We start from the raw sequence: 288,358 nt of genomic DNA on the forward strand, positions 1-288,358 counted from the left end.
ACTGTTTGAACACGCAAGTTGGTGGAGTCTTTCATTGATTCTATTATGGTTAGTATTCCATTATGGGTTTATTGAGTATGCATTCATAACAAGGGGAGTTGAGTATAGGAGCAAAGAGGTCCTTCTGCAGTTGTGCAGGGCCCTGGTGAGACCACACCTGGAGTATTGTGTGCAGTTTTGGTCTCCAAATTTGAGGAAGGACATTCTAGCTATTGAGGGAGTGCAGCGTAGGTTCACGAGCTTAATTCCCGGGATGGCAGGACTGTCATATGTTGAAAGATTGGAGCGACTGGGGTTGTATACACTGGAATTTAGAAGGATGAGAGGGGATCTGATTGAAACATATAAGATTATTAAGGGATTGGACACACTAGAGGCAGGAAACATGTTCCTGATGTTGGGGGAGTCCAGAACCAGAGGCCACAGTTGGTCCTGACGAAGGGTCTCGGCCTGAAACATGGACTGTACCCCTTCCTAAAGATGCTGCCTGGCCTGCTGCGTTCACCAGCAACTTTGATGTGTGTAGCTGCTGTTGTGCATTCTTTGTGATTGCATCAATATGATGGGTCCAGGATAGATCCTCTCCTTAGGTGTGGATTATTAGGGAATTGTCCACTGTAAATTGCCTCATTTCTAGATGAGAGGTGGAACCTGTGGGAAGTTGATGGAAATATGGGGCGAATAAAATGGGATTCGTCTTTGGTCGACTTAGAGAGCTGTGTGGCTTGTTCCTACGCTTCAGAACCCTATATTAAAAGCAAGAGGGTAATCAAGGAGAGAGGAGAGCCCATTAAGGGACTAAAGGCCCCATTCAAGGGAGACTGCAGAGGTAGGAATCTGGAGCAACAGATTGAAAATAGGAGGAACTCCGTGGGTGAAATAACATTCTGGGAGGGAAATGAACACTGAAAAGTACTAGGGTGGTAAGCGACAGATGAATCTGGCTGAGGACGCTCATCCCCAGTTCCAACAGGTCTCCGTCCGTCAATCAACTACGCTCGATTGTGACGTTCCCCTCGTTCTCACAGGTTCCGAGGGAGCAAGGACGGGGCGGGACCAAGAAGGAGCGTCATTTCCGTCAGCTGGTTTCCGGGAGACTGGTGGCGTTAAGGATTGCTGGGGGTTCGTCATGGGTTACAGTGGTCTAACGGTGCCCATCATCGTTCTCACCGTATTTTGGGGGGTCGTGGGCGGCGTTGTGCCTTGGTTTATCCCGAAAGGACCGAACAGAGGGTAAGGCATGCGGAGAGGTGGTGGTGGTGGGGGAAGAGGTGCGGTGGGAGAGCTGGGCTTGGGCACGGGACATCTCAAATGCCTTTCAGTCGGGGTTGAATCTGCGTCACAGAACAACCAGCCTCCCGAGGTGAGCCCAGCAGTTGTACCCTCCCGAACAGACGCTGGGAAGACACGGGAAGGAGAGAGACCCTGTGTGGGGAAACGGGATGGGGTGTATTTGCGGAGGATTGACAAGTGCGAGCGAGGAGGGAAACGACTAGTCGGGAACGGCGAGAAATTTGACACGCGAGAGAGGCAGAAGTAATTCGCCGCAGTGTTTCTTAGTATGAGGACTGGGGTAAATAGTGGGAGGGAAAAGAGAGTAATAATAGAATTGTTAGAGCGTAAGATGTGGGAATGAGGACAAAGAATGAAGGAGTTTTTCTTAGTGGGCACAGTTTGGAAAAGTAGACAACTGTGCAGAACGTATTTATGGATCCAGAATCAGCTTTAATATCACCGGCATGTGACATGAAATTTGTTAACTTAGCAGTAGTACAATGCAATACATGATATAGAAAAAAACACAATATGATAAATCATTTACAGTATACGTATATTGACTAGATTAAAAATTGTGCAAAAAAACAGAAATACTGTGTACAGTACTAAAGTGAGGTAGTGTTCAAGGGTTCAATGTCCATTTAGGAATCGGATGGCAGAGGAGAAGAAGCTGTTCCTGTGGGGGAAGTAACCTTAACTCGACTTTGAAACTGGTTGTATCAGTGTTTGTTGTGTTTAAACGATGGTAATGAGAAAACCAGTACAGTACGTGCGGCTGATTTCGGCAGTCAAATTATGATTTCGACAATATCGTTAGCACTTAGTATTTGTGTAAACCCCTTGTGTATTACAACAGTAACACGGCACTGCATGTTTTTCAGTTAAGTGGCAGTGATATAAAAAGCTTAAACAGTAACACTGAATTAATATTTCTCAAATAAGATCGATTTTAAATAAAACTTGAATATCATGGGGGTAGGAAAATATTGATATTGTATTATTTGCCTCACAATATAATGTAACTAGCAAACTGATTTATCAAAATAGAAATGTTCAAAGCTTTGTGTGGCATTTTGTTTATTGGGAACTTTGGCAGAGAAAAGGTGTTTGATGCATTAAAATCTATTTTCTTCCACAGTGTCATTAATACTATGCTGGTGACCAGTGCTGTTTGTTGCTACCTTTTGTAAGTATAAACAATATTTCTGCTGAAGGATGTTTCAAGGACATTGTGAATTGATGTTATTTCTATAAAACTGTCAATATCTTGGTGTTAATGGCGAGGCTGACATTTGTTGTCCATCCCTTACTGCCCTTGAGAAGATGGAGATGGTGAGTTGCTGCAGTCTTCCTCATCCAGATACAATAGACAATAGGCACAGGGGTAGGCCATTTGACCCTTCGAGCCAGCACCGCCATTCACTGTGATCATGGCTGATCATCCACAATCAGTATCCAGTTCCTGCCTTATCTCCATAACCTTTGATTCCACTATGTTTAAGAGCTGTATCCATCTCTTCTTTGAAAGCATCCAGAGACTTGGCCTCCACTGCCTTCTGGGGCAGAGCATTCCACATATCCACCACTCTCTGGGTGAAAAAGTTTTTCCTCAACTCCGTTCTAAATGGCCTACCCCTAATTCTTCAACAGTGGCCTCTGGTTCTGGACTCACCCATCAGTGGGAACATGCTTCCTGCCTCCAGCGTGTCCAATCCCTTAATAATCTTGTATGTTTCAATAAGATCCCCTCTCAGCCTTCTAAATTCCAGAGTATACAAGCCCAGTCGCTCCAATCTTTCAACATATGACAGTCCCGCCATCCAGGGAATTAACCTTGTGAACCTACGCTGCACTCCCTCAATAGCAAGAATGTCCTTCCTCAAATTTGGAGACCAAAACTGCACACAGTACTCCAGGTGTGGTCTCACCAGGGGCCTGTACAGCTGCAGGAGGACCTCTTTGCTCTTATACTCAATTCCCCTTGTTATGAAGGCCAGCATGCCATTAGCTATCTTCACTGCCTGCTGTACTTGCATGCTTGCTTTCAGTGACTGATGTACAAGAACACCTAGATCTCCTTGTGCTTCCCCTTTTCCTAACTTGACTCCATTTAGATAATAATCTGCCTTCCTGTTCTTACCACCAAAGTGGATAACCTCACATTTATCCACATTAAGCTGCATCTGCCCACTCACCCAGCCTGTCCAAGTCACCCTGCATTCTCATAACATCCTTCTCACATTTCACACTGCCACCCAGCTTTGTGTCATCGGCAAATTTGCTAATGTTACTTTTAATTCCCTCATCTAAATCATTAATATATATTGTAAACAGCTGCGGTCCCAGCACTGAACCCTGCGGTAGCCCGCTGGTCACCTCCTGCCATTCCAAAAGGGACACATTAATCGCTATTCTTTATTTTCTGTCAGCCAGCCAATTTTCATTCCATGTCAGTACTCTGCCCCCAATACCGCGTGCCTTAATTTTGCCCACTAATCTCCTATGTGGGACTTTATTAAAGGCTTTCTGAAAGTCCAGGTACACTACATCCACTGGCTCTCCCTTTTCCATTTTCATAGTTACATCCTCAAAAAATTCCAGAAGATTAGTCAAGCACGATTTCCCCTTCGTAAATCCATGTTGACTTGGACCTGTCCTGTTACTGCTATCCAAATGTGTCATACTTTCATCTTTTATAATTGACTCCAGCATCTTTCCCACCACTGACGTCAAGCTAACCGGTCTATAATTCCCTGTTTTCTCTCTCCCTCATTTCTTGAAGAGAGGGACAATATTAGCCACCCTCCAATCCACAGGAACTAATCCTGAATCTATAGAACATTGGAAAATGATTACCGATGCATCCACGATTTCTAAAGCCACCTCCTTAAGTACCCTGGGATGCAGACCATCAGGTCCCGGGGACTTATCAGCCTTCAGACCCAACAGCCTATCCAGCACCATTTCCTGCCTAATATAAATTCCCTTCAATTCATCCATTACCCTAGGTCCTTTGGCCACTATTACATCTGGGAGATTGTTTGTGTCTTCCCTAGTGAAGACAGATCCAAAGCACCTGTTCAACTCGTCAACACAGTTCAAAGTTGCTGGTGAACGCAGCAGGCCAGGCAGCATCTCTGGGAAGAGGTACAGTCGACGTTTCAGGCCGAGACCCTTCGTCAGGTCTAGCTGAAGGAAGAGTTAGTAGATTTGAAAGTGGGAGGGGGAGGGGGAGATCCAAAATGGTAGGAGAAGACAGGAGGGGGAGGGATGGAGCCAAGAGCTGGACAGGTGATTGGCAAAAGGGATATGAGAGGATCGTGGGACAGGAGGTCTGGGAAGAAAGACGGGGGGGGGTGGGCGGGGACCCAGAGGATGGGCAAGGGGTATAGTCAGAGGGACAGAGGGAGAAAAAGGAGAGTGAGAGAAAGAATGTGTGTATAAAAATAAATAACAGATGGGGTACGAGGGGAGGTGGGGCATTAGCGGAAGTTAGAGAAGTCGGTGTTCATGCCATCAACTCGTCTGCCATTTCCTTGTTCCCCATAGTAAATTCACCCGCTTCTGTCTTCAAGGGCCCAATTTTGGTCTTAACTATTTTTTTCCTTTTCACATACCTAAAGAAGCTTTTACTATCCTCCTTTATATTCTTGGCTAGTTTACCTTCATACCTCATTTTTTCTCCACGTATTTCCTTTTTAGTTACCTTCTGTTGCTCTTTAAAAGTTTCCCAATCCTCTGGCTTCCCACTCGTCTTTGCTATGTTATACTACTTCTCTTTTATTTTTATACTGTCCATTACTTCCCTTGTCAGCCACGGCCTCCCCTTACTTCCCTTAGGATCTTTCTTCCTCTTTGGAATGAACTGATCCTGCACCTTCCACATTATTCCCGGAAACACTTGCCATTGCTGTTCCACTGCCATCCCTGCTAGGGTATTGTTCCATTGAACTTTGGCCAGCTCCTCCCTCATAGCACCATAGTTCCCTTGTTCAACTGTAATACTGACACTTCCGAGTTTCCCTTCTCCCTCTCAAATTGTAGATTAAAACTTATCATATTATGGTCACTACCTCCTAATGGCTCCTTTACCTCGAGGTCCCCGATCAAATGTGGTTCATTGCACAACACTAAATCTAGAATTGCGTTCTCTCTGGTAGGCTCCAGTACAAGCTGTTCTAAGAATCCATCTCGGAGGGACTCCGCAAACTCCCTTTCTTGGGGTCCAGTACCAACCTGATTCCTCCAGTCCACCTGCATGTTGAAGTCCCCCATAACAACTGTAGCATTACCTTTGCGACATACCAATTTTAACTCTTGATTCAACTTATACCCTACATCCAGACTACTGTTTGGGGGCCTTTAGATAACTCCCATTAGGGTCTTTCTACCCTTAGAATTTCTCAGTTCGATCCATACTGACTCTACGTCTCCTGATTCTATGTCCCCCCTCGCAAGGGACTGAATATCATTCCTTACCAACAGAGCCACCCCACTCCCTCTGCCCATCATTCTGTCCTTTCGATACTCTCAGTGCCAAGTAGTGAGCTTCAGGTTTTGGACCCTTTGAAGGGATGATAAACATATTTCCAGCAGAATGTTCTGCATCTAGCCACACACCATGGAAATGGACCCTTTGGACTATCATTTGTATATATGCTGACCATCAAGTACACACCCTTGTTAATCTCACTTGTTATCACTTGGTCTGTTGTCATTTATCCCTGGCTGATTCAGGTCTAGATACTTTTAAACTGCTGTAAGAATACCTCCATCATCCACTCAGTGGGTTCTAGATCCCTTCAGATCCCCTCCAAATCCCTTCACACAGCCATAGACCTGTGCTGTTTAGTTTTTGATGCCCTTATTATGGAGAAAAGTTTCCTGTTGTCTACAGTATGTTCCTCATTTTTTTCATTTACCTCTCATCAGATACCTACTCTGCTCTAAGGAAAATAAATCCAGTCTATCCATTCCTTTATAACTGAAACATTTCTTCCCAAGAAACAGCCATTCAAATCACAGCATTTTCTCCAGTGCAGTCACTATAACGTGATCAGGGCAATACTCCAATTCTGGTCGATCTGATGTTTTCTGAAGCTGTTCATAACTTCTCCCCTCTTAACTACTAAACCCCTGCTAATAAAGGCAAGTATTGCATATGCATTCATCAGCTGAATAACTGGTGCTGCACGTTCAGAGATCATTAGGCTTTTACATCAAACAGGTTGCTCATTTGCTCAATACTTCCTGGAGCCATACCATTTAGTGTGTATCTCCTACCCTTATTAATTGTCACAAATGTATCAATTCATGCTTATTAGGATTAAATACCACCTAATCAATATTGTTCTGCAGCCTCAGACCATCTTCCTTTCTATCAGCTTATCCAAATCATTAATGTACAGTACTGTGCAAAAGTCTTGGGCACATATATATAGCTAGGGTGCCTAAGACTTTTGCACAGTACAGCCTGTATATTATGTTTTTCCAGCTACCAAATAACACTTGGTACTGAGCTATTACAAAGCTAAGTACTCTTACTTCTGTTTTCCAGCCATCTTCCTGTTTTATCCAATGTACAGTACTGTGCAAAAGTCTTAGGAACCCTAGCTTTGTATATGTGTACCTAAGAATTTTGCACAGTACTGCATAAGAAATAGAGGGTCCTGGCATTGATCCTTCTGGTACACCACTAGTTTTGTTTCAAATATAAGCCGTTCTTTCTGGAAAAAGTTGTCCCCTCAGGACCCTTTTAAATCCTTCCCCTAACTCATGATTTTATAGCTCTAGAAGGCCACCCCTCAACCCCCTGATGCTTCAGATAAAAAGGGTCTAAGCCCCTTAAAACACAGGCCCTCTGTTCCTGGTAACATCCATTTGAATCTTTTCTGCACCCTTTCCTTGGAGCTCTTCTGTTTAAGTAGACAAGGCTGGTGTACAATGGTTTAGTTACAAAATGAGGTAGTAATGTTCAAAATGAACATCAGAGCAGATATCACAGCCATCCTCAAATGTTTACAAAACTGGTGAAAAAAGACATATATTGTGCTAAACCCAACAAAGAAAGTGCTCACAGGGTCAGGGAAACAGTGTGAAAGGAATGTTTACTACTTCTATCCATAAAAATGAGAAGCAGTTAAAAGTGGGTGTTTATGTTGTTCAGAATCTCTTCTCACTAGTATTTGGATGACATACCATTGAGAAGCTGAACCTCATTATAAGGTTGGATTTGCTAAACAATTTTCAGTGGCAGGAGAAGTACCCGGAGTTGTTCACAGGCTTGGGCATATAGTACCTTATCCAACTGAGGCCAGGAGTAACAAACGCCCTACTCTGTGACCACAGAAGGCATGTACCAGTCGCATTGATGAACAAAGTCAAAGCTGAACTTGAGAGAATGGAGGTGGTTGACACAATAACTGAAGTCAATGGAGCTTCTGACTGGTGTGCATATGCATTGTTTCTGTTCCCAAGCTAGATGGCACAGTGAGGATATGGGTTGATCTGACAAAATTGAGTAATGCAGTGAGAAGGGAGAAGTTTTTCTGCTCTCTGAACACACATTTGGTATGCTGGGTGGAGCAAGGTTCTTCACCAAACTAGATGCAAACTCAGGGTTCTGGCAGGTCCATTTAGCTCCTAAGTCATAGAAGCTCGCAACCTTTATCCCACTATACGGACATTGAGACTCCTTTTGGTATCTCATTAGCCCTGAAATCTTTCATATGAGAATGAGCCAAATTTTGGAGAGACAAACTGGCAGAAGTTTGGAACATGAGACGTCCTTTGAAAGTATGAGAGACCTGCAGCTCCTTTGGCATGGTCAACCAGCTGGGAAAGTTCATTCTGGATTTGGCAGAGAAAACAAACCCACTATATGACCTCCTCTCTTGAGAAATGCTTGGACCTGGGACACACCACAAGAGAAGTCATTCTCATCACTTAAAGCAGAACTTATCTCTCCATTAACATTGGCGTTCTTTGATTTGAACAAAGCCATCAAGGTCTCAGAAGATGCCTCTTTCTTTGGCCTAGGGGGCTTGCTCATGCAAAACTGCAGTGGTGTATAGAAACAGGTGGCATTTGCATCAAGAGCACTGACTCGTACTGAAAAACATCACACCCAAGTTGAAAAGAAGACGCTGGCTCTTGTGCAGGCTTGTGAAAGCTTCAGCACAGACCACAAGCCACTTGTTAGCCGCCTCGCTTGGATGACTTACCTCCACATCTGCAAGGATTCAGAGTGAGGCTTCTGCAATGACATTGAGCATGCCCCCAGCAAATCTTCCACAACACCAGACCCTTTGTCAAGGATGTCATGCAGAAGTGAGTGGATGGAAGCTGACTCTGCCCTCATGGAAGATGCAAACATCTAAATAGCTCAAGTATGTGAAAACTTCCTTGTAAGGCATGAAAATGTCCGACGCAGGCCTCTCATGGTCTGAGTTGACGTTCCCCTCCCTGCATCAGAGTAAACTGGACGAAATTCATGGTGAGTTGAAAAAGGACCAAATCTGCGGCAAAGCCATGCTACACTGTGAGTGTGGATGGCCAGCTGTACCAGAAGGAGCTCACAAACTCAGACCTTACTGGCTCAAAAGAGACACACTCACCATTCTTGATGGTTTGCTAAAGGACTCCGGGTTCGTCATTCCTGCTTCTATGCATGCCAAAATCAGCAGTCAAGTCCACCAAAGGCATCAAGCCATTGAAAAATGTTGCCCAAGAGAAGGCAATCCATGTGATGGTCTGGTCTGAGCACACTGCTGGAAGATTATGTAAAGCAATGTGAAGCATGCAGAAAGCTGCACAAAATTCACGCTGAACCTCTGTGTCCCACAGAATTCCCAGACTTTCCATAGCAAATTGCAGGTACATACATTTTTGAGCTGAAAAGAGACAAATATATTCTCAACATGGAGTACTACTCATGGAATGTTGAGGTGTCCAAGCTGTCCTCTACATCCTCAGCAGCAGTTATATAGCACCTGAAAGCTGTATTCACTCACCATCCAATACCTGACACTTGTGTCAGACAGCGCTCCACAATTCAAGCTGTTCAGAATCCAAAGCCTTTGCTAGGGACTATGAGTTCAACCATCAGACGAGCAGTCCACAGTACCCACAAGCAAATGGAGATGCAGAAAGAGCAGTGGGTATTGTTAAGCATCTCCTTCTGAAGGCAGAAGACCCCTACAAAGCTCTGCTAGCTTATCGCTCCACACCTCTTATGAATGGTGACAGTCCTTCAGAGCTGTCATTGGGCCGGAGACTGAGAACAAGCCTGGCTGTACTTTCTTCCCTTCTCCAACCTCATTTACTGGGCTTGGACAAAGTGAGAAAGTTTGAGATAACACAGCTTGAGAAAATGAAGAGTAAGCATGAACTCAGACACAGCAAAATCTTTGTAGCTGAGGTGAAGCTGTTTGGGTTTCAGACCAATTTACCAAAGGAACAATAGTCTGGCAGCTTGCACCATGGTCGTTTGTGATAAGAACATCAGAAGGTGAAATCAGGTGGAACAGGCATGCATTCATGTGCCTTTGAAGTCTACAGAAGATAGAGAAAGAAATAGTGGCTTGTTCCTTACGATGAGGACTACTTACCTGAGGTGGGCATATCTGTTCAAGAATCTCCATTTGTCCCACCACAGAGATATACGCCATAGCCTTATAGCCAAAGGCAAATGATTAAAGAAGCAGAATAATCCTGTCACTTTGGCAGATTGTTCAGGCAGTCTATCTTGACCTCCATTAGATTCAATATTTTCTTTAAAAAAAAAGTTCTAATGTTAAAAATATTTCACAAAATAAGACTTAAAAAAAAATTGGTGAAAATAATGTAAAGCAAAGAGTAAGAGACCATTAAAAATAGAGAAAGTTCTAAGAAAGGCGCTAATGCCACCCAGCTGGAAGGAGGCAATAATCTCAGCTATACCGAAAGAAGGCAAGGATAAAATGGAATGTGGGTCATTTAGACCAATATCTGTTCTTAATGTAGATTAAAGATTATTTACCTCCATGATGGCCAAACGATTAGAAGAGTTTTTACCCATTCTGATACATAATGATCAGACAGGTTTTATGCAACAATGCCAAACACAAGACAATATATGAAGGACACTACACAATATGGATCATATATTAAAAAAAGAAATTGAAGCAATAGTGATAAGCGTGGACGCTGAAAAGGCATTTGATTCAGTTAATTGGAATTTTCTTTACAGAGTTTTACATAGATTTGGTGGACATGACACAATTATTAAAACTATACAGGCGCGATAGAACATGGAATAATACAGCACAGTACAGGCCCTTCAGCCCACAATGTTGTGCCGACCCTCAAACCCTGCCTCCCATATAACCCCTCCCACCTTAAATTCCTCCATATACCTGTCTAGTAGTCTCTTAAATTTCACTAGTGTATCTGCCTCCATCACTGACTCAGGCAGTGCAATTCCATGCACCAACCACTCTCTGAATAAAAAAACCTTCCTCTAATATCCCTGTTGAACTTCCCACCCCTTACCTTAAAGCCATGTCCTCTTGTATTGAGCAGTGGTGCCATGGGGAAGAGGCGCTAGCGATCCACTCTATCTATTCCTCTTATTATCTTGTACACCTCTATCATGTCTCCTCCCATCCTCCTTCTCTCCAAAGAGTAAAGCCCTAGCTCCCTTAATCTCTGATCATAATCCATACTCTAAACCAGGGAGCATCTTGGTAAATCTCCTCTGTACCCTTTCCAGTGCTTCCACATCCTTCCTATAGTGAGGCAACTGGCGAGTTTTATAGAGCCATATCATTACCTCGCTACTCTTAAACTCTATCCCTCGATTTATGAAAGCTGACACCCCAGCGGCCAGTGCGTGAGTGGGCCAGTGAAGGAGTGGAGCTTTGAGGCTTTGACTCGAGAGATTCTGGCAGTTTTGGCAGTTGGTCTGTGCAATCAAGTCAATCAAGATTTGAATAGATCAGCAGAAAGCCGTTGATTAGACAATCAAGATTTGAATAGCTCAGACTCAGCAGAAAGCAGCTGATTGGGCAGTCGAGGTCAGGTGACCAAACATTTTGAAAAGCTCAAACAGATATATAGAGGGATAGCTCAAGCGAAGCGGCTAGTGCGTGAGTGGGCCAGTGAAGGAGTGGAGCTTCGAGGCTTTGACTCGAGAGGCTTCAACGAGCTAGCTCGCAGTTAGTTTTTACAATGTCTCCTGAGACGGTGATGTGCCTCTCATGTGAGATGTTGCAGTCTTGGGGGGCGAATGTTGTTCCCTTATTCAAAAAAGGTAGTAGGGATAGTCCAGGTAATTATAGACCAGTGAGCCTTACATCTGTGGTGGGAAAGCTGTTGGAAAAGATTCTTAGAGATAGGATCTATAGGCATTTAGAAAATCATGGTCTGATCAGGGACAGTCAGCATGGCTTTGTGAAGGGCAGATCGTGTCTAACAAGCCTGATAGAGTTCTTTGAGGAGGTGACCAGGCATATAGATGAGGGTAGTGCAGTGGATGTGATCTATATGGATTTTAGTAAGGCATTTGACAAGGTTCCACACGGTAGGCTTATTCAGAAAGTTAGAAGGCATGGAATCCAGGGAAGTTTGGCCAGGTGGATTCAGAATTGGCTTGCCTGCAGAAGGCAGAGGGTGGTGGTGGAGGGAGTACATTCAGATTGGAGAATTGTGACTAGTGGTGTCCCACAAGGATCTGTTCTGGGACCTCTACTTTTCGTGATTTTTATTAATGACCTGGATGTGGGGGTAGAAGGGTGGGTTGGCAAGTTTGCAGACAACACAAAGGTTGGTGGTGTTGTAGATAGTGCAGAGGATTGTCGAAGATTGCAGAGAGACATTGATAGGATGCAGAAGTGGGCTGAGAAGTGGCAGATGGAGTTCAACCCAGAGAAGTGTGAGGTGGTACACTTTGGAAGGACAAACTCCAAGGCAGAGTACAAAGTAAATGGCAGGATACTTGGTAGTGTGGAGGAGCAGAGGGATCTCGGGGTACATGTCCACAGATTCCTGAAAGTTGCCTCACAGGTGGATAGGGTAGTTAAGAAAGCTTATAGAACATAGAATAGCACAGCACAGTACAGGCCCTTCAGCCCACAATGTTGTGCCAACCCTCAAACGCTGCCTCCCATAGAAGTCCCCACCTTAGATTCCTCCATATACCTGTCCATATACCTCCATATATATCTTTCAGACCCTACCAATAGAGATTAACCAAAATCAATTCAATGAATGGAACAAGATGCTATCAAGATATATATGGCAAGGTAAAAGGCCTGGAGTTCGTCTCAAGACTTTGCAATTAGCCAAGGAACAGCGGGGGACAGGGCCTACCTTCTCTTAGAGATTACTATTTTGCAGCACAGCTGAGAGCTGTGATATGCTGGTGCAACCTATCATATGACGCTCGGTGGAAAAACATTGAGGAGAGGATACTTTCTATCCCCATACAGGCAATTTGGCTGATAACCTACAAAGTTACATAAATATTATTGATGACCCATGGGTGAAATGGACTCTGAAAATATGGAAAATTATTATAAAAGAATATAAACTAGAGAGAGACATTACAATTCTTATATGGTGTGCATATGACTTTGATTTTACGCTGAACAAACTGGATGCTAGATTTAAGGACTGGACAGCTAAAGGACTAACAGCTATTTGCAATATAATGAAAGAAGGAACACTGTTCAGTTTTGAAATAGAAACACTTATTAGGAAACAAGACTTTTATCGATGTTTACAGATGCAACAGTATGTTAATAGGACGGTTAAAAATGTAACCAAGGCAAGTACATGTTTAATAGAGCGATTTAGAAAAGCATATAATTCAGGCAATGGTAGTAGGATAATTTCAGGCATGTATAAGGGTTTGTCAAATCTTAAAACACATTCGACTTCATACATTAAAACAAAATGGGAGAAGGAAGGAGGGATAATATCTGAGGAAGAATGGACAATAATATGGAGGTATCAATGGAAGTGTACCAGTTCACAGAAGTGGAGGGAGTTCGGATGGAAAAACTTGATAATATATTTTATTACACCCTCTCAGAAATCCCATTATCATTCTAACCTCCCTGTTCGCTGGAGAAATTGTAGAAATCAAAATGCAAATCATTATCATATTTTCTGGGAATGCCCCATTATCAAAGACTACTGGAGTGGGATACACAATGCCCTACAAGACATCTTTAAATGTGAAATACCCTTAGAAAGTAAGACCATATATTTTGGGTATATACCTCAAGAATGGTTGAAAAGAGATAAATATTTAATGAATATACTGCTGGTGGCTGGTAAAAAGACTCTTACCAGGAAATGGTTATCACAGGAGAGCCCAGCTTTGAATGTATGGATGGAAATTACAATGGACATTTACAAAATGGAGAAGATAACAGCATCTGTTAATCATAAGTTGGAACAATTTGATTCATACTGGGGAAAAATGATTTAACTATATAACACCTCATAGGCCTAATTTTATTCCCACAAGTTAATGAATATGTTGTAAAAAAAAAAGATCACTCCCTACTTTGTACATAGTTTTCTTCTTTTGATTGTTCTTTTTTTCCTTTCCTTTTCTATAAGTGTATACCTCAGGTAAATATTATGTGGAGATTTGTAACAAATACGACTATATGATATATATGTATAGTACCTGAAATACATCTTATGGAAATGTTTGTTTGATGATGAACTTCAATAAAAATAAGTTACAAAAAAATTAGAGAAATTGTAATGTTGGCAATTCTTTTTTATGTTTGTGTAAGGGGCATAAGTTGCGTGCTATGGATAAAGTGAACTGAATCACTCAATTTCAGTGACAATTTCAATGCAGGTCCATGGACGTGAAGTACATATGCAGTGGTAGTTAATAGTGTTATTTGCATGCCACTCAGCTTCACCCATATGGGAGGAGTTCACATACTGTACTAGCTGGGTTATCAGTGAAGTTGAGTTGAATATCCTGCGTGCTGGTGTCAGTGTGTGCTCTCACGATCCCTCAATAACAAACGCAACATTGCCCTTTGACTGTAGTTTTGTTAGGGTTCCTTGAGATTGGAGTTGGTCAAATGTGGCCTTGATGTCAAGGGCCCTCTATCTCACTCCACCTGGAATTTAGCTCTTTGGTCTGTTTTGATTTTCAAAGTCAAAGTATGTATATGTCACAATGTGTTACCTTGTGATTAATTTTCTTGAAGTCATTTGCAGGAAAACAAACTTACGCAAACTATGTGTAAACAACCAATGTGCAAAAAACTTGTGTAAATTAAAAAAAATGGAGAACATGAATTGTAGAATCCTTGAAAGTGAGCCTACTCTAAATCTTAGTCCTGACGAAGGGTCTCGGCCTGAAACGTCGACTGCACCTCTTCTTATAGATGCTGCTTGGCCTGCTGCGTTCACCAGCAACTTTGATGTATGTTGCTTGAATTTCCAGCATCTGCAGAATTCCTGTTGTCTACTCTAAATCTGTTTAGAGTTGAGGTGAGTGAAGTTATCTGCAATGGTTCAGGAGCTTGATGGTTGACGGGAATTAACTGTTCCCGAACCTGGTGATGTGGGACATAGTCTCCTATACTTTCTGCCTGATACAGTAGTGAGAAAAGAGCATGGACTGGATGGCGGGGTTTCTTGATGGGTGTTATTTTCTTGTGGCAGCGCCCTTTGTAAATGTGTTCAATGGAGCGGAGGGCTTTTTCTTGTGATAAACTGGGCTGTATCCACCACTTTCTGTAGACTTTGTTCAAAAGAAGACAAATTGCAAATACAAAAAGAAATAATGAATAAGTGATAAATAATACTGAAAACATGAGTTGTAGAGTTATTAAAAATGGTTGTGGAATCAGCTCAATGTTGAGGTGAGTGAAATAATTGATGCTGTTTCAGGAACCTGGTGGTGTGCATTAAGACCACCTTTGTCACCACCTTTGATTTGGCCAATGATATGGTATCAGCAAATGTAAATATGGTGTTAAAGCTGTACTTAGTTACATAGTCAAAAGTATAAAGTCAGTAGAGCTGGGGCTAAACACACTTGTGGTGAACTTGTGTTGATGGTGATTGTGGAGGGGATGTTGCTAGTTCCTACTGACTGGGGTCTGCAAGTGAGGAAATGAAGTATCCAGTTGCACAGAGAGATAGCAAAGCCCAGGCCTTTTGTGGTCTGTACCGTTACTACTGCAGTTTAGTTCTTCACAGTCATTTTCTTTGTTTAGATATAGTAGTTATATTTTCCCAAGGTTTAGCAATTATCTGATGCTTCTTATTGGTAAAGACTGCTTCTGAATTACATAATTTAATTTTTTTAGGAATACCTGAATTGATTACTTAACATGATAACTTGTGCCCTTTTTTCAGTGACAGTTTCTGGCTTATTCCTAGAAAGGTAACCTTACTGAAATACTGAACCTTTTTAGCCTTTTCAGGAATTTTCCTTTCAAACATGTATATATGCATTAATAGGCTGGTAACAAAATTTGGCTTGTTATAAATCTGATTTGTGTCCCTTGTTGTATAAACTCCCATTCCATAAAACTATTTTGAAGCTACTTGATTTGTTACATTATCACATTAACATTTCTTTTGTGGCCACTAAGCTGCTGCTTTTTCACTGTGTTACAGTTTGGTATAATGAATTTGCGGTTCTGAGTATCTGTATTTGCTGTATTTGCTCCTGCAGTGCATCCATTTGTTTATTACGTTTCATGTATTTGCACGAAGTATAAATTTATGGGTACGACTATAATCTGTGCTTCACTGTGACTAAATAAACTGGAGAATATGAACAGGCCTTTAGCTCCACCACATCTATACTAACACTCTGGAGCACCTGGTCAACAAAGATACATACATCAGGATGCTCTTTATTGACTATAGCTCACCATTCAATACTATCATCCCCTCAAAACTAATTGAAACACTAATGCCCTTGAACAGAAAATCCTACAAAAAGTAGTGGATACAGCCCAGTCCATGGGTAAGACCCTCCCTGCCGTTGAGCACATACACACAAAACATTGTTGCAGGAAAGCAGCATCCACCATCAGGAACCCCACCACCCAGACGTGCTCTCGTCTCGCTGATGCCATCAGAGAGAAGGTACAGGAGCCTCGGGGCTCATGCCCAAATGTTCAGGAACAGTTATTACCCTTCAACCATCAGGCTCTTAAACCAGAGGGGATAACTTCATTTGCCCCATTGCTGAACTATCCCGCAAACTGTGGACTCACTCACAAGGACTCATCTCATGTTCTTGACATTTGTTGCTTGCTTTTTTTAGATTGTGTTTGTATTTGTACCCTTTGTTTTCTTTACCACACTGGTTGTCTGCCTTGTCGGTCTTCCATTGATTATTTAATTGTTATTGGATTTATTGAGTATGTCCATAAGAAAATGAATATCAGGGATGTATATGGTGACATGTATGTACCTTGATAATAAATTTACTTTGAACTTTTAACCCCAAACATTTTGCCCATTTGCAGTATTCCTTTTGCTCCAATCCTTGGCTATTTAAATGTCTATATGAATTCCTCTTAAATGGAGTAATTGTATCAGCTTCCACCAGTACTTTTGACAGTGCATACCAGATATGGGGGGAGGGTGTGGAGGAGTAAAAAAACTGCATTTCAGATTCCCTTTAAAACTTCCTCCTCTCATTCATGCCCTCTTGTCTTTGAACAGTGAAGAATGGATTTTAGCCTGTCTATCTGTGCCTGTCACATTCTTTTTTGCATCTATCAGATTCCCCCTCCCACACTACTTTGCTCCACTGCCAACAAGCCAGTCAATTCAATCTACTTCCCTTAATTAAAGTCCTCCAATACAAACAATATCCGAGTGGCTGTCCTCTGTACTCTCTGCACTGCATCTATCTACTTCCTGATGAGGCAACCAGAACTCCACACAATGCTCTGTGTAGGCTATCCAGCATCTCTACTTGTATTCTGTGCCCTGACTATGAAGGCAAGCACACCATATACCACCTTCACCACCGTATCTACCCGTGTTGTGATTTTCAAGGGAGTATGGATTTGGACTGCAAAGTCATTCTGTTCATTCCATAAGACCATAAGACATAGGAGCAGAATTAGGTCATTTGGCCCATGAAATCTACACTGCCATTCAATCATGGCTGATCCTTTCCCCCCTCATCCTTCTAAATTCCAGCGAGTACGGACCCAGAGCCATCAAATGTTCCCCATATGATAACCCTTTCATTTCCGGAATCATCCTTGTGAATTGCCTTTTGAGCCTTGTCCAATGCCAGCACATCTTTTCACGCGTTCCACCAGCATTTTGTGTGTGTTACATCTTTTCTTAGATGAGGAGACCCAAAGCTGTTCGCAATACTCAAGGTGAAGCTTCACCAGTGCCTTACAAAGCCTCAGCATCTCATCCCTGCTCTTGAAATGAACGCTAGCATTGCATTTGCCTTCCTCACCACCGACTCAAACTGCAAGCTAACCTTAGGGTGTTCTGCACAAGGACTTCCAAATTCCTTTGCATCTCAAGTTTTTAGATTTTCTCCACGTTTAGAAAATAGTCTGCACATTTATTTCTACTTCCAAGTGCATGGTCATGCATTTTCCAACATTGTATTTCATTTGCCACTTTCTTGCCCATTCCCCTAATCTGTCTAAGTCCTGCATCGTACATGTTTCCTCAACACTACCTGCCCCTCCACCAATCACTTATATCATCTGCAATCTTGGCAACAAAGCCATCTATTCCATTATTTAAATCATTGATATATAACATAAAAAGCAGCATTGACTCCTGCAGAACACCACTAGTCCCTGGCAACCAACCAGACCAAGGATCCTTTTATTCCCACTAGCTGCCTCCTACCAGTCAGCCAATGCTCTAGCCATGTTAGAAACTTCCCTTTAATACCATAGTCTCTTAACTTGATAAGCAATCTCATGTGTGGCACCTTGTGAATGGTCTTCTGAAGTCCAAATATACAACATTCACTGCATCTCATTTATCTATCCTATATGTAATCTCCTCAAAGAATTCCAATAGGTTCGTCAGGCAAGATTTTCCCTTAAGGAAACCATGCTGACTTTGTCCTATCTTGTCCTGTGTCACCAAGTACTCGATAACCTCATCCTTAACAATTGACTCCAACATCTTCCCAACCACTGAGGTCAGGCTAACTGGTCTATAATTTCCTTTCTGCTGCCTTCCTCCTTTCTTAAAGAGTGGGGTGACATTTGCAATTTTCCAGTCCTCTGGCACCTTGCCAGAGTCCAATGTTTTTTACTAATGCCTCCACAATCTCTACCGCTACCTCTTTCAGAACCCTAAGGTGCAGTTCAGCTGGTCTGTGTGAGTTGTGTACCCTTGCATCTTACAGCTTTTTGAGCATCTTCTCTCTTGAAATAGTAACTGCATTTGGGATGGCTGGTGGCGCAATGACATCGGCGCCGGACCTGGGAGCGGAGGTTCCCGGGTTCGAAACTAGTCAGGTCCGGTCCCGAGTACACTTTCCGTCCGTGCCGGGTTGAGTGTTGAGATCACAACTTGACCTTGTAAAATAAAGGGAAAATACTGCGAAAGTGTCTATGTGAGGAGTGGCGTGTCACACAGTCTCTCTCTCTCTCGCTCCGCGCCTTGTAAAAACCATGAAAAAGACATCATCACAGACGCACGCAAGGACACGCACGCAGGCACACGCCAAAAAAAAATAGTAATTGCACTCACTTCTCTTCCTTTACACACTACAACATCTGGCACATTGCTAGTGTCTTCCACAGTGAAGACTGATGCAAAAATACTCATCTAGTTCATCTGCTATCTCCTTGTGCCCCATTATTATTTCTCTGGTCTCATTTTTGAGTGGTCCTATATCCACTGTCATTTCTCTTTTTTTTTACATACTTGAAAAAGCTTTTACTGTCCACTTTGATATAATTTGCTAGCTTGCTTTCATATTTCATCTTTTCCCTTCTAATGATTCTTTTAGTTGCTCTCTGTAGGTTTTTTTTTAAAGCTCATCATTCCTCTAATTTCCTGCTAATTTTTGCTTTCTTTGCCCTCTCTGTGACTCTCCTTGTCAGTCACGGTTGCACTATTTTGCCATTTGAGTATTTCTTTGTTTTGAGAATACATCTGTCCTGCACCTTCCTCATTTTTCCCAGAAACTCTCACCATTGCTGCTCTGCTGTCATCTCTGCCAGCAGCTCCTTCCAATTTACTTTGGCCAGCTCCTCTTGTACCACTGTAATTTCCTTTACTCCACTGAAATACTGCTATGTCAGACTTTACTTTCTCCCTATTAGATTTCAAGTTGAACTCAATCATATTGTGATCACTTGCTCCAAAGGGCTGTTTTATCGTAAGATCTCTAATTGTCTGTCGTTCATTACATAGCACCCAATCCAGGAAAGCTGATCCCCTAGTAGGCTTAACAACAAACTGTTCTAAAAAGCCATCTTGTGGGTATTCAACAAACTCACTCTCTTGAGATCCATTGCCAAACTGATTTTCACAATCAACCTGCATGTTAAAATCTCCCATGACTATCATAACATTACCCTTTTGACAAGCCTTTTCCTTTTCCTGTTGTAATGTGTGGTCCATATTCCGGCTACTGTAGGGAGGCCTCTATATTACTGCTATCAGGCTGTTTTTACCCTTGCAGTTTCTTAACTCAACCCACAAGGATTCAACATCTTCCAATCTCATGTCACATCTTGCTACTGATTTGATGCCACTTTTCACCAGCAGAGCCACGCCACCCCTCTGCCTACCTTCTTATCCCTTTGGTGCAATGTGTAACCTTGGACATTCAGCTCCCAACTACAAGCATCCTACTGCCACAACATCATACCTGACAGTCTGTAATAGTGCAACAAGATCATCCACTTTATTTCTTGTATTCTGTGCATTAAGATATAACACTTTGAGTGCTGCATTTGCTACCCTTTTTGATTTTGTATCCTTAATGCACTGATACTCATCCTGTTGGCTGCAATTTTGCCCTATCATTTGTCTGCCCTTCCTGACAGTCTGACTGCACGCTATCTTTGCTTTTTTACCATCCATTCTATCCTGAGTCCCTTCATTTCAGTTCCCACCCCCCTGCCAAATTAGTTTAAACCCTCCCCAATACCTCTAACAAACCAGCCTGTGAGAATATTGGTCCCCTTTGGGTTCAGGTGCAACTCGTCCCTTTTGTTCAGGTTATACCTCTGCCCGAAGATATCCCAGTGATCCAAGAACCTGAAGCCCTTCCCCCTGCACCAACTTCTCAGCCATGTATTTATCAGCCAAAGCATCTTGTTTCTACCCTCACCAGAACGTGGCACAGATAGAAATCCAGAAGTTACTATCCTAGAGGTCCTGATTCACAGCTTTCTGCTTAGCTTTCTAAATTCTCTCTCAGGACCTCATTGCTTTTCCTTCCTATCTCATTGGTACCAATTTGTAAAAATTTGTTAAACACGTTTTCTTAGTAATTCCATTAAGGTGTGTGCCCTTTTTGTTGAATCAACTGTGCTACCACCTTAGCAGCTCCCTCTCCTCAATTGGTCTTACCCCTCTTCATCTTTATAATTTATCCTAACTTACCAGTGTTCCTCCAATTTTCCGTCTTGAGCATGCATTTTCAATTGTTCCATTGTTGGTTATGCCTTCATTTGCTAAGTCGCTAAACTTCAGAATTCTCTCCTATAACAGCCACTTTGAACTTTAGTCATCTGCTGTAATATCTCTGTAGTTTAGAAGTGCATCAAAAATTAACACTGAAATGCTTTGGGACACTGAACTGCATTAAACATGAGCTGTTGCTTTTGGAAGGGAATCACAGCTTCTGTAAAACATGTAATTGCAGGTAGATTTTTCAAATAGTCCTGCAGACGTCCTGCATGCATGTCTGTTGAATGCTCTGATATATTCATCTGAGAAATCAGTACTACTAAAGAAAATACATTCAAAGTTAGAATTAAAGCTGCTTTGTAGATATTTGTCATATTGCTCCCAAAGTGACAAATATTTGGAATATAAAAATTGGGAATAAAAATGGTGCAGGAAAGAGACTGTATCTAGTGTTCTACTATGAAATTATTTGCAGATATCTCCATCTAGCTAAAACAGTTAAGGAAAATATTTTAAGTGTGGTTTGTGATGAAATTTTGCAGAGTTGATGTTGATTGAAAAGTCTTTTTATGGTAGCCTTGAATCTGGCACATTGTTAAAATTATGAAGGTTTGCTGTCTAAACTGGATTTTTGAAACATATTTCTGTTGGTAGTCAGGTCAACATTACTGATCTTGCTGCTTTATGATACTAATAATTTCCAACAGATTGGTCTGTTAAACTGAAGGGTATAATTTGGTTCTGTCTTAATGTTGGGATAGGTTGGATTGTGAAAGCATGCTCTGCTGCACTAGCAAAAGTGTCTCATTTTATTACACCTTGAAACTGATGGCAATGTCTGTTGATATGGAGAAATTGTCAGTGATTCTCCCACAGGTTCTGTCATTTCTGCAGATTTTCTCATGTTCTCTTAAACTTAAAGAAGTTGTTGTTCTCATTTTGAATTGCCTGAAAAATTGCATTGGAGATGAGTTTTTAGTACAATTTTAATAGAATTTTGTGTAATTTCTAGTCGTGTTCTCTGGAAATATTTAAAACTTCAGTTGTTTTTATTTGGTGTTGAAAATTTGTAAACACAATAAATTGAGCTGAGTATTCTATCACTTTTGCTGGAAGCCAATGCTTCCCTGGATCTTCCTCCCAAAAACAGAGTTATGGAGAAGGAATGCTAGATCTACAAAAAAAATACTTGAAGGTCAATAGTAACAGGTTTGGTTTCACAACTTACTGAAATTCAAGATTTTATCAATCTGCTTAAACATTGCATTGATGACTCAGTACATTTAGATTTTATTTTATTTTTCCTTCATCATCCACAAAACAGCCAGAGAGGAGAAATGTTCTTTGCCACTAAGTTTCCGTTACGGTGGATTTTAATGTACATGCTATGGAATTAGATGCAACTTGGTATTCTAGTATTTGGCATATTCTTCCCAACAAATTAAATACCAGTACTTGCAAAGTAGTCTCTACACATTGAACCACAGGTAATTTCATTACTTTGAGAGCTCCAGCAGAGGGCAGTGACATGTGGCAGGTTCTCTGCAGAGAAGCAGAGACCAGGAATTCTCGCTGGATTCCAAGCATAGCATTGTGTGGGCTGAATAGGCAGTTCCCTTAAATTACAGCGGGTACATGCTGTGAGTATATAGACTGGAGAACCAAAATTGGTATAATGAGATGGTAGTCTGCAGGGTAGCATAAATTGGGATTCTGTTTTGCTTAAACTTGTTCAGCATTTTGGACAAATTGGGTAACAGCATCATTTCCCTGCAATTTTAATCAAATTTACAACAGTGACCTCAACAATCCATTTGATGTCACCACGGCCGGCTGGTGGCGCAATGGCATCAGTGCCAGACTTGAGCGCAGGCTCTCGAGTTCGAATCCAAGTCGGGCCACCCCGTGAGCACGTTTTCCATCCGTGCCGGGTTGAGCGTTGAGCTAGCCACTCGGCCTCGTAAAAGCGTCAAGTCAGGAACGTTAATCCGAAAGGAGACCAATCCTGACATCACGCGCCAGACAAGAATGGCTGACTGGTGTGGCATTCTAAAACAAAATCTCACCATTGTGCTATGGAAACACGAAGAAATCTGCAGATGCTAGAAATTCAAGCAACGCACAAAATGCTGATGGAATGCAGCAGGCCAGGCAGCATCTATAGGAAGAGGTACAGTTGACGTTTCCGGCTGGGACCCTTCTTCAGGACTAACTAAAAGAAGAGATAGTAAGAGATTGGGGAGGGGGAGATCCGAAATGATAGCAGAAGACAGGAGGGGGAGGGATGGAGCTAAGAGCTCACCAATATATAGAAGGCCCGACGCAGGCTGGGAGACCGTTTCGCTGAACACCTACGCTCTGGTGAGAAAGCAGGATCTCCCAGTGGCCGCACATTATAATTCCACGACCCATTCCCATTCTGATATGTCTATCCACGGCCTCCTCTACTGTAAAGATGAGGCCACACTCAGGTTGGAGGAACAACACCTTGTATTCCGTCTGGGTAGCCTCCAACCTGATGAACACTGACTTCTCTAACTTCCGTTAATGCCCCACCTCCCCCTTGTACACCATCCCTTATTTATTTATTATTATTATTTTTTTTCTTTTCCTTTTTTTTTCTCCCTCTGTTACTCTCACTCCTTGCCCATCCTCTGGGTTTCCCCCCTCCCCCTTTCTCTCTAGGCCTCCCATCCCATGATCCTCTCCCTTCTCCAGCCTCATATCCCTTTTGCCAATCAACTTTCCAGCTCTTAACTCCATCCCCCCCCCACCAACTGCCTTCTCCTATCATTTCGGATCTCCCCCTCCCCCTCCTACTTTCAAATCTCTTACTATCTCTTCTTTAAGTTAGTCCTGACGAAGAGTCTCGGCCCGAAACATGGACTGTATCTCTTTCTATAGATGCTGCCTGGCCTGCTGCGTTCACCAGCATTTTGTGTGTGTTGATTGTGCTATGGAGAGTTTTTTCCATTGCTGGGAATGATCGAGCACTCAATGAATGTATTAGTTAAGAGATTGGCCACACAAATTTTTTTTTTACGAAAGTGGCATGGCACAAACAGAATTTATAGTCTGGACTTTAGTCTTATAAATTCTTCCGGTTTATTTAAATGGTTTGTCTTATTGGCTGCCAGTGACACATAGTTTCACTTCTTTAAAGAATGAGGATTGACTGGGTGGGGTTTCACCATTTCTCAATTTTTCTAGTTTTGGTCTTTATAATCCACTTTCCTGTTGGCATTAGTTAAATTTTATTATAATGTATCTTGGATTTTGTTCCTTTGCTAGCCAGTCAATTGTTTTTAGAAAATGTGGAGTATTTATAAGTTTGCTTTCAACTTTGAAATTTGGCTGACTTTTTTTAATTCCATTTTGTGATGGGAAATCTTACTGCATTGAAATAAAACAGCAGGTGGCACTATGAAATATAAATAGCAAGTCAAAACATTTGAGGCCTGTGCAGGCAGTGATTAAGTGTGCGCAGGGTGAATTTACTTGTTTCAAAAGCAAGATTCATTATATCATTCTTGCCTCTGCAGTCTGAATTGAATCAGAATCAGGTTTATTATTGGCAAGTGTTGTGTAATCTGTTGTTTTGCAGCGGACGTACTGTGCAATACATTTTAAAAAGTTACTGTAAGTTAATAAATAACAATTAAGTAGTGCGAAAGAGAGCAAAAATGTGTGGTGATGTTCATGGGTTCATGATCTGTTCAGAAGTCCGATGGAGGGAAGAAAGCTGTTTCTAAAACAGAGTGAGAGTCTTCAGGCTCCTGTACCACCTGAATAGTGAGGTCCTGAATATTGGGTGCTGCCTTCTTAGCAGCTCCGTGTTGGGGAGGCTAGTTTTCATGATAGTGCTGGCTGAGTTTACAATCCTCTGCAGCTTTTTTGGATCCTGTGCGTTGGTGCCTCCATACTCCAGGCTGTGATGCAGCCGGTCAGAGTGCTGTCCAGGGCACTTCTGTAGAAATTTGCTAAGGTTTTGGTGACATACCAAATCCCCTCAAACTCCTTGTGAAATATCGCCACTGTCTTGCCTTCTTCGTATTTGCATCAATATGTTGAGCCCAGGATAGATCTTTAGATATGTAGACACTGAAGACCTTCAAGCTGCTCACCCTTTCACAGCTGACCCCTTGATGACGACAGGTATGTGTTCTCCCACCTTCCTCTTCCTGAAATCCACGATCTTAGTGAGGCTAAGTGCTAGTTTGTTTTGTGGCACTACTCTAACAGCTGATCTATCTCACTGCTGTAAGCCTCCATATCACCATCTCAGATTCTGCCAACAACAGTTGTCATTGGTGAATTTATAGATGTGCTTGAGCTGTGCCTGGCCACAGTCATGAGTACAGGGAGAGTAGAGCAGTGGGTTAAGATGCATTCCTGAGGTGCACCTGTATTGATTGTCAGTTAGGAGGAGATATTATTACCGATTCACACTCACTGTGGTTTCCTGATGAGGAAGTTGAGGATCAAGTTACATGGGCCCAGTTTTCGAAATTTGTGATTGGTACTGAGGAAATTGTAGTGCTGAGATGTAATCATTAAACAGTAGCCTTGACGTAGGTATTGCTGTTGTCCAGGTGATCCAAAGTTAAGTGGAGAGCCAGTGTGATTGCATCTGCTGTGGATCTATTGAGGGGGTAGGCAAACTGCAGCAGGTCCAGGTCTTTATGCAGGAGTTAATTCCTGCCGTGACCAACCTTTGAAACTCTTCATCACAGTAGATGTGAGTGCTATGGATGATAATTAAGGCAGCTCATCCTGCTTTTCTTGAGAACCAGTATGATCGATGCCCTTTTGAAACAGGTGGAAAACTCTGGCGGCAGCAGTGAGAAATTGATTGTCTTTGAATACTCCAGTCAGTTGGCACAGGTTTTCAGTGTCCTGCTGCAGGGGTCTCCAACAGTTTTTGCACCACAGACCAGTTTAATATTGACAATATTCTTGTGGACCAGCCGATGGGATCAGAGGTGGGGAGGTGTTAATCACGACTGGAATATAGGTGCTAAGTCAACTATAAGTCACTTTTCCTGGTATGAACATATAAAATCACTGCAACACACCAATATCGCTGAGTCAATGGGAGCCCTGGGCTTGTTTCCCTGCAACAAGACAGTCCCATTGAGGGGTGGTGGGAGACAGCGATACTCGAAGGGGTTTTCTTATGTCCAGTCTATTCTGCAATTTAGTTTTCATTTCATTCATTGCAGAAAACCCCGCTTCGCAGAGATATGATGTTGGAAATGGAAGCAACGTTTTCAGTGCTTTCATGGCTATCTCAGGATACTCAGCCTTGACTTTGATCCAGAATGCCGGCAGAGATGTTATGTCAAATATACTTTTCAGCCCACTGTCATTTGCAAGCTCGAGGAGTTGATCTTCTTCCCGCGCTGACATGGATGATTCACCGGGGACATTCACAAATGGGTCATGGACCCATTCCTTTGCACGTCTTGTGTCATTTGCAGTAGGGAAGTAACGCTCGAATTCTGTCGACAGCGAAGATAGGTGATTGCGCACCAGCTGTGAGAAGGACGGTGCAGCCTCAGTCTCTCCCAAAATCCCATCTAATGTTGGGAGCATGTCAAATATGCCCCTGTCCACTCGCTGTCCCCACAGTTCCAGCTTGGCTTTGAAGGCAGACACTTTATCTGCAACTTGAAGACAGTTGTCATTCTCCCCTGAAGTGACAAATTGAGTTCATAGAGCAGGTTGAAGATGTCACACAGATAAGCGAGTTTTGCTATCCACTCCTCGTCACTGAAGTGTGCTGCCAGTGGTGACTTTTTTCCTGAAAGAAATCTCTAGCTGCTCCCTTAACTCAAAAACCCTGGCCAGGGCTCTCCCCCTTGATAGCCACTTGACTTCGGTGTGTAAGAGAAAGCATTTGTGCTCTGCATCCATTTCCTCCCAGTGCTGCTCAAACAGATGTGAGTTAAGGGCTTTTGCTTTGATGTGATTGATAACTTCAACAACGTCACTCAATACGCTGTTAAGATCAGGTGACATTTTTCACTAGCCAGCATTTCCCTGTGTGTGACACAGTGCATAGACTGGCATTCAGGAGCAACCTCTTTGACTCGGGTAGTGAAACCAGACAGCCGTCCAGTCATAGCTGCAGCCCCGTCTGTGCATATTCCAACACAGAATCACCAGTTCAGTTTGCCTGACATGTAGTTCATTCAAAGACTTGAATAGTTCTGCCCCAGTTGTGTTAGTTGGCAGCGGCAGTGCACACAACATATCCTTGTGCATATCGTCTTGAAATATATATCGCACGTAAACCAGCAGTACTGCCTTACTTTCTTTTTTTTTGCAGTCTCGGCCTCCACTGTCTCTGCGTTATCATCATTGTTAGGCCTTTTATGTCCCCTACCACCTCTTCCAAAGAAACTCTCAAGTGATGTTTGTTTTTTATTCATCGAGTAGTTGTAGGTTAATGACCGACTGATGACCTTGCTTGCGTAATGACCTCGCGTGCGTTCAAGTTCAACAGTGGGCGTGACAGGGAATGAGGAAGGGTGCAGCTGACTCGTATCGTTTCATATCGCCAAATCATATTGTTTCCTTGCAGCCCGGTGCCAGTCCGGGGCCCAGTGGTTGGGGACCACTGTCCTGCTGGATACACAATCAGGACCTGACACTTTGAAAGATATTCTGAGGTTGGCTTCTGAGGTAAATATCACAGGGTTACCAGATCAGAATCAGAATAAGGTTTAATATCACTGGCATATGTCGTGAAATTTGTTAACTTTGCGGCAGCAATACAATGTGTACATGATAATTTAGAAAACAAAGTAAATCAATTACTGTAAGTATATACTTATATTAAATATAGTGCAAAAACAAATATATTAAAAAGCATGGATTTGCACAGCTGTAGGTTTATTCTCCTTTTCAAAGTGTACATAAAAGATGTTCAGCTCATCGGGTAGAGAATACAGATTGTATGTGTCTTCTATACTTTTAAGGACGACATTTAGGTGACCTACAGAGCTGTGTTTGGAGTTCTTTGAGAATTCCTGGTATCTCTGCTGCTGTGACAGGAAACTGCTGCAAATCTCTGTGAACTCTGTTGGTGTTCTTGCAGGAATGGATCAGTCTAAAGCCTGCAGGTGTTGATGTTGGATCGTATTCCAAATATCAGATCATCAATTTGTATCTAATTCCATATTGTGTCCACTGAAGTCCACCTCAAAATGGGAACTTGTATTAGCAGGGAACAGTTCTCCTACTTTAAACTTGGGGCCTGAGGAGAAAAAAAGTACAAAATATCCCATTGATAAGTAGGCTAAATTGTTAGAAGTCATTTCATTCCTTAGCTGGAGCTTTATTACTAATTACAATCAATGCAAATTGAAATGGGCCAGCAAAAAATGAAAAAAATGTTCAGTCTTTTTAAAATGGAGAAATATTTTATTTTTTCCACTGATAGAGCAGTCAAAATCCTCATCTGCTTCAAACTATTGTTCAGAACATCTAACTTTCTCCCAGATTGTTAACAGGTGTTTATATAGCTCCAAAGGAATAGCCAATTAATTGTTAATATTGAGCATTTGCCTACCATTTCACTACATTTTTCTGTTCAGTTTTAATAGGTAACATTTATTGGATGAACATATCATCAGAGGTGGAGTGGGTCAGCAACTTCAAATTCCTTGGTGTTTTAGGAACAGCTTCTTTCCCTCTATCAGATTTGTCTTCCTGTTGGGCTGAATATTTTTAATGCTTGGTTTGATGCATGGAATGATGTGCTGGCAAGGAAGGATCCTTTCTTTCCCCACCCCCAAATCCCCACTCCCTGTGTGGCAGAGCTGATGTGAGGAACACTGAACCAAATTGGTAAGGGTGCTGAAGAAGAGGATTTCTTGGAATGTATGCGGGATGGTTTTTTGAACCAACATGTCGAGGAACCAACTAGAGAGCAGGCTATTCTAGATTGGGTATTGAGCAATGAGGAAGGGTTAATTAGCAATCTTGTCGTGAGAGGCCCCTTGGGTAAGAGTGACCATAATATGGTGGAATTCTTCATTAAGATGGAGAGTGACATAGTTAATTCAGAAACAAAGGTTCTGAACTTAAAGAACGGTAACTTTGAAGGTATGAGACGTGAATTAGCTAAGATAGACTGGCAAATGACACTTAAAGGGTTGACGGTGGATATGCAATGGCAGCATTTAAAGATTGCATGGATGAACTACAACAATTGTTCATCCCAGTTTGGCAAAAGAATAAATCAAGGAAGGTAGTGCACCCGTGGCTGACAAGGAAAATTGGGGATAGTATCAATTCAAAGAAGAAGCATACAAATTAGCCGGAAAAAGTGGCTCACCTGAGGACTGGGAGAAATTCAGAGTTCAGCAGAGGAGGACAAAGGGCTTAATTAGGAAGGAGAAAAAAGATTATGAGAGAAAACTGGCAGGGAACATAAAAACTGACTGTAAAAGCTTTTATAGATATGTGAAAAGAAAAAGATTGGTTAAGACAAATGTAGGTCCCCTACAGACAGAAACAGGTGAATTGATTATTGGGAGCAAGGACATGGCAGACCAATTGAATACTTACTTTGGTTCTGCCTTCACTAAGGAGGACATAAATAATCTTCCGGAAATAGTAGGGGACAGAGGTTCCAGTGAGATGGAGGAACTGAGGGAAATACATGTTAGTAGGGAAGTGGTGTTAGGTAAATTGAAGGGATTAAAGGCAGATAAATCCCCAGGGCCAGATGGTCTGCATCCCAGAGTGCTTAAGGAAGTAGCCCAAGAAATAGTGGATGCATTAGTGATAATTCTTCAAAACTCTTTAGATTCTGGACTAGTTCCTGAGGATTGGAGGGTGGCTAATGTAACCCCACTTTTTAAAAAAGGAGGGAGAGAGAAACCAGGGAATTATAGACCGGTTAGCCTAACATCGGTGGTGGGGAAACTGCTGGAGTCAGTTATCAAAGATGTGATAACAGCACATTTGGAAAGCGGTGAAATCATCGGACAAAGTCAGCATGCATTTGTGAAAGGAAAATCATGTCTGACGAATCTCATAGAATTTTTTTAGGATGTAACTAGTAGAGTGGATAGGGGAGAACCAGTGGATGTGGTATATTGGGATTTTCAAAAGGCTTTTGACAAGGTCCCACACAGGAGATTAGTGTGCAAACTTAAAGCACATGGTATTGGGGGTAAGGTATTGATGTGGATAGAGAATTGGTTGGCAGACAGGAAGCAAAGAATGGGAATAAACGGGACCTTTTCAGAATGGCAGGCAGTGACTAGTGGGGTACTGCAAGGCTCGGTGCTGGGACCCCAGTTGTTTACAATATATATTAATGACTTGGATGAGGGAATTAAATGCAGCATCTCCAAGTTTGCGGATGACACGAAGCTGGGCGGCAGTGTTAGCTGTGAGGAGGATGCTAAGAGGATGCAGGGTGACTTGGATAGGTTTGGTGAGTGGGCAAATTCATGGCAGATGCAATTTAATGTGGATAAATGTGAAGTTATCTACTTTGGTGGCAAAAACAGGAAAACAGATTATTATCTGAATGGTGGCCAATTAGGAAAAGGGGAGGTGCAACGAGACCTGGGTGTCATTATACACCAGTCATTGAAAGTGGGCATGCAGGTGCAGCAGGCGGTGAAAAAGGCGATTGGTATGCTGGCATTTATAGCAAGAGGATTCGAGTACAGGAGCAGGGAGGTACTGCTGCAGTTGTACAAGGCCTTGGTGAGACCACACCTGGAGTATTGTGTGCAGTTTTGGTCCCCTAATCTGAGGAAAGACATCCTTGCCATAGAGGGAATACAAAGAAGATTCACCAAATTGATTCCTGGGATGGCAGGACTTTCATATGATGAAAGACTGGATGAACTAGGCTTATACTCGTTGGAATTTAGAAGATTGAGGGGGGGATCTGATTGAAACGTATAAAATCCTAAAGGAATTGGACAGGCTAGATGCAGGAAGATTGTTCCCAATGTTGGGGAAGTCCAGAACGAGGGGTCACAGTTTGAGGATAAAGGGGAAGCCTTTTAGGACCGAGATGAGGAAAAACTTCTTCACACAGAGAGTGGTGAATCTGTGGAATTCTCTGCCACAGGAAACAGTTGAGGCCAGTTCATTGGCTATATTTAAGAGGGATTTAGATATGGCCCTTGTGGCTAAAGGGATCAGGGGTTATGGAGGGAAGGCTGGTACAGGGTTCTGAGTTGGATGATCAGCCATGATCATACTGGATGGCGGTGCAGGCTCGAAGGGCCGAATGGCCTACTCCTGCACCTATTTTCTATGTTTCTATGTAATGCTCTGGGGCCTCATTACATACCTGGTTGACTGCTGATGGACTGCAGCCTGGTTAACTGAGGTTCTAACAGAAATCTTCTCTCTAACAGTCCACTGCCCCCTTGGTTGGCTGCTGATGGACTGTGCAGCCCAGTTCACTAAGGTTCTAACAGAAATCTTCAACATTTCTCTCTAACAGTCCACTGCCCCCTTGGGCTTCAAGGTGGCTACTATCCTCCCTGTGCCCAAGAAGGCAATAGTAACCTGCCTCAACGACTACCTTCAATGACACTGAACTCAACAATAATGAAGTTCTTTGAGCATCTGGTTATGGATCACATTAAATCCCAACTTCATGGGAAAGGTCCCTTTCCAGTTTGCTCATTGCTCAAATCAGTCCACTGATGGTCCTGTAATCTCTGCACTCCACTCTGTCCTGTCACACCTGGAAAATAATGCCTTATGGGCCAGGATGCTGTTTACTGACTTCATCTTGGTGTTTAATAAGATCATCCTTCAGAAGCTTGTGGGACATTGTCCTCTTTGGGTCTCATCACCTTTCTCTGTTCCTGGATCCTCGACTTCTTGACAGGAAGGCCTGTCAGTCAGTCTTTGTTGGCAGAAACATCTTTAACTCTACCATACTGAGCACCAGTGCTCCTCGGGGCTGTGTGCTCAGCTCACTGCTGTTCACGCTGCTGACACATAACAGCACTGCTAGATCCGTTGCAAACCGAATCGGCAAGTTTGCTGATGACACGCTAGTGGTTGGCTTCCTTAGCAACAACAAGACAGCATGCATAGAGAAAGTAGAGTAGCTGGTAGAATGGTGTGAGCACAACAACTTGAGTCACAATGTGGACAAGATCATAGAGATGATTATGAACTTTAGGAAGGTGTAGGTTGACCACTCCTCACTGCACACACATGGCTCCTCTGTGGAGTGTTAGGAGCACCAAATTTCTGGGAGTACACGTAACAGATGATCTCACCTGGTCTCTTAACACACCTGTTCGGTGCAGCAGCATCTCCACTCTGAGGTGAGTGAGATTTACCCCCCCCCCCCCCCCCGGCTGCTCCATCATTTTAACCAATTTTTTTTTATATAGGAACACGATCGAGAGTAGCCTGACCAACTCATCACTGTCTGGTATGGGGATTGCAAGACGTAGAACCGCAAATCCAAACAAAGGATTGCAAGGATTGCTGAGAGCATCGTCAGGGCCTCTGTTTCACCCATGGGAGATATTTATCAGGAGTGCTGCTTAGGCAGGGCCGTTAGCATTGTCAGTGCTCCCCCCTCCCCACCAATCTGCCCAACGATCTCTTTAATACCTACCATCAGGCAGGAGGTACCGTACCATTAGGACAAGAACTGTTTGGGTGGGAAATAGATTCTTCCCCCAGGCTGTATGTAAGACTACTGAATTCCCTGCCACCACCCAGGTCTCATCAAGTATGAAGTGTCAGTAGCTTTATATTGTTTACTTTTTAACTTGTATATGCATTTTCTTCTTAGTTAATTTATTTGTGTTAATATTACTTGGTGTTAGGTGTGTGAGTTGTATGTACTGTGTTGTGTACCTTGGTCCGGAGAAACATGGTTTCGTTTGGCAGTATACATATGTACGATTGAATGACAATAAATGGAACTTGAACTTGATATTAAGATTATTTTAAATGAATCACTCAAATATTCTATTTCCTCAGTCTACAATCCTTTCATCCCCAAGCTAACACCATTGTCAATGCATTTTTTTTGTTATAGAAATTAATCATTAAAGGCAGTAGAAAGATTTGTGATATGTGAATTCATTTCAGTTTCTAGTTTCCATTTGGTTGGTTGATTTTTTTTTGGTTGGGTATGCAGTAACTGAAGTTGAACATTTTTCCTGCCTGAATCTGACTCTGAAAAAAATGAAGCCCTCTTGGATTTAAAATCCATTTTTTATAAAAGCTCTTCTCATTTGTAAAGGAAATATTTGAGTAATCCAAGGTAGGTGAAAACATGAGTATGCATATTTAAAGAAAACTCCAATTACAGAAATTCTTGTTTGGTCATAATAAAAACAAATTCTGGATTGATGCAAAGTATTCATCAGGGTAATAAATTAACCCTTTAGTTTTCAGCTTTCTTCCAAAAACAATAACCTTTTTAATCGGTTTCTGTCAATTAATGGCTTTTAACAAAATGACTAGATCCCAAAGTCACATTCTTAAAGCATTTGTGAAAATGCAGGATAAACTAGCTTTAATTTAACATGGTATTTATTTTAGGAAAAAAAATCTATCTTTAAAATCCAGTCAACTGACTTGCATCTTTCAGGTGCCACAGTAGTAAAGCACTTAGCGTAACACTGTTACAGGCTAGGGTGTCGAAGTTTGGACTTCAATTCCGATATTATCTGTATGTCCTCCTGGTGGAATGCTTAAGTTTTCTCTGTGTCCTCCAGTTTCCTTGCAAAGTCCAAAGACATACCGGTCAGTAGGATAATTGATCATTGTAAATTGTCCCGTGATTAGGCTCGATGTAAGCTGGGCAGTGCGCTCAAAGGGCCGGAATGGTCTATTCTATCTGATATTTCAATTAAATAAATAAACTTAAATGTTATTCTTGTCCTAAAGCAAAATTGGCAAAGCAAAATACGGGTGACCCGTGTTAGAGGTGTTACATTAACAGGAAGCCTTTAAATGGAGATGATCTCAACAGGATTGTTTCTCCTCTCAACAATAATGGTACATACAATTGTTGCTGGTGTGCAGAAGGTTCCTCTAGAGAGGTTTGCTTTTGGAAACTGGCAAGGCTAGCAACTGTGCTTGGAGATGCAAACAATGAATAAATGCTCTGCCAAGCCTTAGTGTTAACTGTTGCACAAGATTTTTCTTCAGCATCAGAACTTTGTTAGGTATTAAGTTTTGTAGCCAGCGAACTTAATGTGTTTAAGTATACAACTTGCACTTAAAATTGCTGGTTATATTTTGGACATCTTGGTTAAATAATATCCAAGATACTTAAAACTGCTAGATGGCAAAATGAGCCTACCAAACTAAAAGAAAGCCATGTTATCTGCACCTCTATCAAGAAATGAGTCAATAAAAGACAAATTTATTAAATATTTTTAAAAATTTCTTTTCCCATATAAATTCTGTAAGAGCAGATTTTATTCCTTATTTTAGGTAATGATTTGTGAATTCCATTAGGACAAATTTCTGTAAGCTGGCTGTAACAGGACTGTCAGTATTGCAAATGTTGGAAAACTGAAATAAAAGCACAATTTGGTGGTATCCAGGTCAGGCAGTATGCGCTGGCTGTTGATATTTTAGCTCTGAATTTGCTGCTTACAGTATATTTAGAAATTCATTTCTGTACAAGAGTTCATGGAAGTATTGATAGGCTGTGTGGCACTTTACTCCTATTTACATCAGGATTGATGTGTGCATTCCATATCATGATTAGCTGTATTCCAGTTCTGGATGAGTTTTTAAATCTCTGAGCAAAGTGGAGTAAATTCAATGGATGCTTTGGCAATCATTTGCAAACTGAGCCTGATTTTATTCAAAATCATTGACTAGAGAAAGTGTAAGTCATTTGAATTGAAATAATTTTTCATTCCACGAAAGATCCCAATCCAGTTTATGATCATATCCAAGCCTTGCTCCCAGTAATCTTCTGATAGGATCAAACGTATGGTTTAATTTATTTACAAACGTGTATTTTGAAAAACTCAGTTCATTTCTTTGTTGGTTAAAAGAGCAGAATAATTTTCAAAATGTAATTTGTCATTTGCAATTGCATTTCCCAGATCATTTAGAACTCCTGAACATTCAAAACCAAAGCTTTAAATGGAAGTAACTTTGGAAAAATGAAAATTGTTGAGGTGCTCTAGGCTTTTTAAAATTGAATTTTAGGCATTCCTTGATTGCGATATGGAAAGTTGATCTGAGGGCGCAAGGTGGAATACAAAGTTTTCCCTTTTTACTTAGCATCTTTTTTGCTCTTTATTATTCAATTCTTTTCCCAACCAAAATCTTTGACAATTGTTGACAATCTTTTGCCTATTTCCACCTGACTTTTACTTTCACTTGCCCATTTATGATTCTTCTCTTTCTGGATTTTTTTTGCCTCCATCATGATAGGTTAGGAACCAAAATCCATTGCAAAAACCTGTTGTGCCCAACTGGCAGCTTGTCTAGTTCCTCCATTTTTGCTCTATCTTTCTTTCTTTCTGGCCCAGGCAAGGATGGAGTTCTTAGGTTTTAGTTTCAACCCCACTAGGTTCCATATTCAATAAATTATCCTTTACAGTTTCCACTACCAGACTCATCGCCCACTTCCCATTCAACTTCCTGAAAGCACTGTTCCCTTCATTTCCTGGGCTGCTCTTCCAACTCAGCCAATCAATCCTCTTGTGATGCTTTTGCATACAATGAAAGAAATGAACCACTTGTTCTTTTACCTTATCCCTTCTTACCATCCAGTGATTCCGTCTTGGGTGAACCAGCAATTTAATTCTAGTCTAGTTATGTGGTTTCCTCTACATTGAATGATCATTATGCAGACTGGGAGACTACTTTTGTAGAATGTCCCTTCGATGTCCATTCTCCTAATCTATCTAAGTCCTTCTGTAGACTCCCTGCTTCCTCAACACTACTAGCCCCTCCACCTATCTTTGTATTCTCTGCAGACTTGGCCACAAAGCCATCAATTCAGCCACAAGACATAAGAGCAGAATTAGGCCATTAGCCCATCAAATTTGCTCTGCCATTCTATCATGGCTGATCCTGGATCCCACAACTCAATACCCCGCCTTTTTGCCATATCCTTTGATGCCCTGACCGATCAGCAAACGATTAATTTACACATGGACTTAGCCTCCACTGCAGTTTGTGGCAGAGCATTCCATAGATCTGCTACTCTCTGGCTAAAAGAATTGCTCCTTACCTCTCTTCTAAAGGGTTGTCCCTTAATTTTAAGGGCTGTGCTCTCTAGTTCTGGATAACCCCACCATAGGAAACATCCTTTCCACATCCACCTTATCTAGTCCTTTCAGTATTCGGTAGATTTCAATGGGATTCTTCTCTCCCCCCCGCCCCCCCCAAACATTCTTCTAATTTCCAGTGAGTACAGGCCCAAAGCTGCCAAAAGCTCCTCATATTGTCAACCCCTTCATTCCTGGAATCATCCTTGTGAACCACCTCTGGACTCTCTCCAATGACAACACATCCTTTCTGAGATATGGGGCCTAAAACTGTTGACCATCCAAGTGCAGCTTGACTAGTGTCCTTTAAAGGCTCAGCATTATCTCCTTGCTTTTATATTCTATTCCCCTTGAAATAAATGCCAACATTGCATTTGCCACCTTTACCACAGACTCAACCTGTAAATTAACCTTCTGGGAGAATCTTGCACGAGGATGCCCAAGTCCCTTTGCACCTCTGATGTTTGAACCTTCTTCCTGTTTAGATAATAGTCTGCGCTATTGTTCCTTTTACCAAAATGCATTATCATACATTTCCCAACACTGTATTCCATCTGCTACTTCATTGCCCACTCTTCCAATTTGTCTAAGTCCTGCTGCAATTGGGTTGCTTCCTCAGCACTACCTACCCCTCCACCTAACTTCGTATCATTTGCAAACTTTGCCACAAAACCATCAATTCCATTATCTAAATCATTGACAAACAATGTGAGAAGTAGCGGTCCCAATACCGATCCCTGAGGAACACCACTACACAGGCAGCCAACCAGAAAAGGCTCCCTTTCTTTCCACTCTTTGCTTCGCCAGAGGGCAGATCTTCTATCCGTATGAGTATCTCTACTGTCATACCATGGGCTCTTGTTTAGCGGTGTCATGTGTGGCACCTTGTCAAAGGCCTTCTGAAAATCCAGGTAAACATTGTCCACCCTGGTTCAGATGAAATATCTCATTTCTATATACATTATATGGGTATATACATTTTATACATGTATATAGTTAAATGATAATAAACTTGACTGTACATCTTGTCTGTTATTTTTAAAAAGAATTCCAACTAATTTGTTCGACAAGATTTCCCCTTAAGGAAACCATGCTGACTTCAGCCTATTTTATCATGTGCCTACAAGTACCCCAAAACCTCAACCCTAATAATGGATTTTAACATCTTCCCAGCCACTGAAGTCAGACTAACTGGCCTGTAATTTCCTGTTGTTTGTCTCCCATCCTTAAAGAATGGAGTGACACTTCTGACTTTTCAATCCTCTGGAACCATTTTAGAACCTAGTGATTCTTGAAAGATCACTACTAATGTTTCCATAATCTCTTCGGCTACCTCTTTCAGAACCCTGGGGTGTAGTCCATCTGGATGGCTCATCTACCTTCAGACCTTTCAGCTTCCTAATTACCATCTTTTAAGTGATAGCAATAACTCTGCATTTATAGAAGATTGTCATGGTTTTAGATGACTTCTAAGAAGGCAGAGATGCTGTTTTGCTGCCTTTGTGATGGCATTTGCATGCTGGTCCCAAGACCAAATGATAAAGCCATGGAATTTAAAGGTACTGACCCTCCCCTCATCCAATCCCATAATGCAAACTTAGCTTATGGACCACTGTTTCCCACCTTCTGTAGTCAATAATCATCTCTTCGGTTTTTACTGACATTGAGTGAGAAGTTGTTGTTGTTGTGGCACCATTCAACCAGATTTTCAATTTCTTTCCTATCTACCAATTTGTCATCATTTTTGATTTGACGAACAACAGTGGTGGTGTCGGCAAATTTAAATACAGCATTGGACCAGTATTTAGCCCCATTTATAAGTATAACGCGAGTAGAGCAGGGGCTAGGCACACAGCCTTGTGGTGCACCTCTACTGATGGTGATTGTGGAGGAGATGTTGTCGCCATTCCAAACTGACTGGGGTCTGCAAGTGAGGAAATCGAGGATCCAGTTTGCAGAAGGAGGTATTGAGGCCTAGGTCCTGAAGCATATTAGTTTTGAGGGAATGATATTGTTGAATGCTAAGCTGTGTCAGTGAAGAGTACCCTGGAATATGCTGTCCAAATGTTCCAGGCCAATGAAGTAGAGTGTGCTCTTGAATTGTTGTGACAGTAGGCACGTCCTCTATTTCATAGCTTTAATGTATTTGTTTGAGTTCTTCTACCTTTTATCATGTTTCCATTAACACAATTCCTCCATAAAGTTTACGCCCAAGTTTATCCTTCAGAATTTCTTACATTCCCAATTCTGATGCTGGGTCTTTAATATGAAACATTAATTTTCTGTTATTCCACGGAAGTTCTTGACCTCATTACTTCCAGAATTTCTTATTTTATGTCAAAGTTGATGTTAATAGTGGTTGACGTGTTCAGATTAAAAGTGTACTTCTACTTATTTTGAAATGTAATACCTTCACTAGAATGTGCTGGTTTAAATGGTTTTGAGATTCTTGCTGCATTGTCAGAGTTCCTTTGCCAGAGTTGTTGACCAATTATGTTTTAATCAGACTTTTGGTTCATCTTTGCTTTATAGTGGACAAAGGCTTACTTGTAAACTTGCCGAGTACTATTGTGTTTATCTTGAGAACGTAGACACAGTGATCAAATTTAACTAAAAAGTGCACTGGGTCAACTTAAGAAATTCAAGAGCAGCATGAATAAGTATTTAGTTATTCATTGTATTGCTTTGATTCCACTGATTGGAACAATATGAAAACCAATACCAACAGCATTAATAAATACACTGACAGTTACCTCCTATATTAGCTTTTGTGAAGATGCCTGCCTCCCCACTAAAATAATCATCAGTTTAAGCAATAGTAAACCCTTATTCAACACAGAGCTCAGACAGCTGTATCTGAAGGAGAAGCAGGCCTTCAGGAGTGGGCATAAAGGGGAGTTCAGAAGAGGCCTGTTAAAGCGGAATAAGGCAATCAAAGCTGCCAAATAATATCTAATCAAACTAGGAAGCCAGTTTCCTGCAAATGACTGTTCTTCTGTCTGTAAAGGTCTTCAGTTTACTACCAACTACAAAAAGAAGGCAGCTCCTTTCGAAACCAGCTAAATGAGTTCAACTGTAAATTTGACACGCACTTCAAAGACCCTCTCTAGTGCCTTTTCAACCAGAAGATCACCAAAAGCCCACACTGTCCCGTGTCGTGTCGAGGAGGAGGTGAGGAGAGGAAGCTGTTCAGGAAACAAAGTATCACGAAGGCTGCTGGCCCTGACTCTGTCTCCCTTGCTGTGCGTCAGCACTGCAGCTTTACAGACATTTTCTATCAGTCTCTTAAACTATGGACTGTTCAGCATGTTTCAGAAAATGTTGTTATTCCAGTCTCCCCAGAAAAATCAGGAGTCCTGGATTAAATTAGTACAAGCCAGTAGTATTCGCACCAGTCATAATGAAGACCTGTGGAAGGCTGGTGATGTTATTTCTCAAATCCATAACTCAATTTTTTTAGAACCATTGCAATTGCCTACAGAGCCAACTGATCTGTAGATAATACAGTTAACCTTGGTTTTATCTTCATACTACCTTGACTCCCCTGATACATATGTCAAGATTCTTTTTGTTGATTTCAGTTCATCCTTGAGCATCTGCAAGGGAAGCTCTCCAAACTTAATGTACCAGGTCCCATTGGTAGGTGGATCACTAACTTCCTCTCTGACAGGAGGGACAATGAGACTAAATGAGATTAAGTTAGCACACCTCTACATAGCGCTCAGTCAGTGCTGGTGCACCACAGGAGTGTGTTCTCTCCCCTCTTATTTTCTCTATAAACTAATTACTGTCTCTAGGGTTTGATCAGTTCAGTGGTTCCATTTAATATCAGAAAGTATATGGTATACAACAGGGGTCCCCAACCTTTTTTGCAATGCAGACTGGTTTCTTATTGACAATATTCTTGTGGACCTGCAGACCCGGTGGTCGGGGGGGGGGGGGGGAGTAGGGTTGCCGACGGACAAGAGTAGCAGTCGATTATTTTGGGTTTACCCTGAAAAAGACTACAATAACCATGAAGCCTTGCGCGGGCACCAGTGCGCATGCGCGACTTGCGTATGTGTGTATGCGCATATTTTTTTCTACAAATCATTTTTGGCGATTCTGTTCGGGGGCGGGGTGTTAATCACGACTGGAATATAGGTGATAAGTGGCTAACACACTCAATTTCGTTTCTAAAAGGGTTTATCTAACGAATTTAATATTAAACACAGCGCATATTTTCCTCCCATGAATATGGTGATAAGTCAATTATCAGGGGAGCTTGAAGTAAGTGTTGAACGAACTTCCAGTACAAGTGGCAGAAGCAGGTTCGATATTATCATTTAAAGAAAAATTAGTTAGGTATATAGACAGGAAAGGAATAGAGGGTTATAGGCTGAATGCAGGTTGGTGGGTCTAGGTGAGAGCAGCGTTTGGCACGGACTAGAAGGGCTGCGATTGTCTGTTTCCGTGCTGCAATTGTTATATGTTTATATAAGTCACTTATAAGTCAATAGCATCATAACATTTTAAGTAACGTTTTGGATATTAAACACATAGCACATATTTTCCCCGTGTGAACATATAGAATCATTGCAACACACCAGTATCGCTGAATCCGTGGGAGCCCTGGGCTTGTTTTCCTGCAACAACATGGAGCCATCGAGGGGCGATGGGAGACAGCGATACTCGAAGGGGTTCCTTATGTCCAGTCCATTCCGCAATTTAGTTTTCATTGCATTCATCGCACACAAGTCCGCTTTGCAGCGATATGATGTTGGAAACGGAAGCAACGTTTACAATACTCAGGGTGAGGCCACACTAGTGCCTTATAAAGCCTCAGCATCACATCCCTGCTCTTATATTCTAGACCTTTTGAAATGAATGCAAACCTTGCATTTGACTTCCTCACCACCACCTCAACCTGTAAGCTAATCTTTAGAGTGTTCTGCACAAGGACTCCCAAGTCTCTCTGCATCTCAGATTTTTGGATTTTCCCCCATTTAGAAAATTGTCTGCACATATACTTCTTTTACCAAAGTGCACGACCATGCATTTTCCAACATTGTATTTCATTTGCCACTTTCTTGCCTATTATCCTAATCTGTCAAAGTCTTCCTTCATCCTATCTGTTTCCTCAACACTACCTGCCCCTCCACCAATTTCATATCAACTGCAAACTTGGCAACAAAGCCATCCATTCCATCATCTAAATCATTGAAACACAGCATAAAAAGAAGTGGTCCCAACACTGACCCCCTGCAGAACATCACTAGTCACTGGTAACCAACCAGACAAGGATCCTTTTATTCCCATTCGCTGCCTCCTACCAATCAGACAGTGCTGGAACCATGTCAGTAACTTTCCTGTAATACCATGGGCTCCTAACTTCATAGGCAGTCTCATGTGTGGTACTTTGTTAGAGGTCTTCTGAAAGCCCAAATATACAATATCCACTGCATCCCCTTTATCTATGCTACGTGTAATCTCCTCAAAGAATTCCAACAGGTTCGTCAGGCAAGATGAAGCAAACCATGCTGACTTTGTCCTATCTTGTCCTGTGTTGCCAAGTACTCCATAGCCTTATCCTTAACAATCGACTCCAATATCCTTCCCAACTACTGAGGTCAGGCTGTCTGGGCTATAATTCCCTTTCTGCTGCTTTCCTCCTTTCTTAAAGAGTGGAGTGATATTTGCAATTTTCTAGTCCTCTGGTGCCATGCCAGAGTCCAATGATTTTTGAAAGATCATTGCTAATGCCTCCACAATCTGTACTGCTATCTCTTTAAGAACCCTCATCTAGTCTGGGTGACTTATTTACCCTTGGGTCTTTCAGCTTTTTGAGCACCTTCTCCCTTATAATAGTAACTGCATTCACTTCTCTTCCCTCACACCCTTCAACATCTGGCACACTGCTATTGTCTTCCACAGTGAAGACTGATGCAAAATACTCATTTGGTCCATCTACCATCTCCTTGTCCCCTATTATTTCTCCAGGTCATTTTCTAGCAGTCCTCATTCCACTCTGATCTCTCATTTATTTTTTTACATACTTGAAAAAGCTTTTACTATCCACTTTGATACTGTTTGATAGCTTGCTTTCAGATTTAATCTTTACCCTCCCTATTGATTCTTTTTGTGCTCTCTGTAGGTTTTTAAAAGTGGCCCAATCCTCTATATCTTCCTGCTAATTTTCTTGCAGGCAGTCACAGTAGAAGAAAGAAATACAATATAATCAATGAAAAACCACACACAGACTGACAAGCAACCAATGTGCAAAAGAAGGCAAACCATGCAAATACTAAAACAACCATAATAATTAACACTGAGGACATGAGTTGTAGGGTCCTTGAAAGTTCTGGAATCAGTTCAGAGTTGAAGTGAGTGAAGTTATCTATGCTGGTTCAGGAGCTTGATGTTTGAAGGGTAATAACTGTTCCTGAACCTGGTGGTGTGAGAGCTTAGGCTCCTGTCCCTGCTTCCTGATGGCTGCAGCAAGAAGATATCATGGCCTGGATGGCAGGGGTTCTTGATAGATGCTGCTTTCTCATAGCAACACTTCTTGATGTGCTTGTTGCTTTTCCTGTGATGGACTGGGCTGTATCCACCATTCTTTGTACACTTTTCCATTCTTGGGCATGTCTGTTTCTATTCAGGCTGTGATGCAACCAGTTAGGGTACTCTCCATTGTGCATCTATAGAACCTTGTTAAAGCTTTAGAAGATGTGCTGAAGCGGCACAAACTTCTAAGTAAGTAGAGGTGCTATCGTGCTGCCTTTATGATGGTACAAGCATGCTGGTCCCAGGACTAAATGATAACACCAAGGAATTTAAATTTACTCCACCTCCAATCTGATGAGGATTTGGTACATGGACCTAGGCTTTCCGCCTCCTGTGGGCACATCTACTTGAAATGTTTTCATAGCAAAGTAGCATCTATCATCAGGGATCCTCATCACCTTGGTTATGCTCTCTTCTCACTGCTGCCATCACAGACATCCCACCCTGCAAAAACTCATTTCAAGGCGGTCTCAACCTCATAGCAGTCTGTGTCAATTAATTTGTTAACTTTACAAGATATCAGATTCACAAGTGTTTTGTGAGACAGCTGACTTCTGAATTCTGTCTTAATGTGCCATGTTCACAAAAGCTGCTGTCTTGGTTGATGGGCAGGCATAGTTTTTTGCTATTTCTGAATCAGGAAATATTTTCCTGAATGGCTTGCCTGTGTGCTTACACACCTGGAATGGCAACTTTTGTTCAACGATGAAAGATGTAAAGTACACCTCAGCTCTAGTGACCTTCTCTGTCAGACTTTGGTTTTCTGCTGAAAAGAACTGTGAAATACTTGAGCAGCCTTCCCTGCGCTTAGCCTCCCTGATATGTTGTGGTCCCTAAAAGAAATAAAAGCATAAGGTGTATCCTTATTACAGGTGTGCGCCGCTTAACGTCCATTCGGACAACGCCCGATCGCATGTACGTCTGTAGTCACATGCACACGCACAAAGACACACACCCCCTGCAATAGTCAGGACCAGAACTTACTTTTTAACATCAAAATGGGGGATTTTAAATGATTGATTTAGAAGTTCTGTATCTTCAAGTTCAAGTTTATTGTCATCTGGCTGATTGTCCACAAACGAAATCACCTCTGTCTGGACCACAGTGTAGCCACAATACATATATCACGCACACCACATAAAACAATATATTACCATACTATTTAATAAAGTGTAATTCAAAATGGATATAAAGTGCACAGCACAGGTAAACAGTTCACTGTCCTAATGACGAGACCTTGGTGGGGACCGGGTATTTATTAAAATAGGTTTTTCTGAAAACAGCTGCGCTTAAACCCAGCCCATCGCAGGCTTCGATGTACCTGTAGGTGGAAGTGTTTCAGGAAAAAACCCCGAAGAATTTGCTTGGTGTGAGTGCGTTTTTAAAGACGTCTTAGCAGACTATTTTGGAATTTTGCTCCAATTTAAACCCCGCTGTAATCCCCTTTAAGACGCCAATGCGTCCCGCCCGTATAGGACAGCCTCACGTAGTCAGGTTGTCACTGCCAGCCTTGGGAATTTCTTCGCCAGGCTTTTGTACTTCATGACTGACAGTTGTCCGGATGATTTCAGCATCATTACAGAAGGCAGTAACTGAACTGATGGAATATGGGAGAGAAATTGATCGACTGTAAAGCCCGCCCACAGAGAAAACTGATAGGTCTACTTGGCACAAAGAGAGATCAAGCAGGATTCATTCATTTTCTTTCTTTCTTCTTTTCCCCTCTCCCCCTCTAAAAAATCAATTTCCAGGATATTGTATGTAGTTTGCGGGCATCAGGGAGCTGTTAGCAATATGCGGGAGACTCCTGGAACTCCCGGGAGAGGTGGACTGTCTGCCATCAGGTAGAAGGTACAAGAGCCACAGGACTCGCTCTAAGTTCAAGAACAGTTGCAACCTCTCAACTATCAGGCTCTTGAACAAAAAAGGATAACTTCACTCAACCTAACTTGCCCTATCGTTGAAATGTTCCCACAACCAATGGACTGACTTTCAAAGACTCATCTCGTGTTCTCAGTAATCTTTGCTAGGTATTTATATTTGCATTTGCACAGTATGTTTGCTTACACACTCTGTTTGAACACCCTAGTTGGGTGGTTTTTCATTGTTCCTGTTGTAGTTACTATTCTATAAATTTCAGTATGCCCACAAGAAAATGAATCTCACGGTTGTATATGTGAACATATTTGTACTTTGATAATAAAATTTACTTTGAACATTGCCGTTTGGGTTGGGACGGCAGCTATTTATGAAGTGGGGCTAATCAGGGTTCTGCTTGAAAGGATAATAGGTTGTCTTTCAATTGCCATCAGCTACAGATTAATAACTGATCTATGTTGGAATCTAGATCTCAGTATAACACAATAAGCAATTTTCAACAAGAAAGTCAGCGACCTTCAGATCAGGCTATTTTTTTCCAGGTCTGAAGGTCTAGCTAAATTGGCTGTAAGCTAGGATTTCTTTATGATGTAGTACAGAACACTTAACATTATCTTGTCTGCTTCTTGTAAGGACACTTCTTTTTGCAGAGTGGGAAATCAGCTTACACAAGTGTTTTGGCTGCTGCTGTAAATCTAAGATTATTGTTATTGCAGTTGGGGTTTTCCCACACAGCCTTTCTCTCCTAGCTGCTGTTTAGTTGTCTCTCCCTTATGCCAATCATAGCACCTTTCATTTCTTTGTACTTATTTCTAATTGCCAAGGAACCTCTGAGCCAACAATCTCTATCCTAGACCAGCAACTGTTGCAAAAAAATAGCAAAAACAAATTCAAGGGCTAACAAAATTGAGGAATGTGAAATTGTATTATAGAAGAAGGAAATGTTAGCGATATTAATCAAATTATAACTTTTGAAGAAGGAAACAAATGCTTCTTGAAAAAGTAGAGAACAAATGAATAGGATCCAAAAAGAAAATTGTATGAAAATGGCCTTGGCGAAATTAGTGGCACTGAATTTTGATAATTCCTCTAGACTTGCATTCCAAGCTTTAAAAGATGTAGTTGTGCTGACTATGGGTGCACTTGTTATCTTCCAAAAATTCCATAGGTTCTACTGTAGTTGCCATTGACATAAAGTACAAATGTGCCACCACTGTTTTGGAAAGAAATGGAGAGTGAGAGTAAGAAACACAAGCCAGTTAGTCTGACATCAATAGAAGGGAAATTACTGATATCTCTTATTAATAAAGTGGTATTAGAGCACTTCGAATATAATGGAGGTAATATGGATTTAATCATTTTTGACAAATGGAATATTTTGAAATTTAAAGCAGTAAAATAGATGAGAGAGACAGGTGGATTTGATGTATTTGTGCACTCAGAAGGCATAGTAAAGTTGAAATAAAGTTAAAACACAAGGGTTGCGGGGTGGTGTCAATTGAGAATTGGTTAATGGGCAGAAAATTGGAATGAATGGGCCATTGGGGCCTTTGAGGTATAGGTCACTTATAAATGTCTGACTCATGGATACTCAAACACAAAGTAGCATATTAAATTCAAGTTCTTCATCTTTAAACATGTCTGTTCCTACAAACAGCAGAACTAGCTGTTTTATCTTAATCAGTCTTGTGTGCACTTGTTGCCAGTCATTACAATTCTCTTGGGGTATAGTTACCATTGAATGATTTTTGTGTATTTTCCAATTTATAGATGTCTGTAAATATGGAACCTGTTCATTAACTAGGGACAGTCTGTATTCTGCATGTCAATGCTATCATTTCCCCATGTCCAAATTGTTATGGCACTTCTGCATGACCTGTAGGTCAAGTTTTACTCAAGTGAAATCTTAATCTATATGCTATGATTTATATTATTTAATATAAAAGTAGTATCTAGTTTTTAAATAATGCTGCTGGTGAAGCACCTAATATCTAATGGAACTTCATACATTAAAGTACTCAGCCGTTTTCTTACTAACCAGAGGAAATAAACTAACATCTCAAAAATTTAAATCTCTCTTTTTATATTGAAGTGATATCATATTCAAAGTAATTAACAAATTTACTTTACACAGCACTCTCCGCAAGCATATCAATATTTTCAGGTGAGAAAATCAGGTGTATAGACATGTGTATGCACACACTAAGGGAACCAGGTTAGAAGACGATAAAACAAAGTGCTAAAAATCCAAAGAACTTCAGGTCTTCACCAGAAACTGACAGATTAATTAAACATTATGGATGACTAAAATTTTGGTTAGGACTACAAAAGACTTTCATGAGGATGTTAGGAAGATGGAGAGTCAATGGAACTGTAGACAATGGAAGAAAACAACAAAGTGCTAAGGTATCAATTGAAGTACATGCTGCCAGTAGTAAAGGTACATAACATAGGCTGAAGTTAGATGAAAGAAAAGTATGTGAGGAACTGTAACAGATGGTTATGCAAATTGAGATCCTTAATAAATACTTTTAGGTGTGTCCAGGAAGGATTTCTGCTGCAAAATTTAGGCAGGCTGACTAGAAGAAAGGCCATACTGGATCTAGTGTTGGACAATCAATCAGGTCAGGTGTCAGATTTCTCGGTGGGTGAGCATTTCGGAGACAACTGTTACGTAATCGGCAACAATGAATATTAATCGAGACAGGTTTTATGAAAACAACCAAATATTTATTAAACACATATAAACGATAAGGGGAAAAAAAAACACAAAGGAAAACTTTAACCGGAGGTTAAACAGGTACGCAGCTGTTCATCAACTCCACTCAGCTCTGGTTCTTAAAGCGTTAAATGCAAAAACAGTTCTTAAAGTGATACAGTCAGATATAGTTCTTAAAGCGATAACTTCGAAAGTCCAACAGTTTTACGCATTCAATTGGGAGAGACTTATCTGGAGAAGGATTTCTTCACCGACGCACCTTCACTGCTGGTTCTGTCCACAGGATTCCTGATGCCGAAAATAAACAGTTTAAATCAACTGACCTTAAATTCCTTTAGAGAGAGAGAGAGCCTTGTTGCATGAACTCATTGTGCTATTGCAAGAGTTATCTCAATGCAGGTTCTCTTCAATGAAGACTCAATAAGGTGGATCCTTTATTAAACTGCCAAACAATGCCGATTTCTCTCGATCCTTCACTTCAATGAATTCTTCACTCTCCCTTCAAAACTGTTGGAATTGAGTAAATTGGCACTTCCAGCCACAAGTTTCCAGTCCAAATGCAATATCTTGTAAGAGAACGCACCTTCCGTTTTAAAAATGAAACTGCGTCACAAAAAAACAAACACGCAACAGAAACGGAGGCACAACATGTTCTACCTGGAAATCTACAAACTCAAAAACCTACTGTGTCACCTGAGTCGACCCTTATATAGTCACGGGGCACATGTCATCACGTGACCTCACATCAGGTGACCTCCAAAAGACCATTACATCATTCTCACAAAAAAAAACAGATCTCGTTGAGCATGTAACACAACTCCCTGAGCTTCACCTTAGCCTTGGAGAGGAGTAGGGGCAGATGGGATGGGAAAGTAATTAATTGGGGAAGGGGGAATTATGCTATTAGGCATAACTTGGAAACAGATGTACTGTTTATTAGTCTGATTGGGGATACTCAGCATAGCTTTGTGAAGGGCAGGTCAGGCCTCACGAGCCTGATTGAATTCTTTCAGGATGAGACAAAACACATTGATGGTAGAGCAGTGAATGTGGTGTATATACATCTTGGTAGGGCATTTGATAAAGGTTCCACATGGTAGGCTCATTCAGAAAGTTGGGAGTCATGGAATCCAGATAAACTTGGTTTGTGGATTCAGAATTGGCTTGCCTCTCGAAGGCAGAAGGCGGTTGTAGATGTTGTGTTTTCTGCCTACTCATTGCTGACCAATGGTGTTTCACAGGGATCTGTTCTGGGACTCCTGCTCTTTGTAGTTTTTGTAAATGACTTAGATGAGGAAATGAAGGATTGATTAGTATATTTCTAGAGGACATCGAAGTTGGTGGGGTTGTGGATAGCATAGAAGGTTATCCTAGATTTCAGTATATTGTGTTCAGTTCTGGTTGTCTCTTTATAGAAAGGATGTGGAAGCTTTAGAGAGGTGCGGAGGAGATTTACCAGGATGCTGCCTGGATTAGAGAGCATGTCTTATGAGCTTAGGTTGAGGGAGCTATAGATTTTCCCTTTAGAGCGAAGGAGGATTGCAGACGACATGATAGAAATAGATAGGATAGAGAGATTGCAGATGACATGATAGACAAGATGAGAAGAGAAATAAATCGAGTGGATAACCAGAGACTTTTTTCCAGAGTGTAAATGGCTAATATGGGGGAGGGGTGTATTTTAAAGTGATTGGAGGAAATCAGAGGGGAGTTGTCAGCGGTACGTGTTTTTATTACACGGTGGTTGTAGAGACAGATACATTAGGGACATTTAAGAAACTCTTAGGTAGGCATATGGATGATAGTAAAATAGAGGCCTATAAAGGAGAGAAAGGTTAGATTGATCTTGAAGTAGGTTAAGGGGTTAGCATAATATCATGAGCCAAAGAGCCTGTACTATGGTGCAGTGTTCTAAGAGCAAGAATAACTAAGAATGTCATGTTCTGTATCGTAACAAAAAATAGAGGTATTCCTTAAACTTTAAGAAAACAGTTCAAGTTCTTGGTTATTGAAATAAAATTGCTTTATAATGCCTGGAGTCTGTGTTGGCAGTGATGTTGGAGGATGGATTAGGGCTGGACTGAGCAAAATTGCAACAGCAAAGCTTCCTTAATATCCATGAGCAACTTAAAACTGATTTTCTTTGTACAGTTCTTCTGTAAAATGTTAACAGGTGCTTTTTGGGGGGGGGAATAAGAAATAGTGTGACTTGTAGAGGGGAATGTATGGTAAAATGGGAAAGTAGGGAAAACAATTGGTTATTTGAGATGCACACAGAGGCTGTTGTGAAACAAAAATGAAAGGCACTGTTGTTGGACAGTCTGTGATATGCAATTTAGGAAATAGCCTAGATTCTGGGCAGACTTCCTCTTGATGCATCAATGAATTCTTAACATTTTGTTCCCTCATTTGGATTCTGGTGTTGCTGTTGCAGCCAGCCACCTATAAGCTGGTTGTGCTGGGTTCACAAGAAGCCAGGCATACCATTGCACTTACTTCTCCAATCTTTTATAAAAGAATGGTCTTTTGTTTTACGTACTGCTAGATTTAAACTAAATGAAAAATAATTCTTTTGGTTTTTTTTATCTGAAATATAAAAATGTAGCACAGATATTTTGATTATTTTGTGATGTGTGAGAGTGCCAGTCATGCCTTTGTTCCGAGGTTTTTGTGAAATATACAGGGTACCTGGGCTAATCACATTTTGGCTAGGATGCATGGCACTTGCTGTTTTTCCTGTGCCTGTTAACTTTTGCTTCACAAGTTGAACACTCATCTCTTCAGTCAGAAGTCAAGTTTTGAGTCTTGAACGTATTCTCAGGCAAACAATTCAGTACAATATTGCAAAAACTTTGGAATTTTTAGAACTATTAATAATTTATGTGAAAAATGAATCATTAATGCAAAGTTATTGAGTAGTGAGTTCCCCTGATCTTTTGTCTTTGTGTTTGTTGGCCATTCCAGTGTGCAAATTATTTTCTTTTCATGATCACTTCAACTGCACTTAGTTTCTCCTGCTGTAGAAATACTTTGGGATATCCTGAATTAATGAAAGACCCTATATGAGAGTCCTGGCATCCTTTTCCTTTTCTGAAAGAGTTGACCCTGCTGGAATACATCCCATAAGCACCAGTTCCTCCTGTGCTCAAAATGAGTGAATTTGGATTGTTTAACTCGAAATTACATAATAAATGAAGTTGATTATGACCTAAGTTGGAGGTTATGCTATTTATCATACCTATTACAGGCATACTGGAATAACTTAACCCAACACAAGTGTGGTAAACCATATATATATGTTGTAACTCGGTTACCTGTCTGGACACACACCTCTGCTGACTGCCCCTGTGGCTCCTCCCACAGAGTGCTGTATAAAGGTGTTCGCCTTGCCCCTCCCCCTCAGTCCAGGGGCAGACACTCACTGTGGAGGTCGTATTGTACAGCGAATAAAAGCCTTTCAGTATTTTACCAAACCTCAGTCTTTTGGAGTAATTGAAGGTGCTTCAATTTTATTCGCTGTACATTTTAAAACATGGAACAGGCTCTGAGACCAGACAAATTAGACCTCGATCCGCAAATGCCTGACACTGGAAACGCTTTCGATCTCTGGCTGGCCTGCTTCGAAGTGTATCTAGAGGAGATTAAAGCGACCGACCCCGTAGCGAAGCGCAGAGTTCTACTCTCCAGGGTCAGTCCACGGGTTTATTCGCTAATCAGAGACCAGCCGAACTACGACGGCGCAATGAACGCACTCAAAAGACAATACCTGTGGCCGCTAAACAGCGTCTATGCTCGGCATCGTTTAGCGACACGGCAACAATGGCCCGGGGAATCGAGTGCTGAGTTTGTCCGGGCCCTACAGACACTCGTGCGGGCCTGCAATTGCCAGGAGCTGACGGCGGTGCAGCATGCAGAACTCCTAGTGAGAGACGCCTTCGTTACGGGGACCAGATCAGTGTACGTGCGCCAGCGTCTGCTGGAAAAAGCCGATCTTACCCTAAGTTCGGCGATTGAGCTGGCTGCTGTGTTGGAGGCCGCTCTGCATAACTCCGAGGCTCTCCAGGCACGCGATCCCCCGATGGCCTCGTGGGCGCCACAGACCCCGCAACCCGCCGGCAAATCGACCTCGGCTGCAGCCAGTCGTGAGTCCGCGAAGTGCTACTTCTGCAGACTGGAGAAGCACCACCGGAAACGCTGCCCGGCCCGACAAGCTACCTGTTCCAGCTGCGGAAGGAAGGGCCACTTCGCCAAGGTCTGTAAGTCAAAACCGCGAGCGGGATCGAGCAGCGCTGCGTGCGAGACGTGGGGGTTGCCATCTTCCTTGCACACTGCCACCACGTGCGAGACATGGCCGCCATCTTCCCTGCCGCCATCTTCCCTGCACGCCGCCACCACGTGCGAGACATGGGGGCGGCCATCTTGGTCGGCGCCACCTCCCACCGCCTACGACCAACGGGTGCTCACGGGCTACCCCACCGCGCCGGACCAAGACAGCGACCCCACCCTGGCTTCCGTGACCCTCGACCAAAGCGCTCCCCACCAGCTCGCAAGGTCAATGATGGACATCCTGGTGGAGGGGCACAGGACAAGCTGCCTGTTTGACACAGGCAGCACGGAGAGTTTTATCCGCCCGGCCACGGTGCAGCATTGTGGACTCATGATATGGCCGGTAAGTCAGAGGGTCACCATGGCCTCCGGGTTGCATACAACAGACATCCGGGGGGGGGGTTGTGTAGCGACGCTAATGGTGCAGGGCACAGAATATCGGGACTTTACGTTACTGGTCTTGCCTCAACTGTGTGCCCCTGTGCTGTTGGGGTTGGACTTCCAGAGCCACCTGAAAAGCGTGACAATGAAGTATGATGGGCCCCTCCTGCCAATTACTGTCATAAATCCCGTTTTGTAGAGATATCACGTACCCCGCTACTGACCACACACACACACACACACACACACACACACACACACACACACACACACACCGACCCGCGCATCCCACCCAACATCATGCCAACTATCACACTACCGACACCACTTGCGGCCTCTCCACCCTCAGGATCCCTCCCCCACCGCTGTTCGCCAACCTGACCCCCGACTGTAAACCCGTGGCAACTAAAAGCAGGAGGTACAGTGCGGGGGACAGAGCTTTCATTAAGTCGGAGGTGCAGCGGCTGCTCAGGGAGGGGGTCATTGAGGCAAGCACAAGTCCTTGGAGGGCACAGGTGGTGGTTGTTCGGAACGGGGAGAAGAATAGGATGGTTGTGGACTATAGCCAGACCATCAATAGGTTCACGCAGCTCGATGCGTACCCTGTACCCCGCATCGCGGATATGGTCAATCAGATAGCATAGTACAAGGTGTACTCGACCATAGACCTAAAATCCGCTTACCATCAGCTCCCCATCCGCTGGGAGGACCGCCCTTACACTGCCTTCGAGGCGGACGGCAGGCTTTATCAATTCCTGCATGTCCCCTTTGGTGTCACGAATGGTGTATCTGTCTTCCAGAGGGCAATGGACCAGATGGTGGACCAGTGCCAACTGAAGGCCACGTTCCCATATCTGGATAACATCACCATCTGCGGTCACGACCAGCAGGATCACGACAACAACCTCCAAAAATTTCTCCAAGCGGCCAAATCTTTCAACCTCACCTATAACAAGGACAAGTGTGTATTTGGGACCACCCGACTTGCTATCCTTGGGTGTGTCGTGGAGAATGGAGTCATTGGCCCTGACCCCGACCGTATGCGCCCCTTGTTGGAACTCCCTCTTCCCAATACCCTCAGAGCCCTCAAAAGGTGCCTGGGCTTCTTTTCATATTACGCCCAATGGGTCTCTATAACTATGCAGACAAGGCCCGCCCCCTGGTCAAGTCCACCACATTCCCCCTCTCTGCCGAGGCCCACACGGCCTTCAACCGCATAAAAGGGGACATTACCAAAGCAGCAATGCATGCGGTGGATGAGGCCATTCCCTTCCAAGTAGAGAGTGACGCCTCCGACTTTGCACTGGCTGCTACCCTCAACCAGGCAGGAAGACCAGTGGCGTTCTTCTCCCGTACCCTTCAAGGCCCTGAAATTCAGCACTCTGCAGTAGAGAAAGAGGCCCAGGCCATAGTGGAAGCTGTAAGATACTGGAGGCACTATCTTGCCGGCAAAAGGTTCACCCTGCTAACTGACCAGCGCTCAGTCTTGTTCATGTTTAATAATCAGCAGCGGAGCAAAATCAAAAATGATAAAATTCTGAGGTGGAGAATCGAACTCTCCACCTACAACTATGACATCATGTACAGGCCTGGGAAGCTCAACGAGCCCTCCAATGCCCTATCCCGGGGAACATGTGCCAGCGCGCAGATCGACCGGCTATACGCCCTACATGTAGACCTTTGCCACCCGGGAGTCACCCGGCTTTTCCACTTCATGAAAGCCCGGAACCTGCTTTACTCCCTTGAGGAGATCAGGATGATGACCAGGGACTGCCAAGTCTGCGCAGAGTGCAAACTGCACTTCTACCGACCTGAAAAGGCACCACTTATCAAGGCCACCCGTCCCTTTGAGCGACTGAGTGTTGACTTTAAGGGCCCCCTTCTCTCCACCGACCACAATGTGTACTTTCTTAACGTAATTGACGAGTACTCGCGGTTCCCCTTCGCCATCCCCTGCCCCGACATCACTACCACGTCAGTTATAAAAGCCCTGCGCAAGCTCTTCACTCTGTTCGGATACCCATGCTATATCCACAGTGACAGAGGGTCCTCGTTTATGAGTGATGAGCTGCGCCAATATCTACTGGCTAGAGGAATTGCAACGAGTAGGACCACGAGCTATAATCCCCAGGGGAATGGACAGGTAGAGAAGGAGAATGGCACAGTGTGGAAAGCCACGCTCTTAGCCCTCAGGTCAAAGGGACTGCCGGTCTCCCGCTGGCAGGAGGTCCTTCCTGAGGCACTCCACTCCATCCGCTCCCTGTTATGCACAGCCACCAATGCCACCCCTCATGAGCGGCTCTTTTCTTTTCCCAGAAAATCGACCACTGGAACCACCCTACCAACTTGGCTGATGTCCCCGGGGCTAGTGCTGCTCCGGAAACATGCGAGGAGCAATAAATACTCCCTGATGGTCGAGAGGGTTCACTTACTTCATGCGAACCCCCAGTATGCCTCCGTGGTTTTACCTGATGGGTGGGAGGATACGGTCTCCATCCGCGACCTGGCGCCCGCAGGAGCTCCGGGCCCCTACCCTGCACACTCCGTGGTGACTATTGACCCCGTACCCACCAATGTATGTACCTACAAGACACCGTGCACCCCAAACCCTATACAGACACCACACGACACTCCCATACCGGGTGCGACGCTCACGCACGAGGGATTACCGACGCCTAACGTGCTGGCACCTGAAGTCAGGCCGGAGCCAGCACAACCGCCATCGCCGGTGCTATGTAGATCACAGCGACGGACTCGACTGCCTGATAGACTTAACCTGTAAATATACTTCTCGTAAATATTGTCAGTCACTTCACCCCGCGAGACTCTTTTTTAAAAAAAGGAGGGGTGAATGTGGTAAACCATGTATATATGTTGTAACTCGGTTACCTGTCTGGACACACACCTCTGCTGACTGCCCCTGTGGCTCCTCCCACAGAGTCCTGTATAAAGGTGTTCGCCTTGCCCCTCCCCCTCAGTCCGGGGGCAGACATTCACTGTGGAGGTCGTATTGTACAGCGAATAAAAGCCTTTCAGTATTTTACCAAACCTCAGTCTTTTGGAGTAATTGAAGGTGCTTCAACAAGCTAAATTGAGACCTTAACTGAACTACATGTCCTGATTATTGTGGGCCGAAGGCCCTGTACTATGCTGTACTATTCTGTTCCATTATTTTCATTCTTTCCCTCTTTCAACTCGAACTGGTGAAATTTAATCAAATATTATGCATTACTACACTTTTACTTCCGTACCTAAGTTACTCACCTCCCATTGAAATTCTTATCCTTACATACGTCTCAACTCAATGCACCATTTAAATTACTGATTTTTTATATGTAAGGAATATAATCTATTAGGTAGTTCACTGATTAAGTTGCTGGATAAGCCATCAAAGGTCTACCTTAAATTCTACCGTAACGAGTTGTGAGATTGTCATCAAGAAATCTGATAAATCTGTTTGTCAGCAAGCATCTAGCACATATAGACTGAAAACGAATGAATCGTTGTGAAAACTTTAGCTGTCAATTGCAAAATGGAAGAGCAGCCTTTTTTTTTAACGTGGGCTATATGTGCCTCGGAGATGTTCTTTTGGAAATAGTAAATGCAGCCTTGCAGGAGTGAAATGACTTTATTTACAGATAAGATTACACTGACTTAAAACAATTTAACTTCCTGATTGATATAAAAAAAGCTTTGCTATGAAAGCTTTGTTGCTAATACTACAGCAAAAATTAACAACTTTCTGCCTCTTCCTATCTGATTCAGGATCAAACATCCTAGATTAGCTCAAGCCACATCCTATTATTTTAGCCTGCCTGGGAGTGTCTACACCAATGTCTTTTTTTGGAAATCAAGTAAAACAGACTGCCTTAAATTTGTGGTTAATAGTAACTAAACATAATTTGACCTTGGTTGATTATTCTTTGGTTTCAAGCACTAATTAATGTGCTGTATTCGTTCACTGTATATTGTAGTAACATTCTGAATTGTGCAAATTTCTGAGTGGCAACTACAAATCAAAGATCTAATGGAAGCATAAACCACATCCTGCCATCAGTTAACTGCTATGTGATCTGTCTGTTGCCTTGAGCTGGTTCCATGTTACCGATGCAAACTAATGTCATGGTGCAGGTGTTCTATCCTTTTTGACATTTTATTTGCAAAGTGGTAATGAACTTGATACCCTTCAGTGGGACTACTGATGATTCAAAGCTGCCTTCATTCTCATGAGCTTATAAACATTGTATCTAAAACCCTTCACTTGTAATTCACTTTATACCTTGTCTTTTAACAGCAGTATTGCATAATGTCTATTTTGATCATGTTATCTGGGCACTGAGCCAAAGGTAATCGGCAATAAGCCATATCATTGAGGCATTTAGACAGGCATATGAGCATGCAGGTAATGGAGGGACATGGATCACATGCAGACAGCTGGGATTAATTTAATTTGACATCATAGGCCAGAGGGCCTGTCTTTGTGCAGTACTATTCTGTGTTGTTTTGCATATGTAAGCTGATATCTGAAGAGTAAATGATCAATATTTTGGTATTGCTGTAGTGATTTTTTTTAAAGCCAATGTTCTAACTCCTACAATTTACTAGGGCTTATAATCTGTGGTATTTCATAGTGATTACTGGACATAAATCATGAATGTTACCTTTTTTGTTACCAGAAAATAGATGTAATTAAAATTTGGAATAAGATGGTTTTTTTCAGTAAGGTTTTCTTTTACTTTGCAGCTGGCTAATTGCAATCCTGTCCCAGTTGAATCCTCTGTTTGGTCCACAGTTAAAAAATGAAACCGTCTGGTACTTGTTCTACCATTGGCCCTGAATTCATCACCTAAAAAAACTTCTATGAAGTAGAGGTAAGCACTTTTTTTTTGAGGAATTGTTTTACACAATATAAATTCTGTTTGTTTTAGGTTAGCTTACTCAGTGTGTACAGTACTAATATATCTGAGCTGTTTAATGACCTTGGTATTTGTCTTAAGAACTGGCATTTTGCCCAGATCTTGCTTAGGTAAAGCTTGCCAGATGTTAAGTATTTAAAATAACCATATTTAGACCATAAGGCATCAGAGGAGAATTAAGCTACTCGGCCCATCAAGTCTGCTTCACCACTCCATAGTGGTTGATTCATTACCCCCTCAACCCCATTCTCCTGCCTTTACCCTATAATCCTTGACAGACACCTTGACTAACCAAGAACCTATCAACCTCTGCTTTAAATATGCTCAACGACTTGACCTCCATAGCCGCCCATGGTAATTAATTCCAGATTCACCATCCTCTGATTAAAGAAATTCCTTCTTATCTCTGTAATAAATGGACATTCCTCTGTTTTGGGAGTTCCCAACCTTTTTAATGCCATGGAACAAAACCATTAACCAACGGGTCAGTGGACCCCAGATTGATATCCCCTGATCTATTTTTAGGCGGTGGTCCACCACTAGTCACTGGCAGCCAACCCCTTATTATGACTCTTTGTATCTTGCTGGTCAGCTGATCTTCTATCCATGCTAGTATTTTTCCTGTAATACCATGGGCTCTTATTTTATTACGCAGCCTCATGTGCGACACCTTGTCAAAGCCTTTTGAAAATCCAAGCCAACAACATCCAGTGACTCTCCTTTTGTCCATCTTGTCTGTTATTTCTTCAAAGAATTCCAACCAATTTGCCAGGCAAGATTTCCCCTTAAATTTCCCCTGACTTTGGCCTATTTTATTATAGACCTCCAGGTACCCAGAAATCTCATCCTTAATAATGGATTCCAACATCTTCCAACCACTGAAGTCAGGCTATCTAGCCTATAATTTCCTGGAGTGACATTTCTAATTATTTAGTCCTCCAAAATCATTCCAGAATCTACTAATGTTCCCACAATCTTTTCAATACCTCTGTCAGAACCCTGGGGTGTAGTCCATCTGGTCCAGGTGACTTATCTGTGTTCAAAAAAAAGTCATATTTTAACAAGGGACTGTGAAGAGGTGCAGGTTTATGCTGAATAACACAAATAAATGAAATTGGGAGTGTGAAAATGAAACCTGATTTTGATTGTGTAATGCATTTAGGCTGGTTCTAGCTATTGCATGAATTCAAGGTTAAATGTGGCGAGGAGGACAGCAGTGCAGTGACTAGAGCTTGGTGGTTGGGGAAATGGGTTGGAGGGGTGTTGCAGGTTGGGGATACATGAATTGTAGCAAAGAGCATGTGGGATGAGCTTATATATATAAAAAAAATCTTAACTGCTCATGATCAATTTACAGAAATGCCTACTATCAAAGCAGTCTGTTCTAATTTGTTCCAGAGTTTCTGTGTCTGTCGTCTTGACCCATCACAGTCACTTGTTCAATCCTGTAACATTTTTCAAATAACTATCCGAATCTTGGTGGTGGGAGGAATCCACATCACCTTGTCCTTCATAGCTGCACCTTCCTCTCCAGTAGCGCCTTTGTGAATCAAAACTACAAACTCTTTTTACTCATTTTCAGTGGGTTGCCAAAAATATATGCAATGTCATGTCTTGACAGTTTCAACTTTGCTTTCTTTGTGTTTTGTGCCTCTGGATTTCCGACTCTTAACTTTTTTGTGCTTTTGAGTTATGTGCGGAAGAGTAAATTAACATACTAGAACTAAAATGGATTAAATAATCCACCAGATAGCTGTATTTCATTTTTTGGTATTACAGTGGATTCTGGATAATGGGGACACATTGGGACCCGTACATTTTGGTCCCATTAAATAGCTGCCCCATTTAGTCAAAATTTCATGGAAGCAGTTAAAAAGGTATAAAAAAGACAAACTACCGTTTAACTGAGTAACAAATTATGTATTTAAGTGAAACACAGAACAAATTAGAACATTACCAATACTGACTGGTTGTCCATTGTATCCTACAATGACAGAAACCTGTGCGGGAGAGTTTCTATAATTAAAAATCTGACTATCAGTGACAGAAATCACTGCTTTTTGAACACAAACATTTACAAGTAATGCTATTTCAAAAACTTTACTCTAAGCGCGGTGTAGTGTCTTAACGGCCACACAGTGCACATGACTATCGCTAGTTAGAAATTGCTCAGCAATAGTGTCCTGTCCCAAATCAGTGGCTGCCCCAATTAACCAATGACCCAATTAAATGGAATCCACTGTATTTCTAAATCAAAGCTTGTCAGCTAACTTATGCTGTTTACAACACATAATTTAACTATTTTTCTGCTGCATCAATTTTTCAACATAGTTCAGAATTAGGTTTAATATCACTGGCATATGTTGTGAAATTTGTTGTGCGGCAGCAGTACATTGCAATACATGATAAACTAAATTATAGTAAGTATGTATATTTATAACTAAATAGTGCTAAAAGAGAAAAAAATGTAATGTTGTAGTGTTCATGGGTTCATTGTTCCATCAAAAATCGGATGGCTGAGGGGAAGAAGCTATTCCTGAATCATTCAGTGTGTGCCTTCAGGTTCGTGTACCACCTCTTTGGTTATAATGAGAAGAGGGCATTTCTTGGATGATGGGGTTCCTTAATGATCTATGCCACCTTTTTGAGGCATCACTCCTTGAAAACATCCTGGATGCTGAGGAGGCCAGTGCCCATGATGGAGCTGACTGAGTTTATAAGTTTCTGCAGCTTATTTTGACCCTGTGCAGTGGCCCCCTCCCCCGTATCAGACAGTGATGCTGCCAATTAGAATGCTCTCCACACTATATCTGTAGAAATTTGTGAGTGTCTTTGACATATCAAATCTCCTCAAAGTCCTAATGAAATATAGCTACTCGTGCTTTCTTTGTAACTGCATTGATATATTGGGCCCAGAATAGATCCTCAGTGATGTTGATGCCCAGGAACCTGAAATTGCTCGCCCTTTGTGATGACTGTTGTGTGTTCCCTCATCTTACTCTTTCTGAAGCTCACATTCAGTTCTTTGGTCTTATTGACGTTGAGTTTAAAGTTGATGCTGTGACACCACTCAACCAGCTGATCTATCTGGCTCCTGTACATGTCGTTGCCGTCTCCAATTCTGCCAACAGTACTTGTGTCGTCAACAAATTTATAGCTTATTAAATGGCAAGAAGTTGCACCATTTTAAAATTCCCAAATTTTATGCTGAGTAATGTTGAGAATCGGCTTAATTATTGTTATTATCCAAATATTAGTAAAAAGTTCCTACAGATTGCAAGACTATACGGTCTATCATGTATAACTAACATATCATTTACATGTATACCTGTAAATTTGACTCAAAAAAGCAGTGAAAATTGGACCATATTTTTAACTGAGTTGTGCTTACATAATTGGATTTTTCAGGCTGTTGGGCGAAATGGTATTGCCAGGCAGCAATAGATGCATAATTCATTGTATTATATTTAAAACGAAGCTAGTTGTGGAATTTTGACATCCTTCATGTTAAAATCTACTCATTAATATTGCTTAACTCATGAGCCAACAAATGGGAGTCAGACATTTGAGACTTGTCATTGTTGCTCTTCTGGAAGCAGCAGTGCCAATTCGTGGTTTGCTTTAGATTATCACACCACTTTTTTAGGACACAAATTAAAAAATTTATTTAATGTTAATATATGAAAGTTGATGTCTTGTGGGTAATCATTTACATTCTATGCATTGTTTTTCTTTTTACAGAGAATGAAAATATCTTAAACTACAATTGATTATTTCTTCTGCACCTGAGTAACTTTACCAAGCAACATTCAACAGCATGGATCAATTTGAATTCTGCATTGTGATTTATAATGTGTTAACTAGAATAGGTGATGGTTGGCAGTTGAAGCAATAGAACTAACAAGTGTGAATATTTAGCAGCAACATAGTAGAAATCTAATTGTGTTTAGTGGCAGAGAATTTTTAACATTTTTTTACAACATTTATACCAAAGACTTAAAACAGTTTAAAACTGAGGGGAAATGATGTGTATCAAATAGATGATTATTTTGTGATCATATTTTTGTACTAACATTCCATAATGCCTAATGAAATGTGGAAATAGCTAATATCTTGCAGGTTTTGATTTCACTAAAGAACATAATTTAAATCTTGGGAAAATAATTTAATAAATTCTAAAAAATACACTGCATAGCCTTTTCTCTTTATCAAATGGTTATACATTATTACTTTTGACATTTTGTAAATCCCAATGTCTGCCATCAAGAAATTAATTTGGCTTAAGAAAATGTAGTAATATATTCATTGCATGATTCCTGAATTTTTGGCAAAAGCCCATGGTTTTTATTGCCTCTTCAGATGAGGTATTTAAAAGTAAACTTGTGTCGTATCTAAACACACACCAAGTAGTTTTTCTGTGAAGTGAAAATTAACTAGCAATTTGCCTGCATAAAGCGATCGCATTGCTGACTTAACTTGCTTCTGGCAGTCATGATTAGAATTGCTATTAGCGTCGAATAGATTCTGTGTTTTGAATAATATTTGACATTTGTAGCCATGTTTGGGTTTGAGTAATAAAATAGTTAAGCTTGCTCAGTTGCAGTGGAATATAGAGCTAACAAGACAGCTAGAAAGTGATAATAGGTTAGTGACCTTGTACCAGATCACACTCACCTCATCATTTCCTGCCCTCTCCTGGCATACTCTGGCCATGCTAAACCTTTTGGTCTGAATGAACTGGAGGCCTCACTGCTAAGGCTGTCCTGTGAAGCAAAATGGTCTGCAAATAGCATTTCTGTATCAGTTAATTTTTAATATTGTCATGCCAGTTGTTAGTATCTTTGAAGGATTAATGATCAACTATGAATAGCAATAACTTCAAAACCTGTTATGCAAGGTGTAAGCACTTTGGGTTGTCTATTGTATACATTCTCTATATTAAATTGAACCTACACTTATTAGCAAATTGTTTTTGTACTGTAGGGTTCAATTGAATTAGTTTGAACTTAGTTTTCCATAATTATTAAATCTTTTGCTAGAAATGTAAAGTTTTATGATGCTACTCTCAACAAAATTTGGAATAGAGAACATCAAGCATGTTCCTTAAGGTAACTAACTTGTATACTTAGTTACCAAAACAACCCAGCAAAGAAGAAGAAAAATCAAAATAGTCCTTGAGTCATTCCACCGTAAAACTTATTTTCATTGTTATTTCAAGGGAATGATTAAGAAAAGATCTGAAAATTCATTTGTGTATCTATTCAAAAAGACTGGGCTCTGCTTGATTAAACTCGAATTTTGAGGAATCTCATGTATAATAAAGAATGCTGTATGTTACTAAGTGCTCTAGCAATGTAGTATAATTTCCCTCATGCAAGGACAAATGGGTTTTCAGATCATTAGGGTTAGCTTGGTGAATCTAGACATGAATGAGGGGAATTATTCCAAAATGTAAAATTAGTAGACATAAGTACACTGAGAAAAGGAAAGATGACGGCAAAAAAACAAATATTTTAATGATGTGGTTGAAAAGGAAGTATTTCCTAAATTATAGGTTTCTTGCACATGGTCAAACAGGTATAAGATTACAGCTGAGAATGTGTTGGCCGATGAACAAGTTAAAATCAGAACACTCCATAAATGGAAAAATGGTATATAAAAGTGGAAAGTTGTTTTGTGCATGTTATTAAAAAGATTTCTGGTTGGAAATAATGTCTGAAATTTTGGACATATAGTTAAAGCACATTTAAGCCACTAAAATCTTTGGATGTTACTGGCAGGTCTGTGCATGTATTTTCTAAGTGTTGCTGGGTTTGGGATTTGTAAAAATTATGAACTTGGCTACTGCTCTTTAATTCCCTCTGTCATAGCAATCTCATAAGTCTCACTCCTCTCATATCCTGTGCTCCTGCAACTTATTGTCGTACATGATCTTGGTTTCCTTTTTCTGTTAACCATTTTTAATATGAGCCTATAGTAAGGGCCATACACTAGTTAATTAACTTACCAACACACTGCAGTCTGCAGAAGAAAACTGGAACACTGTGGAAACTTAATGCCACGGGGTGAATGTCCAAACTTCATGCAGGCAGGACCTATCATGTCTCTGGAGCTGAGACAGCAGCATTAACTGTTGTGTAATGGTGAATTGTGTTGAAGTACACAGTAAAGTGGATTTTGTGAGCTTGCAGTGGTAGTGTGAACCTGCTGTAAATTTCAAAATGTGTTCAGGAATCTCTTTGATAAGTCTGTGGCAATTAAGAGCTGATACTGAGTCATTTGAATGGAGAAATGCTACAATGTAATTGAGTTAAATGTTTTCCTACGGTTGTAATTGGGGGAGGAGGTGTGGAAATCATTGATGCATCTAATAATTTTGAACGCTTGAGTGTCAAAGATGTTCAAGATCTTCAAATTCTTCAAGTCTGACAAGTCTAAGGATTAGCCAACTGTCAGGCTTTTCCCCTGAGTTGTTCATGGGCAAAGGGTTCTGCACAGGTCCTTGTGGACTGGAATGGCTTTGTTACAGCAACTCTGGAAAAGTTGGATTGGATCTGGAAAAGTTGGACTTGGATCTGGAAAAATTGCTTTCAAACTTATTAGGGTCAGAGGTAAGCTCAAGTAGAGTTGTTGGCAGCATTTATTGGCAAGCTATGGTTATAAGGAAAGGCTGTTTCATGAGAATGATTAAGGAGAATCTAGTATTTCAAAATTGAAAAATATTTTAAATGGTAAGCAGTGAACAATTTCCATGGAGTACCCAAGAATTGTGGAGATAAGCTGGGTATGTCTTAAAGTGGAAGTTGAAGATCAATAATTATGTGAATGGATTAGAACCAGATTGTTTCAGAAGTTGGAAGCAATATATGTTAACCTAAAAAACAAAAAATGAACTTGCTGGAACTATAAAAAAAAAATGGAAATACAAGTAGAAAGCCTCTGGTCTGGCATTCAGCAGTCACCAGCATACTTTGAAACTGTAGTATCATAGTATAATAATTAATCCTGACTAAGATCTAAAATTAACTAAGATCTGTACTAATCTGTAGCTAATTAACCTAACTTTTGCAATTCCATCTCACAGGATTTTTGACTCAAACTTCCAGCTTTGCACCGTGCGCTGAACCCTTGCATGTCTTGGAGAGTGTCCGGCTCAGAGGAAGATCGGGGGCAATTTCTTTTGTCTGTATTTTCTGTGAGTTTGGGTCTAGTCAGGCCTTAAGGGTGCCAGTCTGGAGCATTTCAACCTGTTAACTGTTTAAACCTGTAAACCATTTCAACGGCATTTGTGTAAGAGAAGGAGTCAGTTCCAGGTTGATGACCTTTGATCTGAAGTTGTCAAAGGTTGATCTAAAATGTAAATTTTCTATCTCAAATCTGGTTATTGCTGTGGAAGTTGAGCTATGGCCCATCGGTAAAATTAATCTGTATTGCACCTTTTCAATAAAATAATTCTATGGTGCTTTAGGCAGAAGTCTTGGGAGTGAAGGTCATATTTTAAGAAGAATAGAAGTGGAGGGAGTTGTGAAGGGAATTCCTGAAAGTAGTTGGTGTGAATCATGAAAGAACAGTGATGCAAATAAAGCCAGAATTTTCACAACAAAGTGATTAAAATTTGTTATTTCTTATTGTTTAAATCTACTTTGAGTATATATTTGGCTTCCATGATTTCAATATGTATATGTCTACTGAAGCAGATTTTGTCTGAGACATGTCACTGTAGTTGGACTGGAAAAACTGCAGAAAAGCCAATGGAGAGATTCCAATTGATCCTCAGTAAGATCTCCAAACAGCAGTGATCATGTTCTAGTTTATGTGTTCAAAGAAAACCTGTATTTTCAGCATTTTGTCTGAAGTTCAATGATAGTCATAGTCAAAGAATACTACAGCACAGAACTGGGCCATTTAGCCCTTCTAGTCCATGCTGAATCATTAATCTGCCTAGTCTTATCGACCTACACCCGGACCATAGCCCTCCATCTTGCTCCCATCCGTGTTCCTATCGAAATTTCACTTCAATGTTGAAATCTACCCAGCATGCACCACTTCACTGGTAGTTTGTTCACATTCTCACTACCCTCTGAGTGAAGGAGATACCCCTCATGTTCCCCTTAAACATTTCACCTTTCACCCTTAACTTGTGACATCGAGTTCTAGTTTAACCGAACCTCAGTGGAAAAGCCTGCTTGTGTTTACTCTATTCATATTTCTCATAATTTTGTATACCTCTATTAAATCTCTCCTCAATCTTCTATGTTCTAAAGAAAAAAGCGCTAACCTATTCAACCTTTCCCTATAACTCAGGTCCTCAAGTCCTGGCAACACCCTTGTAAATTTTCTCTGTACTCTTTCAACCTTATTGACATCTTTCCTCTGGGTAGGTGACCAAAAGTGCACACAGTATTTCACATCAGGCCTCACCAACATTTTATACAACTTCAATATAACATCCCATCTCCTGTTCTCAATACTTGAATTTATGAAGCCCAATGCACCGAAAGCCTTCTTTATGACCCTAGCCACTCCTAATGAATTGTGGGCCTGTAATCCCAGATCTTTGTTCCACTACACTCTTCAGTGCCCTACCATTCACTGTGTAACATTTATGTGGTTGGTCCTACTGAAGTGCAACACTTCTCACTTGTCTGCATTAAATTCCATCTACCAATTTTCAGCCCATTTTTCCAGTTGGTCCAGATCCCACTGCAAGCTCTGATATTCTTCCTCACTGTACTACACCCCCAATCTTAGTGTCATCTGCAAATTTGCTAATCTAGTTAACCAGATTATCACCCAGATCATTCATATAGAGGACAAACAACAACGGACCAGCACATATCCCTGCAATGCTCCACTAGTCACAGGCCTCCAGTCAAAGAAGCAGCCATCTATTACTACTTTCTGGCTTCTCCCACAAAGCCAATATCTAATCCAATTTACTACCTCGTCTTGAATGCCAAGCGACTGAACCTTGACTAACCTCCCATGTGGGACCTTGTCTTAGGCCTTGCTAAAGTTGATGTAGACAACATACACTGCCTTGCCTTCATCAACTCTCCTCGAAAAACTCAGATTGGTTAGATGTGACTTACGCACAAACCCTTGTTGACTATCCCTGTCAGTCATTGTTTATCCAAATATTTGTATATCCGGTCCATTAGAGTACCTTCCAGTACAGTTCTCACTACAGATGTCGGCTTTTCTGGCCTATAATTTCCTGGCTTGTTCTTTGAGCCTTTCTTAAAGCAACAATGTTGGTTATCCTCTAATCCTCCGGCACCTCACCTATGGCTAAGGAAGTTTTAAATATCAGTGCTTCAGCATTTGAAACCATTATATAAACCATATGGTGAATCTTAATGCTTTAAATAAAACTCTGTTAAAGGGAGCAATCAAGATTAGTTAAGATTCAAGTTTCTTATTATAATGCATATTTTGCTTTTTGTTAAATCTGAATGTATTTGACTCCTGTCTGAATTTAATGTTATACATTAACAATGTGCTATTTTAATTTTGGGTAGCTTAGAGATCCCTCCACTTCCATTCTTAAAACCTGACCTTCACTTCCTAGACTTTTGCCAGGAGCACTATGGGATTATGTTATTGAAAAGGCACAATACAGATTCACTTTACTGAGGGGCCATGGTTCAACTAACTAATGGATAATTACAGTATTTGAGATAGAAAATTAATGTTTCTAATCAACCTTTCAGAACTTCAGAGCAAAGGTAATCAATATGAAACTGATTTATTTATTTCCCATACATACTTATTCATGTTGATTCAAAGGGAGGGGAGGAGAAGATGGCGGCGTGACGCAGTGCGTGCGGCCACTCCAAAATGATATCAGTATTTCTTAAGTAGATACCATGCACAATCCTGATTTGATGGAGACAGACATGAGAAGCATGGAGGAACATCTGGAGAAACTTCTGAAATGCCTGCTTTGCTGCCGCTGCTACTGTACGATTGAGAATCTCCGGAGGGGAAGGCCCCAAATCCTGGGCTTTGCCTATTGCCTGTTGTCGGGGCCGGGGTCGAAGCGCTCGGCAGAAATGGTGCTCGGTGTCGGAGGCTTGAAGTTTTTGGATGGACTCAAGAGTTGGCTGTGGTCGGGTGCTTCCAGGGTGCTGCATCAGCAAGTTTGCGGCACTGGAGGTTCATGGCAGGGAGAGTTTTACTTCCTTCTACCGTCTGTGTGAAATGATGGGACTTTCGAGAGACTTTGAGACTTTTTTTTACCGTGCCCATGGTCTGTTCTTTATCAAATTACGGTATTGCTTTGCACTGTTGTAACTATATGTTATAATTATGTGGTTTTTGTCAGTTTTTCAATCTTGGTTTGTCTTGTGTTTCTGTGATATACTGGAGGAACATTGTATCATTTCTTAATGCATGCATTACTAAATGACAATAAAAGAGGACTGCGTGTCCTCATAATCTAATCTAATCTAATAGGGCATAATTATTGAATTGTCTTTGGTGCACTAATTCTTCAGGCCTTTATGCTGCTGGTGAGTATGCGTATTTGATCCTCCACGATATTCCGCGTGGGAATTTAAACTGGAGGTGGCAGTGTTTTTTTTTACAAGGTCAAGTTGTGAGCTTGACATCAACCCGGCACGGATGGAGAGTGCGCTCGGGAGCGGTCTGTCACTGGATTGAACTCGGGAACCTCTGTTCTCGAGCCCGGCGCTAATCTCACAGTGCCAGCCGACCTGTTAGTCAAAGGCTACTGAGCTTTAACAAAATGCAGGAGAGAAAATCCATTTCTATCCAAAAATAACTACTGCAGCTAGAAGATCTGGTGAGAGGAAATTGTTTTTCTCATTAATGGTGCAATACCAGTACTGAAAAATAAATCCAAAACGGGTTCACTAAGTTAATTCCTGAATTAAGAGGGTTTTCTTATGAGTGGCTAAAGAAGTTGGATGTATATTTTTTGGAGTTTGAAAGAATGGAGATGGGGAAGTGATCTTATTGGAAAAATAGAGGGCATGACATTAGTTAATGGTTTCACTAGTGGGAGAATCCCTAGCGAGGGGACGTGGTTACAAGATTAGTGGGCAGTCATTTAAAGCTGAGGTGTGAGGATCTTCTCAGGATGGCGAATTTCCAGAATTCTCTACCCCAGAGGGTTGTAGGGGTTAGAGTTTTGGGCATATTTAAAGAGGAAGTAAATACATGTATGAAGGATAAAGGAATTGATGGCTGTGATGAACTGGCAGGGAAGGTGGGAGTTAGACAGGGCAATACAGCACCAAAGTGGAAATAAAACTAAAAAGGAATTCCACAGAATTGTAAACCTGAGGAAGGATGGTGGTGAAAAGGAAGCTGCCCAAAAGATTTTGATTTCAATAAAGCCAATATAGGGAAGAAGGAGTACATGTATTTTTTTCTTTCTGTAGCTCAGAAGAACTGAGACATCCCTTACTAAGCCAAAATAGATAAAAGTAGAAAATATAGTGATATCCAGAATGGTTAAAACATGAGAAAGTTTTTGACAAGAACAGGTCATTTGGCCCAACAAAGTTTGCCCAATTCCCATTCACATGGTGTGTTGAAATAGCTATTGAGTTTAGATTTGAAAGTCTCTTAAGGGACTACTCTCAACTACACAATTAGGGAGTTTGTTCCATTTGTCCACAGCTTGCTGTGTAAAGAAATGCTTCCTAATGTTGGTCTGAAATCTCCCCTTAACCAGTCTCCACCTATGGCCCCGTGTACCCTGATGATGGATTAATTTTGAAGTAGCAGCTGGCATCCACTTACTTATACCCGTAATGATTTTGAACACGTCTATCAGGTCTCCCCTCATTCTAGTCTACCTTGGCTAAAATGATTTAATTCTTTCAATCTTTCTTCAAGCTCACACCCTGCAGACCTGGAATGAGCCGAGTCGCCTTTCTCTGGACTTTCTCCATTGCCTTCACATATGGTATTCAAGGTTACACGACTTACACATCAAGGCATTCTCCTTAAGTGCATTATATAGCCCAACAGTCTATTAGCCTTCTTAATCGCTTCTGTGCAATGTCTAAATGTTGACAGTGATGAGTCTAGCAGGACGCTCAAATCCTTCTCATGCGGTGCACTTTCTAACGCAAGATCATTGTCTATTTATATCCAATATTTCTCCTTCTACGTAATAACTTTACTTACATTAAATTTTATCTTGCTTTTATCTGCTTGTGTCTGGATTTTGTGTAGATCTAATTGATTCTGCTGCCTGAATGTTATTTGTGTCATCAACAAATTTTACTAGTTTATTTGTTATCTGTTTATCCAAATCGTAATTAAAAACAGCAGTGGGCCCAAATCCATTCCCTGCAGAACCCCACTTTTAGGATCTTCTAAAAGTACTTCAAGAGGATGATAGTGGCATGGATTAACTCCAGACTCTCAGACAACCTCTATTCACTGCAATTTGTCTGCCAATGAAAAAGGATTATGATAGTCATCACCTCCCTGGCCGTAAACATCTATGGAGCATTTGGACAATAAAGGCACTTGCAGTAGATTATTGTTTTTAATACAGTTCATGGACTTGTAAGAGGACTTGAATGAATATGCTATGATTGTCCTGGACTTGATAAAGAGTCATGGCAGTGTGTCTCCACAAAATCATTCAAAGTCTTCCCCAATCAGAGTACTCAAGAACTGTGCTAATCAACTGGCTGGAGTGTTTATGGACAAATTCAATCTCTTGCTTCAGCAATCTATGGTACCCACTTGCTTCAAGCAAGTTTCAGTCATGCCAGTGCTCAAGAAGAATGTAGCAACTTGCCTCGATGACTATTGCTAGTAGCATTTACATCCACTATGATGAAGTGCTTTGAGAGGTTGGTCATAAAAATATTTCCCTGAGAAGCGAACTGGATCTGGTGCAATCACAACAAATCATTTGCCATTTTATTGGGCCTTCACTCTGCTCTAGAATACCTGGATAATGAAGATGCTTACATCAGGATGCTCTTCATTGACTACATTCATTGCCTCCCACTCATCATGAAGCTCCAAGATTTGATCCTCTATGTCCTGTGCAACTGTATCATTGATTTCCTCACTGGCAGACTTCAGTCAGTACAGGCAAAACCCTCTCCACCACTGAGCATATTTAAATGGAGTGCTGTCAAAAGAAAGCAGCATCCATTATCAGAGCCCCCCACCATCTAGTCTAGACAATGCACTCCTCTCACTACCACCACCAGTTATTACCCTACAATCAGCAAGGATAACTTCACTCACCATGACTCTGAACTTACTCTGTAAACTGACTTTGAAGGATTCTTAGCCCAGGTTCTCTATATTTCTATTTGCACCATTTTCCTTTCACACATACAGTAGCTTGTTTTGTTAGAGTCCATGTATATATTTTTTGTAAATTCTATTGTATTTCTTTACAGAGAAATACAAGACCTGTAAATAAATTTACTTAGGACTAGATGCACCACAGATTAGTATGGTAACTGTTCTGCCCATGACCTCTAGAAACAGCACAGAATTGTGGACACAGATTGGCACAGGTCAGAAACCAGCCTCCCCTCCATAGTCCCTGGCTGCACTTCTCACTGCCTTGGTAAACAACAATCATAGTCAAAGGCTCCACCCGCCACAAATATCCTGTTCTCACCCACCCATTGTGCAGAAATAATAAAATCTATCACCATTCAGGTCAGCTTTTATCCCGATATTTTAAGATACTTCCCTAATATAAGAAGAAAGACTCTTGCCTAGCCCAGTCTACCTCATTAAGACCTTGCACTTTGTTATCTACCTGCACTGCACTTCCTCTGTAACTAACACTTTATTCTGCACTGTTATGTAATAGCTTCTGCTGTAGTTATGCACTGTCTTAATAAATTGATCTGTATGAATGGTATGCAGAGCAAGTTCTCCAACTGTATCTTGATAGGTGAAAATACTACATCAATTTACTAACATGACTTCCTGACTGGTTAAACTACGTGTGATTTGAGTTTTTTTTTGAGAATTATTTGGATCATTTTGATTTTCAACAACTCTTAAAGATAGTTTGACATCTTTTGAAGTAATTACAATGTGTACATTAACTTGATATTGTAATAAACCATTATCAAAAAGTAGTATTATTTAGGGTCTCATTTCATGAAAATCCCAGATAATTAAAATGTGTAGTCTGAATGATTTCAAATCGTCATGTTTGTCACATAACATTTCCATTATTTTTCGTTGAACATTACAAAAGATCTAATGTATGCAAAATAAAGACAACTGTTGAGTATTTATACTTACAAGAGCAGTACTTTAGGCGGCAGTATCTGTGGTTTATGATCGAGAAAAATAATCTCAGTGTTTTATATCGTGACATATGTATATATACTTTGATAATAAATTTACTTAGAACTTTGAGTCACAGGCAGCCTTATTTGAATAAGGAGCTATGAATATAAATGTATAAAAAGGAAAGAATCTCCCCGGAAAGTGCTTGTAATGATTTATTCAACAGGGGTCACGCGTAAATTAAAAAACGCATGAAACCCATTCCCTCTCCGCGCCCGGTGATCGAGTCGCAGGGCACCCAGGCAATGAACATTCTGGTCTCTGGTACAGTACCGGAGACCTTGAGCTGGCTCTAGGTGGGGAGGGAAGAAGCGTGCCTGCGATTGGCTGGTGCGCGGGCAGCGCAGCCATTGGTTACGTCGCGACCCCTCCCCCACCCCGACGACGCAGTCACGCGCTTTCCAGGAACCCGTCAGGAAGATATCAACAAAACAAACGCGCGCCTGGCTGTCCCCTGAACGCTCTGGTCACATCTGGCCTGACAACACGCCCTGCGTCTTCAGAGGTAGGTGTGGCAGCCTTTCCGTGTTGGTCGGTGCCATTTGGAACAGTCTTGGCTGAAGTAGAGGTGCTGACATGAAATTAGGGGTCTTTTAATTAAAGATCTTTTACTGAGGTAGAAAGTAGCTTGAGAGAGATGGAGGAAAGAGGATGGAAAAACCCTCGAGCTCCTGTGACGTCAACCGATTGACACGCAAGCCGCCAATGGTAAGTAGCTGGCCGAGAAAGTTTCCGTCAACACAGAACGGCGAGCCAATGGGCGAGGCGGGTGGGTGGGATCGGCAGGGCTCTGAAGTTACTGTGTTCCCGCCCACGGCGGGTTTGTTTGTGTTGGTCGCCATGTTAGAAACAGGGCTGAGAAACATAATATGAGGCCAGGCCCGTGGCTGGGAACCAGCGGAGATTCACTGGCAGCTGCCCTAAGCAAGTCCCGGTGTTTGTAGCAGAAAAGGAGTAATAGGTCCTGCCTGCCTTTTTGTATGCGATATAGGATGGAAGAGGGAACCCGCCCATCCACCGTTATGTAAACACATGGCAGTGTTTTGTTTATGTCTGCAGCTGATGTTTGAAAGGGTCAGTTTGGGGAAAACCTACTCGTTTTGTGCTTTCAAAGGATAGTCAAGTAAAACAATTATTTCACTATTGCCGTCAGTTTCCATCTTGGGTAAATATCCAATTTATATTTACACGTGGTATCTGTTTACAAGGAAGTTGGTAATGCACCAACTGAGGATTGTCTTGTAAATTTGTATAATGTAGTATCCTTGGCACTGATTATTAATATGGACCCACGGCGAACGTATTACTTATGATCAGAAGTTTTAAGAGAATAATCGTAATCCGTGTTTTTTTAAAATACAAAGAAACCATCTCCTGAAGGTTTTCATTGGGACCACGCCCCCTTAGTAGGAAAACGCGTATGCGTGCTGGTTATCCTGTGGCCTCCTATTCTACAGAAATACCTACAAACTTGGAAGTTGGTAATTTTTGTCTGTCTTAAAGAAACTATATTGAAACACAATTAAAAACATACACTTTCAGCGTTTAAGACGATCTGGAAAGGAGAATGTTCTGATAAACCCTTTTTTGCTCCAAACCATTAAATCGTTCATTTGTTCGAAGTAGAATAACGGACTGATGTTTTCCAGTTTACCTTCTGATGTATTTGTAATGGCTGAACCTAGATTTTAACTGTTTGATGCAGGTAGCAAATTATTTCACCTTATTAATATTGTAGACAGATTTCTATTTCATAGTCCTAACTCGATAAGTATCTCTAGCAAGTCCCCAAATCCGAAGTTTAGTTTATTGACAGCAGATCAAGCGACTGTTGCATTGGCTGGTTTACAAGCCTTGAATTTTATATATATATTTTCTTTTTAGTGAACTGTAGTGGATGAATCTACTAGTATGTGGGAAGACTACGCTTCATTAAGAAATACTTTGAAGTGTTTTAACCTAAAATTTAGTTTATAATATTTAGCGTCAAAATATTATTATACTGAAATATATGTGGCTGGGGGAGAGAATAGGGTCAAAATATTGCAAGCATCTTGTTTCAATGAAATGACAAACAGTTAAGGATTTATCTAATCTATGAATGTTGACTGTTGCAAGCAGCAATGGGTTTATGTGATTTTGAATTTGATATATTTAGTTGAAATAACATCTCAGAATCTTCCCCTAAAGATCTTGTGTGAACATGAAAGATTTTTAATGTGCACATTTTAAAAATGTTTCCATATTTTCTTGTAATAAGGGAGTCAATTTTTGTCCATCAAATCTGTGCTGACTCACAGAGCAGTCCCCATTCCCAATCTAATAAACTGTTCATCTGCACGCTAGTGACCAATTAATCCATCAGCCTGCATGCTGCAATGAGACAGGAAACCTATGTGAAATCAGAGAGAATGTATAAACTGCACACACAGCATTGGAAAGTCGGGATACAACCCAATTAACTGGAGCTGTGTGGCATCAGCCCTACGATAGTCATAGCATTGTGCCGTCTAATGATGCTAAAAATCCTAACATTTAAGAAAGTAAATTTTCCCTTTAGTAAGTCATATAGTTTCTGTCTGTGAGCTTAAATCAGCATGCGTTACTAAGTTATATACATTATACGTTCCTGGTGTCAAACAGATGTAAAATTAGCTGATCTTTAAGGGAATTCCAGTAACCCTTGAGAGGTAAAGTATATCCTTTAATGATTGCTGTTATTTATATACTCATTAGGTGGACGTAGGAAGGAGAGACCATTGAGCCTGAATGTTTGTTTTTTCTATAACCTCTTTCCCAGGTCTAAATTCATGCCCAAAGAGAAAGCACAGACAGTTTAATGTTTTTACCAACAGTAGAATATTGTGTTCAGATCTGGCTTCTCAGTTAAGGAAGAATCTATTTGCAGTGAGGGAGTTAACCAAGTGAACTCCAGATACTGGGTTTGTCATGTGAAGTAGAGTTAAGTATATTGAGCCAATGCTGTCTTCAGTTTAGAGTAGTGAGAGGTGATCTCATTAAAAACAGATTTGGTATTGATATTTTCTGTGATTGAAGTACCTTGTAACAGGGTCACAGTTACCACCATATTAGACAGTGATGAGAAGAAATTTCTTCATCCAGTGGGCAGGGAAACTTTCAATTGTCATCACTGTTGTCTCACCAATGTAGAACTTAGGGCTAGGATGATTAGAGGCTGTTGGCAAACAAATTTCACTGGTATTTTACTTGCATGTGGTAGAATAGTGATTGGATTTGATTTTCTGACTGGAAAAGGAACTTGGATAACAGGATAGGTGTGTATTGAGAAGCTTTGCCACTTCTCTTGCACCAATTTTATTTTTACCCATGTATTTGTTTGGAGCTGTGTAGTCTTGGGCTTGTTTTGTCGAGACTTGCATGATTCTAATTGATTATTGTAGCTTTCACTTCAGCTTATTTCCATCACATATATCAAGTGATAAGCAAAATATAATTATTCTTGACAAAGGTGAGGTAATAATAAAATAAAATGATAAAATAATAAAATGAGGTAATAAGTGCAACATAATAAAGTAAATAGATATCATTTCAATTGGTCTCTGATTAAGTTTTTTCAAGTGAGACCTAATACAGCTTTATTTTACAGTGGTGATGTTGGGATTGACAATTACAAAAGGTAATAACTTGTCCATTTCTTTTCTGCAAAAAAATCTTAACTTTTGTTTCATCAATTTATTGAATATACTGTGTGTTATATTCTCAGAAATAAACTTGCACTACTGCTGAATAACTGTTTCAATGAGATTCTGAAAATATCGCTCCTTAAGCAATTGAAATTTGTGCTTGCTTCTATTTCCTGGTATTTAACTAAGCAGAATTGTTATACATTTCAGTGTATAGCATTTTATCTTGCTTTGAAGATTAAAATAAACTAAATGTTTCAGCTGCAACAGATTGTCACATCTATGACTCAATGCTTTCAATGTCAGAAATTCCGAATAAGCTCTCATAAAGAAAACTACTCTGGTTGTATAATTATAAGTTGAGTTTATTGATATAAGTATTTTATAATATGAGCATTAACATTTATAAGATTCTGAGAGAATGAAAAAATGTAAAGAGCCTGTTTCCATTAACGGGCGCTTTGAGCTAGCAAGCATTGTTCAAGTTAGGAGGTCAAGCATTTAGGACTCAAAAAGGAATTTCTTCACACTGAGTGTGAACTCTTCAGAACTCTGCTTCTGATGGTTGTGCATTCCCAGTTGTGTATGTTTGGACAATTCTTGGGAGAAAGGTGAAAATTAGCTTGGAGATTAGAAGCGAAGGATAATGGTTGAAGTTGTTGTTCTGACCAAAAGGCTGGTTGGCTGCACAGATGCTTTTTTATCATATTTATTAATGATTTAGACTTAAATGTAGAGAACAAAATAAGGATATTTGAAGTTGCAAAAATTCTCCATGCATTTGAAAGAGGAAAAGATTTATACTGCAATATGTAAATACATGCCGGAACAGTTGCACAGTAAAGTTGCAAATAAACGTTAAATCAGAAAAGTGTGAGTTACAGATGCAACAAGCAAGGGATTATGATAATACATCCTAAAGTCCTTCACACCTTTGTGTGTATGCATATCCTTGAAAGTAGCAGAATAATTTGAGGTGCATGAGAAAGCACAGGGAATAGTTATTAGATAAGGTACAGAACATAAGAGCAGAATGGTTATGCTGTAGATAATTACATCCTACTTGTTCTGCCACAGTTTGTTATTAAGGACAATTTTGGCTACCATATGCATGATTTCATGAGAAAAGGTGTAGATGAGACTTGAGGATGCTGCCAAGTGTGCAAAATTTTAGCCTTGAGGAAAGTTTGGGCAGAGGAGACTGAGCAGGGACTTAATTGCAGTATTTAATATTCGGCAGACCTACATGGAGAAAGCTTAAAAAAATACTTTATTAACTTGGCTGAGAGGGATAAAGCAGACTTGCAGATCCTGTGAATCTGCGAGTCTGCTGGGAAAGTAAGAAGCCCAGTGACTGTGAATCCACGAGTCCGCTGGAGGCCAAAAAGGACAGCCTGTCCTGGAGTTAGAGGACTGTGTATGTGTATTGGCTGGGAGGGATGAATGGGGCGTGTTTTTTTGTCACTATTTTGTTCTTTGTTATGTTCTGTTCCGCTGTGTTGTGTGTTGTTCTGCCAAACATTGTGGGCACACTGTGTTGGCATGGGAATGTGTGGTGATACTTGTGGGCTCCCCCTAGCACATCTTTGGGTGTGTTGGTTGTTAAGGCAAAAAATACATTTCACTGTATGCTTTGAACATGTGATAAATATATCTAAATTTGAAGTTAAAGTAACTAGTAGAAAGATGAAAGGGAAGATCACCTTTCAAATGGTGGATCTGGAATACATTACCTGTAAAGGTGGTAGGAGCTAAAATCCCCATTACATCAAAAAAAAATCACTCTTAAGAACTTGAAGGACTGTGGTCTGCGTAACTATGGACTCAGTGCTGGTAGTTGGAATTAGGAGTTGGGTAACTACTTTTTGGTTAGAGCAGACTAGATGGACTGAATGGCATCCTGTGTCATAAATTTTCTATGATTCTGTGTAGAATTTATTTGACCATTGTGCATTTCTTGGACTCACCAGCAAATTTTGAGACAATATCAATCCTGGATTGCAGTTTCCTTTGTTTCTGATTTCTAGTTCAGTTTGCTTTTCATTGAGGATAAGTTTTGCTATTACACTATGCAACGACAATCCAAATAAAATGCTTAAGATTTCTTGATTGGTTACTCTATTACTGGCTTAAGTTTCTATTCTTGGACTGGATAAATAACAATTTTTTCCTATTATCAAATACTGTTGTGTTTGGAAACTAAGTTAGAACTTTAAGAGTGTTTCACTGATCGCCATTGTTAATTAAGAATCTGTTCACTTCAGAGCAAAGAAAGAATGTCCAATAATATACTTTTTAAAAGAGAACTTGGAAGAGGAATTGATTACGTGTGAGAAGTTCACAAAAGGCAATATACTTTTAAAAAATCTTAAGTCAAATTGGATTGAAATCCAGTATTGTAGATACTGGAATTCCAAAGAATATTACAAAATGAAATAATAATCCTGTTCTCCTTATTCCCACTGACATTGCCCAATGTGCTGTTTTCCTAATTTTATGTTGATGTCAAAGGGAACTGTTGAAAGAGTTCTTCCATTTTGTATAACATTTAATGTGTCAATTTCAATTGATATATTTAATATGATTTAAAGAGAAATAATACTTTTTTTATTGATGTCCGATCTGAATTTCTGAATTATTTTAACTTCCCTTCTGCATATGTGGATATAGTACAGAATGTGATGTGGAAGGACACAGCTTAGAAATTTCAGCACGTGCTTTTCACCCAAGAGCTTGAGGTGTGATGCTCAATAACAAGTGAATCTTAATTACTTGAAAAGTCAAAATAAAACTGCAGATACTGAAAATCTGCAATGAAATCAAAATGTTGTAATTTTTTCAAGCAAGTTTGGCTGTATATGTGAAAAGAGAAACAGAGTTATTGTTTCATGTTATGTGAAAAGAGAAACAGAGTTATTGTTTCAGAAATCTGACAAAGGTCCATTAAGATAAAATGCTGTGCAACTGCCAAATGTTTGCAGCATTTTCTGTTTCTATGTATAATACAGGCAACTGAAATCACTGTGGGGTTTATATTTGGTATTAATAGAGAGAGTGGCTATAATGGACCAGAAAGTGCCACATACGCTTCTGTCACTCAGCTGCCTATCTTAACTTCATAGATTTAAAAATGGTTTATGTTAAAAATCAAACTTAAAGCTGATATTTAAATGTCATGTTTTAAATGACAAGACTTTCTGTGTGACTACAATTTAGAAGTGCTATTTTAAGACTTTAGTTATACACAACAGCCAATATCCTCCCCCTCCCCTCAAAATAATGCTAAAAGACTTCTGAGAAAAGGCTGAATTTGGGTTTTGAATTTCAACCGTGGTTAAGTCTGCCTTTAGTATAAAATGGCAGCCTGATAAAAGAGTTAAAGGCCATGCCAGGTGATTGTATTCTAAGGATCATAAAAATTTTGATTTGTGATTGCAATAGCTGCTAAACTTCAAGAAGGTAGCTTCAAGCCATTTTCTTGAGTAGTTCTGTAACCAATGACATGTCTATACTGCAACAGCTAAATAGCTATTGAATTATTTGAAAGTTTTGTGGTGATTTGCAGCCATGTTTGCTTGAATCTGGGAATTCAATGGGAAGGTATGCAATGCTGTACTCTTGTTAACATTTTTCCCCTTGGGATTCTGAGGATTTCTGCTAAAGAATGCTGTGATGATGTATGTTACTGAAAGTTATTGGAACCAACAGGAGAAATTGAGTAGCTGCCTTGGGGATCCCCCTTGATATGAATGCAGAATGGGAGGAGATAAGATCAGGTGGAGGGACATTAGCTGTTGGTGGAATGACCATGAGGAGAGCTTTGCGTGGAAAGCCCTTTCAATCCACAGGTTTTATCCTTTATTATCATAACCCACGATCAGTGGATGTTGAGACTCTTTATGGAAAAGGTCATGGTAGAGTTCTGTGGCCAATATGAGGAAGAGTCACGTTTTCACAGTACACATAGTACTGTAATCTCTGTGACAATCCTGATCAGAGAAACATTTTCATTTTATGCAGTTGGAAACTTCCATGCTATCACAAGTTATATTAGTCACATAGTATCTCCATCTGATTCTCCCTGAGCGTGGATCTCAGTGCTTGTATTCTCTGATGATGAATAGGAAAGATCAGCAGCAAAAAGTTTTAGATATTACTAAGTTTGTGGGGTTCTACATGGTTGACAGAGCCATTGACTACACGCTTGTGCCCATGTGAGTCCTTCATGTAAATTCTGAGGTATAGTGAAGCAGGAAGGGATTCCATTTCTTTCAACATGAAAAAAATACAGTTTAAATGTGCTCAGCTGCTTATCTTTTAATAACGTAGATTCTGAGGCCATTAATCACAATTTCCCTCTTCTATTTTTTCACCCTCCGCCACTCTCCAGAAAATTCCACATATAGTACATTTACAGTCACATCAGCTATCAGATTATCTTCATCTTGTTTATGCTTCTATTTGCCTTTCTAAATGTAATTTTTCTTTATTGCAGTGGTTTTGGTTGACTGTGCCTTTTTATTTTCACAGACTCATTCAATATGTCCCTTTTTGCCACAGCTTTGGCAATCTATATCGTTATACCGGTATTCTTTTGCTGAATGCCGAGTTTTACCACAACGGTAACATTGATTGCCAATAGATGTCTTATTCTTAAAGTCAGTAGAAACTTCATGAACTTGGGAAGATGTGCTTAGTATCTGCTTCTTTAGCTGCCATCTCCATATATGTACTAATATCAGTTGCCTTCTGTAATGTTAGTCTGTCATCTGTAAGCAAACATTTCTGAATTGCCTCACTACACAGACAACATGAGTCTATCATGTGACATGTTATTCAACGACTGCCAAAAATCAGTGTTTAGACAATTGCTTCAGCACCACCACAAACTACAATAGACTCGCCTTTCTCTTGATTAGTTTGATGAAATCTAAACCTCTCAGCAGTGGTCAAAGGTTTAGGTGAATAGTGGTCCTTTAAGACTTTAGTTGTTCTCAAAAGGCTTATCATCAGGGTTTGCAGGTTGCACTAGACTACATAATAAATTAAATGTTTTTTGACCCACCATGGTGACAAAAGTTGGAATATGAATATCATCTCAAATCTGATTTGCTAGTGCAAAATATTCAAATCTTTCAGTTTATGAACTCCATTGCTCTGCCCTTTTTCATATGGCCTTATACTTCCAAACATTGTTGCCAATTTCAAACGCAATCATGTTCCAGCAATGTCAATTAGTCTTATCCAGCCTTTTCCAACCTATTTGCCCTGGAAAAACCCTTGAAGTAATTTTCAGGTCTCAGAGAATCCCTGCATAAAAATTATTATATCTACAATTCATGGTATGTTTGCGTGATCAGTAGGTTGTAGTTATAATAATCCTAAAATAATTGTCAATGCTCTTTTGAGTAGAGAATGATTTTTATCTTTCTTGAAAAGAATAGATAGTTAAGCTTAGCTTATCTTTCTTGAAATTAATCTCTTTCTTTTCCCTCAAATTTTAAAAACTTATAAAGGCAAACAATAAATTTCTTAATTCTGAATCAAACTTGAGATAAGCACACAAGGATTTCACCTTTAGCTGAAATGAGACGATTTCTATCCTTGCTCTTGACGCTTGTTAAACAAGAAAAAGCTTTTTCACACATGTAAGAAGTTGAAAACTACTGCAGCAAAATGTTCATTGCTTTGCTATGAAAGACAGGATACTCTTTCATAGAAGTCCAGAACTTATCCAGGGGGAGGTCAGTAACACTCATCTTGATTGCATGATCAGAGTGCTGCTCACAAAGTTCTTCCTCTTCTCTCAAAGTCAAGTTCTCAGGCTGAACAGAAGATTCAGAGAATGGGTCCCTCACCTAGTTGTACACTTGTGCTGAAAAGGAGGAGAATTAATGTTCAATTTTGTTCTGCAGTTTTTCCAGTTGTTTTTCAATAAGACTCGAGACTTTCTGATATAACTTCCTCACTCTCAAGCCCAAGCAACAGTGGAAACATTTCAAGATTTCCTTTTGCAACATGATTTTTCCAAAGATTCAGTTTCCTTTTAAATCCAAGAATCTTTTCACTTGAAGTCAAAACATTTTCTCCAGGGCCTTGCAGAGACTTATTCAACTGGTTCATGTGATGAAAAATGTCTGATATGTAGGCTAGTTTCTGCAGCCATGCTTCATCTTTAAAGCACTTAGCAAAATCTGGCCTACTATTTTCTTGTAAGTACTCCTGCGATTCAGCTCAAACACCCTGTTGAGAACTCTTCTTCTGCGAAGCCACTGGATTTCTGTATGTAGCAGGAAGTTGCTGCTCTTTGTCCAGGTTTTCACACAGTTTTTTAAACATTCTTGAGTAAACTACTAAATAACTTGCTTCCCAAGTCCTTTTACTAACTGTGCTTTATTTTCAAAAGCTTTAATCTGTTTTGAGGTTCCAATCATTGTTTAAAATAATCATTTTTGCGTGTCATATGGCTGTGATTTGTAATTGTGTCTTTTCAGTTTTGCTGGAGCCGTTGCTACATTTGTAAGTTGTTTGTTATAGATTAGGCACCATGGAATAGGACAACTTGGATCACCAGTTCATGTGAAACCCATTGATAAGCAGCTTTCATTGTAAGGATAGACTTTTTTTTTGTGTCAGTTGTTGCACTACTACAGTGAAATGATTCAGAAGATTGTAATTCTTCATCATTAACCTTATCAGAATTGTCTGTAGACCTAGGCCTGTCCATTTCATAAGAACGTAAGAACTTAAGAAATAGGAGCAGGAGTAGACCATCTGGCCCATCGAGCCTGCTCCGCCATTCAATAAGATCATGGCTGATCTGTCTGTAAACTCAGCTCTATCTACCTGCCTTTTTCCCCATAAACCTTAATTCCCTTACTATGTAAAAACCTATCTGTTTCTTAAATATATTTAGTGAGGAAGCCTCAACTGCTTCCCTGGACAGAGAATTCCACAGATTCACCACTCTCTGGGAAAAACAGTTTCTCATCTTCGTTCTAAATCTTCTCCCCTGAATCTTGAGGCAGTGTCCCCTAGTTCTAGTCTCACCTATCTAGGAAACACCTTTCCTAATTCCATCTTATCTATCCCTTTCAAAATTTTGTATGTTTCTATAAGATCCCCTCTCATTCTTCTGAACTCCAGAGAGTATAGTCCCAGGTGACTCAATCTTTCCTCATAGGTTAATCCCTTCATTCCTGGAATCAACCTGGTGAACCTCCTCTGTACTGCCTCCAATGCCAGTATATCTTTCCTCAAGTATGGAGACCAGAACTGCACACGGTTCTCCAGGTGCAGCCTCACCAGTACCCTGTATAGTTGCAGCATGACCTCCCTGCTCTTGAATTCAGTCCCTCTAGCAATGACTAATAACTCTTAATAACTTGTTGCACCTGCAACCCAACTTTTCGCTATTCATGCACAAGCACTCCCAGGTCCCTCTGCACAACAGCATGCCGCAATCTTTCACCATTTAAATAATAATCTGCTCTGCTATTATTCCCTCCAGAGTGCATGATCTTGCATTTACCAACATTGTATTCCATCTGCCAGACCTCGGCCCACTCACTTAACCTATCTATATCCCTCTGCAGACTCTCTACATCCTCTGCTCAATTTGCTTTTCCACTCAGTTTAGTGTCATCAGCAAATTTTGCTATGCTACTCTCAGTCCCCTCTTCCAAATCATCAATGTAAATGGTAAACGGCTGCGGGCCCAGCACCGACCCCTGCGGCACCCCACTCACCACTGACTGCCAACTGGAGAAACACCCATTTTTTACCAATTCTCTGCCTTCTATTGGTTAACCAGTCCAGTATCCATGCCAATACACTTCCTCTGACTCCATGCACCCGTATCTTATTTATAAGTCTCTTGTGCGGCACCTTATCGAACGCCTTCTGGAAATCCAAGTATACAACATCCACCTGTTCCCCTCTATCCACTGGATTCATCATGTTCTCAAAGAACACCAGTAAGTTTGTCAAACAGGACCTGCCCTTTCTGAATCCATGCTGCGTCTGTCTAATGGAACCACTCCTTTCTAAATTTTTCGCTATTTCTTCCTTAATGACAGCTTCAAGCATTTTCCTGACTACAGATGTTAAGCTAACTGGCCTATAGTTGCCCGTCTTCTCTCACACCTCCTCTTCAAAAATTGCCACGCTAGACCATCTTTAGAATGAAAATCTCCCTCCAATTTTCCACTACACTGGTAGTTTGTTCACTCCAATAAGTCAGTCAGCAGCACATAAGGGAAAGTAGGGGGAGGTAGTTCGAGAAGGAGAGGCTGACGTCACAACCCAAGTTAAGTGAGTCCAATCAATGCTTGAAAACCATCCACTGCGAGTGCTAGCATCGTGTATTGTGCAAGTTCAAAAAACAATGTTTTTTTAAAATCTCCATCTCTTGTGGAACGCCTAGCAACATCTCACGGAACCCTAGGGTTCTCTGTAATCGTGGTCTTAACTGTCTTTTTATCCCTCTTAATTTGTTTTATTTAACCATCCCATTCTCATTCTCTCCCCTTAGATTCTTCACTCACCAAGCTTCCTATGGCATGCAGCGTTGTCTTTTTGCTACCCCACATTACACAGTGGTACACCACCAACGTTGCTCACAGACTTCCTTTGCGGAAGGGTACAAAACAATAAATACCTTGTGAGGACTTGTCACCTCTGCACCAGTGGTTATGCTTGTGGTACTGTGAAGCCAGGTGGCTGTGAATAACACACATGAGAGATGGAGAGATGAGGAACAAATGTGCAGCTTTTTAATTTGCTTGTAAGTCATCTACCTTGAATGCCCTCTCTCATTACATTCAGTACATAACGTACGAGGAAGCTTGATAGCAACCCATAAGAGTCAAAATACACATAACACCAGCATTAATTGTTTCACAGGATCAAAAAGAGGACTAACAATAAGATTTTTGAGCAGTAAGAGAATGCTTGTACTCAGAATCAATGCTTGTTGTCAACTAATTCAAGAGCTGTTGTGTTCTCCAGCAGAATTTGAGTCTGTATTGTGAAATGTCATTTCTTCCATTATTGAGGATCCATCAAAAAGGACACTAATGACAATATTTCAGCTGATTCATCATTAAGCTCACACATAAAATGGCTATCAATTTCTTTACTATTCAGTCACTTTCATCATTCTTATCTGCCTTGGTTCATAACCATGGTGATCATCCAGTGCTGGTCTTGTCTACTTTGATGCTTCTGTATAGTTAGGTAAGTGGCTGCTATAGTACTTAACAGTATATACCTCCTACAATGCCCTCAAGGCTTTGAGTCATACTAGTCCTATCTCTGACTGCTCTTTATCAGTAGCTTGATCTGCTTAACTCAACAGCAATTGTAATGGCAATGTGGAGTGGTGTGCCCAGTTCAAGGAATGTTATAATTTCCCATAATACCATTTTATTAGTGTGGCGAACTTGTATCCAAAGACTAAAAGAAGTCACTTAAGAGTTGGTAGATGCATTAATACAATGTTTCACAGTTTTGTAGATTATGGAAAAGTCTCAGTAGATCAGAAGATAAGTTTTATTTAAGAACAGGTGGGAAATAGAAAGACAGGGATGGTGCACTAATTAACCTGATATTTGTTGTCAGTAAAATTCTAGAATCCATTCTTAAGGTAGTAGTAATATGATACTTAGAAAAACATCCAAAAGTAAAATGGTGCAGGTGCTGGAAATCTGAAATTAAAACAATGGTGAATATTGGAATTTAGCAGATCAAGGGATCGAAGTAGAGTTGAAGTTTCACATTAATGAAGTGTCATCAACTTAACTAGCTAACTGTGATTTTCTCTGTACAGATGTTACTTGACTTGTGTATTTCCACTATTTAGTTTTTACTTAAATCGTAAGCTCTTGTGCAGAGTCAGCATGCTTATTGTGCAAGGGATATCATGTTTGTTATACCTTTCTTTTGGCATTCTTCCTATATGCAGGCTGTAATCGCATTTTTATACTTACGAGTAATTTTTTTTATCATTCTGTAGAGTGGAAACAGGATAGTGTAACCATGGTGTTAATTCAGTGACAATGTAGATGCAGGTGCTTCCTTTGTCAATAAACATACATAAAACTTTCTACCAGTAGATGGCACTGCAGTGCTTCCCATTTCATAAGTGAATTTCAATGCCCGTAGTAATTTCCATATACAGGTTAAGTACCCTTAGCCAAAATTCCGAAATACGAAATATTATTGAGACATGACATCGCAAATGGAAAATTCCACAAGGCACTGGGAAGATTCCCAGGTGATGCGCAGACAGTTCTGAAAAGTGACCCCGCATATATAATGAACAGAAGTTTAAAAATTTTTTTCAATTAATTAATTTTTTCATGCATTTCTATAAGAAACTACAGAAAGAGAACCCAACAACAAAATGGAGATTTATACAGTGCGAAACAAACAATTACAATATGTAATTCACAACAATTAAGGAAAAAAAGCCACCCAAAAAAGAATTATGTAAAATTAGTATCCACCCCACTGAAAAAAAATCCAGGCCAACCATTGTGCATATAAAAGAAAAAAAAAATCAATCGGAGCATTCAACCCCAGAGAACTGTACATCTGTATTGAAGAAAAGAAAGTATAATGCCGACTACCAAAAGTATAATGTAATTCACAACAAAAAAAAGTATAACTTACAAAAAAAACTGGAAGAGATTGTAGCATACAAAAAAAAGGATAAACTTGCCCTAAAGAAGAATTGTGAAAATATTCAAGAAAAGGTCTCCACACCTTATGAAACTTTATGTCCGAATTGAGAAGTGAATAATTAAAAATCTTTTCAATGTCTAAACAGGCCATAATATCGCTAAGCCATTGAGCATGAGTGGGTGGGGCAGCATCTTTCCACCTAAGGAGAACCAACCGTCTAGCCAAGAGAGAGGCAAAAGATAATGTTCGGCACTTAGTCGGACTCAAGTGCAAATTTACATCACCAAAAAGGTGCCAAAAAGAGCAACCAGAGGGTTAGGTTCTAAATGACAATTAAGGATATGAGATAGGGTTGAAAAAACTGCTCTCCAAACTTTCTCTGGACTAGGACAGTTCAATACATATGAATAAGGGAAGCCTCAGCCCCTTTACACTTATCACAGACAGGACTAATGTCAGGGTAAAACAGCGATAATTTAGTTTTAGACATGTGAGCCCTGTGTAAACCTTAAACTGCAAAAGGCAGTGGTGAGCATATGGAGAGGTTGAGTTGACTGACTTAAGAATTAAATCCCAAACCGCATCAGATAAGGAGATATTTAGATCTTGTTCCCAGGCAGTTCTAATTTTAATGAAAGGGGCACGCCTCAAAATCACTAACTTATCCCGAATAGCAGATATTAAACCTTTACCCAATGGATTGATACAAAGAAACAAATCCAGAACATTTTTCTCAATCATCTCGGGAAAGTTTGATATCAAAGGGTTAATGAAATGTCTAATTTGAAGATATCTAAATAAATGAGTATTAGGTAGATTAAACTTTACAGACAATTGTTGAAAAGTTGCAAAACGGTTATCAATGAAAAGATCTTCAAAGCGCCTAATAACCTTTTTATGCCAATTGTAAAATGTTGAATCCCGCATAGAAGGTAGGAAAAGATGATTGTGTAAAATAGGGCTAGAGAGAGAAAAACCATGAAGACCATTAAATTTTCCGAACTGAGCCCATATTCTTAAAGAATGTCTGATAAGAGGATTAACAATTAGTCTAGGCAAATGACAAGGAAGTGCGGAACCGAAAAGTGCAGAAATTGAAAGATCCTTAGTAGAGTGCAACTCCATTGCCACCCATTTTGGGCAGTCAGACTTATTATGGAAGAAAGATCAAAAAATAAGACAATGAACATTGGCTGCCCAGTAATATAAACGAAAATTAGGCAAGGCCATACCACCTTCCTTTTTAGATTTTTGAAGATGAGCTTTATTAAGTCTAGGGCGTTTACCCTTCCATAGATAAGATGAAATAATAGAATCTAACCCATCAAAAAAAGCTTTAGAAATAAAAATTGGTAAAGACTGAAATAGATACAAAAATTTAGAAAGGATATACATTTTAATAACATTAATACGACCTACAAGAGACATAGACAAGGGTGACCACTGCGTCAAACTCTGTTTTGTAGAGTTTAGAAGATAGGTAAAATTTTCTCGAAAAAGATTCATAAAGTTCTTTGTTACTGTAATACCAAGATAAGTGAATTGATTGTTAACTACTTTAAAAGGGAGGTTGTGGAATACTAACGATGGTGCTTCTCCATTGATTGGAAAGTGTTCACTCTTATGTAAATTAAGTTTATAACCAGAAAGTTGGCTATATTTATTAAGAAGTGAAAACATTGAGGGTAAAGAGGTAGTTGGGTTTGATGTAAAAAGTAAAAGATCGTCAGCATAAAGGGAAACTTTATGCTGAACACCTCCCCTCCAAATCCCCTTCACTTCAGCACAGCTACGAAACGCAATGGCAAGTGGTTCTATGGCCAAGTCGAAGCGTAAAGGACTTAAAGGGCAACCTTGACGAGTGCTGCATTTAAGACTGAAAGACTGGGATAGCAGAGAATTGGTCAAAACAGAAGCGGTGGGACATGAATATAGCAATTTAATCCATGTAGTAAAACTTCGTCCAAAATCAAATTTTTCTAAAACCGCAAAAAGGTAATTCCACTCGACACGATCGAATGCTTTCTCTGCATCAAGAAAAATAACACATTCAGGAATCCCAGTTGAGGGTGAATATAAAATATTAAATAAGCGCCATATATTAAAAAAGGGAAAACGATTTTCGATAAAACCAGTTTGATCTTCAGAAATAATAGAGGGTATAATGTTTTCTAATCTACGAACCAAAATTTTAACATTGACATTTAATAAAGAAATCGGCCTATACGAAGAACACTCTGTTGGATCTTTACCTTTTTTGGCTAAAAGAATGATACCTGCCTCGTTAAATGATGCAGGCAATTTACCATGCTTAAACGAATCGGATAGAACTAAAAATAATTGAGACAAAAGCAGTGAAGAAAATGACTTAGAAAATTCTGCTGAAAAGCTATCAGGTCTGGGAGATTTACCCGACTATAATACAGAGATGGCAGAATGATATTTCTTCTAATGATAATGGTTCATTGAGTTTTGCTTTAAAGTCAGAAGAGAGTGAAGGAATACAGGTGTCCCCTGCTTTTCGAACGTTCGCTTTACAAAACCTCACTGTCACGAAAGACCTACATTAGTACCCTATTTTGGCTTTCAGGAGGTGTTTTCACTGTTACGAAAAAAAAATCAGTGCGCGATAAAAGGCAGCGTGCCCTGAGTAGCCGCTCTCCTCTGGATTCTCGCTGGCGTTGCTTAAACACGAGCCTGTGAGCAGCCGTTTGCAAGGTGAGTTCTATGGTATCGGAAAAGCCTGAAAGAGCTCGTAAGGGTGTTACACTTACGGTAAAACTAGACATAATTAAGCGTTTTGATCATGGTGAACGAAGTAAGGACAACGTGAGTTTGGCTTGTGGAAGTTGACGAAGATGATGTTGAAGGGGTTATGGCATCCCATCACCAAGAGCTGACAGATGAAGAGCTGATGCAATTGGAAGAAAAAAGGATAACAATCGAAACCAAATGAGTAATGATAAAGTACGACTTTTATTTTGAAAGGGTACGTCGGTTTAGGGGATATTTGCAGGATGGTTTGAGTCCTTATTAAAGAACTGTGTGATAGAAAAATACACGAGGCTCAGCAGTCAAGCAAGCCTTCCAAATCAGCCACAGCAGATGACGAACTTCGACCTTCGACATGGAGGTGGGCAGTCATAGGAGAAGATGAACTGCCTGCTCTAATGGAAACAGGCGACGAGATGACTCCCCAGTGTCCCATCACCCCAACCCCCAGGCCATGGACAGATACCGATTCGAGGAGAATGCAAATGTAGCCAGGAGGCACACAGCACATCTTTAAGAAAAAAGCTGAAATAAACATGCTAATTAATTAGGTGCCGCCGACACGTAATTGTCAGCCTAGATCAGAGACGACGCAATCGGAAATCACTGATCTGGGCCGACAATTACGGGCGGCACCTAATTAATTAGCATGTTTGTTTTGGCTTTTTTCTTAAAGATGTGCTGTGTACCTCCCGGCTACTGCTGGACCCCTGTGTTCTTCACGGCAATGTATCGCTCAGTGGCCTGGAGGGTGGGGGGGGGGGCCACCCAAACTCCGACGACTCAGTCTAACATACCATCATCAGTGTGTTCGGCGCTGTCCCGATTCCTGTAAGTGATACTACAGTGTACGTACATTATTTCTACTTTATGTCAGCTGTGTATTTTTACGTGTTATTTGGTATGATTTGGCAGCTTCATAGCTTAAAGGTTACTTGCGCGTGTTTTTGCCAACAGTGCTTGCGTGAGATTTTCTGCCGACGGCACTTGCGTGAGATTTTCGTTCCGGAGAATCTGTGCAGGCAATCATTGTAGAGAAGTATTTCTACTTTATATAGGCTGTGTTTTTATCATATCATTCCTGCTTTTACTATATGTTACTGTTATTTTAGGTTTTATGTGTTATTTGGCATGATTTGGTAGGTTATTTTTGGGTCTGTGAATGCTCACAAAATTTTCCCATATAAATAAACGGTAATTGCTTCTTCGCTTTATGACATTTCGGCTTACGAACCGTTTCATAGCATGCTCTACCTTCGGATGGCGGGGGAAACCTGTATTTAAACTATTTAAAAAATGCTCAACCAAGATATTCTCATTTAAAGATTCAGAAGTATAAAGTCGAGAATAATAGTCCTTAAATGTGCCATTGATATCAGAATGATTCGAAGTAATGTTCCCATTTCCCATTTGAATTTTTGTGATATGTTGTTTAGCTTTAGAGCGTCTTAGTTGGTGGACTAAAAACTTACTGGACTTATCCCCATGAATATAAAATCGGCTCTTACTTTCAAGAAGTTGGCATTCAACTGGCCGAGTGGAGATGAGGTCAGACTTAGTTTGAAGTTCTACTCTCTTCTTGTATAATTCAGGATTTTTGGCCTGGGTGTATAATTGGTCTGTTGCTTTAATTTGACCAATCAAGTCTAAACGCTCTAAATAGGTCTTTCTTTTCAGATTCACAGTATATGAAATTATTTGACCCCTCAAATATGCTTTCATGGCATCCCAGATGACCTGGGATGAGATTTCAGATGACATGTTAGTACTTTAAAAAAAAAAGTTATCTGGTCCTTCATAACTTTTACAAACTCATTATCCGACAACAAGTTTGGATTAAAACATCAATGTTTGTTCCTTTGAGGAAGACCAGGGAAATTTATGGACAGGGTAACTGGGGCATGATCCGAAATCACTATACTCTGATAGTCGCAAGAGCGAACAGATGGAATCAGCTGATTATCCATTAAGAAATGATCAATTCTAGTGAAAGTATGATGGACATGTGAAAAAAAGGAATAATCTCTCTTCGTAGGGTGGAAAAAACACCACACATCAGAAGTACCATAATTAGAAAGGGAAAGAGTGAATAGGTAAAGCAGATTTACTAGGGAGTCTAGGGACAGAAGAGGATTGATCCAATACCGGATCTAACCAACAATTAAAATCACCACCCAATATGAGGGAATATGAACTGAAGTCAGGCAGTAAAGAAAAAAAAAACGGTCAAAAAATCCACATCATCTATATTGGGAGCATAGAGGTTAGCCAAGACTACCCTATTATTATACAATTTCCCAGAGACAATAATAAAATGACCATTTGTATCCATAATTTTGTTGTGAAGCTCAAAGGGAACATTCTGGTTAATAAGAATTGAAACCCCCCTGGCTTTAGCCGGAAAGGCAGAATGGAAGTGCTGTCCCACCCACCTAGACATAAGGCAAGAGTTATCAAAACTACGAATATGTGTTTCTTGCAAAAAAAACAGTATCAGCTTTGAGCTGCTTGAGATGTGAAAACACCTTCCTTCTTTTAACAGGATGGTTCAATCCCTTAACAATCCAGTTTATAAGGTTCAACGGGCTAACCATTGTCATATAAAAAAACATATAGGATAGTAGGCATAAATATGGACAAACATTCTAATAACAGCTCTGGGGCAAAAGTAAGAAACAAAAAAATCAGGACAAAAAGAAGTCCTGAATAACAAAGGGTAACTAAGAATTGTTTAAATAATGTTGGCACTAGGAAACCCCCCCCCCCCGGAACCCAAAGCAAGAAAGCTACCAAAGAACAGCAGCAAGCTCTTTAGAAAAAAAATCTATCCCTAACCCCAACTTCCAGTATCTGTAAAGCTTCATGAGCTCTGTTTAATTAACAGTTTTAAAAAGAAACAGAGAGTTTATGCACTTGGAATTAAAATTGTACATAAAGGAAAAAAAAGAAAACAGTACTATCAAAAAGTATTAGACTTAACTTGAAATAATAATCCAGACGACCATACCGGCGAAGAAAAGAAAATACAGTAATCAAAAAAAAATATGAAGAAAACGGGAAAAAAAAACAGAGAGGAAAAAAGTACCAATCGGCCATTTTAAATAATCAAATCGAGTATGAAGGAGACACCGTAGCAAGGAGACTTCTGAAAAATTTCTGAACTACTTATAGCAGAGTTAAACCATTTTCAGTAAGTTAAAAAATAATTAGGTGTCCCCATAGCAAGAGGACTTGCAGTAAATTTCTGAACTTCTTATAGTAGAATTAAACCATTTTCAGTAATTTAAAAATTAAATTTAAAAGGACAAGAAATATATAAAAAAAGAAAAAACAAAGAGGGAAAGAAATAGCAATCGGCCATTTTAAGTAATCAAATTGGGTCTGAAATAGACACCATGGCAAGGAGACCTTTGATAAAGTTCTGAACTCTTATAGCAGAATTAAACCATTTTCAGTAATTTAAAAATTAAGAAGGAGTCACCATAGCAAGGAGACTTCCACTAAATTTCTGAATTACTTAATAGCAGAGTTAAACCATTTTCAGTAATATTAAAAATTAAATTTAGAAGGAAAACAAAAAAAAATAACAGAAAAAAAACAATTGGCCATTTTAAATAATCAAATCGAGTCTGAAGAAATCACAATGACAAGGAGACTTTTGATAAATTTCTGAACTTCTTATACCAAAACTAAACCATTATCAGTAATTTAAAATATTTAATTTAAAAGGAAACCAAAAAAAAAGAAAAACAACCAAAGAGAGAAAAAAAAAAGTAATCAGCCATTTTAAATACAGGTGTCCCCTGTTTTCTGAACGTTCACTTTACGAAACCTAACTGTTATGAAAGACCTACATTAGTTACCTGTTTTCACGAACAGAAGGTAATTTCACTGTTAAGAAAAAAGGCAGCGCGTGAGAAAAAGCAGCACACGCCCCGATCAGCCGCTCTTCCCTGGAACTGTATTCTCATCGGCATTGCTTAAACACATGCCTGTGAGCAGCCGTTAGCAAGATGAGTTCTAATGTATCGGAAAAGCCTGAGGGAGCTTGTAAGGGTGTTACACTTAGCGTAAAACTAGACATAATTAAGCGTTTCGATCGTGGTGAACGAAGTAAGGACCAAGTCAGTTTGGCTTGTGGAAGTTGATGAAGTTGAAGAGATTTTGGCATCTCATGACCAAGAACTGATAGATGAAGAGCTGATACAATTGGAAGAGGAAAGGATAACAATCAAAACTGAATGCAGTAGCGAACGGACCGAAAGTGAAGTCGTCCAGGAACTGAATGTGATACAACTGCGTGAGATTTTTGCTGCAATGACAAAGTACGACTTTAATTTTGAAAGGGTACGTTGGTTTAGGGCATATTTGCAGGATGGTTTGAGTGCTTACAAAGAACTGTATGATCTAAAAATGCATGAGGCTAAGCAGTCAAGCAAGCCTTCCACATCAGCCACAGCAGATGGCAAACCTTGATCTTCGCCATCGAGGCAGGCAGACATAGAAGAAGATGACCTGCCTGCCCTGATTGAAACAGACGACACCTCAGTGTCCCACCACCCCAACCCCCAGGCCGCGGACAGATACCGATCTGCGAAGAATGCAGCAGTAGCCGGGACGCACCCAGCACATCTTTAAGAAAAAAAATAGAAATAAACAAGCTAATTAATTAGGTGCCACCTGGCATGTAAATGTTGGCCCAGATCAGAGGCAATTGCTGATTGCGTCGCCTCTGATCTGGGCCGACATTTACACGCTGGATGGCACCTAATTAGCTTGTTTGTTTGGGTTTTTTTCTTAAAGATGTGCTGGGTGTGTCCGGGCTACCACTGTACCCCTGCATGCTTCGCGGATCAGTATTGGTTCGCTGCCGGAGAGTGGGGGCCACTGCACCACCCCAACCTCCGACGACTCACCATCATCAGTGTGCTCAGTGCTGTTTTCCCGATTCCGCTAAGTGATACTACGCTGTACACACATTATTTCTACTTTATATTGGCTGTGTATTTTTACGTGTTATTTGGTATGATTTGGCAGCTTCATAGCTTAAAGGTTACTGAAGAGCGCTTGCGCTGTGTTTTTGCCGACGGCGCTTGCCCCGTGTTTCTGCCGAGAGCGCTTGCGTGAGATTTTCACTATGGAGAATGGTGCGGCAATGATTGTGGAAAAGTGTTTCTACTTTATATAGGCTGTGTATTCATCAAATCATTCCTGCTTTTACTATATGTTATTGTCATTTTAGGTTTTATGTGTTATTTGGCATGATTTGGTAGGTTATTTTTGGGTCTGTGAACACTCACAAATTTTTCCCATATAAATTAATGGCAATTACTTCTTCGCTTTACGACATTCCGGCTTACGAACCGTTTCATAGGATCGCTCTGCCTTCGGATGGTGGGGGAAACCTGTAATCAGATCGAGTCTGAAGAAGTCGTAACAGCAGGGAGACTTTCGATGAATTTCTAAGCTTCTGTAACAAGAGTTAAACCATTTTTTGTCTCCAGTACTAAGAGTTATTCGAAGATGGGCGGCGTAATGTAGCGAGGGCCCAAGTCCACGATTGTAAAACTCTTCCATTACGCCTTTGTATTTGGCGTGCAGCCTCAAAACTTGAGGAGCATAATCTTCAACAATACGAATAGGATGGCCCTGATAATGCAATTTTCCTCTTCGACGTGCTTCCATAATCAAAAGGTTTTTCACCTGATAGTGATGAAAACAAAGCATAACTGGGCGTGGCTGGGAGCCCAGTTCGGGCTTAGAACGAAATACTTGTATATGGTAGGCTCTCTATAACTCACGTAAATTCGGAAGAGTATCTTTCCCAAAAACCTCACAAAGTAAGGAGGAAAAAAATTCAACAGGAGCTCCGCTTTCGATAGCCTCTGGCAGACCGAGGATATGTAGATTGTGCCTTCTGCTCTGACCTACGAGATCAGCTATTTTGGATGATAACTTGGTGGTGGTCTCACTCAAGTTAGAACAAACGGCTTCCAGCTACTGAACACGACATTTTAAATCTCCGGTTTCTGAGTCAAGATGAGAAAGACGAACGGCATGTTGCTCCATTTTGGAATTAATTTGATGCAATTTTGACTCCAACGAACTGAAGGAGGACTTAAATTCAGATATAATCTCTTGGTGGTGCTGGTCCAGAATGGCGATAATGTCGGCAGATGAGCTGGAGGCAGTCGCAGAAACTTCTATTTTCCCAGCTTTAGAGGGCTTGAAGGCCATTGTAAGACAGACGTATTCGCAGGCAGGTAGGAGAACAAAAAAAAATTAGCAGTCTAGAATAGAAAAAGGAAGATAAGAAGTGTAGAGGTAAGAAATAAAACGGAGCGACAGTTTTAAGCGATTAACCACCACCTTACCGGAAGTCATGAACAGAAGTTAAATAGAAAAACACCACATAAAGCAAAAGATGAAGATCGCAATCATGTATTGAAAAGTGGATTCGTTAACGTCGGAGTGAACATACGCCATTTAATGATATAAAATGAGCAAAGATCTATCATGACAAACTGAAAATTGTAGGTAATTGTGAATATTCAGCAAGCTGGTTGCAGAAATTTAAGAAAAGGCATGGCATGAAATTTTTAAAGATTTGTGGTGATAAAGTGTCTGCTGATCCCAAAGTAGCAGAGAAGTTCATTGATGAAAGCAACACTTTCAGTACGCTGGATGAACTCAGCAGGTTGGGCAGCATCAGTTAGGAATGATGAGTCGACGTTTCGGGCTGGAATCCTTCGTCAGGACTGAAGAATGAAAGATAGGGAAGGATTTGAAGAATGCTTATAGCTTCAGTTGAAAGACCAGTAATTTGAAAGACAAAGGGGTGGGGGAGGGGAAGCATTGACGTCATAGCCCTTGAAAACAATGGGTAGTAGAAGGAGGAGGCGGAACCATGAGGGAGCTGGGGGAGGGGGTAGAGTGAAATAGGGATAGAGGAAGGGAGGGGAGGGAATTACCAGAAGTTGGAGAACTCTGTGTTCATACCAAGGGGCTGGAGACTACCTGGACGGTATATGAGGTGTTGCTCCTCCAACCTGAGTTTAGCCTCATCATGGCAGTAGAGGAGGCCATGTATGGACATATCTGAATGGGAATGGGAAGCAGAGTTGAAGCGGGTGGCTACCGGGAGATACTGTCTGTTGTAGCGGACGGAGTGGAGGTGCTCAACGAAGCGGTCCCCCAGTCTGCGTCGGGTTTCACTGATGTAAAGGAGGCCGCACCTGATGCAATAGATGACCCCAACGGACTCACAAGTGAAGTGTTGTCTCACCTGGAAGGACTGTTTGGGGCCCTGAATGGTTGCAAGAGATGAGGTGTAGGGACAGGTGTAGCACTTACCTTACAGGGGTAAATGCCGGGTGGGAGATCAGTGGGGATGGACGTGCGGATACGAGAGTTGCGGAGGGACCGATCCCTGCAGAAAGTGGAGAGGGAAAGATGTGCTTAGTGGTAGGGTCCTGTTGAAGGTGACGGAAGTTGCGGAGGATAATGTGCTGGATCCGGAGGCTGGTGGGGTGGTAGGTAAGGACAAGGGGAACTCTTGTGAAGTAACATTTTACTTGTGAGTCTGTTGGGGTCACCTATTGCATCCGGTGCTCCCGGTGCGGCCTCCTTTACGTCGGTGAAACCCGAAGCAGATTGGGGGACCGCTTTGTCGAGCACCTCCGCTCCGTCCACTACAACAGACAGTATCTCCCGGTAGCCACCCACTTCAACTCTGCTTCCCACTCCCATTCGGATATGTCCATACATGGCCTCCTCTACTGCCATGATGAGGCTAAATTCAGGTTGGAGGAGCAACACCTCATATACCGTCTAGGTAGTCTCCAGCCCATTGGTATGAACATAGAATTCTCCAACTTCCGGTAATTCCCTCCCCCTCCCTTCCTCTATCCTTATTTCACTCTACCCCCTCCCCCAGCTCCCTCATGGTTCCGCCTCCTTCTTCTACTACCCATTATTTTCAGGGCTATGATGTCGATGCTTCCCCTCCCCCACCCCTTTGTCTTTCAAATTACTGGTCTTTCAACTGAAGCTACAAGCATTCTTCAAATCCTTCCCTATCTTTCATTCCTCAGTCCTGACGAAGGGTTCCGGCCCAAAACGTCGACTCATCGTTTCTAACTGATGCTGCCCGACCTGCTGAGTTCATCCAGCGTACTGAAAGTGTTGCTTTGGTCACAGCATCTGCAGTTTATTTTGTGTTTAAAATTCATTGATGAATTAGATGGCTGCATTGATAACTGACTTATTGGCTATGAAGTTGCTTTTGTGAATTTCAGTTGTGAATGTTATTTGCTTACTTTTATTGTTTGCATAAGTTGTTTTTCTGCACATTGGATGTTTGATGTCTTTTTTGAATGGGTTTGATTCGGTTTCTTTGTAGCTGCCTGTAAGGAGACAAATCTCAGATTGTACTGTGTATAGGGTACATACTTTAATAATGTACTTTGAACTTTGAACGTGGATGAAAATCTGACACTTTGAATGGCTGCATCAGTACGTATGTGTGATGAACAAGTGTAAGACAAAGACAGCTTACTAGCACATAAATTCAGAGTCAGAAATCATGGTGATCCCAAGCTTTCTCTTTATATATTCCAAAATCCAAAAATACAGTATCCAAAATCCAAAACACTTTTGACCCCAAGCGTTTTGAATATGGGGTACTCAAACTGCATTTGCTCGACTTGTTTACATTTCTTAAATTAAAATTACTTTATTCTTTGCAAATACAGTGGATTCCAGTTAATTGGACACATCGAGACTAGTACATTTTGGCCCAATTAAACGGTTGTCCCAATTAGCTAAGTTTTATGGAAATAGTTAAAAAGGTATTAAAAATACAAACTGAGTAACAAATTATGCATTTAAATGAAATACAGAACAAATTAGGACATTACCAATAGTACTACAGTACTATAACTGTATTAGTTCCCTATAGTGATTGATGGGGGAATTAATCCAATGTACACAATGAACAAAATCAGTGCAGGCACCTTGTGCAGATAATGGACTGCCTTAATATAATAGTTTCAATGATTGCATCCTCCAAAGCTTCATTTTCATTGTAACATTCAAAATGAGCTTCAAATTGTTTGTAGTCCTTAACTTGTTGAAGTAGTGAAGTAATTCCATTTTCACTCCTGGCCAAATCTGGCATCTTTAAGCCTGAATGCTTGAAACCGCAGTGAGCAAAATAGTTAAGAATTGTCTTACTGCTTATTTCTCGCCAACTATCAGTAATAAAAATCACTTTCTGTACACAAACACGCAGCTGATGCTATGATAACTAAAACTGTTTACTATAAGGACAGCATTATGTAACAGCCATACAAGAGCAGATGACTGGCACTAGTTACAACCTGTTCGGCAAGTCTTCTGCCCCATTTAAGTAGCATAGTGTCCCAAATAAACGGAGAAAATCATGAAAGTTGTCTTGATTTGTTTTTGATCTTAAGCGTTGTATCAAATAAGTGGCTGCCCTGATTAACTGATGGCGAAATTAACTGGAAGCCACTGTGTTGTCTTTCTATCTAGTCCATTTGCCTCAGGAGGAGGAGAAGATGGCGACGTGGCCACTCTGGTGAATGATATCTGTTATCTGTCAAGTAGGGTGCCATGCACAATCCTGATCTGATGGAGGCAGATGTGAAAGCACGGAGGAACAGCTGGAGAAACTTCTGAAATGCCTGCTTCGCTGCCGCTGCGCGATCCAGAATCTCTGGCAGAGAAGGCCCCAAGTCCTCGGCTTTGCTTGTTGCTCGGTGGCCGGGGCGAGGTCAAAGTGCTCGGCAGAGGATGGTGCTCGGGAGGCTGTATGGGAGGGGCTGGTCGGAGGCTCGAAGTTTTCGGACAGACTCAGAGTCCACTGTGGTCAGGTGCTTCCAATGCATTGGCAAGTTGTTGGCGCCTGCAGGTTTATGGCAGGGAGAGTTTCTCCCTTTGCCGCTTACTATCGGGAGTCGATCGGAAGTATGAAACCTTTTTTTTTACTATGCCCATGGTCTGCTCTTTATCAAATTATGGTATTGTTTTGCACTGCTGTAACTATATGTTATAATTACGTGGTTTTGTCAGTGTTAGTCTTTGGTTTGTCCTGTTTTTTTGTGATATCACTTTGGAGGAACATTGTACCATTTCTTGATGCATGCATTTCTAAATGACAATAAATGAGTACTGAGTGTCCTCATAATCTAATCTAATGCTGTAGTCCTGTGTATTTTGATCTTAAATTGTCGTACAGGATTATTGACCTACCAGTTATGACTTTCCTGCTCCAAATTGTTAATATAAAATTTAGCTCTGAACCTGATTTTGATCTTTGGTGATTAGTTTTACGAAGTTTGTTTTCACTCAATGTCTTCAGATATTCCTCTGAATGAACTGCTTTTAATTGACTGGTGTAGTGTCTAGTTGATTCCTTCACAGATATAGATTAGATCTGTATATTTGCAGTCTACTCTGTTGGCAGCCTGCATCTCCAACTGTATTTCCCTTAATTGAATTCACAATCTGTTAATTTTCCCAGTTATCCCATCTGGCTGAAGGGACCAATGTACATTTACAAGTTTACCAATGACCAGAATTTGGAGGAATAAGTAGTGATGAGGATGCGAAGAGACTTCAAAAGGATATAGGCGTATTAATCAAGTGGACAGTGATGTGACAGCTGGAGTACAATGTGTAAAATGTGATTTATCCACTTCACAGGAAAAAATGCCTTGTGTTTTTTAAATGTCAAGAAACTGGAAATTATTGATGTTCAAAGGGACCTGAATGTCCAATGTAATAGTCACTTAAAGCTAACACACAAGCAGTTAGGAAAGAAAATGGTATATTGTCCTTTACTGCAAGATAATTTGAGTATAAAAGAAAGATATCTTACTATAATTATATAAGACTTCAGTGAGAATAAATCTAGAGTATTGTGTCCTAAAGAATGCATATGCTACAGAGGAAGTGCAACAAAGACCAATTTCTAGAATGGTGATATGTCATATGAGAAGATTTTGTAAGTTAAACCTCTAATGTTTAGAAAACAAACAAGAGGTGGCTTTTCAAAATATGCAAACTTCCTGGAAACTCTTGACAGGGTAGCTATTTGAGAGAATATTTCCTAGACTATTGAATGTGGAATTAAGAGACAAGCTCAAAATATTGGGTGGACCATTTGGGACTAAACCAAAGATAATTTTTCTTTTGGCCAGAGTTTTGGAATTCTGTGCAGTGGCAGTCACTCATTGCATAGGCATTGCTTATATTCAAAACTGAGATTAATAGATTTTTGGATATTAGAGGATCCAAAGGATATGGGATTAGGAAAGGAAAATAATGTTGAAGTGCATCATTCTTAATTTTGTTAAATAGTGAAGCAGGCCTGAGGGACTGAATAGTCTATTGCTGCTCTTCCTCCTTTGTTTGCATTTTCCTTCTATAGCTGAAGAAATAGGCCAAATCTTCCCCCTCCCCCTCTTTCCATAGAGATCCCTCTTCATATGGCTTCCTTTTCCATTTGTCCCTCCCTACTGATCACCTTCATGGCCCTTATCCCAAGTATGACCAGGGCTACACCTGCCCCTGCACCACCTCCCTCACCACCATTGAGGGCTCAAAACAGTTCTTCCAGGTGAGCTGACACTTCACATGTAAGTCTGTTGTATCAGGTGCTCCCTACATGGGTGAAGCCCAACGCAAATTGGGGACAAGGAAGAAAAAATCTGCAGATGCTGGAAATCCAAGCAACATACACAAAATGCTGGAGGAACTCAGCAGGCCAGGCAGCATCTATGGAAAAAAGTACAGTCGACGTTTCGGGCTGAAACCCTTCGGCAGGACTGCTTCGTCGAGCTCTATTTTTTGTAAAAGGCAGGATCTCCCGGTGGCTACTATTTCAATTCAACTTCCCATTCACATTCTGACATATCTGTCCATAGCCTGTTCTACTGCCATGATGAGGCCAGATTCAGTTTATTAGAACAATACCTCATATTCTGTCTGGGTAACCTCAAACCTGATGGCATAAACATCAATTTCTCTAACTGCTGGTAATTAAGAGAGGTGAGCTTGGATATCGGACCGCTGAAAATCGTCTCTGGAGATGTAGTAATGGGGACAAAGACTTGGCAGATGACCTCAATAAGTATTTTGCATCTGTCTTCACTGGGAAGTCATCAGCAGTATGTCAGAAATTTGACTGTGTCAAGGGGCAGAAATAAGATTATTTGCTACTACCAAGAAGAAGGTGCTTGGGAAGCTGAAATGTGTGAAGGTAGCTAAGTCACCTGGACCGGATGATCATACCCCATGGTTTTGAAACAGGCAGCTGAAGAAATTATGGAGACATTAGTAGTGATCTTTCAAGAATCACTAGATTCTGAGATGGTTCCAGAGGATTGGAAGATCATAAATGTCACACCATTATTTAAGAAGAGAGTGGGGAGGCAAAAGACAGAAAATTATAAGCCAGTTAGCTTGACTTCAGTAGTTCGGAAGATATAAGGATGCGGTTCTGGGGCAAATGATAAAATAGGCCATAGTCATAGTTTCCATGTAGTGGCCATTGTTACCTGAGTATACATATCACTAAATATTTGCAGACCTCTCATTGGTTTATTAGAAAGTAGTGTTTTGGTTATTTTAACCAGTGCAAGACATATGAATCTTAAAAATTGTTTGTACTCTAGTTAGTTATTTGTTCATTAAATATTTCGAAGACAATACATTATGAAATTATTATTAACATGTTTGATTTCAATTCATTGAAGAAAGGAGTTTTATTAGTCTATCATATCCATTATAAAATAGCTTAATAAAGGGAACTTCTATAAAACAACTTCACTGAAGATTCAGAATTAGAATCAGGTTTATTATGGCTGAGATATGTCGTTAAATTTGTTGTTTTGCAGCAGCAGCTTTCTTTTTACTTATAGATACTGTATTCCATTTAATTGGGCCATTGGGTAATCGGGGCAGCAGCTTATTTGGGACAACTCAAAGAACAAAAACTAATCAAGAAAGTTGCCGTTTGCTGTTCATTGACTGTTGTGTTGTGAAAAATTATGGGATAGTAGTTTAATTCTGGAGAGGAGATAAGTAATTTGGTTTAAAGAAATAAAAACTATATGTTTCATTCATCTTGTTTATGATGATCTAACGGAGCAGTGCAGTAGATTTGGGGGATATTTTTCTAATTACAGTTTGGCTTTATTTCTCCTAGGCTTGAGAGTTTAAAAAAATTATCCTGGGAGAGACTTCATGATAGTGAATTTTGTGTACTAAAGTTGACACGTTTATTCATCACTTCAACTATTTAGTAAAACTGGAAGCGACTCGATCAAAACAACAGGAAAAAATTCTCTTGGATAAAGCAGATGTGGGCGTGGGAATGCCGCAGGTGGGTTTGTAATCATATAGCTCTCGGGTCTAAAGTGATTCTGTTGCAGGATGTTTCATGCTTGCTCTGCAGTCTTGATGTTAAGATAACAATTTCAGCAATTTTGGATCTTTTACCTTTACAATAAAGTTTTAGGTTTGTCACCATTTTTATAATTTGAATAAACATTAGCGAGAATACAGTATGTAATTCTTTGTTTATAGTGATTAGTTGTGCACGAATAAGATTAGTATTTTTCAGTGTTGCTTTGTAGATGAAGCTGGAAAGTAGTTTATAATTCAGAAGTTAAAGCGATTAATGTGCTGTAATTCCCAACACAATTATTGCTACTTGGTTTCATGTCTTGGAACATATTGATGGTTCAAGAGTTAGGGATAATATGTATTCCCAACAATATATATATTTTTAAAATACATGATATTGATTTGGTAAATAGAACATAATACTGTAATTAAATTCTAATTAAGTGCCTGGAGTGAAGAACAAACATGTTTTTAAATGAAAATTATTTTCAGAAATCTAAATAGAAGATTTATTGAATTTCTTTTGACCCTAAAGGTACCAACCATTGAGTTGAGGGAAGGACTGGGTTATATGAATGCCCCATCATTAACCATTTAAACATAGGCAATTTATTCAGAAAACAGTAGATGATACAGATTTTTTTTCAATAAATAGGTGCATGGATAGGAGAGGTTAGAGAGATAACAGAGTAGAGTGGAAATGATGGAACATCTTGGTTGGCAGGTCAAATAATTTGTTGCTATGCTGTATGACGTTCTAAATCTAAGAAAAGTACAGTAATTTATTTAGAAAAATGCCGCATAGGGGTTAATTTTACAACAGTAGCATCCATGTTATTAATAGAAATAACTCTCAGTTTTGTGCTTCTTAAATGAACTATGATTCTATTAATGACTTGTATATCAATTTTCTTTATAGCCCAATGTTAGTGGAATGGATCCTCCATTTGGGGATGCCTTTCGTAGCCGCACATTTTCAGATCAGGCCTTAACCAGCACGGATTTGTTGGGGAATAACTCTGATCCTGATTTCATATATGAACTGGTAAGAGTCATATTTTAGATGTCATTTAAAACTAGTTTACTCTCTTTAATCTTCTTATTACCTGCTATTTTCACCATGTACCATTATCCATAACTTTTCGACATTGTTCCTCTTCTCTGGATAGCACACGTTCTGGTTGGTATGGCTGTATCACTGTCAACTATAGTTCAGCTGACCATTCTTAATACTAAATTCTAGAGATGGATTGTTTGCAGGGTATTCAGTCGTGATAGTTAGGTAACAATGAAACCAAATTTTGCCTGTTTCAAAATATGCACCCCTATTAGGAGGATTGAATAGCATTGAAACTAGGGAAAAGGTATGTTTGTGGTTCCAAGAGAAAACATGATATATTATCTAATGCCCCAATTGAGAGGAGCCAAGTGTAGGAGCAGGAGTAGTCTATATGTTACTTTGAGCCTGAGTTACAGTTTGTCATAATTGTGGCAGATCCTCTTCAGGTCTGTTCTTCTACACTACTGCAATACCATTTATTCTCTTAATATCCAGAAAACTATCAATGCCTGTTTTCAATTAACTCAACAACTGAGCTTCCACAGCCCTCCATGATAGTGGATTTCATGATTCACCACTTTCTTGGTTAAGAAATTTCTGTTTTATCTTAATCCCAAGGCACTCACATGAACTGAGATGAAGAGCATTGAGAGGTTGGTCATGGCTACAATTGACTCCTCATGGAACGAGGACCTGGACCCACTGCAATTTGCCTAGTGTCACAGCAGGTTTATAGCAGATGCAGCCTCACTAGATCAACACTCCATTTTGGAACATCTAGACAACAGTAGAACAGTATTAATCAACAAGCTTCAAAACCTCCCTCTATAATTGGATGCTTGACTTTCTTATCGGGAGACCACAGTTAGTGCGAATTGGAAATAACATTACTTCTTCACTGATAATTAACATAGGTGCACCTCAAGGATGCGTGCTTAGCTGGTTGCTCTATTATCTTTACACCATGACTGTGTGGCTAGCACAGCACAAATGCCATCTATAAATTCACTGATGACACAACTGTTGTTGCAGAACCTTAGGTGGAGATGAGGAGTACAGGAGTGAGGTAGATCAGCTGGTTGAGTGGTGTCACAACAACAAACTTGCTCTCAATGTAATTAATACCAAAGAATTGATTTTGGACTTCAGGAAGGGGAAGTCATGGGAACTCACACCAATCAGCAGTGGATGGGGTGAGCAGTTTCATACTCCTGAGCATCAACATCTCTGAAGATCTATCTTGGGCCCAACATATTGATGCAATTTGGAAGAAGGAATGACAGTGCCTATATTTCATTAGAAGTTTGAGGAGATTTGGTATGTCACCAAAGACTAGCAAAATTCTACAGATATACCATGGAGAGCATTCTAGTTGGTTGCATCACTGCCCGGTATGGAGTGGCCAATGCACAGGGTTGTAAAAAGCTGCAGAGGGCTGTAAACTCAATGGGTTCCATCATGGGCACTAGCCTCCCCACCAGAGGGCTTTTACAAAAGGTGATGCCTCAAAAGGCATCTATCATTAAGGACCCCCACCACTCAAAGCATACCCTCTTCTCATTACTGCTATCAAGGAGGAAGTACAGTAATCTGAAGACACACACTCAACAGCTTCTTCCCTTCTGCCATCAGATATCTGAACGATCCACGAATCCATGAACATTACCTCACTATTTTGCTCTCTTTTTGTACCACTTATTTATATGTATATTTCTCATTGTAACTTAGAGCAAGTTTTTATATATTGCACTGTACTACTGTATTGTTATATATTGTGCTGCCACAAAACAACAAATTGGTGACGTGACAGTGTTAATAAATGATCTGATTGGGATTCTGATGTCAGGCTGCTGTTTACCAATTACACCTTGGATTTCAACATCATCATCCTCACCAGACTAGCCAATAAGCTTCAAAACCTGGGCCTCTGCAGCTGTATTCTCAACTTCCTTTCAGGAGACCACTGTCAATGTGGATCAGTAGTAACGTCATCCTTGCTGATAATCAACACAGACATACCTTAAGGATGCGTGCTTAGCCCACTGCACTAATCTCCCTACACTTATGACAATGTGGCTAGGCACAGCTCAGACACTGTCTATAAATTTGCCGATGTCATCACTGTTGATGGCAGAATTTCAGATGGCGATGAGGAGGCAGGTGTGCAGGAGTGAGTTAAGTTGGCTGGTTTAATGGTGTTCCAACAATAACCACACACTCAACATCAGCAGACCAAGCAATTGCTTTTGGACTTCTGAAAGGGGTAATCAGGGGGACACACACCAGTCCTTGTTGAGGGGTCAACTGTGGAAAGGATGAGGAGTTTCAAGTTCCTAGGCATCAACGTCTTAGAGTATCTGATTTGAGCCCAAAACGTGGATGCAGTCATGTAGAAGACCAGTTTTTGAGCAATCGCTAATTGGAGATCCGAAACGAGAAGATGTAGATTCGCTGATTGAGTAAATCAACTTGCGACAGTTTGGTGTTTTGACCAGCGGCCAATCAGTGATTGGGATTGATTGGCAAGAACAAATTAAAATAAGGTAGGAGCAAGCGGAGCGGGCATTGTTAGAGTGGACAGTGTTAGAGTGGAGATTTTAAGGCTTTAGCTCTTCGAGGCTTCAGTCAGAAAAAGCAAAAAGCTGTAGGTAAATTTTCCCCCCACAATTTATTTATTGTTCTTTCTCCTACTCGAAACGCTGTCATAGGAATGCAACATCCATAATCAAAGATCCTCACAACCTAGGCCATGCTCTTTTCTCGCTGCTGTCATCAGGTAGAAGGTACAAGAGCCTCGACTCACACCACCAGATTCAAGAACAGGCGCTACCCCTCAGCCATCAGGCTCTTCAACAAAAGAGGATAATTGCACTCATCTATTGGGATGTTCCCACAACCCATGTTCTCACTTTAAGGACTTGTTATTTCATGCTCTGGTTATTTCCCTCTATTTATTGATATTTGCATTTGGAAAGTTTGTTGTCTTCTCTGCTCTACTTGATCTTTCATTGATCTTGTTATAGTTACTATTCTATATATTTGCTGAGTATACCTGCAGTAGAAACAATCTCAGGGTTTTATGTGGTTTCATATATGTACTCTGATAATAAAATTTACTTAGAACTTTGAACTTTCTTTACACTTGCTCAGTAGTACAGTAGGGATGCCAGGTAGAATAGTTGAATTGCTTCTCTCTGCAGGATGTGGGAAGTGTCTCTGATGGCTACACTTGCGAGAAGTGCATTCAGCTGCATCGTCTAACACTCCACATTAAAGAGCTGGAACTGGATGAGGGGGTAAAAGATAGGAAGTATATAGAGGTACTTACACCTAAGGTGCAGGACAGAGGAAACTGGGTGACAGGAAGGGGAAAAGGGTTAAACAGCCAGTGCAGAGTAACCCTGTGGCCATCTCCCTCAACTCTGAGGGGTGGGAGGAATGACCTAGCAGAGGAAAGTCACAGTGGTTAGGTCTCTGGCACTGAATCTGGCTTTGTGACTAAAGGAAAGGGAGGAAGAAGAGGTGAGCTATGGTGACAGCAGATTCATTAGTTAGGGAAACAGAATCAGAATCCGAATCAGATTTATTGTCACCGGCATGTGACGTGAAATTTGTTAACTTAGCAGCTGCAGTTCAATGCAATACATAATCTAGCAGAGACAAAAAAAAATCATAAATAAACAAGTAAATTAATTGTATGTGTTGAATAGATTTTTTAAAATGTGCGAAAACAGAAGTACTGTATATTAAAAACTGTGAGGTAGTGTCCAAAGCTTCAATATCCAATAGCAGAGAGGAAGAAGCTGTTCCTGAATCGCTGAGTGTGTGTCTTTTGGCTTCTGTATCTCCTACCTGATGGTAACAGTGAGAAAAGGGCATGCCCTGAGTGCTGGACGTCCTTAATAAAGGAGGTTCTGTGGATGAGATTGATATGCCTCCGGAGTGCCAGGGTCCGGAACATCTCGGATTTAGTCCTCAGCATTCTTAAATGAGATGGTGAATAGCCAGAGGTCGTAGCCCATGTCGGTTAAAAATGACATAGGTAGGAAGAGCGATGAGGTTATGCAAGGTAAGTACAGGGAGTTAGGTGCTAAGTTAAAGGTCAGGACCTCCAGGGCTGTGATCTCAAGATTGCTACCCATTCCATTTGCTAGTGAGGCCATAAATAAAGAAGATTGTGCAGCTTAACACATGGCTAAGCATTTTGTGTAGGAGGGAGGGTGTCAGATAATTTGGATTATTGGGCTCTCTTCCAGTGAAGGTGGGACCTGTACAAAAGAGACATTTTGCAGCTGAACTGGAGGGGGTTCTAATATCCTAGCAGGAAGGTTTGTAGTGCTGCATGGTGGGAGTGGAATTAAAACTAGAGTTGCAGAGGGATAGAAACATAGAAAATAAGTGCAGGAGTAAGCCTTTCGGCCCTTTGAGCCTGCACCGCCATTCATTAGGATCATGGCTGATCATCCAACTCAGAACCCTATACCTGTCTTCCCTCCATACCCCCTGATCCCTTTAGCCACAAGGGCCTTTTCTAATTCCCTCTTAAATATAGCCAATGAACTGGCCTCAACTGTTTTCCTGTGGCAGAGAATTCCACAGATTCACCACTCTCTGTGTTAAGAAGTTTTTCTTCATCTCGGTCCTAAAAGGCTTCCCCTTTATCCTCATACTGTGACCCCTCGCCCTGGACTCCCCCAACATCGGGAACAATCTTCCTGCATCTAGCCTGTCCAATCCCTTTAGAATTTTATACGTTTCAATCAGATCCCCCCTCAATCTTCTAAATTCCAGAGAGTATAAGCCTAGTCGATCCAGTCTTTCATATGAAAGCCCTGCCACCCCAGGAATCAATCTGGTGAACCTTCTTTGTACGCCCTCTATAGCAAGAATGTCTTTCCTCAGATTAGGGGACCAAAACTGCACACAATACTCCAGGTGTGGTCTCACCAAGGCCTTGTACAACTGCAGTAGAACCTCCCTGCTCCTGTACTCGAATCCTCTTGCTATGAATGCCAGCATAACATTTGCCTTTTGCACCGCCTGCTGTACCTGTGTGCCAACTTACAATGACTGGTGTACAGTGACACCCAGGTCTCGTTGCACCTCCCCTTTTCCTAATTGGCCACCATTCAGATAATAATCTGTTTTCCTGTTCTTGCCACCAAAGTGGATAACCTCACATTTTTCCCACATTAAATTGCATCTGCCATGAATTTGCCCACTCACCTAACCTATCCAAGTCACCCTGCATCCTCTTAGCATCCTCCTCACAGCTAACACTGCTGCCCAGTTTCGTGTCATCCGCAAACTTGGAGATGCTGCATTTAATTCCTTCGTCTAAGTCATTAATATATATTGTAAACAACTGGAGTCCCAGCACTGAGCCTTGCGGTACCCCACCAGTCACTGCCTGCCATTCTGAAAAGGTCCCGTTTATTCCCACTCTTTGCTTCCTGTCTGCCAACCAATTCTCTATCCACATCAATACCATACCCCCAATACCGTGTGCTTTAAGTTTGCACACTAATTTCCTGTGTGGGACCTTGTCAAAAGCCTTTTGAAAATCCAAGTATACCATATCCACTGGTTCTCCCCTATCCACTCTACTAGTTACATCCTCAAAAATTCTATGAGTTTCGTCAGACGTGATTTTCCTTTCACAAATCCATGCTGACTTTGTCCGATGATTTCACCGCTTTCCAAATGTGCTGTTATCACATCTTTGATAACTGACTGTAGCATTTTCTCCACCATTGATGTCAGGCTCACTGGTCTATAATTCCCCAGTTTCTGTCTCCCTCCTTTTTTAAAAAGCGAGGTTATATTAGCCACCCTCCAATCCTCAGGAACTAATCCAGAATCTAAAGAGTTTTGAAAAATTATCACTAATGCATCCACTATTTCTTGGGCTACTTCCTTAAGCACTCTGGGATGCAGACCATCTGGCCCTGGGGATTTACCTGCCTTCAATCCCTTCAATTTACCTAACACCACTTCCCTAATAACATGTATTTCCCTCAGTTCCTTCATCTCACTCGACCCTTGGTCCCCTACTATTTCCGGAAGATTATTTATGTCCTCCTTAGTGAAGACAGAACCAATGTAGTTATTCAGTTGGTCAGCCATGTCCTTGTTCCCCATAATCAATTCACCTGTTTCTGACTGTAAGGGACCTACATTTGTCTTAACCAGTCTTTTTCTTTTCACATATCTATAAAAGCTTTTACAGTCAGTTTTTATGTTCCCTGCCAGCTTTCTCTCATAATCTTTTTTCCCTTTCCTAATTAAGCCCTTTGTCCTCCTCTGCTGGACTCTGAATTTCTCCCAGTCCTCAGGTGTGCTGCTTTTTCTGGCTAATTTGTATGTTTCTTCTTTGGAATTGATACTATCCCTAATTTCCCTCGTCAGCCATGGGTGCACTACCTTCCCTGATTTATTCTTTTGCCAAACTGGGATGAACAATTGTTGTACTTCATCCATGCGATCTTTAAATGCTTGCCATTGCATATCCACTGTCAACCCTTTAAGTATCATTTGCCAGTCTATAGAAACCATAGAAAGAAACCATAGAAAAACGACAGCACAGAAACAGGCCTTTTGGCCCTTCTTGGCTGTGCCAAACCATTTTCTGCCTAGTCCCACTGACCTGCACACGGACCATATCCCTCCATACACCTCCCATCCATGTATCTGTCCAATTTATTCTTAAATGTTAAAAAAAGAACCCGCATTTACCACCTCGTCTGGCAGCTCATTCCATACTCCCACCACTCTCTGTGTGAAGAAGCCCCCCCTAATGTTCCCTTTAAACTTTTCCCCCCTCACCCTTAACCCATGTCCTCTGGTTTTTTTCTCCCCTTGCCTCAGTGGAAAAAGCCTGCTTGCATTCACTCTATCTATACCCATCATAATTTTATATACCTCTATGAAATCTCCCCTCATTCTTCTACGCTCCAGGGAATAAAGTCCTCACCTATTCAACCTTTCTCTGTAACTGAGTTTCCCAAGTCCCGGCAACATCCTTGTAAACCTTCTCTGCACTCTTTCAACCTTATTAATATCCTTCCTGTAACTGAACACAATACTCCAGATTCGACCTTACCAATGCCTTATACAACCTCATCATAACATTCCAGCTCTTATACTCAATACTTTGATTAATAAAGGCCAATGTACCAAAAGCTCTCTTTATGACCCTATCTACCTGTGACGCCACTTTTAGGGAATTTTGTATCTGTATTCCCAGAAACCTCTGTTCTACTGCACTCCTCAGTGCCTTACCATTAACCCTGTATGTTCTACCTTGGTTTGTCCTTCCAACGTGCAATACCTCACACTTGTCTGTATTAAACTCCATCTGCCATTTTTCAGCCCATTTTTCCAGCTGGCCCAAGTCCCTCTGCAGGCTCTGAAAACCTTCCTCACTGTCTACTACACCTCCAATCTTTGTATCACCAGCAAATTTGTTGATCCAATTTACCACAGTATCATCCAGATCATTGATATAGATGACAAATAACAATGGACCCAGCACTGATCCCTGTGGCACACCACGAGTCACAGGCCGCCACTCGGAGAAGCAATTCTCTATTACCACTCTTTGGCTTCTTCCATTGAGCCAATGTCTAATCCAATTTACCACCTCTCCATGTATACCTAGCGACTGAATTTTCCTAACTAACCTCCCATGTGGGACCTTGTCAAAGGCCTTTCTGAAGTCCATGTAGGCAATATCCACTGCCTTCCCTTCATCCACTTTCCTGGTAACCTCCTCGAAAAACTCCAATAGATTGGTCAGACATGACCTACCACGCACAAAGCCATGTTGACTCTCCCTAATAAGTTCCTGTCTATCCAAATGCTTGTAGGTTCTGTCTCTTAGTACTCCCTGCAATAACTTACCTACTACCGATGTTAAATTTACCGGCCTATAATTTCCCGGATTACTTTTCGATCCTTTTTTAAACAACGGAACAACATGAGCTACTCTCCAATCCTCCGGCACCTCACCTGTAGACAGCGACATTTTAAATATTTCTGCTAGGGCCCCTGCAATTTCAACACTAGTCTCCTTCAAGGTCCAAGGGAACACCCTGTCAGGTCCTGGGGATTTATCCACTTTAATTTTCCTCAAGACAGCAAGCACCTCCTCCTTTTCAATCTGAACAGTTTCCATGATCTCACTACTTGTTTCCCTTAATTCCATAGACTTCATGCCAGTGTCCTTAGTAAATACAGACGCAAAAAACCTATTTAAGATCTCCCCCATTTCCTTTGGTTCCGCACATAGCCGACCACTCTGACCTTCAAGAGGACTAATTTTATCCCTTACAATCCTTTTGCTCTTAATATACCTGTAAAAGCTCTTTGGATTATCCTTCACTTTGACTGCCAAGGCAGCCTCATGTCTTCTTTTAGCCCTCCTGATATCTTTCTTAAGTATTTTCTTGCACTTATACTCCTCAAGCACCTTATTTACTCCCTGTTTCCTATACATATCATACCAACTCCCTCTTCTTCTTTATCAGAGTTGCAATATCCCTTGAGAACCAAGGTTCCTTATTCCTATTTACTTTGCCTTTAATCCTGACAGGATCATACAAACTCTGCACACTCAAAATTTCTCCTTTGAAGGCTTCCCACCTACTGATCACATCTTTGCCAGAGAACAACCTGTCCCAATCCACGCTTTTTAGATCCTTTCTCATTTCTTCAAATTTGGCCTTCTTCCAGTTCAGAACCTCAACCTTAGGACCAGATCTATCCTTGTCCATGATCAGGTTGAAACTAATGGTGTTATGATCATTGGAACCAAAGTGCTCCCCTACAGAGACTTCTGTCACTTGCCCTAACTCGTTTCCTAACAGGAGATCCAATATTACATCCCCTCTAGTTGGTCCCTCTATATATTGATTTAGAAAACTTTCCTGAACATATTTTACAGACTCTAAACCAACTAGACCCCTAACAGTATGGGAGTCCTAATCAATATATGGAAAATTAAAATCCCCTACCACCACAACTTTATGTTTCCTGCAGTTGCCTGCTATCTCTCTGCAGATTTGCTCTTCTAATTCTTGTTGACTATTGGGTGGTCTGTAATACAACCCCACTAATGTGGCCATACCTTTCCTGTTTCTCAGCTCCACTCATAAGGACTCACTAGACAAGCCCTCTAACCTGTCCTGCCTGAGCACTGCTGTAATATTTTCCCTAACAAGCAATGCTACTTCCCCACCTTTCATTCCTCTGCCTCGATCACATCTGAAACATCGGAACCCTGGAAAATTAAGCTGCCTGTCCTGCCCCTCCTGTAGCCAAGTTTCACTAATTGCTATAACGTCATAATTCCATGTGTCAATCCACGCCTTCAGCTCATCTGCCTTCCCCGCAATACACCTAGCATTGAAATATATACACCTCAGAAGATTTTTACCACCACTCACAACCTTTTTATTAGCGGATTTGCTTGAGCTTTTAACATCATTTATTTTCACCCCAGCCATACTGTCAGCTCTGGCAGCCTGGTTCCCATCCCCCTGCAAATCTAGTTTAAAGCCTCCCCAATAGCACTAACAAACCTCCCTGAAAGGATATTGGTGCCCCTGTAGTTCAAGTGTAACCCGTCTCTCTTGTACAGGTCCCACCTGCCCCAGAAGAGGTCCCAATGATCCTGAAGTCTGAAACCCTGCCCCCTACACCATTTCCTCAGCCACTTGTTCATCCTCCAGAGCATCCTATTCTTACCCTCACTGGCACGTAGCAATCCTGAGATTACCACCCTTGAGGTCCTGCTTTTCAACTTCCTACCAAGCTCTCTATATTCACTCTCCAGGACCTCCTCACTCTTCCTTGCTATGTCATTGGTACCGATGTGCACCACGCATCTAGCTGATCACCCTCCCACTTCAGAATGTCATGCAAGCGATCAGAGACATCCTTGACCCAGGCACCCGGGAGGCAACAAACCATCCTGGATTCTCTGTCACGACCACAGAACCTCCTATCTGCACCTCTAACTATCGAGTCCCCTATCACTACCGCTCTCCTCTTTTTCCACCCTCCCTTCTGCACTTCAGAGCCAGACTCAATGCCAGAGATCTGGCTACTGCAGCTTGTCCTAGGTAAGTCATCCCCCGCCAACAGTATCCAATGTGGTATACTTGTTGAGGGGAATGGCCACAGGGGAACCCTGCTCTGCCTGCCCTTTCTGCTTCCCTCGCCTGACAGTGACCCAATTTCCTGTCCTCTGCTCCTTTGGCGTAACTACCTCCCTGTAGCTACTATCTATAATCTCCTCATTCTCCCGAATGATCCGCAGGTCATCCAGCTCCTGCTCCAGTTCCCTAACGCGGTTTGTTAGGAGCTGTAGCTGGATGTGCTTCTTGCAGGTGTCGTTATCAGGGACACCGGAGGGCTCCCTGACTTCCCACATCCTGCAAGAGGAGCATTCCAACATCCTGCCTGGCATTCTCTCTACTCTAAACAATCTGAACAAAAAACTTCCTGGAACCTACCCTGTTCTCGCCAAAGCCTGTTGAGCCAAAGCCGTCCCACTCTGACTCAGTCCACTCCGACGATGGCCGCTGTATATGGCGGTCTGTTTTTAAACCTTGGTGCGCTACGTCATGCGCCTGCGCAGTGCAGACCCTTCTCCCCGAGCAGTGTTTTAAAAAAAAGCGACTTTTTCTACCCAATTTCTTCACTCCCTTCTTTTCAGCTGCTTGCTTCGACTGAAACTATCTTAGCTAATTATGTCTCATACCTTCAAAGTTACCCTTCTTTAAGTTCAGAACCTTTGTTTCTGAATTAACTATGTCACTCTCCATCTTAATGAAGAATTCCACCATATTATGGTCACTCTTACCCAAGGGGCCTCGCACGACAAGATTGCTAACTAACCCTTCCTCAATGCTCAATACCCAGTTCAGAATGGCCTGCTCTCTAGTTGGTTCCTCGACATGTTGGTTCAGAAAATTATCCCGCATACATTCCAAGAAATCCTCATCCTCAGCACCCTTACCAATTTGGTTCACCCCAATCTATATGTAGATTGAAGTCACCCATTATAACTGCTGTTCCTTTATTGCACGCGTTTCTAATTTCCTGTTTAATGCCATCCCCAACCTCACTACTACTGTTAGGGGCCTGTACACAACTCCCACCAGCGCTTTCTGCCCCTTAGTGTTATGCAGCTCTATCCATATTGATTCCACATCCTCCCGGCTAATGTCCTTCCTTTCTATTGCATTAATCTCCTCTCTAACCAGCAATGCCACCCCACCTCGTTTTCTTTCATGTCTTTCCCTCCTGAATATTGAATATCCCTGAATATTGAGCTCCCATCCTTGGTCACCCTGGAGCCATGTCTCTGTGATCCCAACTATATCATATTCGTTAATAATTATCTGCACATTCAATTCATCCACCTTGTTACGAATGCTCCTTGCATTGACACACAAAGCCTTGAGGCTTGCTTTTAGAACACTCTTAGCCTTTATACAATTATGTTGAAAAGTGGACCTTTTTGATTTTTGCCCTGGATTTGCCAGCCTGCCACTTTTACTTTTCACTTCTACCCTCATTTTACACTCCTCTGTCTCTGTGCACTTGTTCCCAGCCCCCTGCCACATTAGTTTAAATCCTCCTGAACAACAGTGGAAAATGCTCCCCCTAGGACATTGGTTCCAATCCAGCCCGGGTGCAGACCGTCCTGTTTGTACCGGTCCCACCTCCTCCAGAACTCCTCCCCCTTGCACCATTTTTGATGGGTGGTAACCTGGATGGGAACCAGAGTGCCAGAACAGATAGTAGAGAGGTTCTAGAGACAGATGTTGTTAAGATCTCAGACAAAGTCAGGAATCAAAAGGTTGAACGTGGTATGATTACTGGCCTGAGTTATATTTCAATGCAAGAAGTATTATAGGAAAGGCAAGTGAGCTGAGGGCATGAATCAACACATGGAATTATGATATTGTAGTTATTAGTAAACTTGGTTGCTGGAGGGGCAGGACTGGCAGCTCCATATTCTGGGGTTCTGGTGTTTTACATGCAACAGAGGGGGAGGGATTCAAGGAGGAGGTGTGGCATTACTAGTCAGGGAAAATTGTCATGGCATGCTTTGTTAGGACAGACTGGAGAACTCATCTAGTGAGACATTATGGGTGGAACTGAGGAATAGGAAACCTATGACCATGTTAATTGGGCTATATTACAGACTACCCAACAGTCTGTGGGATTTAGAGGAATAAATCTGTAGAGAGATCACAGACTGCTGCAAGAAACCTAAGGTTGTTATAGTGGGTGATTTTAACTTTCCACATATTGTGGCTCCCATACTGTAAAAAAAGACTAGATGGGATAGAGTTTGGCAAACATGTTCAGGAAAGTTTCCTTAATCACTACATAGAATTTCCAAGGAGAGAGTGTGCGATACTTATTTTGCTATTAGAGAATGAGACAGGGCAGATGCCAATAGTTTCAAAGTAAGTATGGAAAAACATAGGTCTGGTCCATGAATTGAGATTCTAAATTGGAGAAAGGCCAATTTTGATGGTGTCAGAAAGGGTTGGCAATTGTGTATTGGGGCAGGCTGTTTTCTGGAAAAGGTGTACTTGGTAAGTGGGGTACCTTCAAAAATTCAATTTTGAGAGTACCAAGCTTGTATGGACAGTGGCATGCAAAAATGTGGGCACCCCGGTCAAAATTTGCACACCTTTTCTCATTGTGGTCGTAAAGTTCTATTCAAAAGGTTCAAAGGAACATCTAAACAAGCCTGCTGCAATTTGGAAACAAGTCCTGTGGACTGATGAAGTTAAAATAGAACTTCTTAGCCGCAATGAGCAAAGGTATGTTTGGAGAAAAAAGGGTGCAGAATTTAATGAAAAGAACCCCTCTCCAACTGCTAAACACGGGGGTGGATCGATCATGCTTTGGGCTTGTGTTGCAGCCAGTGGCACAGGGAATATTTACTGGTAGAGAGAAGAATGAATTCAATTAAATACCAGCAAATTCTGGAAGCAAACATCACACCGTCTGTAAAAAAAAAGCCGAAGATGAAAAGAGGATGACTTCTACAACAGGATAATGAACCTAAACACACCTCAAAATCCACAATGGACTACCTCAAGAGGCGCAAGCTGAAGGTTTTGCCATGGCCCTCACAGTCCCCTGACCTAAACATCATCCAGAATCTGTGGATAGACCTCAAAAGAGCAGTGTATGAAAGACAGCCCAAGAATCTCACAGAACCAGAAGCCTTTTACAAGGACGAATGGGCGAAATCCCCCAAACAAGAATTGAAAGACTCTTAGCTGGCTACAAAAAGTGTTTACAAGCTGTAGTACTTGCCAAAGGGGGTGGTACTAAGTACTGCCATGCAGGGTGCCCAAACTTTTGCTTCGGGCCCTTTTCCTTTTTTGTTATTTTGAAACTGTAAAAGATCGAAATAAAAAAGTTTTCTTGCTTAAAATATTAAAGAAATGTGTCATCTTTAACTTAATGCCTTTTGGAAATCAGTTCATCTTTTACTCGCTTAGCTATTCACAATAACAGAAATTTTGACCAGGGGTGCCCAAACTTTTGCATGCCATTGTACCTGTCAGAATAAAATGTAAAGATGACAGGTTTAGGGAACCTTGGTTTTCAAGAGATACTGAAGCTCTGGTTAAGAAAAAGAAAGAGGCGCATAGCAAGTGTAAGCAGGTAGGAACAAATGGTGTACTCATGGATTATAAGAAATGCAAGAGAACAAACACTTAAGAAGGAAAACAGAAGTCATAAGGTTGCCTTCGCAGACAAGGTGAAGGAGAATCCTAAGGGATTCTCTAGATATGTTAAGAGCAAAAGGATTGCAAGAGACAAAGTTGGTTCTCTGGAAAATCAGAATGGTAATCTGTCCGTGGAGCCAAAAGAGATGGGAGATCTTAAATGGATTTTTTTTTTTGCATCTGTATTTACTCAGGAGATGGACACAGAGTCTATCTATAGAAGTGAGGGATTGATTTCATGGACCCTATACAGATTACAGAGGAGGAGATGTTTGCTGTCTTGATGGAAATTAGAGTGGACCAATCCCCAGGGTGTGACAAGATGTGCCCTTAGAGGTGTAGAAATTGCAGAGGCCCTAGCAGAGATATCTAAATAATTCTTAGCAACAGATGAGGTACTGGAGGATTGCAGGATAGCTAATGTTGTTTTGCTGTTTAAGATGGGTTGTAAAACTAAACCAGGAAATTATAGGCAGGTGAGCCTCATGTCAGAAGGGGGAAAGTTCTTGGAAGTCTTCTAAGGGATCAGATATATGAATATTTGGATAGACATGGACTGATTAGGGATAGTCAGCATGGTTTTGTGCATGGTAGGTTGTGTTTAAATAGCTTCTAGAGTTCCTCGAGGAGGTTACAATGAGATTTGATGAAGGCAAGGTGGTGGATGTTGTCTGCAAAGAGTTTAGCAGAACATTTGACATGGGAGATTGATCAAAGAAGGTTCAGTCACTTGGCATTCATGATGAGGTAGTAAATTGGATTAGATATTGGCTTTGTGGGAGAAGCCAGAAAGTAGTAATAGATGGTTGCCTCTTTGACTGGAGGCCTGTGACTACTGGAGCATTGCAGGGATAGGTGCTGGTCCTATGTTTGTTCTCTATATCAATGAACTGGATGATAATATGGTTAACTGGGTCAGCAGATTTACAGATGACACCAAGATTAGGGGTGTAATGGACAGCAAGGAAGACTATCAGAACTTGCAGTGGGATCTAGACCAGTTGGAAAAATGGGCTGAAAAATGATAAATGGAATTTAATGCAAATGAGTGTGAGGTGTTGCATTTTGGTAGGACCAACCAGGGTAGGTGTTACACAGTGAATGTTAGGGCACTGAGTAGTGCTGAAGGACAACGGGATCTTGGAATACAGATCTATAATTCAATGAAAGTGGCAGCACAGGTAGATGGGGTCGTAAAGAAAGCTTTTGGCATATTTTCCTTCACAAATCATTGTATTGGGTACAGGAGATTGGATGTTATGTTGAAGTTGTGTAAGACGTTGAGGCCTAATGTGTGCAATGTAAGTAAGGTTGAAAGATTACAGAGAAAATTTATAAGGTTGTTGCTGGTACTGGAGGACCTGAGTTATGAGGAAAGATTGAATAGGTTAGGACCTTAATCCTTGAAGTGTACAAGTTTGAGGGGAGATTTGACAAGTATACAAGATTATAAGGGATATAGATACGGTAAATGGAAGCAGGCTTTTTCCACTGAGGTTGGACGGGACAACTAGAAGTTAAGGGTGAAAGATGAAAAGTTTAAGGGGACTATGAGGAGAAGCTTCTTCACTCAGCATGTTGTGAGAGGGTGGAATGAGCTGCCAAAGAAGGTGTTGCATGTGAGCTGAATTTCAATGTTTAAGGGAAGTTTGGATAGATCCGTGGATGGTATTGATATGGAAGGTTATGGTCCCAGTGCAGGTTGGTGGGAGTAGGTATGGACTAGATGGGCTGAATGACTTGTTTTTGTGCTGTACTTTTCCATGACTCTTAAGGCATACTGTCAGTTCTGCTTCAGTAAGAATTTCTGGCATGTTACCAGAGTCTCTTGCTAATTTCTTCTGATGTACAGTAGGGAGCATTCTGAATAGTTACCTCACGGCCTGGTATGGAGCCTTCAATGTGCAGGATCACAAGAAGCTGCTGGAGGTTTGTAGACTCAGCCAGTTCCATCAAGGATGCAATCCTCCTTGCCATGGTGGTATCCATCATTAAAAGACCCTCACCATATGGGACATGCTTCTTTAGGTTACAGCTATTGGGGAGGAACCTGAAGACTCACACTCAACATATTAGGAACAGCTTCCTTCAGATCCCTATGCCTTCAGATTCTGTGTGATCAATCAATCCATAAATGCAATTTCATTATTAATCTTTTCCACTATTTATTTTGTTGTAATTTTTACATCTTGTACTGTACTGCTGCTGCAAATCAAGAAATTTCATGACACATCCAATGATAATAAACTGGATTCTTATTGTAATGAGACTTATTCAAAGATGCTGTTCTCTGCATTCACCTTTTTGAGGTGTGTAAGGGTTTTATAATTTTCTCTGCAGTTATGTCACTGTTTTTCCTAAATTCTTGAGGATATGGGCCTATCCTACTCATTCTCTCTTCATACAGCAAACTCTTCATCACAAAATTCAGCCGAATGAATCTTCATGACAAATATATATCTTAATGTAAGGAGACCAAAACTGTATAAAATACTCTGGTGCAGTTACATCAGAGTCCTGTTAGTTACAGATAGATCTTTTCACTCTCATACTCAAATCCCCTTGCAATGAAAACTAACATATCATTTGCCCTTCTAATTGCAAGTTAAGTGTACTCATGACATGAATGTAGTTGGCCGAATCAAAGGTGGTGACAAATTGACATATAGGAGAGAGGTTGAAAATCTGGTTGATGCCACTACAACCTCTCACTTAACATCAGCAAAACCAAAAAGCTGTTTATTGACTTCAGAAGGAAGAAGCTACAGGTCCATGAGCTAGTCCTCATTAGGCAATCAGAAGTGGAGATGTCGTTGCTTTAAATTCCTTAGTGTTAACATATCAGAGGATCTGTCCTGAGTCTATCACATAATTGTCATCACAAAGAAGGCATGACATTGCCTCCACTTTCTTAGAAGTTTGCATAGATTTGGCATGTCACCAAAAACTTTAACTGCCTTCTATAGAGGCATGGTGGAGAGTATACTAACCAGTTGTATCATGGCCTGGTATAGAACTACCAATACCTAGGAATGAAAAAGGCTATAGATGGTGTGGATAGGCCCAGTTAATACAGGCAAAGCCCCTTCCACCAATAAGTAAATGAAGTGTTGCCACAAAAAAGCATTGTGTAGTAGCGAAGATCCCCACCATCCATGTCCACTTTTCACAACTGCTATTCAGTAGGAAGTACAGAATCCTGTCCTTCACCACCAGGTTCAGTAACAGTTATTACCCTACAACCATCAGGCTCTTCCCTGGAATGGGATAACTTCATTCACTACTACTTTGAACTGATTCTAAGACCTATAGTCTCACTTTCAAGGACTCTTTGCAACTCATGTTTTCAGCATTATTTTTATTTGCAGTTTATCTTTTGCACATTGATTGTTTGTCAGTCTTTGTTTCTATGTAGATTTTTTGTAAAATTCTACTGTATTTCTTTTTGCACTGTAAATGTCTACAAGAAAGTGAACCTCAAGGTAGTGCATGGTAACATGCAATATACGTACCTTGATAATAAACTTACTTTGCACTTTGAACTTATTACTTATCAGTGATTTAAGTACTAGATCACAGGATTTGTTTGAACAGCAACATTTCCCAAGCTGTAAACTACTGATCAACTATTGAACAGATATTTGTTCTGTGCTCCAAAATGGATTTTTCCTCTTAATATTCCATCTATCTTGTTTCTCCTAACTAACTTGTCCATATCCCGTCAAAAACTCTTTACGTTCTCCTCATGACTCACAATCCCACCTAATTTTGTATTATCAACAAACTTGGAGATATAACATTTGGTCCTTTCTCCCAAACCATTGTTATAGATTGTGAATAACTGTGGCCTGGCCTCCAATTCCTTCAACAAAATAATGGGTTTTGAAAACAAAAACTGCAGATACTGAAAATGTCAAAGGAAAATAGTGAAATATTTACTTGAGCAAGCAGCATCAGTGTTATGTGAAGTTAAGAGCTAATGTTTCAGGTAGATAAAGAGACAGCAACCTGAAATACCACCTCTGTTTCTCTTTAAACATGCTCTGTGAGCTGTTGATTATTTCCAGCATTTTCTATTTTTATTTCAGGATATGGTTGATTTGTTCTTTATGGAGTATATTTTTGATTAAAGATTCCTTATATAATTAATAATGAAACCAACATGTGATAAAATACCATTTTTGTGTTACTTGGTCTTTAATAATGACTTTAATAGAATGTTTTCATTTCTTCCAGGATAGAGAAATGACTTGCACTCACAACTCCAGAGATGATTCTGTTACTTTGGAAGAGTGTAAAGATTTGGACATTTTAGATCCTCTAAACGAGCTACTAGATTCAGATCCTTCCTATACTTCAAACTGGGAACAATGGGACGCATGCTGGGAAGATTTAACAAAGTATACAAAATTAACCAGCTATGATATTTGGGGAACCAAGGAAGTGGATTTTCTTGGGTTAGATGATTTTTCCAGTCCTTACCAAAATGAAGAAGTCATCAGCAGAACTCCTACGTTGGCCCAGCTAAATTGTGAAGATTCGCAACCTGTTTTAGATTCATTGTATCATCCTGATTTACTAAAAAGTTTAAATCAGAATTCATTAACCTCTTCTCTGGCTGGTAAAAAACTTGCAGCAAGTAGGGCAACGCCTCCAGTGTCATCTGCTAGAAGTCCCTGTATAGATGCCTGCTTGCCTGAAACAACTCAAAAAATAGCCAGATCTATTTCTTCAAGTGCATCCGTGGACAACAGCAACAAACTACAGACACTTAACAACAAAACAGGTTCAGTTCATGTGGATAACAAAGACTTTGTAAAGAAAGCTAAAGTCTGGATTAATCCAATTTCAATTGGTAAATCAACCTTGGGTGTGACGCAAGTTACGCACAGCAACATACCAGACAATTCCTGTTGTGGTGATATTGGAGCAGTACCCAAAAAAGTGGAAAAAAATGCAGAAAGTTTACACTGTAATAAAATGCCCACCATATTCAAAGAAAACAATGACCTGTTTACTCCAACTGAAACAGTTGAAATATTGTCACAACCTGTTCCTGATCACACCCAGAAAAAGGAAGAGCATAATTATTCTTTGTTTGTTTCTGATGGTGTGAATGAACAGTCTCCTTGTATTGAACAGGAGGCAGAAGATGACGATGAGGATGAAGAAGATGACGAAGACCACGATGAAGGATTTGGTAGTGAACATGAGTATAGTGATAATGAGGAAGATGAAGATGATGAAGAGGAGGAAGACAAGGATGATGACGTCAGTGATACCTTCTCTGAACCAGGTACTACATTGTTTCCAAACTAGAAAAGCTAACATTTAAATTGTCAGTAACAATGGTATGTGGAATATGCAACACTTGGTGATTAAACCATATAGAAGCTTACACATGTACACACAGAAATACTCAAGTTTATTTGTCCCTGTTAGTGTGCATGCATTATGTGCCTGTTTTGGTTCAGGCTGTCTCCAGCTTGTATTGTTTCCTTCAGGATTTGTCATGGCACCCTTGTTCACCAGCAACTTTGATGTGTGTTACCCTTTTGAGGAGCTTATTTTTTCAATAAAATTAATTGCAGGGAGGAAGTGATGTTTAACTAACTCCAAGCGTGAATGCGAAACAAAACGTAGAGAAGAGTGCACATCTAAGCTCAGAATGATTTGAAGGTGATGGGAATAATATACGGAACACAACCAAAGGATAAAATATGCTATTTCAAAAAGAAATGCAGTATTAGTATAAGTATCGAGAAGTTATATTAACTAAGTTTGAAATTTTGTGCCGTGTTTATGCCAGCAAAGAGACAGGTAATTGTTAGCTTGATAACTTGTTACAATCTTACAATCCTTTCTTACAATCCTATATTTTCTCCACTGTCATTAACATCCCAGGAAAGAAAGGGTTAACATACAAGGATCGTTTGATGGCTTTGGGCCTGTACTCATCGGAGTTTAGGACAATAAGTGGGGATGTCATTCTAACCTATCAAATGTTGAAAGGCTTAGATAGAGTGGACATGGAGAGGACATTTCTTATACGAGGGGTGATTGATAAGTTTGTGGCCCAAGGTAGAAGGAGTCAATTTGAGAAAACCTAGCACATTTATTTTTCAACATAGTCCCCTCCTACCCTTACGCACTTAGTCCAGCGGTCGTGGAGCATACGGATCTCGGACCTCCAGAGTGTGTCTACAGCAGGGGTGATTGATAAGTTCGTGGCCTAAGGTAGAAGGAGATGAGTTATTAACTCCAAACTTTCTGCATAATCAATCAGAGTTGAACTGCATGTTCATGTAACAAGAGCTGTGTAACTCATTTCCTTCTACCTTAGGCCATGAACTTATCAATCACCCCTCATAATAGGGGAGTCTAGGGTGAAGGACACAGCCTCAGAATATAAGGGCGTCCCTTTAGATCAGAGATGAAGAATTTCTTTAGACAGAGGGTGGTGATTCTGTGGACTTGATTGCCAAAGACAGCTGCGGAAGCCAAGTCATGTGAAGTGGAGGTTGACAGGTTCTTGATTAATAAAGGCATCAAAAGTTAGAGTGGGGAAGGCAGGAGAATGGGGTTGAGAATGGTAATAAATTAGCCATGGTGGAATGGCAGAGCAGAGTTGATGGGGCCCAATACCTAATTCTGCTCCTGTGGCTTATAGTCTTATGGTCTATTTAGATGATATTTCTGATCCTTTTTCTTCCTAAAAAAATAGTTTCATACTAAGCTCTTTTTAAACTCTCCTCTGTGTCTGTCTGTCCATTGACCTTAATATAATAATTTAATGTTTTATTGTAATAGTTTCAAAATGTCTTCAGTACTGTGAAGGTTTATTCTTGGCTGCAGGATATGAAAATGATGTGGCTGATGATGTGAAAGACACATTAACTGGCATTTCCAGAAAAAGGAGTAAAAGAAGATACTTCTGGGAGTACAGTGAACAACAGATACCACCACCTAAACAAGATCGAATGTTAAAGCCTTCCGAATGGGATAGAGATACATTGCCCAGTAATATGTATCAGAAAAATGGTTTACAACATGGTAAGCTGAAGGGTTAAAAGTTTTGTGACAGGTTATATTTATTAGAAGAAATCCCTTCAACCATTAGTGGAATGGAACTGATCAATAAGAGGTTTCAAGTTACTGGGCAAATAGCCAGAGACTGTGGCTGTTGATCCAGCAACACAAGCTCAAATCCTGCTTTGAAACCTGTAGAATTTAAGTTCAAATCATTTAATATATTTTGAATCCTCTCCACAAAATCCTAACACTGCCCTCTGACCTATGCCCCTGCCATCCCCACCTCCTAGCCAGCACCACTCCCCCCCCTCAACCCCTACTACCACTGCTTTTGGCCTCAATTTCCAATCTTTGCTTCTCTTTACGATCTCTCTCTTTTCCCAGCCAGCTTCTCAAGCTTGCTCTGCCATCCAATAAAATTGTGTCTAGTCTTGGCCTCAACACAACTTCCTTGCTTTCTTTCACTCCCTCCCTCTCTTTTCCCCATTCAATTTGACCCTTGACCCTGTTGTATTTCAACTGTCTTGTCAGTATCTGCCTTGAATATATCTATACCTCTGCAGCTTGCTGAGGTGGGGAATTCTAATGTTTCATGATCTTATTGGAGAAGTAGTAATCCACCTATAATGGAAACCACAAATTCTGAAACTGCTATAGTTCTAGATATCCCCACTGTAGATCCTTTCAGTATTCATCCTGTTATTCCTTATCAGAATCTTATATGATTCAATAAGATCACTTCTCTTCTGAACTCCAAACTATTTCCATTTTAGTAATACTTGAACCTAATGAAGTTTTCCTGCACAGATTCCTTCCTTAAATGTGAAGAGCAAACCTATACACAGTACTCTAGGGGTGGGCTCACCATCGGCCTATAATATTGCAGGAAAATTTCCCAGCTTCATTGCTCTTGCAATAAAGCCAGCAATTCATTAGTTTTCCTAATTATTAACTGTGCCTGCACATCAAACCTTTGGGCTTCATACTCTTGTAGCATTAGTATGCAGCATTTTTAAAATTTAATATTCAGTCTATCAGAATGTAATTTTAAGATTTTCCTTTATTCTTTCCCACTTGATATTCCATATGCATACTTACTGAACCCACCTACAGTAAAATTCTGTTCATCTGGGATCCGTTTACTCTTGAAATCCCAATGATTCAGAATTGGGTTCACTCATTAGATCAGAATGTGTGCAAGAGATCTGGAGTGAGGTCCAGATGTGTAGATGAAGCTGGGATCAGGATCAGGAATATAGAGAGTCAAAAATCCTGGTTGCTTTGACAAGCTGAAACTTATTGCTATTTTACTTTATGCTTGCTTTAAACTCATTGGATTCATGCTACATATTATACTTTTCAGGATGCGAAGAAAGTGAAATCAATGTGTGAATGAGTATTTATAGGAGTAGCATCCAGTAGTTCAGATTTCCAGCATCAGCTGTATTTCCTTTTTAAATCATAAAATCATAATTTATAATACACTTCACTTAAACTTTAGTTAGTGAAAGAACAAAGGAATTTGTGGATGAAAGAAAAATTTTGAAGTGTTTTGTCCTGCATAATACATTGTGATGTATTGTTAAATAATCATGGTTGTCAGTCTTTATCATTAGGCAGAAATATTTACAGCAGAAGCTAAACTCAATTCATTAAAAACTTCGGAATGCAAATTTGTGTTTCTCTGAAGCATGCTACACTTCAGTTGTCATGTCTTAAATTACTCGTGTTGTATTCATAGTCATTTAATTTCATAGCATTTTGGTCAACTGGATGAGCTAACAATTTGTGTTTTTGTCAAAATAGGAAAATATTTAGTGAAGAAATCTCGCAGAACTGATGTTGAAGATTTGACTCCAAATCCAAGAAAATTGCTACAGATTGGAAATGAGCTTAGAAAATTAAACAAGGTGATTAGTGATCTGACACCTGTAAGTGAACTACCATTAACTGCCAGACCAAGATCCAGAAAAGAGAAGAATAAACTGGCATCCAGGTAATAAAGAAGAATTCTTACCAACATTGTCAGTCTGGCGTGTAAACAGCTTTTTATAATTGGAAACAAAATTATTTCAACATTTTATTACTTGAGGGATTTTGATCTAATAAAAGTTTCTTGTACATTCTTGTTCCCTCAATTTAATTCTATTGAATTAATGGGTGAGTAGACCTCTAATTGATTCATATCCACCCATTACATACTTTATTTTTATGCAAAAAGAGATGAAATGCTGTAGTTTTAAGTACAGCTTTGACACATTTTCACTCTGCCTAATGCTAAATGAATCTACCTTCTCATCTGAAGGTTTAACATTTTGGGAAAAAATGATTTTATATTAATAAATGGGTTTTCAAACATAATGGAAAGATGAAACTCCATTGTTTTGTATTATCTTAATTGATTCCACTCCACATACGTATACCTAGGTGGCCTATCCAACTGGGAAATTTATTGGGACATGTGTCCCTTAGTAATTTAATATAGCCGTGTAATAATTGCACACTACAAGGGCACCTCCAGGTATCCATCTAGTTTTTTTTTCCCCTCTCCTGCCATTGACTCTTGTTTTATTATTGTTGCATCACAGAAGAAGTCTTCTCAATCAACATCTTGTTTTTATTGTCCCGATGCCCAAATTTCTTACCTTTGAAAGAATGTTCAATGTCTGCATTTTGTTTAGCTGAATTTAAAATTTTGTATCAGCTGAAGGAAGTTGCTTTCCATTGTCAACAAACCTACAGTATATGCTGTATCCATTGCTTTCCTCTTGATCCCACTGCAAACTCGTGTTTAGGTAGTAAGATATATTGAATCACAGTATCATCATTCATTCAAAAGGCAGACGTCTACCAAAGGAGCTCAGTCATTCATATTTATTACAGTCCAGATTTTCTCTCTCGTCTTCTGAGAAGAAAAGCAGGAATATAATATTAAAAAATGTTTCGAGGGAGAAGGCTGCTCCTAGGTCATTTAATTGTTTTGCATTACTCCTCAGGCTGTCTTTCTTCATTAAGCGAGGAAAAGGCCTGAATTAATAGGATGGAATACAGGAAAAATAAAACTTGATGTACCTTTTTTTTATCCTCTCCTTGTGATAAGGTCCATTGATCTATGAGAATTGCTATTATGTGGCTACTTCTGATCTTAGCCCTTATTAGAAAGCCTGAGGTCGAAAGTGTAGTTTTTCATTGACGTGGAGTTTATTTACTTATGTGCTGACTTATACTAACACATAAAAGCTTTGGAAATGCTAAGAATTTTCAAAGCCTTTAAATTTGAAGACAAATCTGCAGATAGATGACTGTGAAACAAATGTTCCAAAGGTCTGTTTTTATTGAACTGCTAAGGTATCATTATCCAAGGACATCTGCACCTTCATTTAGAAGAATGAAACCATAGTCTCCTGCAGTGTTTCTCATGAAATGATGCCAAAAACCTGACTCTTGTTTCTTGTAGTTTTGATTCAATCCAATTCAGAATGGGCAAAAGTGATTACAACAACAGCTGGAAACTCATTAGCTTGTTTTATGCTTTTATACTTAATAATGGTCATAAAAATAGTCATCAACATGAAGATATTTTGTATGACAACGTCATTTTATATTAAAATAAAGAAAATGAAAATTTTCTTATTTTTTCCTCATTTTTCATAACAGCAAATGTTCAAACTCATTGCTGATAACTGGAAATAGTTCCTACAAAAAGAAAGCTTGTGATTATTATTATGCTGTCCATTATTGAAGAAGTGTGCAGCAGTTTGCTGCAGAGATGCACTCTTTCAGAAAGTCCAATCGTAGATTACTACAGAAAACACTTTTGGTTTTGATTAAGAAGCACTTGTGGTATTTATAAACCTTTGGATCATCGTTATACTTTCAGCTTGCTGCTTGCCAGGGCAAGCACTGTATTTGAATTTTCTTGAGAGAACAAAATGGATGGGAAAGAGGTCCTTCTCCTGCCAATAACTTGGAATGATATTGATTTTCTTCATGCCAGAAAGATAAATTGTGAAGTTTGTTCCTTTTGTCATCCTCCTCCATTCTTCATTAAATAATAGGCATTGCATTAGACTTCTCTTGAAACTTTTCACACCCTGGGTTCTCTTGCCTGGGACTGAATCTTCTGGCTCCATATTAAAGTAGATTTCTTTTTACAGGAAAAAGTATATTCTAAAACCTGTTCCTCACCTGTTTATTGTTCAAACTGTAATCTGATGTGTCTGGACTTAAATCCCACCCAATCATGTAGAACATTTAGATCTTCCCATTAATTTACAAGGGCTTTATATAGGGATTTAACAAAAAGTGCTAATGCAACATCTTGAAATAAAGTAGAAGTAGAAGGGGTTGGTTCTGTGTTTGGATGGAGTGCAGGACACAGCAGTTTATTTTGACATGAAACAACTTGTGGCAGGCTACATGTCATTCAAGCATGTAATTTAAAGGTGCATGTAGCTAGGTCTAACAAGGATTTTATGACAATGTGGTTGGTGACTACTGAAATAACTGATGGAAAATCTAGAGTTGTACAGCATTAATAATGGTAATGGTACTGATGCTGTTAACACTTGAACCATCTGGGAAGAATAGTTGAGACCAATCCGGGGTTGGAGATTTTAAAATATTTCAAAATGCTCTTACAGGCATATCCAAATTTATTCTTTTGTGCTATCCTATAGGTGGCAATCAACTGAGCGTGGAAAAACTTTATGATTTCCTTAACATCATCCATTGACTGTCCCTACCACAAATCTTTGGTGAAAATGCACAAGAATACCATTGGATGATTTCAACATTTCAGAGTTAGCTTTGGCTCGCTGTTTTCTTTCTCAAGCACTTGATTATCTAGGCTTAAGGTGAAATGACTGTTATATCAACTTTATTTCTTTTCTTTGCCATTAGTAAGTGAACCAAAACCTATTTTTGATGACTTCCAAGGGACTTAACTTTGTCAGTGACAATTTTGCACAACTTCTTTTAGCATTTGCAGTCTGAGTGGGCTGTTATATATTATTTTTGATTCTTAGATTTTTTTTTTCTCATGATGAAGCCTGATGTTCATTTATATCCTGGAACTGCTGTATGCAAGACTTCAGCACAACTCCATGGAACTATCTGCATAGATTTCTCTATCTTTCATTACCAAGTGGAAAGTCATCCTTTGGAAAGCCGTTCCTTGAGTTTTGTACCAACATCAAGAGCCCAATCATTTGCTTGATCCAAACATGGAATCTTTGTGCTCTATAATCTGATGCAACCTAGCCCCTATTGAGCCAATGGCTATAGTAGATTAAAGCTTCTGTCAAAAGGACTTTGTTCCTAACTCTATTCTCTGCCAGGAGTGTTGGTGAACTTCACGCAGTAGTAGCGGAGGCACAGCCCTGTAATTTTTTTTATTATTTTTTTTCCCCCAGTTGAATAGGCTACCTACCCTTGGGATGTGGAGTGTACCTTTTCAGAAAATGATGACTACCTTATTCTAAAGGTGAGTAATGATCTTTATTCCAAGGAGATTTAGTTTTGAAGACAATATTTCTTAAACTACATTTCATTATGTTTTTGCATGAAATACCTGACTTGTATTAAATACATATTATTATAAACTTTTTTTTATTAAATAGTAACTGGTTTTGGTTGGCAGGACAGATGATCTGGAATCTGCTTTATTGAGAAACCAATGAGGAGACAAATGTTCAACCAACACTTCAAAATTGTAGCTTTCCTTAATGAATCAGACATGATTTTGCTTGCAGTCTAATCTGGTTTTGGTAGTGTTTAAAATTAAATGTAAATTGCATCTTAAACTGAAGCAGCAATCTTCTTCTTTACCACTCTCTATGCAGTTCTTTACCCTCAACACATTGACTCTTCTGTGGGGTTCTATGGGTGTTTTTGTGTCATCCTCGTTATTGAAGAAGTGAGAAAGGGAAATTTCTTCTTATCTATTTCCTTGTACAATCATGCTAGATAATGAAAAAGTTTGAATATCAATCCGATTTTCCACTTCCTGTAGAGAATATGGGAGAAAAAGATAGGTTAGTCAGCACCTTAAGTCCGCTTGCCTTACAATTATGTGAATTTCATTTATCTACCTTGCCTTTTTGACCTTTTCTAGAAGGGCAATCTTGAGCTTAATTGTTAATTATCATAGTATAAGAGTGTAACTTCCACCACCCATTTCCTTAAAGAAATATTTTTAACTTCTCTTCTGGCTGCCCTTGAATAGCAGAAAATAGTTTTTTTTAATCAAATTGTATCAATTCCTTTCAAAGCAATGAAACAGTAAAAGAGGAACAAAGAAGTTAAATTATTTAAAAACTTAAATAGAAATAATGAAATATTTATCTTGCATTTCAAAAAAGGAATGTTGGAACAGGGATATGGTCACAATGGAGTGGTCAGAAAAAGAAATTCACAGGCATTAACAACAGTGTTCAGTAGTTATCTGGCTTCATTATTTACCTGAGACATTGACTAGTGGACTTGAAACCATAAAATGAGATTAGAAATTGCACTTGAAATTAAATAGAGAGAAATAGTGAATGCAAGCTGTGTACAAATCTCCAGGACTGCTTGAAGTATATCTACATAGTCTAAGAATTTAGGTAAGAGACTGATATTATTATGCACATATAAAAAGTAAGGTGGTGGATAACTTCGGAGCCGTATGTTAGCAGGAATATAGGATATGTCCAGAAAATAAGAGAACGTATCTTCACACTGATAGTATGATAGAAATAGAATTCTGCCGTAGAAGAGGAAACCTAGTACAAACCAGTACTTAATATTAAACAACCATTGTTTGACCAGTGTCAGTTGGATTATTTAAAAAGTAACATAAAATAGCCAAGAGTCAATGTTTTATGCCAAGACTCTTCATCAGGAATCAGGACTGGAAAGGAAGGTGTAGAAGCCAGAATAAAAAAGTATGTAGGGTGGGTTGGTGGTGGTAAAGAGAGGAAGGAGTACCTGCTAGCTTGTACTCCTTCCCCTCCCTGCACCACCTTTTTCTGGTTTCTGCTCTGTTCCATTCCAATACTGATGAAGGGCCTCAGCCCGAAATGTCAACTGTTTATTCCCCCCCGCCCATATAGATACTGCCTGTAATATTTTGGGTGTGTTGCTCAAGATTCTGAGCGTCTGCAGAATCTCTTGTGTTTATAGATAATAGCAGTGCAGCAGTTATGACATTTCTATGTAGATTTATAAAAGAACTTCTATAAAGTGTAGCATAATAGACCAAAGAATAGGGTACAATAATGTGTACAGAGGTGTCAATAAAAATAATGTATCCAGCTGGCTAAAAGATAGTGAGCAGAAAGTAAAGTGCAAAAGTGCAGGAAATGGGAGGTGTGAATCTAATAAGAATCAGCTCTTGATTGTTCAAAATTTATATTAATTATTTAGATCTTAGATTCAAAAGCATTTTTAAATTTGTTGAACATTCTCAATTGGGAGAACGTCACAGTGGTAAGGGCTGCAAAAAGAAGGCAATATCGAACTTCAAGAATGAGTATATAAATGACTAATTGAATTTAGTGTAATATGAAGAATGGCCTTTTGTTTTTTCTTAAATCACAGAGATTAAGTATTTTTTAGACAATAATGGGAAGATAAATGGGATAGGGGACCATGGGAGTTGGGAGTTGGAAGTAGAAATCCATAAAATCAAACCTTGAATATTTTACACTTAGCATCAGTGGAGAGTTCAAGTTGATATATTATCTAAGGCATTTAGAAGCATTAAGATTTAGAAGAAATTATACTTTCAGGAAATGAAGAAGATTGGCCTACACAATACGTAGCAGATAGTTCTATTTTGGTCTATTTTTTTTTTAATGGTTTAAAGGCACTGGACAAGGTCCATACAAGGTTTATAAGAATACTGGAATGTGAAGTGAAGTTAAACCTTCCAGTCAATGAACAGATCGGCCCCCATATAAAACCAGGGTTAAAGAACGATTTATGAGAGAACTTTAAAATTCTGAGTGAATAGAGTAGGTAAATCAGTTTTTTTCATTAAAGATCTATCAGTAATATATTGATTCAAGTTAATTAATACAAAAAGAAATAGCATTAGAAATTCAGAAAAAATGTCTTCATATTGAAAGTGATGAAATGTGAATCTCATGAATTCAGAGATTATTTCAGGGGAATTTAGGTAAGTTTATGTTGAAGAAAAGGTTAGAGGATTAAGTTATCAGAGCCTGAACAGTTAGGCTGAGCAGCCCATTTCTTTAGTGAATATGTTTATAAAATGCTGACCTGATGATCTTTATAGCCTTTTGAAGCAATAAAAACATTGTGAGGGAGTTGGTAGTCTTTTACAGAGGCAGTTCATCTTTCCAAAATGCTGCTCCTAGAGTACTAGAGACCAGCTGTAGCGATATGTTCATTACATTCCAAGCTCTAGATTCATGAGAGATTTGATTTTCTTTTTTATCTGACTACTTTTAAATAATATGATTGCATGGATAGGTAAATCTCAGAAAAAAATGCTCGGTTTTGTCCAAAAATAGTTAAATTTGGCCATGCAATTAATTGTTGCTTTATTTTTATTATCATTAAATGTAGTGAATAACTGAGGTCCTAAAGCAGTTACTAGTTGGACACAGCTGGTCACTTTTCAAATTCTAGTACATACCCATTTTTCAAACTAAGTACTGTATCTCCTAACTAATCTACAAAAAGACCATTAATTTAGCTGTAATTACATTTTTTTTCCTGAATATCTTGTGTGAAATCTCATCAAATTCCTTCTGAAAATCCATATAGGCTAAACCATAGAAAAATCCTACTTTTGTTACACTTTCTAAATAGTATTAAGCATAAATGACATTTTAAAAATTAGCATTTCCTCCAAATATGGCAAAGAGAAAATAATTTAGCTGTGATCCTGGCCACGTGCCACTGCTATCATTGACTTAACTTGCAAAATCCTTAACAAATAAGTAGTTCAAAAATAAATATTCTCCCTCTCCCTCCCCCTCTCTCTCCCCCCTCTCCCTCACCCTCCCTCCACTTTAATAGATGCACCTGTACACCTCGTTAATGCAAGTATCTAGTCAGCCAATTATGTGGCAGCCACTCGCTGCATAAAAGCGTGCAGACATGGTCAAGAGGCTCAGTTGTTCAGACCAAACACCAGAATGGATATTTGGTTAGAAATGTGAACTAAATTACTTTAACAATGGAATTATCGTTGATGTCTGATGGGGTTATTTCAGAAACTGCTGATCTCCTGAGATTTTCACATATATAGAGTTTACAAAAAATTGTATGATAAAAAGAAAAACATACAGTGAGCAGTGGATCTTTTGGCAGAACTGCTGATAACGAGAGAGATCAGAGGAGAATGGTCAGACTGGTTCAAGCTGACAGAAAGGCGACTAGCTCAAATAACCACATGTTACAACAGTGGTGTGCAGAAGAGCATCTCTGAATGCACAGTAGTGTAGATTTATCATTTTCTTTGTTTTCTGAAGAATAAAGTTTATATATTGTAATGTCATTGATTTATCCTTTAAAAAGGATTTGTCAAGTGCAGACTTTTTTTTCCTGTGCTCAAGTTTTGTGTGGAAAGAGAAATCACAGTTTCCTTTCCAATGAGAGCAAACAACTTTCCATACTTTTGAGCAATGATTTGGTTTCCTCTCCTGTATAATATATTTCACTGTTAAAAGTTATAGAACAAGTTAAGCATTGGGGAAGTGCAAGATTCTGACACACATTTATTCCAATATAACAAACCTGGCATTGAAACAAGGTTTATTGTACTTTTACAAAACATTTTGATTCTTGTTGAGTAACAAAGCATTAATGAAAAAGGAAAATGTTAAATGAATTGCTAGTTGTTAGAATTTTTCTTTTCATTGCAGTAAGTTTATATTTAGCATAACTATTTTAGTAATAATAGTAATAACTGTTTCAAAGTAAGCATTTCCTGATTTGTATATTTTTATTTGCAGGGCTTGTCGTCTAAAGAAAAAGGCTCAATATGAAGCTAATAAAGTAAAGCTGTGGGGTCTCAACACAGAATATGGTAAGATACAACCTTATTTAATTTAATTTGGATAAATTGTTTGTTCAAGCTGTGATAGATCAATTTTTTTCACCCTTTTAATGCTACAGTATTTAATAAACATTGATTTCATTATGCCTCTTTCTGGCTGAATAATTCTTTAATATATTAGTATTTGTTTTAGTTAATAGCATCAGATTTCCAGTGTACTGAAACTGGTGTCAATGCAGTAGGGATCTGTGTGGGCATGTGGCCAAGTGGTTGAAGCGTGCGTCTAGTGATTTGAAGGTCGTGAGTTCGAGCCCCAGCCGAGAAAGCGTGTTGTGTCCTTGAGCAAGGCACTTAACCAAACAGTGCTCTGTGACGACACTGGTGCCAAGTTGTATGGGCCCTAATGCACTTCCTTTGGACAACATTGGTGTCATGGAGAGGGGAGAATTGCAGTATGGGCAACTGCCGGTCTTCCATGCAACCTTGCCCAGGCCTGCGCCCTGGAAACTTTCCAAGGCACAAATCTATGATCTCATGAGACTAACGGATGCCTATAATTTCAGTATATAGTTAAGGAACCTCATATTTGTGGAACTATGCAACACTTCAAATTCCAGTTTTAAATTGATAATATTTAAAACTGGACTTTGAAGTGTTGTAAAGTTTGAACATCTGTTCCTCCAGAAAAAAGAAAAAAAGTAAAGTTCTTGTTGGACCTTTCCCTGCAATATTAATGATTGCACTATCTCCTTCAAATGAAGGAGAATGGAGGTGACATTATAGAAACGTTTAAGATTATGAGAGACATAGATAAGGTGGATAACAGTCTTTTCCCCAGGGTACTACTACTACATCGACTCAGGACTAGGGGGCCAGTGTTGGGCAATAAGGTTTAAGGAAACATTAATGCATAACATTTCCCCAGGGTAGGGAATCCAAAACTAGGGGGTTATAGGTTTAGGTTAAGGGGAAAGATATAAAAAGAACTTAAGGGAAACTTTTACATACAGAAGGTGTTCAATATATAGAAGGATCTGCCAAAAGTAGTGGCAGGTACAGTGGTAACATCTTAAGAAGCACTTGGAGAAGTACATGGAAGGCAGAGCGCAGATGGATATGTGCCGAATGTAGGAAAGTGGGTTGGCACCATGGTTGGCATAGACACATGAGGTCAAAGGGCCTGAACCCATGCTGTATTACTCTATGACTCGAGTACCTAGGTTTACAGGGCTGATGGGTTCCTCTGCCAACCTGCTACCCCTGCTGCATCACACTGCTGTACGATAATAAAAGTTCATGGTGAGATGCTAGAAAACAAGGAATGCTTCCTGTAGCTTGGGATCAGGTGTGACATAATGAAATTCGCCACCGGCATCTGTGTGGCAGCATGGTAGTAGGTGCCTTCAGAAAAAGAGTATTTGATTAAGACTGCTGACCATGTGGTCTGCTGGACAATAGTGATCCCTGCCTTTCTATTTGCTTCTAATAATAGATCACCCACCCACAACAAGTATTTCAAGACAATGGAAAAATACCACTAATTCTTAGTAAAATCTTCCAAATTGACTGAAACATCCAAACATTAACATCTCCTAGAACGACATCCTCAGCATTGAAGTCCTTGTTACTCTGTCAGCTACATTGGGCCAACAAGCCTATTGCACGAGACTTCCAAAAGGGACATTCATTCTCCTCCCATGGACTAATTAATGGTCAGGAAAAAGTTTAAAGGATGTGTTCAGAGCTTCCATGAAAAAAATGCAATATTCCCAACTCCCAAGAATTGGGATGGTATTGAGAAGCTCAAGTCCATGCAATGGGAGCACTTGCAAGCCATGAATTAGCAAATGGAGGGATGCTACACTTTATAAGCTCCTGCCCATCCACTTTGGGCCTCCAACTCCATCTGTTGAAGAATACGATTCTCACATTGGCTTCATTAGCCTTATGGGATTTGGAGTCATGCTCAGTCTCATGGGATCACCTAAGAAGAAGGAGAAGATGATATTTACAATCATGTTAGTGACCATGTACCTTCTGAAATGATGCTGGAATGTTTCTGGTGCAAAATGTGGAATCTATTTTAAATTTTGTTTCAACTAATAGCTTCAGCATTGCATATTTGACACATTTCTAAGATATATGTATTGCATATGCAAGAGCAACCATAATAAGTTAGCTTCATTCCTCAGTATGTTTTTCAACTTGTATGTTTTTCCAGTTAGGGGAATCAGTCATTCAGCATCTACCTTGTCAGTTTTGTCAATATACTTCATCTGAACTCCAGTATTATAGCCCAGTCTCACTCATTTACTAATAATTCCCAGAATCATTCCAATGAATAAATATAGAAAATGCTGAGAATACTCACTAGGTTTCTGTGAAAGGAGAAACAAAGTAAACATACCAGTTTGAATGATGTTCAACCTACAATTGCTATGGTTTTCAGTTCTATAAGTTAATTATTAGCTGGATTGGTAATTAGAAAATGTGACCTAATATGAATAGGCTAGAATCAAAAAACAGGCTGTATATTTGCCAGTGACAATTTCAACCTAATTGCTTTGGGAAGTGGAAAACATGGTGAAGCAATAAAGAGATAAGATGGGAGCTTGAAACAAATGTTGAGTCAGAATATTAACTTTTATCTTGGATCCAGCAAGAAATAACATTCATTGAATAATGAATAAACTTTCATTGGGTGGTTTAATGAGATGAATGCAGTACACAAAAATTTCTAGCAAAATGACCATAATCTTTGCCATGACAAGTGAAAGAAGATCTTGTCATTAATTCTGTATCTGGGAGCATGTTGCAACTTTCCATGTATGCAGCCAGAGCGAAGTAATACACTTTATTAATATACTTAACTAAGACTCCCACAATTTGGAGTCTGATTTAAAAGTTGCTAGTGGTGTTTGTATATACTGCATGTTCCCCAGAGCTCAGGAACTCCAGCAGTGAAATGGAGGTATAGGCTGCTGACTCAAAGAAGAAGGCTTTTACAGTATTTCTTGTGAGCCAGGAAAAGCAAGAGTGATTTCTGCTGATGCTTCACCTCAGTGATGTGGTTATTTTCCAGCTGTTCTTTTCCATTCACGAACACCAAACCTCTGAAACTCATATTTTTAAAGTATTCACTCTATTGCAACGATCAACTTACCAAATCGTAAACTTTGATACCACGATGGAATGGTGCACAAGCACTTCTTTGTGTTCTGCGCTTTGGAGGACTTCCCTTACAACGTCCTTCACTCTTCCTGAGTAAATATCAGGATCTTTGTTTGATGTGAAAAAGTAGGCAACATTAGTAAAATTCCATTAACCTGTCATTTCCTTTCCATGATAATATTAAAACCATTATGACTGGACCAAATAGAAATGTAACTCTTTATTGAAAAGCAGAAAATATGGTTAAAGATCACTGGCCCAGAATGTTACCTGTTTCTCTACCCACAGACACTGACTACCTGTTGAAAATATACAATATTTTCTGTTTTCATTGAAGTTTTACTATGTGAACTAACTAAATGTACTGGTCATGAGATTTGCTGTTATTTTCCATCACTAAAAGTCATTTTGACAAAGATTTGAACGTGCTTAAGATGGGGTACAATTTGTCAATGTTAAAAAATATATTGTTTTTGTTTCTGGTGCTCATTTACCAGTCCATTATTAGGGATGAGTTTTTGGGATACATTGAGACACATGATAAAATAGGCAAAAGTTAGCTTGGTTTCCTTAAGGGTGAATCTTCCCGAACAAATTTGTTTGAATTCTTTGAGGAAGTAATAGGCAAGATAGACTAAGGAGAGTCAGTTGATGTTGTTTACTTGGATTTTCAGAAGTTCTTTGACAAAGTGATGTACATGAGACTGCAAAACAAGGTAAGAGCCCAAGGTATTACAGGAATGATACTAGCATGGATAAAAGACTGACTGGCTTGTAGGAGGCAGAGTAAGAATACAGGGGGTCTTTTGTGGTTGTCTGCCAGTGACTTGTGTTCCACAATGATCAGTGTTGGGACCGCTTCTTTTGACATTATATGTCAGCAATTTGGATGACAGAATTGATGCCTTTGTGGCCAGGTTTGTGTATGGTACAAAGAAAGGTAGAGAGGCAGGTAACGTTGAGGAAGTCTGCAGAATGACTTGGACTGATTGGGAGAATGGGCAAAGAAGTGGCAGATAGACTATAGTATAGGGAAGTGTAAGGTCATGCACTGGGGCAGAAGGAATAAATATGTAGACTATTTTTTAAATGGGGAGAAATTCCAGAAATCAGAGGTGCAGAGAGACCTGGGAGTCCTCGTGCAGGATTCCCTAAAGGTTAACTTGCAGATTAAGTTGGTGGTAAGGAAGGCAAATGCAATATTAACATTAATTTCAAGAAGACTAGAATATAAAAGCAAGGATGTAATGCTAAGGCTTTATAAAGTATTGATCAGACCACACTTGGGGTATTGTGAGCAGCCTTTGTCACCATATCTGGCATTGAAGAGGATCCTGAGGAGGTTCACAAGAATGATCCAGGAAATGAAAGAGTTAATGTATGAGGAATGTTTGATGGCTCTGGGCTTGTAGTCACTAGAGTTTAGAAGAACTGGGGGGAGTGGTGTGGAGGATCCCATTGAAACTATCAGATATTGAAAGGCTTAGATAGAGTGCACATGGAGAGGATAATTCCTATTTGGGGGGGGGGAGTTCAGGTCCAGGGCAACAACCTCAGAATGGGGGATGTTCTTTTAGAACAGAGATGAAGAGGAATTTCTTTAGTCAGATGATTGTGATTATGTGGAATTCATTGCCACTGACAGCTGTGGAAGCCAGGTTATTGTGTATATTTAAAGCAGGGATTGATGGGCTCTTGATTAGTAAGGACGTCAAAGGTTACAGGGAAAAGATAGGAGACTGGGGTAGAGAGGGATAATAAATCAACCGTGATGGAATGGCGGAGAAGACTGGATGGGCTGAATGATTTAATTCTACTGCTCTATCTTCTGGTCTTTCCCCTTATATTTACCAATTTTATTATTTTGATTTGCCCTATGTAGAAATGACGCCAGGCACTTTAAAACTATTGATATTTATTTTTATACACAATGGATTTTCTAACTTCCTGATAATCTTTTTCTTCGTAGATCATCTGCTTTATGTAATTAACTCAATCAAACAGGAAATTGTAAGTCGAGTACAGAGTCAGGGCGAAAAGGAAAGCACCGGCATGCTAGAAAAGCTTGAAAATCTCTTAAATAAAACACTTGGTAAGAAATTATATTAAATCCTGTTTTACTTTTCAATCTTTGCTGTATCAACCTCCATTTCCCCTGAGTAGCTTAATATGAATTGGTGACTTTGGTAGGATGCATTGCAATGATTTCAATAGTCTTTAAGTATCTTTTTTAAAGCTTGAAAAATGCTAATCAGAATTAAAACAACAGTAAGTTATGCTCACCTTAAAAATTTTTATGTGGTAGAATGTTCTGAAGGTTATGCAATACACTTTGAGGCAAATAATCCCTCTTTAGATATGTATATATTTGTAATTTTTATTGGAATATTTGTTAATTTTTGCAAAAGTGCTGGAATGAGTAACTATAGAGAAAGTGTAACAAAGAATTTTATGTCCTGAATTGTCAAATAGTTTTCTAATTTTAAATTTATCTACATAACTTGTTTGTTTATTTTATTTTTATTTTTTTATTTTCTTTATTTCCATTGAACTTTTCTGAACAGGTAGGTACCATACAGGAAAAAACTGCATTTTTAGCAATGGGTCCCTGATATGGTTTTTTTTTAACTAACTTTTTCCTTCTGTTGCCTAAGCTTTTCACGAACTGCAGGACTCAGTTTATGGTTTCTTATTAGTGTTGATCTTGCTCCTAATGTCAAGAAGTGTATAAAACTACCGACCTAATGGAAACTGAGTATCCTTTTGTTGTGAAGTATTTTTAAATATAGAAGTATTTTCTTGGTTGATGATGCCAAATTGTTATCTGGTAGCAGCTTTGCTTTCTACTCTGCTTAAAACAAAATTGAACTGAATTTTGGAAATGGAATGTGAGACAGCTGTAACATGTTCAGTACTGCTGGCTAGGGATGAATTTATGCAGACTAATCTACATTCATTTTTGTCTGCATTCAAATAACCAAAATCAGAGTGTGACAGATCACAATAATTGACTAACTAATATACAGTCATGAGTTCATTCTCAAATATGGTGTTAATCATCTTTTATGATTTTTGAGGTTCCACAAGGATCTAACTAGGTTAGAACATAGAATAGTACAGCACAGTACAGGCCCTTCGGCCCACCCTTAAACCCTGCCTCTCATATAACCCCCCACCTTAAATTCCTCCATATACCTGTTTAGTAGTCTCTTAAACTTCACTAGTGTATCTGCCTCCACCACTAACTCAGGCAGTGCATTCCACGCACCAACCACTTTCTGAGTGAAAAACCTTCCTCTAATATCCCCCTTGAACTTCCCACCCCTTACCTTAAAGCCGTGTCCTCTTGCATTGGGCAGTGCTGCCCTGGGGAAGAGGCGCTGGCTGTCCACTCTATCTATTCCTCTTACTAACTTGTACACCTCTATCATGTCTCCTCTCATCCTCCTTCTCTCCAAAGAATAAAGCCCTAGCTCCCTTAATCTCTGATCATAATATATACTTTGTAAACCAGGCAGCATCCTGGTAAATCTGCTCTGTACCCTTTCTAATGCTTCCACATCCTTCCTATAGTGAGGTGACCAGAACTGGACACAGTACTCCAAGTGTGGCCTAACCAGCGTTTTATAGAGCTGCTTCATTACCTCGCCACTCTTAAACTCTATCCCTCGACTTATAAAAGCTAACACCTCATAAGCTTTCTTAACTACCCTATCTACCTGTGAGGCAACTTTCAGGGATCTGTGGACATGTACCCCCAGATCCCTCTGCTCCTCCACACTACCAAGTATCCTGCCATTTACTTTGTACTCTGCCTTGGAGTTTGTCCTTCCAAAGTGTACCATCTCACACTTCTCCGGGTTGAACGCCATCTGCCACTTCTCAGCCCACTTCTGCATCCTATCAATGTCTCTGCAATCTTCGACAATCCCCTACACTATCTACAACACCACCAAACTTTGTGCCATCTGCAAACTTGCCAACCCACCTTTCTACCCCTACATCCAGGTCGTTAATAAAAATCAGGAAAATTAGAGGTCCCTGAACCAATCCTTGTGGGGCACCACTAGTCACAACCCTCCAATCTGAATGTACTCCCTCCACCATGACCCTCTGCTTTCTGCAGGCAAGCCAATTCTGAATCCACCTGGCCAAACTCCCCTGGATCCCATGCCTTCTAACTTTCTGACTAAGCCTACCGTGTGGAACCTTGTCAAATGCCTTACTAAAATCCATGTAGATCCCATCCACTGCACTACCCTCATCTATATGCCTGTTCACCTCATCAAAGAGCGCTATCAGGCTTGTTAGACATGATCTGCCCTTCACAAAGCCATGCTGACTGTCCCTGCTCAGACCATGATTCTCTAAATGCCCATAGATCCTATCTCTAAGAATCTTTTCCAACAGCTTTCCCACCACAGATGTAAAGCTCACTGGTTTATAATTACCTGGACTATCCCTACTACCTTTTTTGAACAAGGAGTCAATATTCGCCTCCCTCCAATCCTCCGGTACCATTCCCGTGGACAAAGAGGACATAAAGATCCTAGCCAGAGGCTCAGCAATCTCTTCCCTCGCCTCAGCAATCTCTTCCCTCGCCTCGTGGAGCAGCCTGGGGAATATTCCGTCAGGCCCCGGGGACTTACCTATCCTAATGTATTTTAACAACTCCCAGCACCTCTCCCTTAATATCAATGTGCTCCAGAACATCAGCCTCAGTCATATTGTCCTCACCGTCAACAAGTTCCCTCTCATTGGTGAATACCGAAGAGAAGTATTCATTGAGGACCTCGCTCACTTCCACAGCCTCCAGGCACATCTTCCCACCTTTATCTCTAATCGGTCCTACCTTCACTCCTGTCATCCTTTTGTTCTTCACATAATTGAAGAATGCCTTGGGGTTTTCCTTTACCCTACACGCTAAGGCCTTCTCATGCCCCCTTCTTGCTCTCCTCAGCCCCTTCTTAAGCTCCATTCTTGCTATCCTATATTCCTCAATAGACCCATCTGATCCTTGCTTCCTAAACCTCATGTATGCTGCCTTCTTCCACCTGACTAGATTTTCCACCTCACTTGTTACCCATGGTTCCTTCACCCTACCATTCTTTATCTTCCTCACCGGGACAAATTTATCCCTAACATCCTGCAAGAGATCCCTAAGCCTCGACCACATGTCCATAGTACATTTCCCTGCAAAAACATCATCCCAATTCACACCCGCAAGTTCTAGCCTTATAGCCTCATAATTTACCCTTCCCCAATTAAAAATTTTCCTGTCCTCTCTGATTCTATCCTTTTCCATGATAATGCTGAAGGCCAGGGAGCGGTGGTCACTGTCCCCAGATGCACACCCACTGAGAGATCTGTGACCTGACCCGGGTCGTTACCTAATACTAGGTCTAGTATGGTATTCCCCCTAGTCGGCCTGTCAACATACTGTGACAGGAATCCGTCCTGGGCACACTTAACAAACTCTGTCCCGTCTAATCTATTGGAACTAATGAGGTGCCAATCAATATTAGGGCAGTTAAAGTCACCCACGATAACAACCCTGTTATTTTTGCACCTTTCCAAAATCTGCCTCCCGATCTGCGCCTCGGTATCTCTGCTGCTACCAGGGGGCCTATAGAATACTCCCAATAGAGTAACTGCTCCCTTTCTGTTCCTGACTTCCACCCATATTGACTCAAAAGAGGATCCTGCTACATTACCCGCCCTTTGACCAGTACCCCTGACCAGTAATGCCACCCCTCCTCCCCTTCCCCCCCGCTCCCCTATCCCTTTTAAAGCACTGAAATCCAGAAATATTGAGAATCCATTCCTGCCCTGGTACCAGCCAAGTCTCTGTAATGGCCACTACATCATAATTCCATGTATATATCCAAGCTCTCAGTTCATCACTTTTGTTCCTGATGCTTCTTACATTGAAGTACATGCACTTTAGCCCTTCTACCTTACTACCTTTACACTGTTTGTTCCGCTTCTCTTTCCTCAAAGCCTCGATATGTGTTAGATCTGGCTTTACTCCGTGGCACTATACTTTCAGTTCTCGCATGACCTTTATCCTCCTCCACCTCACTATCTGCTCTAACACTGTGGTTACCCTCCCACTGCAAATCTAATTTAAACCCCCCGGAGCAGCACTAGTAAACCTTCCTGCAAGGATGTTAGTCCCCCTCCAGTTCAGGTGCAACCCGTCCTGTCGGAACAGGTCCCACCTTCCCTGGAACAAGGCCCAATTGTCCAGCAATATGAAGCCCTCCCTCCTGCACCAACTCCTTAGCCACGTATTTAGCTGCATTATCTTCCTATTTCTAGCCTCACTAGCATGTGGCATGGGTAGTAATCCTGAGATTGCAACCCTGGAGGTCCTGTCCATGAACTTTGCACCTAACTCCCTAAACTCTCTTTGCAGGACCTCCTCCTCCTTCCTATCCACGTCATTGGTCCCTACATGGACCATGACATCTGGCTGCTCACCCTCCCTCTTGAGAATACTGAGAACTCGATCCGCGATACCGTGGACCCTGGCAGAAGGAGACAACAGACCATCCGGGATTCTCCATCTCTCCCACAGAACCTCTTATCTGTCCCCCTAACTATCGAATCCCCTATCACTACTGCTCTCCTCTTTTCCCTCCTTCCCTTCTGAGCTGAGGGTCCAGTCTCAGTGCCAGAGATGTGTCCACTGCAACTTGTCCCTGGTAGGTCGTCCCCACCAACAGTATCCAAAATGGTATATTTATTGTTGATGGGAATGGCCACAGGGGTGCTCTGCTCTTTCTGTCTATTCGCCTTCCCTCTCCTGACAGTCACCCAGCTACCTGTCTCCTGACTTTTAGGGGTGACTATCTCCCTGAAACTCCTGTTTATTTCTGCCTCTGCCTCCCGAATGATCCAAAGTTCATCCAGCTCCAGCTCCAGTTCCCTAACTCGGTTTGTCAGGAGCTGCAGCTGGATGCACCTTTTACAGGTGTAATCATCAGGGACAATTGTGCTCGCCCTGACTTCCCACACACTGCAAACGGAGCACTCGACTGCCCTAACCGCTGCCTCCATTACCTACTTCTAAGTTAATTAGATTAATTAAGGGAGCTTACCCGGCCTTATCTCACTGGGAGCAAGCTCGTCCTCAGCCTCTGCTCTCCGAAGCCTCTCGAACCAAAGCCTTCCTGCTCTGTCTCCCACTACTCCGTCGCCCGCTCTGTTAGGTTTAATTATAGTTGAGTCACTCTGTTAAATGTCTTAATAAAGAGAGTTTGAAGGGAGGAAATAATCTGATTAACTTGTTTCGACAACATAAGCACGCAGTGCTCTATCTACTGTAGCTGCTGAAATCATTTTTGACAAAGTTTATAAATATTTTCATTATTAATTAGCCAAATCTCATTTTTAATCACTTTTTGCCTTTTTTTTTGATAGGGACAAAGGTAGCTGGACAAACATCTGACTTTGTCAACCAAGTGTTGGAAAAGACAGGAGAAGGGGACCCCACAGGTGGTCTTGAAGGTCTTCGAGTCCCTACGTCAAAAGTATAATGTGCCATCTTCTGCGAAAATCAGCTTCCGCCTATAATTACATGTCTGCCATTTCTGTGATAAATGTTTGATTCATTATAAAAAGTGACAGTTTGTTAGTTATGTTAGGTCTGTTTTAAAACGAGAGAAGAAAACTCGTGTTGATACAGAGTTCTGGGAAAAAAGAATGCTATTATAGATAGGGTTATATGTGCTCAGGTACTAGAAGGTAAATTTTACTTACCTACTTTGATGTGTTCTAATATGTTGGTTGAAGCTTATGTTAAGTTTCATGAGAAACATTGATGCAGTGGTTGAATCGAGAAAACAACAAATTATTTGTAGTTCCTTTTAGCATTAACAGCTGTTGCTGATTATTTTTCCATTAACACCATTGCTATACTACTTGTAGATATTTCTGTATTAAGTATGTATGTGTTAAATAGTTCATAGAGTAAATTACATGGCCTTTTCAGACATTGCATAAGTATTTAAGTTTCAGAAAGGAGTAATATTCTTTGTGCCTTGTATTTAAAATGAAAGAAAAGATATAAGGTAATGGATGTATAGTGGGTAAATTTTATGGATTTAAAAAGTATTTGTTTATTTTCACTCTTTGGCTGTTTAAACCATTATGAATGTATATAGGGATATTTCAACGATATAGATATATGCCACAGAGTCTGTATTGTATAAAGATGGTTATTGAAACAAGGGTTTCGGTACTTTTCAGAAATATTTGCACACTATTTTGTACCAAAGACAAATGCAATTATTTGGCTTAATGCCAGTGAAGTAAAGTTTTGCACAGCTTACATTGATACAAAATTGAATGTAATCAGGGTGGGGTTAGGGTTTTACGAGAACTGTGAAATATGTTGTGTGGGTCCAAATATCCACAGAAAGAGGATGCAAGTACACTTTATAAGATTTTGATCCTATAAGCTTCTAGAAAATCAGATACTGAGAGTTTATGGGCTCATATCTTCCTGCAGATGTAGATACATAAGAATGTAGAAATAATTTATAAGTAGTTTTGCGTTAACATTTCAGTGTAATGTAATGGCTTGCAGTTGTTACATTAAAAGAAAAAAAAGCATGTATGTGATACACTCTTGCAACAAAGGCAAATAACCAAAATTTAATTTTATCTATTTGTAAAATTGTATAAATGTATATTGCCTATCTATACTAAAATCCTTTAGTTGCCACCTTTTGCATTTAATGTAGTAATGTGCATGTCAGATTTCTAAATGTTACTTGATAGGATGTAAAAAGTACTTCTAAAGCTATATATTTTTGTATTTTCAATTAGGTAACCAAAATAGATATTGTTTAAGGTAAAAATACGAATACTGTTGATCTTATTTGGTCATTGCTGTAGCTTTTCAGTTAGAATATTACAAAAAGTCCAATTTTGGTTTCAGCTTTTATTTTGTATAGGCATTAGTTGTAACTGGATTGAAAGGTTATGTCACTTTGGTAGATCATAGGTCCAAAAAGAGCCTTCACAGTTATTGACTTCATTAATTGTGAAGTGTTGATAGCTGAGAGCTATTATCAGATTTCAGTTTAGTGTTAACATTCATACTGTGTACTACAGAAGTGCAGTTGATTTTGATTCTCAGTGTATCTCTGTAAATAAAGGTAGCTTGTTCATTGATGATATTTTACTTCATGGATATTAGAATCGCACTTTGTCACCATTGCATTTGTATTCCTGCCATTTGCTGCTACTTCTGACCTATAAGAATGCTACATTGATACTTGATTTATACCTGTTAGTAAAATGTATAGTTATGCTTGGGCAACAAGATGAAAGCAAGCTGTGCAGCTTTACATTTTACCAGGGGACTCTGTGGCACCAAACAGTCTAGAAATGGGTGTAATTTGATGCCAGTAATATCTTGCTTCCTTTTTCATTAAATATTTTAATGTATGCTAATATATAAAAATAACCTTATAAAAGGAGAAATGTATAATGTTCTATTTGGAAATTTTGATATATTGAGCATGCTCAGTGTTCTTAGAATGATTGGTTTATCCTTGTTTTAAGTTTTGGAACAACAGATCTGTGAAACTATCTCCAGTTGGAATGCCCCCAGTAGAACTGAATAGCATTTTTAATATGTTTAAATTTATTTAGTTCTATTTTCAGACCTTATATATTTTCAATATTCATTTTTTCTCGCACAATTGCAATAGTTTTACATTGCAGAACTGAGCTTGACTCAGTCAACCAAAACCAGCAGTTTGGATAAATCAAAATGATAACTTCTATTCCTTTAATATTTTAGTACTGTACACTGGAAAATAAAGTCAGATTTTTTAAATATGTAGAAAGAGCTGTGTGTTCTAAATTTCACACAAAAAAGTAAAATGTTGGCAGCAAAGTCAGTTGAAAGATAAAGAAATTACTAGAAATTGTTAAGAAATAGAAGCAGGAGTAGGTTGTTCAGCCCTTTATGCCTGTTCTGCTCTTTTACCTCAGTGCCATATTCCTGCACTAACCCAAAATCCTGTGATGCCCTTAGTAACCAAAAATCTATTTATTTCTGACTTGAATATACACAGCCTCTGCCACCCTTTGAGGTAGAGAACTCCAAAGATTCATTATCCTCTGGATAAACGAGTTTTCTTTATTTCAATCTTAAATGGCTGACCTCTTTGCATCTGTGACCCCTGCTTCTAGACATTTCAGCCACGGGAAACAATTTCCTGATAAAACCTGAAGAAATTTCTGTGTTTCTGTGAGTTCACCTCTCATTCTTCTGAATATGAGAATATGGGCCCAGTCTATTGTAAGTATATACATATTTAAGGAGACCAGACTTGCACAATATTATAGGTGCATTTTCACCCAGGCCACACATAATTAGATTGAAGCATTTACCCTATACACAAGTTCTTCTATGATAAATGCTGACTACTCTTTGCCTTCCTAGTTTCATGCTGCATTTAAATATTAGCTTGCAGTTATTTGTGTACTAGGACACCTAAGTCCCTTTGAACACTATTTCTATAAATCTCTCTCAGAAGTATTCTGCCTTTCTATTTTCTCTACCAAAGCGAATAACTTTTTTTTACAGTTCTCATTCCATTTGCCGGACACTTTCCCATTTTAGCATGTGCATATCTTATTGAGAGCCTTTACAACCTACACTGCCACCACAGTTTGAATCATTGGCAAACTTGAACAAATGACACCCAGTCCTCATCCAGTTTTTCAATGTATATTGTAAAAAGGTGGGGCATCAGCACTGTTCCTTCCAACATCCCACTGGTCATAGCCTCCTAGCCTGAAAGTACCTTATTTATTCCTGCCCTATTTCTCTTAAAAACAATCCTCAAACCCAAGTAATTTAATTTTGTTTAATACCCTCCATATAGCATCTTGTCACAATCCTGAAAGTCCAACTAGATCATATCACTGCTTTCCCTTACCCAATACATTACAGCTTTACAAAAAGTCAACAGATTTGTCAAATATGATTTCCCTTTACACCTTCACAAAATGGGTCCTCAAATGCAAACTATTGCCTTGGATAACTTTTTGACTGTGTTTATAGCACAGTGTTGGAAATTTCCTGTGATAGTTGATACTGAATAAGATTAAAGGTAATAACTGCCAGTATGACTCCACTGGTAAACAGTGTTTCTTCATTAAATTAGTTGGGTAGTTAGATTATCTGCACCTTGAAGATGTATTCCCTGTTTGATTACGTCGTGCTACAAGTTAATGCTTTTCAAAATGTCACAATGAATGGTACATTTTATTACCAATGATAATATTACTTCGCCATATTTAGATTTTACTGAATTTCCTATCTCTATTATAAATTTGAAGTTGATAAGACCCATAGAATGCAACATTCTTAGAATGAGTTTTTTGAATGTACAGAGATTTTATTTGCACAATGTTAAGTGATTAATTGGATCATTCCTCTGAATCAGTTACATTTCTGGTTTTCCTTCTGAAAGAACATATCTTTTTAAAGGCATTCTCACCCAATTGATTTTATTAAAATATTCTAACAACTTATATAGTCATTTTAAGAAAATCTCTTCCCAAATGTAAACATTTTGCCAGATGTACAGGTTTGTTAAATATTACTGACATGGTTGTGGCAACTTTCTATATACCATTTAAATTGAAGCTGTTCCATGAATTCACCAAACAACTATACTCTTGCTCAAAGTTGACAGGTCTGTTGTTTCCAATATAAAATTACCTACTTTAAGAGAAAAATGTGTTTGATACACAATATATATTTAATAGTGGCACAATAGATTATACGTAAGTTTTAAATCCTGAACATCTATGCAGTTGTCTTCCATCCATGTGTTAAGTGAAATAAGTGTTCACTTTGCAAGGCATTTTAAACTTCTGTCAGCTTTTTAAAAATTCTATTATTCACCTTGAGTAAAGAAAATTAAAATGAACTGCTGGCTGATTTACTACTGTCATTTTCTTTTGTTTCATTCCTACCCTTTCCATTTCTGTAGCACCATTATCTGGTGTCATATTGAAAGTGGATAAAGGATGTGGAAAGTGGCATTATTGTTAATAAGTTAGAATTATTTATAATGCCATTACTTATACCAAATTTATACTGAAGCATAATTTTATTCATTGTACATTCGGACATCCATGGGACCCTATGTTTAAGAATAAATATGTGTAAAGTTATGTAGATCTTTATTGCTATTATGTACTGAAGAAAGATGGCAACAAATTATTTGTAAAGTGCTTATTGCCTTTTTAAGAGAATAATTTCAGGGGGATATTTGAATTTGATTGTTACTGCTGTTGTATCCTGCCACAACAAAATCTGTCTATATTGCACTTGGAATTTACATCGATTTAAATAAGTGAAATGTACAGTATAATATGTACATAAGTATTTTTTGCATTTGAGAGACTCTGTTTAATTAGGCCTGTTTGGTACCAGCATTGTGTGTAAGAAAGTTATGACACCAGTCACTTCACTAAGTATCTATTTCATATCCTAATGAAATTAAAGCACTTTTATTACATTCATAATATTTTAGTGGAAGAGAGACTAACCTAGGCCAACAGTTTTGAAGATACAGTATTATTCAAAGTACTGTACATATTGAAGATATAGTACTAAATACTTTGTGACATTGGAACACTAATATTTCCTCCAAAAAATTATTTAAGTAATGTCATATCCTTATTCAATTTAGAAGTTAATCATTTTTATATTATTTTGCTAATTACGTTTTTTAAATTTTCATGAGAAACAGTCCAAAATCACTTCTGCTTTTTCATTCCAGTTAACATTTTTCTTATTGTTTGCTTAGAACAATACCAAAGCTAGATTTCTCCATCCTCTTCATGCATATTAATTCTGTTACTATTATAATATATGCCCTTGTTCCTGTCAAGCAATCCAGAGTTCCCTTCAGTTCATTGTTCAACTGAGCATTAACCATGAAAGCACAATATAGAGATATCTCAAGTGACGTGGTCAAGACTTCCAATTATATCAGTTTTTAATTTGAATAATCTTTGTAACTGATCACTATTTTAAAATAATTATTCAAGGCCACAATTAGTCACATGGAAATGTTAATACAACAGAAAAATTCTTTAATAAATTGGTTATGATAGTGTGTAAATTGTGTAGCTTGAGTGGGACTGATGCTGGTACACAGCAGAGCCTTGTATTACAATTAATTTTGTACTCATTAAAACCGTGGTTAACGGTCATGTGTTTATAGGTGTACTGTGCCATGAAATGGTAGAACAAGGATTTAAGTTTATTTTCTCCATATACTAATGGCCAGTCTTGTACAAGTGGATAATGACACCAGTCAGAAGTCAGGGACTTTACCCACAAGAGGGAAAATTGGAGGACAACTCACTGTGAGTTTTGATTATTTAGCTAGCTCAAGAATTACATAGGCAGACTCCTAAAAATGGGCAAATTGTTAGCATTTTTTGACTAGGAGACATAAAAGGGAGTTTTTTTTTAAGTTGGCAACTAGTTACCAATGATACTATATATGTTTGCCTGTCAGTTTGGAGGCATTTTGTTTAAACCTCTGTGTAGGTTTGTTAGTGTAGGGATTTTAATTCTTATACAGTTGCTGACTGTACAGAAAATGGTGGAACATATTTTAATGAACAAGGTTGTGTTGTGTTTCGGTGATTGTACCCCATTAACAATTTTCTTAATTGCTTTGTATCAGCCAGGTGTTGGTACTATAGCTACTTGTAATCACAGTCTGAATTTCATATTGTTTTGCAGAGATTATAATAAAGCGACTAAACCTGGGAATGTTTACTGACTTTTTTTTAAAGAACAAAATATGATTAACGGTTGATGCATGGATTGGGTTGTAATAAGCTATTTTCTTTGCATTTTTTATTAAGTGACAATTTTTGATCTGATTGGCTCTTTATTTCAAGATTTATTGTATAAAACCATTAAGAACAACTTGTAATTTAATCAAAACTTCCATGATCGTTTTAAAGAAATGTTTAGTAGTAAAAATGAAATCAAAGGATAATAAGACCATAAGATATAGGAGCAGAATTAGGCCATTTGGCCCATCGAGTCTGCTTCACCATTTCATCATGGCTGATCCATTGCATTCTTCCTGTATCCCTTCATGCCTTGACAATCAAGAACCTATCAACCTCTGTCTTAAATATTCATACAGACTTGGCCTCCACAGCTGCTGTGACAAAGAATTCCACAGATTCACCACTCTCTGGCTAAAGAAATTCCTTCTCATCTCTGTTCTAAAAGGACGCCTCTCTATTCTGAGGCTGTGACCCTTGGTCCGAAACACCCCCACCATAGGAAACATCCTCTCCATATCCACTCTATCAAGGCCATTCAACATTCAATAGGTTTCAGTTAGGTCACCCCTCTTCTGAATTCTAGTGAATACAGGCCCAGAGCCAGCCATCAAACACTCTTCATACATCAGGCTGTTCAATCCTGGCATAATTTTTGCAAACCTCCTTTGAAGCCTTTCCAGTGTCAGCACATCCTTTCTTAGATAAGGGGTCCAAAACTGCTCACAATACTCCAAGTGAGGCCTCACCAGTGCTTTATAAAGCCTCAACATTATATCCTTGTTTTCATATTCTAGCCTTCTTGAAATAAATGCTAATATCGCATTTGCCTTCTCACCACAGACTCAATCAGCAAATTAACCTTGAGGGAATTCTGCACAGACACTCCGAAGTTCCTCTGCACCTCAGATTTTTGAATTTTCTCTCCATTTAGAAAATGTGCTACCCTTTTATTTCTTCTACAAAAGTGCATGACCATACACTTCCTGACACTGTATTCCCTTTGCCACTTTGCCCATTCTCCTAATCTAAGTCCCTTGGTAGCCTCTAATTCTTCTAAACTACCTGCTCCTCTACCTATCTTTGTAATGTTTGCAAATTTTGCAACATAGCCTTTAATTCCATCATCCAAGTTGTTGACGTATAATGTAAAAGGAAGCGGTCCCTACACAGACCCTTGTGAAACACCACTAGTTATGACAGCCATCTAGAAAATAATGCTTTATTTGAACTCTTTGCTGCCTGCCAATCAGCCACTGCTTTATCTATGCTCATATCTTTCCTGTGATACCATGGGCTCTTAAGTTGATAAGTAGCCTCATGTGTGGCACTTCAAAGAGCTGAAAATTCAAGTACACAACATCAACCATTTCTCCTTTGTATTTTCTTAAAATAATTCAAATAGATCTGTCAGGCAAGATTTTCCCTTGAAACCATGCTGACAATGGCCTATTTTATCATAGGCCTCCAAGTACCCCAAAACCACATCCTTAACAATCGATTCCAACATCTTCCCAACCACTGAGATCAGACTAACTGCCTATAATTTCCTTTCTTCTGCTTCTCTCCCTTCTTTAAGAGTGGAGTGACATTTGTAATTTTCCAGTCTTCTGGAACCATTCCAGAATCTAGTGGTTTTTGAAAGTTTGTCACTAATGCCTCTACAATCTCTTCAGCCACCTCTTTCAGAATCCTGGGGTGTACACTGTCTGATCCACGTGATTTATCTACCTTCAGACCTTTCAGTTTCCCAAAAACTTTCTCCCTAGTAATGGCAACTTCACACACTTATAACCCCTGACACGCTGGAACTCCCACCAATACCGCTAGTGTCCTCCACAGTGAAGACTGATGTAAAATACTTATTCAATTCATCCGCCATTTCCTTGTCCCCCGTTACTACCTCACCAGCATCATTTTCCAGCGGTCCGCTATCCATCTCATCTCTCTCTTCACTTTATGTATCTGAAGAAACTTTTGGTATCATCTTTAATATTCAATCTTTAACTTCCTTAGTTGCCTTCTGTTGGTTTTTAAAAGCTTTCCAATTCTCTAACTTCCCACTATTCTTTTGCTCTATTATTTGCCTTCTCTTTTGCTTTTATGTCAGCTTTTGTTAAACATGGTTGTGTCATCTTGCCTTTAGAATACTTCTTTCTCTTCGGGATGTGTGCCTTCCAAAACGCTTCCAGTCTCTCTTCATTACTGAAAAGCTCCAACCCAGGGAACATCCAGATGAATCACCTCTGCATGTTCTCTGCTACTATCACATATTTCCTATAATATTATCATTTGAGTTAATTGATAGATTTCCTCCAGTTATAATGGGTGACTTCAATCTACATGTAGACTGGGTGAACCAAATTGGTAAAGGTGCTGAGGAAGAGGATTTCTTGGAATGTATGCGGGATGGTTTTTTGAACCAACATGTCGAGGAACCGACTAGAGAGCAGGCTATTCTGGACTGGGTTTTGAGCAATGAGGAAGGGTTAATTAGCGATCTTGTCGTGAGAGGCCCCTTGGGTAAGAGTGACCATAATATGGTGGAATTCTTCATTAACATGGAGAGTGACGTAGTTAATTCAGAAACAAAGGTTCTGAACTTAAAGAGGGGTAACTTTGAAGGTATGAGACATGAATTAGCTAAGATAGACTGGCAAATGACACTTCAAGGATTGACGGTGGATATGCAATGGCAGGCATTTAAAGGTTGCATGGATGAACTACAACAATTGTTCATCCCAGTTTGGCAAAAGAATAAATCAAGGAAGGTAGTGCACCCGTGGCTGACAAGAGAAATTAGGGATAGTATCAATTCCAAAGAAGTAGCATACAAATTAGCCAGAGAAAGTGGCTCACCTGAGGACTGGGAGAAATTCAGAGTTCAGCAGAGGAGGACAAAGGGCTTAATTAGGAAGGGGAAAAAAGATTATGAGAGAAAACTGGCAGAGAACATAAAAACGGACTGTAAAAGCTTTTATAGATATGTAAAAAGGAAAAGACTGATAAAGACAAATGTAGGTCCCCTGCAAACAGAAACAGGTGAATTGATTATGGGGAGCAAGGACATGGCAGACCAATTGAATAATTACTTTGGTTCTGTCTTCACTAAGGAGGACATAAATAATCTTCCAGAAATAGTAAGGGACAGAGGGTCCAGTGAGATGGAGGAACTGAGCGAAATACATGTTAGTAGGGAAGTGGTGTTAGGTAAATTGAAGGGATTGAAGGCAGATAAATCCCCAGGGCCAGATGGTCTGCATCCCAGAGTGCTTAAGGAAGTGGCCCAAGAAATAGTGGATGCATTAGTGATAATTTTTCAAAACTCGTTAGATTCTGGACTAGTTCCTGAGGATTGGAGGGTGGCTAATGTAACCCCACTTTTTAAAAAAGGAGGGAGAGAGAAACCGGGGAATTATAGGCCGGTTAGCCTAACGTCGGTGGTGGGGAAACTGCTGGAGTCAGTTATCAAGGATGTGATAACAGCACATTTGGAAAGCGGTGAAATGATCGGACAAAGTCAGCATGGATTTGTGGAAGGAAAATCATGTCTGACGAATCTCATAGAATTTTTTGAGGATGTAACTAGTAGAGTGGATAGGGGAGAACCAGTGGATGTGGTATATTTGGATTTTCAAAAGGCTTTTGACAAGGTCCCACACAGGAGATTAGTGTGCAAACTTAAAGCACATGGTATTGGGGGTAAGGTATTGGTGTGGGTGGAGAATTGGTTAGCAGACAGGAAGCAAAGAGTGGGAATAAACGGGACCTTTTCAGAATGGCAGGCGGTGACTAGTGGGGTACCGCAAGGCTCAGTGCTGGGACCCCAGTTGTTTACAATATATATTAATGACATGGATGAGGGAATTAAATGCAGCATCTCCAAGTTTGCGGATGACACGAAGCTGGGTGGCAGTGTTAGCAGTGAGGAGGATGCTAAGAGGATGCAGGGTGACTTGGATAGGTTGGGTGAGTGGGCAAACTCATGGCAGATGCAATTTAATGTGGATAAATGTGAAGTTATCCACTTTGGTGGCAAAAATAGGAAAACAGATTATTATCTGAATGGTGGCCGATTAGGAAAAGGGGAGGTGCAACGAGACCTGGGTGTCATTATACACCAGTCATTGAAAGTGGGCATGCAGGTACAGCAGGCGGTGAAAAAGGCGAACGGTATGCTGGCATTTATAGCGAGAGGATTCGAGTACAGGAGCAGGGAGGTACTACTGCAGTTGTACAAGGCCTTGGTGAGACCACACCTGGAGTATTGTGTGCAGTTTTGGTCCCCTAATCTGAGGAAAGACATCCTTGCCATAGAGGGAGTACAAAGAAGGTTCACCAGATTGATTCCTGGGATGGCAGGTCTTTCATATGAAGAAAGACTGGATGAACTGGGCTTGTACTCGTTGGAATTTAGAAGATTGAGGGGGGATCTGATTGAAACGTATAAGATCCTAAAGGGATTGGACAGGCTAGATGCGGGAAGATTGTTCCCGATGTTGGGGAGGTCTAGAACGAGGGGTCACAGTTTGAGGATAGAGGGGAAGCCTTTTAGGACCGAGGTTAGGAAAAACTTCTTCACACAGAGAGTGGTGAATCTGTGGAATTCTCTGCCACAGCAAACTGTTGAGGCCAGTTCATTAGCTATGTTTAAAAGGAAGTTAGATATGGCCCTTGTGGCTACAGGGGTCACGGGGTATGGAGGGAAGGCTGGGTTCTGAGTTGGATGATCAGCCATGATCATAATAAATGGCGGTGCAGGCTCGAAGGGCCGAATGGCCTACTCCTGCACCTATTTTCTATGTTTCTATGTTTCTATGATCTAATTGCAAATTTTTGGTGTTTTTTTTCTTGCTGGCGGTTTTGATGTTCATCTTTAGAAACTTTTTGTATGAGGCATGGCTCATACCTAATGGGGGGTTCTCCCCCCTCCACTTTTTCTGCTTAGTAGTGTTTTTTTATTATCACCAAAATTTTTCAATCTTTAAAATAATGTTTTTTTTTCCTTGAGACATTGTAAGTGTTGCTTACTTCGATGTACTCATGTTATTTTTGTACAATAATAACAAAAAGATTTGAAAAGAAAAAAAATAGGTGACCAGAAGTGCACGCAGTTCTTCACCTGAGGTCTGACTAAGGTTTCATAAAGTTGGAGAATAATCTTCCTACTCTTGTATTCATTGCCCTAACTAATGAAAGATTTTTTTCCCCTGGAAGCAGTCTTTTAAATATTTTTAAGACAGAGTTGAATAGATTATGATAAGCAAGAAGGTGAAAGGTTCCTGCAGGTAGACAGACATGCTTAAATTGAGGTTACAAACAAATCAGCCATGATCTTGTTGAAAGGTGGAGAAAACTCCAGGGTTTGGATGGCAAACTTGTGCTCCTAATTCACTGCTCCTGACTATTTTGTGCCTCTGCATTTTTCCAATAATTTGCCCACAATTAATGTTAAGCTATCTGCTCCTAAGAAGGGAAAAATAGATAAGATTATTATTTAAACAACTATTTTACCCAAGATACCTTTTAGTCCTCTGGCATCACACTTGTAATAATAAAGGATTGGAAGATGCTGGCCAGAGCCTCTGTCATTTGCTCTCTCATTTATCTTCAGAGTTTAGGATATGTTTTACCCTGGTCTAGTGATTGTTTTTGTTGATCCTCTCTGTGCCTTGTGCATCGGGTAGCAACCTTGTATTTGTCTATTTTTATGAGGCTGAGTTGCTAGCTGAATGCTGAACCTGGCGTGGATGGATTTGAACCCACCTCAAAGTTTGGTGCGCATGCCACTAGACCACTGGCCAGCAATGTCTAGTGATTCCTCACATTTTAAATAGGTTTGTATTCTGAAACTCAATATTTCCCTTTAACTTTCATATCTAATATTTTATATATTTCCTGCTCCGCTACTAAATACACATTTTCTCCCCTCATGGAAATGGATGCTAAGTACATACTTTGAAATCCAGAGATCTAACCTTGTCTTCTCCCCTCATAGTCACATATACTGATGGGTTTTGCTAAGAGGCCTGTTTAAGATCTCTTACACTTAGATTATTATATTTTTAAATTGTATCATTAATAATTAAATCCTCTGTTTGGAATTTTGGCCTTTATTTGGATATTGTAATTAAAGAGAATAATTGTTTACTAGCATATTGATTTAAGATGCCCGCTGAGGATGTTCTACGAGTCAGTGGTGGCCAGTGCGATCATGTTTGCCGTTGTGTGCTGGGGCAGCAGGCTGAGGGTAGCAGACACCAACAGAATCAACAAACTCATTCGTAAGGCCAGTGATGTTGTGGGGATGGAACTGGACTCTCTTGGCGGTGGTGTCTGAAAAGAGGATGCTGTCCAAGTTGCATGCCATCTTGGACAATGTCTCCCTTCCACTACATAATGTACTGGTTGGGCACAGGAGTATATTCAGCCAGAGACTTATTCCACTGAGATGCAACACAGAGCGTCATAGGAAGTCATTCCTGCCTGTGGCCATCAAACTTTACAACTCCTCCCTTGGAGGGTCAGACACCCTGAGCCAATAGGCTGGTCCTGGACTTATTTCCTGGCATAATTTACATATTACTATTTAACTATTTATGGTTTTATTTCTATTTAATTATTTATGGTGCAACTGTAACGAAAACCAATTTCCCCCGGGATCAATAAAGTATGACTATAACTAATTGACACTTATATGTAATATAGCAAAGTTCAGATGTTAAATGAAGGTATCCAATTTAAAGAAAACATAATTAAAATCAGAGTCCACAGTACTGGAATCAAGGTACAGAAACTGAGAACAAACATGTAATATTTTGATGAAAACAGGGCCATATGCAGAGTTTGAAATGCACTGTTAATCCATTTCGGATAAAGCGCTCTTCAGTACATCGTCAAACCGCCAGGCGGCCGCCGTAGTTCCTGGGTAAAAATGGCCACGGCTCAAGATGTTCACGTCAAGATCTGTGCGCAGGAAATTATTAAATATGATCTGCAGATTAAAGCACTGGTGCAGGTGAAGATGTAGCTCATTTCATTTGATGCTCTCCGCTCGTTAAATAGTCAAATCAAGATCGGACGACCAACAAAGCACACCGAAGGGGAGAGTGAGTGACGGGTGTGTGCAGATTTGAGTCCTAATGTGTGGCTGGGGATGAGGCTCTGTATGGCGTTTACTGGTAGTGAGTGTGCTTACACACAGTGCACACTGGTGCAACACACAAAATGTGGAGGAACAGCAGGTCAGGCAGCATCTATGGAAATGAATAAACAATCGACGTTCGAGCTGAGATTGGTGTGTGAAAGTATGTGCACACAGGTGGTGAGTGAGTGAGTGTGTGCTTATGTGCACATAGGACACACTGGTACATGGATGCAGACAGCGCATGCAGAGGGGTGGTAGTGGGGTGTGGGGAAGAGAACAGGTATTCTGTATACCTGCAAAGAGAAAGTGTTCAGGTGGGAGGGGGAGCACAGTCAGTGCATGTGTGGCGCTATGGTAGTATAGCGGTTAGTGTGAAGTTATTACAGCTCAGAGTTTAATTCTGGCACAGTTCTGTAAGAAGTCTGTATTTTCTCCCTGTGGAGTGCTTAGGTTTTCCTCAGGTGTGCCGGTTTGTTCCCACAGTACAAAAGCATACTGTTTAGGTTAATTGGTCGTTGTAAATTGTCCCGTGATTAGGTTAGGGATATTTGGGTTTGTGGGGCTGCTGGGTCAGCGTGCTTTGAAGGGCCGGAAGGGCCTACTCTGCGTTGTATTGCTAAATAAATAAACATATATGGAAGGAGCATCTTTGTTCCTTTGTAGATAATGTCAGCAGCTAGGGCGATAAGATATAATGCTGGTGAGACTCAGCACGTCAAGCAGTATCTGTGGTGGGAAATGGACAGTCAGTGTTTCAGTTCGAGGCCCTTTGTGTGGGCAGAAGGATAGAGTGATATAGTCAATATAAAAAAGATCCGCACAAGAGACTTCAAATACTGGCATCATGAGCAACACGGGTTACTGGAGGAACTCACTGGATTATGCAGCATCTATGAAGGAAAATGGATAGTTGATATTTTAGAATATCTTTCGTCTGAACTGTAATGTCAGCTGTTCATTTCTCTTCATTAGTTGCTGTCTGACTCGCTGATTTTCTCCTGCAGTCTGTATGCTGCTAAAAAGTGGAAAGCTCCGTTCCTTCCCTTCGCTTTTTATACTTGTTATCTCCCATCTCCTCTTTCAGTCCAGATGAAGCGGTCTTGACTCTAAGTGACGAATGTCTGACCGATAGAGGAAGCCACACTGGATACAGTAGATGACCCCAACAGCCTCGCAGATAACGTGCTGCCTCACTTGGAAGGACCCTTTGGTCAGTGAGACCTGCTGCAGATTGGTGGGCTGCTTTGTTGACCACCTTTGCTCCATGTGCCGCAACAGGCAGGATTTCCCGGAGGCCATCTATTTCAATTCCACTTCTCCGACATGGCTTCCTCTAATGCACGACGAAACTACTCTCAGGTTGGAGGAGCTCTACCTCATTCTTTCTAGGTAGCCTCCAACTCTACAGCATGAACACTGATTTCTCTAACACTTGATAATATTCCCCCCTCTCCCTTTTTTCCATTCCCTTACCCCTTCCTTCTCCTCACCTGCCCATTACCTCCTGGTGTCCTTCCTCCTCCCCTTTCTCCCCTGATCCACTCTCCTTTCCTATTGGATTCCTCCTTTTTCAGTCCTTTATCTATTCCACCTATCATCTCCCAGCTTCTCATCTTATTCCCCTCACTCCACCCACCCACCCCCTCACCTGCCAGCTTGTGCTCCTACCTCTCTCCCCACCTTCCTATTTTTACTTCCTCTCTTCCTTTCCGGTCCTGATGAAGGGTCTCCGTCTGAAACGTTGACTGTTTATTCCCCTCCTTAGATGCTGCCTGACCTGCTGAGCTCCTCCAGCATTTTATGTGTGTTGCTTTGGATTTCCCACATCTGCAGAATAGGTTCAGAAAGGGGAGATCATGTTTTACTAATATGCTGGAGATCTATGAAATGGCAACTAAAATTTATGATAACAATAGAGCGGTTGATATTACTTACTTGGACTTTCAGAAGGCTTTTGACAAGGTGCCCCACAAAAGTTTAATATCAAATTACAGGAGCCAAGGATTCAGGATAAGGTGTGCAGAATTGGTTCAAAAACAGAAAATGAGTTATGGTGAGAGGATTATTTTTACACCTAGAAGATGTTAAAAGTGGGGTTCCACAGGGATCGGTTTTGGGGCCGCTGCTCTTTTTAATTTACATTAATAATTTGGATAAGCACATAACAAATAAACTAGTAAAGTTTGCTGATGACATAAAATTAGGGGGATGGGCTGATAGCATTAAGGCAGCAGAATCAAAACAGATCTAAACAAAATACAGATGTGGGCAGATAAATGGCAGATGAAATTGAATGTAAATGTAATGATTTACCTATAGGAAGTGGAAAATATTTGATATAAGTATACAGTGGGGGGTCTTCAGTTAGCAAGTGTGCTGTATGAGAAGGATTTGGGCGTCCTGGTAGACTCACCACTATCAACATCTAGACAATGCACAGAAGCGATTAGGAAGGCTAATAGTATGTTGAGCTGTATAATGCTCTCAATGGAGTTCAAGACTAGAGACATTCTCCTTAAGCTGTATAATGCGCTTGTGAGGCCTCACCTTGAATACTGTGTACAGTTTCGGTCTCCATATTGTGTGAAGGATGTGAAGGCACTGGAGAGAGTTCAGAGAAGGACGACAAAACTCATTCCAGGTCTGCAGGGTATGGGCTATGAAAGAAGATTGAAAGAATTAGATCTTTTTAGCCTCAGTGGATGTAGAATGAGAGGAGATATGATAATCATTAAGGTTATAAGTAAAGTGGATGCCAGCTGCCTCTTCAAAATTAATCCATCATCGAAGACACAGGGCCAGAGGTGGAGGCTGGTTAAAGGGAGATTTCAGACTTGCATCAGGAAGCATTTCTTTACACAGCGAGTTGTGGACAAATGGAACAAACTCCCTAGTTATGTAGTGGAGAGGAACCCCTTAGAGACTTCCAAATCTAAACACGACAGTTATTTCAACACACTATGTGAATAGGAATTCGACAAGCTTTGCTGGGCTGAATGGCTTGTTCTTGTCAAAAGCTTTCTAATGTTCTTGTGTTTAATTTTTTGGCTCCACTTTGTGTATAGACTTACTGTGCAGTATTGAGACAATTGAAATACTGAAGCATTGAGACATTTTGGGTTTACATCAAGAGGGCTAGAATATAAAAAAATCAAGGTAGCATACTTTTGTCAGAATTGTATCAAAACTCACATTCTGAAGAGGCATATAAATCTTCTGATGATGGATGATCAAACTGAGAAATGTGAGATCATATGGAGGACCTGAGCTGGTGGAAGCTATTTCTTATGGACAGAGATTCAGAAAGAAATGTGCACTCCTTAATTTTTGAGGTCCATCATTTGGTAGTGAAATCAGGAAACACTTTCCTCCCTCCCCAGGAAAAAAAGGCAAATCTGGATTCCTCACTGAATAACAGTGGCTACTTGATCATTTGGAATCGTCGAAATGGAATTTGACAGGATTTTATTTTGGGTAAGAGTATGAAGGATTAGGAATCACTGAAGCCCTCAGCTTCATTCTTGTTGAAAGGATTACAGAGGTTGAATGGTTTATTCATAATACAGTGGGTTCTGGGTAATTGGGACACATCATGGCCAGTACATTTTGCCCCATTTAGTCAAAGTTTCTGGAAATGATTAAAAAGCTATTAAAAGGACAAACTGAGTAACAAATTCTGTATTTAAATTAAATACAGAATAAATTAGAGTTCAACGCTCAAAGTAAAATTTATTATCAGAGTACATATAGAGTATGTCACCACTTACAACCCTCAGATTTTTTTTCCTGCAGGCATACTCAGCAAGTCTATAGAACAGTAACTGTAAACTGGACTAATGAACAACAAACTCTGCAAATGCAAATATAAATAAATAGCAATAAGTAACAAAAGCATGAAATAACAAGATAAGGAGTCCTTAAAGTGAGATCATTAGTTGTGGGAACACCAGAAATAGAATGGGTGTGGTTATCCTCTTTGATGGTCGAGGGCTGGTAACTGTTCTTGAACCTGGTGGTGTGAGTCCTGAGGCAGCAGTGACAAAAGGGCATGGCCTGGCTGGTGAGGATCTTTGATGATGGGTGCTGCTTTTTTATGACAACGTTTCATGTAGATGTGCTCAATGGTTGGGAGGGTTTTACCCGTGATGTACTGGGCCGAATCCACTACCTTTTGTCGGACTTTCCGCTTAAAGGCATTGGTGTTCCCATACCGGGTCATAATGCAGCCAGTTAATACACTTTCCACCATACATCTATGGAAGTTTGTCAAGGTTTCTGATGTCATGCTGAATCACTGTAGCCTTCTAAGGAAGTAGAGGCACTGTCGTGCTTTCTTTGCAATTACATTTATGTGATGGGTCCAGGACAGATCCTCTAAGATAGTGACACCCAGGACTTTAAAGTTGCTGACTCTCCGATGAGTACTGGCTCATTGACCTCTGGTTTCCTTCTCCTGAATTGTATGATCAGTTCCTTGGTCTTGCTGACAGTGAGAGGTTGTTGCTATGACACCACTCAGCCAAGTTTTCAATCTCCCTCCTGTATGCTGATTCATCACCACCTTTGATACGGCCCACAACATGGTGTCATCAATGAACTTGTATATGGTGTTGGAGCTGTGCTTAGCCACACAGTCATAGGTGTAAAGTGAGTAGAACGGGGCTAAGCACACAGCCCTGTGGTGCACCTGTGCTAATGCAAATTGTGGAGGAATTATTTTTGCCAATCCAGCTGAGTGGAGTCTGCAAGAGAAGAAACCCAGGATCCAATTGCATAAGGGGGTACAAGCCCAGGTCTTGGAGTTTACTGATTAGTTTTGACGTGATTAAGGTATTAAAAGATGGTTTTGAACACTACCAATAGTACAACAGTACCATAAAACTGTGCATCAGTTCCTAATGGTTATCGACAGAGGAATTCATCCAGTGTATGCAAAGAATAAAATCAGCGCAGACACCTAGTGCAGAAAATGGACTGCCATCATATTATGCTATAGACAATTGCATCCTCCAAATTTTCATTTTCAGTGTAACATTCAAGATGATTGTCGATACCTTCAAATTTTTTTGTAGTTCTTAACTTGCTGAAGTAGTGGAATTGTTTCATTTTCACTCCCAGCTGTTTCTGCCATGCTTGAAACTGCACAGAGCAAAACAGTTCAGAATTCTCTTGCTGCTTATTTCTTGGCAATATCAATCACAAAATTCACTTTTTTGAACACATTGATGGTGTTTAAAAACTTTTCTCTCTAAGCAAGGTGTAGTGTCTTAATGGGCACACATTTGCACACAACTGATGCTAGTTAGAACCTGTTTGGTAAATCTCCTGCCCCAATTAAGTGGCATATTGTCCTAAATAAATGAAGGGAATCCTGACAATTTATTTCGTTTTTGTTCTTAAGAGTTGTCCCAAATAAGTGGCTGCCACAATTAAACAATGGCCTAACTGGAATTCACTGTATTTATTTTTCATTTGTACGTAGCATAAGAATGAGTGGGGTAAAATAGCCAGTACCATATTCTTAACAGCACAGATGATCACTCAGTCCTGTCCTGCCAACAGCTGTTAAATGTTGTCAGACTATGCTACAGGGGATTCACGCTTCTCCATAAGTTACTGAAGTAGTCATGCCTGTTGAATTCTAAGCAATTAGGATTTGTACCAGATTGCTGTACTTTGCCATCTAAATCAATTTGGCTAGATTATAGTTTTCATTTAAGATGTAATTTGGGATTCAAAATGAAACTTTCTTGCTGACAGTTGAAACTTCTTAATTCTCTTGTTAAATTATAAAATTTTAGCAATGATAAACTGATGATTTATTTTATAAATAAAATTGGAGGCATGATGACATAGCAGCAAAATGATATTACAGCGCCAGTGATTCGGGTTCAATTCCATCATTGTAAGGAATTTGTACGTTCTTCGCATGACCGCATGGGTTTCCTCTGATTGTTCCAGTATCCTCCCACATTTGAAAGATGCACAGGTTAGCAGGCCAAATGGGTGTAATTGGGCACCGTAGGTTCATTGAGCCAGAAGAGCCTGTACTGTGCTGTATCTCTAAATAAGAATGAGTTATGCTGATATTGTTGTTCTCAATGAAATGTTTAAATGTCTATCTCTTGCTCATTAGTCTGCTCTAACTTTCCAACATTATTGTTTTTTATATTAATAGCTAGCACTTGGCATATTTTCAAATTTAGTTTTTCATTAAAAATTCAAAGATATTAAATAATCCTGAAGTATTATAGTTTGATTTTAATCTGTTAGTGGTAAGAATCCCTAGTAATGGGATATGGCTGTCTGGTGTTTAAACCCAATGAACAGAACACTTGTTGATGTATCTACAGGATATCAGAGATAGCCCTGGGCCCTTGAGTCTTCTCACAGAACTAAATGCCAAAGTGAAAGAAATGTTTCACCAACTCAGACTTCGAATACAGGTGAGTGAATTCTTGGAAGATTAAGTAGATAAATGTTAAATAATAGTCCCAGCTAAACTACAAACATCAATTAAACCCAGCACACGATCAATACATTATATTTCTTAAAAAAAGAAAGGCAACCAATTTAGATACTGCCCTGAATAAGGAACGATTTTGAAATCTGGTGTTCATTGAGCTGCTTTTAGTTCCCATCATAGGCATTCTCTTGCTTTGTATAGTTGGAATTATATAAACTGACACCTGTGAACAGTGGTTAGACAGTTATAGTTTGTTTCTCATTGATGCTCAGTTTTAGTTTTCATTTCAATTTCAGTTACTGTATATTCCGCCTCTCCTGAGGTTAGTGTCAGTAAACTTCTAGTATTCAACCCTTCAATCTTTGGAACTAATCAGACTAAGGCTCCCTGAATAAATATCACCACCCTGAACAAGAAAGCATAGCATGCTTCCACTTCCTAAGAAGACTGAGGCAAGCAAGGCTTCCTCAACCCCCCCCCCCGCCCCATCTTAACTGTGTTTTATAGGAGCACCATTGAGGGCATCCTGACAAGTTGCATCTCCATCTGGTATGAGAGCAGCCGAGCATTGGAGCGGAAGTCCCTATAAAGTACTGTGAGAACAGCTGAGAGGATCATCGGGATCTCCCTACTACTGTCATGTTCCGGTCCGTGAAATCCATATTCCGGTTCACGGTCTGGTCCATGTTCCATATTCCAGGTTTTCCAGTTTTCCCCAGTTTCTGTTGAGGCAGCTGATTGTCGTTTGGGCTGGCTTCATAAATACCTTCAGGATTTAGCCTCTGGCTGCTGAATTGTTCCTGTCCATACCCCATGTCTGAATCCTTTATGTTCCCCTTCCTTCTGTTGCCTTGCCTGAAGCCTTGCTTCGCCTCGTCTGAACCCTTGCCTCGCCTGTAACCCTCGCCTGCACCGCTGTCTAGTTCTATCGCCAGAGCAAGATAGGGAACTGTCTATCATTGTTTTGAACTGTCTCTGTGTCCACGACTTCACTAGGTAGGTCCGGCCATTTGCCGCTACCTAGTGTTGGAAACTGTCTGTGTCCACACCTTCGCTAGGTAGGTCCGGCCGTCTGCCGCTACCTTGTGTTGGGAACTGTCTCATTGTATTCTGCATTCTGTGTAATGAGTCCGGGCCCTATGTCCTGTACCCAAGGAGGGTTCTCGGCTCTGTGTTCTGGTATGAGTCCCAGCCCTACGTCCTGTTTCCAAGGAGGGGTCACGGCTCTGTGTTCCATGTTCTTGTCTCTGCCTCCATCAAGTCAAGGCTTCGGGGTCTTGTCCAGTCCTAGCCACGATCCAGGAACCTTGTCCTGTCCAAGCCACGGCTTTGTGTTCTCGTCTTGTCCATGTGTCTCACCCAGTCCAGGAGTAGCTTGCCCACCCTGGTGCTGGGGTTCCCTCACCCTGTCCAGGAGTCTCATATCCAGTCCTGTTGCCTCTCCTCATCCTGTAGCCACGTCTTGTTCTTGCCTAGTTCTGGAGTCCGAGCCCGAGTCAAGTCCCAGGTTCTGGGTCCTTGCCCAGTCTCTGACTTGGAGTCCATACTCAAGCCTCAAAGTACCCTAGCACCGAAGAACCCAAGCCTCGTCATATCTTCACCTAGATCCGGGGTCCGAGCCCAAGTCAAGACCCAGGTTTCGGGTCCTTGTCCAGTCTCTGGCTTGGAGTCCAAGCCCAGGCTCCTAGTTCTAAGTTCCATGTCCTGGTTCCGCTATCCTAGTCAAGTCCTAGCCCAGGCTCTGTATCCTTGTCTCGTCCAGGGCCTATGTCATGTCCAGCATCCTTTCTTCCCCACTTCCCTTGCTTTCTTGACTAACCTAGTCCTGTTCCTTGTACTTCAGTGTCTGTGCCTTGCATGTGGGTCCACCTCCAGCGCCCCCCCTTATGACAACTATCCATCAGGGACATTTATCAGGAGCGCTGTGTACTCAGGGCCCTTAGTATTATTAAGGATTCCATCCATCCATCCAACATCCTGTTTGACTTTCTACCATCAGGCAGGAGACTCGTATGTATAAAAACAAGAACAGTCAGAATGGGAAACAGTTTCTTCCCCCAGGCCATTAAGCTTCTGAATTCCCTACCGCATCGTATTCGAAGTGTCACTGGTTAATCTGTTCTAGTGCAATATTTAATATTAATGTACTTTAGTTTGTTACTTATGTATGATTCATCTGTAGATTTTACCCTTACCTTCATAAGTTATCATGTGTACTACTGTTACACCATGGTTCGGAGAAATGCTGTCTCTTTTCATACATTATGCGGTTATATACACGTATGTAGTGAAATGACTTTTAAACTAGCCTTCTCATGGAGTCACACTGCTCTCCAAATTTCTCAGAGGAACAATTATTCATCCAGTCTAGGCTTTGACAAAGGAGTCTTCATTCAATTTGCAATCTCTTAAAACCTCAATACAATTTCACACGTCCCAGTGCGGCTCTCAAAGTGGAATTCAGGGTCAGATTCACTTCCAATTTCCTAACCTTGTGCTCATTCCGGCCCATAACCACTGATGTGTACCTAATCTCACACTTTACTCCTCATGCCTGCATTAGGAAGGTAATTCTGATGAAGGGTCTCAGCCCGAAATGTCGACTGTACTCTTTTCCATAGATGCTGCCTGGCCTGCTGACTTCCTCCAGCATTTTGTGTGTGTTGCTTGGATTTCCAGCATCTGCAAATTTTCTTTTGCTTTTTTAGAGAGGTAATTGAAAGCTTATTCCTCCATTAGCCCACTGTGGTAGGCAGATTGGCACAGTGATAATTGGAAAAGGCAAAAAGAAACATGGGGGGGGGTGGAGGCATATGAAAGAAAACTAGGACATGGAATGGGAAAAGCATGTGGAGAGCAGCAGGTGAACAGAGAAGAAGCAGAACAGCAGGGGAGAGAAAGCAAGTTGAGAAGAGGAATGGGCGAATGGTGAGCAGACAGACCAGTAAGGGAAAGAGGCAGAAGGTAAAAGAGAGAGTGAGAGAGAGAAAGAAAGAAAGTGGAAGATTTGTTCACAGACTAGCTAGTTCAAAGTTCAAAGTAAATTTATTATCAAAGTACATATGTCACCATTTACAACCCTGAGATTCACATTCTTGCAGACATTTACAGTAAATACAAGAAACACAATAGAATGACAACACTCAGCAGGATGGACAAACAACCAGTGTGCAAAGAAAAATACAAAAAGAAATTAATAATAATAAATAAACAATAAACATCAAAAACATGAGATGAAGAGTCCCTGAAAATGAGTCCATACAGTAGGTTTGCGCCAGTCCAGTGATGAGATTAGTGAAGTTGTCCCTTCTAGTTCAAGAGCCTGATGGCTGAGGGGTAATAACAGTTCCTGAACCTGGTGGTGTGAGTCCTGAGGCTCCTGTTCCTTCTTTCTAATGACAACAGCAAGAAGAGAGCGTACCATTAATGTTGGGGGTCCTTCACAACAGATGCTGCTTTCCTGCAGCACCAGTTTGATTGGAAGTAAAGCGAGAGCTGTAAATGTGAGGAAGATATCTTGCATTGTGACAACTTGTCTTTATTAATATTGAGATCTTAGTTTTTATCGATGCTGATTATTAGTGAAGTTAATGTTGGTCCCAAGGGTGATCTCACAGTCCATTACCCGGCAGTGTCATGCAACATCTTTGTGACTAAATGACTAAGGATTTCCTGATTTATTCTGAAGGATTTGGAACAGATGGCTAAGGAACAAGACAAAGAATCTGATAAGCAGATGTTGCTTGCTGAAGTGGAGAATCATCACAAACAGATGTTAAGGTAAATGATTTTGAAGATGAAAATCTGAAAATTGTAGCACAGCAATTTTTGTGGCATGCACACATTGCTTGGGCTTGCAGATAAAAACCTCAATGTCTGAATAAAGACAAACAGTGGGTCAAATTCATCATTGATATCTGTCTTGTTTCCATTGTTAGCATTATCACTCTGCAAGTTTAGATAAATCTCACATGTGTTTGCCATGTCATGACTAGATGATGCTTTTAAAAAGACAGCAGTATTGGATCACAGCTTTTCTAAGTTGAGAAATGTCAATAAATTCAGTGTCTGTCACTAATTTACTAAACTCTCATAGTTGTCTTGATAGCTAAAATGCAATTTGTATATCACAGGTTAATATTGTGCCAGCTTCACTATTGCTGCAGCTTGTTAGAATCAGAATCAGGTTTATTATCACCGGCATGTGATGTGAAATTTGTTAACTTGGTAGCAGCAGTTCAATGCAGTACATAATATAGAAGAAAAAAAATAATAAGTAAATCTTATTCATTATACTTTATACAATATACATATATTGAACATAAAAATCGCGCAGAGAAACAGAAATACTATATATTTAAAAAAAAGTAGTGTCCAAGGGTTCAATGTCCATTTAGGAATTGGATGGCAGAGGGGAAGAAGCTGTTCCTGAATCATTTGAGTGTGTGACTTCAGGCTTCTGTACCTCCTACCTGATGCTAACAGTGAGAAAAGGGCATACCCTGGATGCTGGAGGTCCTTGATAATGGGCTCTGCCTTTCTGAGACAACGTTCCTTGGTAATGGGTACTTTGCTAACCTTAAATGCATTTTCTTCCTTTAGATAATTTCTGTTTCAAATGTTTAAGTATTATTTTGTAACTTAAACATTACAATTCTGACAACTTCTTCCTGTAACATGCTTGGAATCTTGGGCTTATCAGATTTTGGGGTACTTTATGGTATTTTGACATCAAAAATAATATTTTTGCAATTAAGTTTCTGATTCTGAATATATTACTGTATTAAATATTGATTTTTGTTGCATGTCACACTAAGACACCACAACAAATTGCTAATACGTGTTAATATATATGGAAAATAAAGTTGATTCTTGATCCTTAATAAAAAAGGAATGATAGATGAGGAACAAACAAGTTTTTATTCTGGTCTTCTCTTAAATCAGTCAACTCTTTATATGTTGATTGTCAATAATCACCTAGTTAATGTAAAGCATTGCCATTTGAAAAATTATTTTTCTGAGACTACTTTAAAGAATTCGAGTTAACCTCTTAGGATTAATTCTTGTCAGTTTTTATAAACTCACTGAAATCAAATCCTTTTTGAAAGTTTTGCTTTATTCCTCATGACTTGTAAGAACCTGCAGACTCCAAATGATGTTATTTGTGTCTATTTCAGTGCAAGCAGCATTTTTTAAAAACAGGGTTCAAGTGACAAAACTGACTTCAAAGTAAGTAGACTTGTCTTCTAAGGAATTGAATTGACCCAATGAACTCGTACAAAAATGACAGCTGTGATTCAGTGCTGTTCTTGAATGACAATCTTAATGGTCTTTGTGGGGCTGTTTGTATTTTTCCAAAAGTAGAGTGAAAGTGTAGTAGATTTAATGATTCTGGTGCTCCCGATGTGGCCTTTTATATATTGGCGAGACCCGACGCAGACTGGGAGACCGCTTTGCTGAACATCTACGCTCTGTCCGCCAGAGAAAGCAGGATCTCCCAGTGGCCACACATTTTAATTCCACATCCCATTCCCATTCTGACATGTCTATCCACGGCCTCCTCTACTGTAAAGATGAAGCCACACTCAGGTTGGAGGAACAACACCTTATATTCCGTCTGGGTAGCCTCCAACCTGATGGCATGAACATCGACTTCTCCAACTTCCGCTAATGCCCCACCTCCCCCTCGTACCCCATCTGTTACTTATTTTTATACACACATTCTTTCTCTCACTCTCCTTTTTCTCCCTCTGTCCCTCTGAATATACCCCTTGCCCATCCTCTGGGTCCCCCCCCACCTCCTTGTCTTTCTTCCCGGACCTCCTGTCCCATGATCCTCTCGTATCCCTTTTGCCTATCACCTGTCCAGCTCTTGGCTCCATCCCTCCCCCTCCTGTCTTCTCCTATCATTTTGGATCTCCCCCTCCCCCTCCAACTTTCAAATCCCTTACTCACTCTTCCTTCAGTTAGTCCTGACGAAGGGTCTCGGCCTGAAACGTCGACTGTACCTCTTCCTAGAGATGCTGCCTAGCCTGCTGCGTTCACCAGCAACTTTTATGTGTGTTGCTTAGATTTAATGACTTCTTTGTTATATAAGAAAGAGAAATGGTGAGATTTAAGAACAGAGTAACAAACATTATATTTACTAGAATCTGTGATATATTCACAAAATGAGCAGAAGTAAACATGTTCAGCCTTACGAGAAAATGAAAACCACTTTCAGCAGCCAGTATATCAAGTACACAAGTCTACATCAAAAATATACAGACTTTTTGCCTGGTTTGATGTCTGGTTTTAGCTCTCAGGCTTGGAAAAACACTTGAAATGCAAGTGGGATTTCCGGTTGGCCGCCACATGGGATAGTCACAGAGAACGGGTGCTCCTTCCTACTTTTTATCTCCACACTCCTTCTTCCCCCTTTTCTCATACCAAACTGTTGGACTTTTTGCTCTTCCCCCTGCCTGCGACTATGCTTGCTTCACAATGACCTCAAAGAGTACTAAATTTGGGGAAAAAAGTCGATTTGGTGGCTGGCTTGACAGTAGAGGCTATCTCCACGCTACTAGACCAACATTGTGAGGCGTTAGTGGCCGAATTTAAATCCTTTTCAGCCTACTGGAAACGAAGCTCGACCAAATCCAAGGCAAAGTGGAAGACCACGGCCAATGCCTACTATCTCTCGAGCTCGCTATGGACGACCTGAGCCAGCGTGTCAGTGAGCTGGAAAACATCTGCTCCAGCTTACGTGAAAACAATATCAAGCTAATGGCTAAAGTTACTGACCTGGAGGGCCGGAGCAGATGGCAGAACCTATGTATCCTGGGCCTGCCGGAATCTATTGAAGGTGGGCGTCCTACTGGAATTTTTTTCCAGTCTGCTTTGTGAGATCTTCGGGAAGGAGACACTCCCATCCCCACCAGAGATTGATAGAGCCCACCGTTCACTAGCAGCTAAACCAGCCCCAGGACAGAGACCGTGCGTAGTCATTCTTTGCCTGCACTGCTACTAGATTAAAGATCTCCTGGTTAGAGAGGCCCAGCAGAGAGGGAAGTTAGAATACCGTGGCCAGCAGATTCGGGTTGTGGAGGACTACTCTCCTGAAGTTTTGAGCCTGCGAGCGGACTACAGAGAAGTAATGATGGAGCTATACAACTGAGGACTCAGGCCTTCTCTACTGTACCCTGCACGGCTCCGTATCACACTTCCCAGTGGTGACAAGAGATGGCTACACTTGGTAGACAAAGCACGGAAATGCATCAACAGCCTTCCCACTAGACTGAATTCTTCATAAAGTACTTTTCTCCCATACCGTCTGCCAGGTAGCGTTAGCGGTGCTTGGATAGTGAGATCTGGTCTGACTTGGCCGGGTTAGGTACTGACTACCACGATAGTTGGAATAATATTCACTCAGACTGCTCTCTCTCTCTTTCTCTCTCTCTCTCAAGAGTATTTCCTTTTACCTCCAATTTAGCGAACTCTGCAACCTTTCATGGGAAGAGCAGTGGGTAAAGTTTGTTTATTTTTTTTTCAAATATCAGTTTATATTTCTGTTTTGTGGTTCATTTTTCAGAGCCATGTTTAATAAACTTTGGGGGAATTGTTTTATCTTTCACTAAGCACAATGTCAGTTTAGGAGTGTTGAATCCTTAATGATTCCTTTAAATAACAATAACAGAGGAGAAGATGACGCTATGAGTGACAGGAAGATGTACTGTTGGATGATTTTTGTTCTTAAGAGCTTGCTGCTATGCTCTCTGGCAGCCATCTTGTTGTGGGTTGGGGGGGTGGTGGGAGGGTACTCCAATGCCGGTACTGTTTTAAGAACCCTTAGAAGTCCTTGTTACAGACATCCCACCCTGCAAAAACTCATTTCAGGGAGGTCTCAACCTCATTTCTGGGAGGCCTCAACCGGAAGTCTCAACCTCATAGCAGTCTGTGTCAATGAATTTGTTAATTTTACAAGGCATCAGATTCACAAGTGTTTTGTGAGACAGTTGACTTCTGAATTCTGTCTTAATGTGACGCACCATGCTGAATGCCCTTTCTACATCACAATTAGAATTTGGCAGCACCAGAAGCAGCTTCATCAACTGGCAGAGCTCTTTGAATCTCAACTGCCCTGTGCTCACAGATTTTACTTTCCACAGCTTCCCCCAGAACTCATCAACTGGCCGACTTTTGTAGTTTGGCACCAGTCCTTCAAGGTTAGTTAAGACATAACCCAGGACTCACCTTAACATATCTTTTACAGTCATTTAACCCACCATGGGCAATAGAAAAGTCACTGTTGCAAACAGTGCAGCGAGCAACACTGTCATTATTTTTGACCCCTATTAGGCAGGGGTACACTTTAGTGTAGTCTGGGTGAAGTGCGTTTTATATTTTCTTTTTTTGGAACACTCTGTTATGGTGCTGCAGGACACTAAACTGAACTGATGGACAATGAAAGAGAGAGAGAGAGAGAGAGAGAGAGGGGTCGACTGTAAAGCTTGCCCACAGAGAAAACTGATAGGACTACTTAGCACAAAGAGAGACCAACCAGGATGCTCTCTCTGTCACTCTCTCGTTATGTCTGTCACTCGCTCGCTCTCAAAAAATTCAATTTCCGAGATATTGTATATAATTTGTGGGTGCCAGGGAGCTGCTATCAATATGCGGGAGACTCCCAGAACTTCCGGGAAAGGAGGGATGTCTGTTGGTATACAGGATTTATTTCTGCCCTGTTTCTCTTTATTTCACATTTTTGCCTCAGAGCTGATACAGGTGTCCCCCCTCTTTTCAAACGTTCGCTTTACAAAACCTCACTGTTACGAAAGACCTACATTAGTAACCTGTTTATGCTAACAGAAGGTGTTTTCACTGTTACGAGAAAAAGCAGCGCGCAATAAAAGACAGCGTGCGCCCCGAGCAGCCGCTCTCCCCCAGATTCGGAATGGCATTCTAGCTTAAACACGTGCCGGTGAGCAGCCGTTTGCAAGATGAGTTCTAGGGTGTCGGAAAAGCCTTATGTTACACTTAGCATAAAAAAAGACATAATTAAGCGTTTCGATCGTGGTGATTGAAGTAAGGACAAAGTGAGTTTGGCTTGCGGAAGTTGAGGAAGATGATGTTGAAGAGGTTTTGGCATCCCATGACCAAGAACTGATAGATGAAGAGCTGATGCAATTGGAAGAGGAAAGGATAACAATCGAAACCAAATGCAGTAGCGAACTGAATGTGAAGCAACTGCGTGAGATTTTCGCTGCAATTATAAAGTATGACTTTAATTTTGAAAGGGTACATCGGTTTAGGGGATATTTGCAGAATGGTTTGAGTGCTTACAAAGAACTGTATGATAGAAAAATGTGCGAGGCTCAGCAGTCAAGCAAGCCTTCCACAGCAGACGACGAACCTCAACCTTCGACATCGAGGCAGGCAGAGATAGGAGAAGATGACCTGCCTGCCCTAATGGAAACAGATGATGATGAGATGACACCTCAGTATCCCACCACCCTCACCCCCAGGCCGCAGACAGATTCCGACTCGTGGAGAATGCAGTGGTAGCCGGGAGGCACCAAGCACATCTTTAAGAAAAATGCCGAAATAAACAAGCTAATTAATTAGGTGCCACCTGACATGTAATTGTTGGCCCAGATCAGAGGCGATGCAATTGGCAATCGCCTCTGATCTGGGCCGACAATTATGTGCCGAGCAACACCTAATCAATTAGCTTGTTTATTTCGGCTTTTTTCTTAAAGATGTGCTGTGTGCCTCCCGGCTACCGCTGCACCGCTGCATGCTTCATGGGTCAGTATTGGATCGCTGCCCAGAGGGTGGGGGCCACTGCACCACCCAAACTCCGACGACTTAGTCTAACACACCATCATCAATGTGCTCGGCGCTTTCTAATTGATAATTAGCTGATTCCATCGGCCCGTTCCTGTGTTTATCAGAACATAGTGATATCAGACCATGCTCCGGTTGTCCTGTCTATATTTCTTCCTGGCCTTCCTCAAATAAATAAGTATTGGCATTTTAATTCGACCTCACTGTCAGATAATGATTTTGTAAAATTTATGGAGGACCAGATAATCTTTTTCCTTAATACCAATACGTCACCTGAAACCTCAAGCCTGGTTGTTTGGGATACTTTGAAAACATACCTCAGGAGTCAAATAATTTCCTACAGTGCGAATATGAAAAGAAAGACTCATAGAGAATGACTAGATCTGCCCAATCAAATTAAAGAAATAGACCAACGATATGCTCAAATTAAAAATCCATAGCTGTTTAAAAAAACAAGTGGAACTCCAAACTAAGTTTGATCTTATTTCCACTCGCCCAATTGAACGTCAACTTTTGAAGAGCAAGAGCCAGTTCTATATACATGGTGACAAATCTGGTAAGTTTTTAGCCAATCAATTAAGGGGCCTCAAACCAAACAATGCATCACAAAAATTTGAATGGAGAACGGAAGCTTCACCTAAAATCATTCTGAAATTAGATTAGATTAGATTATGAGGACACGCAGTCCTTTTTTATTGTCATTTAGTAATGCATGCATTAAGAAATGATACAATGTTCTTCCAGAATGATATCATAGAAACACAAGACAGGCCAAGACTGAAAAACTGACAAAAACCATATAATTATAACATATAGTTACAACAGTGCAAAACAATACCGTAATTTGATAAAGAACAGACCATGGGCATGGTAAAAAAAGTCTCAAAGTCTCTCGAAAAGTCCCATCATCACGCAGATGGTAGGAGGAAGAAAAACTCTCCCTGCCATGAACTTCCAGCACCGCAAACTTGCCGATACAGCACCCTGGAAGCACCTGACCACAGCTGACTCTTGAGTCCGTCCAAAAACTTCGAGCCTCCAACCAGCCCTCCGACACTGAGCACTATCTCTGCCGAGCGCTTTGACCCCGGCAACAGGCAATAGGCAAAGCGGAGGATTCGGGGCCTTCCCCTCCGGAGATTCTTGATCGCACAGTAGCAGCGGCAGCGAAGCGGGCATTTCAGAAGTTTCTCCAGATGTTCCTCCGTGCTTCTCATGTCTGTCTCCATCAAATCAGAATTGTGCACGGTACCTACTTACAAATACAATATCATTTCGGAGCGGCCGTGTGCGCTGCGTCATACCGCCATCATCTCCTTCCCTCCTTAACAACACATTCAGGAATTTTTACTCCCAACTTTACACTTCTGAATCCCCAAATGATAACATTTCGGTCGAGAATTTTTTAAACAGCTTAAATATCCCCACGCTCTCTCCTGATCTCAGAATGAAACTGAATGAGCTAATGTCATTAGGGGAAATATCCTCAGCCATCTCGTTACAGCAGACTGGTAAATCTGCTGGACCCGATGGGTTCCCTGTAGAATTCTTTAAATCATTTTTGTCACTGCTGTTACCTCAACTAACCTTGGTTCTATCTAATTCATTTAAACAAGGTAAACTGCCAGCATCACTTAATGAGACATGCGTCATTCTTCTAGTGAAGAGAGGCAAAGACCCAACAGAGTGCTCTTCATACAGGCCAATCTCTCTGTTAAATGTTGATGTCAAAATCTTAGCTAAAGTTCTGGCCTGTAGACTGGAGAACATCCTACCCTCAATTATTTCTGAAGACCAAACGGGTTTTGTTAAAAACCGCCTCCCTTTTTTAATATTCGCCATCTATTAAATATTTTATATTCACCTTCAGTTGGGATCCCTGAATGTGTCATCTCCTTAGACGCAGAGAAAGCGTTTGACCATGTGGAATGGAATTACCTCTTTGCTGCTTTAGAAAAATTTGATTTTGGACCAAGTTTTATCACGTGGATTAAATTGTTATATTCGCATCCCACCGCCTCTGTTTTGACCAACTCTCAGCAATCCCAACCTTTTAACCTCAAACGTGGAACCCGCCAAGGGTGCCCTTTAAGCCCTTTACTTTTTGATCTGGCCACAGAGCCACTGGCGATTGCGTTCCGTAGTTGTGTGGACCTGACGGGGATTTGGAGGGAGGGAGTTGAGCACAAAATCTCCCTTTATGCTGATAATCTTTTACTTTTTATATCAAACCCGATCACCTCCTTACCCCCCATGTTCTCACTCCTTAACAAACTTAGCTAGTTTTCAGGATACAAAGTTAATTTACACAAGCGAACTTTTTCCGATAAATGGAGAAGCACAAGTGTCAGAGTTACATAACCTCCCTTTTAAGGCGGTGAACAACCAGTTTACTTACCTGGGTTTCACAGTGTGAGCTGTGGCACGTGGCCAAGTGGTTAAGGCATTGGACTAGTGACCTGAAGGTCGTGAGTTCGAGCCCCAGCCAAGGCAATGTGTTGTGTCCTTGAGCAAGGCATTTAATCACACATTGCTCTGCGACAACACTGGTGCCAAGCTGTATGGGTCCTAATGCCCTTCCCTTGGACAACATTGGTGTCGTGGAGAGGAGAGACTTGCAGCATGGGCAACTTCCATACAACCTTGCCCAGGCCTGCGCCCTGGAGAGTGAAGACTTTCCAGGCGCACATCCATGGTCTTGCAAGACTAACGGTTTCACAGTAACAAGGAAACATAAGTGTCTTTTTGGAGAAAATTTCATTAATTTGTTAAATCATACAAAACAGAGCCTAGCACAGTGGTCACCCCTGTCCATGTCCTTGATGGGCGGAATTAATGTTGTTGAAATGAACATCCTTCCTAAATTCTTATACCTTTTTCAATTCTACCAACTTTCATTCCTAAAGCCTTCTTTGACTCGTTAGACTCAGTTATATCGTCCTACTTATGGAAGGGCAAGCATCCCCGACTGAATAATTCAAAGTTCATCTTCAAAAATCTAAAAGTATTGGGGGCATAGCTTTGCCCAATTTCTGCTTATATTACTGGGCAGCTAACATACGCTGTGTCATCTTTTGGTCTCATTTTTACAACCAATCTGACTGCCCAATATGGGTGGCAATGGAGCTAAACTCTATTAGGAATTTCTCCATCTCCACACTTCTAGGATCCACACTCCCTTTTCTTACGCCTAAACCAATTGTTAATCCTGTTATCAGGCACACCCTGAGAGTATGGGCTCAGTTCAGAAAGCATAGTGGTCTCCATGGCTTCTCTCTTTCAAGTCCTATATAATCATCTCTTCTATACATGATCCAACATGTCAAGATTGGTACAGAAAGGGCATCTGGCGCTTTAAAGATCTTTTTATAGACAACTGTTTTGCATCATTTGAACAACTGTCTGCAAAGTTTAACCTACCCAACACTCATTTCTTGATATTTGCAAATTAGACATTTTATCAGCCCCTTGATATCAAACTTCCCTGAGGCACCCGACACAAACGTCGTTGATATATTTCTCTGCATGAATCCATTGCGCAAAGGTCTAATATCTACTATTTACACAAATTATGCAGAACTAAGCTGGCCTGACCTGAGCCTAAGAATTTATAATTATTCTCCATTCCTGAACCTGACATAAAACCGAAGTCCAGTAGAATGGTTCTACACTGTTTTGCCTCATTTTTTCTTTCGGATCCATTTCTGCTTCTGGTCTATTAATATATTTTTTAAAAGTTTACATTTTAAGGAGGGGTGCATGTGGACCATAAATTTTGGCAGTAAGGTGCAATTGATTGTTCATCACCACATAGTATAATCATGTTGCTTCTGTGCTTCTTTTAAAGCAACCAAACTGCTTGGCGAAAAGCAAACCTGGCCTGCAAGTTTGCCATAGACATTAAAGAAAAGGATGAACTCTTTCGAAGTGGAGATTCTTCAGTTCGACAACGGTAATGGAGTTTATTTATGTATACAATCTCCCACCAGGGAAAATGTCTTAAGAATTTGATCAAAGTGGTGCCAAGCTGTGATCTCTGTTGAGACCTAGTGATTTTTTAGGTTCATAGGGATGGTTTTGGAGACAAGGGAGTGAGGAGGCAGGTTAGGGTTTAGGGACAAGGATGTGGGGAGTTGGAGGTCAGGCCAGAATATAGGCTTCTGCTCCATGCCAGCCAAGATGCGAATGAAGGACATTTATGGACAAAGTACTGTGAACAAAGACTAGCAAGGAAGAGGGATGGTGCTCTCTCCAACAAAGGACAGGACAGGCCCCTGTGGGATTAACAGGATCGTAGGTCCATGTGGGCAGGTATGCAAGTTGGTGAGTCCAGAGTTTGAGGCCTGGAGTTTGGGGTCCTGGCAATGGTGTGTTCTGGGGTCAGTACCGAAGACTGGCGCCTGATGGTCGACTGGAAGCCGAGGCCTGATGTCTGTGAATTCAGTAGAGGCTGGAGGCTCAGAGGTGGCCTGTCCTGAAGTTGGAGGATTTTCTCTGTGTGTGAGTGGGTGAATGGATCGATGGGTGGAAAGGGGTTTGTTTTGCTGCTGCTGTTTTGTTGATTTTGTTCGGCTGAACATTGTGGCTGTGTTCTATTGGCGCCAGAATGTGTCGACACTTGCAGGCTGCTCCCAGCACATCCTTAGGTTGTGTTGGTTTTGAATGCAAAAGACACTGTATGTGTCGACGTACATGTGATAAATAAATGAATTTGAACATATTGTGCAATAAATTATTTGATTAGGATTGGCAAAGATGTCAAAACTTAATGTAGATCTGGTTATATTTCCCCTCATAAGTACCTGCTCTAGCCCAAGTGTGCATGAATGCAGATGATTCAGACTTCCTGGAATTTATCTGCAATGACTTCCCAGCTGTACACCCAACACTCAATACCTCATGGAGTCCAGCAGTGGAATGCAGGCTTTCTTCCAGTACTTATAGTGGGGAGTGTGCTCATACAACATGATGCAAGAATTTAAATTGGGCTGGCAGTTAAATTGTCTGAACGACAGATCGTGCCTTGCATTAGGACCTGGGAGCTGCCGCAGTGAAATGCTCCGGGTCTATAACACGCCGCCCAGCCCGAAGTCGTTCTCAACCTCTCCAAATCAGCTCAGCATTTAGAGCGACCCAGCAGTGTACCCGTGTTAGTTGGATGAGCATCAGGACTCCTCTGCTTTGATTCCTCCTCTCCCAATTGCTCATTCCAACTTATCTGTGTTGACTTTGCAACGCACCAACACGGCTCATCCCTCAAATTTGCTTCGTCTTCGCTCTCCTCTGTTGTTTGCAGTAATAGTTGATTATAATTTACTTCAGAAAAGGTGTTATTAATAATGTTTTAGTCTAATTTCTTGCCTTTCGAACTACCAGTAAGCTGTCACTCGCCTTCAGTAGTGCCTTCTTAAACTGCAACTGGAGAATGGTGTGAGGTGTTGTGTTTCTATCTATAGATTTGATTTTAATTGAAATTGTTTAAACATCTTTAGTTTTGTTTTTATTACAGTTTTAGTAACTGATGTAATACCTTTTTTCAAATTTAAGTAATGTGATTAACATTTAATAGCTTTCAAATGTTTCTGAATTTCAGAAACGTATCTTGACAACAACCATTCTAAAATGTTAACTGTATTTTCTACACAAATTAATTTGAGCATTTTCAACAATTTCGTTTTTCAGCTTTCTGCATCTGTAATTAGTTCTTTGATTATTGACTATTGAAAAGTGATTTTGAGCACATTACTCAAAATCATTCTGAGACCTTGCAGAAATTGCCAAAACTTAATCCTAAATTGATTTAGGCATGTGACACCGGCTTGAATTTTTACTTGTAACTGTGGTAGATAAGCCAGTTTATCATTTCATCATAAAAATCAGATCCTTTTTGTTAAATTTATTTTCCCTGACCCTCTACTACCAGGTGCATTTTTGAAATTTATCCAGAAACATTCCACAAGTTAGTAAACAACTGCCAAGAATCGAAAATGCTGAGAATCTGTTCTCATTGTAAAATAAACAGTAAATGTTTTATGAGGTGAAAGTGACCTTTTAATACTAATCTGTAATTACTGCTATAAAATATACAGTGGATTCTGGTTAATTGGGTCACATTGGGAACAGTACATTTTGGCCCAATTACGTGGCTGCCTTAAATAGCTGAAATTTCATTAAAATAGGTAAAAAGGTATATAAAAAATACAAACTGCTTAACAAATTTTGTATTTAAATGAAGTACTGGACAAATTAGAGCACTACCAATACTGCTAGGGTACTATAACATCATGTATTAGTTCTGAATAGTTATCGATGGAGGAAATCATACAGAGTACATTGCTTTGTTCTGTTGATTGACTGTAAATGAACAAAATCAGCGTAGGCACCTAGTATAGATAATACACTGCTTTCATATAAGGTTTTCATTGTAACATTCGAGATGATTGTTGATAGCTTCAAATTCTTCATAGTTCCTTACTTGTGTAAGGGGTGAAATAATTTCATTTTCACTCCTGGCTGTTTCTGGCATCTCCAAGCCTGAATGCTTGAAACTACAGTGAGCAAAACGGTTCGGAATTGTCTTACTACTTATTTCTTGCCAACTATCAGTGATAAAAATCACTGCTTTCTGAACACAAACACACGTAACCGACACTATTTTAAAACAGCTGACTTTAGGCACAGTATAGTGTCTAACAGCCACACAAGTGCACACAACTGATGCTAATTAGAAACTGTTCGGCAACAGTTTCCAGTCTCAATTAAGTTGCATAGTGTACCAAATAAACAAAGGTAATCCCGGCTATTTTCTCGATTGGTTTTTGTTCTTTAACAGTTGTCCCAAATAAGTGGCTGCCCTGATTAACCAATAGCACAATTGAACAGAATCCATTGAATCTGTTCCTAAAAAAATATGAACGATTATAGTTCCCTTGGAAGAATATTTGAAAATATGTTCAATTTGATGTTAATAAATATTATTACTCTTAAATAACTTAGTTTCTGCCTTAATTTTATATCACTGTTCCAGTCTTTATTTGGCATCCAGTAAAATATTTGAACATTAGTTTACAATTGTGATTTTTTTGAACTGTCCTTGACTGCTGCCTGCTTGAATCTTTCAGTTAGGAACCAACAGTTAGTAACACAGGTAAAGATGGTTAGCTTTTGCCTCTTGTCATAAAACCCAGGCTTGTGCTGCACATCCAGTAGTACAGGTTACATAGTGATCTGTTGTAGACTTTAACTTTTAGCTTCTGCAGCATTGTGCTGTTTGCTTTACTTCCTCCCCTTTTACTGTGATATGCTGTGACCTACACTTTTGAATTTTTTTCTTGCTCATATACTCTCAGAAGCCACTTTATTAGATACCAGAGTGGAACGTGGTGTGGTCTTCTGCTGCTGGAGCTCCTCGACTCCAAGATTCAACATGTTGTGCATTCAGTGATGCAGGTCTACACAACACTTGTGATATCTGGTTATTGGAGTTACTATCACCTTCCTGTCAGCTTGAACCAATCTGGCCATTTTCCTTTGACCTTTCTCAAAAACAGGCCATTTTTGCCCATGGAACTGCCACTCACTGGATGTTTTTTTTGTTTTTCCACACTATTCTCTGTAAACGCTAGAGGTTGCTGTATGTGAAAATGCCAGGAGATCGGATGTTTCTGAGATGCTGAAACCATCCTTTCTGGCACCAACAATCAGTCCATGGTCAAGGTCACTTAGATCACATTTCTTCCCATTCTGATGTCTGGTGTGAACAACTGAACCTCTTGACCATGCCTGCATGCTTTTGTGCATTGGGTTGCTGCCACATGATTGGTTGATTAGGTATTTGGATTAACAAGAGGGTGTACATGTGTATCTAATAGAGTGGTCACTGAATATAATTGTAACACAACTGAAGTTAAAATTTATATCTTCAAGAATTAAACTTTAAATATATTTAAACCAGTAATCCTTTAACAGTTTTAACTAAATATTATAGGTTGGTAGCATCTACTTCCATTATATTTGAAAACAGGTGCAAACGGCAGCATCGCAACATATTATATTGTGCTGAAATTTAAGGAGTATTGAAAAGTGATGGCTGAGGAAAAAATCTTAGTATATTTTGGGAGGTGAAAAGGAAATTTACCAGTGACTTGTAGATTTTGAGTGCACTTGAGATTTATTCTTCTTAGTGTTCTCTATTTTCTGGAAAATAGAGTCTTTTTGTCAGATTTCCATTTTTTTTTACAACATTTTATATATATATATATATATATATTCCAGTTAGAAACTAATCAAATTATTCAAAGTACTTTAATGTAATTTATTTTACTATGACCAAGTAATGGAGAAGCAACAGAAGAATTGTTGCTGCTGAAATGAATTAAATTTTATTCGATTTCAGAAAGATGACAAAGGAGGGCTTAGTACAGACTGCCAGCAGCATTACCGAGAGCTTGATGACAATCAGCAGGATGATGTCACAACAAGTACAGCAGAGCGAAGAATCAGTGCAGACACTCGGTAAGTTGAAATACTTACATGCGTATTACTTAGTTATTACCCATTACACCACTGGAGTTTAGAGCAGCAATGCAGGTCCTCAATCTTTGGTGGTGCTGAGGGCTTCCTTCATCATGTCAGTGGTTTCTTCTCAGTTTTCACTTCTGTCAGCCATGCAAGTCCCGGCTGCAGACTTGGGAATGCCACCACACTCAGATGTAGACGGATTCTTCATTGCTGTTTCTGTGACAATTTTGTTTTACCAGTCAGGGTTGTTAGCCCTGAGATGAACCTCTGAACCTGGAGGACAGGTGGGTCACTCTTGGTCTGGCCTTTGCCCTTTGACCTGTTTGGTATGGGTGACCCTATCAAGAGCTAAAGCATAATGCCCTGAGTCCAGCCAACACAGCTCTCCAGTCACTGAGGCATGCAAGCCTCCAAACCCTACAACAAGGTTGTGGTCCTCTTGGAGGAATATACTTATTTATTATCTCTCTGTTACTGAATATTGAAAAGGGATTCTGAACACCTAGCAATTAAAATAGTTCCAAGAAGAAGGTGAAATTGCCAGAACTTGGTTTCAATTGATTAAATTGGGCGTGTAACATTGGTCTTATTTTACTGTATTTTTGGTAAATATGTCAGTATTTTCTGTCATTATAGAATGAAAACCTGAGCAATTTCTAGAGTAACCTGTCTGCTTAAGTGCAGATGTGCAGATTGATGTAGGGATTCCTTATTCCCTGCCCCTGCATCTATCTTTTACCTTTTCGTATTTGTTGGTACTTCACAACAGCAGAAAAACGGTAACAGTTTCCACATCTAGTTTTACCTCATCATCGTGATTATTTCTAAACTTACCTAAAAGCATAAGGACATGCTGCTGATTTTCTCTTATAACAGTAAGTGATGCCTTGATGCCAATATACATTAAACCTGAGGAATAAGTGACAGGAGTAGGTCTTGCATCTCCCTTACATCCACTCCACCATTCAGTCATTGGTCAGCAGACAGCAAAAGTAGAAAATTCCAGAGATTTGTAACTCTCTGCATGGAGAATTCCTCTTCGTCTCAATCCTGGAAGATCTTTTGTTTTGGGTAGATATGGCCCAAATCTAGATTCTGTGGTCAAGGGAGATTGACACTCTCTGCCAACTCTTCTAAGAATTGTGTATTTTCCTGCATTCTCATACCTCGATCCATCTTTTTTGGATCCAATGGCAGATGGACTGGTGCTTCCCACTTTGAGGACAATCTGCCACACTTTTGTTCAATCAGACTTTTTCTGTACTCAGTTATATCACTTTGTGTCTAAATTAGTGCGTCAACCTCAGACCTGGACATCATGCTGTCTGTTCCTTTATCGAAGGTTTTTGACTAAGAAGCCATGAAAAGGTTAGGACCCGGTACAGGTCACTATTAGTTGTCTCCTTCCTAACTCATTTCCTACCCAGGTCAATAGATTGTCTTAGTTTTCCCAAAATTTCACAAACAGTTAAATGTTTACTTATTACTGCTTTTTAAGAATCTGGTATAATTTGACAGTTGAAGGCTTTGGGCATGTGAAATGTGGATGGTGATCGATTTTATACATAGTGGACATACTGCCAAAAGGAATTTAATGTATTGTGAGGAGCTTTGAATAACCTGAGCATGTCATAAAGCACCAGATTAATATCCTAACATCGTTTTGTTAATTATTCTTCATTCTCAACTGAGAACAACCGATTATCACTTTTGGTTGCAATGTGCATCTTGATTTTTAAAAAAAATTTATAGTTACCTCAGTATTTGATGCTTCTTGTACATTGATGCTTCATTTACTTTGGTGCTACATTTTGTTGATTTAATATTACTCTTTAATTAGCATGTTCTCTTTTATTGAAGCAACATCCTCAAGAACTGTGCAAGATACAAATGAAGAATTTAAAAACATGACAGGCACAATTCAACTGGGTCGCAAGCTGATCACAAAATACAATCGCAGAGAGATGACTGACAAACTGCTGATTTTCCTTGCACTGGCTTTGTTTTTGGCTACTGTTGTATACATTTTAAAGAAACGCCTTTTTCCTTTTTTATAAAACTGGAACAAAAAGGCAGAAATCAAATGGGCATTGAAACTGAGAATTTTGTAAATTTATCTAGGTATTAAGGAAGATAAAAAAAGTACAAGTTCTGTATTTGCATTTGAATTGAAATGGAAGCAGATTAAAAGACCTTTCTAAATAATGTTTTAAAATGTTGATCAAAATTCATAATTGGAGGTTAAATAGATATTGCAAAGTTAAGCATTGTTTCCAAGTTTGATTGTTATTTGCTTCTGTGCATTTAGCACTGCGTCTTAAGTTTAATTCCTTTGACTCTGGTTGAACTGAGTTTTGGAATGCTACATAGGCTATATTGTACTTCTGCCAAGCCTGGCTATCTGGAGCCCTGTGCTTTTCATGTCTTTACCTGGGAAATGCTGTCTAACAGAACATATGGTACTATTTATACTGTGGCAACAATGTAAAGATTAACATTTGTAAAAACAATTGTTTTGTTCATATCTAATCCAAAGTGTATGTATATAATTAGGGCAGCTACATTTGCTTGAATTCAAAAAACAACGTACTCTGCACTTATTCATTGAAATATTACCCCAGGACTACTCATTAAAGCTACTTTATAAACAGAATGTATCATTCAACAATGTATCATCCATGCAAAGAAACACTAATGGTTCCTGATGGGAACAATTATTTGCCTTCATTATGGTTCATATATTAATATACCCTATAAATATTGTCAAAAGTTAATACTTACTACAGACCTTGGGGCCTGATTGAATTATCATTCAATAAAAAATGTAGTTACTGTCATTGAGAATGTTTGCACATTTAATCATTTGAAAAAGATTTCTTTGAATATAATTAAATTTGTACAGGTGATTAATTTTATTTTGCCTGTACATATGGGACCTGTTGGCTAGTTCATAAAAACTTTAGAGTATCTAATTCAAAAATCATTATTGCAACTTGTTAAAATAAAGCTTTGGAAAATGATCTGTTCTGCATTTAATATCTTGGTGAGTGAAAACAATTTATAATTTGACCGCCCCCCCCCGCAGCTGGGCAATTTTGCCTTTTTCATTTACATTTTTGCTTCTCTCATATCCTTGGATCTACATATAATCGGATTATCCAGGCTCAAAATTCTCATTTTTCAATACAAGTCAAAATGAAACAATAACACTGCCTCCAGCAATAGCCACTCACCTACTACTCATTTTAATGGTACTGTGCTCATCAACTGACATGAGTTTGAGTGGGTGAACTGCATGGTTCAGAATTTTGGCATTTAAGCTGTCTGAGCTTCGTCTTGTTAGTCTGGAAATTATGAACTTTAATATGTCCCCTCTATTAATCATTCATGTACACCCTACCCTGGTTATATGCGGGGATATGTTCCTCTAAGTTGACGCATAATGTGAATAATTATTTAAATGGACAAAATAGGGATGCGTTCTGGAGGCTTCCTAAATAAGTTTTATCTGTAATTTATTCACATTTTCATACCAATACCACACAAAAGCAGCACCACAAGGCAACATTCGTATTATATTTAATCAATTTAAGGTAATATTCAATGTAGTAAATCGGAGAAAGTTAACATACTAGGGTGTACAGTACAGTACTCACCAACAGTGGCAGGTGTGTTCGCTCCGGGAGATGAGTGGCTGTTGTGGTGTCGGGCAGCTTTACATCGATGAGGTGGATGGTTGTGTGTCATCAGGATCATCAAGGACAGCAAGGGGTGAGGGAAGACTCACAGAACTCTCAGTACCACCGGCAGCAGATGACGACACCGGTTTGAAGAAAGTGGTGAGGGTTGTTTGCTTGACAGCATTTTGTTTTTCAGCATAAATTTGCTTGTAGGGAAGAAGGCTTGACTGCAGGGAACGACTGAAATGCTGAATCCGTTCTAAACTTGGGTCCATGTCCATCACCATTTGTGCCAAGTGTTCCGCAACCTTAAAAAATTCTGCCAGTTGCTTCAGAGTAAAATCATTTACCTGCAACTCGACACTTTCTTATTCTTCGTTATCACCTTCAGTCTGCGTTAAACGCAGAAGGTCATCCACACTTAATTCTTCATCATGAGAATCCAGGAGTTCTACCACGTCAGCATTCTCGAGATCTGAGAATCCTTTCCCATCAATGTTATGGCTCAGGGCCACACAGTCCTGGACAGTTGCAGTGAAAGCAGGAAATCCCTTGAGGGTGTGCACACACTCCGCCCAAATTGATTTCCATGCTCCATTGAGAGCGTGGAAAATTTCCAGGATTCATCAATGTTGTTGATGGCATGTCTAATGTTGAAGGACTTCCACCATTCCCTCACTGTTGGTAAACTCCCGGGATTTTCAAAATCGTCTGTTGCTTGCAGCATCTGAGAGACAGTTCGCCGTAAAAAAATACGCCTTGAATGTGGGTATCACACCTTGGTCAAGTGGTTGAATCAGTGATGTTGTGTTTGGTGGCAGGAAACGCACTGTTATGTTAGGATGAATGCTGTCCAAATGTTTAGGATGGGCTGGCGCATTGTCAAGCAACAAAAGAACTTTAAAGGCAAGATTCTGCTCCCAGCAGTAGCGTTCAGCCTCAACCGCAAAATGATTAGCAACACCAATCTTCAAAGATTTGACCAGTGACCCATGCTTCCTTGTTAGCTGCCCAGTGGACAGGAAGCATATTCTTACTCAAGGGGGTTTAGTGAATGGTAAACTACGAGAGGCTTCATCTTAGTCTCCTTCGGCATTGGAACACATAAGCAATGTCAGTCTATCCTTTGCTGCCTTGAAACCTGACGCAGTTTTTTCATTCTTACTTGTTTAAGTGCGTTTCGGCATACGCTTCCTAAAAAGCCCAGTCTCGTCTGCATTAAACACCTGCTTCGTTGTGATGCCTATCTCAGCAATCATAGCCCGCAACTGCACGGTAGCGTTCAGCAGCTTCGTGGTCAGCACTGGCTTGTTCACCACGCACAGCTAAGTTGTAAAGCCTGTGACAATTAACAAACTTAGAAAACCATCCCCTACTTGCATTAAAGCTAGCAATATCACTTGACACTTCCTCACTAGTCTCTGAACAAAGGCGACCATAAATTTCTAAAGCTTTCACACGGTGATCGGAACTAAGTGTTGTTTTCCTCTTTGTTTCATGCTCAATGTACAAACTCAACATTTTCTCCATTTTGGTCATAATCGGGTTACGCACTTTGGTAACAATCTTTGAAGACGCTTGTGATGAATCAATCACTGCACTTTTTATTTTCTCAGCGTTTTTCTTCATGTTTCTGATCGTGGATTCACCCAGGCCGAAGTAGTGTCCCAGAGCTGCGTTACCTTCAGCTGACGCCGCCTTGTTTATAATTTCCAACTTTTTTTCAAGTGATGGCCCAGAACTTGACATCGGACGCTTAGGAACCGTAGGTAAAAAGAACAACAATTTAAGACCACAAGGTCGCACATCCGCACATTGCCAAAACCAACGTGAGACTGGAGGGGTGAGACTATGAGGTGTGCGCATGTGACTTGTATTGGCGGGAAAGCAGTGCTCCTCGCATAGCCGTGAGTCTTGATCGCATTTAACAAGAAGTTGGTAGAAATAGGTTCCTCGCGTAACTGTGAAGATGCATATAACGAGGATAGTGTGTAATTGGGAAATATAATGCAACACGGGAGATAATTCAGCTCAATATGTCTGTCAAACCTTTGAAGAAAAAAATCCGATCAGTCTCCTCTCACCACCCCCATTCTTTTTGTATAGTCCTGCAGTTTTTATTTTCACTGTACGAGAGGTGATTGATAAGTCTGTGGCCTAAGGTAGAAGCAGTCTATTTTAGAAAACCTAGCACATTTATTTTTCAACATAATCTCCTCGTACATTTACACATTTAGTCCAGCAGTCATGGAGCATACAGATCCCTTCTTTATAGAAGTCGGCGTCTTGGACCTCCAGAAAGTGGTCCACAGCAGGGGTGATTGATAAGTTCGTGGCCTGAGGTGGAAGGAGATGAGTTATACAGCTCTCGTTACATGCACGTGCAGTTCAACTCTTTGAGTGATTATGCAGAAAGTTTGAAGTTAATAACTCATCTCCTTCTGCCTTAGGCCATGAACTTATCAATCACCTGTTGTTTTCTGGCTCTTTTGTGACAAAACCTTTCATAGTGTAAATAAATTAACCTATTAACATTCCAGCTTGAAAAACAACCTCATTAGTATTTCCTTACTAATTGAAAGATCACCATTACTTATTTAAATTGCTGGGTGAACTTTGAAAAAGGGCATCCAAGTTTCAGACAAAAGAAAAAAATTGTAGAGAAGTATTTATTATTTGTGGCAGTGCACATAAATCAGCTTATGTATTTGTTTTTGGAGGTGGAGAGCTGTGTAAACTAAAGCATTGTTTTTTTCTGCTTCTGCTTGGTACTGCGCAAGCACTGCCGGACGGCTGTTATAATGCGCAGTCGGTGTGAACAGCGTGTGAGTTAAATTGTAAAGTAAGCTATTTTGACTAGATCCCCTACATCGATTTGATTGAGTCTATCTTTTAAAATATTAATGTCAGAAATACTGCGCCGGACTGGCGACAGAAGATTCCACTCTCTTGTTGATCTTGGGCAGAGGGAGTACTGGTATTGAATGAAGGAGTTGCCACTATGTGAGGTCCAGTTTGCTGTCGAGTTGAACTGACCCTGTGACGAATTTGGATGTTTGATGGAGAGTTGTTGTGAACTTCTTTGAAAATGAAAATTAACCGTAGTTTAATATGTCGGTTTTCAAGTGGTTCCCATTGAAGGTTAGAGAGCATGTTGGTGACACTGGATTTCCTGCTGTAATCATTTAGCACAAAGCGAGCAGCACAGCGTTGTATTTTTTCGATGGACTTCTTATTGTTAGCTCGATGGGGATCCCATATGGCCATACAATACTCAAGCTTGGACGGACGAGTGTCTTATATGCCATGTCCTTGACGGATTTACTACAGGAGTGAAGGTTTCTTCTCAGGATACCCAGCATTTTATCTGCTTTGGCTGAAATCTGATTGATGTGGCATGCCCAGTTAAGATCTTTGCTAATTTCAACACCAAGATATGGGTGGTGGGTGACTGTTTCAAGAATTTGTCCTTTCATGTCATATGTCGTGTTGATTGGTTTAACTTTGTGACTGATATGCATAGCATAACATTTAGATGAGTTGAAGGGCATTTGCCATTGAGACTCCCGTTGACATAATGAATCAATATCGTTTTGCAGCAGCTGAACATTTTAGTCATTTTTTATCTCACGGTAGATTATTCAGTCATCTGCAAAAAGTCTGACTTTGGACTTGACTATATTTGCAAGTCGTTGATGTAAATGAGAAAAAGTCAGGGTCCCGAAGCAGTCCCCTGGGGCACTCTGGATGTAATTTCCGGGGTTTGTACGCTCGCCGTTCTTATAAATTGGAATGACATTTGCTGTCAACCAATCGCCCGGTAATGTCCCAGTATCAATAGACTTATGGAATATCTTTTGCAAAACGGGAGCTAGGCTGGAAGCACAGCTCTTTAGAATCATAGCTGGTATTTGATCAGGTCCCGGTGCTTTCTTAGGCTGTAATTCCTCGAGAAGCTTCTTAATGCCTGTTACAGTTATAATGAGATCTGGCAAGTCTGGGGTATTATGGGGGTCTAAAGTGGGGAGTTCATTCAAAATTTCTCTTGTAAACACAGAGCAAAACTGCTGGTTAAGTGCTTGTGCTTTGTCTGCAGCAAGAGATACAACACGGCCCCCGGATGAGAGAGAAGGAATTCCAAAAGCTTCTTGCCTTGTAGATTTAATAAAGCTCCAGAAGGGTTTGGTGGTGTCACTCTTAAGCTCTCACCTATTACCTCATTAACATACCGATGGTGAGCTTTCCTGATGTTTCTATCAATAAGTTGGCGCAAGAATTTAAACTTTTGCCAGTCTTCTCTATGACCGGATTTCATAGCTTTATTATAGAGTCTTTGCTTTCTACGTATCGCACGCCGGGTGGACTGGTTTACCCATGGTAAGTTGAACCTGGAAGAGCTCCATTTTAGAGGGGGCATACATGTCAATTGCTGCTTGAAGGACCTCTTGTAAGTTAGACCAAAGAGTATTAATACTGACCGATGCTAAACATTCCTTAGTAGTGACTGGTCGAAATCACTAACAAGTTCTGCAATTCCACGAAAATCTGCTTTCCTATACAGAAATAGTTTCCTTTTGGGGGGTTTAATTAATTTCGCAGTAAGCTTTGCATTCACTATAACAACATCATGATCGCTAATCCCTGCAGTGATGTGGTGATTCACAACTAAAGCTGGATTTGACGCAAAACATAAATCCAGTATGTTACTTTCTCTAGTTGGATGTCTAACAATTTGTGTCAAATTAAAATCAGCTACAATATCGAGCATTAGTTTACTGACTGCTACATAGCTGCCCCCTTGGCAGACAGTACTACTGTCCCACTCCACACTAGGCAAATTAAAATCTCCAAGAAGCCAAATAGATGCTGGTTGAGGGATTTTTGAAAGAGACAAATCTAGTTCCTTTAAATAATCAACATCAGATGACGGAGGACGATAGAATGCTCCAACATACACCGGTTTTAGACCTTTAACATGAATACTAACCCACTTTATTTCACAATTTGAATCTAGGATATTTTCTTCAGTAAGTATTGAGTATTTTTCACTGCAATAAACACTCCACCATGGGAGCTAGACTTCCCGTCTTTCCTAAAAACCTGGAAGTAGGGGCGAATGATTTCTCCCGAAGCAATGTCGTCGTTGAGCCATGACTCAGTACCAACTATTATGTCGGGGTTTTCATCGTCAATCAAGGCTTGAAAATTAGGTTTCTTTGCTCTCAAGCTCTGACGATCCATGTTTATAATTTTTAATGTCTTAAACTTCTGCTAGTTGCACATCTTTATAGGTCTACGACTCTTCCCCTTAATTTTAAAGTATGGTGTGGATGCCTTGGTAGGGGATCCAATATCTGGGGGGTCATTTAAGTCCGACTCTGACTCTGAATGATCCGAGGACTGAGATGCAAGTAAATCGAATCTATTATTAAGTTTCAGTATTATCAATAGTGAAGAGGGAAGAATCGAAGTTGGCGAGACCACAGTTTCACGTCCAGGAGTAAGATGGATGGATGCTCTACCAAAATCTTATAAATCTGTACATTCATTTCAATGCATGCACAATGGAACCAAAAATTACAAGTTTCACACTCAGTTGCTTGTTGCCCATCCTTAGCTGCTTTGTTACAAACCATACAAGGGAATTTTGGCTGATATGGCCCCGGATTTAAATTAATGTCATTTGCGAGAATGAGTATAGAAAGCGCATAAGTCTTTGGTCTAGATGTCAGTAGCATGACGTTCATCTTATTAATGCAATTAGCATTAATAGTAGAATGGAACGAACGCACCCGATCCACTGGGTTGGTGATTGTACCCAATAGTGGTGTGGTCCAGTGTTCGGCAAAATGCAAGTCTAGCACTGACAGTGATGTGGAGTTTAAAGTTCTATTTAGAAACAAAATTCCAATCTCGCTAAGCAAAGAAAGTAGAAATCCTCCACGACCACAGTTTCCATTGAACTATCCAAATTTTCCACTGCACACGCCGAGTCCGTGAATCCACGGTAACACACACGAGGCATGGTATCCAAGATGACCTCCAGTGGCGCAAAATATGCGGTATCAAGTCCAAAAGTTTCTATCAGAAAAACAGCTAAAAGTGCAAAAATGCCTCCAATGATGCGAAAAATACAGAATCAAGTCCAAAAGTTTCTATCAAAAACAGACATCCCACCCTGCAAAAACTCATTTCAGGGCGGTCTCAACCTCATTTCAGGGAAGTCTCAACCTCATAGCAGTCTGTGTCAATGAATTTGTTAATTTTGCAAGACATCAGATTCACAAGTGTTTTGTGAGGGAGCTGACTTCTGAATTCTGTCTTAATGTGCCATGTTCACAAAAGCTGCTGTCTTGGTTGATGAGCAGGCATAGTTTTTTGCTATTTCTGAATCAGAAAACTTCTGATCCCTCTCTGGGGATTGGTTCATATTCCCTCATCTTACCCTTCCTGAAGTCCACAATAAACTCTTTGGTCTTACTGACTTTGAGTACAAGATTGTTGCTGCAACACCACTCAACCAGCTGGTATATCTTGCTCCTGTACACCCTCTTATCTCCATCTGAGATTCTACCAACAATGGTTGTGTCATCAGCAAATTTATAGATGGTATTTGAGCTATAACAAGCCACACAGTCATGCGTATAAGGGAGTAGAGCAGTGGGTTAAGCACACACCCCTGAGGTGCGCCAGTGTTGATCGTCAGTGAGGAGGAGATATTACCAATCAGCACAGATTGTGGTCTAACGGTTCGGAAGTCGAGGATCCAATTGCAGAGGGAGGTACAGAGGCCAAAGTTTTGTAGCTTAATTACAATAGAATCAAAATCAGGTTTAATTTCACTGGCATATGTTGTTATCTGGCAGCAGTACATTGTAATACATATTAATAAAAACTATAAATTACAATAAATATTATATTTATTATACTCAATAGAGTCCTGGTGAAAGTTACTAGCTTTCCAAAATAGAGACAAGTAGCTGTTAGCTTATCTTAAGAACTCAGCAGCACCAAAAGTGAAAGCATCGTGTAGTATTTTTCCACTGTTTCAATGGCTGTTCAATGAACCCATATCTCAAATAATCCAAAGAATTACTTTGTTCATTTATACTGCAGCTGCTGTCTGCAGTACAGGAGCCGTACTGTACAGGAACAAACCACATGATATGAGCCGTGGCTGCCTCACATCCTGACTATGCGAGAGTGGTGCTGGCAGCTATTTCATGTAGCAGTAGTGGTTGCTGGTGCCTGTTCTCTACAGTTCCTTGGCAGTAGTTCTTCCTACTGTTGCACTACATTGCACTACAGCTCTACGGCTTTCAGCCCACCACTGCTTCACTGGAACTGATGCTGGACCTCTGCAGATTTGCAAGCATTACCTGTGGAATTCATACTTTCTAAGAATTCTCAAAAACTATCTTGATGCAAGGTTTGTTCAGAACTGAGTTGAAATACATCTCATGCAAATGACGTCACTGATGATAAGGTGGCATGAGGCCCTATGTCTTCTAAGATAAGAAAGTACTGCTGGTTATCAGAAATCCTTTTTTTGATACAGAAGGTGGCAAATATATAACACTATCTACTGTAGTTTTCAACAACATTGCATACTTTAGATTACTTAACAGTGTTGCCAAAGTAACATCATCATTTAAGAATAGCATTCCTGCAATGTATAGTTTTCCTATATATATTAATCTAGAGTTGGGTACCTATTGAATTAACTGACCTGAAATTAAATAATCCAGAGAACTGTAATAATTTATAGCACAACTGCTCTGCTACCTGTAAATTATGTTTATCTTTGTAAGAAATTTCTAGTGTCAATGTGTCTTTAAACTGCAGATGATTCAAATTGCTCTTATGATACCACAGCCAAATTTACCATATCTTAAAATTATCTTAATCAAACTATTTTAGTATACAGTAAATTGCTGTTTAATACAATGCAGCAGATGGTGCCCAAGAAAGAGTAGAACATTTATTTCAATTTGAATTCCAAAGATGACACTGATCACTTCCGGAGAAGCAATGTTTGTTCTGTTCTGTCCTGATTTGTAACCTCAAATCTGCCCCCTAGTGTAGAGTATTTTGTTCGCTTTCCCACGTTTCTGTTTTATAAGTGATGCAAAAACAGCAAAGAATCAGAACTAAGTTTATTATCAGTGGCATATAGTGTGAAATGTGCTGTCTTGCCAAAGCAGTACAGCGCAAGACATAAAAATCACTACAAGTTACAGTGCAAAAAAGGAATAATGAGGCAGTGTTCTTAAGTACATGGACCATTTAGAAATCTGATGGCAGAAGGGAAGAAGCTGTTCTTGAGATGTTCAGTGTAGGTTTTCAGGCTCCTGTACCTCCTCCCTGATAATGGTGATGAGAAGAGGGCATGTCCTGGATGGTAAGAGTCTTTAACGATAGATGCTGCCTTCTTTGGCACAAACTCCTGGTGGGAAGGGGTTGTGCCTGTAAATGGAGTGGGCTGAGCTTACAATCCTCTGCAGCCTCTTTCGGTCCTACACATCATGCCAGGTGTTGATGCAACCATTCGGAATGTTCTCCACCATTGTGGTGAGAATCTTTCACTCAGACGGTGAAACGTTTCAAGTGGCCTTGGGAAAATTTAGTAGGATAATTAGTTGTTGTTGTAGTTGGCAACAATAGCACGCAGTCGTATCCTAGAAAGTGTATTAAATTGAAAACAATATATTCTTTGTGTAGAAGTCTTGAGTATTGCCAATTCTACATTTGAGAAGAATTCTTTGGATTCTTTGTTTAAATTCTTAAAGGAATTATCTGTTTTCCCGGTGACATTTAGGAATCTAAAATAGTACCCACTACTCCAAAAGCAGGTGTAGAGATCCCAAAGTGCACATAATCCACAACACCAGTTGCCAACATGTAAACTTTATGCTGCCTGTGAATCGAAAATGACTTCGGCTAACTGCAGTATTGACTAGCTGCAGAGTTCAGCAGGGGACACAATATCATAAGTAGTTCACTCTACCTAATGCCCACATTGTTTAATGGGGAGGAGCTCTGAGGCAGCAGCAAGTGGAGGGAATGACAACAGAATGGATTGCGACATCCCAAGGCACTCACAGGACAATATGGGAGGTGCTGAACCCTTGTGACCCTCTAAGGCATTGGTGGCAGATGTGCAAAGGGTCGATGGGAGCAGAGCAACTGTATAAAAACCATGGGAGCAGGTGGTTATGCAGGCCAATTCCATCAGCCTCACATGGAATGCCTCGGAGAGTTCACTGAATTCAACCACAGGCTGAAGATCAAAGATGGCGGCTTTATTTGCCAAATTCTTTGCTATTCTGATTAGACCCTCCGCCCCTTGCTATCTATTACCCCCGTCACTGCACTTTAAGCCACCTTTTATAATGTTGTTTACACTGTAAACACATGCTAGTATTTATTTATTTATGCATATTTTATTCCATTTCTGTTCTTTAATCCCTAATCTTCTTAGCTTTTTTATTTATATATAATTCTTTATAATTGTTGAATGTTCAAAGATTCAGGATTCAAAGTACATTTATTATCAAAGGACCTACGTGTACTGTATACAACCCTGAGATTTGTTCTCCTGCAAGTAGCCATGAAACAAAGAAACACCAGTGAACCTTGTCAAAGAAAACTTCAACCCCCCCCAACGAGAGAGGAAAAGAACAAAGTGCAAAAAACGGCAAAAAAACAAGTGAGTAACACCGAGAATATTAAGTGTCAAATCACAGAGTCCTCAAAACAGTCCAGGAGTGTTCAGTTTATTGCAGTTCAGTGCAGTCTAGCGCTGTGTTGATCATTAAGAGCCGGCTGCAGAAACAGTCTGCGCCGGAGCACCCCATTCCACGCTGACGTGCCCAAATCAGACGGCACAAAAGCGCAAAATAAAGAGTAAGCAGAATCCAGAAACACGTGTAACTTGGACCGCAATGTCACCCAGAAATGAGTCCACAGTCACGAGCCCCACCAGTCAAACCTTGCAGCGTGGGACCCAAGACCCCTGCAACTTCCTCCAGCAGCAGTTTGCGATAGAGAGCGGGAGACTGGTGAACGGCAGGCAGACAGTGCTGAACACCCGCTCACCTTCCGCTGTCGTCCTCATCGATTTCACTCTTGCTCAACAAGTTAATGGGCGAGGAGTAATGGCGCTGATCATGGGTTACACTTTAGGCCACGCTCTCTGCTCTCAAGCTCACCGAGCTCCCCCCCCCCACCTGAGACACCAAAAACACCGGATTGCTCAGGCGGCCCAAAAACACCTCAACAAAATGTAAATTACAGGCTCCTATTGCATACAGTTAGTAGTAGAAGCATACTTAAAAGAAGTTTTCTGAACTGTCTACAGGAAGTTGCTGTTGGTGGCGTTGGTTGCTGGTACCATCTTAAAGAGTGAATGTTGTTGTTTTCTGTTGCTTGTCACACCAAGACACCACAGCAAATTCCTAATACATGTGAATGTATATGGAAAATAACCTTACTCTTGATCCTTGATCTTTTTAATAAATAGACCTACCTCGGGTAATGCAAAAAGCATCACAACCCCATCAATTATCTAATTATAGCCTCTATCAATCATAATTCTTTCCAAGCTTTCCTTCTGCCTGATCTCAATCTCAGTAACTCCCCACTGCTACAATCCCCATACCAATGTACTCAGTGCTGTACGATGCAGAGGGTGTGGTGAATGTGATGGGTGACCTGCTTGTGCAAATAGCCAAGTAGGATTATGAAGTTGCGGTGATGCATGACACATGGCTCAAAAAGACCAACTCTTGGCATTTTAATTTTCTTGAATATGATTGGGATTGCTCAGTACATCACTGGGACACAACTGTGGGCCCGGGGGACATTCTAAAGCACACTTGCAACTTCATTAAAGACCCATCACATCCTGGACACTGTCTGTTCAACCTTCTGCCATCTGGTCAGAGATACAGAAACATGTTAGCCAAGACAGTAAGACTGAAAAACAACTTCTTCCTGAGGGCTGTTGTGCGGATGAATAAAGCTACACCCTGGTTTGCCAATGGCCTTTGAGTGTTATAGACTATCAAAGTCACTTGTTGCATGTAAATATGGGAATTATTTTTTTAAGTTAAGCCATAACACGTGCATTATAAATATATTTTGTACAGACTGGAGTGGCACTGCAATCATGAGCAATGACAATAAAGTTCTATTCTACTCTACTATTAAACGTTTTCAGAAGAGATGGAGAAGAAAGAAAGAAATAGTGAATGGCAATTGTGGATAAAATCCATATAATTAGAGTTAAGAAGTAGGAGAGGGGTATAGGGGAAACCCTGTTATCAAAACTAAGAGGAAGAAAATTTCCAGGGAAATTATAGAAGAGTGTGAGAAGCTAAAGCCAGATGTGTCAGTACTACAGTGGAGTAAAGGGAATTCCAGAGGCATGAAAAAGGAGTTGGCTAGATGATTGGAAAAGAACACTGGCAGGGATTTCAGCAGAGCAGCAATGGTTGAAATTTCTGGAAGCAATTCAGAAGGCTTAGGATATATACATCCCCGATGTTAGCGTTCATTTCAAGAGGACTAGAATATAAAATTAAAGATGTAATGTTGAGACTTTATAAAGCACTGGTGAGGCTTCACTTGAAGTATTGTGAGCAGTTATCTTAGAAAGGATGTACTGAATCTAGAAAGGGTTCAAAGGAGGTTCACGGAAATGATTCCAGGATTGAATGGCTTGTCATATGAAGAGCGTTTGATGACTCTGGGCTTGTATTCACTAGAATTTAGAAGAATGATGGGTGATCTTACTGAAACCTATCAAATGGTGAAAGGCCTTGATAAAGTGGTTGAGAAGATGTTTCCTATGGTGGGAGAGGCTAAGACCAGAGGACATAGTTTCAGAATAGAGGGATGTTCTTTTAGAATGGAGTTGAGAAGGAATTTCTTTAGCCAGAGAGTGGCGAGTCTGTGTAATTCTTTGTCACAGGTAGGTGTGGAGGCCAAGTCTTTATGCATATTTAAGACAGAGGCTGATAGATTATTAATTGGTCAGGGCATGAAGGGATACAGGGAGAAGGCAGGAGATTGAGGCTGAGAGGAAAAATGGATCAGCCATGATGAAATGGCACAGCAGACTCGATGGGCCAAATGGCCTAATTCTGCTCCTATATCTTATGGTCTTATGGTCTTGACTCTAGAGAGTAATAATGAATAACCTCAGCCAAATCACTATCAATGACACTAATGTTTGGTGGAAAGGGCAAGAAAGGATATTTGTGCAGAAGCCTCTCCCACAAAATGAAGAATAAAACTTCAATTACAGCTGATCTACATTCTTGATCAGGCTCAAAAATGTCAAAAGTGTTCAAGTATCGAAGCTGCTTTAAGTAGAGAGCATGAAATGTTCAAATATTTTTTTAAAATTAACAAAAAATAAAACAGTGTACAACTTTAAGGACATCAAATAATATCCCAAATAAACTTAAAATATGTTACATACTTTAAAAAGTTAAAATTAAAAACCTATTTGAGCTTAGAAAAGAGTTTTTGGAAAGATTAAAGAGAGGACTGAAAGAGAGAACTAATCTAACTGGTATCTTACATTGAAAAACTCTTGAGTTTCTGTGGTCCATTCAAACCAAAGGAGAAATACCCAGTTTTCCTTGTTCTCCACGATGTAGATTTTCATTGTGAGTTCAGAGTGGAATTGCAAAGGCAAAATAACCAGCTGCTTTTGCTGTATTGGATGCACAGTCGACTGTCGAGCAGGGAACTAGTGTGTGCTGTCTTTTTGTGTGAATGTGGAAACCTTTTAGCTACCCTATCCTGCTAACACTTCTCCACAGAATCAAGGCTGTAACATATGGAGCAGTGATCAAATTCAGCCAGTAGGTGGCTCTGTTATAAAGATTCAGCTCTGCAAGCTAATACTGTAACAGGAAATACGAGGAAGTGCCATGTTTTGTGCTAGAAATCATGTGGGGTATTTCAGCGTACCGGGAGACGATATTGCAACTTAAACAGCTAAAATCTGCAGAGTTTGAGTGAGTTGTGTACTAAACATCTGGAAATGTGCAAAATGTTCCATTTTATTTCAGAAATGAAAGCTGCTGGGGTCTGTAGACACACAATCTTAGCTGTCCTTATCAGTTTTAAAGAGCACTATAAATTATTTGGAATAAATCTCGGGATCAAGCTCTCACTTGTACATGATTTGAACATTTTTAGTTGGTAGGAATGAGAGAGAGGTTTATCAGAAAAAAATCAGTTAAAAACCATAGCTTCAGAAGGTCTCATCCAAAATGTTTGTACCCATGGACTCTTTTATGAATTTTTTATTCCCTTTACATGCCTTCTTCTAGGTCAGTCTGCCTACAGTCCCGATGAAGGTTCTCAGCCAGAAACGTCCACTCTTTATTCCTTTCCTTAGATGCTGCTTGACTTGCTGAATTCCTGCAGCATTTTGTGTGTGTTACTCTGGATTTCCAGCATCTGCAGAATCTCCTTTGTTTACCATAATGCTTCTGTATGGCTTTAACTGGCATAGTTACTTTGATTGAGATATTGGTTGAGAGAATCGCTCTGGAGTAGAGTAGATTGCCTGAACTTTCATTCTATTTGCATTTTCCATTTACTTACCTTGTCTAGAGTTGACAAAGCTGCTGTGGCTGAGAGGGAGCTAATATTCCACCCCTTTTACTCACAATATTAGCTGCAGCAGGTGGCCACGGTACGTTTCCATCCAAATGTTAACCCCAAGTGCTTCTGCAGATGCTGCAAATCTTGAGCAACACACGAAAAATGCTAGAGGAACTCAGCAAGTCAGGTTGCATCTGTGGAGAGGAATAAACAGTTGAAGTTTCAGGCCAAGACCCTTCAACAGGACTCCTAATGATGAGACAATGTCCCGGTTTCTCCATTAGTTTGAATGGAGTGGAGAAACTCAAGAGGTTTTTCAATGTAAATGCCAGTTCTCTTTCAGTCCTCTCTTTAATCTTTCCAAAAAATTTTCTAAGTTCGAACAGATTTTTAATTCTAACTTTTTAAAGTATACAAAAATATTTAAAGTTTATTGGGGAAATTTTTATGTCTTTAAAGTTATTCACTATCTCTTTGACCCACTACTGTCGGGAAGGAGGTACAGAAGCATCAGGATTACTACTGCCAGTCTGGCCAACAGCTTCTTCCCTCAGGCTGTGAGATAAATGAATACCTTTCCACCACTGAGGCCTTGTAGTTGGGACAGTGAGCTATTTACTGTACTGTATACTCTTTACTGTTCACCTGCACTGCACTTTATGACATGCATTTTGAATTATTTTTTGTTAACTTAGTTATAGTATAATATTTTGGTTTATGTGCAAAAATCATAAATAAATAGGTAAAAAGACAAATAAATAAATAAATAAACAATATTGTAAAGAGCTGTAGAGTCCTTGAAAGTGAGTCCATAGGTTATGGACTTAGTTCAGTGTTGAGATAAGTGAAATTATCCATGCTGGTTCAGGATCCTGATGGTTGAATTGTAATAACTGTTCCAGAACCTGGTGATGTGGGACCTTAGGCTCTTAGACTCCCTACCTGATGGCAGCAGCAAGAAAGTATGGTGGGTGGTGGGGGTCCTTGTTGATGGGTGTTGCTTTCTGTGGCAGCGCTTCTCATAGATGTTCTCAATGGTGGTGGGGGGGGGCTTTTCCTGTGATGGACTGGGCTCCACCCACTACCTTTTGTAGGCTTTTCTGTTCATGGGCATTGGTGTTTCCATACCAGGCTCTGAAGCAACCAGTCAGGATACTCTCCACTGGACATCTTGAGAAGTTTATCAAAATTGTATACGACATGCCAAACCTGGACAAACTTCCTTGCAATGGCACTTACAAGCTGGTCCCAGGGCAGATCCTCTGAAATGATAACACTGAGGAATTGTACGTTTCTGACCATCTCCACCTGTGATCCTCTGATGAGGACTGGCTCATGGACCTTCACCGATAGTCAATAATCAGCTCCCTGGTTTTGCTGATGTTGAGTGAGAGGATGTTGTTGTGGCATCAGTCAAGCATATTTTCAATTTCCCTCCTGTATGCTGATTTATCACCACCTTTGATTTGGCAATGGTAGTGTCATCAGCAAACTTGAATATGGCACTTGTCCTGTATTAAGCCTCACAGTCATAAGTATGAAGCTAGTGAAGCAGGAGTCTAAGCACACAGTCCTGTGGTGCAACTGTGCTTGTGGAGGGGATGTTGTTGCCAATTTGAACTGACTGGGATTTGCAAGTGAGGAATTTGAGGATCCAGGTGCATGAGGAGGAAGCAAGGCCTAAGTCTTGGAGCTCATTGATTAGTTTTGAGGCGATGATAGTGTTGAATTCAGAGCTGTATTCAATGAAGAGGGGTGTCCAAATGTAAGCAGCTTCACCGTCCAGATGTTCCAGAGCTGAGCGAAAAGACAATGAAATGGCAGCTGCTGTTGACCTGTTGTGACAGTAGGAAAATTGAAGTCATTCCTCAGGCAGGATTGATATGGTCCAAGACCAACCTCTTAAAGCAATTCATCACAGTGGGTGTAAGTGCTACTGGACAACAGTCATTGAGGCAGCTCACCATGTTCGTCTTGGCCACCGGTGTGATTGAAGCCAGCTTGAATCGGGTAGGTTCCTCAGACTACTGAAGTGAGAGGTTGAAGATGTCAGTAATCACTCCAGCCAGGTACACTGTCTGGGCCAGATGCTTTCCATTGGTACACCCTCCTGAAGGGTGCTCTCACATTGGCCTCAGTGACTGAAACCACAAGGTCATTCGGGGCTGTGGGGGTTTGTGAAGGTGCCTCCATGTTCTGTCAGCTAAAGAATGGAGAAGAAATCTCCATTCTATATAAATTATCAGACTGGTTGACATCCAGTACAGGATAATCAATAGTTTCCCCCAGTTAAATATTAAGAAAAGCAAAAAATAATGAATTGCCCATCACAATCCCAAGCCACAGATTGCAACTGGCTGAAGCTGAAGCAGACTGTCCATAAGCTTAAATTGTACCTGACCTCGCTGTGTCTCTGAGATCTCCATAATATCAACCTCCATATCTATCTCCATAATATCAGCCTCCATATCTATCTCCATAATATCAACCTCCATATCTATCTCCATAATGTCAACCTCCATATCTATCTCCATAATATCAACCTCCATATCTATCTCCATAATGTCAACCTCCATATCAATCTCCATAATATCAACCTCCATATCTATCTCCATAATATGAACCTCCATATCTCCATATCAACCTTCGTATCTATCTCCATAATGTCAACCTCCATATCTATCTCCATAATATCAACCTCCATATCGATCTCCATAATATCAACCTCAATATCGATCTCCATAGTATCAACCTCCATATCTATCTCCATAATATCAACCTCCATATCTCCATATCAACCTCCGTATCCATCTCCATAATATCAACCTCCATATCTCCATATCAACCTCCGTATCCATCTCCATAATATCAACCTCCATATCGATCTCCACAATGTCAACCTTCATATCGATCTCCATAATGTCAACCTCCATATCTATCTCCATAATATCAACCTCCATATCGATCTCCATAATATCAACCTCCATATCTATCTCCATAATATCAACCTCCATATCAATCTCCATAATATCAACCTCCATATCGATCTCCATTATATAAACCTCTATATCGATCTCCATAATATCAACCTCCATATCTATCTCCATAATGTCAGCCTCCATATCGATCTCCATAATATCAACCTCCATATCAATTTCCATAAAATCAACCTCCATATCGATCTCCATAATATCAACCTCCATATCTATCTCCATAATATCAACCTCCATATCAATCTCCATAATATCAACCCCCATATCGATCTCCATTATATAAACCTCTATATCGATCTCCATAATATCAACCTCCATATCTATCTCCATAATGTTAGCCTCCATATCGATCTCCATAATATCAACCTCTATATCAATCTCCATAATATCAACCACCATATCTCCATATCAACCTCCGTATCCATCTCCATAATATCAACCTCCATATCGATCTCCACAATGTCAACCTTCATATCGATCTCCATAATGACAACCTCCATATCTATCTCCATAATATCAACCTCCATATCGATCTCCATAATATCAACCTCCATATCTATCTCCATAATATCAACCTCCATATCTATCTGCATAATATGAACCTCCATATCTCCATATCAACCTCCTTATCTACCTCCAGAATATCAACCTCCATATCGATCTCCATAATGTCAACCTCCGTATCTATCTCCATAATGTCCACCTCCATATCGATCTCCATAATATCAACCTCAGTATCGATCTCCATAATGTCAACCTCCATATCCATCTCCATAATATCAACCTCCATAATCTCCATATCAACCTCCGTATCCATCTCCATAATATCAACCTCCATATCGATCTCCACAATGTCAACCTTCATATCGATCTCCATAATGTCAACCTCCATATCGATCTCCATAATATCAACCTCCATATCGATCTCCATAATATCAACCTCCATATCAATCTCCATAATATCAACCTCCATATCGATCTCCATTATAGAAACCTCTATATCGATCTCCATAATATCAACCTCCATATCGATCTCCATAATGTCAGCCTCCATATCGATCTCCATAATATCAACCTCCATATCAATTTCCATAATATCAACCTCCATATCTATCTCCATAATATCAACCTCCATATCGATCTCCACAATGTCAACCTTCATATCGATCTCCATAATGTCAACCTCCATATCAACCTCCATATCGATCTCCATTATATAAACCTCTATATCGATCTCCATAATATCAACCTCCATATCTATCTCCATAATGTTAGCCTCCATATCGATCTCCATAATATCAACCTCTATATCAATCTCCATAATATCAACTTCCATATCTCCATATCAACCTCCGTATCCATCTCCATAATATCAACCTCCATATCGATCTCCACAATGTCAACCTTCATATCGATCTCCATAATGTCAACCTCCATATCTATCTCCATAATATCAACCTCCATATCTATCTCCATAATGTCAGCCTCCATATCGATCTCCATAATATCAACCTATTATTCAATCTAAATAATATCAACTTCCATATCTCCATATCAACCTCCGTATCCATCTCCATAATATCAACCTCCATATCGATCTCCACAATGTCAACCTTCATATCGATCCCCATAATGTCAACCTCCATATCGATCTCCATAATATCAACCTCCATATCGATCTCCATAATATCAACCTCCATATCTATCTGCATAATATGAACCTCCATATCTCCATATCAACCTCCTTATCTATCTCCAGAATATCAACCTCCATATCAATCTCCATAATGTCAACCTCCGTATCTATCTCCATAATGTCCACCTCCATATCGATCTCCATAATATCAACCTCAGTATCGATCTCCATAATATCAACCTCCATATCTATCTCCATAATATCAACCTCCATATCAATCTCCATAATATCAACCTCCATATCTATCTCCATAATATCAACTTCCATATCTCCATATCAACCTCCGTATCCATCTCCATAATATCAACCTCCATATCGATCTCCACAATGTCAATCTTCATATCGATCTCCATAATATCAACCTCCATATCGATCTCCATAATATCAACCTCCATATCTATCTCCATAATGTCAGCCTCCATATCGATCTCCATAATATCAACCTCCATATCAATCTCCATAATATCAACCTCCATATCTATTTCCATAATATCAACCTTCATATCGATCTTCACAATGTCAACCTTGATATCGATCTCCATAATGTCAACCTCCATATCTATCTCCATAATATCAACCTCCATATCGATCTCCATAATATCAACCTCCATATCGATCTCCATAATATCAACCTCCATATCTATCTGCATAATATCAACCTCCATATCAATCTCCATAATATCAACCTCCATATCGATCTCCATTATATAAACCTCTATATCGATCTCCATAATATCAACCTCCATATCTATCTCCATAATGTCAGCCTCCATATCGATCTCCATAATATCAACCTCCATATCAATCTCCGTAATATCAACTTCCATATCTCCATATCAACCTCCGTATCCATCTCCATAATATCAACCTCCATATCAATCTCCACAATGTCAACCTTCATATCGAACTCCATAATGTCAACCTCCATATCTATCTCCAGAATATCAACCTCCATTTCGATCTCCATAATGTCAACCTTCGTATCTATCTCCATAATGTCAACCTCCATATCAATCTCCATAATATCACCCTCAGTATCGATCTCCATAATATCAACCTCCATATCTATCTCCATAATATCAACTTCCATATCTCCATATCAACGTCCGTATCCATCTCCATAATATCAACCTCCATATCGATCTTCACAATGTCAACCTTCATATCGATCTCCATAATATCAACCTCCATATCGATCTCCATAATATCAACCTCCATATCTATCTCCATAATGTCAGTCTCCATATCTATCTGCATAATATCAACCTCCATATCGATCTCCATAATATCAACCTCCATATCTATTTCCATAATATGAACCTCCATATCGATCTCCATAATGTCAACCTCCATATCTATCTCCATAATATCAACCTCCATATCAATCTCCACAATATCAACCTCCATATCGATCTCCATTCTATAAACCTCTATATCGATCTCCATAATATCAACCTCCATATCTATCTCCATAATGTCAGCCTCCATATCTATCTCCATAATATCAACCTCCATATCTATCTCCATAATATCAACTTCCATATCTCCATATCAACCTCCGTATCCATCTCCATAATATCAAGCTCCATATCAATCTCCACAATGTCAACCTTCATATCGATCTCCATAATGTCAACCTCCATATCTATCTCCATAATATCAACCTCCATATCGATCTCCATAATATCAACCTCCATATCTATCTGCATAATATGAACCTCCATATCTCCATATCAACCTCATTATCTATCTCCAGAATATCAACCTCCATATCGATCTCCATAACGTCAACCTCCGTATCTATCTCCATAATTTCCACATCCATATCGATCTCCATAATATCAACCTCAGTATCGATCTCCATAATATCAACCTCCATATCTATCTCCATAATATCAACTTCCATTTCTCCATATCAACCTCCATATCCATCTCCATAATATCAACCTCCATATCGATCTCCACAATGTCAACCTTCATATCGATCTCCATAATATCAACCTCCATATCGATCTCCACAATGTCAACCTTCATATCGATCTCCATAATGTCAACCTCCATATCTATCTCCATAATATCAACCTCCATATCGATCTCCATAATATCAACCTCCATATCTATCTCCATAATATCAACCTCCATATCAACCTCCATAATATCAACCTCCATATCGATCTCCATTATATAAACCTCTATATCGATCTCCATAATATCAACCTCCATATCTATCTCCATAATGTCAGCCTCCATATCGATCTCCATAATATCAACCTCCATATCAATCTCCATAATATCAACTTCCATATCTCCATATCAACCTCCGTATCCATCTCCATAATATCAACCTCCATATCAATCTCCACAATGTCAACCTTCATATCGATCTCCATAATGTCAACCTCCATATCTATCTCCATAATGTCAGCCTCCATATCGATCTCCATAATATCAACCTCCATATCAATCTCCATAATATCAACTTCCATATCATATCAACCTCCGTATCCATCTCCATAATATCAACCTCCGTATCCATCTCCATAATATCAACCTCCATATCGATCTCCACAATGTCAACCTTCATATCGATCTCCATAATATCAACCTCCATATCTATCTCCATAATATCAACCTCCATATCTATCTCCATGATGTCAGCCTCCATATCGATCTCCATAATATCAACCTCCATATCGATCTCCAGAATATCAATCTCCATATCTATCTCCATAATATCAACCTCCATATCAATCTCCATAATATCAACCTCCATATCGATCTCCATTATATAAACCTCTATATCGATCTCCATAATATCAACCTCCATATCTATCTCCATAATGTCAGCCTCCATATCGATCTCCATAATATCAACCTCCATATCAATCTCCATAATATCAACCTCCATATCTATTTCCATAATATCAACCTCCATATTGATCTCCACAATGTCAACCTTCATATCGATCTCCATTATATAAACCTCTATATCGATCTCCATAATGTCAGCCTCCATATCGATCTCCATAATATCAACCTCCATATCGATCTCCATAATGTCAACCTCCATATCTATCTCCATAATATCAACCTCCATATCGATCTCCATCATATCAACCTCCATATCTATCTCCATAATATGAACCTCCATATCTCCATATCAACCTCCGTATCTATCTCCAGAATATCAATCTCCATATTGATCTCCATAATGTCAAGCTCCGTATCTATCTCCATAATATCAACCTCCATATCAATCTCCATAATATCACCTTCAGTATCAATCTCCATAATATCAACCTCCATATCTATCTCCATAATATCAACCTCCATATCAATCTCCATAATATCAACCTCCATAATATAAACCTCTATATCGATCTCCATAATATCAACCTCCATATCTATCTCCATAATGTCAGCCTCCATATCGATCTCCATAATATCAACCTCCATATCGATCTCCATAATATCAACCTCCATATCAATCTCCACAATGTCAACCTTCATATCGATCTCCATAATGTCAACCTCCATATCTATCTCCATAATATCAACCTCCATATCGATCTCCATAATATCAACCTCCATATCTATCTCCATAATATGAACCTCCATATCTGCATATCAACCTTCGTATCTATCTCCATAATGTCAGTCTCCATATCTATCTGCATAATATCAACCTCCATATCGATCTCCATAATATCAACCTCCATATCTATTTCCATAATATCAACCTCCATATCGATCTCCATAATGTCAACCTCCATATCTATCTCCATAATATCAACCTCCATATCGATCTCCATAATATCAACCTCCATATCGATCTCCATAATATCAACCTCCATATCTATCTCCATAATATCAACCTCCATATCAATCTCCACAATATCAACCTCCATATCGATCTCCATTCTATAAACCTCTATATCGATCTCCATAATATCAACCTCCATATCTATCTCCATAATGTCAGCCTCCATATCTATCTCCATAATATCAACCTCCATATCTATCTCCATAATATCAACTTCCATATCTCCATATCAACCTCCGTATCCATCTCCATAATATCAAGCTCCATATCAATCTCCACAATGTCAACCTTCATATCGATCTCCATAATGTCAACCTCCATATCTATCTCCATAATATCAACCTCCATATCGATCTCCATAATATCAACCTCCATATCTATCTGCATAATATGAACCTCCATATCTCCATATCAACCTCATTGTCTATCTCCAGAATATCAACCTCCATATCGATCTCCATAATGTCAACCTCCGTATCTATCTCCATAATTTCCACATCCATATCGATCTCCATAATATCAACCTCAGTATCGATCTCCATAATATCAACCTCCATATCTATCTCCATAATATCAACTTCCATTTCTCCATATCAACCTCCATATCCATCTCCATAATATCAACCTCCATATCGATCTCCACAATGTCAACCTTCATATCGATCTCCATAATATCAACCTCCATATCGATCTCCACAATGTCAACCTTCATATCGATCTCCATAATGTCAACCTCCATATCTATCTCCATAATATCAACCTCCATATCGATCTCCATAATATCAACCTCCATATCTATCTCCATAATATCAACCTCCATATCAACCTCCATAATATCAACCTCCATATCGATCTCCATTATATAAACCTCTATATCGATCTCCATAATATCAACCTCCATATCTATCTCCATAATGTCAGCCTCCATATCGATCTCCATAATATCAAACTCCATATCAATCTCCATAATATCAACTTCCATATCTCCATATCAACCTCCGTATCCATCTCCATAATATCAACCTCCATATCAATCTCCACAATGTCAACCTTCATATCGATCTCCATAATGTCAACCTCCATATCTATCTCCATAATGTCAGCCTCCATATCGATCTCCATAATATCAACCTCCATATCAATCTCCATAATATCAACTTCCATATCATATCAACCTCCGTATCCATCTCCATAATATCAACCTCCGTATCCATCTCCATAATATCAACCTCCATATCGATCTCCACAATGTCAACCTTCATATCGATCTCCATAATATCAACCTCCATATCTATCTCCATAATATCAACCTCCATATCTATCTCCATGATGTCAGCCTCCATATCGATCTCCATAATATCAACCTCCATATCGATCTCCAGAATATCAACCTCCATATCTATCTCCATAATATCAACCTCCATATCAATCTCCATAATATCAACCTCCATATCGATCTCCATTATATAAACCTCTATATCGATCTCCATAATATCAACCTCCATATCTATCTCCATAATGTCAGCCTCCATATCGATCTCCATAATATCAACCTCCATATCAATCTCCATAATATCAACCTCCATATCTATTTCCATAATATCAACCTCCATATTGATCTCCACAATGTCAACCTTCATATCGATCTCCATTATATAAACCTCTATATCGATCTCCATAATGTCAGCCTCCATATCGATCTCCATAATATCAACCTCCATATCGATCTCCATAATGTCAACCTCCATATCGATCTCCATCATATCAACCTCCATATCTATCTCCATAATATGAACCTCCATATCTCCATATCAACCTCCGTATCTATCTCCATAATATCAACCTCCATATCAATCTCCATAATATCACCTTCAGTATCAATCTCCATAATATCAACCTCCATATCTATCTCCATAATATCAACCTCCATATCAATCTCCATAATATCAACCTCCATATCTATCTCCATAATGTCAGCCTCCATATCGATCTCCATAATATCAACCTCCATATCGATCTCCATAATATCAACCTCCATATCAATCTCCACAATGTCAACCTCCATATCGATCTCCATAATATCAACCTCCATATCTATCTCCATAATATCAACCTCCATATCAACCTCCATAATATCAACCTCCATATCGATCTCCATTATATAAACCTCTATATCGATCTCCATAATATCAACCTCCATATCTATCTCCATAATGTCAGCCTCCATATCGATCTCCATAATATCAAACTCCATATCAATCTCCATAATATCAACTTCCATATCTCCATATCAACCTCCGTATCCATCTCCATAATATCAACCTCCATATCAATCTCCACAATGTCAACCTTCATATCGATCTCCATAATGTCAACCTCCATATCTATCTCCATAATGTCAGCCTCCATATCGATCTCCATAATATCAACCTCCATATCAATCTCCATAATATCAACTTCCATATCATATCAACCTCCGTATCCATCTCCATAATATCAACCTCCGTATCCATCTCCATAATATCAACCTCCATATCGATCTCCACAATGTCAACCTTCATATCGATCTCCATAATATCAACCTCCATATCTATCTCCATAATATCAACCTCCATATCTATCTCCATGATGTCAGCCTCCATATCGATCTCCATAATATCAACCTCCATATCGATCTCCAGAATATCAACCTCCATATCTATCTCCATAATATCAACCTCCATATCAATCTCCATAATATCAACCTCCATATCGATCTCCATTATATAAACCTCTATATCGATCTCCATAATATCAACCTCCATATCTATCTCCATAATGTCAGCCTCCATATCGATCTCCATAATATCAACCTCCATATCAATCTCCATAATATCAACCTCCATATCTATTTCCATAATATCAACCTCCATATTGATCTCCACAATGTCAACCTTCATATCGATCTCCATTATATAAACCTCTATATCGATCTCCATAATGTCAGCCTCCATATCGATCTCCATAATATCAACCTCCATATCGATCTCCATAATGTCAACCTCCATATCGATCTCCATCATATCAACCTCCATATCTATCTCCATAATATGAACCTCCATATCTCCATATCAACCTCCGTATCTATCTCCATAATATCAACCTCCATATCAATCTCCATAATATCACCTTCAGTATCAATCTCCATAATATCAACCTCCATATCTATCTCCATAATATCAACCTCCATATCAATCTCCATAATATCAACCTCCATATCTATCTCCATAATGTCAGCCTCCATATCGATCTCCATAATATCAACCTCCATATCGATCTCCATAATATCAACCTCCATATCAATCTCCACAATGTCAACCTTCATATCGATCTCCATAATGTCAACCTCCATATCTATCTCCATAATATCAACCTCCATATCGATCTCCATAATATCAACCTCCATATCTATCTCCATAATATGAACCTCCATATCTGCATATCAACCTTCGTATCTATCTCCATAATGTCAGCCTCCATATCGATCTCCATAATAGCAACCTCCATATCAATCTCCATAACATCAACTTCCATATCTCCATATCAACCTCCGTATCCATCTCCATAATGTCAACCTCCATATCAATCTCCACAATGTCAACCTTCATATCGATCTCCATAATATCAACCTCCATATCGATCTCCATAATATCAACCTCCATATCTATCTCCATAATGTCAGCCTCCATATCGATCTCCATAATATCAACCTCCATATCGATCTCCATAATATCAACCTCCATATCTATCTCCATAATATCAACCTCCGTATCAATCTCCATAATATCAACCTCCATATCGATCTCCATTATATAAACCTCTATATCGATCTCCATAATATCAACCTCCATATCTATCTCCATAATGTCAGCCTCCATATCGATCTCCATAATATCAACCTCCATATCAATCTCCATAATATCAACCTCCATATCTATTTCCATAATATCAACCTCCATATCGATCTCCACAATGTCAACCTTCATATCGATCTCCATAATGTCAACCTCCATATCTATCTCCATAATATCAACCTCCATATCGATCTCCATAATATCAACCTCCATATCTATCTCCATAATATCAACCTCCATATCAACCTCCATAATATCCACCTCCATATCGATCTCCATTATATAAACCTCTATATCGATCTCCATAATATCAACCTCCATATCTATCTCCATAATGTCAGCCTCCATATCGATCTCCATAATATCAACCTCCATATCAATCTCCATAATATCAACTTCCATATCTCCATATCAACCTCCGTACCCATCTCCATAATATCAACCTCCATATCAATCTCCACAATGTCAACCTTCATATCGATATCCATAATGTCAACCTCCATATCTATCTCCATAATGTCAGCCTCCATATCGATCTCCATAATATCAACCTCCATATCAATCTCCATAATATCAACTTCCATATCATATCAACCTCCGTATCCATCTCCATAATATCAACCTCTGTATCCATCTCCATAATATCAACCTCCATATCGATCTCCACAATGTCAACCTTCATATCGATCTCCATAATATCAACCTCCATAATATCAACCTCCATATCTATCTCCATAATGTCCGTCTCCATATCTATCTCCATAATATCAACCTCCATATCTATCTCCATAATATCAACCAACCTGAGCATCCCTTGGCTCTTCTGCTGCTCAGTCATCAGCCTTGCCTTTATTACCTCCAGACTTATCTATTGTAGTGCACTGCTGACTACTCATTCTGTCAGAGGTGTCGGACCTGAAACATTAACCCTGTTTCTCTTTCTACAGATGCTGCCTGATCTGTTGAGTATTTTAAGGATTTTATTCCTTGCTACCTTTCTACATGAGCCTGATGTCAGCTCAAAAACTTTGCCTCTTCACCCATCACCTGAGTGGAGTGATTACTGACATCTTTAACCTCTCATTTCAGTAGTCTGAGGTACCCACCCAATTCAAGCAGAGTGATTCCCCGTGTCAGGAAAGACGTTATCCCACAGGAGTAAGAAATCCTCCACAGCAATTAAATATTTAGGCTTGAATGGGACAATTTAAAATTTACTATGCTGTAAGTGTCTATATAGTATTTGTATTATATAGTATCCTTCAAAAGGGCCACAATCTTGTCATGGTTTGGAGGTTTGCATGCCTCACTGACCCAGACAGCAACGCTGGCTGAAGTCAGGGCTTTATACTTTGGCTCTTGGTAGAGTTACCAATCCCAATCCGATCAAAGGGTAGAGGCCAGACTACGAATGGCCCACCAATCCTCCAGGTTTGAGGGTTCAGCTCAGAGATAACAACCCTGACCGGTCAAACAAAACTGTTACAGAAACAGCAATGAAGACTCCTTCTCCATCTGAGTGCATGGTATTCCTGAGTCTCCACCTGGGACTTGCATGACTGACAGTAAACCAAGAGGAAACTACTGACATAATGAAGGAAGCCCTGAACACTGCCTGAGATGGAGGCCCTTCATTTCTGCCCTAAATGCCAGTGGTGTAATGGGCAAAAGAAGTGAAATAATTTATCAGCTCATCTTAATACCACCACTTTCAAAGGAATTTTGTGATGCCAGCACCTCCAATCCATTTGTAAAGGGTAGTGACATATCTCACTAGGGGACAGCATAGCACTCTGTTCCCTTGGTGCTACATAGGCCAGCCTATCTGGAGGGTTTCCTGATTCTTTGAGACCTCCTTACCCCATCAGCTACTTCTTGAGTTTCAGACAATCTTCGGGATACTTCTGGTCTACATGGTGAGGCCTCGCTTGGTCTATCACCAGTGCCCTCCTGCAGCTTGGATCCCCCTGTCACTTGACTGAGCTCCACTTCATCCCCTTCATGGTCCCGCTGAAACCCAGTCTGTCCACAGATAGTCCCCCCAATTTCACCTGCCTCGGCGTGAGAAGGTTTGGGAATCTCTTCCTCAATCAGTGGGGAGTTAGCAAAAGGCAGCATTTGCCACACCCCCATTTCCTCATCCTCCGAATCCGTATCCCCTTCAGGGGCGGGGGCTGGTCTAATCTTTCGTGCTCCCTCAGTCTCCCCACATCACCTTTGAGTCCTCTTACTAGGTGTAGGGTCCAGGTCAGGCTCTGGGTCAACGTGTACCTGTTGTCCCAGAGGCAGAAGGTGGCTCTGATGGAAAATCTTGACAGGACCATTCCCATCCTATGGTTTCACCCAGAAAACTAGTATGTTTGGCACCTGACTGTCCACTATATAGGGCGTAGCTGCCCAGCGGTCAGCCAACTTACGCTTCTAGGTTAGTCCCAAATTCTTTATGAGGACTCGGTCTCCCAGCATGAGTTAGGAGAACCTTACCTTTTGATCATACCTCCTCTTATTTCCTTGATTCTGCTTGGCAGCTGCAACCTCAGCCAATTCATAAGCCTTTTTCAGCTCCCTTCTCATATCAGACACATACTTCAGTTAAGTCTTCAGTGGTAGGTCTTCCTCGCCAGTCCCAAAACAAAGGTCGCCTGGTGCCCAAACATCAGATAATATGGCGAGTACCCAGTAGCCTCATTTCGTGTACAGTTGTAACAGTGGACCAGATGTCCAATATGTTGACTCCACTTGTTCTTCTTGCTGATCTTCAAGGTTCCAAACATGTTTAGCAAGGTCCGATTGAACTTCTCGGGCTGGGGATCACCCTATGGGTGATAAGGCGTAGTCTTCGACTTCTCGATTCCAAGCATGCTCAGTAACCCATGTATGAGCCTACTCTCGAAATCCCGTCCCTGATCACTATGTATCCCCCTGGGGAGGCCGTAATAAATGAAATACTTCTCCCGTAACACTTTGGCCACCATGGATGCCCTCTGGTCCTTGGTAGGGAAAGCTTGAGCATATCTGGTGTAATGATCTGTAGCGATTAAGACATTTGCCATGTTGCTGGCATATGCCTCTATTGACAGGAAATCCATACACACCAAGTCAAGGGGCTCCGCACTCTGCAAGTGGGACAACAGAGTGGCCCTCATAGGCAGCATCTTCCTCCATAACATCGAATGCATGACTTGCAGTACTTTTCAAACTCTGGTTTCATTCAGGGCCAGTAGAACTGACCTCTGAGCAATCCATAGGTCTTTTCAACACCCAAATGGCTAGAAACACCATGAAGTGACTTCAACACAAACCGCTGAAACTTCTCAGGCAGAACCAGCTGGGAACGTCGAGGCTGGTCTGGAGGTGACGTGACCCGGTATAGAATCCGGTTCCTCAACTCTAGTCTGGGCCATTCTCTCAGTAATGGAGGCACCGCAGCCTGTTTCATCCTCTCTGCTTGGGCCATGTCTCCCTTTTCGACCGCTGACCATATGGTACCGATGCCCGAGTCATCTCACTGAGCAGCTGCCACTTCTCCAGGACTCAATTCCGGTAACTGCTTTCTCTTTGGAGCAGTCAGTTACAATAACCTTGTGGAATGGCACCATCAGAAGCTCCCAATTGATCTACCACTTGATCCTGCCCTTGCCATCCCTCTGCCTTCACCGTGATGGAAAACTGGTACATGGCTTTCACTCCCAGGGCAGGAACGCTCTCCCACTCTCCGTCCCTGTTCAGCCCCTCATGCGCCCATCGGGACAAAGCATAGCATCAACGTTCCTACTTCCCGACCAGTACTTCAGGCTGAAATCATAGGCAGGCAACGCTGCCAACCTTCGATGGCCTGTCGCATCCAATTTCGCTGAAGTCAGGAAATAATTTAGGGGTCCTCACTTCAAACTTGCACCATAGAGGTAGCCACTCAACTTATCCACCACAGCCCATTTCAATGCCAAGAACTCCAACTTGTGTGTGGGATAGTTTTTATCAGAGGGGGACAAATTTTGGTTGAAAAACACAGCAGCTCTTAACCCTGTGCCCTGCTCCTCATACAGGACACCCCCTAAACCCTTTCTGCTGGCATCCAACTGCAGTACATATGGCAATCGAGGGTCTGCAAAAGCCAGCACAGGCGCCTGTGTCAGCAGCTCCTTCAGTGACTGAAAAGCCTCTTCACATTTCACATCCCACCTCGGTCCAAAAGGCTCCATAGGGCTAAGATACTCTTTACCCTCCTCTCCTTTTGTCCTCCTTCCTTTCTTCCCCAAGGGAGGGTAACCACACAGAAGCTGATTTAAAGGGTGACGCACTTTCGCGTAGTCCTTCACGAACCTCCGATATTACCCACAGAACCCAAGGAATGAGTGCAAAGTGCTCACAGTCTGGAGCCTTGGCCATGTGGTCACTGCCTCTATCTTAGATAGAGCCATAGATACTCCTGAGACTATGTACCCAATGTAGTTGACAGACGTCGTGCAGAACTGGCATTTGTCTAGGGAAAGTTTTAACCCTTCAGCTTTCAGGTGGCCCAGCACCTTCAGTAGCCTTGCTTCATGTTCTTCCAAGGTGGATCCAAATACTATGAGGTCATCCAGATATACCAATACCTCAAGCAAGTTCATATCCCCATCATTTTCTCCATGACATGCTGGAAAGTTGCAGGGGCTCCCAATATGCCCTGAGGCATCCTTTTGAACTGGAAGAATCCCAGTGGACATATAAATGCGTCTTCTCTTTGTCAGCCTCACTCATGGGGATCTGGTAATATCTACTCCTCAAGTCCAGCACATTGAACCACTTTGCACCACTCAGACAGGCCAACGCGTCTTTGATCCTTGAGACCATATACTGGTTGGGGATGGTGTGCCTGTTCAGAGTCCTATAGTCCACACACATCAGTTCCTTCCCATTCTTCTTCCTGGCCACTACTATTGGGGCCTCATAGGGGCTTCTGGACTTAGTGATGATTCCAGCTTCCTTCAACTTATACAAATGCTGCCAAATGCCTTCCACCTCTGCAGGGGCCAGACGTTGTGACCTTTCTCTGAACGGGGTATCGTCAGTCACCCGGTTAGTGTGGCGAGTGCTCTTGGAACAACCCACATCAAACTCGTCAGTGGAAAAGACACCTTCCAGCTTCATCACCTTCTCTATCAACCTCCTCTTCCAACTTGGAGGTACCGGGGAGTACCCAAAGTTGAATGACTCAGCAGTCAACTTCCCCATTTTCGAAGAGTTTCTCCCCGGCTTGTCTCACAGGGACACGAGACATAACGGTCAATGGGAAGAGATGCGCAGGGCCACCCCCACTTGAAGGTGACCTCCCTCTTTGTAGTGGTCCTGACAATCACTGCCATCCTGTTCACCTGTACAACTGAGTGCTTCTGCTGTTCAGGCCTCACCAGTACCCCAGCAGGCACGCCCGGCTCCTCTTCGTGGTCTTCCGGAACATCTACCAAGAGGGCCTCAGTCTCAGGCATTCTGGGAAATTTGGGGTTTCCCGTCACTCTCGCTACTTCCCCAGGGTGTAACATGATTGGTTTTGACTGGGTGAACCACACAGTCCCTCGTCTAAGCTCATTATCTGGTCCAGTGCGGCCACGCACTTCCTAAAAAGCAGCTCGAAACACCGGGTGAATGGACAATGTTCTCAGGAAGCTCTCTCCAGCTCTTTCCTTGCAGGGTCCCATTAGCCCCCTCACAATAGGAGTGTTGGTCCCCACAAGAATTGAAATGCCGCCCTTCTCAACGGGGTCTGGACAAACTAGCGCTAATGTATCAAGGACCTCAGCCACTCCCACATCGGCCTCCAGAAACTCCAGCTTCACTGACAAATAACCATCATATGGATTATCACCCACACTAAGGCTCCAGATCTCTAGTGCACTAAGTGGTGTCAAAGGTAAATGCGTCAAATACTGGTGGTAAAATGAACGGTACAGCAAAGTGACCTGCGACCCTGTGTCAAGTATGGCTCTAGCATAAGTACCCCCTATAGGTAATGATACACTGGAGCTTGGCCCCACTAAGCCTTCAGGGATAGGGATTTTTTGCTTTAGGGCATTTCTTTATATATTACTGGGAATGTGTCCCCCCTGAGACACCAGGCCATTCCCTTACTGGGTCTCTTCTAAGTTTCCTGGAGTCTCTCTCTGCTTAGGTACCCGGGGGTTCACTCTCCTGTCGTTCACACTCCCGCCTGCAGTGTCCCTCTTCACCACAGTTATAACAGACAATACTGGCCGCTCCCCTTCTCACGGGGCCCCAGTCACTAGCAGCCCTCTGCGTAGTCCACCTCCCTATCATCTCCATTGTATGGGGGAGCACACCCGCTGATAACAACCGAGACATCTCAGTTCTCAACTCTGCCATGATCTCCTTCACCACTCCCCCGGGTGGTCTATCCATAGTCACTTCAACGCAGGTACTGAGGACTGTACCCCACACCTCTGACACATTCTCCTCTTCTTGTACTTCTCTGATCAGCTCAACAAACGAGGGAAGGGGGCCGAGTCTTACAAGACAGTCGGAGACCCCAGCGATCAGGTGTTGGGGCTAGGCGCCTTTCGCTATTTGGTCCATTCTTAACTGGTCCGCCTCAGCCGTCTGAATGGCCCCTCGACGCTGCAAGCAATTTAGCTGCCTCTCCAGCAGAAAAATGTAGGCAGAAGCTTCTCTCCCTCCTCCTGACACATGTTCTGAAACCCTTTCATGAGATCCACCGGGCTTCCCGTCACACCAAACACCTGTTCTAGTGCTTGCACGTAGGCCGCAGAGGTGGCAAAGGGGGTTCTGCCCCTTTATGGCTCTCACTACGTCAGCAGCCCAATCACTGTCGTTTTACGTCATCTGGCACTCCCACTCATCTAACAATGGAGAGGTCCTCTCCGCCCAAGTCTCATACTCCTTGCGAGTGGGTTCCCCCCAGAGAACATTCTCAGCTGTCGATAGCTAGGACCCTCTGCCATTTCTCGCCAGGGAGGTAAGGGCTGATACCAGCTCAGAGGTCCCACTCTTCACTGAGGGACTCATTAGACATTCCAAAGCAGACCACTCCTTCCCCTTGCTCCGCAGAAATGAGAGCAACCTGTCTTTGAAGTCTCAGCCCCCACTCCGGGAGACTTGGCTTGCGGTTTAGTCCATTCTCCTACACTCCCCTCCCAGAAAGTATGGACAGCCCATGGCACCCCCTCTCCCGGGTCCCCAATAGTACCATCATTATGTCAGTGCTAGTCTGAACTAAAACAAAGATTTTGCTCGCCATTTTATCAAACTTCTGCTCCACAATTGCAAATGTTCCTATAGATTTAACGGTACTTAAAATTCAAATTAACAGTTCATCAGGGATACGAAAGTCTACCCCACCCAACGCACACGCATTGGTTACCAGTAACCCCGTGGATTCGCACCACCGCTCAACCCCGCAGATCCATAACCAAGTATCATAATCACTTTACCGGACAATAGTTTAGCACAGATTTAAATACTGGGTCAATGCATCACACAGCATCCAACGAAATCGATCCCAGACGAGCTCCCCCCCCCCCCCGCCCCACAATGAAACACTCTGGTTTCCTCAGCTGCGTAAGTCTAGGGTAGACAATCTCCGGCCCCACCAAATGTGAGAGACGTGCGAGCCCCCCCAAAAACCCCCTATGTGTGTGGATGCTGAGTGATTCATTACCCTGTTACAAATGAGTGCCATGAAATAACGCACAGTACAGTGCAAACAATTAAAAGATTTAGCTTTATAATTCTTAATTTGACGACAGGGTTAGTAATGAAAAGAGCAAAAAAGAAAAGGGCCGGTTTAATGAAACAGTCTAACGTGCACAAGTTGGAGCTCAAGGTTTCCCAGGTCAATTGATCTCACCCTGCGCTTCGTCAAATCATGGTCCCACTCCGGGTTGAATCCTACGACCTCTTCTCTCCGGTATCTCATCTCTTCATCTCTCTCGAACCAAACAAAAAAAACCCCCCAAGCCTAACCTTAGTGTCCCTCACCAGAGAAACCTCCCTTCAATTCAACCATTTGAATTGGATGGCAGACACGTCTCCTCATCCCTTCAACAATAACCCAAACATAAGCTGAAAAGAAACAGCTCACACAGAACAGTACAAAATGAAATAAATACAGCAGAACAGTGAAAAATATGAGCCAGGGCATTACAGAAGTATTATATAGTATACCGTTTATATAGTTGAGCTGCATTCTCTATTGAGTTGGAGTTTATAGCTAAGCAGGGAGGAGTGTTGTGTATATTGATATATAATATTTGAATAATATTATAAATATATATGTTGATTAAGCATTCTTTATTTCTTCAAATTATGGATTATATGTAAAAATACATGAATTGCATACGTCACATGATGCTACCATGTGATACGTATGCACCTTACTTAAAGTAAAAATGAAGTTAGACTTGCATTTCAGACTTCCGTCATTTCCTTCCATTTAGTTGAATGTTTTGGAGTTATAAAACATAACAACCATCAATGCAGTACTGAGAGTAGATCTGTACTCTCTGCCCAGGGTAGAGGATACCTTTGCAGACCTTTCTGGAGGGAAATACTTCAGCAAAGTGGACTTAGCTGAGGCCTAACTACAGAGTGGAAATGGAAGAAGAGTCCAACGTGTTTCTCACCATAAACACTCACAAAGGAATTTATCACTAGGCTTATTTTTGGAGTAGATCTGCACCTGCAGTCTTGCAGAAAACTATTAACCAGGGGCTGCAAGTTATGTCAGGCACTCAGTGTTAGCTGGATTATATCATTGTTACTGCTAAGAATGACAAGGAACATATCCAAAATCTCAAGGCAGTGTTAAAAAGCTTAGAAGATCATGGGCTCCCAGCATGAAGCAACAAGTGTGAATTCTTTAAACCAAGCATCACTTACTGTGGTCACACCATTGACGCACAAGGACTACACAAGTGCGCTGAAAAAAAATTCAACCAATGGTAGATGCCCCAAGGCTAATTTTGTGTCACAGTTGCAGTCCTTTTAGGATTTGCCAATTAATATAACAGTTTCCTGTCAAACCTAGCTACTGTGCCCGTTGAACTAATCTCTATAGATCGGGAAGAAATAGCAATGGACAAAACAGTGTGAGGTAGCTTACCAAAAGGCAAAGGAAATGGTGACATCAGACAGTGTACTCACACATTATGATTCACATTATCCAGTGAAGCTTGCCTATGTCACCTTGCCTTATGGTAATGGTGCAGTTATGTCACATGTGAACACCCTATAGCCTTGGCATCGCGTTCCCTTGTAAAACATAGAACATAGAACAAAGAATAGTACAGCACAGTACAGGCCATTCGGCCCACAATGTTGTGCCAACCCTTAAACCCACTGTAGATAAAAATTACACACAGATTGACAGAGAGGCCTTGAGTCTGATTTGGGGTGTGAAACATTTCAGCCAGAACCTGCATGTGAGAGAGTCTATCCGAGTTACTGATCATCAACCACAGTGTCCATTTTTAATCTACAGAAGGATGTTCCACTAACAGCAGCTGGCTGAATACAGAGATGGTCTCTGCTTCTTGGAGGACACAATTATAACATCAAATTCAAGATGACAATTAATCATAAAAATGCTGGTGGATTGTCCTGTTTACTCTTGGAAAATGAAACATTTGCAAAATTTACAAAAGAGGACACTGCTCTTAACATACTGTCCCTAATGCAAATCTATAGTCTCCCTATTATGGGAGAGATGATCCAAAAGGAAACCAGAAAAGACCCCACACTGTCTCAGGTCTACATGGCAACCCAAAATGGCTGGAATATGCAGCAGAAATCCCAGTTCCCCCATTTTTACCTGCGCTGGATGAACTTGCCCTTGATACAGGCGATTTGAGAGCTGTTGTACCATCCAGGATGAGTGCTGAAGTGTTGGAAGAGCTACATGTCTGTCATCTAGGCGTGGTCAAAATGAAAGCATTGGTTCGAAGCTTTGGCTGCTGGCCAGGGATAGATCAGCAGATCGAGCAGCTTGCCATGCACGGTTCGGGATACCAACGTGTCCAGAACAAGCTACCCAGAGCTGTTGGAGCTACTTCCAGTAGTCCCAGAGTCAACTCCTACAACCGCCATGGAGGAGGCTCCAGAGCTTGAGTGAGAAGCAGAGAGACCTTCCCCACCATGTCAGGAAAGATATTATCCCACAAGATGAAGAAATCCTCCACAGCAACTAACTTTTTAGGCCTGAATGTGACAACTTAAAATTTACCATCTGAGGATGTCAATATAGTAGCTGAATTATATAGTACGTATATTGTATATATTGTGGTGAGCATTTGGTCCATAATGACAGATGAAGAAGCTCTTTAACTCAACAACAGTTTTATTATGATAGACACAAACAGACCAGGCACCATGGCCCGGAGAGTGAACCCAACCAGTCTCACACCGACGGGGGAGGTGATCATCACACAGCCCGGTTACAGTCAGGGTGACCCACAAATACACAAGCAAATAACTCTGTAACCCAAACTAAAATGTAACAATAAATGAAATGGAACTCCCACCACAATTCCACAAAAGCATTTTAACACAAGAACAATAAACAGTACTGGTTATTAGCAATGCAGGTTCAGGCTGTCGGCCACGCCCCCACCCACCCAGAATGTCGCACTATATATATAAAGTTGAGATGCATTCTATATTGAGTTGGAGTTTATAGCTAAGCAGGAAGGAGTATTGTGTAGTTAGTATTTCAAAAATACTTGAGTAGTATTGTAAATATATTGTTTGATTAAGCAGTCCTTGTTGTTTACATCATTCGTTATGGGTTATATGTAAAAGTATACGAATAGCATACATTATCACACCACCATACCATATGTACGTGCCTTGCTAAAGTAAAAGTGAAACATACGTGTTCTCCCAGGTTCCCATTTTTTAAATTGGTTTAATATTTTGGTGTTAGAAAACATAACATTTATAATCCACAGAAGTGCATTTGAAATATACTCGCCACACAGTTAAGCAAGCGCTGAAAAGCAAAATCACATAGACAGCAATTGAATAAACAACCAAGTGTTTGTTTCGTGTTGACTAATTAGAGATAATATTAGACAGGGCACTACAAAAATTGGGAAGCTTATTTAAAAGCACCATATTTTTAAAGTGATTGGAGGAAAGTATAGAGGGGTGGCTGAGGTAGGTTCATTACACAGTGTGCAGTAAGTTTGTGGAAAACACTGCCAAGGTGGTGGTAGAGGCTGATATGTTATGGAGATTTAAGAAACTCTTAGATGGGCACATGGATGAAAGAAAAAATTGAGGCCTATGTGGGAGGTTTAGATTGATCTTGGAGTTGGCACAACATCGTGAGCCAAAGGATCTGCCCTGCTCTATGTTCTATGTTTCCAACACCAACGTATTGCCTCTTCATACCCAGAATAAAGTAACAGTAAGTTAAATTATATTTACACCAACATTTGAAAATATATAACTGTCAATGATGAAGTTCAGTTATAGAAACACTTCTGGGTGTAACTTTAGGTGTAGATACTATTATGCAGTTGTGAAATAAAACCCACCTGTCTCAATTAACACACATTTAATGAATCCATATTGGGCAGTGCCAGTACTCTTCTTAAAGGGAATTCAAAGTTGCTGCGTCCTATGTCATCCTTGAATATTGAATCTTCAGTCTGCTTCTGTGTCACGCAGAAGTAGCGCATAGCTGGGGGGCAATTGTATTCATTGTAAAAAGTCAATGTAGATTAATTATCTTTTGCAGGTTAATATGGTTTTTGATAACACATCAATGTCTGATTTTGAAAGAATAGTTGTATTGCAACAATGCTTTGTGGGTTTATGCCCTTGTTTCAGTTTGTCTCTCTGGAGCAACAGGCAAACTACATGTGAGTTTCCTACTGTTTTGGCTTTGTCATCTTGTCAGGTTTTCACTGTTTGCAGATGCTTGAGAGATACGCCTTGCTGGAGTTGTTGACTGACAATGTGAGGGAATGAATTAGACTATACTATAGTTTACTTCAGTTACTTCACCTATTGTATCTTTTCTAGTTCTTCAGGTCAGTTCATTAATTCACTTCCACAGATCTGTTAATGCTTTTAAACCAATCCATAGAGATGGCTGAATTTGATGGTTAAGAAAAGAATAAAATGATAAAGGTTAGTTAAGTTCCATTACAGCTTAAAATCTCTCTTTACAGCATGTTTATCTTCCTGATGCCCTGTGCAATTCTACATCCTCAGATGTCCTTCTCAATGCTCCATAACAGCCTGAAGCATTCCCTTGGCTGAATAATTCTATGTTACGGTATATTGCTGCAGCCTAGATTTAAAAAGGAAAGCATTCATTGGCAGGGTACAGGACAGTCAAACAGCCCAAGGCTGTGAGGGAAGAGGAGGGGAGTTGGGCTAATTGGACAGGTCTTTCAAAGAGCAGGTTCGGGCACAATCAGCTCAATGGTTCCTTTTCTGCTGTAGATTCCGTGATCCAAGAAGACTTTAATTTAAGATGCATGATTAGACTTTATAAACAAGGGATTACAAAAGTTTGTAATGTTAGACCTTCCATAACTTAAACAGCTAAGATGTATGAAAAACCATAAATACAAATTAAAGTTTTATATTAAATAACAGCATACATCTATTATGGTAACTTTTTTTTAGATGTCTTAGTAGTTTTAACCTTCAAAGTCTAGCCACTGGTTCCTCCTTTCATCTCATTAGCCTCTGGGAAATGTCTGTGTATGCAGTCGCACCTGCTCATCTGTGTTCATCTGTTACCACTGACAAGATGGGTGACTTGTTGGACTTTTGTAGAGGTCCTGAAAATAGTTGGTTTCCGGAGGGATTCCAGAAACCGTGGTCATGTGCCTTGTTTTAATTAAAATTCTTAGTGTAGTAACGGTAAGTGTTGAAATTAATTTATTTCCTTAACACTGTTGTGGTAAACATATAAGTTAGCTCTTGAATAAAAATGTTTTCAAGGGGTTTTGTAAGAAATGAAATACTATATATAAAGCAACCAGTTGCTGCTTTGGAGCTTCAGTTCATTATTTGTCACAGAGTAAGTAGAGTTCGGAATAAAATCTGTTCAATAACTGGGAAATGCAGAGCTCAACTTTATGAAATTTTTTTTATTGGAAGTCACCTTATGTCAATAAATGACAATGGTGCAAGATAAAATAATGGCCTTCTTTATTTTTTTTGTTTTCAGTTTTCAGAGGTTTAGTGCCGACACTCCTAGCTATGAAAACAGTGAGGTTAGAGAAAGAAAACGTGTACAGGAATCTATTTAGAGAGGAATACTTAAATGATCTATGATAAGCACACTGCTCCGCTTATTGAAGCTTAGATATCCGGATGAAATTCCCATTGTGGTATCCTACACCACACCCCACCCCTTCCCCCAAACTGAATATACCTTGAAGAAATGAAATTAGGTTTCATTATATGCACGTAACAACGGGAAGGAAGGGATTTTTGCAAAGGTTGTTTCTGAACTCCTCTCCATTCAGCACTTCCAGCTTTATTCCCATGGCGACCAGTGACCTCACAATATGTAATGTAACCCTGACTATTGGATTAGTAAAACAGGAGACACCTGAAGATCAGTGTAAACTTGACTCCTGTCACTCTACTCTATCAACATGCCCCATTGAAGTGGAGATGAAAGGAAGAGGCTAAGAAAATGAATACCTTGTCTTCATAGTAGATACAGCTGGAGATAGCTCTTTGCTACCTGTTTTGTCAAAAGGCCTGAGCTGTCAGTAAACTTTCACTGGAACACCATGCATGTACAGCAAGTGTAGGCTTTATTTATTGGCAGTGTTTATTGCTTATGTCTCTGATGCCATGTTGTGGCAGCTAATCTACTTGCACAGAGAAGTTAGTAATTTTTGGAGGTCAAATTCCTCAAGTGCATGGTGTAAAGTTCACAGGCACTTGCCACCCTGTTGGCACTGCAGCCCCATCAGACTTGAACAATCTGCTCAAATGCTAAGTTCACTTCCAATACAATGGCTTAAAAATCCAGTGACGAACTCTTCTAAGCAATACTGGATTGAACTATAATGACCATTCCTCATAGTAAGGTTTCAATAGTATGCCTCTTGCAGCATGCTGGGCACATACCAATGAGTTCTCATGCAAATTGCACTTGGCACCACTGCTGGCATATTGGTCTCTGTGTAAGTAGAAAAGAAAAGCATGACCCAAGCGTAGAAAGGCTGGTGGGAGATTGCTTTATTATTATTGTTACAGGTACCAGATGTGGTGAATTTATTTGTTTGTGTGTGATCCAGGCAGATCTTGTCATACATACGTACACTGTGGATGTAAAAGGAAAGCAGAATGCAGAATATATTCCACATTCCTGAAGATACGTCATCTATCTATTCATTTCTATAGTCCTGCTGAGTTCCTCCAGCATTTTGTATGTGTTACTGCAAAATATAGTGTTGCACCCAGAGTGAAAGTGCAGTATGGGAAAGCAACCCACTTGGGTAACCAAAGGAGTCTCCATTATTATGTATTTTCATAGGTGTTAAAATAGAGATCAACGGGATTAACGCTTGTATAAAAGGAAAGAGATTTTTCAGAATCTATTTATTATCACTAAATTAGATTACATGAAATTTGTTGTTTTGCGGCAGCAGTACAATGCAAGGATACAAGATATGAAAAATCATTTAAAAATAGTGAAAGAGGAAGGGATAACAAAGCCGTGTTCAGGAGCTAATGGGCCTTTCAGAAATTTGTTGACAGAGGGGAAGAAGCTGTTGAGTGTGGGTCTTAAGTCTTCCTTCCTGTTGATAGTGACAAGAAAAAGGCATGACCCATATAGTGAGAGTCCAGGAGGCACTATCTCTTGTAAATAGTCCCTTTAATTTAGGTGGGATCATGTATAATACTCTCCCCCATCCCCTCGCCTACCCCAGCTCGTTTATTCTGGTCTTGCCACAGGTGTACACTTTGCAATCACAATCTCAGGCTTTCTTCACTTTAGGGATGAGGTCATTCCAGATTTCCAGACAATTTATTTTTAGATATAACAAAATTTGGACTGAAGTAATAATGGAGATTTTCCATTGATGGTAAAAGGGTCCTGCTATTGCCACATAATCACATTAGGAGTAGATGTAAGATTCAATTGGATGGTGTCTCAAGCTTTCTGTGTGTTCAAATAATCTCAAAGATGATCTTTACATTATCTGCTTTTCCTTCTGATCCTCACAGTTCTTCACTTTCTTAGTACATCAAAAAATCAATTTTCCACCTTGCAGCAAGTATCCGTGGCCCTATGAAGTAGAGAACAAAGATTCCCAAGCCTCCAAGCATAGAGATCTCTCCTCAACCATGCCCTTGCCGGCCAGTCTCATACCATGTTGCTTTGTTCCAGATCCTCTAGACAGAGGAAGCAGCCTCTCAGCACACAACCCATGAATCCCTTTCAGAATCTCAGATATGTTTCTAACTCTGGTGTGTATATGCTGTTCTGATTTAGCCTTCCCACCCAGGAAGAAGTCCAGACACCTTAAACTTCACCAAGGACATATGATCACAATGATCATATTGATTGGCAGAGTAGGTAATATTCCTGCTCCTGTTTTCTTGTGGTTTTGTTCTCTTTCAATTGGTTAGAAGGTGTAAGCTATCTACACTATTTAACATATGGTCCGGTGAATGGTTGTGAAGTTTCATTGAGACTTTTTCACTCTTTTACTCCAACTAATTTTTAATAAAACCCAACATACAATGGAACTGTTTGCTATAAGTGCATGTTCCTTTCTTTGCTCTACAATAAAAACCTCCTTCTGTGTCTTACACAGGGCTTGTCTGAGTTCACAATGCATGGCTCTGGGGTTTTCAGATTCAACTTGCAAGCTGCTTCTTGACTCTAAGTGATCATGGTCCAGAGGTTCCCAGGAGTCAGCATGGATGGTCAAAGAAGCTCTGAGAACATCCTTAGGTCTTTTTCTCTCTGTGCCTGGTAATCTCTCATATCAGAAGTAGAACAAAGAGTTTGTCTTGGGATCTGGGTGTTGGACATGCAAATGGCTTGGTAACATTGGACAACAAAGTTTTTTGAAAGTACTGCTTCCTCATAATTTCTTTTTGTTTATGATAGACCGCTTGAAGCTGAACACAAATATAATTTCAGACTACTTGAATCATGTAAGAATTTGGAGAATTGAGAAATTAACTTTTATTGACTAACAGTGCTAGTGCTTTGCAACAGTTCAACTAAGCTAAACATGTTTTGTTGATGATTTTCATTGGTACATAGTGTCTGAGGCTTCTCACTTAAGTGTCTAACAGCCAGCAATGAAGGAGTCCGGTTGCCCTGTGTGACGAGAATACACATAAAATTAAGATGTTTGCTGGCCTGGGTTAGCATCAGTGACATCAGCAAGTGGTCTGCCACCTGCCCTCAGGGGAAGGAGAGATAAGGAACAATGGAGCAGCGTCTGGAGATGTGTAATGAAGGGACGGGAGAGAGAGCTGTCTGGAGCGGCTCCCCCCTTTGAACCTTGAACTGTTTGAAGTGATGGACAGGCGATACCCCAGCAGGGGGGATAAAAAGGGACAGGTTTGCTAAGGCAGGACACACGCCACCCGAGGTAACGAGACCCTGGAAGCGGTACACCTCTCACGAGTCGGTGGGAAGTACTAGACAATGGCCAGGGTGGAAAGGTACGATCAGCGGGAACCCGGTGTGTGTCCGCCCTTGCCTGGGTGCCGGGTTCACTGCAGAGGATCGACCGCATCTGGAGGAGGGGTCACAGTCGGTGACCTCAGGTGACATCACCAAGGACCTGCCCAAAAGCTGCTTGTGAGCAATATCGCCGGTCTGTGAGTGAAGCCGTGTCTGAATGATCAGTTGTTCCTGTTCTCTCTCTCTCTCCCCCCACGTTGTCCATCGCCATGGCAACGATTACTGCGAACTGAACTACTAAACTGGAGTGAACTCTGAGTCACTTTGAAATTTGGTCATTTACCCCTAGACAACGATAGAGCTTGATTGATGCTGTTATCTTAATTCTGTGCACATGTGTGTTTATCATCGCTGAACTGTTGCATTTATTATCCTTTCGATTACTGTGTTGCTTGTTTCTTTAATAAAACTTTCTTAGTTCTGGTACTCCAGACTCCAACTGAGTGATCCATTTCTGCTGGTTTGGCAACCCAGTTACGGGGTACGTAACACCGGATATTATTTTTGCATGAATGCAATGTCCTGGTGAAAACTTTCCCCATACTCGTCACTGACAGCGCTAAGATTTGCTGGGAAGAAGTCTAAATGGAAAGGCAGAAAATGAATCGCTGGTGACATGTTGCACTTCATGATTTTGTTGGCTTGAAGCATGTTATCAACCAGCTGCATGTAGTTTGGTACTCTGTAGTTGCCAAGAAAAGTTTCAAAAACATCCTTGAATGCCTTTCATGCAATTTTCACTGGTTCAACTAGCAGTTCTTTGAATTGCCTATCATTGATGACCAACAAAAATGCCTTCTTTAATCTTGGCATCAGTTATACTGGAAAACATCTGTCTCAAACATCAAAATCCTTCATGGAAGTTTATAATCTTTCTAAAACTTGTCCTGCCATACAGCATCTGCCCTGCCTGAGCATGCCCAACCATGTCTGGACAAGATAGAAAACTTTTGAGCTGACATTGTGGGCAATATTTTAATTGACTCGAATCATGAATTTAAATAACAAATTTGGGTGATTTCAAGACAATTGTGCATGATGGGCAAATTTTATAATTTTCATGATCAGCAGCCCAAAATCCATAATATATACCCAAAAATATTCAGGAAGCTAAATCTTTGGTGTCCAGTGTATTAATTTACTGTTGTCACTTGGACCAGAAAGACTACACGCCAGTGTTTTGAAAAAGATAGCTGAAGAAATTATGGAGGCATTAGTGGTGATTTTTCAAGAATCGCTCAGGTCAGGAATGGATCCAGAGGACTGGAAAATTCCAGAAGTCATGGGTTTCTCCCACAGTCCAAAGATGTACTGGTTGGTAGGTTAATTGGTCATTGTAAATTTTGCCCAAAATTAGACTAGTATTAAATTGGGGGATTGCTGGATAGGGTGGGTTGAAGGGCCGGGAGGGCTTATTCTGTGCTGTATCTCAATAAATTAAATAAATAATACCCTTTAAGAGGAGATTGAGGCAAAAGGCAAGAAATTACAGGCCGTTTGGCTTGACTTCAATAGTTGGTAAGATTTTAGAGTCCATTATTAAGGATCAAGTTTTGGGGTGCTTGGAAGCACACAAATACATACGTCAGCATGGTTTCTCTGAGGGGAGACTTTGCCTGACAATCTGTTGGAATTTTTTGAGGAAGTAAGAAGTAAGGATAGACAAAGGAGAGTCAGTGGATGTTGTTTACTTGGACTTTCAGAAGGCCTTTGACAAGGTGCCACCAATGATGCTGCTAAACAAGATAGAACCCTATAATATTGCAGGAAAGGTACTAGCATGGCTACAAGATCAGCTGACTGGCAGAAGGCAAAGAGTGCGAACAACGTGGGCCTTGCCCAGTTGGCGGTTTGTGACTAGTCACGTTCCTCATGGGGTTGGTGTTGGATCTGCTACTTTTCACATATTACATATTAATATTAATGTACATATTAATGGTCTGGATGACAGAATTGATGGTTTGTGGCCAAGATTGTCGATAATACAAAGATGGATGGATAGGGCAGGTGGTGTTAAAGAAGCAGGTAGTCTGCAGAAGGATTTGAACAAGTTGGGAGAAATGAGCAAAGAAGTGGCAGATGAAACACAATACTGGAATGTGTATATTTATGCACTTTGCTGGAGGGAATAAAAACATGGACTATTTTCTAAACAAGGAGCGTATTAAGAAAGCTGAGGTGCAAAGGTACATGGGGGTCTGTGTAGGATTCTCTAAAGGTTCACTTGCCAATTTAGTTGGTTGTAAGGAAGGCAAATGGGCAATCACCTCTGATCTGGGCCAACATTTACGTGCTGGCTGGCACCTAATTAATTAGCTTGTTTATTTCGGCTTTTTTCTTTAAGATGTGCTGGGTGCGTCCCGGCTACCGCTGCATTCTCCACGGCAATGTATTGGTCCGTGGCCCGGGGGTTGGGGTGGTGGGACACTGGGGTGTCATCTCATCGTCGTCTATTTCCATCAGGGCAGGCAGGTCATCTTCTTCTATGTCTGCCTGCCTCGATGTCAAAGGTCCAGGTTCGTCGTCTGCTGTGGCTGATGTGGAAGGCTTGAAAAATGACAGTAAGCTTGACTGCTTAGCCTCGCGCATTTTTCTATCATACAGCTCTTTGTAAGCACTCAAACCATCTTGCAAATATACCCTAAACCTATGTACACTTTCAAAATTAAAGTCGTACTTTATCATTGTAGCGAAAATCTCACGCAGTTGCTTCACGTTCAGTTCCTGGATGACTTCACTTTTGGTCTGCTCGCTACTGCATTTGGTTTTGATTGTTATCCTTTCCTCTTCCAATTGCATCATCTCTTCATCTATCAGTTTTTGGTCATGGGATGCCTAAACCTCCTCAACATCATCTTCATCAACTTCCACAAACCAAACTCACTTTGTCCTTACTTCATTCACCACGATCCTTAGAAGTCATTTTGCTAACAGATGCTCACAGGCACATGTTTAATCAATGCCGGCTAAAATGCAGTTCCAGGGAAGGAGCTTGGCTGCTTGGGGCACGCGCTGCCTTTTCTCGTAACAGTGAAAACACCTTCTGTTAGCGAAAACAGGTAACTAATGTAGGTCTTTTGTAACAGCAAGGTTTCGTAAAGCGAATGTTCGAAAAGCGGGGGACACCTGTACTCTTCAAAGAGGAGCTTCAGTGACACTGAAAGAATGGTGTTATTTTCCAACATAAAGCATAACTTGGAAGCAGTAATTACTCTCCCTGAAGAATATGGACTGGATTAACTTTGCCTAAGTAGTTAGATCTGACATCATCATTTCATACACACCATAAAAGTGGCTCTGAACATTTTTTGGACCATTAAGAAGGGGAAGAATGCTGAGTAGAAAGCTGAAAACACTTCTTACTCCCCTTTAAATGATAAACTGGATTTTCAATTCCACGCATCCAGTCAAGGGCTTTGGTTTAATATTCCGGGTGAAAGATAAAGATTAGATTAATTATTAGATATTTTTAAGGATTAGCTTTATTTATCACACAGATTTCATACAATGAAATATGTCGTTTGCATCAAATCAAATCAGTGAGGATTGTCACAAATGTGAAAATCTGCAGATGCTGGAAATCTGAGCAACACACACAAAATGCTGGAGGAACTCAGCAGGCCAGGCAATATCAATGGGGAAAAATACAGTCAATGTTTTGGTCCGTGACCTTTGTTACTCAGTGAGGATGTGCTGGGCAGCCGGCAAGTATTGACACACTTCTGGCACCACATAGCATGTCCAGAACTCATTAACCCGAACCATATGTCTTTGTGATGGGAGAGGAAGTGGTCAGGGAGAGACCATGCAAACTCCTTACAGACGGTGGTGGGAATTTATTGTAGGTGCTGTAGTGACGTTCTGCTAACTGCCACCCTTCTTCCTTTCTTCTTTCTTTCTGTTAGCTGTGATTTTTTTTTGTCCAGAATCTACTGAATGACTTGGGAAATGCTCCCCACTGAGCTAAGAACATATTATCAGATTTTTAATATATAGTTTAGGGAACTATATAGAGAGTAAAAGTGTTAGGGAATTATATATAGAGCTATATATTACTAGAGTGTTGGCACATGGCCAAATGGTTAAGCCATTTGTCTAGTGATTTGAAGATCGCTAGTTCAAGCCTTGGCTGAGACAGCATGTGTCCTTGAGCAAGGCACTTAACTACACATTGCTCTGCGACGATACCCTAATGCCCTTCCCTTGGACAACATTGGTGTCATGGAGAGGGGAGACTTGCAGTGTGGGCAACTGCTGCCCTTCCATACAACCTTGCCCAGGCCTGCGCCCTGGAAACTTTCCAAGGCGCAAATCCATGGTCTCGTGAGTCTAATAGATGCCTATTATTATTATATATTACAAAAGGGTAGCTTAACAACTGCTCATGAATCTGCTTTAGATTGTGGAAGAACCTGCCATTTGTTTTACAGCAACACAAAACCTTTGTGCAATAGTTCTTGTACTTAACTACACAGAGAGAGGAAGAAACATGCAAGTCTCCTCAAATTACTATGATCCATTACATCTTATCAAAGGCAATATCCTCTTAATACAAGCCCCAAATACTAATTATATTCTGTGCTAGCTATCAAGATGTGTGAGCTGAGTTGAGGCCAGGTTTGCAAATATGCATGCAACACAAAAAGGAGCTAGAGGAACTCAATGACTCTGGCAGCATCTGTGGAGCGAAATGGCCAGTCAGCTGTTCAATTCCCTACATGGATTCTGCCTAACCTGCTGAGTTCCTCCAGTACTTTGTGAGTGTTGATCTAGATTTCCATCAGCTGCAATCTCATGTACCTTGTTGATGCAACATGTGTAGTTGTGATATGTCCAAGGTTTCATGAGAATGTGGGTCAAAGTAAAATGAACAGAAACATATGTCAAGCCAATGTTTCATTTGGGAACAAAAGCTATAATCATCTAGCAATCTCGCTTTGTTATCAGTGACTACAGAAGGTGATTCTCTACTGCCAAGACTCAAGTTCTCCCTGGAAACCTAATTTTAAATGTTCAAGAGCCGCAGTGCCATCTTTTGAACATGCTTATGAAACCACAATGATAAGTTTGTTAAAATTGTCTTGGAGTAGTATTGGTTGTGGGTCAGAGGTTTCCAGGATTCCAAAAGACCATAAAACATAGGAGCAGATTTAGGCCATTTGGCCCATCGAGTCTGCTCTGCCATTTTGTCATGACTAATCCAATTTTCCTCTCAGCATGAATCTCCTACCTTCTCCCTGTATCCCCTTCACTTCCTGACCAATCAAGAATCTATCAACGTCTGACTTAAATATACATGAAGACTTGGCCTCCATAGTTGCCTGAGGCAACGAATTCCACAGATTCACACTCGCGGACTAAAAAAATTCCTCCTCATCTCCATTCTAAATGGACACCCCTCTATTCTGAGGCTGTGTCCTCAGACTCTCTCACATCCACTCTGTCAAGGCCTTTCACCATTCGATAGGCTTCAACGAGGTCATCCTTCATTCTTCTGAATACAAGCCCAGAGCCATCAAATGCTCTTCCTTTGACAAGCTATTCAATCCTGGAATAATTTTAAAGAATCTCCTTTAAACCCTCTCTAGTTTCAGCACATCCTTTCTAAGACAAAAACTGCTTACAATACTCTAATTTAGGCCTCACAAGTGCTTTGTAAAGCCTTAATGTTACATCTTGTTTTTATATTCTAGCCCTCTTGAAGTGAATGCTAACAACACATTTGTCTTCTTCACTGCAGACTCAACCTACAAATTAACCTTTAGGGAATCCTGCACAAGGACTCGCAAACACAAGGAAATCTGCAGATGCTGGAATTTCAAGCAACACACATAAAAGTTGCTGGTGAACACAGCAGGCCAGGCAGCATCTCTAGGAAGAGGTACAGTCGATGTTTCAGGCCGAGACCCTTCGTCAGGACTAACTGAAAGAAGAGATGTTAAGAGAGTTGAAAGTGGGAGGGGGAGGGGGACTAGCTGTTCTTTCAGTTAGTCCTGACGAAGGGTCTCGGCCCAAAACGTTGACTGTACCTCTTCCTAGAGATGCTGCCTGGCCTGCTGCGTTCACCAGCAACTTCTCTGTGTGTTACAAGGACTCACAAGTCCCTTTGCACCTCAGTTTTTTGTATTTTTTTTCCACTTAGAAAAGTCAGCTTTTCATTTCCGCCACCAGAGTGCATGGCCATACACTTCCTGACACAGTATTCCCTCTGCTGCTTCTTTGCCCATTCACCTAATCTGTCTAAGTCCTTCTGTAGCCTTTCTACTTCCTCAAACCTACCCACTCCTCCACCTATCTACATATTGTCCAGAAACTTTGCAACAAAGCCATCAATTGTCTGGGTCCCAACACAGACCCCTGTGGAACATCACTATTCACTGGCAGCCAACCAGAAAAAGCTCACTTTATTCCCACTCTTGCCTCCTTCCAATTAACCTCACCTTATGAAAATCCAACTACGCAATATCAACTGAATCTCTTTTATCTATCCTGTTTGTTGATTCTTCAAAGAATTCCAACAGATTTGTCAGGCAAGATTTTCCCTGAAGGAAACCATACTGACTACGGCCTATTTTATCATGTCCCTCCAAATACCCTGAGACTCTTCCTTCATAATCAACCCCAACATCTTCCCAACCACTGAGGTCAGACTAACTGGCCAATCATCTCCTTTCTTCTGCCTCTCTCCTTTCTTGAAGAGTGGAGTGACATTTGCAATTTTCCAGTCTTCCAGAACCATCCCAGAATCTAGTAATTCTTGAAAGATCATTATTAATGCCTACATAATCTCCTCAACCTCCTCTTTCAGAACCCTGGGCTGGACACCATCTGGTCCTGGTGACTCATCTACCTTCAAACCTTTCAGTTTCCCAAGAACCTTCCCTCTAGTAATGGCAACTTCACACACTTCATGAGCCCTGACACCTGGAACTTCTACTGTACTGCTAGTGTCTTCCACAGTCAGTGGGGATACTACACTTCTTCAAGGAAGCTTGTGCTGAAGCAGTTTTGTTTTGATAACAATGGATTGGTTTCACACCACCTCAGAAAATGTGTGGGGAGGGGAGGATAGGGGGAAGATGAGTTCGAGTGAAAGGAGGCTCTCAATAGCATTGAAGAATGTTGTGTAAAGGCCAGTTTATACTTCTGCGTCAAATCGAATCTGTAGGTACGGTGTAGCCGCATACCCTATGCCATACCCTACGCCGTAGCCTGGTGCGCACCTCCCCAAAAATGTAACTACGTGTTGCGGCGACTCAGACCGTAACAACTGTGATTGGTCCACTTGGTAGCATCGCATTTCCTCCTAAGCTGCAATAGCTTCCGATTGGGCGACCGAAGGGCAGGGAAGGAACTCTGGCTGCAATGCTTTCCATAAAGCTTTACAGACCTCCAAAAATATGGAGGACCCTGTGCTTGATGCCAGTTTGTAGCTAGCCGCTACAGCCTGTTGACTTCCACCTGAAGTTAAAACTCAAATGGTGATTGCCAGTCTCTGAGTATACTGTGTGTACACTGATGTGAAATAAATGGTTGGAGACGATGAACCAAATTGTCAAATCTACCTGCTGACATCCAAAAATATTTAAAATGCATTTCCTCATCCATGTCTCTCAGTGGCCGGACAAGCACAGAAAATTCACCCTCCTTCAGTTTCAGTAACCATTGTTTGAAGTTTGAGTTTCTTTGTGTTGAGTTTCAACACGAAGAAACTCAACACAGTGGCACAGAAACTCCACCGCCAACTAGCATTTTGGCGGTGAATTGCAGAGCGACGCAGACACACCAACACACAAGTATAAATGCTCACAATGGCGTAGGCCACTTGCGTAGGCTACTACGCAGAAGTATAAATCAGCCTTAAGTCCCTTCTGTTTGTTGAAGGGTAGTTTCAGTCACTGGCCACACAGACTTTCTTCTCAGCCCATCTCAGAAGACATAATTGGGCTGCATCACTTGTACTAAATTTAAATAAGAAAATCGGATTTTTTTCTCTCTGTCACTCTCACTGTGAAATGCAGATTATCCAAGAACAATACACAGCTTCAGATAAGTGATGGCTGCTGGGCTCCTACTGACATAACACTTTAAACAATTTACATATACGTTCACCTCCAGGTTAATTACTTTGCCACTGAAGTTATTACCACTTTGTTCAGTTGTAGTTTTCTCATCATTTGAATCAAGCACCGTAATTTTAAAATATTTTGAAGTAACTGTTGCCATTTCTCAGTTGAATTTATTGTTTTGCATTTATAAAAGATAAATTGCTTCAGATTTATCTTACGGTATCTTTGCAAAATATTTTTCTTTAGCGACGTATTTTGTTATTGATTCCAAGAACAGGAATTCAGCATGGAGAAATTCAATCAGTTAGAGATTTATTTTGAGACTGATGTATTTAATCTTAGCATTATAATCTTTGCTGATTTTTGTATTGCCTTGTGAGCAGCTTAGTCACTCACTGCACCATATCTGCTTCAAGCAATGATCAAAGCTTCCTTCTGTAAAAAAAGAGCAGCTGTGGAGGTACTGCAGGATGCTGTGAGCAGTAGAGGGGTGCAAACTTCCACCGCCATTCATAACTTAATCTAATTTGGCAGGGAGATGGGAACCAGAATGACAAGGCAGGGGATGGGGCAGATGGCATACAAGTAGACGTAGTGTGCTGAGAGTCTTTGTGGAAGGATTGGCAAATGATAGTGTTGAGGTTTAACACTGGGGCAAAATTGAAAAGGGTGATGCTGTGCTGGGATTTTATCTCGTGCTGCAGGACCCTAATTGTTAGCTCTCTAAAATAACCCTTGTGCTTTCTTGCCAATAATGCTGTTTTTATTGTAAATGCATGCTGGTATTTACCTGCACATATTTTACTGCATATCTGTCCTTTAAACTCTAATATTATTAGCTTCTTTATTTATATGTAATTCTTTATTCTTTATAATTGTTGAATATTGTTATTTTTTGTTGCATGTCGCATCAACACACCACAGCAAATTCCAAAAGCTGTAAATGCATATGGTGAGTAATGCTGATCCTTGGTCCTATAGCACCACCATGGCCAATGAAATAGTTGACAGCAAACCAGCTCCAACGCACTCTTTATCTGCTTCCAAACTGTTCATTTCTCAAAATGCAAAAAGCTTTTCAGAGACTAAGATGCACAAAGTCGTCCTTCTCAAATTTGTTGCCCTTTTCCTATTCAAATGATACTGTCAGGTACTGCTGCAGTCCCTACAACACAGACATGGTGAGGTTATCGATTTCCCGCTCATGCCTATGCTGCATGACCTAACTCTAGCCCCAAGGGCCCTGAGCTTAGGGAGCCAACAGCGGACTTCAATTCCTCACTGATGAAGTGGCGCCCATCGGCAGAGAAAGCTTTAGGTCACTCTGAGAGTAGAAGTGTCTATGCATCTCCCACGATGTCATTGCAGTCTGTACAGGACAACATCTCAGTCTTCCCACTAATCAGGGAAAGAGTAATGGTTTGGAGTGATCAGTGATTTGTAAACCAGCTTGCATATTTTCTTGAATGTTTGTCAAGATGTAGCGGGATGTTGAAACCAACCTATTTTGCCAGGATTTCTACCAATTGCTATATAATTGAAAACTCATAACATGGGATAGAGAATATCTTGATTACAGTACTTCAGTCTCCTCTCAGACAAACTCACAAATGATGGAGGCAGGCTCCTTCTGCCAAACAGGGAGATGGTGGTGCATCACTTTAAGGAGAGCAAACTATATTTAAATATCTTTCGAGTTGCTTAGTTTCCTGCAACCAAGCATCATCCCCAGCATATATTACCGATTCCCCAATTCACACTGGTGTCAAAATGCTCTGAGTAACGTTGGTAGCCCCACAATTTCTAAAATGGAAGTCAACCAGTCTTCAAAATTGTCAATGCTAAGCTGATCCAAAGTGAAGAAAGTGAAAAGATTCTAGTGAACACGTCCAATAGGAGGGCTTCATTCCTTAAAAATTATTAATGTATGTTCACAGATTGAAAAGAATTGCACATTAGCATTAACATAATTGTGTGAAATAGCTGTTGGCTTTGGTGCTAATTTAACTCTGCCTCATTGCTCTACAAACAGTTGGTCAGTACAGTTGGACGTGAACACCACCAGAAATGCTGGCCTCCTGTGACTGATATTTTCCTTTTATGGCAAGTTTTACTCCCTTCATTTCATTGATAGTGGTTGAAAGTGAAATGTTATCACAAAGTTTTAAATTGCCCCTATCAATTAATTTGCTTTTCTGTTATGAAATTACTCAACTGAGCACAGTTAAATGCCACAAACTGCATTTCCTTCTATTATTTTCTTTGCTGGTGTGCAGAAAACTTTGGAAGTAATTCATTATAAATGAATAAATTTTCGCTGCCCTTATAAGCACATCGTTTTACATGATTCATTTATTACAGGACATCTTTTTCCTACCTTGACTGTTTTTTTCCCTTTATGCCTACAGCTTTTACATTGGCCTCTGCCATTATAACAATTTCTGTTTCTTGGTCTTATCATCCCATTTTTATCATCAGCATCTAATCCATTTAAAATTCTACCACTCCAGCAGGAGACTGAGGCTGTTTTTCTCCCCTTTATGGTAATCCAGCCAGTCCCCGTTTCTACCATCAGATCTCTCCTCTTCTCAGCTGGAACACATTTTTCCTGAGACTTCATTCAGTTCTTGATATTGTTCAGAGCAATCTCTACGTATTCCAGCTTGCCTACCTTGTTGTGGGGCCTTCTGACTCAGATCACTTTGCTCACCTCTTCTTGCTCGCAATAATGGATTACTAGCACTGTTCTCACTCTGAACAGGAAAATTAGCAACCTTAATGTTAATCTCCACTACTTCTGCCTCGGCCTTGTGTAGTCCATCTTTCCCTTTTCCTCCCAAGAGTTCTCTATCTGCATTTCTGGCAAATGACTAGCACACCAAGCCTGCTGGTTTTGAAATACACTTCCTCTCTTCTATCTCAATAAGGAATCCACTTTATTCTTCTAATTCTTTTGCCTTCATCACATTTGGCCTGACGAAGCCATCTTCAATTTTAGAGCGTCCAATATAGCTATGCTTTTAAACCATAAGACCATAAGATATAGGAGCAGAAATAGGCCATTCAGCTCATAGAGTCTGCTCCACCATTCAATCATGGGCTGATCCAATTCTTCCAGTCATCCCCACTCCCCTGCCTTCTCCCCATACCCTTTGATACCCTGGCTAATCAAGAACCCATATATCTCTGCCTTAAATACACCCAATGACTTGGCCTCCACAGCCACTTGTGGCAACATATTCCACAGATTTACCACTCTCTGATTAAAGTAATTTCTCCGCATCTCAGTTCTAAAAGGACGTCCTTCAATCCTGAAGTCATGCCCTTTTGTCCTAGAATCCCCTACCATGGGAAATAACTTTGTCATATCCGATCTGTTCAGGCCTTTTAACATTCGGAATGTTTCTATGAGATTCCCCCTCATTCTCCTGAACTCCAGGGAATACAACCCAAGAGCTGCCAGACGTTCCTCATATGGTAACCCTTTCATTCCTGGAATCATTCTTGTGAATCTTCTCTGAACACTCTCCAATGTCTGTATATCCTCTCTAAAATAAGGAGTCCCAAACTGCACACAATACTCCAAGTGTGGTCTCACAAATGCCTTATAGAGCCTCAACATCACATCCCTGCTCTTATATTCTGTACCTCTAGGTATGAACGCCAACATTGCATTACCCTTCTTCACAACCGACTCAACCTGGAGGTTGACCTTTAGGATATCCTGCACAAGGACTCCCAAAACCCTTTGCATCTCTGCATTTTGAATTCTCTCCCTATCTAAATAATAGTCTGCCCATTTATTTCTTCCACCAAAGTGCATGACCATACACTTTCCAAAATTGTATTTCATTTGCCAATTCTTTGCCCATTCCCCTAAACAATCTAAGTTTTTCTGCAGGCCCTCTGTTTCCTCAACACTACCCGCTCCTCTACCTACCTTTGTATCATCTTTTTATCTCAGAAGCATAAAATAGAAGCAGAGGTGGGCCAGCAGGCTGTTGGAGCATGCCTCACCTTTCAATATGATCACGACTGAGTCTATCCAACCTCTCCTTAAGCTCATACCTTCTAAATCAGAAAGGTGCATTCAGTGGCCACTTTAATGGGTACCCCCGTTCTAATAAAGTGGACACTGAGTGAAAATTCATGGTCTTCTGCCCATCCATCTCAAGGATTGACATGTTGTATGTTCAGAGGTGCTTTTCTGCACACTACTGTTGTAAAATGTGGTTATTTGTGTTACTGTCCCTTTCCAGAACTAGACTGGCCATTCTCCTCCCACCTCCCTCATTAACAAAGCATTCACTACAGCTCACTGTATGATTTTTTTTAATTTTTGCACCATTCTCTGCAAACTCTAGAGACTGTTGTGCGTGACAATCCCAGAAAAATAAGTTTCTGAGATACGCAAGCCACTCCGTCAGGCGCCAACAATCAATCCATGGTCAGAGTCACTTAGATCACATTGCTTCCTCATTCTGATGTTTGGTCTGAACAGCAACAGAACCTCTTTAACATGTCTGGAGGTGCTTACGCATTGAGATGCTGTCACAAGATTGGCTGATTAGGTACTTGTATTAACTAGCAGGTGTACGGATGTACCTAATAAAGTGGCCATTGTATTTATTCCATGAAAGGGCTAGCATGAACGATAGTGTGAAGATTGTGATTTAATCAGTAATTAAACAGTGGTGCTGCTGCAGTGAAATCAAAATCTATCCAGGATTTAAAGTGGAGAAGGAGGGAAAGGACATAACTAGTGCCAAAACATATTAGTGGGAGAAGGGAAAGAAAGGCGTGCATCCCCTATGTTCTCTGTGGTCCTTCACGATAAAATTTACAGCTCTTGTACACTTTAGTCTTGATTTAAAGGCAGCTCTATAACCGTATGGTCACTAGGACTGTGTTAACTATATGGACATATGGAGATGGTCAAAGCTCTCTGTGTATTGTTTGTCTACTTTTAAACAGTGTGAGGTTCCCTGATTTTATTCAGCTGTTCCCCAACTTTATGGTGTTCCATGACATGCTAAATGTCCAGGGAGTGGCTTTTTAATTTTAGGTCTATGAGGCCAAACACATATTGAGTCAGGCACTGAAACAAAAGATAAATTAAATTCAGTTACTGAGTGCAGTTGATTAGGATAGTGCAGATATGATTTCCCCTATTACTGTTGTCTGTGCTTAGGTAGTTTTGCTCAAATTTTTGTTTTCTTTTATTGCACAAAACAAAGGTGTCCAGAACTCAAGGCAAATTGACCGTCTCTTTTACTAAGCAACAGGAAACGGGATGTCGCAGGGTACAGTTGGAGTTGCTTTTCTTCATTAGGATCACAGCGTGTGTGTGTGTGTGTGTGTGTGTTTGTTTGAAACACATTATAGGCACCTTTGCTGTGCATTTTCTAATTTTGATCTTTTGAAATGAGCACTGAACCCCCTTGCCAACTCAGCATATGTCAGTCCTCAGAGGCATGTCAGACTTCATTATGTTCACATACACACAGTATAGCAACAGGCATTCGATCTCAGGCAATGGACTGCCGAGACACTGCCTCCAGTCTGACAGGAGGCAAAGGAGCTCCTCTCATCCTGATCTGTAGCTCCATCAGCGTTAAAAGTGTCTCTTCAGTGAATGATTTCTTGACCTTTTTACATGAATGGTTTATTGTGAAATCTGTATTTTTCGCCAATAGTTGGCCTCTTGCTTAAAAAGTTATGATGCCTATACTTTCTCAGATCACCTCCACTCTGCAGATTTAAACATCATGATATCTTTGACCCACTGCTCAACATTGATGATGGCTAATCAACAGAGTGGCCACATTAGCTGAGGGATATGCAAATTGATATTAAATGGATTAAGGGTCCCCTCAAAGAGGACCACAGATGAAGTAGGGTTTGGAGGCTTGCGTGCCTCAATGACCCAGAGAGCTATGTTGGCTGGAGTCAGGGCTTTATGCTTTGGCTCTCGGTAGGGTCACCCATGCCAAACAGGTCAAAGGGTAGAGGACAGACTAAGAGTAGTCCAGTGGTCCTCCAGGTTTGGGGGTTCAGCTCAGGGCTATCATCCCTGACTGGTTAAAGAAAATTATTATGGGAACAGCAATGAAGAATTCTTCTACATCTGAGTGTGACGGTATTCCTGAGTCTCCACAGCAGGACTTACATGACTGGCAGTAGTGAAAACCGAGAGGAAGATACTGACATGATGAAGGAAGCCCTGAACACCACCAGAGATGGACCTTCATTGCTGCTCTAAACATCAACGGCTTAATGGGCAGTAAGTATTGAGGGGCCAACATTTCAAGCCAATGAAGTCCAGGTTCTTTCAATGATAATAAATTCCTCATTAATCTCCGACTAAGGTACATTTTAAGCCACTGCATCAATCAGTTCTTTCCAAGTACACACAAGATAAAAACTGTAGCAGATGAGACAGTTGTAGGTGAAGTCGGTTCACTCAGGTAACAACAACTGGTTTGATGGATGTGAGACTGGGTTTCTTGCACAGCAATCACACTGTGTTGCACTTGATCATGTTTATTTCAAACTCTGGTGTAAACTGGACTCCTAGAGAAAGGACAATTGGAGTAAACATTTCATCTTGTCATGCAACCTTCCTTAAAGTTCTGTGTCTCTAGCAAGAGTATCTCTTTCAGAGATCTGTGATGAGGATTTTACTGTCAGAACAGCCAGAGACAACAATTGTAATGTAATAATCAGCCTCACCTCAGGGAGGATTGCCTCTACAGCCTTTCCTACTTCAATGGAACCATAACGTATGACAATATTGTTGCCAGAATAACACTAGGCATGAATTTCAATGTTTCACAATTGTGCGGTCCACCCTGTTTTTCAAGAGAAATACTTCACTAAGTGGCAGATGTCTCACAGCCTTTAAACTTCTGCTGGTTTGGATCTCTGTGCTCCCACAGTCCATAGGAAGAGGGTGGTCTTCTCTAGCCTGGTATCTCAAAGGACCCCTCTTGCCCAGGTTACTTCCAGTGCCTTGTCAGGCAAAACTTTCACATGGGGGTGGGGGCTGATGTTGGAGAAGTTTGTATGTGCTAGGAATACAGGTTTATGTGATTAACAGTGTGTGTGTGTGTGTGTGTGTGTGTGTGTGCGCGTGTGTGTGTGTGTGAGAGAGAGAGAGAGAGAGATTAACAGTGATTATCAGTGTATTAATATGTGCGTGATCAGTGTCTGAACATGTGTGTGTATGTGAGATTAATGGCAATTCATAATATATAAATGTGTGTGCGATTAGCAGTGTTTGTGCGTGCGTGTGTATTATGTGTGTGTGATTGTGAGTGTATGAGAAAGAAAATCACAAAACACTGTCAATGTTTTCACTCAAGGCTTCTCACTCCTGTAGGCAACAACATTTCCCACCTTCTGCCATTGACAGGTTTTATGTCTCTCCTCGCACACAAAACCTCCGTACTGGTGTGTACTTTCGGCTCCAGAACTTCCACTCAGAAACCTAAGCATTCTCTTTTGCTTCTGTAGCATTTTCTCTTTCACGGGAGCCCCAATATACTCGGCCACTGCCTGTCAGCCAAGGAGCTTATGCCATTTGGAGGTGATTCATAGGCCTGATCGAAAAGCTCCACAATCTGGGCCTTTGTACCTCCCTCTGCAACTGGGTCCTCAGCTTCCTCACCAGAAAACTGCAATCGGTGCAGATCGGAGATAATGTCTCCGCCTTACTGATAATAAATACCGGCACTCCTCAAGAATGTGTGCTTAATCCACTGCTCTACTTTCTGTACACCCATGACTGTGTAGCTAGGCACAGCTCAGAGGCCATCTATAACTAGCAGAATTTCAGATGGTGATGAGAAGGCGTGCAGGAGCGAGATAGATCAGCTTGTTGAGTGGTGTCACTGCAACAACCTTCCACTCAACGCCAGTAAGACCAAAGAACTGATTGTGGACTTCAGAAAGGGTAAGATGAGGGAACACGCACCAGTACTCATTGAGGGATCAGAAGAGGAAAGAGTGAGCAATTTAAAGTTCCTGTGTGTCACCATCTCTGAGGATCTGTCCTGGGCCCAACATAACGATGCAGCTACGAAGAAGGCATGACAGTGGCTAGATTTTGTTTTAGCAGTTTGAGGACGTTTGGTATGTCACCAAAGACACTTATAAATTGCTACATGTGTACTTTGGAGAGCATTCTAACTCATTGCATACTGTCTGGTACGGGGAGGTGGGGCCACTGTACAGGAAGGAAAGAAGATGCAGATAGTTGTGAACTCATTCGGTTCCACCATGGACATTAGCCTCCATTGCTTTCAGGACATCTTCAAGGAGTGATGCCTCAAAAAAGTGGCATCCATTGTTAAGGACCCCATCACCCCAGGACATGCCCGCTTTTCATTACTACCATCAGGGACGAGGTACAGAAGCCTAAAGACACACACTCAGTGATTCAGGAACAGCTTGTTCCCCTCTGCCATCAGATGGACATTGAACCCATGAACACTACCTCACTATCTTTTTGCACTACATATTTAATTTAACTACTTAATATACAGTGCCTATAAAAAGTATTCACACCCCTTGGAAGTTTTCCTGTTTTATTGTTTTACAACACTGAATCCCAGTGGATTTAATTTAGTTTTTTTGACATCGGTCAACAGAAAACTCTTGTGCCAAAGTGAAAACAAATTTCTACAAATTGGTCTAAATTTATTACAATTATTAAACACAAAATAATTGATTGCATAATTACTCACCCCCTTCAAGTCGGTATTTAGTAGATGCACCTTTGGCAGCAATTACAGCCTTGAGTCTGTGTGGATAGGTCTCTATCAGCTTTGCACATCAGAACACTGCAACTCTTCCCCATTCTCTTTACAAAACAGCTCAAGCTCTGTTATTGCATGGGGACCATGAGTGAACAGGCTTTATCAAGTCCAGCCACAAATTCTCAATTGGATTGAGGTCTGGACTCTGACTTGGCCACTGCAGGACATTAACTTATTGTTTTTAAGCTGTTCCTGTGTAGCTTTGGCTTTATGATTGGGGTCATTATCTTGTTGATAAACAACTTTTCTCCCAAGTAACAGTTCTCTCGCAGACTGCACAGGATTTCCCTGTACTTTGCTATATTCATTTTACACTCTACCTTCACAAGCCTTCCAGGGCCTGCTACAGTGAAGCATCCTCACAGCATGATGCAGCCAACACCATGCTCCGTGGTAAGAATGGTGTGTTTTTGAAGATGTGCGGTGTTTGGCTTATGCCAAACATAATGTTTAGTCTGATGGCTAAAAAGATCAATTTTGGTTTCATCAGACTATAGAACCTTCTTCCAGCTGACCTCAGAGTCTTCAACATGCCTTCTGGCAAACTCTAGCTGAGATGTCATGTGTATTTTTTTTCAACAGTGGCTTTCTCTTTGCCACTCTCCCATATAGCTGTGACTGGTGAAGCAACCAGGCAACAGTTGTTGTCTGCGCAGTCTCTCCCTTCTCAGCCACTGAAGTTGTAACTCCTCCAGAGTTGTCATAGGTCTCTTGGTGGTCTCCCTCACTAGTCCCCTTCTTGAGGGGTCACTCAGTTTTTGAGGACGGCCTGCTCTAGGCAGATTTACAGCTGTGCCATATTCTTTCCACTTCTTGATGTCCTCCAAGGGACATTCAGTGACCTGGAAATGTTCTTGTATCCATCTCCTGACGTGTTTTCAATAACCTTTTTGTGGAGTTGTTTGGAGTGTTCTTTTGTCTTCATGGTGTTGTTTTTGCCAGGATACTGACTCATCAGCAGTTGGACCTTCCAGGTACCGGTGTATTGAAACACCCTGACTGTGCACTAGTGATCTCCATTTAACTGTGTGAATTTTAAACCAATTGGCTGCACCAGTGATGATTTGGTGTGTCATATCAAAGGGGGAGAATACCTATGCAATCAATTGTCTTGTGTTTTATAGTTGTAATTAATTTAGATCACTTTGTAGAGATCTGTTTTCACTTTGACATGAAAGAGTCTTTTTCTGTTGATCGGTGTCGATAAAAGGCAAATTAAATCCATTGTGATTCAATATTGTAAAACAATAAAACATAAAAACTTCCAAGGGGGTGAATACTTTTTATAGGCATTGTATATATACTTACTGTAAATTTATAGTTGATATTATTACGCATTGCAATGTACTGCTGTTGCGTAACAACAAACTTCGTGAATATGCCAGTGATATTAAACCTGATTCTGATTAATATGCAGAAAAGTGTACTAATGAGCCAAGTGCCACTAGCAACCACACAGCCATTGTTCTAGGGGCATATGTAAACCAGTCTGACACCCGTCCTAACACCATTCTGTGCACATTTTTGTGGTGTTTTTGCGGGAGCCTGAAGTGAAGCCAGTGATATTTCAGTGTGGCAAAAATGGGTGATATCCAATCACAAAGGAAACAATTTAAGATGTTGATCCTTTTTTGTCATTACTTTGAAGGAAAATAGAATCTATGAAGGGAATGAATTCTGTTATATTAGACAGGAATAATGGAATAGAGTGAAAAGAATTCTCCTTTCGCAGTTTTTTTGCTTTCCTTGCCTGCTGCTAAGAGTTCATAAGCTCAGCTGAGAATTCTAACAGAGGGTTCACATTGTTACAAATGTGAGTGCGTGCAAAGGCTAGCACTTGAAACTGTCAGCTACATGAGTAATGAGTTGTATATATTATCAGCTGGGGTGCTCCTGGAAATGTCCAACCCAGAGCAAACTTCCACACATCACCAAGTTCAATTGACCCCTGGTTTGAGAGGTGTTTGTCAGCCAATTCTTGAAGCAATATTCATATCTTAAGTATGGGAGATTCAGAAGAGCTGGAAAAAAATACCGTCTACAGCACAGGCAGACTGAGTACTGTCTCATCAGCGACTGAAGTTGCTCATTGGCTTGTATTCTAGTTATAGCACAACACTATAATAACCAAAATGGATTGAAAACAAATAAGCACACAAAACAAACTATCCAGTGCCAACAATTAAATGAATAACATATATCAAGTGAGTTGGTATTCCATCCATCGTGTTTAATGTTTAAAATAGTATTGGTAATTTTGTTTCATAGGAATAGCCCTAAACATTTAACCATACATCAACTGGCTCTGCAAGATGATGGGAAGTGCATCAGTGTGCACAATGTGTTTGAACAATGTTTTTCTCAATACATAAGAAATTTTGATGAGTTACAATAAGAAATTAATTTTTAAAAAGTAAGCAGTGCGAAAAGAGAGGAAAATAGTGAGGTAGCAGTCATGGATTTTTTTGAAGGTGGAGCGGAGTGATGGTGGCGCTAAACGGTGACTCATTTGCTTGCATCTTCAGAAACAGCTCCATTTCCACCCTTAATGTCTTTATTTTTCCCTTTCAGGGTTCTTTTGAAAACCCTGACCTGGAGTTACATGCTGACTTCGGTTCTTTGTAGGAATGGGACCTGCTGTCGGGGTTTCATAACTGGCCGTTGTTCGGCACGCTGGGGTCTCGGCCTAAGTATTCAGCTCAGCTTTGGAAGCCTAGGATCTCGGGCCTCTGGAGACGGGCAGATCGAGGGTCGGTGTCACGACAGGAGACTCATGTGTCGTCAGGGAAGTGAGAATATCTGTGGCCGTATGCCCAGAGACTCGTGATCTTTGGGCACAGAGCTCAAAAAAAGCGACATGGCAGACTTTTAACATCGTAAACAAGCGAGTTGTTTGTTATGACTCCCTGCTCGCTGTGAAAACAGACACCTCTTTCTCCCTTATTAGGGAGAGAGAGAACCTGTGGTATGCTGAATGCCAGGTGAACAATGTAGTCTTTGGGTAAACTGCCAGTCTGTGTCCTTACTGTTGCTTTACGCACACTTGAGTGCTCAGTGGCGGGTGCCAGTGCTTTGTTTTTGCCGGTGGGGGAGGGGGGATTGTTGCTTGCTGCTGCTTACTTGTGGGAGGGGGGACTTTGAGGTTCTAACATTTGAGGTACATTTTTTGGGGCAGTCCTCTGTTTTCATGGATGGTTGTGAAGAAAAAGCATTTCAGGATGTATATTGTGTACATTTCTGACATTAAATTGTGCTCTTGATTCATCGACTGGTCAGACACCTGATGGTGGGGAGGAAGAGGCTGTTCCTAAAATGTTGCATGCATGTCTTCTGGCTCCTGATTCTCTTCCCTGCTGGTAGCACTGAGAAAAGGGTGGAATCCTTGTTGGTGGATGCTGTTTTCCTCTGACAACGCTCCATGTAGATGTGCTCAATAGTGGGGAGTTCTCTACCCGTGATAGACTGGGCCATGTCCACTACTTTAATGAGATTTTCCATTCAAGGGCATTGGTGTTTCCATACTAGGCACTGGTGTTTCATCACAACGTCAGCGAAGGTGGAGGAAGGCTGCAGCAGTGAAGAGTTCCCAGTCATCTTGCAATCCACACCACTGGACCTGACCCCGATCTTCTAAGGGCCATTGCTGGCTTTCCATACATCAGCCTCCCCATGTTAAACAGTTCTCCGTTAAGGGAATCCACCCTAACATTCTGGATTAAGACCTTTGGCGATCAGCAAGTGGCAAAGGGGAGCAGGATTGTAAGGTCCTGAAGCCCCTAGTCACCAGTTGGCAGGTTGAATGGCGGGTGTTTGATTCGGTTCCTGGAATCCTGGACTAAGGCAGACAGAGCACTTCGCCAGCTGTGCCCATGACTAGTGGCCCTATTTCGGACCTGTTTGGGGAAGGGGCTGGGAAAGGGACTCAAAAAAAAAACACCTACCTTGAAGCCTGCTAACTGGATTGCCTTGTCCAGTGGGATCACCATATGTGGTCAAAAACAAAGAAACATAATGTTTCAAGCCTGGAACGTGCGCACTCTGATAGTACAATCAGTGATCAACCAAAGAGGAAAACTGTGATCATCACCAGAGAACCGAGGTGATGCCAGTTTGACCTAGCTGCTTGCTGTCTGGCATCTGAGGGAGGAGAAGGGTGGTTATATCTTCTTCTGGAAAGAGAAAGCGCTGACAAGCCCAGGATCCATGGTGTTGGGTTTGCAATAAAGAACTGGCTTGTCAAGCAGCCTCTCTAACCTTCCTGTGGGGATCAGTGAATATCTCATGATGACCTGCTTGGTGCTTGGCAACAATCAGATGGCAACAGTCATGAGTGCTCACCAACTCTGGACTCACACAAGTATGACAAAAAGGTCTTCTACACTTGCCTAGATGTGACACCGTCGAGCATCCTCAAGGAGGATAAGATAATACTCTTTGGGGACTTCAATTCCAGGATTGGTCAGAATTTGAACCTTTGGAAGAATACCACAGGAGAATAAGACATTGTAACATCATCTCAGATGGAGTACTACTTCCCATCATATGTACTGAGCACAATTTCATCATCAGAACTCTCTATTCCACATTCAAGTCATCTTGGCAGCACCCCCAATTTAAACAGTGGTGTCTCCTTGATTATGCCATTGCCTGAGCTAGGAGCCGCTGTGATGGATATATCACAAGGGCCATGATTGACACGGATGACTGCTGGAAAGATCATTGCTTGATCTGCTCCACCATGCCCATTAGACTCATGAAAAACAGAGGAGGGTTCATAAGAAGCAGAACAGGCCAAGGCTAAAACTCGAGAGCCTACTTGATGCTGCCACCCAATAGCATCTTCAGGCCTCGTTTGGGAAAACATCCAACAGAAATATCCAGAGGATATTGATGAATACTAGAGTCTGCTTAAATCCACCATCCTTAATACCTATTTCTGGGTTGAGTCCAGAAAATATCAGGACTGGTCTGATGATAGCGACATGGAGACAGAACACTTTATCTCCAAGACAAGAAAAGTCTTTTGTGGCTGGTAGAATGACATCGGCAGCAGGGACAAAAGAGAAGCTTACACCAGAGCTAAGGCAAGTATCCAGAGATGAGGGAGCTAAAGGATTCTTGGTGGCCTTGATCAAGCCCTGGAAATCTAGAGAATGGCAGACTCTGGTGACGCATGAGGCTTCTTCAGAATATTGCCCAAGTTACTTCAGATTAAACCCCCCACCCTAGAAAAAATGGGAAGAACTCACTAAAGGACCAGAAGGATATTAGTGATCAATGGAAAGAGCATTTTCAAGAACTACTTAACTGCAACTCCACTGCTGAACCAGAGGTTGCTAACCAAACCCTCCAGAGACTGTAAGAGAAGACATCGGGAACCTCCCAGTTTGCAAGGTGTCCATGATGCCATCAGGAGCCTGAAAAACAACAGGGCCACTGATACTGATGGAATCCCAGCAGAGATCCTTAAGGAAGGTGGACCAGCACTCTGGTCCTGCTCCTGAAGAACTGGGAAAAGGAACAACAGCCCTCAGAGCTCTGCGTTGCTATAATAGTGAAGAAGGAAGACAAGGCAGATTGTGGTAATTACGGAGGCATCTCCCTTCTGTCAACAACAGGCAAAGTACTTGCACTTATCCTTGTCCACCGAATCAGTGTGGTTTCCGCCCCATCTACAGGTACCACAGGCGTGATCTTTGCAGCATGCCAATTACAGGAAGAACGGTGTGAAGAAAGGCAGCCCTTGTACTTAGCTTTCATAAATTTGACAATGGCATTTGATATAGTTGACCGCCAAGCTCTCTGGTGTATGCTATCAATACATGTCTGCCTTGACTACTGCATGATGGCGTTTCAGCCACAGTACTCAGCAATAGTGGGCTGAATCAGAAACCTTCGCTGTCAAACAGGATTGTATCATTGCACTCACTCTATTTGCCATCTTTATTGCTGCCATCCTTCACCTCATTGACCAAGATCTGCCATAAGGAACCCCAGTTGTGTATAGAACGAACAGGCTTTTCAACTTCAACTGGTTCAAAGTCAAGAACGAGATCATCACCACCACTATAAGGTAGCTTCAGTATGCAGATGACAATGCCGTCACAACACACTCTGAAGAAGACCTCCAATTTATCTTGAATGCCTTTGCGAAGGCATATATAGCCCTGGGTCTTATTTTGAATATAAAAAAGATGCAAGTCCTATATCAGCCACCGCCCGACCAACCATTCATCTAACCCTCCAAAAAAGTTGACATTATCATCCTTGAAAATGTAAACAACTTTCCCTACCTTGACATCATTCTCTCATCAAAAGCAGACATCGACTCAGAGATCATCTGCTGCCTGAGTAGTGCTAGTGGAGCCCATACAACATCATGGAAAAGAGTCTTTAAAGATCACAAACTACATACAGGTGTTACCGTGTTCGGATGTGGCCCAAGTGCGGAGTGAGAGACACTAAAGCTGGTCGATAGCCCACAGACTTTAATACGAGCAGTGTTAATGGGAAAATAAACAATAAACACTAGGCAAAACAGGACCACTAACTAAAACTCTCAAGGGAACATGAAGCCTACACTGTGGCTGAAAAAAAAAATCCTAAACATTAAACGAATACCGCTAGTCTTCGGAGTCAGTTGACTTGAAAGTCCAATATCTCAGGGAAGGCCGAATGCAAAACAGCAGCGAAGCATTGCTATGCTTTGTCCAAGTCTCGACAAGCACTACGACGACAAGTATGGAGTTAAATACTATCACGATTAAATAATCAGCTGACACAAGCGCAATTGCCGTATCTACTGTGCTGCCGAGTCCGTGGTTGTGACAGGGCCCCCCCTCTCTAGGCGCAGCCCCTGAGGTGCCACAGACCTGTGTCCGCTGGAAGTCCCGGATCGGCGACTTGTCCAAGATTCCTTCGCTGGGATCCAAGTATGTTCTTCTGGGCCAAACCCTTCCCAGTCCACACTGCTTTCCTTGGGCACCAGTATAATTGATGCAGATGGAGATACTTTACTGCAACAGTGAGAGATTGAGGATGTCCTTGAACACTCGGCCAATTGGTTAGCACAGGTTTTTAGTACCCTACCAGGTACCCCATCAGGCCTGATGCCTTTCGAGGTTCACCCTCTTGAAAGATATTCTAACATCAGTGTCTTGGACAGATATCACAGGGTCTCCAGATACTGCAGGAACTCCCACAGGTGTAAGTTTATTCTCCCTTTCAAAGTGTGCATAAAAAGTGTTCAGTTCATTGGGGTGTGAAGCATGACTGCTATTTATGATGTTAGGTTTCGTCTTGTAGGAAGTAAATGGCCTGGGCTTCTTGTTGAGCTTTGGGTCACCAGTCTTGAATGCCACAGATCAGGCCCTCAGGGGACTGCGAATTTCATGGTTCATCCAAGGCTTCCGGTTTGGGTATGTCCAATATGTTCTCCAAGGCACAGTTATCCACACAAGCCTTGATGAAGTCAAGTGACAGCTGTGGCATATTCATTCAGATTCAAAGATAAGTCCCTGAATATGAATTGGGACCTGTGCGTTGAGCTGGGCCAGAGGCTAGTGAGGCATTTGGTAAGGTGCAGCTTTTGGAGATGTAGTTACTAACCTTGGCAATCCATGTGAGGTTATTGAAACTTCATTACAGCATTGCTTTCAGACATCACAGGTTAGTAGTTACTGTGCCTGTTACGCCACTGGAGTTTAGGGCAGCAAAGAAGATAATCCACCCACACAGATATAGAATTCTTCATTGCTGTTTCCTTAACAGTTTCTGGATTAGTCAGGTTGTTAGCCCTGAGCAGAAGCCCCGAACCTGGAGGACTGGTGGACCACTCTTAGCCTGGCTTCTCCCCTTTGACCTGTTTGACATGGTTGATCTTACCAAGCGTCAAAGCACAAGGTCCTGTCTCCAGCCAACATAGTTCTCTGAGTCATTGAGGCATGCAAGCCTCCAAACCCAACGATGAAGTTGTGGTTGTCTTGGAGGACATCATGGACTGGCTAAGGTCACTCACCACCTCAACCATCTCTTCCCAGTGCTTTCATGGTGTATAACTGGGGGCAGGCTGGGACTTTAGCAAAAAGAATGTACCCTGGCTTTCCACTCCTTCCTTTAAGGCCTGTTGTGCAGCAGTGGAAAATAGAGTCTAATGTCTTCATTGTAATCCCATGAGAAAAAGACATTTCTCATTGCTGTCCTCCCTCTAGTTTTTAAAAGAAAAATGCAACCTTCCTTTGAGCTTTGCAAATTAGGGGCAGCGTAGTGTGCTTTACAGTACAGGTAACCTGGGTTCAATTCCCACGGCTGCCTGTAAGGAGTTTTTATCTTTTCTCCATGACCACGTGGGTTTTCTCCAGGTGCTCCGGTTTCCTCCCACATTCCAGCTGCTAGGTTAATTGGTTGTAAATGTTCCTTGATTAAGATAGGGTTAAATCGGTTGCTGGGTGACGTGGCTTGAAGGTCCTAACCGCACTGCGTTTCAATATATTAAAAAAAGTTGTCTTTAAGTAGAGCAACCTAATTTCAACAGATTCTGGCTAGTCACAAAACTGGGCCCGAAGCAACACTTCCTCTTGGTTTTGAATTGGATGGATGCTGGAATCACGGTAATGAAAGTAGCACAAATTTTGCAAGCTCGCTGCAATGTACTGGAAAATATATGGAAGGTAAAATCATGTAATCATAAAGGGAGGCAGTGAAAATGGTGAAAAGGCAAAAAAAAAAGAGAAAATAGGTTTGAAACAGTTGATTTCCACTCTGAGAACATTAATCCTCAACAGAGTCACAGTAAAGAAATACTTCCAGCTCAACAGCCACAACAACATTAAGACCTTTTTCTCCCAGAGGGAATAAAGCTATTAATTAATGAGAAATTGATAGTTTTCATCGAAAAAACACATTTTTCATTAATTCTTAAGCTATTTCAAGATGAAATTTTAATTTTGGAATATATTGACGCCTTTCTTGGTCATTACTCAGTTAAACAGCAATCTGATTGTGAGCTGGAGCCTGACAACATTTTTGTCTTTTGGCTAGATACCATCAGCAATTTTAATGCTGATAAACTTTGAGGACTTATGTGCTACTTACCAAGCAGAGGAATAAGTTGTATGTCCTGATCATTACAGTTCAGTAATAATTTTCTATGGACAAATTAAACCTTTCTTAACCATATTGGTATCAGATTGAACTATTTTCTCCTGAAAAATTTTCCTCTTCTAAAGGCAAAACCTTATAACATAGTTGAACAATTTATGATTTACTCATTTATTTTACATCAATATCCAGCTTAGCCCCCTGAAGATTTAGGTAATGCTGATCCATTGGGATGAACTCTCAGTAACACAGACAGGTTAGAGGAAAAGTTTATGTCAGTCTAACAACATCTCTAAATCTCAGGTACCAAACCTGGTGTAGGAAGCCATATGACATATGGAATAATCTTAGCCATAGAATTACACATAATGATGTTAAACAACAAAAAAATTGAAATATTCACCAAAGTGTATTTCTTCCTATTGTCAACAACTACTCATTGACTACTGGCAACTACGATTTGTCAAACATTATTCTCTTAATATATTAACAAAATCCATTTCTAATTCTAATAGACTTTCGATACTGAATATTTGAGCATCAAAGTTGTGGACATTGTAAGTTTCTCCATTTGATTCTTGGAGTAATTGGAGTAAGATGCATAGCTTTTTTAAAACTTTACTTGTACTAAAACGTCAGTTGCTTTGCTGCTCTTTCAAATATACCAGGTGAAGCAGTAAGTGTGAATAAATTTTAATGTTGTGACACAATTGAAGATCAAGCAATTCCTACTGTTTGCTGGCCTCTTTGAGATATAAGGCCAATCTCTCTTGGTGAATTACATTTGACCAGAGTATAAGATGCAGAGATACATCTCAGAGAAATAAAAAGCACTTTGTAGATTACTCAAATTGACCAAAATATGCTTCTATTAATCTGCTTGATGTATGTAAGGCTTCAGCAATTCCACCTCAGAACATACCAATTTGTTTACCTTCGATTTATACGCTGCAGATGTTCCACATCACGGAGAATACATACAAAATTAAAAAAAGACAATATGACAAGGCCAGAGGGAACATTGAGGTTGGTGGTATGCTCAATCTTTCTATCTTACACAATTCCAAGTCTTTATCGTTTGTAATGTCTACAACTCAGAAAAATAAATCAGTTACTATTACCACAATGACATTCAGTAGCACTATCCCAGCCCTGGAACATTTGTTAGAGCATATAATCTGTTCACTAGCTGAGAGAAAAAAAAAAGATCTCAACAAATATAATGTCTGGTGTAGAACATTCAAACAAACTTTCCCTTCAGTGCCATAAATAATTTGTACAAGCTGTGATTAAGAAGCTTCCCTTGACCCATCACAATTTCATCGTATTTCAGGTTTAATAGAGAAAAAGAAGATAGTCAGTGGCTCAAAAAGCAACATCACCCTGAAAGAGGTTAGATGAATATTTTATGTAATTTTGCACTGTTTGTGCATTGAAATACTTGAACATTAAATTTGTGAAAAGCACCTTTAAGCTACCTTCCAAAAAGATAATGTACATGGAATAACCTAATTGTCAATTTTTGTACTTAATTTATTTAAAACTCCAAGAGAATACTTGGTCCTCCAGGTATTTTAGCCGAAATAATGTTTTGAACCGCTAACGTTGTTAAGCTCATAAAAATTAAATAATCTCGATTGTCTCCTGCCATGTAACAAAATCTCGATAATACGTGAATATTTACAAATGTGTTACTAATATTAAATAATGTCTTTGAGAGGCAGCATTTGGCAAAGTGTCAGAACAATGAAATACAACGTTGATATTGAATCAGGGGACAGTTTAACATTGGGAATGCTGAATATTTCTAAACAAATTTAATTATCTGTCTCACAAATTTATGGCTCCATGAAGAAACTTAAAGATGCATTGTCAGTAGGGCATTTGCCAGAGCCACCAAGAACCTAGGATGAATATAAAATTCTGTACTTGAAAGGTAGTGCATTTGAGGATTTTAAATTGCTATTATTATCAGTTGTTGTAATGGGATGTGGGTTTGAAATAATACAATTTTTAAAAACTTATACTTCTTTATTCTGACAAATCACTCAATTTCTGAATCTGATGCTTGATTTCTTTGAATCAATATAACAGACTCTTATAGATTATTTTTGCATTTCACGACATGGAGTATGCAGTTATTTACAGCTGTTGGCGATTGTATTTTGAGGACTGAGCAGTTTATATATGATGATTTTAGCTAGTTTGCATAGAGAAACAACTCTTCCAAAGATAGCTATGTAAGGATGTATGTTATGGGAGTAATTGAAAACAAAATTACATCTCATATTTTTAAAATAATGCATAATACAGTTATTTAAACATATTGTTCTATCCATGTATATTCTACATTTGCTTGAGAGATCCAAATATGAAAGGAAACAGATCTCCTAGTAGTTAAGGCCAGTCAGGCTTGTTGGAATATACCCATATCAGGGAATAAGGCAAATAGATACAGTGCAAGAAAATTCACTTCACAGACTATGTGCATCAACTTGTCTATGATTGTATTAACTCGTCTGATATATGAAACTGTTAGCAGTTCCTCCTCAGAACTTGTCAATTTGTTTACCTTGTGCTTATACACATTGGATTTTCTATGTGAGATAAAGTAACTGGTAAATGTCAAAACCTAACAAGGCCAGAGAAACCATTAAGGCTGGTAAAATGCTTGGTGTTCTATTTAGCTGTGATTCCATGTCTTGATTATGTATTTGTAATGTCTACAGACCAAAATAAATCAATTCCTATCACCATGGTGACATTCAGTAGTGCTACCCAGGTCTCGCAGCATTTATAAGAGATGAACTAGAGACACACCGATTATGAGGCTCTGATCTCTTCATGAGCAGCAACCAAGAAAGTCAGGAATAGGTTGTCAAAAGTAAATGCTTTTCCTTTTCTGCCACTAAGATAAAAGAGACTTGAGGAAAGTGACGGGTTCACTGGCTGTACTGTAGGGAATGCAACTGAATATGTCTTTTCTAATGTACCTCAATCTAATCCGAATCAGTTTACATTTAAATACGGTCACATGGGTCTGAGGATAAGGAAAAATTTCACCCATTAAATATCCTGAAATCCAGGAATGTCTAAAACTACTCTGAAACAGCTGAAAAGAAATTAAACTTTGTGAGATAAACCACAACATTTAAAGATATCTAATATCACTACATAATCGAATACATTTAACTAAACCCAATTAATTAAAACAAAATGTATATTTTTTACATTGACCTTGCTCTCCCTCCAATCAAACTGAGGAATATGGAATCAGGTAGAGAAATATAATGAAGAAAATAAAAGGGAAACTGTTAAAGGATGCATTTTTTGTGTTAAAATTCCAAAGGTTTCTTATTTCTAAACCATGTAGGATGTTTGTATTTGAATTGAATTATCTTGTTTTATCTTGGTCAATTATTTGCCAAACAAGTTTATTTTTCAATTAGAATGGAATAAATAGAATATTCTAAAAACCTTAAAGCACAAAATATAGGATCTGAAAGGTTACATCCCCCTAATCTGCTCCTCCATTCAATTAGGTCACAGCTGACCTGATCTTGGCCTTGCTCCAGTTTCCATACTGTTCTTCAGAAACTTTAACTCTCCAAAAAACTAACCCAGCCTTGAATGTATTCAATGTCTATATCTTCACAGGCTACCTGGAATAGAATATTTAAAGTATCACAATTGTGTGAGAGAAAATGTTTCTCTTCTCTCTCTTAAGTTAACAACTCCTTATCTTAAGACCTGCCCCTACACCTCCTCCCTCACCACCATTCAGGGCCCCAAACCATCCTTACAAGTGAGACAGCTCTTCACCTGAGAATCTGTTGGAGTCATATACTGTGCTCGTTGCTCTCAGTGTGGCCTCTTGTATATTGGTGAGACTTGGTGTACACTGGGAGACCGCCTCGCTGAGCACCTATGCTCCGTCTGCCAGAAGAGGCGGGATCTTCCAGTGGTTACCCATTTTAATTCCACTTCCCATTCCCATTCCAATATGTCAATCCCTGGCCTCCTCTATTGTCATGATCAGGCCACACTCAGGTTGGAGGTATAAGACCTCATATTCGGTCTGGGTAGCCTCCAACCTGATGGCATGAACATCAATTTCTCAAACTTCCAGTAATGCCCCACCCGCATTCACCATTCCCCATCCCCCTTTCCTCCGCTCACCTTATCGTCTTGCCTGCTCATCACCTCCTTCTGGTGCTTCCCCCCTTTCTTTCTTCTATGTCCTTCTGTCTTCTCCTGTCAGATTCCCCCTTCTCCTGCCCTGTATCTCTTTCACCGTTCAACTTTCCAGCTCTTTACTTCACCCCTCCCCCTCCCGGTTTCACCTATCACCTTGTGTTTCTCCCTCCCTTCCCCCCACCTTTTAAATCTACTCCTTATCGTTTCTTCTCCAGTCCTGCTGAAGGGTCTCAGCCTGAAAAGTAGACTGTACTCTTTTTCCATAGATGCTGCCTGGCCTGCTGAGTTCCTCCAGCATTTTGTGTGTGTTTCTAAGACTCTCTGTCCACCGGAAACATCTGTGCTGTCGTCTCTTCAGAGCTTGCTATGTTTCAATAGGATACCCCTTATTCTTCTAAATTGCTCTGAGTATAAGGTCAATCCGTTCAACCTTTCCTCAGCCAGTTCTTGATCACAGAACTCAACACATGAACTACTGCAGATGCCGCTACCATAATTTCATTAAGGAGAACAAAACTGAGATCAATCTTTGTGTCAAAATTTCACTATTTTTACCTACACTAATATTTTTTGACTTTGCAACGAAAGTACATTGAAGCCTGCTGAACACGAACTGTTTGTAGTAGAAATGCAAGACGTTTTCTTTATGCTTGATTTCATTAGTTCTGTTTTGCTTATGTTTAGTTTGGACAACAGCCTTGCATTTTTGTTGTAACATCATGCACTGAAGATTAATTCCACTAATGATAGTGGAAACATTAACTCTGTTGGACTTGGAAACTCTAGTAGAGATTTAATTAACAGTGAATGGGAGACATTTATATTTGTCGCTTCTATGCTGGCTTGGCTGTCATGGTTTCAAAATGTCTTTTGATAGTTTTCAGTCACGCAATATGGCACATGGCAAAAACAATTCTGCTTCATCAATAGAGCCTTGCAATATATTTTGAATTTATTATTGGAATTTGTTGTTATTATTTATTATTGCTGTGTATACTGTTTTCTCTGTGGCTTCACGTAAACAAGGAATTTCATTGCGACTGTTGTCGTGTTGAAAAATTCACCAGAGAAATGTAGCTGGTAGATATGAAGTAGTTGTTTATTTGACAAAATAAAACACAGTAGGTATGATATTGAGACCCTTTTGGAGGAAGAGGCCTGTTCGACCCAACATTACACGACATTTTATATGCCAAAGATCAAAGGACAATTCTATATTTACAATATGTCTACAATGCTTCCTTTGAATTACATACAACTTTCATGCCTCTTTCTTTGCACCCATACTACAGACATCCAAAATGAATGTTAAATCAGCATTGCCTAGTTTTCCAATTAACTGCAGTTCACGGTTCTTGGGAACCTGTTGCCCAGAGCTGCATTTTAGATTTAATCTACAATCCATATTCAGATCTGAAGATTGGAGGCTGAAGTTAGTTATTAGTTAATCTTTTGCTGTATGCCCTAACCCCAAAAATACCCTAACAGCAACCTGCTTTGTATGATAATAATCTAATCTAATCTAAATATAGTGTCTTGAAAAAGTATTCAGCCCCCAACCCTTTGTTCACATAAATGAGAATTACAACCAGGGATTTTGAGCAATTTAACCAAGAATTTTTATTTGTGAATCACATGCTCCATTTTTCACAGTAGAGTGAATAAAACAGAAAATCGTACGGCATGAAAAACTAAAAATTTTAAAACTGAGATGTCAGCAGTTCAAAGTATGCAGCCCCCCTCCCCCTTCGCTCAGTACTTAGTTGAACCATCTCTCAGAGCTATTACAGCCAGTAGTCTTTTTGGATAAGTCTCTATTAGTTTTGCACAATGTGATGGAGCAAGATTTGTCCATTCATCCTATCAAAATTGCTCAAGTTGTGCCAGGTTAGTTGGGGAGTGGTGGTGGACAGTGTTCTTGAGATCTTGCCAGAGATATTTGATTGGAAAGTCAAAACTCTGACTGGCCACTCAATTTTCTTTATTTGAACCCACTCTGTGGTGCTCCGGAAGTGTGCTTTTGGTTGTTGACCTGCTGAAAGATGAATTTCCTCTCCAGCTTTCTGGCAGAAGCAAGAAGATTTTTATCCAGGATCTCTCCGTATTTAACAGCATTTATCTTCCCATCAATCCTGACCAGATTTCCAGTCCCCACTGCTGAAAAACATCCCCATCACATGATACTATCTCCACCATACTTTACAGTATGTATTAGATTTATGCCACACGTACCGCTTAAAGTTGAGGTCAAAAAGTTCCCCTTTAGTCTCATCTGACCACAAGATCTTCTTCCACATCGTTCAAGTATCTTCTAAGTGACACTTTGCAAGGTCTTTACAGTCAAGGATATGGTTTTTTTTAGCCACGGCTTCTTCCTTATCACTCCTTACTACTTTTCCATAAGTACCCTTTTTCTGCAAGGCCTCAGAGACTGCTGGAGCTATGAAATTTATCTCTTGTTGTAGCCACTGACTTCTGCTGCTCAGACTGACTGTTGGCATCACAGTAGCCTCCCTTACAAGTGCCATTCTTCTCTGGTGACTAAGTTTAGAGGGGTGACCTGACCTAGGCAGTGTGACTGTGGTTTCATCATTTTTCCACTTTGTCACAATGGACTGAGCTCTGAAGTATGTCCGGTGCTTTTGAGATGGTCTTGTACCGATCCCGGATTTGTGCTTCCCTTATCATTTGCCTGACTTGTCATGAATGCTCTTTTGTCTTCATTTGGTTTCATCCGTTGAACATCTACCATGCTGTTGGACCTTAAAGAGAGAGGGGATATTTATTCTTACGAGTTCATTGAAAACAGGTGATCCTCCAATTTTCTACATTAACAAATTTGGGTGAGTTGATAAGGTAATATCGTACCTGATAGAAGTTAGCGTAGTAATTATAACAGGGATGAAAATGTCTCAGCCTCTCAATTTTGGGTTTTAATTTTTAATAAATTGTTGACAGGTCTTGGAATTTTGCTTTTGATTTGACATGATGCACAGTATTTTGTAGATTGTCTCAAAAATTCTACCTCATTTTATTTTAAATTTAGAAAATGAGACAGTAAAATGTGAAAATGGTTGTGGGGCTGAATAATTTTTCAAGGCACTGTATCAAAGAAAATAGTCTAAAGCTTCTAGGTGACCCTACCGCTAGCTTCAATGATTCCACATGGCAGATGGAATTCAATGCAGTAAAGTGTGTGGTGACGTTTCGTTCAGAGGAATGTCTGAACGTTGCTTCACCCCACAACAGGCTGAATGTCTTTTACGCCTGGTTTGATGTGCAGAACAAAGTGCTGGTGAGGAAGGCACCCTTCTCTCCAGGGGAGCAGACACTCCGTCTGGCTGAAGCTGAGGTGGGGGAGACCCTGGCTAGAGTCAGCCCACACAAAGCTGCAGTACCTGATAATATACCAGGTCGGGCCCAGATAATGGAGGTGCTGAAGGATATATTCAACATTTCTCTGAAACACTCCTTTTCCCCTTGGTTTTCAAGGTGGCAAGCATCATTCCAGTGCCAAAGAAGGCGATAGTAACCTGCCTAAATGACTATCATCTGGTGGCATTAATGTCAATTGTTATGAAATGCTTTGAGCAGCAGGTCATGGAGCACATTAAAGCCTTTCTCCTGACTACATTGGACTTTTTCTAATTCACTTATTGCTGAAATTAACCCAGTGATGATGCAATAGCCTCTGCCCACCACTCTGTCCTGTCCCACCTGGAAAATGGGGTCTCACGTGCCAGACAGCTGTTCATAGACTTCAGTTCAGCATTCAATACCATCATACCCCAGAAACTGGTGGGGAAACTGTCCTCTCTGGGTCTCAGCATTTCCCTCTGCAACTGGATCTTGGACTTCTTAACTGTAAGGCCACAGTCAATCCATGTGGGCAGCAAAGCCCCTAGCCCCATTCTGCTGAGCACTGGCACTCCCCAAGACTGTGTGCTCAGCCCGCTGCTGTTCACACTGCCGACGCGTGACTATGTCACAGGATCCGGCTCAAACCGTGTCATCTAGTTTGTGGATGACACAAGAGTGGCTGTCTTCATCAAGAATGATGATGAGACGTAGTACAGAGAGGAAGTGGAGCGGCTGGTGAACTGGTTTGAGAAGGCAACCTAAGTATGAATGTGGAGAAGACCAGGGAAATTGTTATGGACTTCAGGAAAGTGCAGATGATTCTTGTATCTCTGCGCATACATGGCTCCTCTGTCGAGAGAGTTAAGTGCACCAAGTTCCTCAGAGTTTGGATCCTGGATGACCTCACTCAGAACCTTAATATCACCTCCCTGAACAAGAAGGCACAGCAGCTCCTCCACTCCCTAAGAAGATTGAGGCAAGCAAGGCTCCCCCTCCCCTCCTCTCCCCATTTTAACTATGTTTTACAGGAGCACCATTGAGAGCATCCTGACAAGTTGCATTTCCATCTGGTTGGGAGGAGCTGAGCATTGGAGCGGAATCCTTACAAAGGACTGTGAGAACAGCTGAGATGATCACAGGAGTCTCCCTACCATACATCAGGGACATTTATCAGGAGCGCGGCATATGTCGGGCCCTTAGTATTATTAATGATCCACCAACCTCTTTGGCTTTCTACCATCAGGCAGGAGACACCAATGCATAATAACAAGAATGGTCATTATGGAAAACGGTTTCTTCCTTCAAGGCATTAAGCTTCGCTACTCACTGCGGCATTGCCTTTGAAGTGTCACTGGTTGATCTGTTCCATACCTTACGATATTTAATTTATGCACTTTAGTTTGTTATTTATGTGATTTATCTGTACATTTTATCCTTACCTTCGTAAGTTAGTGTGTTATGTGTGTAGTGTACTACTGTGCTTTACTCCCTGGTTCGGAGAAACGTTGTCTCATTTATATAGACAGTATATAAAATGGACGAGTTGACGGCGCTAGCCAGGAGTCAGAGAACATTTCAGGAGTGCAGTGTTATGTGTTTTACTGAAACGTGGCTGCACGAGGACATACCCGACCAAAACGTTTCCATAAAGGGCTTCCAGACTGTTCGGGCTGACCGGAAGTGCACTGAGAGTGGTAAACGTAAAGGAGGGGGGCTTGGTGTGCTGGTTAACAACAGATGGTACAATCCTGGTCATATTATGATCAAAGAACGTGTTTGTAGCCCAGATGAAATTTTTGCTGTTGGACTCCAGCCATATTATTTGCCAAGGGAAATCTCACATGCAATTGTGGTTGTTGTGTACATTCCCTCCCTCTGCCAACCCAGTGTCGGCATGTAACATCATTTACACAGTTGGGCACAGGAGTACATTCAGCCAGAGACTCATTCCACCAGGATGTAGCACTGAGCGTCATGGGAAGTCATTCCTGCCTGTGGCCATCAAACTTTGCAGCTCCTCCCTTGGAGGGTCAAACACCCTGGGCCAATGGGCTGGTCCTGGACTTATTTCTGTCTGGCATGGTTTACATATTATTATTTGATTATTTGTGGTTTTGTATTGCTATGTTTGTACTCTGTTCTTGGTTGGTGCAACTGTAACGAAAGCTAATTTCCCTCGGGATCAATAAAGTATGTCTATCTATCTATCTATCTATATAGTTATGTACATTATATACATATATATAGTTAAATTATAATAAACTTCACTTGACTGGGGGAGAAAGAATGCGATGTTTCAATGATACAAATTAAAATAACTATGAGAAAAAAAGAAACCTGGGGCTTTGTTTATGAACTTTGAAAATGGTATCATAATTTAATAGGGAATTCAGGGGTATTTTTATCCAGGAATAGAATACATAAATAAGAGAAGAAATTGTACTAAATTTTTGAAGAGAGTGGAAGAACTTTAATAGAATGGTGGATTGAGAGTCAGAGTAGAAGGGCTGGGATTGTTCATCTGAGAATCAGAAACAAGTTTATTATCACCAGCAACTTTTATGTGTGTTGCTTATTATCACTAATTTGTTTTGAAGTTTGTTGTTTACTGACAAAGACATCAAAATCCATAAGTTACAAAAATTATTAAATAGTGCAAAGTAAAGGAGAAATGGGGTTCTATTCATGGGTTCATGGACCATTTAGAAATCTGTTGGCAGGGGCGAAGAAGCTGTTCCTAAGTCTTTGAGTGTCAGTCTTAAGGTTCCTGTACTTCCCCTCTGATGCAGAAACAAAAAATGGGCATGACCTGGATAGTGAGTGTATTTAATGATGGATTTTGCCTTCTTGAACCACCAGCTCTTGAAGATGCCTTGAAGATGGTGAGCTGGCTTCTGCCCACAAAAGAGATGCTTGAATTTTTAACTCTCTGTAGCCTCTTTTGATTCTGGAGTGCATTAAAGACTGGTTACCAAGCTCTGATGCAACTAGTTAGAATGCCTTCCACTGTACACCTTGGAAATTTATAAGATCATTTGGTGAAATACCAAATCTCCTCAAACTTGTAATAAAGTAGAGCCATTGGCATGTCTTCATGATTGCATCAAAGTGCTGGGCCCACAACAGATCCTGTGAGATGTTGATGCTCAGGAACTTGAAGAGATGATGACATTGGGTAGTTCAAAATCAAGAAACCTTTAGACTGTCATTGTTTCCCGTGATTGAAAGTGAACAACTGAATGGCACAGATCCAGGGAAATTGGTTAAAAAAACTTGGTGACTTAAAAATATATCATGCAATGAATGGATGTGACTTCTTTTGCACACCAGTAGTAACCTCAAAAAGGAAGCAAGACACTTAAGAGGGAATGAGAAGAGAGAGGGGGACAAAACTGTAGTGTTCTTCAAAGATGGTGCAGATATGATGAGATGGGGAACCTCCTCATGCTCTTCTATGTAAAAGTCTACAAAATAATCATCTCCTTTGAGCCATCAGTTTAAGCTTTTACATTGGATATTGGTTTAAGACTTGGTAATACAGCTTAAAATGTGTCAGGGAATTGCTGAAAGAGAAAATTGTTTGAATGAGAATATTGTGGATAATAATTATCAATCAGGTTACATTCTAGGATGGAGAAACAGTAGCTATGCTTAACATGTGCCATCTTAGTCACATAATAGGACGGGTCTTTCATTAGTTTTGTTCTTAAAAGGTCATTGAGTTTACAGAAAGTTGTTTGGTGAAGGAGCAAGAGTGAGATAGCCACATTTCATTATTGTCATGAAGCCATAACAAAAAAGTTATGGAATAATACTTTTCAATAAACATTACTACGTCAAGTCACATATTGTAAACAAATGGGAAAATGCTTTCTGTCAATCTAATATCCCTTCAAGTGGATTAGGTTTTCTCTTGAGTAGAATCCAACCAATGTTATTGATAGTCCATTATCTGTTTTGTGAACTGGTAACCTTCTCCTCTTCTTATACCATACCCGTCTAAAGTCCAAGTAAATAATAAAAGATAAATAAAACAAAAATCTCAGCATTGGTAAGAATTGAAAATTAAACTTCCCAATGAATGCTAATTGTTAGGATAAAGATCTAATATATTGGGTCAATAAATCATGTAAACTTTTCATAATAAATTTATTACACTGTCTTGTTCTTGGATAAGGAGTTTATTGTTTCAGATGCATTACTGATGCTCCATGTAGGCTTTCAGAATATTTATTTATAAAAGCATAATTATTTTAGTAACAGTACATATGGAACTACTTAAAAGTCAGTCGAATCTAAATTCAGTTCTCTCTTTTTTTCGAGTTTGCTGTTATGTTCTGATTGTGTATGGCAGAATTATTTCTGACATTGCTTGTCATGAGTTGAAAAACACACTGTTTAAATGATAAAACCAGCATTAACTTAGGCTTTGCAAAATACATTCAGTAATAAACAAACAAGAGAAATTCTGCAGTTGCTGGAAATCCAAGCTACGCACACAAAATGCTGGAGGAACTCAGCAGTCCAGGCATCGTCTGTAAGTTTTTTTTCTGGTTGGAGATCAGTTCTGAGCAAGTCCAGAGTAGATACATAGAAATGTTTCATCTCATATTTAATAAAAACATTTCAGAAGGAGGCAAAAGGTACTATTCATCAATTTCTGCTGTTTATTGATGAACTTTTCTCTAAATTATTTATTTCTTTTTTCACTTGTTTCATACATGTTTTAAACTTAAGTAGCTGAATAAGAAAAGTCATTTGTTCATTGTGCAGAAGTACAAGAAAATCTTTCTTTGAGCACTTTGGTGTGAAGAATTATTTTAATGTTCAGGTGAATATTAAAATAGTCCAGTATTAGAATTTAAAACATTTGTCTTACTTGCCTTTCGTACAGTAGATAACTTTTTCTTGGTACTGTTGTACACATACAGTAAATTACAATGGGAGATAGAAAAAGCATATAAACATGCCAATGTTACAATGATCAAAGGAACATTTCAATATGCTGGTAAAGTGGGAAAATCAGGTTGATGCTGGTCCCAAGGGAAGGAATTTATAGAATGCCTACAAGATGTCTTTTTAGAGCATCTTCTGTTCAAGGCCACTTGGGAAAAGGCCATTCTGGATGATGTGTTGTGTAATGAACCAGAACTGATTCGGGAGCTTAAGGTGAAGGAACCCTAAAGAGACGGTTATTGCAATATGGTAGGATTCACCCTGCAGTTTGAGAGGGAGAAGCTAATATCAGATGCATTGGTATTACAGTGGAGTAAAGTGAATTATAGAGGCATGAGAGAGGACCATATTTGATTAGAAGAGGACACTAGCAGAGATGACAGTAGAGCAGGAGCAGCAAAGGCTGCTGTTTCTGTGTGTAATTTGGAAGAAGCAGAGTTAGTTCATCCCAAAGGAGCATTTTAAAGGGTGGATGAGGGAACTGTGGTTGACAGGGGAAGTTAAAGACAACATAAAAGCAAAAGAGAGAGTGTGCAATATAGCAAAAATTCATGGAAAACTAGAAGATTGGGAAGCACTTAAAAACCAACAGAAGACAACAAAAAAATCAATAAGGAGAGAAAAGATGAAGTATGAAGGTAAGCTGGTCATTAAATAATAGAGGATACCAAAAGATTTTCAGAAATATATGGAGGAAAAGAGAGGCAAGAGTGGATATCAGACAGCTGGAAAAAGACTCTGAAGAGATAGTAATTGGGAACAAAGAAATGGCTGGTGAACTGAATAAACATTTTATGCCTGTCTTCACTGTGGAAGATACCAGCAGCATGTCAGCAATTCAAGAGTGTCAGAAGGAAGTAGTGAGTGTAGTCATTATTACTAAAGAGAAAGTATTGGGAAGCTAAAAGGTCAGAAGGTAGATAAGACACCTAGGCCAGATGTACTATACTGTAAGGTGTTCTGAAAGAGGTGGCTGCAGAGATTGTGAAGGCATTAGTAAGGATGCTACCCAGATAAGTGTGAAGTGGTTTATTTTGGTAGGTCAAAATTGAAGACAGAATATAATATTAATAGTAAGACTCTGGGCAGTGTGTAGGATCTGAGAGATCTTGGGGTCTGTGTCCATAGGACACTCAAAGCTGCTGCGCCGGTTGACAGTGTTGTTAGGAAAGCGTATGGTGTGATGGCCTTCATCAACCGTGGGATTGAGTTTGAGAGCTTTGAGGTAATGTTACAGCTATATAAGACCTTGGTCAGATCCCACTTGAAGTACTGTGTTCATTTCTGGTCACCTCACTACAGGAAGGATGTGGATACTATAGAGAGAGTGCAGAGGAGATTTACAAGGATGTTGCCTGGATGAGAGGGTGTACCTTATGAGAATAGGTTGAGTGAACTTGGCCTTTTCTCCTTGGAGCGACAGAGGATGAGAGGTGACCTAATAGAGGTATGTAAGATGACGAGGGGCATTGATTGTGTGGATAGCCAGAGACTTTTTCCCAGGGCTGAAATGGTTAACATGAGGGGGCATAGTTTTATGGTGCTTGGAAATAGGTACCGAGGGGATGTAATCTCTATGTTCTATGTTCTAATGATCTTTCATGAATCACTAGATTCTGGAATGGCTCCAGAGCATTGGGAAATTGCAAATGTCATCCACTCTTTAAGAAGAGAGGGCCGTAAAATCTGGAAAATTATAGGCCAGTTAGCCTGCCTTCAGTGGTTAGCAAGATGTTAGAGTCCATTATTAAGGGGTAATTGGAAGCACAATAAAATGGGCCTAAGTTAGCAAGCTTTCCTTAAAGGGAAATCTGGCTTGACCAATCTGTTAGAATTCTTTGAGGAAATACTGTAATAGACAGGGTAGATAAAGAAGAGTTAGTGGATATTGCTTACTTGGACTTTCAGGAGGCCTTTGACAGGGTACTGCACATCAGGCTACTAAACAAGATAACAGCCCATGATATTACAGGAAAGATAATGGCTGACTGGCAAAAGGCAAAGAATGGAATAAAGGGGGTCTTTCCTGGTTGGCTACCAGTGACTAGTGGTGTTCTGCAGGGGTCGGTGTTTGGTCATTACTTTTCACATTACAATCTGGATAATGGAATTAATGACATAGTGGCAAAATTTGAGGATGATGCAAAGATTTCTTACATTAAAACCTGTGTGGATGAGTGTGTGCCTATGAAAACTTGCTGTACATTCCCAAACCAAAAGCTATGGATGAGCCATGGACATTGAACCCATGAACACTACCTTGCTTTTTAAGAAATTTCTGTTTTTGCACTATTTTAATTTAATTATTTAATATATTTAATTTATATATACTGTAATTGATTTACATTTACTGTCTGTGTTATTATGTATTGATTTGTACTGCTGCTGCTAAGTTAACAAGTTTCACGAAATATAGTAAACCTGATTCTGATGCTGATTGGTCGGAGGGCAGATAGTGTTGAGGATGCGGGGAATCTGCAGAAGGACTAGGGCAGATTAGAAGAATGGGCAAAAAAGTGACAGATGGAATATAGTGTAGGGAAGATTATGATCATGTATTTCAGTAGAAGGAATAAAAACATAGACTATTTTCTAAATGGAGAGAAAATTCAGAAATTGGAGGTGCAAAGATAGCTGGAAGTTCTAGTACAGGAATCCCTAAAGGATAACTTACATGTTGAGTCAGTCGCAGGGAAGGCTAATGCAATGATAATATTTATTTGGAGAGGACTGGAATATAAATACAAGGATGTAATGCTGAAGCTTTATACAACATTGGTCAGGTAACATTTGGAGTAATGTGTGCACCTTTTCACCCCTTATATAAGAAAAAATGTGCAGGCTTTGGATAGGGTCCAGAAGAGGTTTTCAAGAATAATCCTAGGAATGAAAATATTTGAGAAAAAATGTGCTGACGTTGGAGAGGGTCTGGAAGAGGTTGATGAGAATGATTCCAGGAATGAAAGGGTTAATGTATGAGGTGCTTTTGATGGCTCTGGGTCTGTACACACTGGAAGTTTGAAGAATAGAATTGAATTGACTTTATTACTTACATCCTTCATATACATGAGGAGTAAAAATCTTTATGTTTTGTCTCCGTCTTGATGTGCAATGTGCGATTTATAGTAATTTATAATAAACAGTATGTACAAAAATATAACATAGAAATACAGTTGTGTCAGCATAAATTAATCAGTCTGATGGCCTGGTGGAAGAAGCTGTCCTGGAGCCAGTTGGTCCTGGCTTTTATACTGCACTACAACTTCCCGGATGGTGGCAGCTGGAACAGTTTGTGGTTGGGGTGACTCGGGTCCCCAATGATCCTTGGAGTCTTTTTTACACTCCTGTCTTTGTAAATGTCCTGAATAGTCGGAAGTTTACCTCTATAGATGCGCTGGTCTGTCTGAAGCAGCCTCGAAGACATGCGCCTTCGAGGAGCAGCCCCTTGGAAGACCTGGTTCCTCGCCGATTTTGCTGACTGAAGCGTTGTGGGAGATTGAAACACTGGGACAGCAAGCGGTGTGTGCTGCTGTCAGAAGAAGGCCCCTGTACTCGAGTGATCCTCTCTCTCTCTCTTTTGATGTTACAATTATTCGCTGTCAAGCGACATGGAAAATTGTAACATTGGAAAAGCGAGTTTCAGGTCTCCGCTCTTGTTGCAGGAGTAACCCTGCTCTTCCTCGGTGAGAGAAAGAACCTGCTGGGTAATGAGCTGTAGTGTTTGGTGGACTTTGGGTCAAGGACTCTCTGAGGGGGGCTTTTGGTATTGCTTGCATGGTGGGGTGGTGGAGGGAATTGGTGCTTCTGCTGGTGCCTGGGGGAAGAGTCAATACTTCTGTTGCTGCTTGTGAGATGGGAGGGGGGCTTTGGTGATCTATATGGAGTATCTTGTTTTGTGGATGTATGTGAAGAGTAAGAATTTCAGATTGTATACTGTATACGAAGAATTTCTCAATCGGGATCAATAAAGTACTTATTATTATTATATATTCTCTGATATTAAATTGAACCATTTGAACCATTTGATCTCATTGAAACCTATCGAATATTGAAAGGCCTGGATAGAGTGGATGTGGACAGGATGTTTCCTACAGTGAGGAGCCTAGGACCAGAGGGAACAGCCTCAGAATAGAGGGACGCCTCTTTAGGACAGAGATGAGGAGGAACTTCTTTAGCCAGAGGTTGGTGAATCTGTGGAATTCATTGCACAAGATGGCCGTGGAGGCCAAACCATTGAGTATATTTAAAGTTCTTGTTGATAGCTCTTGATCAGTAAGGCTGTCAAAGGTTACAGAAAGAAGACAGAGAATGGAGTTGAGAAGGATAATAAATCAGCTATAATGGAATGGTAGAGCAGCCTTGATGGGCTGAATGGCCTATTTCAGTTTCTATGTTTTATGGTCGTATGGCTAAAAGGGTTAATATTAATATATGAGAAGCTTTAAACGCCACTGAGCCTGTGCTCGCTGGACTTTAGAAAAATGAAGAGGCTCTGTATGATACCTTTCAAATATTGAAAGGCCTAGATAGAGTGAATGTGGAGAGGATGTTTTCTGTGATGGGAAGTCCAGGACCAGAGGGCACATCCTCAGGATAGAAGGACATCCCTTTAGAGCAGAGATAAGGAGGAATTTCACTAGGCTAAGGGTGGTGACTCTGGGGAGTTCATTGCCACAGATAACTGTGGAAGCCCAGTCACTGGACATATTTAAAGCCGAGGTTGATAGGATCCGGATTAGTGAGGGCGTCAAAGATTGCACGGAGAGAGCAGGAGCGTAGGTTGAGCTTTGATCAGACTTGATGGACCTGATGGTCTAATTCTGCTCCTATGTCTTACGGTCATATGGATTGGCATTATAGAAAGTATAAGTTTTGCATTGTGTAATGCCCAAAAACATTTTCATACATCATTAGTTTGCATTCTAAGTTAAGGCATGCTGTCTAGGCTTCCAGCTTTTCTAACAGTTTACATTTGCTGTTCTCCAAAGAAAACTTCACATGGTCCATCTCTTCCAACTATTGTCCCATGGCAACCTGATCTTCTTCTCCAATGTGGCTCACAGGTTATACTGATCTGTGCTTTATTCCCCTGTGTTTAGCTGTTTAACAATGTAATCTTGCTCCTTTTCTCCATGATACCCAACACTAATGATATAGTTAATAACTGATACATTGATCCTTCAAGTGCAAATCAGCTCACCCGTAATACTCAATACAATTGACCATTCCATCTTCCTCTGTCACCTCCTCTATGAATCAGGGATTATCTGCACCTCTTTCTGTCTATTACCTGTTCCAGTCCATCTGAAACATTTCTACACTTGAAATCAAAAAACTCGTATTGGTTTATTATCATCACATGTACCAAGATTCACATCATGCCACATGTACGTAATTACATCAAGGTAGCAAAAAGAACGCGGAATGCAGTAATAGACCATTGATCTCGTGGCCCTGCTGGACTATTCCATAAGATCATGGCTGAATGTTTATGCCAGCCGCCACACTAACTCCATACACTATTCTTCCCTAAATATTTAAAAATATTGTTGATCTTTGTCATAAATATTTTTCCCTACAGTTTCCAAAGGTTTAGTACCCTCTGGGGAAAAAAATTCTTCTCACCTTGGTCCTGGTTCAACGTATCTACTCAGAACTGATCTCTGACCAGAAAACAACTTCATTTACTTAACAGTGCAGTAGAGTCAGGCCCTTTGGTTCATAATGTGCCGACCCTTTAACGTACTCTAAAATCATTCTAATCCTTCCCTCTCACGTAGCCCTCCAGTTTTCTGTCATCCATGTGTCCAAATGGCATTCTTTTTGTCCAACCCTGTAAAAATGTTGTACATATCTCTGAGATCACCTCTTATTTCTTTAAGAGAGCATAAGCCAGTCTACTTAATCTCTCCTCATTCAACAAATCTGGCTCCTTAATGTTGTCGTAGCTGGGGAGTGTAGTAGGGATAAGCGCCCTTTACCTACTTCATGCTCCCAATGGCGTGCGTCTCAAATAGCCTCTAACAATCAAGTCCAGCATCTGTCCTTCACATATAGCTTAGCTACCAAGCCCGGCAGACCCATTTCTACTGATAGGAGAAGAGGCAAGAGTGGGTTACTGGTGCATTAACACCAATAGGACAGATGGGGCTCATCAGCCGTGGTTGGCAGCTTAACTAGGAGAAGGAAATCTCTGATATTAAAACTCTGCCGCCTTGCAGCTATACCCACTCATGGGGAAGGCTTTGGGAGCAAACCCTGATGAAAAATCCAGAACAGTAGTCCCTAAGGCAGTCCTACACTGAGTTCAACGCTGACTGGTAACGCTTGTGCAACGTATCGGTCTCTGCTGTTCCTTTGGATTCATCAGCTGCGTGATGAGGGAGAGCCTGCTGCACAGGCAACAGCTTGCTCTCTAATTTGTACTGCCCTAGCTTGCGAAACAACTGATGGTGTTGCACCAACAACGTCGGCAGATAGGGTGCAGCACCCATGGTCGACTCTGACCAACAGAGGCCATCCAAACAATCCTTCTGTTGCTGGAATCAATCAGCTGAATCGTCGCTACTCTCCAGCTATCACAAGTAAATCTTGTCTTGGGTAGGGAGACCGTATTCTGTGACACAATAGTCCATCTGTCATCTCGCTAGGACCATGACATTTTTACTCCTGTACTTAAATCCTCTTGCAGTAAATGCCAATATGCCATTTGCCTTCCTCATTGCTACTTATAGTGATTCTTCTGTTCTGTCATCTCAGGCTCCTCCCTTAGCTTCCTGGAAAAAGTTATCTAAAAACAGTTTTCATATTTATGCCCCTTCTATCTATGTGTTACATTAACCATTACTTATAAAGATACATTTCTTCATCATATTGATATGTACAAATTTATAATATTTCACGCAGTGACAATGTATTGCAGAAATTATAAGCGTGATTAAATCTTGTGGGTATTCTATCCAGAAGATATTGAAGACCAAGCACAGAGCAGAGCAGTGAATATGTATCATGGTAACTGGACAATTCGGAGTGTCAGAGTTGTATGTGGTGGAGATGCAACACAGTTATGATAATGGAATTCAGTTTTTCTTCCTTTACTTTTCTGGGATAGTCATGAATGAACTTCAGCAATATAGGTCTGTTCTCAAAAGGAGCATATTAAAACTGCATTGCCTTATTGCAGTGTCACTTGTCCCCAGACACGCTGTATTGGAAGATTATGCAGTTGGGTTTTTGATTCTAGGAGCAAGATATGTACAGCAATTCCAAACCAGTACCAGCCTGGGTAAACACTTGTGTCCATGGTAAATTATCGGTGTATACAGCGGGAGGATCTAAAATATGGCAGGAGCAGACATTGTGAATGTTGTCAAGCTCACAAATCAGCAGCAATGAATGGATTTAAAGAGCTTTGTTTATCGTCACATAAGGTATTGGATGATATTGAGATGTGCTCCTGTATCACAAAAATTGCGCTGAGTTACAGACAGGCTCCAATTACCTGGTTCACCCAGAATTACGGGCCCATCTCCCAGCGTTGTGTCTCAATGCACAGTTCTCCATGTGATCCCAGAGGAGATCACTAGCCGGGATTATGCTTCTTAACTTGAGGTCCAAGCCCAGGTTACAACAGAGTTCCATTCCTGTACACTGTTCAGAATCTGAACAGTTCACAGTGTGGCTGTGAACTGAGTTCCTATACAGCCAAAGATGACTGCAGCCCCACATACCACCAATCTCTCAAACAATTGCTTGTATGTACAGCCACAATCCATCAGCTGGGGAGGACCTGTAATTTAGCAAATGCTCTCACTCTGTTCTCTCTCTACTAAAGCTTTCTGACTTTTTCTTTATCCCCTATTCATTAACATACCATACATTTTAAACGTGTTTTTAAAGATTGTTTATGAATTTGCATAAGCAATCTAAAAACATTCTTGAAAAGAAGAAGAATGTTCTGTGCTGTCTGAAAATGGGAATTACAGATTTCTGCTTTTCACTGGAACTGGAAACCAAAAGATAAGCAACTAATTTTGCTGGCTGAACAAATAAAGGGAAGTGAAAAATTGCAGCTAATATTCATACAATATTCATCCAACCAGTGCCTTATATTTCATGAACATTAATAGGTACTGCAAATGGCCTTTAGGATGCAGAACATTTAGTCAGGATTCTATGGTCAGTCAGCAATGAGCTTGCACACTCAGACTAATCTCTGAACAACGTTTGGACTGAATTATGTGTGCTTATCTTACATCAGGAATTTACTGTATAAAAGAGGCCAGGCCAGGCACTATCTACAGCTCCACTGAAGAACCTTCCTTGGGTGCTTACAAGGTTCTCTGTTGGGAGGGGGATGGTAAGGAAGCAGGAGGTAGCTGATGTGGGAAGTCACAGACAAACTGGAGATAGCTAATGTGACTTTGGACACATGGTGCAGCTATCTCCCCAGCTCAGTAGATTTTCAAGGCTGTCAGAAAGACTATACTTTTCTGAATGTTTTTGACTTTCAAAGACAATCAAAGATATTTCAAAAATATAAACAGCTAAACATTCTCTTTAGAATTATTTTGATAGATTAAAAGACACTTCAAAACATTCAGATAAACAATTAAAAATCTAAGAGCGTTAACACATAAATGCCTCCCTCACATCAGTTCTCCTCCATTGATCTCCTTGTGTCAGACCTAACAGATTTGTCACAAATTTGTGGTCTACCATTGCACTCTTGAATCTGTTCCGGGCGGTGTGGTGGCATCCACACCAAACTTGGGAGCGAGAGGTCCCAGGATTGAAGCGTCGAGCAAGCGACTCGGCGTTGTAATACAGACAAAAGCTAAAGAAACCGCCTGGTTGCTGCTCGATGCACCAGATTGGTGCAGGGAGGAACTTTCTGGACTCTGAAAGGAGCCCATTGCGATCATCAGCTCTGACATTTATGTTTTCAATCAAAAATGTGCAGAAATCCTGGCCTTCCTGGTACTTATGGGGGAAATAGCAGCAAGACTATGTAGGACTACCAGTGTTCCTTACAAAATTCAGTCCAGTAAATCATAAAATGAGACGACTGGCCCATGCTGGTGACTATAATTACGTGTTTGTGATGAGCAGCATATCGCACATCGCCTCTACTTCTCATAAGAGTTCAAAATAAGAATAATATTGTTACTTAATAAGCTGACAGACGTTAGTGAGTTGTGGGCTGACAGACATTAATGAGTTGTGGGAGAAGGAGGTGGTTGGAGAAAAAGAAAAATCTTCTGAGAAATTTACAGATTTATCCTGCTGCACTCTTTCATATTTAGTTTCAAATGCTTCGTGCAATTCTGTTGATGAAAATACCATGATCTGATACGGTGTACATTTAGTTTCACTTTTCTTTGTTTCTTGCTGGTTGTAAATTTGTGCGTACATGCAGGTGTAATTGAACCCCTTGTTCAGGGCTTATCTGATACAACTACAAAACAAGAAATTTAATTTGATCAACCGTGCCAGGAAATGTAGAGGATGCTTAACCTGAAGGCAGAGCTGCGGAGGTGATTTATCAGTAAGCTGCCTAATAAACTGCCAAATAACAAGCCAAGAGGGGTCACAAAATAAGACAAAACGGATGCTTAATACTACAAGGCAACAAGAACCTGAAGCCTTGGAGCAAATGGTTGAGGCTGGCTGGTTCGATGAGTGAACAAGGGTTGTGGATGAGAACTGGGTTTAAGTAGGCTGCAGGTGGTGAGTTGGAAATGAATGCCACGTGACTGCTGTTAGCTGGGTGGAGACAGGATTGTGCCTGCCCATGCAGGCTTCAAAGTTTCAGTGTCTCAGAGTTTGGTTCACTGCCGATGGCCCTTTAAGATTCAGATTGCCAAGTATTCAGACTGCCGCATTCCTTCATAGGAAGCCTGTACTTAAAGGCCTCGTGCTGAGCACCCAGTGCTCAGTTATAGGAGTTCAATTTCTAGTACTACTATTTGTGGTTTCAGCTTTGGAGTTCATTTGTGTCATCTTGTTTATTTTGAGTCTGCGTTAATTCTAGGCTTTGCTCTGTATTTGGGTTCACCACCATGCATAGCTGTCTTGTCACAGCACGATTGAGCCATCATGAGCCCAGTAGTGTATGAATGTCTGCGAACCACATTGGCCTAACAGAGCTGACCGCATGCTTCAGGAGATCCTCACCACCCTCCAGAAACTCTCCAACTCTGGCAGGCAGGATCCAAGTTTGGGCGGAGCCTGAGCCAGCTGTGGGCATGTTCAAACTGGAGACTCTGTCAATGCTTGTGAGGGATCACTGCACCTACCAGCTCCTGTGCAGTACAACGGTAACCCTGACGTATGCCAGGGATTTCCAGTACAATGCTCTTTGGCCTTTGAGTTACAGCCATCCAAGTTTCTGTCAGAATGCAGTAAGGTAGCCTATATCATCTTTTACCCCCTTCTGGAAGAGCCCTTGACTGGACCACCACACTCTGGGAGAGGGATTCACCTATCTGTGCCAGTGCAGACCTGTTTTCAGAGACTTTGAGGGGGGTGTTCTATCACCTCACTGGAGGATATGGGTCTGTGATAAAGCTTGCACCAGGGAAATCGGTCTGTGGCCGATTATTCCATTGAATTTTGTGCCTTGGTGCAGAGAGGGGTTGGAATATGGAAGCACAAATCGCTGTATTTCCAAAAGGATTGAATGACGAGGTAAAGGATGCCCTTGTGCCCGAGACCTGGTGGAGAATCTGGAGAGTCTTATGGGCCTGGCAATTCAAATTGATAACCAATTAATAAAAGAAGGGATAGACGAAGGGAATCATTCTGAAGACACTCTTCCCCCTGACTATCCTCTGTTCTCTCCTATTCTGTGGGCTAGGACTCCTTGACTGCGGCAGATCCTAGCTTCTGAAGAGCCTGTGCAAATAGGCTGGACCAGGCTCTCTCAAGCAGAAAGAGAGAGAGGTAGGGAGAGGTGCTGCATTTACTGTGGAGAGGCCGGACATTATCGGACCTCCTGTCCCAAGCTGCCGGGAAACCCCCAGGACCATCCAAGATAAGCAGGGCTGTGACGATTGCTGGTCTCTCTCCCGGTTCACCTCCCCGTGGAGTGGTGCTCTCCATGTCGCTTTCATGGGGAGACCAAAAACATCCTCTCAACACCTTTATTGACTCCTGTGCAGCGGAGAAGATTTTGGATGTTGGACTGACCTATGCTCTGTCCGCCAGAGAAAGCAGGATCTCCCAGTGGCCACACATTTTAATTCCACATCCCATTCCCATTCTGACATGTCTATCCATGGCCTCCTCTACTGTAAAGATGAAGCCACACTCAGGTTGGAGGAACAACACCCTATATTCTGTCTGGGTAGCCTCCAACCTGATAGCATGAATATCGACTTCTCTAACTTCCGCTAATGCCCCACCTCCCCCTCGTACCCCATCCGTTATTTATTTTTATACACACATTCTTTCTCTCACTCTCCTTATTCTCCCTCTGTCCCTCTGACTATACCCCTTGCCCATCCTCTGGGTTCCCCCCCCCTTGTCCTTCTCCCCAGACCTCCCGTCCCATGATCCTCTCATATCCCCTTTGCCTATCACCTGTCCAGCTCTTGGCTCCATCCCTCCCCCTCCTGTCTTCTCCTATCATTTTGGATCTCCCCCTCCCCCTCCCACTTTCAAATCTCTTACTAACTCTTCCTTCAGTTAGTCCTGACGAAGGGTCTCGGCCTGAAACATCAACTGTACCTCTTCCTAGAGATGCTGCCTGGCCTGCTGCGTTCACCAGCAACTTTGATGTGTGTTGCTTGAATTTCCAGCATCTGCAGAATTCCTGTTGTCCTGAGCTACCTCATGGCCATCCTCTGAGATGCCTCCCAAATTACCTGTTGAGTCTTCCTCTTCTAACCTCTAACCTGAAAATGAATGGTCTAGAGTACCTCCTGAACATTTAGACCTGTAGGAGGTCTTCAGCAAGAAAAAGGCCACTGCTCTACCACCTCGCCAGGACCATGACTGTGCCATCAACTTGCTACCTGGGACTTGTCTTCCTTGGGGATGGCTCTACTCTCTATTGGTTCTGGAGAGAAAGGCCATGGAGGGCTATATCAAAGATGCTCTAGCATCTGGGTTTAAGAATCTCAAGTTTGAGAAGAGCAACTTCCATATAACCATAGTCTCCTTCCTTGGGTTTGTTATATCTAATGGCAATCTACAAATGAACTCTGATAAGACCCAGGCCATGCAGAATTGACTGCAACCCACGTCCGTGAAACAACTCCAGTGGTTTCTTTGCCAACTTTTACAGGCAGTTCATCTGCAATTTCAGCTCAGTCACGGCGTCACTCACCAAATTCACCAAGAAATCTACTGGGCCCTTCCACTGGACCCTGGAGGCCGAGGTGGCTTTTGAGGAGTTAAAACAGAGGTCCACATCCACACCTATCCTAGTTCCACCAGACCCAGACCTGCATTTCGTAGTGGAGATCAACATGTCAGACATGGAAGTAGGGGCCATCTTGTGTCAACAGCCCACCACAGTCCACAAACTGTATCCCTGTGCCTTTTATTCAGACATCTTTCTCCTGCAAAAGCAAACTGACTTTGGGAATTGGGAATTGTTGGCCATTAAACTGGTACTGGAGGAGTGGAAGCACTGGTTGGAGGGGTGCAAACATCCATTTGTGGTATGGACAGACCACAAAAACCTAGCCTACAGCTAGGATGTGAAGAGGCTGAATTCCAGCCAGGCACATTGATCCCCATTCTTTAAAAGGTTCAACTTCCATATTACTTACCACCCAGGATCAAAAAATCAAAACCAGACACCCTCTCTCAACAGGTCGAAGCACCTAATGGGGAAAGAGAATCCTTCAACTATAATTCCCAGCTCTAGAGTTCTGGTGCCCATTCACTGGGCCAGAGTCTTGATAGTCTGCCGAGCCCAAGAGCAACATGGGACAGACCCGGGTAATGGTCCTCCCAGGTGTATCGTTGTTCCTGAATTTGTTTTTTCTGAGGTGCTGATCTGTGGACTCACTTCGAACCTGGTCAGGCATCCAGTAGTGGCTCGCACCCTGATTAGTGGCTAGCACATGAGCTGTTACTGGGGGCCAGGCATGACTACAGATGTCTGGGAATATGTCTTGGTGTGTGTTGTCTGAGCACGAAATAAAGAACCCTGAACACTTCTCAAGGGCTGCTTCAGCCTCCCCCCATTCCTACTTGCCCTTGGTCCCACATTTCTATGGACTTTGTCACTGGTCTTCCGGCATTTCAGGGTAAAACCGTAATCATGGTGGTCGTAGACCGCCTCTCCAAGACCTGCCGCTTCGTACCCCTTCCCAAGCTATCAGCGGCTTTAGAGACCGCCAAGCTTATGTTACAGCACATCTTCAAGATTTATAGTTTCTCCAGGACATCCTCTTAGATTGCAGCCCCCAGTTTGCCTCTTGGCTTTGGAAGGCTTTTTGTGGGCTAACTGGGGCCTTTGCCATTCTGTTGTCTGCCTTCCATCTGCAGACCAATGGGCAAATGGAGAGGGTTAACCAGGACCTAAAGAAAACACTCAGATGTGTAGCCTCAGGGAACCCTACCACCTGAGTGACAATCTGACCTGGGCAGAGTTTGTGCAAAAGACATTTCAGCATTCATCTATTGGGATGCCCCCTTTGGAATGCCTATTTGGATACTGCGCTCTGCTGTTTCCACAACAAGAAGTAGAGGTGGGGGGCTTCATCAGCTGACCAACTGGTCCAGAGATGTTGCCAGAAATGGGTAAAGGTGAGAGGCATGTTGGTCAATTTGCGGCAATAAAAAGACCAGGCCAGCTGCTGGAGAAGACAGGGACCAGCACTTTTTCCTGGTCTGCATTTCTGGCTCTCAACTAGACATCTCCACATGCAGGTTCAATCCAGAAATTTGGTCCCCCATTACATTAGTCATTCAAAACCCTGTGACGCGCCAACCCAGTTACCTATCGTCTCCAACTCTGGAGCACCTTGCAGATTCACCCCACATTCCACATATCCCACTTCAAGCCCTTGACTGCCACCATCTCTCAGAATTGTTGAGGGATAACCTGCCTACACAGTCCAGTGACTTTTGGACACCCACATTGTTCGGGGTGAAAGGTATTAGCTCATGGATGGGAGGCATATGGCATATGGATGGAGGAGTTCCATTTCTAGCACTACTATTTGTGATTTTGGCTTTGGTTTTTATTTTTGGGCATGGGTTTGGGTCTGGAAAGGGCTGGAGAAGATGGAATCTGATCGGAGAGGAGAGTGAATCAGGGGAAGATGGGAAGGAGGAGGGGCATCAGGGCAGCTGATAGACAGGTGAGCAGAAGAGGTAAAAGGCCAGAGAGGGGAAATTAAGAAGGGTGGGGGGGGGTCCAAGAATTACTGGAAGTTGGAGAACTTGATGGTCATGCTACCAGGTTGGAGGCTGCCTAGATGGAATCTGGCTCTTCTAACTATTTCTAACTATATCAATTTTTGAAGATAGAATCCAATATTTTTCAAGTGAAAAGATGAATTACATTCTAAAATGCCTCTTGATTGTGTTGGTTACATTTTGAATTTACTAATAGGCAAATGAGCTTGTATGGCTACTTGGGAGAAAAACACTTGTTGATACTAACATAATTTTACATACGAATTGCAGTTGGATCACAAATTACATCCATTACAGAAATGTTATCTTCATTTTCTCAGTTTTGTAGTACTACTGTATTGAGACCAAGCAACTTCTCTGGTTTGAGAACACCCAGTAATGCTTAAAAGTTGGATTCAAAAATTTTTCAGAAGGGAATTTTGTGATTAATCTAACTGAAGTACTGAAATAACTTTAATATTTACTATTTGATAATGTCTCCCTTGTGATAAATTCATAAAAGGAAACTATTGAAACTATTTTATATGAAATGTGAAATGTAAATATAGGTTAATGCAGTGGACCACCCGGAGGTCAGCAATTTGTAATGGTATATCTCCATGCTTCAGGCAAATTACATGCACTTAACCATAGGTTTCACCTGAGACAAGATAGTAGCTGGAGTGCATTCCGTTCCAGGGCTCATTGACTTATGTGAGCTGATAGAGAGCTGTCAGCATACTCCTGTTTCCCTTCATCAAGAGATAGTCAATAACAGTGCAGGGGATGTTTTGATTCTGCCTGAATTACATTGTTTGTTATTTTCTTAATGTATTTGACCACCATCGCGAGCAGATGCCCAAGAGTTTCTTTGTTTGTAGACATATAACTCGGGCACAGCAACTAAAAGAAGGGGTAAACACTTTTAGTTTTCTTATTGTGGTTGTTATACAATCTAAACTTTCATTCAAGAGTTGTCCAGGGGAGTTATAATTGATTTAAAACTGAAAACTGACTAAGAAGTGTCAAAAACTAGCAGTGAAACTACATGGGTTAATTAATCAGTCTTTGTTATGGCAGTACACCAGATCTTAAATTTAGTGTTAAACTTCCAGTTTAAGATGGTGGCAGCTTACTGGTAGATTGAAAGGCAAGAGATTTGACTAAAAGCATTACTTATATCTATTCCAAAGCAAATTGCGGTGAACTATCCCCGCAGACAGTGAGGAGGCAGGCGGAGACGAGGCTGGTTCGGGGGATGTGAGGTGCAACGTGTCTGAGCCAGGATCACAGACAGGGTTGACATCGCTGCCGGAAATGGAGTGAGCGATTTAGAGAGGAGTCTTGATGCCCGTTCACCTAACCTGGATGCGAGGCTGGTCCGCTCCAAGTGCTGAGCTGATTTGCGGTGATCGAGAATGGCTTCGGGCTAGGTGGCCCAAGTGTATTGTGGTGCTGGGGTCCAGGTCCTAGAGTGATGCACTACCCAGTGCTTGGACAATTTAAATGCTGGCTCAGGTAGTCTGGCAGCCGAGTGCCGGGAATGGAGATGAGTGTTGGGCTGATTTCGCTCACTCCCCTGTGAATGTTCATTCCTTTCTCTGCGGCACTGTGGCTGTGAACTGATCCGGCTTCTCTGCGTTTTTACCCCGCTGGTATGATGAACTGGGACTGAGGCTGCTCTTGGAGCGGATGTGGGACTCACTTTAGTGTGGAATGCTGTTGGCTTGCTACTGTTGATTGCATGATTTGTCTTTTTTTCCCACTTTCTCTGCACAGTGCTTTCAAAGGTCTTTTTTAAAATCGGGTTATTTGTGTTTCTTGGTTTCTGGCTGCCTGTAAGCAAATAAAACTGAAGGCGTATAACTTATACATTCTTTGATAATAAATATGTTTTGAAATGCCATGAATATGTATTATTGTGGACAATAAACCTAAGTGAACCTCACATTTAGTAACTTTAAACTTCAAGGTCCATCACCTTTTTACCACTTATGTCAGCTCAGAATTGTTGTAATTTTTCTATGTTTTTGTTTCTCTGAACTCACACTTCCTTAAATGCTTCAATGGTGAGGCCATTTCTTGACAGGGGATGGTTATTATTTTTATCCTTGGTTCGTGAGTCTGTGCGTTAGGCTTTAGATTTACTTTTGTCTAGCATCCATTATATATCTCTTGCACTGATAATTAATTCTTTATTCTTTTGTATATGAGAAAAGAAATAATCAAAGACATTTTATTCAGAGTCAAGAACAAGTTTGTGCGTTGATATAATTAGGTAATTTTGGTTTTCAAAAGTAGATACAACTCTCAGAAGTTACCTCCTGCATAACTGCAGATTCAAACACATTGCAATTCTGCATTTATCCTGAATTTCTTCTAACTCAAAGTCGAGTTTATTATCATATGTGCAAGTATGTGTATGCACAGGTACAATGAAAAAGTTATTCGCAGCAGGCACATAACTTCATGTAAGCAGCATTCACAAGAAAAACAAATTTATAATAAATTATGCACAGTTTTTACCAGAAAGCACAATTAGAACAAAGTGAGTCCATCTTAGTGCGGGGTGGGGGGGGGGGGGGCGGAGCAAAGTGGTCACATGTTGCTTAACTGTAGTGATTAGGGTTTTGCTAAAATGCCTTTATAAAGCTGTTTGTGAGAGAGGCGTCAGTTTGTACAAGCATATCATCAATCATGGTTGTTATTGCACTTTACTTTGCCTTATTTGTATGTGCCAAAATGATCATAGAATCATTGAAACTTTACGAACCCAAGGAGGTCACTTGGTCAATGTGTCTGCTGGTTACACAACTTCCATAGCGTGGCCCAGCAGATGCTGGTCCTTCAGGTGCATCGACAAGCTCTCTATGCTTTCCAAATAGGGAATTCTAGACTCTTTTCACCTTCTGAGTGAAAAGTTTCCTTACCTTTCCTTTCATCTCCTGGTTTTCTAAACCTATTAAAAGAAATGTAATATTTCTAATCACTTTGTTTAGACCTCTCCTGATTTTAAAATTCTTGCCTTTAGTGATCCACATCACTAAAAAGGCCTGGATTCATTGTGTAGCTCTCAGTACCCTAGAGAAAGTTTCTTCCATGATCTGCTGCAGAATGTATTACTTACTTAAGCCTATCACCTGAACTCAGGCAAAGACCGTCGACAGTAGCTCAACAGAGTCCTTTGTCCTGAGTCAGTCTTTCAAGTTGTCCCCAGGTGTAGCCCATCTTCTTGGTGTATCCTTCCTCTTCCAGGAATGATGTCTTTGGAGCACTGGGTTTTAACTCCATGCCCAACCCCCCTCCTCTCTCATCCAGGCTTGGGGCCATCCATGGTGAAGTTTCTGTAGTCTGCGCAGTGAAGATACTCCCATGGTACCATCAGGGTGAGAATTCCAAGAGCCAGTGAAGAAGTAGCAACTTTTTGCAGGTCAGACTGCTGTGTCCACATGGAGATGTTGGAAGTGGTGGTATTCCCAGCCCATGTTCAACCAGGTGGATAAAGTTGTACATTTATGAGGTGGTTCTGAAGAAGCCTTGTTCTGATATACTTTGTAGATGAGAAACACTGTAAGCATGGTTTGACTGAATAGCGAAGAAGATAAATGCAGTCAAAATTAAATAGGCTGCTCTGATCTCAGTGGTGTTAAGTATCATGTGAGAAGTTGAAGCTATGCTCATCCAACAAAGGGAAAGCATTGATTGCAATCCCAATATGTGCCTTATGAATGTTAAAGAGGCTTTGGGAAATTAGGAGTGAGTTAGTTCTTACACAATATTCAACATCTGACCTATTTTTCACCATAGTTTTTACATAGCTGATCCTTGGGTTTCTACTTAATGTTGACAACTCAGCCATGGTTGCCACTGAAATTCTTATCACCTCACTGCATAACCTCCTGTAATTTACTTCTGTTTTTTGTTGCAAAAGTTATGTGTTATGACTTATTGAAAGAATGAAGTCAGGAGTAACTACTTTTGACAGAATAAATTTATGAATAATTTATCAGTGGGGTAGTGATCATTGCTGTACAATTTGGAAGTTTCTACCCAAGAGGGTTATGGATGCGTAAACACTGAGTATAACAAGAGACAGTGATTGGAAAGGGTTGAAGCAAGGTGCATCTGTGTGTCCGTGAGTATGTGTATGAATGTGTGCTGAATATGTGCAGCAGAGTCTGGTCTCCAGTTGTCTTAGATCCCTTGCCATTGAACTGAAAATCTGGATTAGTTGGTCAGTTTATCAGTGCAATATTGTTTTGCATTAACGTTAAGTATGCTGTATATATGGACTGGATGTGGGTTAATATCCATGTAAATTAATACAGTATTGTGATGTAGTAATGTTGTGTGTGAGGATCTCTACACATTTGGCTGTGCAGTGACTGATGTACAACAGCCAGCCTGCAATCGAAGAATTCAAGCATGAACAGCTGTCTCTCCTTAGAATACTCATTTTCCATCCCGGGAAGCTGCCAGAGTCAAGTTTTGTTGATGTCAATAACACTGAATATGAAATGGGCAAAAATTGAGTCATCAAAATCTTACTTCTCCTCATCTATATCCTTCTGTCCTTATGCAATTTCGCCCTCTCTGACCTAATATGCAGCGAGCAATTTTGCACACCTCATATCTCAAAGGGTTTTTCAAAGCTCTGACTCATAGGACAAGCTGCTCTCTTCTCTTCACTACCATTGTGAAGGAGGTATGAAAGCCCAAACACCCACAGTCAATGATTCAAGAACAGCTTCTTCCCCCTCTGCTATCGGACTTCTGAATGCTTCATGAACCCATAAACACCACCTTGTTATTCATCTAATTTGACTATTTATTTATTTTTGTACTTTATAGTCTGTCTTTGAACTCTACTGCAAAATAATATGTCATGTAAATCAGTGATAGTACATTTGATTCTGATTCTCAGAGTCTAATATGCCCATGTTATCCAGTTTAACTAGTTACAGCTCATTCTGGCTGATTTTCAATATGCTCTGCTCTGAGCAGGAAGTTACATCCAAAATCGCTTCTTGCTCAGTTGAGAGTTAAGCAGCATTATCTGTTTTCACACTAGCTCATATTCCTTAAATAGACAGTACCATGGAGGGGCCAGTGTGAGTCCTGATTACACCTCTTATATACGGCTTAACCCCCTAACTGTTGTGTTTAGGAATTGTGTGTATGTAATGGTTAAGCAGGCGTACAATGTCCACAGGCTCCAAAGGGCCCTTGAGCACCTGTATACTGGATTGCATTAGTGGTGGTATCAAGATAAAGTATTTTGACAATCTCTTTTCAAAGAATTAATTCCACATTGCTCCAAAATCAAGTTCTGATTTGAGATTAGTTAGTCAGTTTATTTGTTTTGCATTTCCATTAAATATCCAGTATATCTGCACTGGATGAAGCTGCTGTCCATATGAGTCAATAATGTGATTGCTCTTTGTGAAGATCTATGTATTCCTGGTATATCATATTTATATTGCATTATTAGCTGCATTGAATTTGAATGATGAGTAAAGCCAGATCATATCAGAAATTAAATCATCATAGTTGTGTTATGCCTCATTTTATTAATGTGTGCCTTAAACACTTAATACTAAACTGCAGTCCATGTAACATCTGGTGAATCCAATAGAGAAATAATTCCATTTTTTCATTAAATGTTTTTAAATATGGAATAAGAAACAAAATTCATGAATGACATTTAATCAGGTACTGGGGTTGTACAGTATGTATCAATTTTCTTCAAATGGAAACAGGTGTGTATGAATATTGTTTTAAATATATTTTAATTTAAAATATTATGTTTAAACATAGTGTAGAAATGTGGTGGAATGCTAGGAATGATTTTCAAATGTCTCCAGTAATGTGAAATCAGGAGGGATAATGTCTGAATTGATGCTGGTTATGGTATGTTAGTTTCTTCGTGTTTTTTATTTGTTCTTTTTGTGGGTTCCTTGAGGTTGTCATAGCCTGGGGTGGTAGAGGGGAAAAGCTCCCACTACCTACTAAGTGCTCCCGATGGCGTGCATTTCAAGTAGCCTCTGACAGCCAGCACCTGGCCTTCACATGTGGCTTAGGAAGCATCTCTACTGACAGGAGAAGGGACCAAGACACGTTACTGGTCCCTTAAAGCCAGTAACTTCAGGTGGATGTGGCTTGTCAGCCATGGCTGGCCGCTCATCTGCGTGAAGGAAGGTTCTGATCTCAAACCTCTGCTGCCTTCCAGCTATACCCACACATGTGGGGGGCTTCGGGAGTAAACACAGAGGAACAGTCTGGAGCTGGAGTCCCTAGGGCAGTCCTACATTGAGTTCAATGTTGACTGACATACTCCTGCGACATCGCTGGTGTAGAAAAACGTATTGGTCTCTGCGGTTCATTTGGATTCATCCACTGCGTGGAGAGAGGGA

At 40.7% G+C, this 288,358-nt stretch overlaps 3 protein-coding genes across 10 annotated transcripts; all 3 read left to right on the top strand.

Moving 5' to 3' along the window:
- Positions 1-1,087: 1,087 nt before the first annotated feature.
- Positions 1,088-62,445, top strand: atp6v0e1 (ATPase H+ transporting V0 subunit e1). Its single transcript, XM_063053555.1, has 4 exons — positions 1,088-1,233; positions 2,417-2,464; positions 56,764-56,891; positions 60,678-62,445. Exons 1-3 carry the CDS (start codon positions 1,130-1,132, stop codon positions 56,855-56,857), a joined length of 246 nt encoding a protein of 81 aa, XP_062909625.1. The 5' UTR covers positions 1,088-1,129; the 3' UTR covers positions 56,858-56,891; positions 60,678-62,445.
- A 310-nt stretch (positions 62,446-62,755) lies between these two features.
- crebrf (creb3 regulatory factor) lies at positions 62,756-150,679 on the top strand. Of its 4 annotated transcripts, none has more exons than XM_063053553.1 (10): positions 62,756-64,131; positions 66,801-71,763; positions 101,616-101,792; positions 102,735-102,860; positions 120,881-121,940; positions 123,500-123,697; positions 125,483-125,672; positions 133,645-133,718; positions 138,829-138,951; positions 144,285-150,679. In XM_063053553.1, the coding sequence occupies exons 3-10, from the start codon at positions 101,784-101,786 to the stop codon at positions 144,398-144,400; spliced, it is 1,896 nt and encodes a 631-aa protein (XP_062909623.1). In that variant the 5' UTR covers positions 62,756-64,131; positions 66,801-71,763; positions 101,616-101,783; the 3' UTR covers positions 144,401-150,679. The 4 variants fall into 4 exon arrangements, 3 of the variants coding, with proteins under 3 accessions (XP_062909623.1, XP_062909622.1, XP_062909624.1); XM_063053552.1 differs by having other exon boundaries at positions 62,756-63,547; positions 64,021-71,763; XR_010018652.1 differs by lacking the exons at positions 62,756-64,131; positions 144,285-150,679 and adding an exon at positions 129,091-129,161 and having other exon boundaries at positions 67,496-71,763; positions 138,829-138,890.
- Positions 150,680-157,627: 6,948 nt separating this feature from the next.
- Positions 157,628-185,671, top strand: LOC134348937 (vesicle transport protein SEC20-like). Of its 5 annotated transcripts, none has more exons than XM_063052744.1 (7): positions 157,641-157,731; positions 158,945-159,070; positions 164,214-164,306; positions 168,015-168,106; positions 177,999-178,103; positions 182,547-182,665; positions 184,532-185,671. In XM_063052744.1, the coding sequence occupies exons 2-7, from the start codon at positions 159,017-159,019 to the stop codon at positions 184,726-184,728; spliced, it is 660 nt and encodes a 219-aa protein (XP_062908814.1). In that variant the 5' UTR covers positions 157,641-157,731; positions 158,945-159,016; the 3' UTR covers positions 184,729-185,671. The 5 variants fall into 5 exon arrangements, with proteins under 5 accessions (XP_062908813.1, XP_062908814.1, XP_062908816.1 ...); XM_063052746.1 differs by lacking the exons at positions 157,641-157,731; positions 158,945-159,070 and adding exons at positions 157,768-157,833; positions 161,241-161,334; XM_063052743.1 differs by lacking the exon at positions 158,945-159,070 and having other exon boundaries at positions 157,628-157,731.
- The last annotated feature ends 102,687 nt before the right edge of the window (positions 185,672-288,358 follow it).

Source organism: Mobula hypostoma, chromosome 7 (genome assembly GCF_963921235.1).
Source record: "Mobula hypostoma chromosome 7, sMobHyp1.1, whole genome shotgun sequence".
Taxonomy (NCBI): Eukaryota; Metazoa; Chordata; class Chondrichthyes; order Myliobatiformes; family Myliobatidae; genus Mobula; species Mobula hypostoma.

What these genes read in the sequence shown, in the direction of transcription:
- atp6v0e1 (XM_063053555.1), top strand. Translation starts at nt 1,130, where the DNA reads ATGGGTTACAGTGGTCTAACGGTGCCCATCATCGTTCTCACCGTATTT. An exon ending in CCGAAAGGACCGAACAGAGG is followed by an intron (nt 1,234 to 2,416) that starts GTAAGGCATGCG and finishes TTTCTTCCACAG; the next exon opens with TGTCATTAATACTATGCTGG. An exon ending in GCTGTTTGTTGCTACCTTTT is followed by an intron (nt 2,465 to 56,763) that starts GTAAGTATAAAC and finishes TTTACTTTGCAG; the next exon opens with CTGGCTAATTGCAATCCTGT.
- crebrf (XM_063053553.1), top strand. An exon ending in CTGATTTCATATATGAACTG is followed by an intron (nt 102,861 to 120,880) that starts GTAAGAGTCATA and finishes CATTTCTTCCAG; the next exon opens with GATAGAGAAATGACTTGCAC. An exon ending in AAGAATAAACTGGCATCCAG is followed by an intron (nt 125,673 to 133,644) that starts GTAATAAAGAAG and finishes TTTTATTTGCAG; the next exon opens with GGCTTGTCGTCTAAAGAAAA.
- LOC134348937 (XM_063052743.1), top strand. Translation starts at nt 157,648, where the DNA reads ATGGCCACGGCTCAAGATGTTCACGTCAAGATCTGTGCGCAGGAAATT. An exon ending in CATCACAAACAGATGTTAAG is followed by an intron (nt 168,107 to 177,998) that starts GTAAATGATTTT and finishes CTTCTTTTAAAG; the next exon opens with CAACCAAACTGCTTGGCGAA. An exon ending in AGAATCAGTGCAGACACTCG is followed by an intron (nt 182,666 to 184,531) that starts GTAAGTTGAAAT and finishes CTTTTATTGAAG; the next exon opens with CAACATCCTCAAGAACTGTG.